Source organism: Aotus nancymaae, unplaced genomic scaffold, assembly GCF_030222135.1.
Source record: "Aotus nancymaae isolate 86718 unplaced genomic scaffold, 86718_ANA_hifiasm-v0.15.2.pri h1tg000033l, whole genome shotgun sequence".
Lineage (NCBI taxonomy): Eukaryota > Metazoa > Chordata > Mammalia > Primates > Aotidae > Aotus > Aotus nancymaae.
Window position 1 is genome coordinate 41156135 of NW_026988447.1, and position 288358 is coordinate 41444492.

General features: G+C 34.4%; 1 protein-coding gene across 2 annotated transcripts; it reads right to left on the reverse strand.

Annotated features, from left to right (window-relative positions):
- Positions 1-20349: 20349 nt before the first annotated feature.
- On the reverse strand, positions 20350-198859 carry FAT4 (FAT atypical cadherin 4). Of its 2 annotated transcripts, none has more exons than XM_064383905.1 (18): positions 197825-198859; positions 192217-197403; positions 114028-114159; positions 105991-106252; positions 104345-104695; positions 97470-98392; positions 96637-96811; positions 80087-80267; positions 67950-68200; positions 61923-66272; positions 51108-51212; positions 45745-46052; positions 38503-38588; positions 37432-37611; positions 34921-35045; positions 33049-33266; positions 26888-27149; positions 20350-24519 (listed from the first exon to the last, which is right to left on the reverse strand). In XM_064383905.1, exons 2-18 carry the CDS (start codon positions 197389-197391, stop codon positions 22655-22657), a joined length of 14949 nt encoding a protein of 4982 aa, XP_064239975.1. In that variant the 5' UTR covers positions 197392-197403; positions 197825-198859; the 3' UTR covers positions 20350-22654. The 2 variants fall into 2 exon arrangements, with proteins under 2 accessions (XP_064239975.1, XP_012328475.2); XM_012473052.3 differs by having other exon boundaries at positions 20350-24522.
- Between the last annotated feature and the right edge of the window lie 89499 nt (positions 198860-288358).

The following is a 288358-nucleotide window of genomic DNA, read 5'->3' on the forward strand; positions in this document are numbered from 1 at the left end:
TTGCTTCTTATGGATGAGCAAAAAAGTTGGTTTATTGAAATAAAATCTACTCCTGGTGAAGATGCTGTGAACATTTTTGAAATGCTGACAAAGGATTTAGAATATTATATCAATTTAGTTAATAAGAAGCAGCAGGGCTTGAGAGGATTGATTCCAGTTTTCCAAGAATTTCCACTGTGCATAAAATGCTATCTATCAAACAGCAACAAATGCTACAGAAAAATCTTTCCTGAAAGGAAGAGTCAATTGATGTGGCAAACTTCATTTTTATCTTACTTTTAAAAATTTTCACAGCCACTCCAACTTTAGCAGTCATCACCCTGATTGGTCAGTAGCCATCCACATGGAGGCAAGATCCTTCACTAGCAAAAAGATTATGATTTATTGAAGGCTCAGATGTTCATAAGTATTTTATAGCAATAAAGTATTTTTTTTTGAGACATAGTCTCACACTGTCACCCAGGCTGTAGTGCAGTGGTGCGATCTTGGCTCACCACCTCCTGGGTTCAAGCAATTCTCCTGCTTCAGCCTCCTGAGTAGCTGAGACTACAGGCATGCGTCACCATGCCCAGCTAATTTCTTTTTGTATTTTTAGTAGAGATGGGATTTCACCATGTTAGTCAGGATTGTCTCGATCTCCTGACCTTATGATCCACCCACCTCGGCCTCCCAAAGTGCTGGGATTACAGGCATGAGCCACCATGCCCGGTCAGCAGGCCAGCAATAAAGTATTTTTAAATTAAGATTTGCAAATTGATTTTTCTTAGACATAATGCTTTTGCACATTAGACTACAATATAGTGTACACATAACTTTTATATGCACTGGGAGTCAAAAAGTTTCTGTTATTTGTTATATTGTGGTGCTCTGGAACTGAACCTACAATATCTCTGAGATATGCCTGCATATAAGTTGGTGAAAGTACACTTCTTTTGTCTAACCTAGTAATTGAATCTATAACATGAGTCTTCCTTTTCATGCAGGTCTATCACTATTTTCTGTGCCACTTTGGCATGAATTAGATAAAGGTCACCCTTCCTGTGGGAGAAAATTCCCTGCATCACGTTATAGCCCAAAGAGGGGAGCTTAGGTTTGATTTCATTACCGGGTATGTGTCATTGCACAGTAAACATCTTGGACAAAACTTTGTAATAGTCCTTATTCCTTCTCAGAGTTCTGGGATCTAAAGCAGCTACAAAATTAAGAGTCTCATGTCTCATATGCTTCCTATTCCTGATTAACAACAATATTTATCTGTAAGAATCCACAGTTAGAAGAGTCCTAAGGAGAAAATTATGAAACCAGGCTGGTTGATGGAAATAGTTGAAAAAAGAAACAGCTAAATTTGCTTTTTTTTTTTTTTTTTGTATTCTCTCTGTCCATTACTAGAAAATAAATTCCACAAACTCTTTTATTCTTTTTCTAGCGCAATGGTTTTCAACTTTGGCTGAACATTGGAATTACCTGGAGAACCTTGAAAACTCTTATTCATCAGACTCTATCCCAGACCAGTGAGATCAGAAACTATGAGACTAGAACCTAAGCATCTGTGTTCTTTAAATGCTTCAGGTAATAGCCATGAGCAAAGCTGAGAAGTACTGAAGATTTGAATCATTGACCTGGGAGGTGGCGTAAGAATAAAACTGTGCAATCTTCTTCCTTCCTCGGATCACATCTCACCACAATACATTTGTGTGACTCAGGTTATTTATAACGTAAAAGATCTCAAAAAGTTTAACTATAGAATTTAACTCAAGTCATTTAATTTCCTTTCTTCACAGTTAATAAATGACTAAATGCACAATGTTGGTAACCAATTAAAAATGTATTATAGATAATATATATATTTTTCCTAGAAAGTTCTTTCTAAGTAGCAGCAAATGAACATTACCTGGGTATGAAAGAGCAGGTTTCCATAACATAAATGTTCCTGAAGAAATCATTAGGCCTTGATTAGCCTTTTTAAAACCATTAACTATAATAATTACGAAAAGGAAAAAAAGAAAGTTTTAGCACCTACATTTGCCTTCAAGAAATAGCTATTTAATAATTAATAAACAATCCATTTGCAGAACATATACTGGTATAGATAGCAATGTCATTACTAGGCTGCAGCACTATCATAGTGTATCAGCAAACCGCAGTTAACAGAACAAATATTTTTGGCTCTGGAGGGGTAGGCTTTCCAAACACAAATTAATCTCCTTAATGGATTTTCCTTACCTTCATGAAAAATACATTATGGGCTCTTAAGTCACACTCAACACATTGTTAGGGTTTTTTATGATGTGGGGTTGGCACAAAGATGATTTTTCTTTCACACTGTGGGTAAAAAAACAATGAGCTGGGTGGTTTGGAGCCAGACTATTTAATCACTAGGTAAAGACTGATTACCCAGAGAAGCTGCGTATTCTTAAGCACTCTCTTTCTATAAGCGATCCTTAAATTTTGTTGAGAGGTAGAAAAAAGAAATTACATTGTGGGGCTTAACATTTATAAATTTTTCAGTGTCAAAAAACTGTTCCAGTGGGCCTCCTTATTAACTGCTTTGATTTTCTTAAAAGCCGACCAAAGGAAAATTGTCCTGACATACCTGAAAATGCTTCCGCTCATGCCCAGCCTAAGTATCCTGTCTAAGTATTTAGTGCAGCAAGGGTAACCCGGAATGCAAACAAAAGCTGATTATGGCCAGAAAGGCACAGCACACTTCCAACATTATAATTGCTTTTGAAGCATCATTATATCTAAGCATTATTTTTAAACATGCGTTTATTTCCTAACATAGATTTTTAATGTGGATGAACATTCATCTAGGACTGAATACCCAATCTAACTATGTCATATGCATTAAGTAGCTACATTGATGCTGCTTCAGGTACATCAAGATAGGCAAAGGAACCTGCATCGCTGTGCCCCTTAGGAAGTTTAATTAGACACTGCAGTCATAAGAATCTGGTAAGAATTTTTAGAGGGCAGATGTGTGGCATTCATGATACCATCCACAGTTTTATGATAGAACATGCCTTGCCTTTTTTATTTTTTTCAGTTTCCTCAGTTTCCGTTGTGCAAAACTGTTTTAAAACCACTGAGTTTTTATTTTCTTTCAGGCAGAGGTTAACAATCAGCCTTCAGATGGTTCAAATTAGTCAACATAGATCAGAGCTGAACCCATGCCCTAGAAGTGAACATAACTTCTCCTGTGAGAAATCACCTGGCAGCAGACTACAAGGTGAGAGAATCATTATAGCTGTGGAGAGCATTGCTCTTTGAAATGGCAGGAATCACACTGAGTGTGTAGCAGAGGATCTTTCAGTAAATATTGCTACTACCTAGTGGGACTCTTTCTCAGTAGCTGAATTTAGGACATTGAAAACCATTGATAATCTTCTCAGGGATTGACTGTATCCCAGAATTTTAGGTAAAGTGTTTTCCAAATAAATCACATGAAGAAAATGTATGACCTAAATATTTAGGATTGTCAACCTGTAACTTATATGATGATTATATTTCATCATAAAACCAATTGCAGAAGGGTTAGAAGGGTGTTTTGAAATTTTATGAGACTTCAACTGAGTAAAGAAGCTGAGATAATCATATTCAAATTCAAGAGGTAATTCAAATTACGGCAGAGAACTACTGCTGTGGCTATTGTGTCTTAGAGTAATTTGTATTAGTAAGTGATGCTGGAACTATTTCTTTCAATTAACTGTCTACAGAAACCTATGAATTTTCAGAGTTTATCATGAACTCTAAACTCATGAAAAATCTAATGTATACTATGACCCTAATTTCCCAAACTTCACAGTTAATAACTTTTCTAGTATAGAAGCTAAAATGCTCATTTTTACAGTATACTCAGTAAAATGATTTATCTCCCAAACACCAGCTTAATTGTTGCCTATTTCATTTTCCAAATAATTTCATTCCCCAATGAATATATTAAAATATAGAAAACAAATAAGCCCTTATTTTCACTCTTACTTCACTCCAATTTATTGTTCAAAAAGCAATAAATTATATCAAAAATTAGACCATGTAAATCTCTTCCTTAAATTTAAACCTAACAAACAAACACTTCCAGGAGTCTTCATTGCATTAGTAAAAAATCCAATTCTTAATACAAGAGCCTGAACAACCTAGAACCGATGTCTGCCTCACTCATGAAGCTCCGCCTGTGCCACTGTTCACTCTTGAATCACAGATCAGTTGTCATTACAGTAGTCTGAGTAATGGTCCCCAAAGGTGTCCATATCCAAATCCCAGGGACCTGTGAATGTACTACCTTACATGTGAAAGGGACTCTGCAGGTGTGATTATGTTAAGGATCTTGAGATAGAAAATTATTCTGGATTACCCAATTGGGCCTAAAAAAAGTGAAGTCTTATAAGAGAGATGGAGGAGGATTAGAGTCAAAGAGAGAGATGTAAAGATGGAAGCAGAGATCAGAGAGAAGGTTCAATTTCTGCTGACTTTGAAGATGGAGTAAGGTGCCTTTAGCCAGGATTACACGTGGTTCCTAGGAGCTGGAAAAGGCAGAGAGATAGATTCTCCCCTAGAGCCTTCAGAAGGAATGCAGGCTTGCTGACATCTTGATTTTAGCTTAGTGAAACGGATTTTGGACTTATGACCTCCAGGAATTTAAAATAATAAACTTGTGTCATTTTAAACCCCTAAATTCATTATAAACAGTTAAAGCAGCAATAGGAAATGTAGATAGCCACATTGCCATTTTTTAATTTGCAGGCATACGCAAAACTCCTCCATAACTCAGAGATTTGTGTGTCTCCACACTCTAAGATGTGTGAAGGACAGTCTCTATGTCTTTTTCACCCTGGTCTTCTGGATAAATAAGGCACTGAAGAAATATTTGTTGAATAAATGAATGATCAGATGAGAATCTGGGAAGGTGAATGTATTTACTCAGGGAGTGGTTTAGGTATGTGACTTTTGCTGTTTTACATAAGATTATTAATTTATAAACAAACTAGGAAGTGCTCGTGGTATATGATTCTTGGAGGCTTTTTCAGTTTCATCTCTTTGCTCTGTTTTTATAAGGAATGCCCTTTATTGAAGGAATACAGAAAGGAAGTGATGAAAGCAAAAGGATATAAATCATTCACCTTTATTAAGAAGTGCTAGTTAAGTAATGGATTACTATAGACACAACCAACCCACTCATGCTACTAACCATGTTATCACCAACTGCTGAACTTTTAGGAAATTTGAGTGATTATCATCCTACCAGATATACACTTGATGAGGGAAAATATTTGATATGATTTGGCTGTGTCACAACCCAAATAGCATCTTGAATTATAGTTCCCATAATCCCCACATGCCATGGGAGGGACCTGGTGGAAGGTAATTGAGTCATGGGGGGAGGGGGTTTACTGTCATGCTGTTCTGACAGTGGGTTCTCACACAATCTGATGGTTTTATAAAGGGCTTTTCCCCCATTGCTTAGCACTTCTCTCTCCTGCTGCCATGTGAAGAAGGACATGTTTGCTTCCCCTTCTGCCATGATTGTAAGTTTCCTGAGGCCTTTCCAGCCATGCAGAAGTGTAAGTCAGTTAAACATATTTTCTTTATAAATTGCCCAATCTTGGGTATTTTTTCATGGCAGTATTTGAACAGACTAACACAATATTGCAAGGAGAAATTATTTCATATTTTTTGGAAGTGTTACAAATTGATCTTAGTGGGTGTTTTTTTGACCAACTGACCAACTTGTGCTAAGGATCTTCTCTTATGCTTACTTCTCCAACACTTACATTGAATACATCTAATCCAATCATTTCCTATTGTTCAATTAGCTTCAGCAAACAGTATTTCTGCCTGTCTATTCAAAATTCTTTGTAGCAACCTTGCTGGCAGGTACTATCAGAAGGTAATGAATTTGAGCTTGTCTTATTTTGCAGACCACATGGTAACATATGCAAATATAAGCACCATATAAAAATACATATTATTTTTTCTGTACAATACGTTAGGAAGAGCCAAGCTTTTGGATGCTGTATTTTTCTTATAAAATATCTTGACATCTAATTTTCATTTGTTGTTACTTTTTAAAACAGATTTTATAGATTCGTTTGGTTATTTAAAAAATGTTAGCTATATTTGTTCAAAGAAAATATTTTAATATTTAAATGTATTTCAGCAATGTATAAATATAGTGAAGTCACATTATTTTGTTTGATGAGTAATACATATGCCTGGTTTAAATGTGTAAGATTTTTTTCTTTCACAAAGATTTACGAAAAATATTTCCTTTCTTGAAAGGATTGCTTTTATATTAACTTGAAGTTTTACCAAAAAATCTGATTTTGTCTAGCTTTAAAATCTTTTGTATTTCTTAAAGTGAGACTATTTCTTATTAATGAATTGAAAGGAATCATTTTCTCCAGAATATTTAGGAAAACTGTCATGAAATGTAAAATTTCAGAACCTCTGTTTACCTAATCTAGTTTTGCAAAGAAAACAATTTTACCAAAACTTCCCACCTAAAAACAAATACTGTTTCTTTAGATATAATCTATTAAGAAATCATGGGGACTTAATGTTGATTTCTTGATAAAGGAAAATTAATATAAATCAAAAATAAACAAGCAACAAAAATCTTAAATCCAGACTTTTCTAAATAAGGAGGGTAATGATAAAGGAAAATGAATAAGTATTTTCTTTTAATAGCTTAATGAGAGTCACAAGAAAACGAAGACCTATTTTACTATTAAAGAAAAGTACTCATCTACAAAAAATTATAACGAGAAAACTTCTGCTGAGCAGGCTAGCAATGGGTATCCCCTAGGACACAGAACACTTAATGGGTTTTCAGGTCTGTTCTAAATTTTTTTTTTCTCTATGCTCTATCCATGTTGTGCAAAATATCAGGTTTTCTTCAACTTTCTTTTCTTCCTCCTTAGAAACTCTTGTCCTTTGTCGATTGTTTAGAAGCAGAAAATATTACCTTTCTGTACAAGAAGTGAAGGTTAGTTAAAGATACTAGAATTCAAAGGCTGCAAAGATTATACCCAATATATATATAGGCATTTTAAACTATCTAGTCTGATCCCAACCTATAAAGTTTCAACTCAAATTATATCAGTGCTTTGGAAATAAAGCAGGGGATTAATTAACCATTAAAGTAGGAAAATCAAAAGATCAGCTGACATCAGGGTTAAATTGTCTTTTACCCCAAGAACTACCCTTTTAAAAAATCTAGTTACAGAATGATTAATCATGAAGTGATGTTTCTGGAGAAGTTTTGTTCTGTGTCTTTTAGTTTTGAAAACTTAATTTCCCTGATTTTTTAAATAACACAATAAATTAGCTAATTTCAATTCTATTTTATTGAAAGCACAATATTTGCTATCAGATTGTCTGGTGCATTGCTGATTGCTCTGCCTTTCACTGAGAGTCACTGGGGAAATTTATATCTCAGCAAAAGAAAATTCTGTAATTTTGCTTCTGTTATTGATTATAAAACTGAGCAATATGAGAATCAGGAGAAAACTCAAAAGTCTACAAGGGAACATCAGTCACTTGGTTTGTCTGAATTAATTGTTAACATCAGACATCCAGTTTGTGGTGCTTTAGTCTGAGTTTACTTACTAAATTTAGAAGTAGTTTTAAGCATTATTACTGCATATACAAAACAGACAGCTAATTACCCTCTGTTGAATATTTTAATATGTTCCTCTGTAATACAATTTTTAATGATAGAGAATAAATTAAATTTGTATTACAGGAAGAAGGAGAATCTACACACTGGTACTTCTTAATTGTTGCCAAAGGAAACCTAACAAAAACGCATGGATTCAACAGGAGTATTAATAAGCCAATCAACAGATGGCTAATTGTACCACTGAAAAATGCAAATAAATTAATTCTCAGTTGCTCTCATCTATTGGGAGATAAAAGTGGACTTATTGCTTTTTATCTCAATATATTTATGTAATTTATGTGCCAAGATGTTTTAGTGAAATAATCTGAAATAAATAATAAAAGACTATAAAGGAGTGTTCTGAAATTTTGATAGCACAAAGCATCTTTATTTTGTTATAGTTCCAACAACACCTTATATTATCAAACTTGAAATTCAGAGCTACTTAAATCTTCGTTTTTTTAGCTTAGTTGTATCAGTCAGGTTACTACAGGCATGCTATAGTAAGGAATCATTTCATCATCTCAGTGGCTTAAACAAGGAAGGTTTCTTTGTCACTCACATTCATGCCCATTGCAGCTCTGCTTCACATCCCCATCATTCCAATACCCCATTGGAAGCAGAAGCTTCTACTAAAGTTATTCTGGTGGCAGAGAGAAAGGAATAATGGAGGATCTAGAGGATGCTCTGAAAATATTTACTTAGACATGTCATATATTACTTCTGCACCCATTAACTGGCTAAAGAAATTCACGTGGCCAAACCTGATGTCAGTGAGATGAGAAGTAACATTTTTCCTACAGGGATAGTTTGTGCAAGAAGGTATAGCAAATATTTATATTACAATGTGGTCAATTCCATAAGCATTTTTCTAAAATCAATTTATAAAACTTCCCCCCAGTCCTGAAGCAAAGTTCATAAGAAGCTCAGACAAATTTTGAGTAAACATGGAAAATGAGAAAATATTATAGCAGGTTGTGAAAAATACTGTCATATATTTATGTCTCATAATCTGGCTTAAAGGCATAAGAAACTGACATTATCATTCTAATACTTTTCATAAGATTGAGAGTAAGAATAGATAATTTTATTAGATTCGTACTCTGCTTGTAGTTCTGGTCTAATACTTGTATGACTACATTTAGAAGAATGTAATGAGCATCGGTTCACTTCCTATTCTGATTTTTTTTTTTACTCAGTAACATTGATAAATACATGGATAAATTCTATAAATAAGTTTGTTTAATTATGTACAAATGAATGAAAAGTTTTAGAAATAGGGAAATGGTATGGTTGCCCCAATATTGCACATAAATAGATAGTAATAAGAAATGTTTGTGTTAAACCCATATTTTAATTCTAGGATGGACTCCTTTAGAATCATTGGCAATATTTTAAGAGCATCTCCCTGTTTACTAAATACCAAAGCAATGTCAGTGCAAAAAGACATTGCTCCAACTATGAAGTCATCCATAGAGCCTGCAAATTTGTCACTCAACACAATCAAGACTAGGAATGAAGCTCCAAAAACTGGGGCTGGCAACTGACTATTGCTAAAGTTAGGACATGGCTCTAGCAGCTCATTCCCGGTGCCTGATGGAAATGGTTTTGAGTCTTTAAACTCAAAAGAAGAAGAGTAAATTTATGTGTGTTTTAACCGATATGTCATATGCAACAAAGTTTAATACCTGAGTAAATCTTGGTTTCTGTATCATATCCTATCTCTATCTGCTTTATTTCTTGGTTGAGGATGCTAGACCCTAATTATCTATAGTCCCTAGCCAAATAAAGAGAGAGAAAAATATAGTAATTAAACTCCAAAATATGTTCTTCCTTTTGTACTTTGGGACCAGAAATCCAAAATAGGAAAAAATAATGTATTACTTTGAAGCAAATTCTAATTTGATGTCTTAAATTATCGTCTTTTCAACTAAGGAATAACTTATGTAGTCTTCAGATAAATTTGGAAGAAAGAATCTATACATGCAAGAATCGAGTGCTGAAAATAAGGCACTTGTGACTTAATCTTAAATGTTTTATATTTTGCTTTACTGCTATGCCTGTGCCTCTCAATCATTGGGAGGATTGAAGACACAGTAATTCAGAAAACTGAACAATTTACTGTAGTGGCAAAGAACTTTTTAAAGAAAGATGAGAATAAGACAGAAATTCAAGGTGAGGGCTTATTCTAACCCTAGCCAAGACAGCACACCTTTAACCTCTCCAGTCCTCACACAGAACACACACACACACACACACACACCAGAGAAGCTTCAACAGTAGACACTTTGAGATTTTTTTGTTAATGTGTTTAGATACTGTGTTTCAAATATCCTTCTAACCAAGTATTCTCTTTTTTCTTTCCTGTCAGTGGGCTTTTCGGGTATAGTCATAATTATTTTGAAATATCAGTAGACTAAACTATGCTCAGTAGGAAATAAGAATAAAAGAAATAAATACAATAGTTTCATATGCAATCAAATAATGAAGGTAGAAAGGAGAACTTTAGTATAATATTTTAATATCATTATAAGAACAGAAGACAAATGCTTCTTGGTATCAAAAAAATTCCAGCTTCCATAATGTTAGTATAAGATGACTTTTTAGGTTATCAGATATTGGGCACAAGAAAGTATAGGATTTTTATGACAATACAGCTCTCTAAATAAGTTATGCTGTATAATAAACAGACCTCTTTTTGAGCATTCTACTATTCATAATGAAAATGGATAAGCAATAATAATATATGCATATTATTCCCCTTCACAAGAGCAATCATTCTCCCAGAGACCATATGAGGATTTACAAAACTGTCACATGAAAAATACAATAAATTGGCTGCTCAGAAATTGCTGTGTTAACTGGAACTGCCTTGTCATTTCTGCCTGAAGCCAACTTTTCTAGCTGCAAATGACAAGGGAAAATAATCAATATAAGAGAAATCTTAGCTTTCAAAGGGTAAAACAATGCATTTGCAATGCCTTTCTGAAAAGAATATACTTTCAATTAGAATTACGTGAAAATTTGAATTCATTACCTCAAGTCCAATGAACAGTGTGTCTCAGGTATCCTTATTGTACTCTGAATAAAAATCCCTGAGCTTGTCCACTTAGAACCTTATATATGAACTGCCTTTGACACTCAAATGATATCAGAAAGGTCTTTCAAATTAATTTGCCTCTTCTCTGGAGTAAAGATCTTATACTCTTATACCAAGGGTATTAGTTTAGTATCTTTCCAACTCATTTGACTAGAGGCCAAATCAGATTCTGCTAGTCTGCAAATAGAATCACTGGCCTCAGGATTAAAAATATTACAGGCACTTACTAAATGTCTCAAGGAAAATGATCGGTTTCATCCTCCTCATTGTTAATGGAGCTGATTATGTGGAAGGCAAATTATGCTTTAAGAACTTTATATAAATCAGTCCATTGAATCTTCATACTACCCTATGGGGTAGATGTTATCATCATTGTTATGCCCATGAAGGAATAGCAAATAGAATGTAATGACATAAGCATATTGACTCTGAATCCACATTCTAAGTAAAGAGAAATGGAGGATAAGAGCCAGATATAAAAGACATGTTATGGAAAGACATAGAAAAGATATAACATGTGATACACTATAAGCAAAAGTTAAGGGACCCAGTGAACTGGAGAAAAGCATGAAAGCTTTAAAGTTATTGGTGTACTTAGTAGCAAAGTTGACTGAACTCAGAGACCAGAGTTTAAATTCTAGTTCTGCTCTTCATCAGTTATATGACTTTGAACAAGACCCTAAACTTCTTCATATGCAAATCATATAGTAGAATTATTACTTCTTATGATTGTGAGACTTAAATAAAACCAACAGAGTTTAGTAGAATAATGTACATAGGACACTTAGCATGGTCTGAATATTTTCTCTATACATTGCTTTCTGAAGTCTGATATGGTTTGGCTGTGTACCCACCCAAATCTCATCTTAAACTGTGGCTCTCATAATTTCCACGTGTTGTGGAAGGGACCCAGTGCGAGGTAATCAAATCCTGAGGGCAGCTCTTTCCTGTGCTGTTCTTGTGATAGTGAATAAATCTCAAGAGATTTCATAGTTTTATAAAGGGGAGTGTTTTCCTGCACATGCTCTCTCCTGCCTACCAGAATGTCCCTTTGGCCTTTTTTTTTTTTTGTCTTCTGCCATGATTGTGAGGCCTCCCCAGCCATGTGGAACTGTAAGTCCACTAAACTTCTTTCCTTTATAAATTACCAAGTCTCAGATACGTCTTTTTTAGGATCATGAGAACAAACTAATACAATGTCATATTTTCTTTATAGCTTCTTTGATATTGATTCCTAATTTTCAATAACATGCACTATTGCCAGATTAACATTCCATTATTTTGTGTATCATCATTCCTGGCTCAGTATTACTTAAATGCCTGCAGTTCAACATCAAAGATATCACCTTGGCATTCCACCTTTTTCACAATTTGTTGTGATACAGCAGTAAGAACACTGCATATGGGGTTAGTGAATATGTTTAAAGAGAAGCATTAAGCTATTCACTGTTACTTTGTGACTTTGAGTAAGTCTATTTTAGTCTATGTTTTCCTTTCTGTTAAATGTGTTATTTTTTCCTCATCAGACTCCTCACAGATGTAATATAGTGTTCAAACTAGATAACTCACCTGAAAACTCTTTGAAAGCTGAAAAAGGGATATACAAATGTTAGGTAGTAATGGAAAAAGAATGAGCTTCGAAATCTAGTACAAACCCAGTTTAAATTCTGCGCTTGGCCCTTACCAGCCTTGTGGAAGTCACTGACTCTTTGCTTCTTAATATTTATAAATAGGATTGGGAAGAATAATATTTATTTTCAAAAAATAATATCTTACTGCTGAATATTGCTACTTTGGTTTTTGGCAGAAGTTCATCTTATCTATAAATCTATAGGTTGCCTCTAGGACTTGGATATTGTTTTGTATTAATATGATTTTTATTTATTTTACCATGCCTAACACCAGCCAACATACAATATTTGCAACACAAGCAAGGAAAAATAGTGAGGATTAGTGATTATTATTCCCTTTGTTTTTAGTCCTCACTCACTCTGATTCGATTAGGTTTCTGAATATAAAAGTAACAAATTTATTGGAGTCTAAGAATAAAAATGAAAGGGAGATACTTTTATAGTCCATGACGATTTAATTATGAAACTATAGGGAATGAAACTGTGTTTATCATGACACAATTTCATTGCATTCAATGTGTGTAGAAAATGGATGACAGGGAGGGTTAGGCAGCTGTCATAAGAGGGGAAGAAATGGGTTAGCTGCCAGCAGTGAGGGCAAGCATCAAACATTGGCTTAGCTTTAGACTGCAGAGAAATATAAAGAGCTGACAAGACAGCCTCACTTGCAGCAGGAAGACATTAGTTCTCCACTTTGAACCAAAGAATGCGTAATGATGCTGAATGTAAAAGGCCGGGTCACAAATAATGATAATAATGACAGTAATATGACAGGCTCAAAGAGTAATGGCTAAGAACTGCATATCAAAGAAACAGCTTAAAGTGAGTTGTATGAATTATTTGCCTAGTTTTTAGCACCATGTTGGTACATCTATTGCAATTGCTAAGAGATAACGTATTTCAACTATGGAAACAAATTAAATTACAAATGCAAATTGACAAATATAATTTCATACATATATTTTAATTTCACACATCTATAAAATGTTATAATAGGAACCAAGTGTTAGATAATAATTTCTTATTTAGGTGGGAAATTTGATAGTGTTGCAGATTACACAAATTAAATGCTTCATGAATATGCATTGGGTGTGTCAAAGAAAGATGCTTGCAGTGAGTTTTTAGTGCTCATTCTTCAAAACAGATACACATAAATAACCTTGATTTATGCCTGTTACGTATTTTGCAAGCATAATGCGACAAGTCTCTCTTACCAAACCTTAAATCTGTGTAGATTTTTGTTAAATGTGACTTGAAGCAACTAAAAATGTAGTTGAGATTCAATGGTCTGTTTTGTGAAGAACATTCATCGTAGTTAAGAATAAGATCCACATGCCTCATTGCGTTTGAACGTTGTGTGTGTGATTCGAATGCTGCTTCTCCTCCGTCCCCATTTTAAGCTCTCATTTGCTCACCATGTTGCAAACACCCTGGCCCATTTTAGTTTCTGGAAGATAGTGACTCTTCCCACTGTGATGGCTTGCTCATTCCCTTCCCTTTGTGCAAGATGCTCTTTCCCAGCTCTCGACGTGGCAGACTCTTCTAAATCTCCACTTCAATATTCGCTCTGCAGAGGGTCTTCCTTTAACCATCCTTATCAATAACGTCCTTCTTTTTTCTTCTCTTGTGCAAAATCCCAGAATTGAAATGTATCCTTTTAGAACTAAGACAACATTTGGTATACTAAAGGCAAATTCATTTTGTCTTTGTTTTAAGAATATTAGAATACTTCCACAACTTTCAATAGTATCAAATTGTCAAAAATACTCAAGAAGCTTCTATTTAATAGACAAAACAAAATGACATGATATGCTTTGTTTATATGTGTATATGTGTCCATATGTGATATCAGAGTTACCATCATAGGATATGAATCTAAACTGGTAGATATACTGTTATCTTTACTTTCTTTTATTAACTAATCTTGTCTGAATAGTGATATTCTAAAAACAATTTTAAGGGAATGTTAGCTTAATAAAATTCAAAATTCATTTTTTTTTGTACTGGTCTCTGAAATTGCCCCCCAAATGTCAATTGTTCCAAAAGTTTACTAGGATATGTTGTGAAAGCAAAAATTTTTAAATTTCTCAAAAATTCCTCCATGTTTGATATTATAGGCAAAATGCTTTCTTTCTTCAGGCAGCCATGGATACCCCATTCACTATTTTGTGTGTTGTCTTTGTTATACAGTGTTATTATTAAAACTATTACAGTTTTTGACTTTGTTATTGGATCTTGCTACCTAATAAACAAAATTTAATTAAGAATGGTATAGCCATAAAAGAAAGTTATCTGATTAATACTACCAAAAACTGTAATAATGAGTTGCTATGCTAAAATGTATTTAGCAGAATTTAATATATAAATGTATATTTAATTTGGTTTAGACACTAATGATGATAATAATATGTATATTGTGATAATATAAGATTGCATTTTCCAGTTATTTCCTGATTATTATGGAGTCCATAAAATATTTTTGCCAGTTGCTCAATGCAGCACCTTTTAAGAGTTGTACGATTTGCTTAAATGAAAGTCTTAAGATGTAATATGAAATTATGTTGAATACTACAGAGGAAATTTACAGCAAAATTAGGACACATAGAGGTATTTTATTCAGTTTCAGCAGAATAATCAGAAAAATATATTGTTAGAAAAACAAAAATGTCAGGAAAACATGCTATTTGGTTGTGTTCTTTTTTTCCTTTACAGTTTTGAATGTCTTCTTTCCACAAAATATAGTCACAAATAAGTCCTGTAAGAATTTGAATGAGGGCTAGGAAATTAAAATGGAAAATTAACAGTACTGGAATTGGAAGGCAAAGGAACTCTGAGGATAGCTAGACAACTGTCAGAAGTAATTATTCAGTAATTTTACCCAAACTAAGCTTCAGCTGTATTTACTGCAAACTCAGCAGAACTTGATCAATCTGGATAACCTCACATACTTTTTACTAGAGATGACACCAACTTTGTGAAAAAGTGTATTTCCAAAACCAACTGAACTAGCTTCAAAGTAAGTACTACATAGTAGAACAAACCTGATGGTAGTTCGTTCATGGTAATAGCTTTAATATAAAAATTTTAATTGTCTTACATAATTATACAGTACAGGAACTGTTGAAAAATTAGTAAATTTTCCAAAATGTCCTTTAAATCACACTTAACCTATTATTTTGTTACTTTTGAAAATTTAGTAGATTACTAAAGTTTGGGAAGTAATTGATTGTTCAGAAGACTATATGTGGAGCACACATTCGTATAAATACCTTAGACATATTAAATAATTCTTTGAAAACAGAGCCTTGCAAATCTTAAAGTTCTTTGGAAAAGGGAAAGTCTAGTCACGAAAAATTGCAAATTTCTTGAAGGCAGAAGTCATCTCTCACTTATCTAAATCTCTGAGGTGCTTGGCACAAAGTGGCTCTGTTCTTGAGCAAATTTAAAAGTGGATGCAATACTAAGACTTATTCACATGGGAACTCATCAGGTGTTTTTTCTCAGTTAATATTCCACAAATATCTGTTTAAAAGTGACTAGTAAATGTTGCATAGCGAGGAATTGTACTCTAATTAGAATAGAAAACTATTAATTATAAATAATTGTCTTTGCTGCTTTAATATCTATCCAGCATTTCTTGGGATTATTCTGTACTTGATCTGAAGCTGCATAAGATAATTTCAAATAACAATATACTAAGCTATTCTGTCCTATAATAGTGAAAACCAAAACCATCCTCTTTCTTAGAACACTATCCAATGGTCACTATCTAAAAAGCTTAAAGGAAAAAACAATCTTATTTAGATTCACTCCTAAGATCTATGTATCAGTCCTTGCGTCATGTGCTAGGCTTTTTGACTGGATTAGATAACATAATTTTAAGACGTGATTTTCTGTTAAATAGTAAAGGATTGTCAATTGAAGTTTCTTGATGATTATTCTGCTAAAGGAAAAGAGGCCAATTCTCTTTTTGTTTTCTTTTTATCCAAAGCCATTTCTCAAATGTATCAGTTTTCCATAAAGAGTCATCTGACATTCTTAGTAGCATTACTCCAGATTCAGTGCACGGTATCTTTCTATTTTCTCAGACTAATATCTATTAAAGAATTAATACATTTTTTGGAGTAGGTTATTCTGCTCTTTTTCTCAATCATACTGTTTCTCTAAAAATATATTTTCTTAGAATGCTTTAATTTTTTACTTAAAAATCAAGGATCAACAACTGTTTTCAGCAGCATTCTGGCCCAGGACTGTGCAAACAGAGTAGGGGAAGAATGGTTTGAGTGAGAAGATTGCTCTGGAAAAACAGAATCTTATTTTGATCAACATCTGTACCACATGAAATATGTTTTCAATTTGAAATGGGGAACTTGGCGACATTGCCAAAGAACTTTGTACATTGTTGGCAATTTTATTTGGGCCAGAATGGTACATAGATTAAAATTCCAACTTTCTGCCAGAATACCATGATGACTGTATTTTGTATTTTGCAACCTGATTTGGGAGTTTGGCAAACTAATTCATAAACTAATAAAGTTAGAAGCATTTCAAGTGGATCACCTGAAAATCATCTGCCTTTAGGCAGTGTGTTTTAAAACATTCTGTGGGTCTTTCCATTTCAATAGGCATGGAGAGTCTCTTCCATATACGTCTACTTTGAATATATCTATATGAGGATTTGATGAATCTGTCATTAATCCAACATATTCCTTTCCTAAACATAAAGTCTTTATATTAGCTATATTTATGTCAATTACACATTTTCAGGATTGTGTGAATCATGACACAACTATGGGTCCAACATATACACATTATATGGTGAATAAAAAGACTTCTCCAAGCATTTTCATGGTCAATGCCAAAAAATGGATTTATATATTCTATTTCAGCACGTTTACTTGGATACTTACTGAAATTCCAGCATACTTTGAAAAGTGTATTAGTGATGCAAAGATGTAGGTAACTAAACTCATTATAAACAACAACAAAACCCCATTAACAGCTACATGGGCAACGCTTAGTTGCCTTAATTACACATGGATCTTAGACACCAGGGCACAGTGAATCCATGTCCACCTTCTCAGGATTTACTCTGCATTGGGAGAGTTACTTCAACAGTAATTCTGTTTCTAGGCCAGTTTTGAAATAGTCTTTTCACTTAGTAGCCTCACATACATTTATCCTTAAGCTTTTTGTGGTGCAGTCTTTACTAATGTGTTAGCAATTATGTAGCCCAGTTGATTCTCTTGCTGTTCCTCTACCATGAACTGTTCTAATATGGGCTTCCCCATGTCACTCTCTCTGCCTACAGAAGTGTCACACATATGTCCAAGGCTCACTTACCTGCCTCATTCAGCTCTCTGCTCAAATTTTTCCTCCCTGGAAAGGTCTTTCTGATTATCTGATTCAAACTAGCATACACATTCTCAAGTCAACTTCATCCCCTTAGCCTGTTTTAGTTGGCTTGATAGCACTTGCTCCACTAGATACTACACTACACAATTAGTACTATATTTATTTATCTCCTCTACTACAATGTAAGTTCCATTAATGCAAGTGTTATGCCTGTTTTTTTCACTACTTTATTCCATGATCTAGATGAGTACTTGGCATGTAAAGGGCATTAATTATTGTCTGTGATGCAATTTAACCCAGGACACTAAATTTATTTTTAACTTAATATATTTGCCTGTTAAAGAAGATTATTTTACTTCACAGTCTTTAGTTCAGAATATATTTATTTGCAGTGATTATCAGAGATGCATAGGTTTTGTTAGGATTCAATTATTCATATGTATTTTTAGGTACAAAAATTGTATGCATCAAAAATTTATTATATCCTACTTCCTTTTCCCTCATTAAGAATAAATAAAAATATGGAATTCATGTGTAACACTGACTTATAATACTTGGACTGACAAACCCATAAACCTGCTGGCTGGCTCAGTAGTAATAGACATATAAATTATTTATAATATGGCTTTTCATTTAAAATGTTTTAAGGTACATATACTAGATTAATCATTGACTTTATTTTATTTTATTTTTTGTGTGAGCAACATGGCTGTTTATTCACCTGGGTGCAGGTGGGCTAAGGCTGAAAAGGGCATTAGCAAAGGGCAGTGGGATAGGAGTTGGTTTTATAGGTTTGGGTAGTTTTTTGGTGGGCTAGGGTGTCTAATCTTTCACCCTTAATCTGGCTCCCGTTCTCTGCTCAAACCCAATCTTGTTAATAAAACTAAGTGGTTGCTTGTAGATACCACACACTTCCTCATACACCATAAAAACAAAAGCTCTCCCTCCACACAACCATAGACTTTAATGTTTCACTTCACACAGAATGGTTTAATAATGTGTAAAATGTACTTTATTTCTAGTTTTATTTCTCCTAAGTGAAGGTAAGTTCGGTCATCTTGAAATGTTAGTCCTTTAAAATGGGATCTATGGCATAAAATGGAAAAAGAATAATTGCATTGCTGTATTATTTATCCATAATTTTAAAAATATTTTCACTTTTCACAGATGTATTTTACCATAATATTAAATTTTAGTAAAATAAAAATGCATTTGCTTGACAATAGTAATTTGTTCTGAGATGAAATGCCTGGAAGTAATAAAATCACTTGGTGGTATATTCTGTTTTCCCTTATAAATAAAATATCTCTAAGGGACATGACTTTCAATAGTGTAAGCCAGTTCTATTTCTCATCAGCCTCAAAACTGGTAAGTATTTTGTTAACAATATGCAATGTGACATGCTCCAGGACCTTCTGATGATCCATTTTCTTTTCATTTTTTTTTTCTTTTTAGAGTAAAGTGAAAGCAAGTTTATTAGACAAGTAAAAAAAAAAAAATGTCTATTCCATAGGCAGAGAAGCTTCCCTTTTCTTAAAGTGATTTTATCTTAAGGTATCAATAAAATCAGCTAATTTAGGAAATTCTAGAGATGACATTGAGAGCAGCAATAATACGCTCCTTAGAACTGAGTAAGCAAAGTCCTGTGTCATGCTGCCACGCCATGCTCAAAGAACTTGTGGCTGGGGGATCACATGCAGTTATGATGGCATAACTGAAAGAGTATTTTCAATATGCATCTGAATGAAAGTAATGTTTTTCTGCAACACAGATCCAGAAGAGCCTAAAGGAGTGTGTTCTGCAGTGAGTCAGTCTATGCAACTCTACCCTCAAAATCTGAGAGATTGAAGAAAGCAGTTGACATATCCAGTTGCTCAGAAAGAATCATTCAATAGGGACGTTATCAAAAGAAGCCATGCTTGTGCCTCAGGCAGTGGAGAGACAAAAATGGTAGATCCCTACACCATTAACCCCCAGCCCAGGGCTTATATATCACAGGGAAGAAAGGTGTAGGATAATTGAAATTGACTCCTCAGGGAAGTACAAAATGCTATGTGAATCTGCCTAAGGTCAGGAGTTGCAGTTAGTACAAGCTCTTACACAAGGAACCATACATAAACTGGAAATATTAGAGGCATTTTCAGAACTGGGGTTAATCAGAAGTCAACATGGAAGATGAGCATCCAAGATGGAGTTGCTCTCGTCTCTACAGAGTAGAGTAACTGTATTCCAGGAAATCTAATAAAACTTGACAGGGGATGGATTAAAATTCTGAGGTCATAATTTTATGTGTAAACATGCAAATCACCACTAACCATTCATTTGTGGGGATTTTTAATCTGTTAATTTGCCTATAATCCCTCCTCCTAGTATACCACGTCACTCCATTTTAAAGTGAGACCTTCATTTCACAGATTTCTGATTTATTTTGGTATAAATATTGGCCTTGCTTCAGTAGAAGAGATTTCCAAGAAGAACCAAAGACTAGAAATTGTCCTATGAGAATCCTATCAAGTTCCTAAACTGGGATTGATTAGTCAAGGGAATAGTAATTCTCTATTTCACAAAGAATTCTTAGAGAATAAGAATACAAAATCTTGGCATCAAGTTCCTTCTCCTTTATTCTTAGCTATAATCATGTTTATCATCTTACATTTAGCTCTGTTCTAAATTATAGAGTTTATATTCTTGAGGACATTGAGATGCTTCAGTTTCTTAAAAAATGTATTCTGTTTTGAGTTACACAAATCAATGAACATGTTCCGTATTTGGAGAAGAAATTTATACTATTAAAATTCACAGAGAAATATTAAAACATGTTGGCTCATCACAGGTGACAAAAAAAGAGAAAAATCAGATCATTATCTTACATTCAGTGTTTAAACCTAAAGGAATATCATGATTTAGATTAAACCCACATTATACTTCCTAATCTGAAACAAAAAATAATACCCTCAGCATTATTACATGACAAAATAATTCTGGCATATACCTCAATCTGTGGGTGGGTGTTAATTTACATATTGTTAAAATTCCTATTCAATATGGTATGGTCAGTATTAAAGAAGAGTATTCTCAATGAATATTAGGTTTGGGGCAGATATTAAATTACAAATGTTATGAGATTGTGAGGAAATTTTTTAAAGTCCTGTTATTTAAGACATAACTATGACTCTTGAAAACAGAAGTTTGTCTTGGCTAAGACAGCATGTACAGTTTCTTTAGAATTATGCAGCAGAGTAATCAATAAATTAAAGACACATATGTAGAGTGGAGCTTTTGCTTTCATTCTTTCTACCCACCATTGGACTTAGAGAATTTTGGGCTGGGTCCTTAGAGAAAATCAGACCCAGACATTTTTCCATAATTAGCTTTAATTCATTGCTGCTTCTATAAGACTGAGCTAAAGCTGGTCTTCAGTGAACATATTCTACTGGGAATTTCCAAACATTTATTCCTAGGATGTTTAAACAAGCTTCATAATAAAGTTAGACCCCTAAGATCAACCTAGTCTAGACTCATTATACTCCAGGGAAGCCCAAGAACTCTGACAGGTTAGGAATGCACTAAAGTGACTTTAAAATACCTGTTCTGGCAAGGATCCATATTCACATTTTTAAAAAGAAAATGATGCTGCCTATATACAGTTCAATTAGTCATACACTATTGACAAGCAGAGACTATTCTCAATTGGGCATACAAAGAATGTAGAAAGATAAAAATCAATATTACACTAGAATACAAAGTATTTTAAATAAATATTTTAATTCTATTGTTGACATTTACAAGTAGAAAGCATACAGTATGTTACAAATATCAAAATGTGAAAAATATGAATGTTACATAAGTAACAAATATAAAAAAAGTATTTTCTTACCTTCCCTGAAAGTAAGAAAACTATTCAGCATAGGAAAATATCAGTATCAAAAACACAGCTTAGGTGTAAAAAAGGGTTTTACACAGTATTAAAAAAAATGATCTACAAAATGACTGAAAGTAAGTGTTGAAATCTGATTTCATATAAATTATAAAAACTGGGTACTTAGAGTAAATGTTATCTGGTTGGAAAATAAGTCCAATCATAGACTTTCCTTAGGTCAATTCTTTAAAATAGTAAAAGCATAGAACAAATTTTCAATAAATAACTTTTAAGAGTGTCTCTTAGAAGTGCTGCTGAGAACATTATCTGCATAGCAAGGTGGCAGTGTTCTGGGGACAACATGCAATCACTCTGTTCCTAATGGAAGCCTGATGAAAGTCAGGAGACCAGAATCATTTGCTAAAGGATCCAGAAGTTTTAAGACAATTCTATAAGAAAGCATTAAAGTGCTGAACAAAATGACTTAATTTCAGTACCCACTGTCATGTACAACTTACTCAAATACTCAGACATTTCCGAGCAACATCAAATACGGAAACGATCATTCTGAAAAGTGTTAATATACCTAATCTTCATTCCATGATAGGAGGGTTCCTTTCTACACTTTACAAGGATTGGTTTAGCATCGAGGATCTTGCAATGCAAAATATCATTATAATAATACAATGGAAACAATACACATACACCACTGGGAAAGCACAAGTTCTTTTCTGCAATGGTAAAGGTATCAGTTTTTAAAAATCACAAATCAAACACTGCTAAATAAGAAAAGTCTTCCAAATGCTGCATGCCATAAAACTAGTTACAAAACACAATGCATGCAGGGAAATAAATTCAACCACATATGTTTAAATTAAGAGTAGCTGTGAGTCTGTTTCAGCAGCATTGTGGTTATTATTTTTAAAGTTTCCCCTCTACCACTAGTCCATACTGGCCTGTTTTTCAAACGTGACCCAACCTAGTCGGCAACTTCACAATGGTTTGAGCATTTTTTGTTTTTATGTTTTTATAGTGCCAGTACATAAACTTCACACATACTGTTCTGCTTCCCCATCTTTGGGGCCTGGCTTAGTTGTCCCAGCTTTGCCTTCTTCATTTGCTGCTGCTTTTTCCGGAAGAGACGCCAAATCTTTAAAAACATCTACATAATGGCCAAAGCCAGGGCCCCAGTTCAAAAGGTTGTCCCAGTTGAAAGTCCCTGCTTGCTGCCCAAGCTTCATGGGCAGCGTGTTGTCAGCAGCTCCTGGTGCCGCTGCCTGGGTGCCCACAGGTCCTCCCTCGGCCCTGCGGCCGTGGTACCTTCGAGGCTTCAGTCTGGCTCCATAATTATCTTCATCATCTGCATCAGATTCATTGACTTGAGATAATTTGGGCATCCTGGAAGTATATACCATTGGCTTCTCCCTGTCATATTCCATTTCTGAGCAAGTGAAAGACTCATGGGAGTCACTATCAGAAGAGGATTCCGGAGCCGGAATGCCATCGGCTGGATTCCGTGTTCTAGACAGTGGCCTTCTGCAGTCCTCCTCTGAAGAAGACCTCCCATGGTCTGCACTGCAGATACTTGGGTTTCTAGGGCGAGGCGTGTTGAGCCTCTCGACTTCTTCGATGGAGAGTCCGACTGGAGGAGAAGATTCCAGCGGAATCTGCCCAATTGGCTGCTTTAAGCGACTCCCTGGTCTAGAACCATGTGATGCCATGGCCTGAGGACTCTTGCTTCTCCTTCCCAGCCTTGTGGCATAGTTGAAAATGCCAGGTTGGCAGGTGTCACCATGCATTTCCAAAGTGTTACCATCCCTTATAGGAAGATGCAATTCCCTTGCTGGGCTGTTTCTATAGAAAGTAGAAGATTTGGAGAAAGGGGCTGGACTGTGTCGGGACAGAGGGTTGGGAGTTGGACACGCCGAGTGGCTTAGGGAGCTGGTTCTCAAACCTTGACCATATGAAGGCTGGTAAGTCAAACTGCTTGCTCCTAAGGGCATGGGGGATTGCCTTGCAAAGCCTAGGGGACTGTGCCTCTGGATTGAAAATTTTGGTGTGTGGCTGCGGAACTGCTTGTAGTGTTGGATGATGTCTGCATCCGAAGGGGCGATGCTGCTGGCATTGTCAATGTCATAGTGCTCTATCTCCTGCTCTGGAGATGCCAGAGGGGCACTAGGGATGGTTTCTGAGTTGTGAGGAATATCAGTTTCATCATAGATAAGGTAGGGGTTTTCCCTTTCAATGATATCTGGTTTTGGGTTTCCTTCAGGCTGCTTCCTCACGGTCATGTCATCCCCGTAGGGAGGGATATTGTCGGGGTCATCAAAAGCAACGTTCTCACTTCCCTTTTTCTTCTTCTCCTTTGGTTTCTTCTCCTCTTTGGGATTTTTGGCCTTCTTCCCCCTGCACTGGTTACACAGGATCAGGCTCAGGACCAGGAGGGCCAGGACGGTTGCACAGCTGCCCACGATGGCAGGCACAGCCCACAAAGGCAGAGAGATCTCTTCAGGGCCCTGACTCAGAACACAGACGTGCCCCGCAGGACTTCCAGCTTTGCACACCTTCCCCTGAGGACAGAGGACACCAAGACAGGCTACCACCATCTCACAGGTCCTTCCCGTGTGCGAGTCTGGGCAGCTACAGGTGAAGCCCGAGTGCAGGCCTGGCTCACAGCTGCCACCATTCTGGCATGGGTGGGAGGCACAGTCCCCAGGAGGAACACACCTGTAGGCATACCACTGATTAATGCACAGCAAATCACCCCAGCAGGGGTTGCTGGCACAGATGTTTGGGCCACGACAGCCAATCTTCACCGAGGGATCTGTTTTTGAGATGGAGGCCAAGCTATGCTTCCCGCTGAAAGGAAGACTTTCTCCACCATACCACATAGAAGCAATGCAGCCATCAAAACCTGCTGGGAGAAGAAGCAGCAGTAAGGCTTTTTACATGTTAAAAAAAGGTTTATACAACATTGCTGGGAAACTCCAGAATCACTTGTAAAAAGAAACTTCAGAATCACTTCATGTAAATACCGGAAGCTCAGTCTCAGAGTCATCACCCAGTTGAAAGGTAATTAAGCTGTGCATCTTATAACATAACTTAGCAAGGTATGTAAGATTACCATGACCAAACGTGGGGCAGGCATCTTATAACATAACTTAGCAAGGTATGTAAGATTACCATGACCAAACGTGGGGCAGATTGCTTGAATCCCGCTCATTCTGAAGATTTATGAATGACTTGGGCAGGCTGAATTTTCTTTTTCTTACTGATTTATTTAATTATCAATTTTCATTCTTTTTACATTCCATATACCAAAAATTACATGCATACAAATAAAATGTATTTTTAAAAACTTGTAAAGAACATGAAATAGGCCAATGGCTTCAACTACTAAATCATGCATTCCAATTGAAGGTGATATTGCACCAAAGGTGTCGAACATAGGTTCTTGGGGAGTTAAAGAAAAAAATCTTAGCTATTACAATGGCCTGTGGACCTCCAAAGATCAGATGAATACATACCACTGGCGTTAACATTTTATGACTTGGGGATGGCAAAGTTTAGACTATATTAAGTGTCTGCTTAGGGGAAAGATAAAGATAAAATACAAAGTTAAGAAACACTTCATGACACGGAGTGCACAAACACGGCTGATGTTCCTATCTCAGGGCCCAAGAATCTATTTTGACACTACCAAAAAAGCATAATTTATATTGGCTTGTTTTCTCACAATGTTCTCTAATAATTAAATTTATAAAAAGGATTTATAACCCAGACTTTAACTTTTATGCTTTAACTCTATTACTCTCACATGCATTATTTTCCTCTTATTTAATGCATCATTCTACACTAGTGACATTCTCATCCTTGATATACTTTTTCTATGAGCTTTTGTGACATCTTTTCCTTTTGTTCCTATACTCCTGATTTTCTTCCCATTACTTAGTCTCCTTTTCTGACTTATTTTTCTCTACATAACCATTGACTCTTAGAGTTAATCAAGATGAGGTCCTAGGCTTTCTTTTCACTCTACACTCTCATGTTAGGTGATCACACCCATGTTCAGTACTTCAGTTACCTGCTTGACACTGACCACTCCTAAACATGTATTTCCAGTTAAAGTCTATTTCTGAGTTCCAGCCCATCCATCCAAAGGATTTTTTCAAAGATGCTTCAAACCCAAAATGTCCCAAACCAAATCTGATACTTCCCGAGATATGCTGCTTTTGCAGTGTCCTGTAGTTTCCTCTCTTGGTGACACTATCCTTCTTTGAGTTGAGAAGTAGAATCCTCCTTGAATTTTACCATAATCACTAACAGTTTGGTTGATATTAGTTCCCAGAATACTTCTTGCCTGGCCACTTCTAACCCCTTGGCCACCACACGAGTAGGAGCTCACAAGACATCTTGTCCAGATCCCAAGTAATTTCTGTTGATCCACTCGTTCCCTCCACCAATTCATTCTCCATGTTGTAGCCTAAATGATCTGTAATATTACTGCATATCTAACTTGATCCTCCTGTGATTACAATTGTTAATAACTTCCCATTGCTCTGTAAATAAGAACAAAACTGCAACAGGTCTAGAAGTTGTTTCATTCTCCAACTTCATCATTTGCCTATGACATAGCCCCCAATGTGCTTTGTTCTATAACTCGGACTTAATCTATTTCTTTAAAAAACTTTCTATCAACATAAATTAACCTTTCATACACTTTCATCCTTCTCCTTATCATTCAGATTTATGTATACATGTCAATTCCTCGGCAAAATTCCTCTTCCTTTCTCTTTTTTCACTATATTTTAGAATTCCACATTCTTCCTTTGTATTATTTATCACAGATTAGAATAATGAATTTGCTTGTGTAAGAAATTGATTGATGTTTGTTTCCATTAATGGACCATGAAGAGAGTGACTGTGAATGAATAAATACATGAATAAATGTGTACAAAATGCTTGGTGGACAAGCAAAGCATCAACACTCCATGGACTGAGTTACAACCTTGGTAAGAAAGATGCAAGTTGCTCAAGGTAGCTAATAGTTTATTACAAACTTTCTAAAGAAAGCTATGACATTTTTAGGATATTTATTATTGATATTATCAGACATCAAACTACTTTTTTAAACATACATTTTGTTGAATGAAATTATATTGTATATGAGATTCATACTTAATGTGTAGATTTTAGCTACTCTTGCCACAAGAAGAAAACAATTACTTCTTGTGGTACAATTTTATCTTTCCCTTGTGATTCTACTTAACAGAGGCATTTACCTGCTTGGGCGTCTCGATGTGCTTGATTGGGTGGAATTCCTCCAAGCGATATAGTAAGTACATCAAGGCCACCGAAGTCTTGAGTAGGGTGGATAATATCTCTGTTATATATTCTGTCAACAGACAATACTGTGGCTGTTCCATTTTTCCCAATTAGGAAAGTGTGCCAGTGGCCGTCTGCAACATACACTTCAGGAATGTTTCTCTCCACTTTCCCAGCGATTCCTGCATCTGATGTAAAATGTACTTTGCCATTCTTAATCTATAAAACATATTAAAAATAATATACAATTAAAATATGGTATGCTTAAATAAAAGTCATTAATAAAACTAAAGTTTAAATTTTTTGTTTTTTGTTTTTTTGTTTTGAGACAGAGTTTTGCTCTTGTTACCCAGGCTGGAGTGGAATGGCGCGATCTTGGCTCACCACAACCTCTGTCTCCTGGGTTCAGGCAATTCTCCTGCCTCAGCCTCCTGAGTAGCTGGGATTACAGGCACGCGCCACCATGCCCAGCTAATTTTTTGTATTTTTAGCAGAGATGGAGTTTCACCATGCTGACCAGGATGGTCTCGATCTCTTGACCTAGTGATCCACCCGCCTCGGCCTCCCAAAGTGCTGGGATTACAGGCGTGAGCCACCGCGCCCGGCCTAAAGTTTAAATTTTTGACCAATCTACAGAAGATAGAATAGCAGAAGAATCTGGTTGTATGAGAGGATACTTACACATCTTGTCTCTACAATTTTAGGCAACACATACTTTTATACTTAATAGTTTCAATGGTTTTCAAAGTATTCATATCTGTATACCTAATTTTTCAAAATACAGTGAATTATTTTCCAGAACACAATTGAAATAGTAAAGGGCTGAATGCCCATTTTAAGATAACTAAATTATACCTTTTTTGATTATTTGTACTTCAGTGACAACCTCCCATTGGAGTGTGTTATGTTGGTTCGTTTAGTAAAAGGCCCATAGTACTAAAAAACTGTGAAAACCACTTCAAAAAGAAAAATGAATGCTCAGCTAAAAAGAAAGCATAGTTGGAAAATAAAGATGAAAATAATCGTTTTACCTGTCATCTTTACACACTGGAATTTTGGGGGGAAAAAAAGATGCCTATTGTTTATATCATTTATTGGGATCAAAAGCTATGATGAATAAAGACTGAATTCTTAATAATGAGGTGTCTGGGCAAGTCTTCACTTTGGCTGTCTTTTACAATATCTAAGGGATATTTGGTTTATTTTATTTTGTCTAGTAGATAGAACATTGGGTAACAGGATGCTCCCACTCCAGTTTCCAGCTACCAAGTTTCCAGTATCCTGAGTAGACCATTTTAGAAAATGAGATAATTTACAAGGCAAGATGAACATTTGGTTCAGGGAGCATAAACCCGTTAACACTGCCAGACAGAGCTGGTGTCTTGGCAGGGGGATGCAGTGGCACTGTTCCTCAAATAATGGGAATGAAAAGATGGATTAGTTTATTTTGTCACTCAGATCAAATGCTATTTCTACATGCAACAAACACATCTGGTAAAACTAAAAATCAGTTCATTTGTACTTTATGGAAAAGATGTCTAACACATTTACATATGTTATTCATATAGTCATATTTTATTAAAGCAATTTTTCCAGATAATAATATATTTTAGTACCAAACTAAAAAAATTAAAAACCCAGAAAATTCTAGCTAAATGACAATAACATTTCATCAAATAGGCAACATCTCATGACACTCAGTAAAAACAGCAACTTTCTTTTGGTTATAGCTAGGTCCTTTTTGAAAAAAAAAAAAAAGAAAAGAAAAAAGAAAAAGCCTCCTCCTAGCTCTTTCCTCCAAATTGATATCATCATGTCATCTTTTATTCAATAAATGAAAGAGCACTTGGAGCATATCACAAATTGAGGTGGAGAAGAATATGAGTTCCCATTATAACATGCGTATTGCTTTCCTTCTCCCTGGCAGTACTTAACACTTATATAATGCCTAACTTTCAAAACATCATGCTAACTTTTGCTTGGTTTTATTTATTCATAAACAGTCAATGATGAACCACAGGAGCTGAAAAATTATTATCTTCTAGTGACCCAGCAGCCATTGTAATGTCATAGCACAACAAATTACTCACTGCGGCGATACAGGTGTAAGCAAGCCTACTGTGCTGCTGGTAAGTATAAAAGTATATCACATGCAATTATGTACAATACCTAATACTTGATGAGGATAATAAATGACTATATTACTGTTTATGCATTTACCACATTTTTAAAAAATCATTAGTTTAGAGGGTACTGCTTGTAATGATACAAAAAATCGCTGTAAACCAGCCTCATCCAGGTCCTTTAGGCAGTATTCCAGAAGGCATTGTTATCATAGGAGATGACAGTTCAATGTGTGTTATTGCCCCTGAAGACCTTCCACTGGGACAGGATGTGGAGGTGGAGGACAGTGACACTGATGATCCTGATCCTGTGTACGCTCATGTGTTTTTTTGTTTCTTAGTTATTGACGCAAAAGTTTAAAATAAAAATAAAATGAAATAAAAAATGCTTAAAATAGAAGAAAGCTTACAGAATAAGGGTATAAGAAAACAAAATATTTTTGTACAGCTATACAATGTATTTGTGTTTTAACTGTTATTACAAAAAAGCAAAAAGTTAAAGAAATCAAAAGTTTATAAACGAAAACAGTTACAGTAAGCTGTTTAATTTATTATTGAAGAAAAATATTTTCGATAAATTTAGTGTAACCTAAGTGTATAGAGTTTATAAAGTCTGCAGAAGTGTAGAATAATGTCTTAGACCTTCACATTGACCTGCCACTTGCTTACTGACACACTGACTCAGAGCAACTTCCAGTCCTACAAGCTTTATTTACAGTAGTGCCATTTGGGCACACGTGAAACCGACTTTCTTCAAAAAATACAAAAATTAGCCTGGCATGGTGGCACATGCCTATAGTCCCAGCTACTTGGGAGGCTGAGGAGGGAGGATAAATTGAGCCCAGTAGGCAGAGGCTGCAATGAGCCGAGATCATACCATTGCACTCCAGCCTGCACTCCAACAGAGCAAGACCCTGTTGCCCAGGCTCTCCCCACTTCCACCTAAAAAATCTTCTATGAAGCCTTTTTACTGTACCTTTTCTATGTTTGGATATGATTATATACACAAATACTTGCCACGTGTCACAATTGCTTACAGTAGTTAGTACAGTAAACATGCCATACAGGTTTGTAGCACAGGAGCAATAGACTATTCCATATAACCTAGGTGTGCAATAGGCTGTACCATCTAGGTTTGAGTAAGTTCACTCTATGATGTTTGCACAAGAATAAAATCACCTAACAATGCATTTTAGGAAATGTGCCCCTGTCCTTACGCAACTCATGACTGCATTTATTTGTTCATTTGTTTAATTTGAATCCACACAGCTTTGAATTCATTATTCTAATTCTGTGCCACCTGTGTTGCCCACTTAAACAAACAAACACAAACAATAGAACAGATTTGGAGTAGAAATAAAGTTCCTCATATTACTGTTATTACAGAACATCAAATATGGAGCTATAGGATATGCCATGAATGAAAAGAGATTTGTGAAATGCTTTAAATGTTGGTCAACAAAGTTTTACACAAGTATGCTTTCCTTTTACCTTTCTCTCCGAAATTTTTTCTTCGTTTGAATAGCCCCAATTGATTTCACATAATCTTTTCTATCCTCTCATTGCTATTGCTGCTCACACCTGACACTGCATTTACCAAACACCCTTGCTCATTTTTCACAAAATGTCCTCATCTTCTGGCTGCTTCTCTCTCTCTCTCTCTCTCTCTCTCTGTGTGTGTGTGTGTGTGTGTAGAGAGAAGAGAGAGAGAATGATAGAAAAAGAGAATGAGAGAGTGAAAGAGTCAGACCATGCAAACCATAAGAAAGAAATAAAGAAAAGGTCAGAAAGAGAAACCGCCCCCGCAAAAAAAAAAAAAAGGAAAAAAGAAATCTTGGAGTCTTGGTGACCAATAAACTAAAAATGAAGTAAAAGTCCATCCTATTCTGTAATAAGCACATGATATTCCTGTCATCCAAATAATTTGCCTGCTTACAACAGCTACTTTCTTTCAGTTTATTTAGTTATTCTTAATTCATTGTTCTTATTTTTTCTTACCCATTTTCTTTACCTGCCAAGCAGCTTAATCTTTAAAAAGCTGTTTTTCAAAATTTTCATATGAAACTATGCATTTCTGTCTGTGTTATTCATTTTTTATTAATTAACGCTTAGTTTCCTTTCAGAAAATAAAAAAATCTAAGTTATTGCTACCGAGCTAACAAAATCTGGAGTTGAATGCTGTTGGCCAGTTGAAAATACAATAATTTATGGTGACAAAACTGGATCCTGACATTCAGGGAAGAAAAAAACTGGTCTCTGATTTTTTTCAACCACATTGTATTTTCACTGAATTCCTTGGCTTAAAGTGGTAACATACAGAAATATTTCATATGTCATTTAAATGGCATGAGGACTTGGAAACAGTTTAACAGATAACACACAGACCTCAATGTCAAAGCCCCTCAAAACATATAAAATATGTTTCTTATAGAAGGTGAAGGTTTATTTCTTTCTTTGCTCCTTTACACTGTTTACTTCTAATACCATTTTCAATGAAAATTATAAGAACAAAATATAAGGTTATACAATGACCTATGTGTTCTCTTTTACAGTGGTTTTATGAACTCTGGAACTGGGTCCTTTGTTTCAATGGAGGTAAAGTTAAAAGTGTTCTCTTGTAGGGGATTAGGGTAGAGTGTCTGCCATTTGGCACTAATGATATGTTGGGCCAGATAACTGTTGTACAGTGCTGATGTTTGGCAGCATTCCTGACCTCTACCACTAGACGCCAGAAACACTCTCCCAACTTCCAACTGTGACAATTGAAAATGTCTCCAGATATTGCCAAATGTCCCCTGGAGGTAAAATCATTCCTAGTTGGAAATGACTGGACTAGAGAGATTATTATTTGAGAATATAAGAAATATTGGTTTTCATGCTACTTATTAAATATATTTATATGTGACATAATCATGGTTGGCTTGCACAGAGAAAAATTTTGAGGATTAAAAAGGCTTAAGTTTAGAAGTGAACATCTATTTTTATTTTTAGCATTATATATGAAATAAACCTAATAATTTTCTGAGCATATTGCTCTTTTTCTTTATGAACTATTCCTGGAGTAATTTTCAAATATTGACTCATAGACAAAAATAATTCAGGAAATATGGATCTGTTATTTTAAGAATTTACTAAAATTTATATTAAAAATTATCAGTAGAATGATACAAAGTAATATTAATGGAAGGCAGTCAATATAACTAAACTAAAGAAACTGTTGGTCTAGGAGATGACTTATTTGTGGGAAAGAAAGCAAAATACAGATTTAAAAATTCAGAAAGCTCTGAGCCAATGCAAAAATGTATATCTAACTAAATTATTTACCTGTATGAAAGTTTATTATCTTATTTACAGATTAAAAAAAAAATGTAAAAGCCTAATGATAAATCAATCCATTGTTCTCATGGAGTATAATTTTTAAGATTATTTAAAAATGTTTCATAAAGGTGAAGTGAAATTTTACTTATAATAAATTCCAAATATACTTCACAGAGTTTATAAAGATAGTGAATTAAATGTATGCTCCAGAAATCATATAATTTCAAAATGTTTTCCCATATCTCACAATGTATTTCTTTATTCTAATCCTGTCAATTAACATACACATATCAGTATTTGAAATAATTATTGGAGAAAAATATTTTTGCATTTCAAAGACACATTATATTTTTGGTTTGCTTTGTTTAAGAAAAAAGCAGTATAAATTCTTACCAGAAAAGTAGATTGCCACTAATTCTTTGTGTGTTGGCCTACCTGGCAGGGTTCTCTACTCTAAAGCAAGACAAAAGTGTGTAGAAACCAAACCATTCAGATCTCTGTTACTCTGGCCAATGCCTGGGGAATAGTTAAGATAGATGATATTGGAATAGTGCCCAGCATTAGTCGGAACTCTAATGGGTTGTAAAGAAAAGGACAGAAATTATGGGAGAAGTGATTTAAACCACTACACAGCAGGCGGTCTAATCAAATGAAGTCACCATTAGCTTTTATCTCACCTTCACAGTAGTGTAATTGCTGCTTTCTTGGATATGGATTAAAATGCCATTCTCGCTTCTGGTCCTAAATTTTACTTCCAGACTGTTCACACCAAAAGACTCCAACATGGCACCTTGTATGCTTTGCCTTAACAAATATTCCCGCTTCTCATTCTGACTCATGTGGTAGTCCAAGCGCCCTTTGCCTTCTAATGATAAGGCAGTGTCAGGAGTAATAGCTGAAAACCAAAGAAAAAAAAAAAGGAAAATGAATGCACTCATTTGGCACTTCTTGGAGAGTTTTCTATAGTGACAAGAAATATTAAAAAGGAGAATGAAAATGTCAACTTTTGGAAATTAATGTCCCCCAACTCTACTCTTAAAAAATAATTTCCGTTTATTATTATATAAGTTGATTTCAAATGTTTACATCCATTTCAGAACCGTGAAATGTAAAATACTTTATGGCAGTCATTAACCATCTGGGAAATATTTACTAAACTATTTGCCACAGTATATAAATCATGAATACCTAAAGACATAGCCACTTGTTGGAAATATGTACTTGAAAAATTTGTTTGTAAACATTTTCATTGCATTTCCAAAATATATGTTTGCATGGTTTTAAGATGATTTGTAATCTTTAGTCTCTAGTATGCTATAAATTTGGATAAAGACGTGTACAATCAAATATTTATATTTGTAACTAACTTTATATCTAGTAGTCATGAGATATAATTTATCATCATGTATAATCAGTATGTATATCATAATTTATCATAATCTGAAAAAAATCCACACTCCAGAAATATAAAAGTTTAAGTTATAGAAACAAATGATACAGCTAAAGAAAAAATATTAAGAAAATGAGCTCAAAACAATTTCATCCCTGAACAATGCACTGTAAAAAGATACATTTTATAGTATGTGGGTTATATAATGATTTAAGAAAAAGAGTCTCAGGCATTTATCCAGCCAATGATTCATCTCATATTTCAGATATAATTAGGATCCTACTTACTAAATATTTATTACTTTAAAAATCACTTGACAATATGTTTTCTATGTTTTCATTATATCTAATATAATTACACACAGTTATACTTTCTGCTACTAAGACCTTTTAGATATTATAGCCTCAATTATATTATGCATTTCTATTCATTTTCATATTAAAATTGAATCAAATGATTCCTTAAATGTGGTCAGATACCTGCACTAGAGTTAAGTAACAATCTGTTTGAAAATGAAGACTTTTTACAAAAGAGGAGCCATTAGGGTTAGTCAGTGAAATGTGCAGCTTGAAATTAGAGAGTACTATTTTCTAATGATGATGTGAACATCATTAATGTCTAAATAATAGTAACATTACAGCTTAGAAAACAACTGATGACAGGGTTTTTAAAAGTAATATTCAGAACTAATTCTGGTACTTGTAAATTAAAATGAAAGTATCAACATTAATTTTAACCTATTATGATGCCATTGTATGATGCTTTGAGCTCAGTGGTGAGTGATCTTTTTATGCACAAAAAATCACCAGAAAAATATCCCCCAAAGGTAGATAATAAGACAAAAAAGCCTAAATATAACCATTGACTTTTTAGATTGCCTAGCATTCTTATAAACAAAAATAACAATAAAATATTTAAAAAATGGAAGCTATAGTTATATATTAGTTAGTAAATAATTGTTTAAAAGAATCTCATTATTCTTCAGGTTACAAAAATAACTTTTAAAATGTCACTGTATTTTACCAATTATTGCCCATTTAATATTTTCAATATTTAGAATGAAATCATAATTTTTAATTCAATTACATACTTGGGTGCATATATTTTAATTTTCATAGTTATTATAATTTCCAGGGGAAGACAGAAGAACTTAACGTACATTTTTCACAGTATTTCCCAGTGAATCCCTCTTTGCAATGACACTGCTGCCATGACCAGTAATCCATACATGTGCCACCATGTTGGCATGGGCTGCGAGTACAAGCACCTTCCAGCCTAGGGCATCTAAAATAAAATCATATTGAGAGCCGTAAGGCACATACAAGATGAGTAGAAGTTTGCTAAAAGTCAATATAAACTTTTGTTAACCTGTTTAATTTCAAGAACTCCATTATTTGAAGCACAAGTTACAATTAATTTGGAGAAACTAATTAAACTAGAAGTTTTCCTAGAAAACAGAGTCTGCCTCACACTAATGAAGAGTCAAGAAAGAAGACGTCTTACATAATAATGAAAAAGATGTAACCATTTCTTCTTTAAATTAGCTCTTATATGAATAAAATGCCTTGGTCAAATAAACACTTTGGTTAATACATGTGAGCCAGGGACCATGTATTTTTTGACAAATGTCTACCAGTCTACACATGCAACTAATGTTTATTGAATGCCTACCAGCTGCCAAGTACATGGAAGTAAAACAATGAAAAAAATAACCATGCACCCAGGGAGTATTTATTTTTCCTTGTGGAAGAGACAGAAAATAAAGAAAAAAATGCTATTGGGAAAATTAAGGTGAGAAAGGGTATAGTGTGTTTGGGGGTTTGCCGAATCTTTAGATTAGGCAGTGAATTAATCTTTGTTAAGACCTAAACAAAATAAGGGAATCAAGTGTATCTGGTAGAATAGCATTTCAGCTAGAGGAAACAGCCAGTGAGAAAGTCCTGGAGTGCAAGTGTTCTGCCATGTTTGAGAAACGCCGAGGCCCAACATGGTTGGAGCTCAGGGAAGAAGAAGAAGAAGAGTAGTTAGATATGGTCGGAAGTTAAGGGTGATGCCAGATCATAAGAACCCTGTTAGTCAGGGTCAGGACTCTGGCTGTGAAGCTAGGTGAGATGGGAAACTATCAGAGCACTTTGAGCCGAGAAGTGTAAAGAATTGACTTGTGTTTTAAAAATGTCATTCTGGGCTGGGTGTGGTGGCTCATGCCTGTAATCCTAGCACTTTGGGAGGTGGAGGAGGGTAGATGACAAGGTCAGGAGTTCAAGACCAGCCTGGTCAAGATGGTGAAACCCTGTTTCTACTAAAAATACAAAAATTAGCCAGCCATAGTGGCAGACACCTGTAATCCCAGATACTTGGAAGGGTGAGGCAGAGAATTGCTTGAACCCAGGAGGCAGAGGTTGCAGTGAACCAAGATCATGCCACTGCACTCTAGCCTCAGTGACAGAGCAAGACTTCGTCTCAAGAAAATAAAAGTCATTCTGGACATAAGGTCTAACAGAGCTAGTTTTGGCTCTGTTATGTAAGTCTAAAAGTTTTGGCTCAGTAGGTTTTGACCTAAAAAGATGTTCACAAAATATCTTTAAATGAAAAAAAATTAGTATTTTAAAAAGTACTTTGTGAACATGGAGAGAGACACAAAAGGATGCACACCAAAGTATTAACAATGGTGGCAATCCCAATCCTGTGTTTCTCTGTACTGTTTGATAGTAATAATAATAAAATAGTGTGACTTTGTAACAAAACAATAAGCACATGTAGAAAAAGAAAGGAAGATGCCAAATGTTATTAAAATACTTAAGTTACAAACATTAGAAAGTATTCCCAGCTTTGTCTTTATAGTTTGATTTCAAGTAATCTCATCCAAAAGAATAATATGAGCAAAGATTTTTGTGAAAATGTGTTAATCACAGGGTAATTGGTATATTAATAAAATTGGAAACAATTAAAGTATATAGCAATAGCTAAAATATAGCACATTCACATTATAGGATACTAAGCAGTCGTGAACATGACAAAGAGTAGTCGTCTCTGGGTGGTTAGATTATAAGTTAATTTTATTTTCTTCCTTGTGTTTTTTCAGAATTTTTCAAACTTCAATAATGAACAAAAGTAATTTTAAAAGAAAATATATAATTTCTACAATTCCCAAGTTATTGTTAGAAACCTAATTAATAATCAAATAAAATAACCTTGCAGTTCATAATTGATCAAGTTATTACCTGTTTTTAAAGCTGCATCAAGTTTTTGAGAATATGTATGTTTATAAATAAAACTATTTAAGGTCAAATAAAGTTCTATGTGCCCATGATAGCTAACATTTATATATCTCTATGTACCAGGGTCCTTTCTATATAATTTACCAACTTAACTCATTCAATCTTCACAACTCTTTGTAAGAGGGTAAAACATATACATGCACACATGAAAATATATATATGTATATATATATATTTTAGACTCTAGAAAACAAATATTAATTTTCTAATTAGATATAACATTTTATGCCAAAATTTCAAAAGTATATATAAATATTTAAAATTCAAAACAATGTAAATCATTTGGTATTTTTAGAGATTTGCACATAATAATTTCATCTTTTAATGCTCACTGAATCATATGCTTTTTTGCACTTTTTTCTTTAAAACAGTAAGAAATAAAATTGCCATACTGATCTAGGATGCCTTGTGCTGCCAAAGCTTGACTGGGTTCCAGAGGCCTTCCATTGACTGCAAACTCCATTATACAGCCAACAAAATCATGGCTTTCCACGTGTCCTCTCCTCTGAAGGATTGGTTCTAGCGATCTGATACCTCCAACTGTGACTCTATTTGGCTGAACATCAAGAGTCCTAAATAAAAAATGGAAGATATAAATATTAGTGCCAAAAGAGTACATTTTTAGTATAATGTTTAGGTCAAATTAGAGTAAATATAGCTTTTTTTTAGCATTTATTATAGTGTGATAAATTTCAATGGAAAACATAACACGTAAAAGAGTGTCCCATAAACACACAGAGATGTTAGGCTTCCAAATTATGAAAAATATTAAAACTTACGGAAATTGTGTTTTCAAATAGTCAAATTAGATGCATATTATCACAATACTGAGTCAATAAGAAGGAGCACATTCTCAAAGGGAAGATAATGCTGTATAATTAGTGGCAACTCTAATATTTATGTTAGATTACATTGCTCCTTTCTTGCAGAGATGATAAGGGATATCAATAAGTTGATCAATGCAAGGGATGCCAATAAGTTGATTGAGGCAATGAATGATGCATCACGATGCATAACTACTTATTTTTCTCTGTTTATCATTTTTTCCTATTAAACTCACTTATTTTCTGGTAGATTACTACTGCATTCAGTTTTAGGTGCTATGAAAAAGTACCTGTTAATTTTCACATAAACTTTTAGAAATGCATTTGAAAGAACTGGGGTCTTTATCCTACATGTTTTCCAGGTCATAAGCAATTATTTCATGAATCTTTCCAAAGACTACTGGCTATATTTAATTTCCTTTTCTCCAGTTTTATCCTATTTCTACCACTTCATTTCACACATTTTAACAAATTTTGCACAGTAATTATTGACTATTTTATATTATGAAAATTTGGGGAGGGAAATAAAATATCTTAAGCTTTATGTAATTCTTAGCATCATATAATTATTTTTAGGTGTAAATTTTCTTTTTAAAAATTTTAAGTAACGATAAAGATTAAACTAATCATATGCCTTACCAGTCATCTGAAACTGCCACATTACTGACAGTACAATATCCTGGCTCTTGGTTCTCAGAACAGGAGTCCACAGTTAAGGAGGCTGCCTATGAAGCAAGAGAAGGAAATGTTCAACTTTGAGTTCTACTGTTCCTATTAGTCTTTCCAGCCAACACTACCCAAGATTTGTTTCTATGTGAATGTAATTTTGAAACTGTAAAAACATCTTGATATAATGTATAAATCACATAATTATAATACTGAATTATGTGCATGTGTTTCTTTGATATCTCTAAAACTAAAATTATGACTATCTTTATCTATAAGGTAAAGGGTACTTTGAAAAATCTCCTGCTCCCTTGTTTTATAGATGAAAAAAGATAAAAATGCCATTAATCTTCTTTAGAATAATACACAGTAGGTCTGAAACATCTTCCTGGGGATAACAATCTTAAGAAACATGTTTATTGTACTATCAAGCTATTTTAACAAAAGAAAAGCCACTTAATTTTTGATTTTCAAAAGTCTAATTCTAATATGATTTCAGCCATATTTACAAAAAGATTATAAAAATACAGTATAAATATTACCATAGCAATCTATGAAAATTTAAATATTTGGATTAAAGTTTGAGATATGTTTAACAAACCAAGTAAGTGCTCTTCTCATTTTGTTAAGAATAATTATATGTAACATTATAGCATATCTCTGTATAATCAGGGTGTATTACTGTAAATCACTTTACAGTAGAAAATCCCCAATAGTATTTAAATAATGACTAAGTAGTCATTTTTGCATATCCCCTTGAGACAAAAGCTTTCTGTTTAGTAGAACATATGAATACTCCTTTTGACTGATAAACAAAGTCGTAAATTTATGGTTAAAAGGCCTAAGAATATGATAACCATAGAAGACAGAGTCCTATGTAATGAGTACCAGCAACTGAGATGGCTACAGTCCAGTCTAACACCAAAGATGTGTATAAATATTATTGTGTAATCTGCAATGCTACTGTGATGCACCTCCTTTGTTCCCCAAATTTCGTTAAAATTTGGACAAATGACAAACTTTGCATATTTTGGTTGCTGAAATTATAAGAAGGATAGAGTGTAGTGCCAGTAAATCACAGGAATAGTCATAATTCATTATCCGAATGGACAAGAGGTTTAAAGGTTTCTCCCAATGCAGACAATAAAGTGTTATTCTAAATTTATGAATGCCATAGACAGGGGTAATCCAAATTTGTTACATATATAAAAGAGAAATATAAATACAATGCAGCCATCCATTTATCAGAATGCTTATCATTTCAGTTTAATAAGAGCAAAGCAAATGTAGGAAACAGTCCAGGAAGATTAAGCAAGTTGACTAATAACATGCCTCACTTAAACACAAAGTTTTCAATGTCAAATTTTCTGTATTAAAAAATCAGGCCACTTTCATTATGAATGAAAATGATTAATTTGCTTAATTAATATCCCACTTTTGTCAATATTGCTTATGAATTTTAGGCAGTGTCCATAAACCATATATTTAAATGGGAGACTTGTAAAAATTCATCTGAAGTATCTTACATTTTAAAAATAAAGACTGAAATGAATTTGTAGTCAATTTATTAATTGCTTAGCAAATATTAATGGCTAACATATTCTTAAATATTTCTAAGAGTTAATTATTATAAGCTCCATACAATAAACTCTGTGAGCCATGTGGATTTTTTTCTTGCCATTTTTTTCAAGTAATAATAAATACTAATATTTTTAGGAAAAATTTACACTTCCAATTCCCTGGCAAGACATTCATGCCCCGTTTAGTTAACTCTTTTGATAGTTATGATTATTTTTAGTTATCTGTAAAATGGGGTGACAACCAATCTCAAAAGCAGTATTAGGTTTTCATAATTCAACTTCTGTTGAATGGACTATTTGATTGAACATATATTATGCAAGTATCTAGAGATCCCTAAAACTATCATAAACTAGAAAGTACCACATGGATATTTAAACATGCCTCAACTAGAAAAATAACCTTGGATAACAGAATTGTATTTTAGTCATTGTTAGTGTTTCATATATGTCTAAAAGCTTGAGGATACTTCAGAGTTAAATTTTCTTTCTTTTACTGTTGAATTTTTCTACTTTTACCACCATAAATTAAAATGTTTTACCCCTACTTATGCAATGATTTAAAGCTTAGAGGTTAATGATATTGCCAGTTTCCAACCAAAATTATTCTGAAATGTAGAAAATGACAAATTCAGAGTCCAGCAGGAGCCTTATTTGGATGTTTTCTGAAACAGGAAGACATTTTTCCTATGACTCAAGTGATAATGACAGAGTTTTTTTTCACATTTGTTATTACTAAAAATTGATGACTATGGTCACAATAATACAAATAAACTGCAGTACCTCCTTCTCCACTCACCTCTTACTCCTCTGTCCTTGTTTGATAGAATCAAATGCTCATGAAGTTTAATGCAACCTTGGAGGTCATCAGATAAAATTGTTTATTTTACATTATAGCATACTTGACAACATATCAGAAATATGGTTATCTTATATATGTGTCATGGGGTGAGGTGATATCTGCTATTACTCATCAGTTTTGGGATATTATTATGGCTAATGTGAGCCAACTCTATACACATCAATATCCAAATGTTTTTCTAATTCTTTAAGGCCTAATAGTTCTGGTTACATCAATCATCGGGAATACAAGAATTGTTTAAATCTATATTCTTCCAAGGTCTTCCTCTGAGCACCGCAGTTTGATATTATGCTGATTTTTAAAATCTCAAGCAAAAATCAATGCAATAAACTATTACTAATTAGAAAATATAATTTATGCAAGATTTGTTATACCTCTACTAATGTTCATTGAAGTCAGGTTGGATTTTTAGGTACTACTCATAATTTAAAATTCCTTGAGATCAAGATCAAGTAAAATATTCTATTATTTTTACTTCAAAATGTTATATGTAGGTAGTGTTGGTGATAATTCAGAGTGACTAACACCTGTTTAAGCACCTAATTCACAGAAATAAAATTTTAATTATGATTCATATTAACCTTTACAATAATATAGAAATGTGGGTATATTATTAGAATTAAAATATAAAATATTATGTCTTGACATCATTTTCAGAATGTTGGGGTAATTTTATTAAGTAAACACCATATAAATTAAATATATCACAAAAATGTTCCAGCTAGAAAATATTAACACTAGGTTCAAAAGGAAATGGAAAAGAGTATATAACTAAAATGATTAATAAAAATCATATAATACTTTTGTTTTCTCATCAATATTCAAGCAACATACATTTAATAACCTGGTAGGACCCTGAATGCAGTTTGACAGATGTGGCGATAGCCATGAATGAAATGTCTGAGCAGCTACCCTTGACCATGTTGACATAATCACTTGGCTATCTTTAAAGCTAATCATTATTCTTTCTCTCCCTCATAATTAAAAATAGTTCTGTATTTTAAAACTTGCTTAAATTTCCTTTAATGTTGTAATAAATTAGAGTGGAGGAGAGAAGTCATTGTGTCTGATGCCAATTCAAAGTAAACATGTATTTGTAAAATTTTCCTGAAAGCAAATGACAAATTTTGTTCTTTGATAATAGATAGCCTGTTATGGGTATTGGTCAAAATAATTAATATTATAAGGTAGTTTCTGTCTTATGCCCTTATGAAATTGGTAATTATAAATTGCACAAACTTTAGCCTTTAAAATTAACTATGGGTCATAGGAAAAAAAAAACTAGTAAAAACATGGTTAAAAACATTTTAAATATTACTTCTTAATACTGCCTATATGCATTCAGCAATATAACATATTCCATAAATTTAGTGGCAACAGTTTCTCTGTAGTTATACAAATGTGTGATTCACATCAGTCTAAGAACTATATAAGTTACCATTTCTTTTGAAGATTGCTATGAAGTCAGCAATAAAATTACAATCATTGGGATACCAAGTTTCTTCATTTAAAAATGACTTAAGAGCACTTATGTTGTTGTTTAGGTTAAGCTTTCTTTTTAATAGAGAGTTTAACATTTTACACAATCCAATCCATTTATCTAGGGTAAATTATAAATCTTAACAGTAACCACACTTTTAAAGGCTCAAAGTTAAAGTGCAAAAATACTTTAAGACAGATTTGTTAACATTTTCTTATTAAAAAATCCTTGATAGCTGTTAGAATTAGTGGAAATATGGAGAGAAAGTTCTGAAGATAAAGAAAGAATAAAAAATAAATAAGCCCTTGCATTCTATTACACCATGTCAAGTATTTTCAAACACTAATAAAGAAAAGATGTGATGCATTTTCCTTTATAAAGAAAAATATTTATTTGTTTAATAAATAGATGTGTCAATCTTATAACATGAAAGCCACATAATAAAATTAATGTAATCTGTAAGTACATGCATGCCTCATTTTATTGCACTTCACTTTATTGCATTTGGAAATATTTTGTTTCTTACAAATTGAAGATTTCTGGTAACCCTGCATCCAGCAAGTCTATCAGCACCATTTTTCCAACATCATGTGCTTACTTTGTGACTGTGAGTCACATTTTGATAATTCTCACAATATTTCAAAATACTTTCATTATTATTTTATGTGGCATGGTGATTTGTGATGAGTGGAGTGTCTTTGGATGTGACTTTTATAATTATTTTGGGGCATCATGAACTGTGCCATATATGATGGCAAGCTTAATTGATAAATGTTGTTTATGTTCTGGTTGCTCCATCAATTGGCTGTCCCCAGTCTATCTACCTAACCTCAGGCATTTTTGTATCCTGAGATACAACACTACTGAAATTATGCCAACAAATGACCCTGGAATGGCTTCTTAAGTGCTCAAGTGAAAGGAAGAGTTGCATGTCTCTCACTTTATATCAAAATGTAAAAATGATTAAGCTTAGTGAGGAAGTCATGTCAAAAGCCAAGATAAATCAAAAGCTAGGCCTCTTGTGCCAAATAGCCAAGCTGTAAATGCAAAGCAAAAGTTCTTGAAGGACATTAAAAGTGCTACTTCAGTGAATACACAAATGATAAGAAGGCAAGATAGCCTTATTGCTGATATGGAGAAAGTTTCAGCAGTCTGGATAAAAGATCAAACCTGTTACAACATTACCTTACAACAACACTTAATCTAGTAAAAGGCCCTAACTCCCTTCCATTGCCTGAAGACTGAGAGAGGTGAGGAAAGAAACTACAGAAGAAAAGTTGGAAAATAGCAGTGGTTGGCTCATGAAGTTTAAGGAAAGAAGTCATCTCTGTACATAAAAATACAAAGCACAGCAGCGAATGATTGATATAGAAGCTGCAGCAAGTTATCCAGAAGATCTAGCTAAGGTCATTGATGAATGTGGCTACACTGAAGAAAAGACTTTCAATGTAGAATAAACAGCACTTTATTAGACAATGTCATCTAGGATTTTCATAGCTACAGGAAAGAGGTGAATGCCTGGGTTAAAAGCTTCAAGGGATAGGCTGATTCTCTGTCTTGAAGTTGAAACCAGTGCCCCTTTTCCAGTCTAAAAATCCTAGGGTCTTTAAGAGCTGTGTTCTATCAGTAAACAGAGATGCATGAATGACAGCACATCTGTTTACAGCATGGTTTATTGAATATTTTTAAGCCGACTGTTGAGATCTACTGCTCAGAAAAAAAGATTCCTTTCAAAATATTACTGCTCACTGAGAAGGCACCTGGTCACCCAAGAGCTCTGATGATGATGTACAAGGAGATTAACGTGTTCATGTTTGCTAACACAGCATCCAGACTGCAATCCATGGATCAAGGAGTCACTTGGACTTTCAAGTCCCATTATTTAAAAAATACATTTCATAAGGCTATAGCTGCCACAGATAGTGATTCCTTTGATGGATCTGGGCAAAGTAATTAAAAACCTTCTGGAAGTGAGTTGCTATTCTAGATGCCATGAAGAACATTCATGATTCATGGAAGGAGGTCAAAATATCAAATATTAAAAGGAGTTTGGAGGAAGTGGAAGTGGATTTTTAACTCTCATGGATGACTTTGAGGGCTTCCAGACTTCAGCGGGGAAGTAATTGCTAATGTGGTAGAAACTGCAAGAGAACTAGGATTTGAAGTGAAGCCCGAAGATATCACTGAGCTGCTACAATCTTGTGAAACAAACATGAAAGGATGAGAAGTTGCTTCTTATGAATAAACAAAGAAAGTGGTTTATTGAGATAGAACTTACTCCAGGTGAAGATGCTGTGAACATTGTTGAAATGACAACAGAGGATTTAGACTATTCCACAGCCTTAATAAATTAGCAGCAAGGTTTCAGAGAGGCTTGACTTGAAGTTTGAAACAATTTCCTCTGTGGGTAAAATGCAATCAATCAAATAGCCTCAAATGCCGCAGAGAAATCTTTCATGAAAAATGAGTCAATCAGTGTGACAAAGTTTACCGTTGTTTTATTTTAAGAAATTTCCACAGCTCTCACCACGAATCTTCAGCAACTACTACCCTGCTCAGTCAGGAACCACCAATATCAAGGCAAGACCCATCACCAGCAAAAAGACTATGAGAGGTGAATGCCTGGATTAAAAGCTTAAAAGCATAGGCTGACTCTCTTGTCAGGGGAGAACATAGCTGGTGGCTTGAAGTTGAAACCAGTGCTCTTTTTCCAGTCTAAAAATCCTAGGGTCTTTAAGAACTGTGTTCTGTCAGTAAACAGAAATGCCTGGATGACAGCATCTGTTTACAGCATGGTTTATTGAATATGTTTAAGCCTACTGTTGAGATCTACTGCTCAGAAAAAAAGATTCCTTTCAAAATATTATATCTGAAAGCTCAGATACTTGTTAGCATTTTTAATGATGAAGTGTTTTTTGATTACGGTATGTACATTTTGTAGAAAAGTCTTTCTCCTCTGTTCCTAAATTGTTTCTTCAGTCAAGGCAGAAATACTTAGGAAAGAAAGGTAGTTATTTTAAGTATAGTCCTGACATGGCCTTAAAAATATACAAAAAATATCAATGAAATTTTTACTCACTAGGTTATTTTCTTTTTCTCTTTTTTATTGTTTTTGGACAGAGTTGTCATAAGCAAAAGAAAAATATTATTTCTAAGATGTTATTCATAACTAAAGTGTCCATTTAATGAATAAACATAATTTAACATCATTTGCATCCCAATTCATACATTATTTCAAGATCTAATTGGATATACAACAACAGTAAAATGAGGTTTATGTAGGATGAAATACTCACCATTCCTGCTCTCCTGGCAATCACAGTGTGAAAATGTCCATCTGACACCTTCTTCATGGTGGTGAGTTTATATGCACCACTGCCTAAATTATAAGAGAATCTTAGTCTTTCTTCAGCAATTTCAAGGGCCAAAAACTCAGCCCGGTCGCCTGTCTGGTTGTCATAGTTGTAAAGCAATAAGGCATGACTTTTAATAGTGGCAAATTTGACATAAATATAGTTGTTATTGGGGTCCAAGCTTGGAAATTCCATGTATGATAACTCCTCAAATCCATAACTGTTCAACTCGCAGTGTTTTCCAAAGACACCTGTTGGAGGGAATTGACAAAGTTGCATAAATTTTCAGAGAAATTTTATTATATATTTTGATTAAAATACTTTTGAATTATAAAATGAGCCATGTTTTAACAACATTTTTGTTGCTTACCAAAAAATTCCATCTAAACTAAAATTACAATAGAATTACAATCTTTATGAATTAATGATCTTTAAGACATGGCAGAAATGATTAACTGATACAATTATTTTTCATTGTCTAGGGAGCATATCTATGTGTGTTTGCTTCTAAAAATCATAGGCTTAGTGGAATGGAGTATGTCTGAAGAGATTTCTTTCCCGGAAATGTTTCAAAATTTGTTGATTTTTTTTCCTTTTCTTTTCTTTTTCAGATGCAGTTTCTCTTTTGTTGCCCAGGCTGCAACAGCACAATCTTGGTTCACTGCAACTTCCATCTCCCAGGTTCAAGCAATACTCCTGCCTCAGCCTCCCAATAGCTGGGATTGCAGGTGCCTGCCACTACACCCGACTAATTTTGTATTTTTAGTAAAGACAAGGTTTCACCAAGTTGGTCAGGCTGGTTTTGAACTCCTAACCTCAGATGATCTGTCTGCCTCAGCCTCCCAAAGTGTTGGGATTACAGGCGTAAGCCACCATGCCCGGTCCAAATTTGTTGATCTTTTCTAAGTTTTATTATGCTATAATTTTCAGCCAGTATACTTCCTTCATAATATATAGCTCTTTTTTTTTTTACTCTGTTGCACAGGCTGGAGTGCAGTGGAGCGATCTCATCTCACTGCAACCTCCGCCTCCCGGGTTCAAGTAATTCTCCTGCCTCAGCCTCTGGAGTACCTGGGATTATAGGCACCCACCACCGTGCCCAGCTAATTTTGTGTTTTTAGTAGAGACGAGGTTTCACCATGTTGGTCAGGCTTATCTCGAACTCCTGACCTCAGGTCATCCACCCACCTTGGCCTCCCAAAGTGCTGGAATTACCAGAGTGAGCCACCAACCCCAGCCAATATATAGTTCTTAAAAACTATTTCAACTCAATTGAAGATGCTAAACTCATTTGTTTTGATTTTTGTTAAATCAGTTCCTATATTTCAAGGGCCACAAAATTAGGAAAGTGGAATCATTGGTTTAAGAAAGGAAATAACTGTCTTTAGTTTTTATCCTTTCTTGTTTTATAACCTCTGTGGGTATGATTTATAACAGGCTACTTTAAAATAGCTGTCTGTTTTTCTGAAAGTCAGCATTCCCATTTGTTTGTGCTGGTTCTTTTTCAAACTTGAAAAATGAGTTTTATTGATGTTACAATGCTATGCCAAAATTCTTTTCCCACAAATAATAGTAGACTGTGGCAAATGATTGGAAAATTAATCCACACCAATACCTCATGATTCTTATTAACTTGCAAAGGCTTCATTTCTTAATTTTGGCTTTATAGGTCTTGTAAATGCATAAAATTTATAGTGAGGGAGTTGTTCAGCTAGAAGGAACTAATGCCATTACTTTATAGAGTATTTAAAACTTGCCCAAGGTCACAGAACCAAGAGAAACAGCCAAAATTTGAGGACATATCTACTGATTGTCTAGTTGTTTTGACTACCACATTGTATAGCAAAACATTCTTTAAATTAAAACGGCCTAGAAGCTGCCACAAAAGCTTGTGTTATGTATCTTTTCATTTTCTGCCCATGCTGAAATAGTATTTATTATAAAAGAGTAGAAATTATACATTATTTTTAATTTTTAATCTTTAACTGAAGTAGAAAAGACAAAGGAATTATAAAAATGATATATATTGTATAGATTATATATATTATACATGGTATAAATTTATCTGATACATTATATATTTATTATATCTATCATGTAGAATTTATATTTGTATTTTATACATTTCTGTGGCATCTATATTTAATATTTATAATTTTTATATATTAATAATTTATATATAAATACATTATGCAGAAAGAGTTAAGTGAAGTTAAAATAAAAGCAGAAAGAAAGCATATAACTGAAATAAAAATACTACTGAAAAAAATTCTATTACGTGTTCACTTAGGTCTCTTCTGATTAAACTTTAATAAATCTACAACAATGTGCTGATTATATGTAGAAAGCATATAGATACTTACATTTTAAATCAATTGATAACTGCATTTTCAAACATGAAAACATTTCTTTATGGAATTTTTAAAATTTATTCTTAAAAGATATTAGTACTATTTCTATACAAAGGTTGCATCTTGTCTTTGAAATATAATAATAAAATTTAATGAGGTTTTAAAATCTGCCTTTCAAATGAAATGCCAAGAAATAAATCTAACTAAAAGTCCAGAAAAATAATGAAAATTACCTTAATAAAAGATATTGCATCTATAAATATTATGTTAAAATATTAAAATAAATTTATTTTTTTACTAAAATCTTTTATATATATTTTAGTAATTATACATATAATGTACATATATGCACACATTATATATATTTGTATATACACTCACACAATATTCCTTATTAATTTTAAGATATAGGCTATTGTGTGTGTGTGTATGTATATAAATACAGGATATTGTGCATATATATACACCTATGCACATACGTATATACACAATGTCCTATGTTATATACATATGTCTGTACATATATAAAATACATGTATATAAACATATATATAAAACATATATATATGTCAGTACAGATATATATATAATATATATATAACAGGATATTGTTTTAGTAATTATACATATAATACACACATACACACATATATAAAACATATATACACACAATAGCCTATTATGTGTATGTGCATATGTACATATATAAAATATAGGCTATTGTGTGTGTATATGTTTTATGTATGTGTGAGTGTGTATTATATGTATTATTAAAAATAACAAAGTAATTCTAAGAAGTTACAATCATACATGCTGCCTTTGTAATGTCTGAGGCACTATATGTTTTTCCTAATACATAATCTAAATTTAAAAATCTAAGTATCTAAAAAATTTTTAAAAATCCAAATAGCCAATCTTTTACTGATGCGAAGCTACATAGTGCGAAAATCTTTTTTCCAACTTCAAAATGATAAAGTTTTTCTCTTTAAGGGACACAAGTGTAACTACCTACCTCTGGCAATTTATTTGAGGCATTCTATCTGACATTGTTATTTCTATGTTTCACCCACATTCAATTTGAGAATAAAAATCATTTTTGTTTTTAATTTTATCTCTTTAATTTCAATTTACATAGTAGTGTTTCAAAGATTTTTGTTTTGTTTTCTAAGTGCTTATGTTGTCAACTGAGAATGTCTAAGCTTAGATAGTGTTTTTTGTCTTTGCCACTGGAAGGAAAGGGGTAGAAATTTACACTGCCAGCTATGTGTGATTTGTGTCTATTTTAATTTACATTGTGCTGTTCGTCTTCCCCTGGGGATCTCTAGCAGAGTGACAAGAAGGTACATTTGGATGCCAAAATAGTTCCATTCAATAGGCAACGTCAGATGTATCACTACACTGCAGTAGCAACTTGCTGTTACTGTGTGTATCAATTTTCTTAAATTCTCAAATTTACAATTATAATGTAAAGGAATCCCTAAAAATATGAACACCTCTGTTCAGTCACTTGAAAATGATTTCTACTTTACACTCTAATCCCCTTATCTTTTGTCCCCAAATCTTAAGTTAAACCATGAAACTTAACTGTGGTTATCTGTAGAAAGAAGCATCATTTAAGATTATGAAACATCATTGAAAGAAATGAAAAGTTTTTGGAGATCCAAAGTTGTGGTTATTTTGACCTTGATAGAACTTTCATTACTTTATGGGCATTGTTAGTGAGAATTTCAAAGAACTCATAAAAAGAGGTTCTGTGAATGTCATACTGGATTGAAAACAAAAATTTGTGTCCTAGTCATTACATTGTCTTGGGGAAATTTTGTTTCAACTTCATTTTTTGACTTCAGGCAAATCACTCAACTTCTGATCCTCAAAAGCATTGGTAGAATATATTCCTCAAAATTAGATGGTTTTTCTATTCCATTTGTCTTTATCCTTGTATTGATGTTGTGCTTAATAAAAACAGATAGTCATGAAATTGTTTGGAAATTAAAAACAGTAAATTATACTGGTGACTGGGGACTGCAGATGTCTTTTAAATTCTATTATCTACTATAAGTTGAGCTTTAGTTTTCAGGTCTGTATAGCACAGTTATATGCCAAGGGAAGACTATAAAATATCCTTGTATTTTCTTGCTTAAGAAAAGAGACAGAGTCTTCTGGAGATGGATTCTATGTTGTCGGGTAAAGCAGCCTTTTAAAAAAATGGAATAATCACAAACATAGGAAACAAACCAAGCTAATATAAATACTTCCTCTCAATCTCTTATAGTTTTTGGCTGGCACATTAATTGGTAACAGTTGGGTAAGACCTGGAAGGACCTTTTAGTTCATTCTGCTAGGGTGAATAAATATGTATGTATACAAAAAAAATTCTTTTTAACAATTCTCTTCCTCAAAAGAAAACATTAGTCGTACATTTTATTAGTCATGTAGTATCAGCTACAAAAAACCTATTATGAAAACTTCATGTATACTTACTAATTCCTTCTAATAAAAGTGGTTGAATTAATGTATAAAACAAAATTTAAAATTAATGTAAAAAGGAAAATTTAAAAACATAATATCCACAAAAGTGAAACAAACAAGCAAACCTCACTTTGACTCCTCAAAGATTTGAAATAGAGAGTGATATCAAAGAGTGCTTAAAGAATGTTTTATTTGATAAGTTCTCAACTAAAAAGAAGGCATCCATAAATCTTTGAGGGGAAATGTCATAGGGAAACAACATTAATTCAATTATCTTGAGTTGACTCTTTTTTTAGTAACCATTAATGCAATGTATTCAATGGGATTTCCATTAACTAACTTTTACAAATATTAAACCTTTAAGATTTTTTACTTTCCATGTAAAACAACAGTTTCTTTGTCTTTCATGGTCATAATAAAACAAAATTGCTAAACTATGTGCCAAAATGAACTTACATTTTATATAAACAAATAAGTTTCACTCACCAAATGGACAATGACAATAATAAGAATCCACTCCACTTTGGCAGGAACCACCATTAAAGCAGGGGTTGCATTCACAGTAATTGACTGAAGATTCACACATTTTCCCTAAAATATACAAATTCATTTTTTTAAAAAAACTCACACATAAATATATTAACAACATTATAGGATTACCATATGTAAAAATCTTTCCCAAGGCATATAATGGAAAGAAGAAATATAAAAACATTTTACGTGACATAAGGAAATTAGAAAAATATCTTAGAATTTAAAATCTTGTTTCGTTGTCCTATTGTAAAAAGTTAATTATAATATTTTAAAAATAATTTACATAATCATCTTGGAAGAAAATACTGTTTGCAGAGAAATGACATAATAAACATATTTAAATGCTTTCATTGAATTTATTTTCTTTTCAATGTCCCTTCATTTTTTATATTTTATAGATGGAGAGTTGAATCTTACAGTATTTTTTACTGCAGAGATTTTCTTGACTTACGTATTTCAAAGATAATAATTTATCTTATTATGAAACTATAATCCTTCTACTATCAAGAAATATCACTTATCTTATACATATCTATTGTAAAGCAGAATAAGAAATAAGAAAATGCATCATATTTTCAAATTCTTATGAAAATTTATTCTTGACTACAGATTATGCATATTTTGTCTTTCATCTTAAGTGATAATATCTAAGCAGCATATTTTTCAGTTTATAAAGACTTTTCTTATATACAATCTTGTTAAATTGAATCAACTAATAATTGACTGAGTGCTTATTATGGGCCAGGCATTATAATGGATGGGGATATGGCAGTGAAGAAAGCAAACAAGTGTCTTCAGACTGTGGTTCCACTTTAGTAGGGAGTATTAATCCATACAAAGAAAATACTTACATTTCACAGGTGAAGAAGAAAAGCCTCTTGGAGGCTAATATATTGTCTGTGAAACTATAAAACTATGACACAAACCAATTCAGGGCTTCTGTTTCCATATCCAGGTTTCACAAAACTATGGTTGAGTAGTTGATCATTGGTATACAACACTTAGGGTATAAGATCCACTTGTTTTTGTTGTTGTCATTTATTTTTACCTAAATTTTAACATGTTCTAATATCACTGTTCTATAACTTGAAAGTACTATAATTATTTGATATATTCATTAGGATCTAATTTTCAAATTTCACAAAGCAGTGAGATGTAACAGAATTTTTAGTCAATTTCTATTCATTGAGAGTAGGATTGTAAATGCTAAAGCATTTGTTTCTGTAAAGCTACTTTCTACTTCCAAACCCAGTTTCACTAATGCATTTATTAGATAGCTCATGAAGCAATATGCATTCTATATGCACAACTAGACCTACTGCTGAGCATAGATAATTCATTTTATCATACTATCTTTGCTTAAAACACAGTTAAAATTTTGTTTAACTAGGTTCTGTTTTTGTGGCTTGATTATGGAGCCACACTTGTTCTGGTCTGAAATTATAAGTGTGAGTCAGATCTCATGACACTGCTAACTAAGCCCATTTCTGTACATCGTATAATTATAAACACAACATTTTTCCCCTTATAAATAAATTGGGAACCTCCTTACAAGGCAAAACACTGAGCTAACAATTTCAGAATACATTTCTATTGTAAGGCAAGAGCATGAAAATAAACAAGTTACAAATTCATGGGCACGGAAGTCCGATTTTAACTACTGTAGCAGTGTACTACATTTGAGAAATAGGCAGGAACACTATGACTACAAGATAGTGCTTGGTTTCTCAACAGAGAGTTGCTGTTTCATCGAACTCGTTCCTATTTTGTTTTCCAACTGAGTATGTGACAGGCCATTTTAATGATGTAGGTTTTTTTCCTTATAGCACAGTATTGCCCAGTTGCAAATACATAAGCTCTACGGGCTATATTTTTTATTAGTTGCCATCAGGAAAGTAATATTCTACTCTTTCCATTTTTCTTTTCACTATAAAGGCATACATAATTTTTACTTGTGCTTTTTGACTAGGTACAATTTTACTTCCTTTTATTCCTTTCTTTATCCAAAAAATTATTTTAGAGTTGCATTAAAAGTAAGATGTATGAAATACATAGACTTATATATGTATTTACAAGTGTGTTCAATATAACCTTCTTATCATGAAAACATGTTAGTGGGTTACAAAATTGCCAACTTTACTTCTTAAAGACTGGAAATGAGGAACAAATAACAAGTAACAAATTTAGAGGATACTGTCAAGTATACTTTCTCAAATACTTGGACATATGTGCTCTCTGAGAAAAATATATGAGTATAAATCCCAAGTCATTGTTCCTATAAAGCTACTATATCTTTTTGAATTTCATTTGGAAATACTACCTTTGTAATCTTGATTTAAATAGCAACAAATGAAATCTACGTGTTGTTCTTTTTGTGTATATAATTTATATGAATCAATTATCTCATTTACCCTGTATAAAATATTTTAAGATAGACATCTGAGTTTAATTTAAATACAAACTATAGGCTATTGCAGTTACTCCAGAGTGAGAAGTGGAAAGACACCCTAATATAAATAAGACTTATTTGTTTATTAAAACATACAGTGACTACAAAGTGGCAGAAGATGTTACAAACTAATAAAATACTAGTTTTGAGAATTTCCTATAAAACTTAAATTCTCAATAGAATCTCATTCTTTAAGTATACACAAATATAAATAGAAATTGGTAAGAAAATATAAATTCAACCTTGAATTCATTATTTCAATTTTAAATAAAGTTTTTTTTTTACTTTTCCTTAGTGGATAATTACAAATAATTAATAATGGCTATTCCTCAAAGAACTAAAAGCAGAAGTACCATTTGATCCAGCAATCCCATTACTGGGTATATACCTAGAGAAATATAAATCATTCTACCATAAAGACACATACACATGAAATGTTCAATGTAGCACTATTAACAAGAGCAAAGACATGGAATTAACCTAAATGCTGATCAGTGACAGATTGGATAAAGAAAATGTGGTATATACACACCATGGAATACTATGCAGCCATAAAAAAGAATAAGATCATGTCTTTTGTGGGAACATGGATGGAGCTGGAGGCTATTATTCTCAGCAAACTAACATAGGAATAGAAAATCAAATACCATCTGTTCTCACTTACAAGTAGGAGCTAAATGATGAGAACGCATGGAGACAGAGAAGGAAACAGCAGACACTGGGGTCTACTTGAGCATGGAGTGTAGGAAAAGGGAGAGAAGCAGGAAAGATAACTATTGGGTATTGGGCTTAATCCCTGGTTGATGAAATAATCTGTACAAGAAACCCTGTGACATGAATTTACCTATGTACCAAACCTTCACATGTACCCAGAACCTAAAATACAAGTTAAAAAAAATGAATAAAAGAGCTTTGTTAGGTGTTAAATAAAGGAATTTGTTATTGAGTTTGGAAAAAATAGCCATATTTCTTGGAGGTGGAGCATGTAAATTATTTATTATTTAAGAATTTAGTCTGAGTTCTCCATTTAATGAGTAAAAATTTTTTACAATTCATGAACTCAAAGGTTGCCATACTAGATATTTAATTTCAAAGATACAGTAGAAAAACTTACATTTAAATTTAAATTACTATTTAAAATACCTGTGTCTTTTGTGTGAGAGAAGGATGCCATAATATTATTTAGGATCAAAAGAAAGCTTCTAAATGCATATTTCTCAGGTTTGGAAAGTTTGTGCTTTTTTTTACCCAATTAGTAATCAACAAAATTATGTGTTGTTTTGTGCAAGTCTATCCACTTAAATTGTAGTGTTAATGGCATAATGAGGATCACAGAATGCAGTAGTTTGAATTACTTGAACATGCTCTTGGTACAATAATCTGATGTGTTGAAGCACTGTGAAACAAAATCTTGGATCATTAACTTAATTAATGCTGCAAGTCAATTAACAATACTTGCCAAATGCCTTCAGGCTTGGAAGTATACTGATAGGACTTACACAAAGACAGGCATCTATGCCTCTTGAACTCAAGAGGCCTCCTTCTATTAAGATATGTTTACTGCTGTAGCAGCTGTTTAGAAGAATAAATTGATCTCATTGTTTTGACATGCATCAATTAATTGTGTTGCCATACACTATTTATTATAACTGGAAGGAGATGTGCTTGAAGAAGTGTAAATTCTTAGCACATGGAAAATGGGAATTGCTTAAGGTGAAAATAAATGCACAATAGGAATCTAGGATATCCACAGACGTTCCTAAACTTACAGGAGGAATTTTGCATCTATTTTCATGTTCAGGGTCAGACGATGTGATGATGTGTTGAACATAAACTGGATCTATTGTGTCACCTATGGTCTTTTCAACAAGAATGTACATTCAAGTTTCACTTGTCCAATAGCACATTTTAATGTTGGATTATGTGGAATAGAAGTAAATTTATTCTCAACTGTTAAACTGGACTACTCCATGAAGATATGATAATTTTTGATACCCAATGATTCATGTAGCCTTCAATTTAACATCTTAGATTATAGATATATATTAGACTACTATAAATAGGATTTTTAAATCGCCTGTATTTCTACACATAGGAGAAAGAAGACTATGTGCAACTCTAAAAGTCCATTTTATGTCTAAATTGATTACATTATTAATAAATAAATTCTATAATACATATATGCTATTCATTCTAGACAGTTATAAATTTTATAAATTATTTTTGCAAAAAGTAGCTGTCTTTTGCACAGTATGCAAATGTTTCCCATATTGTTAAGAAGCTATGAAGATAGTTCATCTAAATTTCCTTTTCAATAACCTTATGGTTTTTTACATGGAACAAAAGCAAAAATACCATGTTTTAGTAAAGGCTGCCAGTACTAAAAGCAACAACCAAAAAACGTTTTTACCTTTGTATTGTAAAACACGCACAAATACAACCTCAGTGAGACTACAAATGATTACATACGATTACACACATAATGTTCATGATAAGCTTACAAATATATGCTTATTTTCTACAGAAATAAGAAGCATTTAAGCTACTTCTCAGAAACCTAAGTTGTTAATGCTTTTATAAGTTAATGTATCACCTAATATAAACTGCCTAATTCTGCTTTCAGTAATCAAATCAAATCAAATCAAAATAATTGCACTCTTTATTCTCTCTTACATAAGTCACTCTTCTGTATCTGAAAGAAAATTTCATTTCACATGTATTTACTAAATTTCTTTTATAGTCTATGGTTTTCTGTTCACATGATTATCAACACTAATGCATGACCATAGTGATTTTAAAAGAATGACTTTTAGTTACTCCTTCCATCTTTATGAAAGCAAATGTTGGCAGGTTTCTCAGTAAAATTACTATACACAGTCTGTATGACTTTGTATGTCTGAAAAAATTTTACTCTTTATACTGTCAAATGACATAAAAGTGATGAATGAACAAACCTCATCTTTCCTGAAATATCAGGACTTAATTGAGAACATAGGAAAACCTCCATATGGCAATAAACCCCTGGCATTATTCCAAATACTACACCTAAAGTGCATCCAGATGTGTGAAAATGAATGGAAAAGGTTAAAGAGACTATGAACTAATTATTTTGTAAGAGTCAGATTTATAAATAAGCTCTATCAAAATGCTGCATTTTATAACACCATGCATTCCCATGAAGGAGCTAATGCCAGGGATGTGCTGCCAACAGCGAAAACCTGGGAGCAGGAGTGAATGCTGACGTGGTTCCTATTACTGTGCTTTCTAATTAGTGTTCTATTAAATGCAAGACATTTTCATTTGTATGGGAAAATAAATACTACATGTGTGGTTATTAGGCTAATGTTTTCTCGAGAAATCCCTGGAGTTCTGAGGCAGAAATAATGGATTTTATTCACTGAGGCATGTTGACAATTAAAGTAATTTGCGATATCATTACGTTTTGTGAAAATTCAGAAATTCATTTTTCACATAGCCTATACTATAATAAACTTTATCCATCTTTTCTAAGATTACACTAATATTATGGTGTAGGCCATTTTTATATTACAGTTAATCAAACCTCTATATGATAATATTAATATAAAAATTAAAAGAAAAATTTCTTAATGAAACATATGAAGTGATTATAAGTGAATATGTTACTTCTTTTTCTTCAATTTCCTTTTGGTTCTTTTTCTAGTAACTAAGAAAAAGAGATCAGAAATACATGTTATACAAACAAATTCATTCCCTCTAAGTCACTCATTTATTAAAAAATATAGTTGTTTCATATTTATTATGTGCATGGTTACAAACTTGAAAATAAACTTTAAGAGTATTTCAGAAATTAACTGGTGACAGCATGATAATAACTATATCCCTTCGTATTTTTTGTTCCATGATTTTCACTGTCATACTTGCACCCTTATAAGTTCTGTACAGAAAATCTCTGTTCAGCTAACATTTAATCACACCCTATGGGATTCTGAGGATAAAGTCTCTTAGTTTGCATCAATTCATAAGCCACTTACTCTTCTAATCTTTGGCACAATTTCTAAATCCACATAAAATACGCAGTGGTGTGTGTGTGTGTGTGTGTGTGAGAGAGAGAGAGAGAGAGAGAGAGAGAGAAACTGGGTTGGGGATGGGTAGTGGCTGAGGATCATTTTAAGCAGGAAGTTCAGAAAATTGTGTAGCTCCAATTTGTAATTCCACAGACTTTGAAGATCATTGATAAAATGCAGGTGAAAGCCTACAAAAGTAGAGTATGAAAAAATACAGGTAATTTAAAATAATTCTGATGGTCAAAAAATTATATACAGGCCTTGAAAAAGTGAATCTTTACTATGGCACTAGAATTTAATTCATGTGAACTGAAGTAAAATCTAGCTATTACGAGTAATTTTTTAAAAAATTATTCTATGAGGCACACATATACTTATGTGTAAATTCTGTCTTACGGCTTACTAGCTCTGACTAGGTTAGATGTTAAGACGTTTTGGTATATGACCTCTGTCTTCCTTAGCCAGGCTATCCGGCAGAGACCAGCTAAAAAGAAAAACTCAGAACGAGCCTTCAAAGATTACCTCTACAAAAACACATTAATAAACTATAGATATTTAAGCAACACACTTCTAATTTAAAGTGTGGATTAACATTTGTCACTCACTATGTTTTTTTCTTATATTGTTTTCTTACATTTTTTCTTATATTGTTTTTATTGTTAAAAATAAAAAGGAAATAAAACTGTCAGACATTAATTCTCTGCCATTTTTACTGGATGATCTGTTCATACAGAATTTGAAAATTGATTTCAAAAATGCAAGATTCATCTCAATCGTTCAATTTTGTGTTTGTTTACATCATTCCTTATCAGCTGGATTACCTCCTACTATGCAAATGGAGACTGAGGTGAACTCTGAGGAGAAGCATGTAACGTTAATATAGAACTTCAAACAACCTTCCGTAAAAAGAGTTTATGACATAGACTTTGGCAGTCCTGACCCTGTAGTCACCAGAGTGTAGCCTCAATTTCCTACAATGTAAAATAGGAATAATAATAACACCTTCCTAAGCTAGATATCATCTGCTGACATATAGCATCGTCCTTATCTTTTCATATTACAAGAGCTGGAAGTCTGAAAACTACCTTTTCTAGGCTCCCTTCCAGCAGGGTTCAGGTTTATAGTCTGCCAGTGGAAAAGACTGGATGCTATTTGAACAGTGAAAGCAAAGCAGGAACCACTCTCCTCAGATGACTTGGTGTAGCACGGCAGGTGGGCAAGGCGGTCAGCAGTGGTGTCTTGCAATGCCTGCCATGTTTTTATTGCTGCACCCATTAGTGAATGCTCCTGACCTGTACTCTTTGCCAGCTTGAAGATTTTGTAAGCTGTTTCCTTGGAGCAAATACTTTCCTGCCTCCAAGTCTCAGAGTAGTTTCAATTATCAGTTTCAGACAATACAGTGTCTTACAGGCTTTTTGCGAGGATTAAATATTAAGAGAATAATGGAAAAACATTCTTAAATGATATCAAGTACTCACCATAATGCTCTATAACAAGTGCAAATCCAAGTGCAATGAGTGTGACATGCATATAAACAGCAGAGGCTCCGGAGCCAAGTTTCTAGTAAAAAACCAGTGAGAACACTTTCTGTGCCACAGCTGGAGGCGAGTTGTCTAATCTCTTTTAATGACTCAAAGACTTAATTTTTTCGTCTTCAAAATTGGAATAATAATAATAATCCCCATCTGATGGAGTAGTGAGAACTAAATGTTATCATGTCTATAATGCAAGGAGCTTTAAAAAGTGTTTTACATAACTACTTGATAATGTTATTAATATTTTATGATGTAAAAAAAGGCATTTTTAAAAGTTTCAACTATCACTTTTAGAAAAATATGCAATGTATATTTAAACGAAATGAAACAAAGAAAGAAGCCAGAGAGAAGTAACGTACCCAACCTTTATGTTAAATCAGCAAACAGTGCCTTTGTTCACACCAGTAGTACTTTCCATATTCCTTATCAATACCTAATGAATTTGCACTTTCTTCATTCTAGGACCAAATGTAAACTCACTCTAAACTTAAGTGTGATAAGTGTATTATACTAACATAGGACATAAAACCTCTTATTGTTGAGTTCCCAGCCAATAAAGTAATTTTGGAGATATGTAAGAAAGAGTGAGGAAAGTGTTCTAGAAATCCTGAACTCAGCATGTATATAGCTCTATTATTCATGATCTTAGGACATAACTCATAAGACTTACAGATCACTTCTGCTACTCAGGTTGCATGTCGTTTTAAAATTCTGTGGTACTCCTCTAATACTAACACTATACTAATACTATTATTACACTACTAATTAGACTGCAATTACTGAACACTGCATAATATTCTAGGTGTTTTTTGTTTGTTTGTTTGTTTGTTTGAGACAGTCTTGCTGTCGTTGGCCTGGGCTGGAGTGCAACGGCACAATCTCGGCTCACTGCAACCTCCGCCTCTTGGGTTCCAGCAGTTCTCCTGCCTCAGCCTCTCAAGTAGCTGAGACTACAGGTGCCCACAACCATGCCCAGCTAATTTTTGTACTTTTAGTAGAGATGGGTTTTCACCATGTTGGCCAGGCTTGTCTTGAACTCCTGACCTCAGGTGATCCACCTGCCTCGGCCTCCCAAAGTTCTGGGATTACAGGCATGAGCCACCGTGCCTGGCCTATACTAGGTCTTTTACAAACACTATATTTAGTCATTACAAAAACCCTAAAAGATAAGTAATTATGATTAGTCTCATTTTACAGATGGAGAAAGGGAGGGTCAGCTAAGGTTAGGTGATCTCCCAAAAGCTATCGCTGAATCAGATTCTATGAAATTGATTAGTTTTTCTATTACATATGCTTTCTGCCCCTTTTTCTTCATATATATTTCAAAGTTATTTCCTTAGCAGGCAAAGGCTGTATGTTCTGTTTTAACATTTTCAAACTTGCTCTATATTTTCCTCAAGTGATACAACTCTCCAAATATAAAACCATCAGTATACACATAATGGGCACTTTAAAAAATATAACATACAAATGCATTTGCTTAAAGACATTTTAAAAAATATTATTCTGTAATACATCTACAGAAACTGGAGCAATGTATCTTGATACTACCTATACTACTAGTACTGTAAATTATGTTTATAAATACTACACAGTAACCCAATGTAATATGTATGCTTTACAAATGTATAGCATGCAAGTTATAAGATAGAGTTTGGCTCTCCTCAAACTTATCAACAGAATAACATTTATTCACATGTAAAGGATCATCAGCTACTGATCAACTAATAGATAGGTTGAGAGAGAATAATAATATAGATAATGGAGTAGAAATAGGTAGAGATGTAGGTATACGTGGACATCATATCCCACAAGGGTGCCAAAGACTAATTCAAATTTTTTTTCTGCTATATGTTTAATGCCGCTTTTTAGTCTGTCAAGGTAAGTTGTGGCTCAGCTGTGTTCTAACTTTCTTGAGAAAGCTATTGTGCTTTCTACCAAACTATTAGAAATAACACACCATTTTAATCAAATCTGAAAACATGATCCTTGCTTTTCTCATGATGTGGATCACATTTCAATAATAATGATGACTATGATTTTAAAAGATCATAAAAAGGATAATGATAAAGAATCAACAGCAATCATGACAAACAATTATTTAACACATAAAATAGTCCAAATCTTAGGTTTTGCATTTTTCATATTCTTTAATATCTAGAATACTCTTATAAGAAGATATTCTCTTTTTGCTCTTGTAAGATACTCTTCAGGGAGTTTAACTTCTGGATTTAACTTCTGATGTGCCTTTGTTCACACCAGTAGTACTTTCCATATTCCTTATCAATACCTAATGAATTTGCACTTTCTTCATTCTAGGACTAAATGTAAACTCACTCTAAACTTAAGTGTGATAAGTGTATTATACTAACGTAGGACATAAAACCTCTTATTGTTGAATTCCCAGCCAATAAAGTAATTTAGACTTGCATAGTGACATTACAGCCAAGTAATTAAATCACCTGAGAAAACTTAATTACTTTCTCTCTACTTCAATTTTCTTGCCTGTAGAAACTGGAAAATATTTCTACCTCATAAGTTTTCTTGTAAGAAGTAAATAAAATAAACACATAAAAAGTGCTTGGAACAGTATTTGACCGACAGCAAATGTTTAGAAATATTTGTTACAATTATGCTCATTTATATGGAAATCATTGGAAAATGATAAAATTATTTCCTTTCTATTATACTTGACATGGCTAAAGTCTTAGTGAGAAAAGTACAAACACTGTCATACCTGTGTATCCTGTTTTGCAAACACAGTTGAAGCTTCCTGGAAAATTCTGGCAGACCGCACCATTCTTGCAAGGGCTCTGCAGGCACTCATTGATATCTCTCTCACAGGCCCTACCAGTGAAGCCATCTGGGCAGCTGCATGAAAATCCTCCCACTAAATTGTGACAGGTTCCACCATTGTGGCAAGGTGATGGGAGACATTCATCTATATCTATTTCACACCAGCTACCCGTATATCCTGGCAGACACTTGCATAAGAAGGGCTGCAGAGGTTCATTTGCCACAATGATGACTGGAAGACTATCACGGCTCTTTAATACAGAGCTCACAGCCAATCTTCTTAGACAGCTCCCTCCATTCTGACAGGGGCCATGCACGCAAGAGTCATGATCCACAGATTCTACCTTTACTCCACTCTGCCGGAGAAGGATGTCTTTGATGCTTTCAAAGAAGGTGGCTACACCACTGGGATTCACATACTGATTATTATTTCGCTTCACAGCTGCCAAAAGAAACGTTCTATTGTTCTCTTCATATGCACCATACAGTTGCACAGCAGTCCCTAATCCTGTCAGCTGTGAGCTGGCAATGCGTAAAAAATGAAGGTAGTGGTTGGTCAAGAAGTCCTTTACTGTGGGTACACCGAGACGAAGTAAGATACTGTTGTCCACTGTAGCATTGGAAAATCCAGCAAAGAAAACTCGGATGTTGCTCGTGACTGTGCTGTGAACTCCATCATTGCTAAGGACAGTCAGATCAAACGTGCCATCTGTGGACCTTGGCTGGGAATTCAGATCACAAGTACCCCCTGGAATACTGAAGAGGCTGGTAACTCCTGAAGTAAGAGAGCAGTGGAAGCTGTCTAACACATCTGGATCCTGTGGCTTCACAGAGCCTAAAATCCCACCAGGAAACAAGTTGCCATAATAATTAACGAATATCTCCACCGTCCGAGACTGTGAAGGATTGTCATTTTGGTCTATAACTGTGATATGCACAGTTCCTGTGGAAGACATTTGAGGAACACCAGAATCCTTGGTAACCACAGACAGATAGAAGTCTGCAATCTGCTCCCTGTCAATCTCTCTGGTTGTGCTCAGAACTCCAGCAGTGCTCAGGCTGAAATAATTGGTGGCAGGACCTGTGCTCAGCAAGTAATAGGTAAAGGGACCTTGATTTGGAGGGAGATCAGGGTCACTGGACTGAAGGGTCATCACCAAAGTGCCCGGCCGTTTGTTTTCCATGACTTCTCCTTCACTGACAGTCAGCATGGGCCCGTTATCATTTATATCTTCCAGGGTGACTAATAAAGAGGCACTTCCTGTAGCTGAGGGGGTCCCTGAATCAACAGCCAAAACTGAGAGGTTATAGATGGGTAGGGTTTCTCGATCTAATTCTGCAGTAACGGTGATCTGCCCTGTCTGTGGATTAATAGAAAAGGCACCATTTTCATTCCCTGATCCGATGAAGTAGGAAAACCTGCTCCAGCTGGGGATAGAATCTGAGTCAAAGGCACTAACAAAGGTCACATGAGTTCCTATTGGGACCCCTTCACTGATCTGCACACTGTAGATGTTCAGAGTAAAAACGGGTGGGTCATTTGCATCAAGCACGGTGACATTTACAGTGACCTCATCTATATCTGCACCTCTAATGCTACCAAAGTTCTTGGCCAGTACCTTCAAAGACACCCTTTCTTCTTTTTCTCGATCAAGAATTCCAGAAACATAAATCTGTCCAGTCTTCTTACTGATCTGGAAACCCTTCTTTCGACTATTACCAAAAATCAAATAGTGTACCTCCCCATCAGTGCCCAAATCACGGTCGCTAGCAAACACTTCTCCAACAACAGTACCTTTAGGAGCTGCTTCTGAGATTTCAAAATAGTAAAGTTTGGAAACAAAACGTGGCACATATTCATTTGTCCCTTTTAATTGTACATTAACAGTGGCAAAGCTACACCTTTCCTCATCGGGGACATTGAAGGCTTTCACAGTAAGATGGTAGCTCTGCTTGGTTTCAAAATCCAAGAAGCCTTGAGTGGTTATGACTCCTGTGTTAGGGTCAATGACAAAGAGGTCACTGTCAGATGACTGTACAGTATACGCAATCACGGCATTTGTTCCAGAGTCAGCATCTGTTGCATTTAGGTGGATAACTGTTGTTCCACTTGGGGCATTTTCCAAAACAGTAGGGAAATAGTCATCAGAGAGGAATACTGGAGAGTTATCATTCACATCAATCACATTTACGGTCACACTGCAATAACCAGTTCTTGCAACCCATCCTCCATCTGTAGCACTAATTGTCATTTCATGCTTCTGACATAGCTCATAATCAAGAGCTTTGGCTAGTGTTAATACACCTGTAGATGAATTGATTGCAAAAATGCTTTCTTCATTTCCTGAAGAAATGCTGTACTTAATCAAGCCATTCATAGCTGTGTCTCTATCTCTTGCAGAAACAGTTCTGACAATGGACCCAATGCTATGGCTCTCAGGGATGGTTGCGCTCATGTGGCTTTGAGAGAATTCAGGCGTATGGTAGTTTTCCTCCGTGACTGTTATTTGAACAGTTGCTTGGGAAGAAAGTGGAGGGTTTCCCTTATCCTTTGCAGTGACTGTGATAAAAAAGTTTTGGTTCAAGTCAGAAATCAGGGAGGATGCTACTGAAATCCACCCTGTATCATTGTCCAGCTTAAATTTTCCTAAATGGTTATCATTAGAAATGAAATATTCCACTTCTGAATTCAGTCCAAAATCTTTGTCATCTATTGCTGTAACTTTGATTAACTTTGTGCCAACCTTAACATTTTTGGTGACTGGAGTGAAATATTTAATTTTAAGAAATTGAGGTGCATTGTCATTACTGTCCACTATATTGATCGTAACTGTTGTCTCACTAAGGAAGGAAGGATTACCTCGATCTGAAGATGTCACTATAAAACTATGCCTATTGATATTCACATTACTGAAGCCAGTGACATTTTGGTATTTTAAGATCTGTTTATTGAAAATCTCTCCAGTGGTGGCATTAATCCTGAAATATTCTGACTGAGATTTTATAAAATAAAACACTTGTCCATTCGATCCCTCATCAGGATCTGTTGCAGATACCTGAGTTACTTTGGAGCCAATCTCAGCAAGTTCAGGACAATCTAAATAATAGGAGGGTCTGCTAAATCTTGGAGCATTGTCATTGACATCTGTCACAAATATTGTGACATCTGTACTTACAGTCCACCCAGAATCATGTGCAGAAACTCGAATTCTGTAACGGTCTGTATCTTCCCTATTTAAAGGTCTGCTTATGACAATGTCCCCTGTGCTGGGATTAATTGTAAATGGAAGACTTGTGTCCATTATAGAATATCTACTAATTGCGTTAATCCCAATGTCTTCATCAGAAGTCGTGACACGGGTAACAGTGTAACCTAAGGGGGAATTTTCAGGAACGTGGGCACTAAATATCTGAGAAAACCTAGGGGCGTTATCATTCTCATCTAAAATGTTAATCATCACTTTTACTGAAGTACTCTGAGAAGGGGACCCTTTGTCTGAAGATTTTATGGTTAGAACATAATGAGATACTTTTTCCCTGTCCAGAGGTCTAATGCTTCTAATTTCACCAGTAGCATGATCGATACTGAAACTATTTTCCATGTTGCCATTAACGATTTCATAATCTAACTGTCCATTGGGTCCACTGTCCTTGTCCATTGCCGAAACAGTAAGTACTTTTCGAGGGGAGAGGTTTTCCAGTATTTCAGATACAAATGGGTCTTCCTTAAAAATTGGGGCATTATCATTGACATCTAATACTGTTATATCAAGTTTCTCATAAGAGGAGAATGGAGGGAAACCACCGTCTCTGGCCTCTATCCATATCACATATGTTTGTATCTTTTCAAAATCCAGAGGTTGACTAATAGACACCTGCCCTGTTAATTGATCAATCTGGAAAGTACTGCCCAGATTCCCACTTGCAATATAATAGGACATAGGTTCTCCTCTCAAAGAGGATCCCGTGATGGTGGTGACAAGAGAGCTGACTGGTTGGCTTTCAGGAAACATGAACGTTTGTTCTTTGGCTCTGACTTTAGGGAAATCTGCCTTGTTCACGAATCTAACCGTCACCGTTGTAGAATCTGTCTTTGGAAATGAGCCACCATCTTTTACATGCACAGAAAATGTCACTTCTGAAGCTCCGTTTAGTGGTCCGGCAGCCATAATGGCTCCCCTCAGTGGGTCAATGTGAAATTTTTCAGAATTTCTACCCGAAAGAGAATAATGCAGTTCAGAATTTGGTCCAATATCAGCATCTGTGACTGTAACCGCAAAGACAAAGGAACCTATAAAAGATAAAGTGTGCAGTTATAACCATGAGGAATTTAAATAAAACAATTGGTAGCAGGTAAGTGCATATGACACCCTATTGCTGCTTGATATGACCTTATTTTGTCAGGATTACTGGGGAAAACAGTATCTCCTGTATTTTCTCTGAAGTTCACAAGTCAAATCTGCTTTGTAATTGTCTTCAGAGACTAACCTGCCATTTTCTAACTAAAATTCATATAGTCTGTTGAATTTAATATTTTTCAGTATGCCTTTGGGAGAAGCATAGGTAAAGAACTTGCTAATAATTCAAAAATCATAGTTTCTAGGAGAAAAAAGCTGCACATAAAACAACATTCCAAGAAATATAATATGCGAACTCTGCAAAACGCTGTGCTTCTACCCAGTGCAAAGCTACAGTTGCTCTAGTGTGTCTTAAAATACCTTCAAATCACTTTATATGTAATCATGTCAACAAAAATCATATGTGCATTACCATTGATTCCTTATCTCCACTGTTTTATGACAAAATTCCTTTATATGTGAACTATTATCATATGAAGAAAAAGTATGTGTGTGTATGTGTATGTGTGTGTGTATACACACAAACACACATATATATATACATAAGACAATTAAAATAATTATAAAGTAGAAATAAGAATTGAGGAATAATGGACTCCATTTGGATTCCAAAAGTTAGTACTTATACTGAGTGCCAGTGAAACAGATTGCAGTAAAAGTATGCAGAAAAGCTGCCATAAGGACATATTTTCAATATACTCATTCAGAAACCATTCCCAAACCTGCACTCTCACCCCTACAGAAGAAATGGTAACAAAAGTAAAATATCTTTTATTTTAAAGGGCCAGTGATTCTGACTAATTATAATAAGTCCAATGAGGAAAAGATGCTTAAGCATACCTCATTTTGCATAGGAAATTCTATATTGCACCATCACACGTGTAATGGATGTAATCGGAACCATGCTTGCCATCATCATTTCATGTAAAGACCTTTAGCAGGTATTTATCACTTTGATGTTGACATTTCCTTTTGAGAGAAAGTTGGCACATACATGGAGCCATTTATGAATCATTTTCATATTGACAATATTCATGTTAGCCAATAAATGGCTCCATAAACTTACAAACAGAAAAATTTTTGTTTGTAAAACCTCGAATAAAATAAATATTTTTAAGAATTATCCACTTATTAAATTTTTTGAAAATGTAGCTATGAAAAATTGAAGTAAAATATTCATTTTCCACTGGCAAATATATTTGAATGCCTATTACCTTCCAGATCATGTTTCAGATAGTGGGGTGTGGCCTGCAAAGTAGATACAATGTCCCTCCTCTTAGGGAACTTACACATAATTATACCTCAGGCCATAAACATCCTTAACTATGATGTAATAGATATGTTAATTATTTATAATATTCAAGTAATGTTAAGAATAGTAATACATAACAATTATAAAACCCTATATACAATTGGTTTGGGAAGAAAGGGTTCATTTTCAAGTTTCAAACATTTTTCAATTCCACTAGACAAAACAACCTGAATTTTAGAGGATTTACAAAATTAGGCTACATAAGAAATATATATGTAAAATATCATAAATGTTTTTATAGAAATGTCTGATACACAGTTTGCTTGTATCCATGTGGCCTCAGAATCTGGTTGATTACCTGGTAGAGTAGGAGATGGGATGTGAGTGACATATGGGTGATGTTGAAATCTTGGTGGATTGTCGTTGACATCAGTCACAGTGACGAGCACACTGGTTGAACTGGAAAGAGGCTCTGGGGAGCCTGCATCACTGCAGACCACTACCAAAGTATAATTATCTTTTGTTTCCCTATCTAACAATGCACTGGTGATGATTTGTCCTGTGGATGGGTTGATCGTGAACTGAGAGTTTCCACCGATGATCCTATAACTAAAGCAGAAAGCAGAACTAGGGATATGTCGTATAGTTTTAATATTGTAACTTCTATTTACTCTAATTAAAAAACTGAGGTGGAGATGCAAGCAAACATTACAAGAAAGATCACACACCAATGTCAGAAAGACTACTGCTAGCTCTAGATCATAAATATTTCAAACTTTATGTGAACATCTCATTGACAATCTTTATTGTGAGATGTCCAGTGATGTCAAGGTAGTCTTCACTAGGGTTGTAGGACTCTTAAGTTGTGCAAGGCCACAAAACAAACCCATAAGGCTACCATGTTTTAAATAAATGAGCCTGAAAGCATAAATAAGGGGCTTTGCTCTCATATTGTGGTTAATGGCCAGGATTACAAATGAATATCTTTTAAATGAAACTAAAAATTATTTTTCTGCTGTATATCATAATAAACCAGAGAAGATCAAATCAGTTGAAAACCGTATTCTTCTAAGACAAAGCCTGTATTTGGCATGTATCAGCTTCTCAGAACAACTAAAGGACTGATTATTTATACAAAGACCTTTCTAGTGATTAATTCTCTCTTTGTCATTCCTCATATGGTTTTGTTGCTTTCTTGTCAGGAGAGGTATGACATCTTCATGTATGTTTTGATGTTAACCAGATAGGTTAGCAGGCAGGAGTTTCCACTGAGAAAAGCTTCTCTCTTCTTTCTGAAGAGTAAAGCTGCCTGCATATACTACTGATTTTGTGTATAAGGTGGGGTCCCAGAGATCAGCCAGGAAACAAGTAGCTAAGCTTGAAGGTTCAGAAATTGGCTGTGCTCCATAATTTTTAAAGTTGAAAGATAGCATGGAAATAGATATCTTTAAAAGTTTTCTTTTTTATACCAACAAAGACATATCCTTGTTGGAGCTAGCTCCGTGCTTCTACAGTTTACTTTGTGTCTATATAAACATAGCAACAGCATATATCTAATAGAAACTGCAGAAAAAAAACTCCATATTGCAGCCAGTAATATGTTCATTCCTATTACGTTCACAGCTTAAAACAAATATTTCAGCACGTTTTATCCTACTTTAGTAAAACAATTAACTGTTGAGGACCTTATATTTAAACATACAAGGAGTCTTATAAAATGATAGCAAAACGGGGAAATAATAGAGAAGTAGTTTGGTTGAGAAATGGCTTCAGTATTGATAAAGTACTTTACATCACTCACATTTTAAATACATTTTCACAAACTACATGGCAGAATCAGGCATGTGTGAAGATAGCACTAACTATATAGTTATTGGGCCAGAAGTGACTATTAAGTATAATTATTATCCTTATATAGTAAATAATATCTATTCTCTTTATCAAAATATAGATATCAAGTTTTATACATACTGAGAACCTGAAAATTCAGGACTCACAAAATAATCAAAATACCTTACCATTTTACAAAGTGCAGAAAACTGGATTTTGGAATTGTATGATTTTGTTTTTTGAACCTTGTTGCTATCAGTAGATGTAGAAGCAATCAAATAATTTAATAGGAAAAAAAAAACTAAGTCACACTGCCACAAATTTTTTTAGTTTTATGATGGCAACGTTCCAAGGTTCAATCAAATATTTATTCCTATTCACAAACAAAAATAAAATAAGACTGATTAAAAAATACAAATTTTCATCTGGATGTTTTGTATATGTCAAGACCATGGTGATAGGCAAAGGATGTGGCCTTTAGTCCAGTTTCACTAAATGATCTATTCAAAGAAACTTGCTATGATTTAAAAGTTCCCTTCAAAACTCACCTTGAAATTTGTCATTGTAACAATGTTGAGAAGTAGGGCCTTTAAGAGGTGATTAGACCATCAGTGTTCTACCATTATGAGTGTATTAATGCCACGATCATGGAAGTGGGAGTTAGTTGTTGAGGGAGTGGGCTTCTGATAAAAGAATGAGTTCAGCCTGATTTCCTCTCGCTGTCTCACATGATTCCTCACCATGTGATGCCTTCTGCCCTCTGACATGAAATAACCCATAGGAAGCACTCACCAAATGCAGGTCCACAGTTCCTAGCCTCCAGAACTGTGAGCCAAATAAACTTCTACTCTTTATAAATTACACAGTATGTGGCGATAGCAGCAGAACACAGACAAAGAAACTTAGGTTATAAATTCTTATTTTTTGGCCAGGCGTGGTGGCTCATGCCTGTAATCCCAGCACTTTGGGAGGCCGAGGCGGGCAGATCACAAGGTCAAGAGATCGAGACCATCCTGGCCAACATGGTGAAACCTCGTCTCTACTAAAAATACAAAAAAATAGCCGGGCATGGTGGCATGTGCCTGTGGTCCCAGCTACTCGGGAGGCTGAGGCGGAAGAATCGCTTGAACCTAGGAGGCAGAGGTTGCAGTGAGCCAAGATTGTGCCACTGCCCTCCAGCCTGGCACAGAGCAAGACTCCGTCTCAAAAATAAATAAATAAATAAATTCTTATTTTTTATTTTATGCTATTGCCCATATAATTGTCTGTTTTAAAGTAGGTAATATATTTAGTATTTTTTAAAATGAATGAGTAAATTATCATTAATATCTTATTTTTTTCTACGCTGCACTAGATTCTAAAGTGTATAAAAGTATATTTTAAATATGAGATATTCTAGAACACCAGTTGCATTCAAATTTATATTTCTAAGTTTTTTAAAAATAGAAGAAACACAAGAAGCTCTGTACCTAGGTTGACAGTTAAGATAATATGTCTAGATTTTTGCCACATCTCTTACTTGAGGCTTGGTTCTATTCTCATCCCTCCTGATGACCTCTCTGCCCTGCATTAAGTTTTGTAAGGTTAAAAACTTTATTAGATTGTGTTTTGTGGTATCTTCTTAACAGTTAAACATTTATATTGTTCTTTAAAGATTTCCAGGAACTTATTGATTTCTTAGTGCATATCAAGCACACTACTGGAGAATTTATATATGCTTTTATTTAAATCCCCAAACAATCCTAATAGTTTAGTCTTAGTTTTGACTGTTTAGAGATAAGGAATCTGAATCTAACAGAGACTAGGTAGTTGCACAAAGAAACATACAATCTCTAAATAGAGTCTGAATTTCTGTCTTTATGACTTCAACATGCACTTTTCCCCTTACACCACAGTAGAAGGAAGGTGAAACTCAACGAGGGAATGTAGTGAAGACAGGAAATGTTGCACCTGATTGCTAAGGCCAACATGGACTCTTGCTCAAGTTGTGTCAACACAGAATGGGTTCACATTAGTTCAATGAAAATCAATAAACATGTTAATTCATTTTCTAATTTGAGAATACATTACTATTTCAAATCATTTGCATAAACAAAGACCACCGTGAACCCTAAATCAACTCATCAACTATTGCTTTTGTAAAGTTAAAATTTCCCCATTTGATTTTTAAAACTTCTTTGCATCTTCCTGAGATCTACCAGGGTTATAGGCATTATACTGTCTACTGAGAGAATACGATCATTTAGTAACAGTTGAGAGACTGAACTTTAGAACACAGTTCACTTGGACATAAATTTTAACCTCATTAATAGCACTTAGGTTCACAAAAATCTCTTTTTTTATTATACTTTAAGTTCTGGGATACATGGGCAGAATGTGCAGGTTTGTTACATAGGTATACACATGCCATGGTGGTTTGCTGCATCCATCACCCTGTCATCTAAATTAGTTATTTCTCCTAATGCTATCCCTCCCTTATCCCCCTATCCCCTGCTATCCCTCCCCTAGCCCTCCATTCCCCAACAGGTCCCAGTGTGTGATGTTCCCCTCCCTGTGTCCATGTGTTCTCATTGTTCAACACCCACTAATGAGTGAGAACATGCAGTGTTTGGTTTTCTATTCTTGTGTCAGTTTGCTGAGAATGATGGTTTCCAGTTTTATCCATGTCCCTAAAAAATTTCTTAACGTTTTTAAGCCTTCTTTATCTGTAACGTGGAGATCACATTTTACTCTTTTTATTTGGTAGTTTTGAGTATTAAAAATATTTTGTATGTAGAGCACTTGGCATTGTAACTGATAAATGGTAAGCATTTAAAAGTCTAAGTTTACAAACATAATAGGATCTATATAATATATATTTATAATATAGTAGTCTATTATGTAGTCCATCCAAATCCATCTACATACAGGTTGAGTATCCATTATCCAAAATTCTTGGATCCAGATGTGTTTTGGGATTTGTCTGGATCTTAGAATATCTGCATAAACATAATGAGATATCTAGGAAATTGGTCTCAAGTCTAAACACAAAATTCATTTATGAGGTATCATATGTACCTCATAGACATAGTCAGAAGATAATTTTATCTAATATTTTTGATCATTGCTTGAAACAAAGTTTGTGTACATTGAAACATGGGAAAGCAAAGGTATCAGGTGTGGAATTTTCCACCTGTGGCATCATGTTGATTCTCAGAAAAGTTTAGAACATTTCTATTGCTTTGGATTTTCAGATTAGGGATGCTCAACCTGTATTTAGATAATCAAATGGATAAAGGGACTTTAAATTAAAAAAAAAAAGACATAGTTAAGTAGGTAAAAAATCCTGGTTTTAAGTTTATATCCTTTATAAAAGAAAGATATACAAAAAAGTATTTACAAAACAGTGAAGTGCTATGAAATAGTAAAGTGGTGTCGGTGTAGGTATTCAGAAAACAAAGTCAAGAGAACACTCTTGACTGGAATGATTAAAATAAAGCCACCTCAGAGAAGGGTAAATTTAACGTCAGTTGCAAAGGGGCTACCTATTTTTCAATAGTGTTCAAAAGGGGAGGAAAAAAAGAAGTTCTTGGTTTGCAGGTCATGTGATCTCTGCTGCAGTACTCAGCTTAGTAACATACAGCCAGAGCAGCCATAGACAATTGGTACCTGAACGGGCATGGCTGTGTTCCAGTAACACTTTATTTACAAAAACAGACACTAGGCTCAATTTGGCCTGCAGGTAGCAGATTGTCAAGGCCTGGTAAACAATATACAATAAACTGAACAAAGCTATGAGGCTTGAGAAAACACAGATCCTTGTCCCATGAGCAGAAAATGATCCAGTAATGCTGAACTTCTGGCTATATGTTGCAGAGTTTTGCAGAATTCACTTGGGAAGATGCTGGGGACATATATGGGGTGACTAGAATTTGAACACTGGGAGTCTTCAAACTGGAATAGAAAGATTTTGAGGAAGAAAGTATAATTATTAAAGCAGAGCCAAGAGATGCTCATGTTGATGCATACTACTGCCATTGCCCTTCAATTCACTGACTCAGGTTTGCTTTGTACAAATTATTTACTATAACACTGGGAGAGAAATCATTATGAAACATAAACTAGTCATGTTTTCATGCTTGCTGCTTAAAACATTTTTGTTGTTTCTCTCCTTAGATGCAACAAGAAATTTTGAATTTTTTATATGGTATACAAAGTCCATTCCAACCATATGGAAATACTTTCTCTGATGCCACGTTTTGCATAGCTAAAGAGCTGATACTGTCTTTAACTAGAATGTCTTTCATTCCTTTATTTGTCCAAAAACTATTTTTCTGTCTTTCTAAAACTTATTAATTACTTGAAGTTTCTAATGATTTTCTCAAGTATCATTGACTATACTGTTATCTTTCCACCTATTCCATGCTTAAACTATACTTGTTATAAAGTACTACAGAGATTACAAAATTACCTCTTCTATTAAATTGTACTTCTCAGCCCTAGAGTGTCAAACTCCTCAGAGTTTAACAAAGTTTTTGGTACATAGTCAGGGCTTCTTAATTTTACAGGATAGTATACTACAGAGATTGGAAGGATTAGAAACTGGAGTCATGGAAGTGAGTTAATTTTCATTATAATAGTACAGGCATGATGTAATTATGGACTGAACTAGGATCTTGGCAGAAGAGATACCCTGAAGAATGGGTGCCAGATGCATTAGAAAAGAAGAAACATGAGAATTTGTCCACTGATTGAGAATAAGAGAGAGGATGACCCTTAGCCGCAAGGTGTGGTAAAAAACAAACGAAGGCAATATTATTAAGAGAAAGCAGAAAACCAAAATGAGAAACTGGAAAAGTAAGGAATTTTAGGTACACTGTGTTTATGATGCTAACAGAGCCTCCAATGTAATATGTCTATCATGGAGTTATAAATATGGGTGGAAAGTTTTGGAGTGGAATCAGAGTTGATAGTACAGATTTGGAGGTTTAGTCATAGTATTGATGATTACAGCAATGGAATAAATAAATCTCTCTCTCTCTTTCTCTCTCTCTCTCTCTCTCTCTCACACACACACACACACACACACACACACACACGGAAGTACTGAGAATAATGCAGTAAAAGGTATTAAAATTACTTTCTAGGGAGAGAAAAAAAGAGAAATGGAAGACAAATTGTGATCAGAGATGCAAGATGACAAGAACAATACTTATGCAGATATCCAGGAGGAAAAAAATGGCAAAGAGAAAAGATGGCCTGACCTGTAGTGTGAACACGGCAGAAAGTAAAGGAGAATAAGGACTCAGAAAAGTCACTGGACATGACGAATTTCAGTAGTTTTCTGACAGGGCCTTTTTTAGGAAAAAAATCAGACTAAAGATTTTCAGGAATGAATAGCCAGAGAAAACAGGTTGTGAAGCCAACCTTTCAAGAATGTTGTATTAAAAATAGACTGAGTAAAAGCAGCTATTCTAGAGAATATTAAAATCATTCATTCAGTGCATTTATTTAAGTGACAACCACTGTCATGTACCAGATACTGTAAAAGAAGGAATATATTAGGAGTAAAATAGATATGAGAAGAATAAAAATTTTAAAACCCTTGAATTAATTTAAGTGACTTCTGTGTCCTAATAATTGTGCCAGAGACATTTATGTATGGATTATTAACTGATTCCACACATACTGTTTTATATCTAGTAGGTGGTTAGTAAATGTTTATCTCACAAACTGTGAAGTATAAATTCTTATTTTCATTTTTTTTTTTGATGCAGAAACTAAGCATCGGAGGCATTAAAATGAATTTCCTAGGCAATGGTAGGCAAATAAAAGAACCAGAATTCAGCACCAGATATTCTGAGCATTTCTGTAGATAAGCTAATGTATGTAAATGAGCATTTATAAAGATATATACATTGTCCAAGGAAGAGAGAGAACTTGAAGACACAGGAGAGAAATGAGTAACTTTTGAATTAACGAGTTGGAGAAAATTGAATGGGAAGAGAGTAAGGGCACATATTAAGAAATTTTCCTTAGAATGTTGACTTTGTCAGTAGAGTTTGTGACATTCCCCAGGGCTGTGGCATAGAAGAATAGAAGCAAGGCTTGAATAGAGATTCGGTTCAGTTGGGAGAAAAGGGGATACATGTCTGTAAAAGCTAAGCTCTGGAATAGGTATGTGGAAGGCAAAGACATAATCTGACTAGAGCAAGACTAAGAAAGGAAAATATTAAAGATGAAGTAAAATGTATAACTTAAAGTAAGTACGCCAGTTGTAGAAATACAAAGTTTGATCAAATAGGTAGAAGTGAAAAGTAAACATCTATTGGCTGGATGCTGTGTACAAAATCAGGCTAGATCATTTGAAAAAATCAACTTATAAGACACAGAAAAGTTTATGCTCCTAGAGATCTCATCAGTAGTCCCATCATTAGTTCAGTAAATAACCTAACTATGTACAATTTAAATGGAAAATAAAATAATTAAAACAATAGCTCTTTTAAACTGAAAAAAAGAATAGATTTCCTTCAGGATACCATTAATAGCAAGGAGTTATTAACACCAACCATAAAATATACTATATTCCAATAAGATTTTATCAAACCAGAGTACATAAGGTTGAGGTTATAATACCTATTTACTTTATCTGTGAAAATATTTTTAATTTAAGCTGCAATAATTGTTTGCCCCAAGTTAATTTGCAAGTGAATACAATGTTTTCTTCACAAGATAAAAACAGCTTCAATTTTTCACTTTAGCTTACTATATGATAGTCTGTATAGTCATTTAAAGATTTTCACTGATGGGGTTTTTGGATTTCAATGAATGTAAAAATATAATGTTAATTCTTATATTAAAAGAAGAAAATTTAATCAACCAATCACATAACCAAAATTCATACTATCAAACCAAAACAATCCCATCACCTACCAGTACAACTTTGTAAAATATTCTGAAAGTATGAATACAATTTTTTCTAGACCAAATTTACAAGCATAATTCACCAGCATAGGATAGCATTTTGCAATGAATCTTTAACATGCACTAGGAAAAAACAGCATGTCATCACAGCATTTTATTCTATAATTAAATGAATGACTCAATGGAAGACAGGATCAACTTTGTAAACATTCAACTTCATATTCAGGAATTTACACATCTCATATAAGAGAATTTCCCTGTATCTGATAGATAATATTCTATATGCTGTCTAAGAAACAGTATATAGAATATCTGCATGGATGATAAAAAATTATTAGATTATCACACTACAATAGGTAAGATATCTCTTCCAAAATCATTATCAGAAACTTATTTAGAAGTAACGAATGATAGATAGGTAGAGGTCTAGGTGTTTTGCATGATTAGAACTATTTGGATTGACAGTTATTGAGCACTGTTTTTTGTTTCAGGCACTATTCTAAGTAGCTCACTTAACTTATTTTACTTATTCTCTATAAAGTCAGTTTCATTATTACTTTGCCTAGTCCACTGAAAACCTGGTCCGGAAATATTAATTTGCCCTTACTCATGCAATAGTAATACTAGAGTCAGGATTCAATTCCACACAGTTTAATTCCCAAGGTTCTGCTCTCAATGTTAAGCTAAAGACTTTGGATTGAATCTTTTTTTTTTTTTTTTTTTTGCAACAGAGTCTTGCACTGTCACCCAGGCTGTAGTGCAGTGGCATGATCTCGGTTCACTGCAATCTCCACCTTCTGGGTTCAAGCAATTCTCCTGCCTCAGAGTAGCTGAGACTATAGACATGTGCCATGATGCCCAGCTAATTTTTTTGTGTTTTTAGTAGAGACAGGGTTTCACCATGTTGGCCAAGATTGTCTTGATCTCCTGATCTCGTGGTCTGCCAGCCTCGGCCTCCCAGATTGCTGGGATTACAGGCATGAGCTATGGTGCTCGGCTTGGATTGAATCTTAAGATAGGGATTTCATTATTTTTATGCTTTGGTTTAAGACGAGGGGAGGGGAGGAGAGGAGAGGGGAGGGGAGGGGAGGGTACAGGAGGGGAAATTTAGTGGCCTTTTGAAGCTCATAACTTGGAAGAGGTTCATTTGTGCCTGCCTTCCTCTGGTTGGTGCAAAGTATAATGACTCAAACAGGCTATGATCCTGGACAGAAATTTCTCAGTCCTCTATGATTTGACTTTACAGGACTCTGGGAAGTCAGTTCTTCTCTTGGAAGTAAGTCTAGGTACACTGAAAGAAATTTGCATGTAGCTTTCCCTCCTTTTGCAATGCATGCATATGTCCATTCTGTCTTGGATTTCCTCTGTTGTCTCTAGCCAGACCTTCTTAATTTCAGACCTTCTTAACTCTTACCTTAACTCCTAGTCTCCTTGGAGACTTTTCCTCCTAAATCTGTCTTCTGTTGAATTCCAAGAGACTGGTTCTAGTCCTTCTTTCCTTCTCTTGCTACACGCTCTCTGACATGGTTTGGCTGTGTCCCCACCCAAATCTCACTTTGAATTGTAATGATACCATGTGTCAAAAGGCAGGGTTAGGTGAAGATCATTGAATCCTGAGGCCGGTTTCCCCCATACTGTTCCTGTGGTAGTGAATAAATCTCACAAGAACAGATGGTTTTGTAAATGGGAGATCTTCTGCACAAGCTCTCTTGCCTGCTGCCATGTAAGATGTGACTTTGCTTTTCCTTGCCTTCTGCCATGATTTCAATGCCTCCACAGCCAATGTAAGTCTTGGGTAGGTCTTTATAAAGCAGCATAAGAACAGACTGATATATTTTCCAAAGATGTTCTCATTCAGTTTACTGGTTTTAAATGTCCTCTAAACACTGGTGACTCTCAAATCTGTATATCCAGTCCTGACTCAAACCCTAAGCTACACATACTCATATCCCCAACTTCCTAAATGATATCTCCAAATGAATGAATAACAGTCATCTGAAACTGTATTCAAATAAAATATTTCTGATTTCTCCCAAAACTATTTCTCCTTCAATGCTACCCATTTCAGTAAATGATATCATGATCTGCCTAGGTGCTTGAGTGGAAAACTTAGTAAATGATTCTGATTTCTCTCTTTCATTTGATATCACATCTAGTTTCAAAGGTATTCCCCAAATCTATTTGCTCAATTTTCATTTTTCTACATAAGTTCAAAGTTACTCTACTTGGAGTAACTTTATTAATTAGTGCCTAAATGGTGTCACTGGTTTCTCTCCATAAACTCTCTCTCTACAGTCCTGCCTCATGAGATTCCATCCAAAGGCAGACCAGTTTATGTGTCTCTTCTGTTTAAAACTTCCCAGCAGTTTCTCGCCTAAAGGTAAATTTGAAAACCCCAATTCTGTATCATGACTTAGAAACCCTTATATGGCCTGCATGATTTGGCCCCTGCCTACCACTCTGACTCCTTTCTCACTCTGGTCCAGACATGCTGACTTTCTTAGATAAAATAACGAGCTTAATTCCATCCCATAGCTCAGTCCTTTCAGCTTCAAGGTCATTCAATTCCTTAGAGAGGCCAAGTATTGTGGTCTGAATGTGCTCTTTAAAATTTGTGTGTTAAAAGCCAGTTTTCCAAAATGATTTTGTTAAAATTGATAACAAAATAAGACATTAATGAAATCATTACCATATCAGTAGATATGTTACATATAGCTGATAATTCTTAACGTCTCAAACTTTGACTTCTGATCCATTACTGTCATAGCCATCTAACCAACTTTAATTTACCTAATACCAGCCTATAGAAAGTAGATGAGGGGTATAAAATATAAAGTGGAGGAGGGGTATAAAATATTTACATCTGTGAGTTTTTCTCTAGAATATTTGGAACTATTCATTTCTTATAGTTTAGTATAGATATGGAAGAAGGCAACAAGCTAGGTCATTAAAACATTGCAACTCAATTGCTGTCACATCCTTTCTGAACAAGTTATCATATTTCTGTTCTCCATTTTAAGAGGATTTAAGCAAAATAAAATATATTTACTAAATGAAGAAAACACAAATATTCTTACTGGGGCTAGTAGTGGGTTAAAATAGTCAAAATTATTTGACATTTTCCCAAGCAATGAGTAATGCACGTTTCTCTTCACAATGAATCTGGGCTGGTCATCACTGCTTTGACCAACAGTGTATTATAGAAGTGCTGCTATGGCACATCTGGATCTGACTTTCGAGAGTTCTGGGAGCTTTCACTTGTGGCTATTGGAGTTGACAACCGCCATGTAAAAAGTCCAACTACTTTGCTAAAGAACCACATCAGGAAGTTCTGAGACTACCCAAGGACAGAATGGGCCTACGTGATCCCAAGCCTTCCAACCAACCCTGCCAAGGCAGCAGGCATGCAAAGTCATCTTGGGTCCTCCAGATCATCCAGTCAGCATGTAAATACTGCAAACTCACACCAGACAACCCCATGAGACAGAAGCATCACCCACTGTAGACCCAAACTACAAAACCATGAGATATGATAAAATATAAATAAAATAAAATAAAAATTAAATGAATTGTTAGAGTAATAAGTAAAATGTTTACTGTTTGAATCCTCATTTTATAAATTGTTGGTTATCAGCAATAGATAACAAGAATAAGATATGTCTTAATATATCGTTCATTTAAATAAAACATTGTATTCGTGTCGTCCAAAAACTACTGTTTAATGAAAAAATGGCCAAACTTTACAAAGGAAAACATACTGACCTTATAACTGCGTTTGTGGAAGCATCAGCATCTGAGGCATTTACCAATAAAACATCTGTTCCAGTTGGTGCATCCTCAGGAATTGTTGTGAAATACGCTTTACTGGCAAATGTGGGGACATTGTCATTCACATCATCTACTATGATACTGATTGTTCCAGTTCCGGTCAAGGCAGGGGATCCTAAAAACAAAAGAAAATCAAGTCTCAATGCCTATAAATGAAAACAAAGAATAACAAATTTAACGATAATGAGCTGCAGACAGAAATACTAAAGAGAATTTAGGAAATCTCCAAGTAAAATTTCTGAACACATAAGTTATTGAGTGATTTTTAATTCTGTTAGAAGAAAAATATTTTCATTTGTTAACTAGAATTTGAACTCTTTCCTAGTAACTCTGCACAAAAAAAGCATGTATCATGCTCTTATTCTATTTTAAAGGTGCCGATTCAACAATGCAGAACACAACAATATCATCTGAATGCCACAAAAGAGGCCCTGCTGGTAATTTCTCTGAAATTACATTAAAATAGCGCAAAACCAGATTTAAAGAATACCCACAGGCATGGGAGAGCTGGCCAACTAACAAGGCAATGTTAAAAACTGGACTCTCAGCTGTGACTATCATTGTTAACTATCACAAATTCCAGTGTCTCTGAGGTATTTAAATCCCTTTCCCATGCTAATCAACACCTGTTAGTGGGAGAAAAAAAAGAAGCTTCAAATTATATCTCAAAAGTGTTATCTTGACGTGCTATAATAACTTTATAATGATGAGCTAACCCAGAATCACTTGTGCTGCTTCTATTTAAAATTCAATGTAATGTGAAAAGATTCATTTTTATTTCCTGTTCCAGCTCTGTTATCAATATATAGTGAAAACCCAACATTTGCCAAACACCTGGGCTACACTATCTGTACTACACAAAGTTAGCAGACTCATTTTGTGGTGAAGGCTAGATGCCATATCGGTTGGAATCTGTGGGTTGTCCCCGTATCTGAAAGGCCAATTATCTACCTTTGGTTGTGTTTTCAAAACAGTTTTTTCAAACTCAAACTCTTATAAATAGAAATAATGAAGATCCATTTAACTGCATTTATATAAAACAAAAGAAAGCCCCAGATACTCTCCTTTTCTGCTTAAAATACTACTTCACTTTCAACAAAGTTATTTTCCTTAATACGACATTTAAATTATCCTTAACTTTATCATTCAATATTCTGTAAATAAAGACATCCATTCATTTATTTGTAAAATTTTTATGGAATGCTCTTATTAGCACAGAATTCTCAATCTCACAATATTATTTTCTAACAATTGGGTAATTTGCTGGTATTTCCTTTACCACTATTCAATCATTTTTTATGTTCTTAGATTGTAATTACTCGTGGCCTAGTACCAATCAGCTTTTATGCTCAGATGTATGCACAGGAACCAAAATCAACAAATGGGGAAATTATGGAATGAAATGTTTTTGGAGATCTGTTATGTTTTTTCTTTATATAGTAAGCTTACATTCTAGGTTAGATGAGAGAATGTGTATGACTAGCTGAACAGAGCACAATAAAGAAGCGTGATACCTCCCAGAAAATGATGCCATTAAATTTACAGGGCACACTGATAATTGTTGCCATATAGACATATATATATATATATATATATATATATATATATAATATAAGCATTTCATTTAAATTAACATTCAAACAGTCAAAAAAAGTTGACATCTAAGAAATATCTAAAAAATTAACATAAAATTCATGACTGCAGAAATCTTACCTATTAGTGTTTGATTTTACATTAAAGGGAAAAAATAGCCCTCAATATATTGGTTATATGCATAATGAACCACAAACTTAAAAAAATTAAATGACTTTTTAGTACTTGCTTACTGTAAGCAATGGTAAGATTATGTATCAAATATTTCACACACACAGCAAAATAGATATGAAAGTAGGATACAATGTGGAAGCACAGCAAATAAGACTAAAAATTCCATGCAACATATTAAAAGAAAAATCAATAACAGTAAATATTTATTTAGTCCTTAGATATGCACGCACTGGTTTAAGAAGTTTACATGAACTCTCTTATCTAATCCTCATAAATCAGTACTGCTGTCATCTCCATTTTGTATATGAGTAAACTCAAGTTTAGAAAGTTTAAGTAGCTTTTTCAAGGCCACAGACCTAGTAAGGAATGTCACTGAGATGTGACTCATGGAAAGTAGCCCTGGAGTCTTTACCACTGACAAGCAGCTGGAAGGTACTGCCAGTAGCGGAAACAGCACTGCTCCCTGTGCTGCTCTGGGGATCTGAACAAGCAGTGCGTCACTGAGCCTATGAGAGCACCAGGCAGGAGGTGGAGAGAAGACCCAACAGAGAGGGAGCTTCGCTACTGGCCAGAGTAAGTTTGTGGGGCATTTGGGCACAATAATCTTGGCCTAGATTTTAAATTTCTCATGAGCAATATATTAAGGCTAAAATAAATATTTTGGGGTGTATTGTTGAGTACCAATGTTTGGCTTAAATTTCTTGAATGTGTGTTTCACGATATACAATTTTATGAAATGGAAGTTAATGATCTGAAAAATGTTAGCAGGGTTCCCACCAGTTGCATAAAACAAAAATTATCTAGCGAATGTGTGTGTGTGCATTTGTGTGAGCAAAATGGGGTGACATGGAAGACAGAGAGAAACTGAAAGAGGGGATACATAAATCAAGGTTCCAGAGAGGCAAAGGATAAGAGGAGATGCAGGGTTCTTTAATCTCTTTTACTGATATTTTATTCTACTCACTAAAAATCAGTCTTCATCTGTAAAATGAGAATAGTAATAGACTCAACCCCAAAGAGGTATTCATAAGAATGTAATGTGCTTAGGACTTTACCTAGCACATAGTTAAATTATATTCCATGTTATTCATTGTTTTTCTTGTACTTGTTCTAGAGACAAAAAAACCCACAGAAATGGATATAAATTGTCTATTTTTTATTATATAGTTTTCTGTGTTACAGCTCTCAGGATTCTGTCCCTTCCCCAAATCTTTCAACTCAGTCTTATATTATTCAGGAAGATATTTTGAATAATAATTCATCTCAATGATTAATTTGTGGTGAAAGAAAAACATGGGACATTTAGCTCTCTAAAAATCCACAGTTTTATGGAAGACATAGTAAACTGGGCATTTTAAAATGTGAAATTTTAAGATTTACATTGAGATTTCAAGAAAGATCTGTATATTTCTGGTATAAACATTGTGCTCTATTCACAATATCTAAACTTATTAACAAAATAAGTAACTGGAAGTTAAATTTAAAATATCATATTGATATTTGATATTCTAAAGTATCTGGTGACACACATAAAGAAAACCACATTAAATTATGACTGACTCATTTGTTCAAGAACATGTGATTTATTTCTTTGTCTATAAACCATATATTGTGGTAGATACATTTTCTGAGTTAGTAAGCAAACTGGGGATGTGGGGAACAAACAAACCCTGTTTATCCAGGAAAACTTACACCAAGTTCAATCTCACTGTATTCATACCAAAGAATATCATCTTATTTTTCCAGATGATTTTCAAAGCACACAAGTGACAACAGACAATTCTGGCTTGAGGATCATTTGTTGACCCTCAAGATTAGTGGAGGATCCTCAAGACTGCAGAGGATCCTCAAGCCACGATCAGCCCCATAGGTGATTCTATATCTACAAAGGGGATTTTCAAGCCGAGAACCTTCTCCAGAGTCCCCTTTTTCTCCCCTTATTATCACCCACAACCCACTTCATAAGCACTTGGAGTTCTCTTCTTATGTTTTTCCTACCTCAAGAAAAGTGAAGTACAATCTCTGCAACTGTCTCAACTTTCTTGTTGTGCACACAGTCTGGTTAGTTTTTCCTAAGAAACCTTTCAGAAACTTTGTTCTAAATTTCTAAGTCTTTTACTGACATTTAACTAACCTGAAATTTGAATGCTGCCTCCAATATATTTGACAATTATTCTTGTGAATGGGGTTTACCAACCCTCCATCCCACTCCAACCTCTTGCTTGTTGACTGATAGTATAACCTCCAAAAGTCACTGCCTTTCGGCTTTAGTCAGAAAAATGAAATCAAGGGAAAAAAATGGAATGTCCCTTAATTTCAAGTGAATCTTATTTTCACTGCATTTGTGCCAGATGAGTGACACAAACTCCCTAGTCCTTGGTGACCACAGATCTTGGCACTTCCTTTATGTGCTAACCGAATGAAGAAGCTGTGTCTTTTTGATGCTTTTCTCTGTGTGTTTGCTTGATTTTAACCCTTCCTTTTAACTGTGTGGAGAGGTCATCTGGAATATCACTGTTTCCCAGCATGTAGTGGATATATCCTATTTGAAGTGCTGCACAATGTTTACTATTACTTTATCTTCAGTCCAAAGCTTTCTGGCTATCAGATCCAACTGCCTATTTGTTGGTTTCCTCTTGCAAGTTACTGTAGAGCCTCAACATTAGATGTGAAAAACTGAAATCAGAATTATTATCTGTAAACCTCGCCCTCATATTTATATATAGGTTGAAATATGGGTACATATATACACATACATATTTTATTGAACAGATTTGATACCAAATCTATACATATTTTATATATGCATTAGTCATTTAATGCACAGATTCCATAAAGTAGGTATTCTTATTTAATTTTGTTAAACAACTCAAGACCCAAAGAACTTAACCAATTTATGTTTAGCCACAATAGACAGAGAGCCAATTTTGAATTCTGAAAAAAAAAAAAGTTTCTAAGTTAATTAAGCTCAGATAAAACTGGGCTACTTTTATTGCAGATGCTGTCTATATTAACTCTTTCTCTCATTTTATACATGAAAACCTGGTCTAGTGATTACATGGATTGAACACTTCTGGAAATATACAATCTAGGACTATAGTCTTATAGTCTGGGATTTAGCCTAAGGCTGGGGTCAGAGAACAAGACTACAGACAAAGGTCAAAGTTTTGCAGATAATATACTACTTAGAAACAGAAGGTCCCAATTAAACCTGAATCCCATGAGAAGGATCAGAATACTAGGGCCAGTGTTTAGCTCAAATAGATCTGATAATGATGAATTATATAGGTAGTGGCGTAATAGAGCAAAATTGTTCAATCTCATCTGGGATTGATTTATGAGAACCAGATACAGGTACAAAGAAGAGGCAGGATATAATGACATGGGCTCCCGATAGAGGATAGTGAACCAATGAAAGGGGTAAAATATATAAATAAATTTAAAAGTCAAGGTCTCAGAAACTTGTAATTGTAGAGGTTAGAAGGATGTAGTGGATATTTGAATTAGAAGTCAGAACTCCAATTAAAAGTCAAAAGCCTAATTAAAATTTGTAGTCAGATGAAAAGAATTTCAAATTTAAATTTGTAAAGTTGTATATATTGTGTGTACATATGTATGTATATATGTATACATACATGATAAATATATACATATATAAGATAAATGTATACATAAATATAAGATAAACATGCATAAAGTGATAAAAATCTTCTTCAGTTTTTAGAGAAAATTATCAAAAAAGAAAACCCAAATTCCGAATGGCATATCTTAAAGTTTACAGAAACCAAATTGTGCACAGGCACACACATGGCAGGGGTGGGGTGGGGGGAAGTGGGGGAGAGAGAGAGACTGTATACCGTTTTTCAATTAAACTAATAACTAGCATAGCATTGCCTTTAAGACTGGTAGCTTAATTAGCTTAAATATATCAAACAAAGTTCAAGAAAATTGAAAGTAAGTTGTTTTTTTTTTCTCAGAGATGAGTTTCACTCTTGTAGCCCAGGGTGGAGTGCAGTGGCTTAATCTTGGCTCACTGCAACCTCTACCTTCCGAATTCAAGAGATTCTCCTGCCTCAGCCTCCCAAGTGGCTGGAATTACAGGCACATGCCACCATAACTGGCTAAATATTTGTATTTTTAATAGGGACTGGGTTTCACCATGTTGGCCAAAATAGTCTCAAACTGCTGACCTCAAGTGATCTCTTGCCTCAGCCTCCAAAAGTGCTGGAATTACAGGCGTGAGCCACTGCACCCGGCCTAAAACTTAAAATAAGATTTTAAAAAGAAAAAGTTTCATGTAACTTCTCTATCAGAAAATATACAAATAAAAAGTGTAAGGAATGAGTTTAAATGATTAAAGTTCAAATGTCAGGATGATTATATTTTTTATGTTAGCACCTATAAATTAAAAATACTTCTCTGAAACATAAAAAGCTATTCAACAGAAATACAATTTTTGCTTAACTTAATTCTGTTGCTTTGCAACAAAGCTGATTTCTTTCTTGACATTAAATATTTGGTGAATGGGTCCCCTGACTAGGGGTGTGTTTGTTGTAATAAAGTTATAGTTCATTTTTTTCCAATGAAGTAAATTCATTTTTCTCACAGTAATAAGCCCTTCACTAAAAATGTATTGAAATTCAGCCATCCTATTTTAGCACTGAAGATGATGTAGTTAGATTTAAATTTAAATACAAAAAAAATACACAAAACAAATAAGTATGTAACATTTTAAATACTACCAACAGCTCTGTATTTTTAAAATCCTATTTTAAAAATAATGTATTGCTGTTAACTAGTCCTATATATATGCTTACATAAATTAGATATATACACACTTAAGTATCACTTGATTTTTTTCATTATTTTTGCATAGAAATCTATCATAAACACTTATTTCTTTAAGATAAATTATATACTAAATAAAAGCAAGAAGTAAAACTAAAATAATCAATTTAGTAATGTTATGACAATGTCAATGAAAAATTGCACAACAAAGTGAATATACTTAATCACTAAACCATACACTTAGAAATCATTAAAAAGATAAATGTAATAATAGGTATATATTATCACAATTTAAAAAAATTATAAAATAAAATATAATAATAACTAAATATTTAATGCCTACAAAAGCACACTATGAGAAATAACTATTTAGAGGACATTAAAGAAACCCAAATTTCTCAACACAGATATTGAAACTCTGAAACATTAGAGGCTACCACCTAATTCTAAACTCAACCTACCTCTGCCTGCCTCCTGAGTGCAAATATTGAATTACATGTTTATGAATACTAATCAAAATAAGCTTTAATCCCAGCACTTTGGGAGGCCGAGACGGGTGGATCACGAGGTCGAGAGATCGAGACCATCCTGGTCAACAAGGTGAAACCCTGTCTCTACAAAAAATGCAAAAATTAGCTGGGCGTGGTGGCACGTGCCTGTAGTCCCAGCTACTCGGGAGGCTGAGGCGGGAGAATTGCCTGAACCCAGGAGGCGGAGGTTGCAGTGAGCCGAGATCGCGCCATTGCACTCCAGCCTGGGTAACAAGAGCGAAACTCCGTCTCAAAAAAAAAAAAAAAAAAAAAAAAAAAATAAGCTTTAAAAAGGATTATTTTAAAAATAGAAAATTAGAAAACTTTTTTGGAAAGAATAAAATCCTCATAATGAAATCATGTTGGTTTTGATTTTATATAATCTTTATTATTCAGTTTATATAAATTTTATTATAAATTTTAAACATAGTTTATTGCCATTTCATAATTTTTTCCTTTGTATACTCAGATTTATGGTTTACATGGAGTAAATGAATAATAGACTGAAACTGTTTTATCAAATTTCAATTCTATGAAACCTGTTGGCAATTCTAGCTCTTATTCAACAGAATTTTGGAACTAAAATTTTTTGAGTTTTATATTAAGAAAACACAATTGAAATTCTAGGTATAAATGTTTTTTTCTAACTAAAGAGTAGCTGATTTAAAAGAATGCTATTTAAATAAATGATTTAGAATAATACTTGGATCACTAACAAACATCATACAAAGTGTGCTAGAAGTAAGAGGAATTAAAACAATAACCAATTGTCAACTTTGGAAACAAGATTCCCATCTATGACAAATACTTTACTGGAAATAAAAAAAGCTGCCCTAGAATCAAAAATAAAATTAAGTTAAATGCATTTCGTTTCTGGTAATTGAAGACAACTCTAGCACTATTTTATTTATGAAATTATTGGGGCCTTAAAAGTTTTCAAGAAATTTTCATTATTAAAAATGTTCACTGTAACAGACAAGGCAAACTTTTCTATCATACATTCCCACAAATAATATTGAAAAAATGTGATCTTTCTGGAATATTTAAAAATAATTATCTTCAGAAGTAAAATGTCGTATTACACAATTCTGATTTCTCTCTTGATTACACAGTCATTTAAAATGCACAGTCATTTAAAAACTGGTCTAAATGCTTCAACTAAATAATGCAACAGTGTTAATTCAAAATGTTATCAGGTGCTCAACAATAAAATAAAGCATGATGATCAGACCTTTTACCTTGTACCATTAACTTTGCAAAAACAGCATGTTTTCCCTCCACTAAAAAGCAATTTTCAATCCCTGCATAAAAATAAAATTTATTCCCTTTCAGTTGGATGATAAATGCCCTTAATTAGAAATTCTAATAACTGAACTGTTCCTTGAAGATCTATTGTTTATGCTGGCACATAAATACTTCATAACTAAACTTTATTGACAAATGTAGAGCCAGAATCTCTATATTCCTTTAGTATAACAGACTGTGAATTTTCCATAAAGGATAACATTTTTAATTTGTGGACAGATTAATCTCCTACCCCCAAATTCAATGCAAACATACAGCCCAACTGATTGTATTGTCTATGCAGGGTAACATATGTATTGTATATTCATAGTATAGTATCTAATATTTTCTTTGCACTTTATACTTTACAAAACCCTTGAATACACATCCCTTTATTTCTTGAGGAGAGTAATGCTGTGATGTCTAACTTATGAATATTATGACTTTACCAGGTATTTTACTTACAAAGAACCACAAGATTTTTTACTCCCTAAACCAATGTTCTCTTTAATATAAAAATAAAATTTAATCAAAAGAGAAGAAATTTGTATAAACATAGTCTATATAAAACAGAATATGGTAGAAAACCTGACATTGGGGAATTGGTAAATAATTATTAAGATATCATCGCCTAATAAGTGGATTGGCCTCAAATCCTGTATTCCCTGGCAAACAGCTGAATGGGAACTACAGGTTGTTTAGCTTTTATAATATAAATTTTTGTTGGTTGTTTTATAAACCCATAAAATTGAGATACTAGTGTCTAACTTACAGGGTTGTTGTGAGACTAAATGAGATAATATAGTTCATATTCTGGAACTTACAAACACAATCATGCCTTCCCAACAGTCTCCCAAAGTTTTAACTTATTCCAGCATTAACTCAAAAGTCCACGTCCAAAGTCTCATCTGAGAAAAGGCACATCCCTTCCACCTATAAGCCTATAAAATCAAAAGCAAAGTAGTTACTTCATAGATACAATGGAGTACAGGCATTGGGTACATACACACATTCCAAATGGGAGAAATTGGCCAAAATGAAGGGGTTACAGGCCCCCAAAGGTCCAAAATCCAGTGGGGCAGTCAAAGCTCAACGTTCCAAAATGATTTCCTTTGACTCTATGTCTCACATCCAGGGCATGCTGATGTAAGAGGTGGGCTCCCATGGTCTTGGGCAGCTCTGCCCCTGTGGTTTTACAGGGTATAGCTGCACTCCCAGCTGCCTTCACCAGCTGGTGGGGAGTGCCTGCAGCTTTTCCAGGTACACAGCTGTAAGCTGCCAGCAAATCTACCATTCTGGGGTCTAGAAAATGGTGGCCTTCTTTTCACAGTTTCATGAGGCAGTACCCCAGTGGGGACTCTGTATGGGGGCTCTGATCCCACATTTCCCTTTCACACTGCTCTAGCAGAGGGTCTCCGTAAGGGCTCTGCCCTTGCAGAAAACTTCTGCCTGGGCATCCAGGTGTTTCCATACATCCTTGGAAATTTAGGCTGAGGTTCCCAAACCTCACTTGTTGACCTCCATGTGCCTGCAGGCTCAACACCATGTGAAAACTGACAAGGCTTGGCGTTTACACCCTCTGAAGCAACAGCCTAAGTCGTACCTTGGCCCCTTTTAGCCATGGCTAGAGTGACTGGGATGCAGGGCACCACATTCCTAGGTTTTACACAGCAGAGGTGCCCTGGGCCCAGCCAAGGAAACCATTTTTTTCTCTCCTAGGCCTCCAGGCCTGTGATGGGTAAAGTTGCCAAGAAGATCTCTGACATTCCTTGGAGACATTTTCCCCATTGTCTTGGTGATTTGGCTCCTGGTTATTTATACAAATTTCTCCAATGGGCTTGAATTTCTCTTCAGTTAATGGGTTTCTCTTTTCTATTGCAATGTCAGGCCGCAAATTTCCCAACCTTGTATGCTCTCCTTCTTCTTGAATGCACTGCCACTTACAAATTTCTTCTGCCAGATACCTTAAATCATCTCTCATAAGATTAAAGTTCCACGGATATCTAGGGCTGGGGCAGAATGCTGCCAGTCTCTTTGCAAAGCCAAAGTGACCTTTACTCCAGTCTCAAAGAAGTTCCTCATCTCCATCTGTGACCACCTCAGCCTGGACTTCATTGTCCATACCACCGCAGCATTTTGGTCAAAGCCATTCAACAAGTCTGTAGGAAGTTCCAAATTTCCCAACATTTTTCTCTCTTACTCTGAGCCCTCCAAACTGTTCCAGTCTCTGCTGGTTACCTGGTTCCAAAGTCACTTCCACATTTTTGGGTATCTTTACAGCAGTGCCCTATTCTCTGTGATATCAATAACCTGTATTAGTCTGCTCTAAAGCTGCTAATAAAGACATATTCGAGACTGGATAATGTATAAAGGAAAGAGGTTTAACTGACTCACAGGTTGGCATGGCTGGGAAGGTCTCAGGAAACTTATAATCACAGTGGAGGGGGAATCAATCGCGTCTTTCTTCACATGGCGGCAGGAGAGAGAAGTGCTAAGCAAAGGGGGAAAAGCCCCTTATAAAACCATTAGATGTTGTAAGAACTCACTCACTATCAGGAGAACAGCATGGAGGTAACTGCCTTATGATTCAATAACTTCCCATGGGTCCCTCCCATGACACATGGGGATTATAGAAGCCACAATTTAAGATGAGATTTGGTAGGGACACTGCCAAACCATATCATTAACTGTAATCAGAACTTATTTATAAGGTGAATTAAATTAGCATCATAGTTTGATCATAATTAATGCAAAATGATAATTGGTAGTGATAATTACCAATATCATCATCTTCTAGGCATAAAACATAATAAACTCTTTATATCTTCTTTATTTAGCAATTAAATTTGAACAATGTCTAAATTTAAGCTTATTTTCAAAATATCAATATTGAAATTGCTGCTTCCACTTAATTTGGCTTCACTTAAAAATGTTTTCACACTATTTATTAGGAAAAGAAAAATAGCAGTTGAATGTTTCATTTATGAAAGTGAAATGAATAACCTGTAAGAAGAAAAGATTTTTAAAAATGCATTTTGTAAGTCTATATCATGGAGAGAGTCAGCAATATATTTTAAAGAATATCCTGATTTCTTTAAAAATATTTAATAAATATGATGTAGATGAGCATGAACTTAGTTGAAAGGCAGAAATTCTGGATATTATACTTGACTTTACCACTACCTGGGTCTGCAAGTTCTGGCACACTGCTTATCTATCCCAGGCTTCAATTTTCTTATCTGGAAAATAAAGGAAATTGACTGGCTTATCTCCAAGAAAACCTTTGGCCAAAAAGTCATCACTTAATGTCAGATTTCTCTAATTTAGAATTTTTTCATAAGTAGCTTTCTTTAAAAACTCCTCCAAAACTCCTGCAAAAACTCCTCCAAGACAGTCCTGAATATAACTGTAGCATCCCTAAACTGTCATAGCAGTTCATTTTACTGCTTTCTCACACACTAAATCAGTTCCCTGAAAGAGTAGTGGCAGATATTAATATCCCACATCATTTAAATTTATTTTTGAGGGTGTAAGCTCATCTTGAGTTAAAAAAAATGCTAAAAGATCTGGTCAAATTACTTGCAAAAATGTATATCTGTTGGAATAGGTCATTTGAACACAAACATTTCCATAACAAAATTTAAAACAAGCAAACTTTTCATATTAAGTTGATGTGAAATGATGGGCCCTTATATTTAAGCTATGTGAAACTAATTGCCACATGTGTTTAGAAGGTGCTTGGGTATTTGGGAGCTATGAAAGATTCACAAGTCTTTGCTTTGGGAATCCCATGTATAAAAGAATTGCCAAATGATAAAACTGTTCAAAAGCATGTAGTTTCTGCTTTGCAGATTTGAATTAGATCTTATGAATCATACTAAGAAAAGGTGGAGAATAAAGCACAGCATAGCAATAAGACCTGTCTATAAATTTCTAATAGATAACAGAATTGAATCAGAGCCAGAAGGTTCAGGGGAAAGTCATGAGAATATAGCTCAAGCAGTATTTTAAGCACTTGAAACAGAATTAAAGCCATAAAATGCTTCGCTGGGTCCTTACATATGACTGCAATTTATCACATCACACTAAACACCACAAAGTCTTAAACACTTGTGCTGCTTTTCAAAACAGAGGTCAATTTGAATGACCACAGCCAATGCAGCAAAAACTTCTGGAATTTCAGCCATGAGTTAAAAATGATTGCACTTTTTTCTTTTGGAAGATTCTTTAAAAAAATCTACAAGCAATGAATATATAACAATAAACTAAATATAAGTATGTTAAATAAATATAAATCACAGTTGCATATTAAAATAGGTTGTCTTTCAAGTTATAACTATCATTATTCAACAAATATAACTCACTCAATCGACAAATATTTATTAAGCACCTATTATGTTGCAGGTCTTGTTCTTAGTGTTTCTGGGAATCCCATTTTGAATAAGACTTAGGAATTTTACTTTCTCTGGAAATCTGATAGAGATGGATAAGGTAAACAAACTCTACATACTCATATATATTATGTAGAAGAGTACGATTTGAGATAGCAATTTGTGTTAAGAAATCACAAAGGTAAGTTGATGGAGTGACACTAGGGAGAGGGCAAGGGCAAACATAACATTGGTGGTCAGATAAGTCCTCTCTGAGAAGTTGACATTTTATCTAAAATAATGACAAAATGACCATGACACCAATGCCTTTGTCCTCCACCAAACCAAACCAAACAGCTGGCTGTAGAGTAGAAAACCCCAGGCAGAGAGAACTACAAGTGTAAAAGGCCAATGTGGCAGAAAAGTTGGCATTTTTAAGGAAGCCTGATTGATTGGTTGACATTGGCAGGATGCAGTAAATGTATAGCAACTGCTTTCAAGAAACAGGAACTAGATTCAAAGCATATACTGGTTTCCATTGTGTAAATACTTTCATGTTGGACAGTTGCAATCTAATAATGTGATAATACTAAATGCAGAACTGAGAGGAGACAAAGGGTGAGCCGGGGCCACTGCACCACGCTGGTTTAAAATAAAGGTGGTAGCTGGTGGTAGTGGAGGGGTTCAGATAAATGGACAGAGACCAGGTTATTTAATGCCATGTAATCAATGGTAAGACATTTAAATTTTATTCTTAGAAAGGATTGCAGGGTTTCTATGCAAGACATAGGGTATGATGATCGAATTTATCGTTTTAAAATTTCATGTGTTGCCTCTTGGGTAACGCACCATGCAGGAGAAAAGACAGGCAGTTAGAAAGCTATCATACCACCCCTAGCTTAGACTAAGGAGATAGTACTGGAGGTAAATAAAGTGGATAAATTCAGGACACTTTTGGACATTTTTGAAGCTGAGTCTACTTGTTAATGAATTTGTTGGATATGGTATACAGAGGAAGAAGAATGAAGAATAATAACAAGGTTTGCCTTAAGCAATTTTGAAATGGCGGACAGAGAGCAATTCGTTTAAGGTAGGGAGGTGAAAAGAATTAAAAAATGTTACTTTGGACTTACTAAGCTTGAGATGTCTAGCAAACATGCTGACTGACATTAATGGCTAAAATAAGCCGTTCTTTTTATCTGTTTGATAAACTTTCATATAGATATTAGCATTTCCATTCACAGATACAAACATGAAGGAATAAGAAAGTTGTTTAAGGTCATGCAGCTGGCAAATGTCAGAGGTAGGATGTGAACTGAGGTTTAACTATAAAGACTATGTATTTACCTCTAGGACATATGTCCATTTCTAAATTAGTTATCTGAATTAATTTTTTAAAGTATGCTCTTCTAGTTTCTCTGATAATTTCCTGCTACTTACTACATTTAAAACATTATTTTATTTATTGCACATATGAGAAAATGGTAAGGCAAACTCTTGTAAGGAAGGCTACTTAGGAATAGAATGCCTAACCCATAAGAAGGACATTATTGCTTTAGAGAAAACTCTCCTTTAAATCATGCAGTAGTACCTGCATTACTGTACCAGGTGAATGTGTTAGCCTCCTATGAGTTTCTACTTGGTACGGTATATGTTTCTACAAGAAATAACACTAAGTGATGCATAACGAAGGCCAAATATCCGTACTTTCAGTTATAGGTAAGCAACATACCATCAGTAATGGAATTGTAGTCTGTTTAGCAATTATCTACAGGAAAAATGAGACACAATTATTATTCCCTTTTCTGGTTTTGTAATTTAGTAATGTAACTTTTAGCACCACACACATACAATAGTGTGGTTGTAGCTTATTTGAAGCAGTAGGCAGGAGTAGTTGGAGTTTCCATATGTGCTACTCTGTAACCACGCAGTCACAAATAAAAATATGATGAGAGCTGAAACAGTAATGTTTTCTCTCCCCGACATTGAAAGACTGAGTGGTTTGCATGATTAAAAAGCTGCCACTTCAATCCATTCCGTATTGATGAAGTTGACCTATCTCTGGGCTAAGGTAATAGTTCAAAAAAATGCAAAGGAAAGGTGATTTGTGAGATAAAGAATTAAACTCTCAAACATTTTTTCTTTAAAACACATTGATATTGTCCAGGTCCTTAGAACACTACAAATTTGAGAAAAAACATTGCATCTGGGATCTAATAGCAGCCATATTTTTTCTGAAATTTCTCATGTCATCTACCAGTTTGACTTTTGAACCAAAACAGTAAATACATATTTTAAGTTGTCTGTCAGAGAACTCATTCTTGGAAAATAGGATGTCTAAAACCTATTCTAAAACCAGATATATAAAACTCACATTCTCCTGAAAAAGGGGTTATTCATATCAACAGTATTCAAGGGAATTAATTTCAAGATCATCCAGCCCAATTTCCTCACAAATTCTGTTTTCTGTATCACTCATAACAAGTGATCTTCAGACATCTAATTGAGTATTTCTCCACCAGTAGCCTCAGAAAAGCCAGTCTTTCAGAGAAACTTGAAAAAAAGCACTCATAGAGAGCTGTCCTTTGAAACAAAGTTTACTTAATGCTTTCGTTTTTAGAACTGCCAAAACACCGTGACTTACGATACTAATGTCACCGAAACTCATTTGTGCCTCCCATCATGGACTTCAGCATCATTTTTAAAGCTTTGAGTGACAGGCTTCCACATATCTTAATGACACTGATCATCTGACTGTTCCCTCTCCATAACTCAGGATCCTCTGTAACTCTATTGGGCAGAATCTTCACACATCTGATCTGCATATTTCTTATTTAATAGAAATTAGGGTTAGACTTCTGTTACTTATCCTTATGCTAATAATTCCAAGTCCCTGGTTTCCCCCCTACACTGATTTTCCAGGCTGATGGCATCAGGAACTTACACAGTTTGGCTCCCTGGAACTAGGAGTGGGTTCTTGAGCAGCCTGCATATTTAGACCAATGCTTCACTGAACACTGAACCACCTTCTGGGAAAGTTCCTCCTAACAGACTGACTCACCCATGTCTGTCAGAGGAGAAGAGGTGGTTGGAACCATCAGGATGTTTCCAAAGCTAAAGTACTTTAAATGCCTCCTAGCTCAGGCAGTAGAATGTAATCCAGAGGTACTCAGTTGGCTTATAGGGCAAGAATTCATTCTGTTAGACAGGAATAGAACTTAGGTGGCGATGACCTTAAGCACTTACCGGTTATATATAAATTTAATAAAGTGAATTATGTGCCATTAATTATATAGAGGCAATCAGAATTTCAAGCACTAGTAACAGTGAACAAATATTTCATTTAATGGCAAATAGAAAATACTTCATTTACTCATATTATGAAGAAATATTATTATTATTATTATTACTATTTTTATTTAAGATGGAGGTTCACTCTTGTTGCCCAGGCTGGAGAACAGGGGCATGATCTTGGCTTACTACAACCTCCGCCTCCTGGGTTCCAGCAATTCTCCTGCCTTAGCCTCCCAAATAGCTGGGATTACAGGCATGTGCCACCACACCCAGATAATGTTTGTAGTTTTAGTAGAGGCGAGGTTTCACCATGTTGGTCAGGCTGGTCTTGAACTCCTGATCTCAGGTGATCTGCCTGGCTCGGCCTCCCAAAGTGGTGCGGTTACAGGCATGAGCCACCGTGGCTGGCCCAGAAAATATTTACAAATGAGCAAGGTTGTAATGGACTTACCTGAATCTGTAGCTGTAATCGTTAAGACAAAGTGCTCTTTTGTTTCCCGATCCAGACTCTGTGTTACTCTAAGTTCTCCACTGGCTGAGAGAGTAAAAGCATTGTCTTCATTACCACCAAAGAGAACATATGAGAGTTTGCTGTTAGATCCTTGATCATCATCTCTTGCCACCACCTGTAGAATAGTATCACATCACATATCACGATGTGAGTAAAACAAACAATGTATCGCATGAAATAAAATGTCTCCATTAAAAAAAAGGGATAAAAACATGTTAAGAGATTCCAAAGACATAAATGTATTTTTGGAAAAATTCAGATTTTCAAGAAAAAAATAAGAATGTCACACTATAGTTATGTTGAGCTGAGTCTATTTGTGTAAAAATATACATAAAACTAATGCACAGCATTTTTGGAAGGCTTCGTAAAAATTTTTAACAGCAGTTTCACCTAGGAGTTCAATATATGAAGGGAAAGAGTAGAACAATATTTGTAACACATTTTTCAAACATTTCCATCATTTGATTTTTTTACTATGTGCAGATATTATCCTTGTGGAACAAAATTCAAAAACACAAATACATAAATGTGTGCGACACTAATATACACAAAATAAAGTTATTGAAATACAACAGTTTCATCAATGAGGAAATTAAGAGGTTCTTAGGTATAATGTTTATAAACCTTTCCTTTTCAAAATTGTATCTGCAATTGAGCATTTATGGATGAGAATAGGAGAGAACGGGGGAAGCATAAACGCTGTAGAAGGGGGAAGGTTTTCAAATAGATATCTTATAATAAAGACAACACTTGCTTTATTTAAATATACTGACCTGAAGAATTGTTCTGGGTAGCGTCCCTAAATTCTCAGGGACATTGACAGAATACGGAGATAGCTCAAATATAGGAACAAAGTCATTAATATCCAGTAGAGCAATGCTGACCGTGGAGGTATCCGTTCTGGGTGTGCTGCCTCGATCTGTTGCCTGAACAGTTAAAAGGTAGGTAGGGGTCTTTTCTCTATCCAAAGGTTTAGCAACAGTGATGGCACCTGTGACAGAGTCTATCCGAAATTCCTGATTGGTATTACCATTAACAATGCCATAGCGAACCTGTCCATTTGTGCCTTCATCTCCATCTGCTGCGAACACTTGTATTATATCTGTTCCAGTAAGTGTGTTTTCATTAATCTCCACTTTATACAAAGCTTGTGCAAAGATGGGGTTGTTATCATTGATGTCAAGTACCATAACTACAACTTCTGTAGATGAAGAGAGAGATGGTTGACCTTTGTCTGTAGCTACCACTGTTAGAGTATAATTAGAAACCTCTTCTCTGTCCAGTTCTCCAGTGAGCCTCACTTCACCATCAATAGTCCCGATACTGAACTTGTTTCCCAAAGGGTTCAGCAGAGTGTACTCAATATAGCTGTTTGGGCCACTATCTGGGTCAGTTGCTTGAGCTTTGAAAACAACAGTATCAATAGGTGTATTTTCTGGAATGTATGTCAATTTAGGGGAAAGAAATGTTGGTGGGTTATCATTTACATCCAACAAAATAATGGAGACTTGAGCAGTGCTTGTGAATCTGGAGGCTGGAATCTGCGGCAGGTCATGCACCTGAACAACCAAGTTGTAGAAGGACTGACTTTCTCGATCCAAAGCTTTTAGGACTTTGAGTACACCTTTCTTGTCAACAGTAAACTGCCCAAGGCTATCACCTGAAGCAATGCTATAAGCCAATTGAGAGTTGATGCCTGAAATTAAAGGGAAGAAAACAATTTTCTTAAAGTTGTGCTGATTTCAGACCAAGCTACAGCAAAACTTGGCAGTAATTTGGTATGTTTGATATACCATGCACCCAAACACACTCTATGAATAATTTAGCTGCAGTTATTTTTTAATAAATAATACATAGACATAATTCTTTGCCTGTTAACTTTTGATATAAAAAGTTGTTTACAATCCGGTGAACAAATGATCTATATACTGCTTGCTGTTTACTAGTGTGTTGAAACAGTAGATTCAGAGAGCAGCTTTTTTTCTATATATTTTCCTGTTTCTATCACATAATTCCTGAGGGTCCAGTACTAATAGTGCCACACGCTATACTATTAGCCAAACATTTATAACTCCAGTAATTTATGGAGGCTGACACCAATTTTCAGGAAAGGGTAATAAAATGTTCTGATGTATGGGTTTAGTCATGAATGCTGTTAAGTGTACTTTTATGTTTTGTGTCAAAATCAATAAATATTAATTTTTACTAAGCATCTACTAAACAATGACCTTTGAGAAAATAGTTTCCTTTCAAATTTTATTACACATATTTAAAGTCTCTAAAAAGGATTTTTAAAGAAATTGTTAGCAGTAAAATCACACATACAATTTTCCAAATATAAATGCTCATGCTATTATTGGACTGTATTTAGATACTGCTGATTTTTCTTAGGATCATGTGTCATTTTTTAGTTTAAAAAATGCTATCTAAATCCTCATCTCAGAAAATGATGGCAGATATTCTTATAATAAAGGTGATGTGGAGCATATACATCATCTTACTGTTTTAGTAATCAAAGGTAAATAACAAATAAGCAGTGAAAACAGAAAGAAGTCAGTTTCTGTCAGAACGGTGCTTTCTTCACTGACCCATAATGACATGTGCGTTTTTACATCTTATCCTAATAACATTGGAAAAATTACAGGATATTATGACAAAAAAATATTGTGCATCTAGATAATCCATCTTTAATAAAGTTGTATACTCTGGGACTAGCAAATATCTACTAGCATGAATTACTTACAACTAGCTTCTATATTTCTAATGTTAATTTCAACTACCCAGGTTTCTGAATTCTACCTATGAGAAGTGATGTACACTTTTGGCAAAAGTCATCTAGAACAATTTAATCACTCTTTTTCCTTAAAAAATTATTTCTCAGTATTCTATGAATTCTTCAGTTAACTTTTGCCTTTTCTTGAACTTCATCAAGTTCTTTAAGAAGTCAAATTTCTTGAGTATGAGATTTTTTTTTTTTTACCATGTAGAACTCATTGTTTTTAAAAACACCACAGTTACTCTTATTCTGTGACTTTATTGTCTCTAACATCCTTTGCCTAATTTGAAACATAGGAAAAATATTTATGAAGATAACTTTCAGGCAATGACTTATTAACAAAATTTTATAGGGTGAACAATGATTGAGTAAATCATTGAAAGGGTTTATTTTTCCCCCACTTATTATGAGTTGTGGCTTTTAATCTTTATAGTTTATTTAAGAGTACTCACAAGTGAACAAAGAAGAGATTATAAAGTTCAGAATACTTAGGAGTCTGAGGATCAAGAAAAATATGAATAAATAAAGCTAATAGATGTCAGAGAACTGTAGAATCTGAATAGAACGAGGTTAACAGCTTATTTCAACTCCTTGTCTTAAAATTCCACAGGCTTCAGATGGTAAAAATTTCCACTATTTTCATATCTCTCTATATATAGATAGATATATACACACACACACAAACACAAACACACACACACATATAAAGCTTTTAGGACTTTCATTACAACATATGGATACATGTATGTATACCTATATACATTATATTGTAGGTGTGTATATACATACTCAAACATTATAACATAAATATATTCAAGTATGCATATACATACACACACAATTTATCTTTGATTATGTGTATATGTGTGTTTCTATTAATATCTACATATATAATTACTTTTTAAGGACATTTTCTGCATTTCCTATGACAAAGTTCACCAGTAAATAATAAATCCCTATTCTTTTGAGGACATGATTATTATTGAGAAATAATAATGTGAATGAAAATAAATACCAACAAGCAGAGATATAAAACTTAATTCTAGAAAAACATAAAAAATCTTTCATATCTAAGATCAAAATATATTAAAAATACTGACATTTCACATGGCTATAAAGTGATGGCCTAACATTTCTATACAAATCAGCAGGAATGGAAGCAATTAAATCAGGATCTGAATATCCTTAGTCCATCATGTATGCTACTTCCCTGAGTAAACAGCCAAATTACAGAGGCAAAAAGAGAACATGATACCAAAATGTTATAGCCTTGTTGTAAACCGTAGAACAGCATCTTTTATAAAGGCAAAAAGTTTGGTAGATGAATGGGTAAGGGAAGTAATACATTTTAAACTAACTAAAAGTATAACAAAAGAAAAATTTGATTTTATAGTCAAACACATAATGACAAATATATTAAGTAACAACATTAAAAATAAGCTGAAGATAATTATTACTGTTGATGAAACAAATATAAAAATATAACTTTTTACATAAAATATTGCCATATTATCTAACAAGCAGCTCTCAGCTCTTATCTCAGGAACTGAAAATTAATTACTGCAATTACAGGTCATGGAATCTGTCTTACATTTATTTTACTGTCTAAAAAGTGACTTTGGGCATGTACACTACATCTAGAAAATACATGCAAACACAGCAAAACTCAAATTTCTCCCAGAACGTTTAAAGTGTACCAAAAAATACTAAGTTCAGACCATTTTTATCTAATTTTGCATCAAATATTTGAATCATGAGACAGTGAACACATTATTTTAAAATTATTATTTCTACATTGTTTCAAATTCTAAACTTTATCAATAAGTGTTGGAATTTAAATTTCTGGGCTTTAATGGCCCACCAGATCTTTAAACTTAAAACAGTCCACTGTGAACCATTTGTATTCAGTGTTCTAAAAGTCATTTAATTACATGATTCTTCCTGGCAGTTTTATTGAATATGTATGGTTTTATAGTTTTGTCATATATATACATATATATATATACACACACACATACATACATACATATACACTCATACACACACACTATATATAGTGTTCTATAAAGAACTAATATTTGTCAAATTTTCACATAGCTGCAACACATAGAAGTGTTTTGAATAACATTCATTTTTATAAAGCAGCTTCAATAAGGTCATAAGATCACTGGAATATATGAAACTCAATGGTCTATGTTGTACACCAATATTATATAGCTACAGTTATTCAGCAAAAAATACAATGGCATTATTAGAAAAACATTCTTGTATGACTTCCCAATATATAAAGTGTAATTTCTAGAATAATAGAAAAACCATCAAAGCCAGAATATTTCTGTGATGCTCCAATTTATAATAGTTTTCCTCAGTATAATACCGTATGCATGGTAGTCTTGATACTAACATAGGTATTACCCATCTTGTGAAAACAGTAAAAGATCTGATTTATTTTTATAAAATGATCATGTAAACTAAATATTAAACTCTGAGATAATCCATAGACAGATAACAGATTGTGACATTTCATTTCATATAGAATTCCTTCATCTAAAAAGATGACAATATTACTTCATTGGAACCTTCTGATTAGAGACAGAGATTTATTTGTTAATTTGTTGATTTCAAAAAATGTTTTACTAATATTGTCTATGAAATAGTTGAGACCTTTTGTGTAACTGAGCTGGAAACTTTTACAAACAAGCTTACCCTTGTACAGCTTTATCACTGTCCTTGAAATTCAGAAAGAATAGGAATTGTGTTGTATATTTTAGGTCAAGGTGCAGGAAATTACACTGATAAAAGTATTCAAAACTAAACAATGAATAAATAGAGCTTAAAACTTTTACTCAATGCAATTAAAGGAAAAATATTGCAAAAACTGACTCAATAGTCAATGTATTTCTAGGCCTATATGTGCATGGAATATTCCAGCAGGTTTTTGACAAAGTTTTTTCTTTTACTTTATTTTTTGATATCTTTCCAGTTTCCCTATATTTTAAGTTATGATAGTAAATATGAGTTATTCCAGGAAACACATAATTCTATGAAACAATGGGCTCTCTCTAACACATAACTAATAAGTCACAATGAAAAATGGTGGAAAATTCTTCACTATAGAAAAGTATAGCACAGTCACAGGACAAATAAGAATATATGATTGGTTTTGAAAATATTCTTATCTAGGGAATAGGTAAACTAACTCAAAGTTGTAACAGAGAAATTAGTCTCCAAAATAGAGATTAACCTCAATTATACATAGATGTCTAATTGGAGCCAATCCACAGACCTGGGATGAGGTACATGAAATAGAGTGGGCAATATTCGTAGGCAAGGACTGGGTACATGCAAAACGCTTGACAGATTTTTGGTCCTTGATACTATTATTCACATGATTATCATTAAAGTATTATTACTAGTAGTAGTAGTAACAGTAATAGTACTACCCATACAGTCATACCTATTTTAGATGTATCTTTGTGTCCAATTTTAACTGCACTTAAATTAGAGGAAGCAGCTTCAAAATGCTCTTACTCAATGAATTCTAAAGAAAGTATTTCTCATTTTACTTATTGAAACATATATAAAATACTGTGCTTTTTGCTTCTCATATCATTCCAAGTGCCATTTATAGACACTACGAAAAGAAAACTAAGTATAGAATGTTAAAATAGAATGGTATTCTGAGATTACACAAATCATCCAAGTCATAAGAATAAGGAAATCTAATTTGAGATGGCTATGCCTATATCACTACAGACCTATTTCCTCTTCAAAGTTCTGCCTCGTTTTATATATTAAGTCAATTTAGTTCGATCCAATGTAAGGGAAAATACAGTAGTGATTTTCTTGACAATTCAGTTAAAGATTGATAATCTGTACAATGTTTTCTGTAATACTATATTATATGACATGTGTATTTAAAAAATAGGTGTTAGAAGAAAGGACAAAGGAGTCAACTATTAAAAGAATGTTTGCTTATTGCTTTTGCAATAAATACAAATCAAACATATGTAAAGTATAAATTTAGTGCAAAATTTTAACTTGATCATTTAGCATAAATTAAACAGATCTGAGACTGCACTTTGAGTTAAAATGAAAGCTGGCTAAAAGATTATTAGCTAGGCAGTACACGGTGACTCACGCCTGTAATCCCAGCACTTTAGGAGACTGAGGCAGGGCAGATCACCTGAGGTCGGTAGTTTGAGACCAGTCTGACCAACATGGAGAAACCCTGTCTCTACTACAAATACAAAATTAGTCAGGCATGGTGGTGCATGCCTGTAATCCCAGCTAGTTGGGAGGCTGTGGCAAAAGGATCACTTGAACCCAGGAGGAGGAGGTTGTGGTAAGCCAAGATCACATCATTGCACCCCAGTCTGGGCAACAAGAGTGAAACTCCATCTCAGAAAAAAAAATTACTAACTATTTTTCAGTCAAAAATATGAAACTTAGTTTTTGCATTCATAAGCATTTTTCCTTAAGTCTTTGGTTACATTTTGCTTCGAAATTGTATCATTTTCAAGTTAAAATAATATATGTAAACTTAAATATTTTTATTTATCTAACAATCTTCAAAAAAGTGGTCTTATGACTTCTACATTACTAAACTGCAACACTACCCTACACTTAGAGGGAAAAAGAAGATAAAGTTTATAAAATAATAAAAGGCATGTTTTCTGTTATAAATAAAAATTTAACTGATAAAGTACTTAATTTTTAAAATCCTCTATAGTTCAGTTATAATTCTGTCCCTCAACTTTAAACCTATATTCACAAAATGCATTTTTTGTGACAGCTCAACACAATAAATAAATCTAATATAAATCTGATGACAGTTTACAGATGTTTTAAAAATTATATTAAAATACATACCATCATCTGCATCAGTAACATTAAACACAAGAACAGTAGACCCTACAGGTAGATTCTCCATTAAAGATGTGCTGTATGAATTCAAGCTGAAAATAGGTGGATTATCATTTATGTCTAGAATATTGAAATAAACTCTGATGGTAGTAAATTGTCCCCCACCGTCTTCGGCTCGAACAGTGAGGATATAGTATTGCTGTACTTCATAATCTAATACTCGTGTCAAATTAAAGACTCCAGTAATGGGATTCAGGAAAAAGATGCCATCTTCATCATCTTCATTCACAATATATGTAATTTCTCCATTCGCACCAGAGTCATCATCTGTGGCTAAAATGGCTGCTACCAAAGAACCTATGAAAAGAATAAATTAATAGTATAAAATCAAGAAAGCAAGAAGTATTACCAAGAGAATATAGAGAAAGACACCAAAAAATGTATTTGTACAGTAAAATATCTTAACTAGAGAACCACTATAAAAATATAGTGAACATAACATTCTACAGATTTCTATATTACCATTTCCCTATTTCAAAAAAATATGTGACATATCAGATATCCAGTGGACCTCAGGTTTCAGCATACATTTCCTGAAGAATTAATAATACATCTGATGTTATGCTTCCATCTAACAGTACCAATCCATAAATACACTGATGAATTCAGTGAACACATAACAGAGCATATTGCTAGTGTCAGGAACTGAGGACTCCAAGAAATATATGGGCTTATGCCCTGGTGATATCACTCTAGAACTCATGTGGTAATTGCAATAACTAAGGCAAGAAATAAGTGTGATGGGATTTCCATAAAGGACACGCTCAAGATGTCTTGGGAAGTGAAAAAAAAATGCAGGTATGAGTCCCCTGTAGAGGTTTAATGACTTTGCCAAATGGAGTTTCAAAAATGTATGGCTTATGAATAATCATTCCAAATGTAATTCAGAATAAAATTTTATTTTGACATTAAAATTTCCAATAATGGCAATGAAGCGCGCACACACACACACACACACACACACACACACACACACACCAGAAACATGGATATTGAGTACTCAGACTAAAAAAATCACAGTATGTTCAAAGAAGCAAGATTATAGTAAAGATTTGTTTTCTCATAATACTTATTATCTGCTAATACCCAAGCCCCATGTTAGCAAACTCAATGTACTTTCTAAATTATCCTTATCTTAAGTCTAACAGTAATTATTGCTTCCATTTACAGAAGAAAGAACTGAAACTAAGAGAAATAATTAACTTGCCTTTGGTCACACTCGCTATTATTTACAGTTTTCATGTATCTTTTTTCTTTTGCTGTTCTTTTTATACACAGCAGCGAAATCACATTAGACATTTTTAAAGCAGAAAGAATACCAAAACTTTGGTTTCCAGGAAATTAATAACCCATGTCACAAATACTTTCAGACACATAAATGGCTAACCTCATTCATCCTAAAAAATCTAGCCATTTGCTTGGGAATTTTACCAAAGATGGTTAATGAAAAGATCTAAAAATCCAGCACATATATTTTTATAATTAGAAGTATAAGTAAAAATGAATCACTGATTAAGAACAACCAAAACATAGTATGTAATTTTGGTTAAAGGTGATCCTTGAAAAATACACTGAAGAGACCCATCACCTACCAGGGATTGTGTCCTCTGGAATGTCAAAAGAGTACACAGGTCTGGAAAACTTGGGTGTGTGGTCATTCACATCACTAACAGTGATATTAATTCTCACATCTGAGGACTGAAGACCATCATCAGCACGAACCAGCAATGAATATTTGGAACGGCGTTCCCTGTCCAACCGCCTGGTTGCTATCAGATCTCCGGATTCTGGGTCAATGCGAAAACTATCATCAGCTCCACTAATGATAGTGTATGTGACGAGAGCATTTGCACCCTGAAAAAAGAGACCAGGCACCTTAGATATTGGAAGTAGAAAAGCATTGCTCCTTTTATTTTCTTTTGATCACATATTTGACAAAGTAAGGCTTTTTGGCTTTAAGTTCATATGAAATTACTGGATTTCAACAGGCAATGAGAGATAAACTTAACTAAGGTGGTAAAGGCTTTGCATGCTGAAAATTACAAAACATTGCTGAAAGAAATCAACAAAGACACAAACAAGTGGAAAGACATCTCAAGTTCATGCATTGGAAGACTTAATATTGTTAAAATGTCCATGTTATCTATGCAATCTAGAAATTCAATGCAATTTATATCAAAATCCTAATGGCAGTTTTTCAGAGAAATAGATAAAACAATTCTAAAATTCATATGAAACCACAAAGGTGCCTAAATAGCCAAAACAATCTTGAGAAAGGTAAACAAAGCAGAGGTATCATGCTTCTTGACTTAAAATATACTACAAAATAACAGTAATGAATAAAGTATAGTGGGGGCATAAAGACAGACACAGAGACAAATGGAACAGCATAGAAAGTCCATAAATAAATTCATGCATGATAGCCAACTGATACTCCCTAGGGTGCCAAGGATATATAACGGGGAAGCAAGTAGTGTTGGGAAAACTGGATATCCATATGCAAAAGAATGAAAATATACATTATACACAAATACCAATTTAAAATGGATTAAAAACTTAAGACCTGAAACTACAGAAATCCTAGAAGAAAACTCCTGGAAGATAGCCTGGGCAATAATTTCATTTATATGACCCCCAAAACAAATAACATAATCAAAAGCAGACAAGTGAAAGTACAACAAACTAAAGTTTCTCTACAGTAAACAATCAAGAAAATGAAAAGGCAGTCTGTGGAATGTGAGAAAATATTTGCAATCTGTATATCTGATAAAGGGTTAATTTTCAAAATATATAAATAAGTCCTACAACTCAATGGCTAAAAGTTTGGTAATCCAATTAAAAATGGCTAAGGTCTCATATAGATGTTTCTTTAAAGAATACATAAAAATGGCCAGAAGGTATAAGAAAAAAATACTCAATATCACTAATCATCAGGGAAATGCAAATCAAAATCATAATGAGAAATCACCTCACACCTGTTAGAATGTCTATCATAACAAATAAACAACAACAACAAAAAAACAAATGTTGGTGAGGATGTGGAGAAATGGGAACCCTTGTACACCATTGGCGGGAATGTAAAATGATGCAGCTGTTGTGGAGAACAGTATGGAGGTCCTCAAAAAAGTAACAAATAGAATCACCATACGATCCAGCAATCCTTTTTTCACAATGGCCATAATTTGGACACAAACTAGATAGCCATTAACAAATGAACAAATAAAGAAAAGGTGGTATAGGTTCAGCATTCCTAATCAAAAAATCCAAAATCCAAATATCCCAAATTCTAAACATTTCTGAGTGCCAATATGATGCACAAAGGAAATGCTTATTGGAACATTTCAGATTTTGAATTTTCAAATTAGGAATGAATGTTGAATCAGCATGTGTAATGCAACTATTCAAAAATTAAAAACAAAAGGAACTTGAGACACTTCTGGTCCCAAATATTTCAGATAAGAAACCCAACCTATATATACATACAAGGGAATATTATTCAGCTCAAAAAAAAAAAAAAAGGAAATCCTGCCGTATCTGACTACATGGATGAGCCTTAAGAATATTATACTAGATAACTCAGTCACAGAAGGACAAATACAGCATGATATATATTTATATATATGAAGTATCTAAAATAATCAAACACACAGAAGCAGGGAGTAGAATGGTGGTTTCCCAGGGCAGACAGTAGGGAGAAATCAGGAGTTTAAAAGTCATGAATATACATCTTCACTTAGGGAAGAGAAACAATTTCTAGATCTACTGTACAACATTATGCCTATAGTTAGCTACACTGTATTGTACATTTAGAAATGTTTTAAAAGACCAGATCTCACATTGAGTTCTTATCACAATAAAATAAAAATAAAAGCACATCAAATGAATATAATATTTTATAGTCTTTCACTATTGATGTGTTTGGCTTACTTAACATTGTTGAACATTGTGTTAGAGTGGACAGTTTTAATGTAGAACAAAAGAAGAAAGTTAAACTAAAATGTTAGAGTATCAGTCCATTTTTGAGAACCTCAAATGTAACACAATTTTGTCTCAATTCTATGACCAAGGAACCTGGATTTGTTTTAACCGAAAGAAAGCTTTTAAGGATATTGATATTGCAGTATGGACTAGAGTAGGGAGAGGGCAGAGAAGGGAGAGCGTGAATATAGTTTGGGCCCAAGAGACTGAGGCTTCATTTCCCCCAAGTTGGTGAAACTTCCTGTTCTGTAAAATGAAAGTCCGTGTTCTGTAAAATGAAGGCAGGGGTGATTTCCTATGAACTCTCAGGTCTTTGAATCATGAGCCTCAAAACTCGGAACTAGAGAGACGGTGGAGAGAAGAGTAGAATATTCATAGTGTTTGCTAGCTGCTAATCACTACTTTGAGCACCTCAATTCCAGGGCACAAATTAATTTAATTGTTAAAGGCAAACTAGCAAGGTAAGTACTATTAGAATGCCCATTTTAAAATAAATCAAGGGACTGGAACCCTGGTCATCTTGCTCCAGAACTTACTCTGAATCTCAATTAAGCCAACATAATGCATGGGACAAATTAGTAAAATTTGATAGATTATTGAAAATATAAATAATATGAATAGCTCTCATTTGCTCAACGTTTCCATATACATTCTCACTTTTTTAACAACCCCATATGAAAAGTAAAAGTAAAAAAGAAAAAAAAGTATTTTTAAATTCAAGTTACTTTGGCTGGGAATTAAGAAAGTACTCTTACTGAGGACATTTCAAGCATAGGACCTGCTTTGATGCAGGATAAATTATGAAGTGAAATTTTATTTGCGGTGTATTTAGAGATTAAAGGATAGCTTCATAGAAATGGTTATCTGGCAATTAGATATCTGGGAATGAGGTTTAAGAAAAATACTTGAAGGTCATTTTATGTGTGCGTCAGTTAAAGCCACAAGAGTTCAGAATTTAAATTAGAATAGATATAAAAAGGATCAGCCACATAAACACTGAATAAGGATAGTGAAGGAACGGGAAGAAGTAAGAGAAGCAAGGATGGGCAGAGGAATACCGAAGAGAGATGTTTCTCAATTCTGTATATTACCATCAAAGTACTGGGTTAAATATACCCTGTGCTGATTGAGATATGATGCTCTGGGGCCAGATTTTGGGGTTGAATCTGTGCTTCATTTATTAGTCATGTGGCATTGGACCACATACTTAACCTCTCCAAGCCCATATTTCCTCATCTGTACACTGGAATGATAATATCACCTGCCAAGAAGGATTGTTTTGCAGATTAAATTAGTTAATATATATTTTAAAAACCTGGAACAACCCTTGACAAATAGTAAGTACAGGATAACGATAGTTGTTATTTTATTCTTATTCTTACTATTTTCTTATAAGAGAAACATGATGGCTTAAATGTATTTGATGACTTAGACTTCTGCAAATGAATAATCTAAATCAAAATATAACTCCAGTTGCCATATATCCATGGGTATTGGATTTTCTATTATATGTAATTATTGATCTTGACACTGAGGTATAAGTAGTGTTGGAATTGTTGACTTCAAAAATTACCCTTTAATTTAAATATACTTACCTAAAACAAATATATCATTTATTATAATTAACTTCTAAAAATGTATTTATTAAAATATTCAGACTCAGCGCTCCCAAGAAGAATCTCAGGAAGAACGTAAGTTTGGAGTGTGTAGGCTTGTAAAGCTGACACAGTGGGGGATTAAAGCATTCATACAACTTTTCCATTATAGCTTATGTACATTTTTCCTTCATGGTCAAACACAAAAAGAGATGATTTTCAACAGTCTAAAGCAAAAATATTCCCTCTATATTTAGTGTTAGTATGTACTGCATTCTCCAGGACAGTCTTAACATTAGTAAAGTGAATGCCTCAAAGCACATTTAAATTTAATAATGGAACAGCTGAGTCTAAGACATTACCCACATTTACCTTGTATATTCAGGTGTATATTGAATATCTAATCTATATTATAATTTTATGGTTTAACAAAATGATTCAATAAGCATGTGAGACTTCTAATCTGACCACACTCTGTACTATTTGTTCTGTTTCACTAGGAATTCCATTATTTTAGTAAAGTGGGTGAGGTATGGATGTAACTACATTCAATTCTGACCCATGAAAATGGTAAGCACTTGGAAATTAAGGGAAAGCAAAGAAACAAAAACCTGTTTAATGGTATTACACAAATGGTTTGATATTTAGAAATACCCTGTCCACAAAAAAACTGTAATAAATAATAATATTCCTAAAACTATAATAATTTTTCTGCAAGCATATCAGACTGTGTTGATAAAAAACAATCTTCTTCATATTCAAAATCAGCTGATGCGGTGAATTCATAATACTAGTGAATATCTGAAAACGTCTGGCCAAGAGTAACGATTTAATTAGGTCTTCTGAAAAGTCTATTTACTTAATATCCAAAATATGTCATATCAGCAACAAAACTGGAAACAAATATCGTGTTTCATCTACAGTGCAGTGGAAATAACGCTGGATAAAAATATTCTGCTCTCCTGACAAACCACAGAGACAAAAGCACATGGAAGGAATTCTAAAAGTAAATAGCTATAAATTGCAAATGCATATTAGAACCTTAAATAGTATTTTCAAAAACAAGTACGCTACCACGAAGCAAAGTTTGAGTATCCTGGCCCATTACTAGCATAATTCTGTTTATAAAAGGGAACAAGAGACAAGCAGAGTCATGTGCTTCTAAAAGATGTAAATCCTGAACCAATATGTTTCAAATGATATCAAATTAAGTTCAATATGTAAATGTTGTTTTCTAAAATTGCAATTCCTTTATCCAGGCTTTATGCTACAGCGCCCTACAAGAGCTCTTATAGCATACTAACACTTGTATGTTAGGTAAAGTAATTAATGAAAAGTACATAAATGATTTTTAAAAATCTACACAATTGGCTGATGACTTACATAATCTTGAGTCCTACTCAAACTAGATGAAGAAAGGAAATAGTCAGGATTTGAAAAGAGAGAAAACATGTTAAATATTTTCCCCCAAATTCGGCTAAGAGGTAAGGAACTGACAATAAAGTAGAAAATAGAATAAAGGTTTATCTAAAAGCATTAATATTTATTATAAGCAACTAAAAACAACAACAAAAAGAAAACAGCCAGGACGTCTAAATGCCATAGGCAGCCATTCTGCTTAGCATGAGACCAAAGAAATGTGAATTAGTTACTCATGTCAAGTGTTATAACCAATCAGCAGTCATTAAAATATTATTCAAATGTTTAAGAAGAAAAACAACTTTGTGAGCTTTTTCTTTAAAAAAACAGTGGTAGTTTTACTAAAATGGCACCCCATCCTTTAAAGTTGTAGGTACACCGATTTACTCCCTTCCACCCTCTTTGCCTTTCTACACTCACACACAAAGGCATTTATTTACAAAGAATGTGGTGATCTTTATGCCTTCAGGCACAGTCACACCTCATACATATTGTCAGCATCCCTCTCTACCCTTGAATTGCTTGTTTATTTCTATACTATAGCCTTATACTTTTCTGGTCCTAATTCTCCCACTCTGTCTCATCTCAAATGTACTTCTTATATATCTTACCTATCATCACTTTACATTCTGTACTTTTCTTAACTAGGATATCTAAGTGATAACACCTGCAGAGTTATTCACACTTTTGTAAACTTAAAAAACAAAGTTCAGTAGAAATACAAATTCAATAAAAAAAGCATTGGTCTAAATACCTAGAGGTATAAGGACCTTCTTAGGCTTCCTCAAGTCTCATCATAAATGTAAACATAGCTTAAAAGATGAAAGCAATGCAAGTGTGTGCACACATAAACAAACACACATGGAAGTCAGATGGAGAAAAATAAACACGCTGGCTGTATTGCATTTATACTTATACTTCTAATACCTATTTGAAATATTCTTAAAAAAGTATTAGAAGGGAAATAAAATTATAACAGTATCAAGAGAATAGTATTAAAAGGGTTCAGTAGTGGAATCTCTGAAATAACCAGTTCTTAAGAGAGCAGTATAATGATTAAGACAACTAAATTTCCATATAAATTTTACCTGTTATTCCTATAACTCATATTGAATAATCGCACTCTAATCACAATATTCCATGGAGTAAATAGCCTTCCCATTAGAATATCTATTATAATTAACATGATTATTACTTCATTCTTTTGAAGTGATTAAAATAAATCACTTCAAATGAATGAGTTTTATTTGCTGTATTCCTAAAGAGAGTATAACCAACAAAATAGCCATTACAATTTCCATTATTTGATGTCAATTGTCCTATGCCAATTACATGAGGTTTCTTGGTTATTGCTGCTACTTTCAAATGAGAGTTAATGAAATTTTATGAATTGATAAATCCAAATGTATATTTTCAATGATAAACTTAAAAAAATAAAATATTTACTGAATTATGGCTAATGATACCATGTATCTATCAACAACAGAAATGTTAAGTCAGACAACGCTTTCAAAGCTAACTAAATTTGAAATAATTGTAAACTTTTCACATTGTAAAATTGAGTAGAAGGAACTAAACATAAAACATCATATCTGTTCTAATAGAAAATTGCAGTTCTCTAAATGTCTATGTTTTATTCTGTTCTTTTTTATTAGTTAGATTTTAGCAAAATTTATAAATGTCTAAGTCATTACATTTCTGTATTGACACTTAAACTTATTCTGTTATTTATTTATTTATATTTTTAAGGTTAAAGAAATAATATATTTATAAAGCACTTACTCATATGCAAAAATCAAGTTTCTGATATTTCTGAGTTTAGATGAGAAAAAGGAAATTAAATTCTCTGTTCTGTTCTGTGTTGGGCTTGGTTTAAGAGGAAAGCGGTAAGGAGATACTGGGGTCTGGGAAGTTATTCAGCTTTCCTCAACTCCAGATAATTAATTAAACTCCTAATCTAGTAAGGAGAAAATAAGCTATGGAGTTTTTTCATAAGAAAAAATATAAATCACAAATTATTTGTTTCCATGCCATTTGAAGCGTAATAATTACTTAGCTGAACTGAATATATGAATATAGAAAATAGTAATCTAAAGTATGCCACCAAATTTCACATTCACCACAAAAAAATGCAATTTTTTTAATTAAAGGAATTTAAAAATCTTTAGCTTGCCCACATGATATCCTTAAAATATATAGGAATATTATTGAATGATATATTTTGTTTTGAGCATATATGTATATATACAGATATGTATGTAAATTAAATAAAAAATTGTAAGGTAACCTTAAAATTCTGTAATTTTAAATTATTTGCTTTTAACAACACAAATAAAATAAAAATCAATCCTTAGCTGCTATAAGATAGCCAAGGGGAGTCATAAAGATATAAAATAGAGATCTATCTTTAGATATTTTTATTATTAAAGAAAAAATAATTTAGCTAAGAAACCTAAAGTGCAAGCAGCAAGTGAGTTGTGGATTGCTGAATGCTGCGTTTCAAGAATTAATGTTCTTTGGAAAGGAGCATACAATGCTTACCCTTAATTACTGGGTAATAAAAGTAGTCAACATACCCTAGAAATTTGATAAATCACTGCACTAAGTTTCACAAATTCAGAGACATGCTCGAGCTACCTCATCAGCATCCATGGCTGTCAGCTGCATAATCTTAGAGCCATCTCCAATGTTCTCCTCCACAGTGAGATCCAGCATGTCGGTTGGAAATACTGGTGGATTGTCATTGATATCCTGAAGTGTTATTTCTACCTACAAAGAAAAAGGAAACAATGTGTGAATGACTCCCACGTGTCTACAAGAAACCAGTTAAAATAAGTACCAGGAATCCATGCAATTAAGACTGCCAAAATCAATCAGAACCTTTGCATATAACATCCAAACAACAGAAACTACCCCTAAAGAAAGTTGTGAAATCTTTATAGGAAAGCATAAAGTCGAAGTAAAAATCATCTGCCTTGTTGATGAGTAACTGATTTTAAATAGTGGCCGTGGAGTTTATAGTAGAAAAGGTCCACTGGTTAACTGTCATTTTAATTTCCAGATTTGCACATCACTGTGGAATTGTCAAGGCTCAGCACTGTCTGTCATTCAACCATTAAATGCTGCCTGACACACAGAGGAGGTGGTGTAAAATTTCTTGCTGAAATGTTTACATATTGGCAAGTAATGTCTGGGGGAAATGAAGTTCACATGTTGTTTTAAGAATCACTCAGAATTTCCTCCTTTAAAGTCTACCCTCAACCTTTAGTGGAAGAAAAATACAACTTTTTTTTCTATTTCCACTCCTATCAGCACTCTCTATTTATGACTAAAGCTAAGCGATCATTTCTTTCAGATGTCATGTGGGTGTAGGTTGCAAATATTAATAGCTTTGTTTAACAGATCCTAGCCAGAGTTATTTGTTTGCTCCCCACCTAAGAAAATTTGTTTAGAAGAAAGGATTTGTTAAATGTAAAATTAAAAAAAAAAACAAAACTGTATTTTCTCTTTTGAGTTAGGTGCTACTAGCTCAAGTTCTGGTAAGAAAAGGGAAAAGACAGCTGTTAATAAAACCGAAATCTTCCCAGTTGGATCACAAAATTAAATCATGGAGAAAAACCCACCCATCCATTAAGCTTGGATATAACCAAGGCATGTTTCTCACAGGATAAAAATTTCATCTTTTATAGTTATGCTGTAAAAACTCCATCAGATTTAAGAGTGATGAGTGATGAGGATGAATCTGAAGGAAGTGGGGAGAGCAAAAGAATTCTGATTTTTCCCTTCCCAGGAAGAATGGAAGCTGTAGGAAGGGGAGAGGCAGTAAGTAGGATTGTCATCATTCTCTGAAAAGGAATGAAAGGGAAATATATGAGAGCTAGACAAATAAATAAATGAGCAATTGATAAAAATAGGAAACCACAGAAAACAATTTATAAAACTATGTACTAAATAATTGTTATACCTCTAGTTTCACGTTTTAGTAGGAGAGTTTTGATCATAAAGCAAATGGCTCAAATGAGTCCAGAGAATGGTGAAGATAGGCCAGTCTCAGCCGTTAGAACAACCATTATTGACACCATTTCCCTTAGGGAAATACTCACCATAACTACAACTGCAGCCTGTAAGATGCATTTGCAACTAACTTGCAGGGTTGTAAATATCATGGGTTTTAGAATTAGAGAGACCAGAGTTCAAATTCTGGTCTGACACTTACTAGCTGGATGAACTCAGGCACTTAATTTCTCTTAGTCTCAGTCCCTCCTTTTAAAATCGGTATAGTAATATGTGTCCTAGAGTATTTTATGAAGACTAAACTTTGATGATATAGTTAAAGAAATGCTTAACACAGTTTCTGGCACAGAGTGAAGTATTCCATAAAAAGTCAAGATCTTGGTTTTCAAGCTGTTAGGACAGCTCTGGAGGCTTCTTAGAGCCAGAGAGAGACTTTATGAAAACGCATTTTAAAATCAGAATTCTAGTCCCCCAGACAGATTCAACTGGCACATACTGAAGGTATACTGAGTTTTCATGTGGGAAGAACTTTAAAGTATATATGTAAACACACAAATACATATATACATATAATTAATGTTCTTGAGAAATTATTAAATATCTTCATTTTATACATGTGTAATTTTTTTGTATATATATGCATAGTCCTTAAAATCAAGAAAAAAATGAAAAATAAAAGGTAACTGAATGCCTCATAATTCAACTCCAAACTTCTAGATTCATAGATTTTAAAAATATTCTAAATTGTCTTTCATCCATAATTTTATGACTTTATTGGGAAAGCAACAAGCCCAACTTGGGTGCACTTGGTGTGTGTGTGTGCATGCATGTGTGCATGTGTGATTTTGTAAATGTCTTTGTGAAGAAATGTATGTGTGTGTTTAAGTTAGTATGTGTGGGTGTATGTAAATGTGTGCATGTAAGTGTGTATGTGCAAGGAAGAACATTAAATTGAGTGTAAGGAAGGTCTAGATTGACAAATATGACCATCAAAGGCACATCAGGAAACGCAGTCACACACTAGAAACAAGTTAGGTATACCTAAAAGATGTCTCGTTTTAACTAGTGAGTCCATGAATTCAGCAAGCCAATTCTATATTTTAATAGTTGTAATAAAATAACCAATATACACACCTGACACTGTTTTAGGTTATATGTGTGTGTACCTACATGCACACTGACAACACACACATATATATCTAAAACCCTGAGTAGAGCCCTATGACATAAGAACTATTATCTCCCATTTGAGAGATGAGTTAATGAATGTCCAGTGGTAAGAAACTACCTAGTGTTACAGAGCTCAACAGTCAGTAAGTTTTCTTTACTGCTATGCTCACCTGTCTGTCTCATGTGTGTGTGTTCTAAAATCATAATGAATCGTATTTTAAAAATATATGCTACAGCTATACAAATATATTTTCATAAATGTGCATATCATTCACATCTGGAATCTGAATCACTTACATAAGAACTAACTAACTATATGATCATGGGTAAGCTAACCAATCTCTCCCTGTCAAAATTTTTAAAAACTAAACTAGGTGATCACTACATAGAGCTCTAGAAGTCTTTGATCCTGTATGCTCTGTGAGATTTTGATCATTTCAAATACAGAAAAGTGTTTCTTTTTGTTTTAGTAGAGATAATGAATTTAGTTAACTACTATTGAGTTCAAAACTACACCTTTTTGAATGATTCTATATAGGCCAGTTTTATATACAGATCTAGACCATTTCATCTTCATTATATTCCGATATGTGCAAAGTTTATATTTTTAGTAAGAATTCCATAGGTCATTTATTTAATAAATCAGTCTTTTCTCTTTCTCAAAATTAGTGTCACATTGGCATTCTAAAAGTGAATAACGACTGGGCACAGTGGGTCACACGTGTAATCCCAGCACTTTTGGAGGCCTACACAGGGGGTCACCTGAAGTCAGGAGTTCAAGACCAGCTTGGCCAACATGGAGAAACCCTGTCGCTACTAAAAATACAAAAATTAGCCAGACATGGTGGTGTGCAACTGTAGTCCCAGCTACTCTGGAGGCTGAGACAGGAGAATCGCTCGAACCCAGGAAGCAGAGGTTGTGGTGAGCTGAGATGGCGCCACTGCACTCCACCCTCAGCAACAGAGTGAGACTGTCTCAAAAAAAAAAAAAAAGAAAAGAAAAAAGAAAAGTGATTAACTTTGTATTCCATTTCTTGAAAATCTAGATACTTTTTCTTAATTGTCCATTCCTTCTTCTCCACTCCACAGTTCCTCAAATATTAATGAAAAGTTTTCAGCCTTGCTTTGCAAATTTCTCTCAGTAGCCTGATGTTTTAATTATCTAAGAGAAAAGATCTGAACTCATTAGTATAGATAAATGTTATCTTCCCATTTCTTCACTTCTCCAGATTCTTAGTGCCATTGTTCTATCTACTAGGAATTACAAGATTCTGAATCCATTTACATGTGATGTGTTTGCTAAATCTAGCATTTATTCATTCAATGTTTTAGAATCTGTCACATAACAAGTATGTGTTAGTCACCAAAATATACAAAAGAAAGTAAGACATGTTACCATCCCTTGCAGAAAATAGGTAATGTACTTTAATAGCAATATTTAAAAACAAAAGGAGTCATCCCTGGGAAAATACACAGTTGACATCTTGTTTCCAGAAGTTTGTCTTCCACAGTATAAATATTCTTTAAATTGCCTTACTTCTTGCCATTAGCTGTTACTATTCCTCCCAGTGATTCTAAATCCTAGTATGTTCTTGGCTCACTCTCTTGGATCTGACACCAACTATTACTATACCTTCTTTTGACTAAGGTTTGGTGTGATTTATTTTAAAATGTTATATAAAACACAGGAATTGAACATTAGAAGTTTACAGAAGATATCTGGAAATAATAATTACAATATTATAATTTTAATACGCTTTTATTTCTATACAATTTAGATCACTTTAAATAATGTAGACAATGGCTATTAGTGGTTTGTTTTAAAATTCCAAGATCTGAAAATAGTCTACACTATTACTTCTAAACTAAAAAAGTATATGTTGTAAAAATTAAAAGACAAATCAAATACTACTACGTAGTTAAGCGTTTAGTGTTAGCCTTGCCCCTCTAAGTGTTTTACATTTATCTTTACACTTGTTTAGACTGGAGGTAAAATAATTTCACTCGAATATACATTTTGCAAAAACACCAATCACATTTCAAACTCAGAAGTTTCTCTTCATGAGTGGCTACATTTTGAATAAAAACAAAACAAAATCTGGCAATAGCTTTTATAACTGAAGTTTTCAGAACAACTTTAAGGTATCAACTGTGAAACTTTGTACAAACTAAACTTTAAAGATGAAAGATGCATGACCCTGTTAAGACGAGGCACTTTTATGTTTTATGTATGCCTACCAAATGTTGACCTTTGTGTTTAGATACTTGGTCCTTTAGAAATGTGTGGTTTCACCTGCTACAATTAGAAGAAATGTAGTTGGTGACTCTGTGTTTGACTTACAATAAATACATTGGCTGCAGCTAATGGTTGAGCCACAGGTATCATCCACTGTCACTACCCTTGTTACCATTTAGGTGCCTTTACAAGAATGGCTTTATTCACTGAGTCACTTGAGCCCTGAGCAGTGAAACGCTGGTAAACGAAATATTTTAGAGACAAAAACATGACTGAGATTAGCTAATAACCAATTCGTTCAAAGATGGTATGTCTTTTGGTAATTTTATAAAGATAAAAGTTAAATTAAAAAATGCCTTTAAATATCATTACCAAATTACTTTATGCCGAAGGAATAAAATCTCTGGTATTCAGCTTGCTGAAGAGTCAAATAGATATTTAAAAATGAAAAAATATTTCTGTGGGAATAGTGCATAAAATAATATCATGCTTTTTTAGTTATTTTTTTCTGTAATATGCAGTCTATCATTTTATTTTGTACTACATCAGAATGATATGTAGGGGATTAATTTTTTAATTGTTTCAGCATACAACTACATAACTAAAGAGCAATCATTACCTAACAATAGCTAATATCAAACCATTATATATTTGTGGATCTAATTATAAAACTATTTCACAGATTTAAATTGATATTATGAAAGTAGAAGATTATATTCAAGTTAAAGGAAATGACTAAAATAGCAAAGTCCATTATGAGCTCATTCCCCAGTTAATAAACTGATAATTGCATGGTGGTTACCACCTCAACCACAGTTATAAACATATTCTTAAATGCATATCCTCTCTGCAGCTTAAATAAAATGGTTGTTAATGAATGGGATGAAAAAAATTTAAGACATATTTTAATTCACAACCTTCCTGCAATCTACATAAAATGGTTCTCAGATAAAGAAGAAAAATAATCTTTTGTTTTCTCTTGGGAGACCATAGGATTTGTAGTACACTGAAAGTTCAGATATCCATTCATTTGCAAGTTGAAATATTAATACTTTTTGTAGGAATCTTAAATATTATCAAGTCTATTTCCACTATTTTACAAAGAATCAAAACCAAGGCACTGAAATGTCAAGTGATTTATCTAAGAAAAACAATGTTAAGCCTCCTACTCCAGGGCATTGATTTTTCCAGAGTTGTGGAGAGAACCAGGGCTGTGGAGCAAGCTGAATGATGTGCCTAAGGCACAATGTCTCTGATAGTTGCACAAAGAGCATGATCTCTTATACAAAATATGCATTTGATGTCAACAACAAGAAAATAATTTCTGAGGAAAATAATATTTGATTGGCTACTTTGAAAAACATCATTTTATCCTATTTTTAGGTACTTTTATATTTTGCCTGTTTTGAGGTACTTTTATATTTATATTAAGATAAAATAATCTGTGAGGGTTTGTCTTGTCAATGCCACTGGAAAACTACTAGACATTCATCAGGAAGACGATAGGTATGTATTAGAAATAAAGAAACTGTAGTTACATTCTCTGTAAATATCAGTGAAAGTGATTGCTATTAAAATGTATACAAAAAGCTGTTTCTTTTTCTTAAAAGATGCAACACATAGTCATTTTCAGAATGGCTTACATCTAAATAGCTGGCGGGATAGACATAAATCACAAACTATAATATAGTAAGACCTGATGCATCAAGGCAAATACTGCTTAATTTTTTGTTTTGTTTTGTGTCAAAAATAATTATTTACAGTATTTATTTTTTGTTTTTGTGAAACTGACACTCTAAAATTAATTTTCTCATGTAATATTAACACTTAAACCACATAAATTATGACAAGCTTTGCACTAAGAATAATGTTTAGACTTCCCAACTGTTATCTCTAAATATATTAAGATAATGCCATCAAGCTTGCTTTTAAATGCAAGCAATTAACAGTTTTGTCAAAAATATTTATTTCAGTAATAGTATTCTGTAGCTCTGATTTATAAAAGTTTATATATCACAGAAATAGGTCATTGCAAATTGCTTCAGGATACTAAAATTCATTCACATTACTTAAATTAGAGACTTCTATATTCTGAGATTCCAAGAGCAATAATGTGCTCTGCTCATTCTGACAACTTATCCATGTTTAGCATGTAACTTCTCCTCTAGAGATATTTCTGTTTTTAAGCAAATCTAGGTTACTTTGACATTTTTATTAGAGTCCCATATTCAGCAAATGTAGTAATAATAAAGTAGATACTCTGATGGCATATAAGGAATGTATTAATCAAGGTTGTCCACTATTACAATGATATTTTAAACCAATTAAATACTATTGATTTCCTAGTTTTGTATGTCCCACGTGCTATCATAATTTTTATGTTATGAAATCACATTTTATGATAATTCAATAACTACTCATAATAATGACTTACTATTTTATTTTCTTTTTAAAAAATTTCTTCTAAAAAAACAGAATATATGTGCAGAATGTACAGATTTGTCACATAGGTGAACATGTGCCATGGTGGTTTGCTGCACTGATTGACCCAATCTCTAAGTTCCCTTCCCTTACCTCCCGCCCCACCACAAGCCTTGGTGTGTGTCATTCCCCTCTCTGCGTCCTTGTGTTCTCATTTTTCAACTCCCACTTAAGAGTGAGACTATGCAGTATGTGGTTTTCTGTCCCTGTGTTAGTTTGCTGAGGATGATGGCTTCCGACTTCGTCCATGTCCCTGAAAAAGACATGGTCTCATTCCTTTTTATGGCTGGATAGTATTCTATGGTGTAAATGTACCACATTTTCTTTATTCAATCTATCATTAATGGGCATTCGGGTTGGATCCATTTCTTTGCTATTGTAAATAGTACTGCAGTAAACACACACATGTGTGTGTCTTTATAGTAGAATGATTTATATTCTTTTGGGTATATACTCAGTAATGGGATTGCTGGGTCAAATGGTACTTCTGGTTCTAGATCCTTGAGGAACTGCCATATTGTCTTCTACAATGGTCGAACTAATTTACATTCCCTCCAACAGTGTAAAAACGTTCCTGTTTCTCCATAGCCTCACCAGCACCTATTGTTTCCTGACTTTTTAATAATTGCCATTCTGACTGGCATGAGATGGTATCTCATTGTGATTTTGATTTGCATTTCTTTGATGATCAGTGATGTTGAGCTTTTTTTCATGTTTCTTGGGTGAATAAATGTCTTCTTTTGAAAAGTGAATAATGACTTAAAATTTTAAAAGCTTCAGAAAAACTATCATTTATATGTTTTGTTCAGAATATCTCCCAGTTTGAGATTGGAATAAAAGGAAAGTAGAATAAAAGGTCCTACACAGTGCCCATTACTGCTTTAAAAGCTGCTACACTAAACACCATGAAAGGCAGGCCATGCCTAAACCTGGAAGAATAACTGAGCTCATTCAAATGTGCATTGCCCTTAATAGGTCATTATGTTGTCATCACAATAACATTTTGCTAAATGATGCCTCAGTTTATGTTGTGTAGGTACTATTGAAATTAAGCGAGGAAAAAGTCTAATCTTACACTCAAAACAATTTTTATTCACCAGAGTGAAACAAGATTCTGGAAGTCTACCATTTACTTTTCTGTATGGAATCTCAAGTGAGGAGTTGAAGTTGAAAGCAAATTAACCAAATTGAAACCCACACCAGGATCCGTACAACTATTATGCTTGAGCTATCGCTTCCTTTGACCCTGAAAAGGAAAACTCCACCTTTCCTGTCTGAGATGAGTTTAGAGTGTGGAATATGAGTTTGCCCACATGTAGTAAAGAGGCTCAGTGCTCGGGGACAGCTCAGTATGACTGCATCGGGGTGATGTGTGTAAAAGAAAACTCTACGACCTGACCTAAAACATGAGAATCATGTATAGAGTTAAATTTAGTCATTAGGAAAAAAAATTCAACACCTACTTGTACTATAGTTTATGGGTTTAGGCTCTAAGTACTTCCATTTCTTAACAACAATAAAGAGCTGTATTGCCACAAAAGGATGGTGCCAGAGTCTGCATATTTCCTTTAAGTTTGTTCTTCATTTTTTTCCCTATTTTGGGAGACCACTGGGAATTCTACTGCCATAAGTCTGGGTGAAATGTTTCACGACATCCAGAACACTTCATCATGTAGCAGAGCCAAAATCTATTATGGTTTGCAAGTGACTCATATTTCAGTTATGAGAACGCCCTAACAAAGAACAGTTTGCATTTAAATGTCCTAAATGTCAGGAATGTAATGTTTGGACTACGTAGGTATGCAAGGCCTGATCTTACTCTATGAACGATGCTTTTAGGTATTTATTTGTTTATGATGTATAATCAACCTAGTTCAAAAAAGTCTGTGGTAACTCTAATAATAGTTTGCTATCTCATCTTGATGGCATTACTGAAAGTTTGAAACTAAAATCTTTTAAAAAATGGGAGAAATCAAATTTTGGTGGAAAGACCTACCATCTCATTCTGTGAAGGACTGGCCGAAGCTATATGGGACTTGTAAGGGGAAACTGATAAGACCACTACCACCTGTATGAATGAACCATAACTTCTAGAAGACACAAGTCTGTTGCAAGCTCAAACTCTATTTACGTTTCAGAAATTATCACAAAGTAAGTGTATGCATTTAGGTGCATTTTTTTCCTTTACAACTAAAAGAAAAAAATGAATAAGCCTTATATTTTACTAGAAAATGAGTATTTAAATATTATGTATAATAAAGACCATTTTATTACATTGTTTCACAGGAAACACTTTAGTACAAGAAGCATGATATAATGGTAATATCTGATGAAGTAACATACAGTGTGGGAATTGAAATACTCCTGTTTTTGAGATTTTAGCCTATTAAGCATTTTGTCATTTACAAGTTTATACCTTAAATTTAAATGATATTATATGTATTTATATATCTGAGAATTTACTTCTCACAAAAATATCTAAGTATTCTGGAATACTTAGGAATGAAGAAAGCATACACATTTTAGATTCTTTTTAGTTTCATTTTTTAAGCAAAGTAAAATTGATAATAATGACTTTTAAAACTGAATGTACTTCTCATATAAGCTACATGTATATAACTGTGACCAATTATATTTCTCAAACAAAAGCAATTACATTAATCTCTCACTGCTAAAACTCTTCTAACAGTCAGCAGCATATGTTCCTGGGATTTTGATGCATTTCTTACTAGGAAGAAATATGTATGAGTAACAGGCAGGCTTGGAGAGTGGCCAGAAGTGACAAGAATGGCTGGAAGTGTGGATAAGACATAGTTAACTCCATTCTTAAAACAAAATGCTTTCCATAACTCACTAAATGTGTGGCGACATAATAAAAAGCTAGTTTTGTTGTGCTTTCAATATTGTTCAAATTAGAACCAAATAAGGATTTCTTTTAAGGCAAAGGCAACCATGTGTAACCACTTCAATTTTTCCTGAAATCAATACTGCATAATTTCTGCATTTTAACAAATTCTTAAGGACGTTCAAAAGTAAATGCAGAATAAAAGATCAAGTTAAAATATGTGTGGTTGCATATGAAACTTACGGACATTTTTATACTATTCTTCAAAACAAACACCCTGCAAAAGCATCCTGTAGTATATTTTTCAATAGATGTTAATCTGAATGCGGAAGACACATATCAAAGGGAAATTTTAGTATAAAACAAACAAACAAAAAATGCCACTAAATTTTTTCTTCTCTTTTTTGCCTAATGTATACTGGATGTTAAGAAATAAAGAAGACTTCTATTAAGACTACTGAAAAATAAAGAAGTGGTTTGATTTCTATTAAAGGCACAAGCTGTGGTAGACTGAATTATTGGTCCCGATACCCCTCCCCATAAACAACTTTGCAGTCTCTCCCACTAAAGGTGAGATTTCTCTCCTTGCCTTTTTGGGGCTCTTTCATAATATTTGCATTGAACAATAGGCTATTTACAAAAATGGCACAAGTAGGGGATTAAAATACACTTACTCTTTTTTACCTCTGCCATGGTCAGTAGAACAATATGTTTCTGCTAGCCCACTACTATCAGAAGGGCAACAGATACTGAGCAGAGGAATCTCAGCTGAAAGATTTTTAGACTGAAGCCAAGCTTCCTAGTTGAGTCTAGCCCAGAGAAGCCCAATTGCAGTTATCCAGCAATGTGTGAAAAGAAACGTGTATTTTTTTTAGGCCTTTGAGACTTTTGTGGCTCCTTAGCATGCAACATTATTCTGGCAATAGCTGACCGATACAAAAGCCAAAACAATGAATTCCTTACCTGGTTATTTTACTTTGTTTTCATGTTCTAAATAATTAATTACTGGTGTAACATCAGAGGCACAAAGAAGAGTAAAAGGCTAACATATACTGATCTGTGGTATGCCTTGTTCTGAGAGGTAAGTTTTATTTCTCCAAAACTATTAATACCTTTTCCTACCCATTTTCACTTACCATGCCATACTGCTATCTGTCAGAAAGAGCAACTCAAAATAAGACATATCAAGTTCTTCCTCCGCCTCCAACAGTCTAAAGTAGAGGCACGGTGGGAATACACGATCCAAGAGGAATGAATCATAGATTGGGGCAAGTTAATCAGATTGTGTTTTTTAAGAATAGAAAATTTAAAACAAACAAAAACACAGAGAACACTACAAGAACACTATAATGGCACAAGTACAACAAGAAACAATGCAGCTTCCATGACAACACAGACTCCATCTTTAGTGGTTTTCTAGAACCTACACGAGACTTGGCTATAGTTCTTTTATGGAATGACTGCAATGTCAAAATAATCCCTCTTCCTCATTTCACCTTTGCATAGTAGTCTTCACCTTTGCAGACATTTCTATTATTTGATACAAAAGACAAATTTTTGACTCATAGCCATGCTATTCTATTTCAATTGGTTAACAGGGGTCTCCAATCCCTGGACACAGACTGGTACTGGTATGTGGCCTGTTAGGAACCAGGCCCATAGCAGGATGTGTGCTGGGGGCTAAGTGAGCATTACTGCCCAAGCTCTGCCTCCTGTCAGATCAGCTGTGGCATTAGATTCCCAAAGAAGCGTGGACCCTATTGTGAACTGTGCATGTGAGGGATCTAGGTTGCGTGCTCTTTATGAGAATCTAATTCCTGATGACTTGAGGTGAAACACTTTCATCCCAAAACCACCCTCCCACCCAGTCTGTGGAAAAATTGTCTTTTACAAAACTGGTCCCTGATGTCAAAAAGTTTGGGAACTGCTGGTCTGTAATATTTATATGTCCTTGTATCTTTTAAACAGCTAACTTAAACTTTAAAATTAGTCTCATTTTAGCGTCTGTGTTCTGTTTTCACTTCAAAACAATAACAACTTTAATTTCTATGAAACAGATTTAGCTCATCGATAAATGGAAATGAATAAAATTTTTATGTGATATAAAATGTAAAATATGTGTTCTAAAAAAATTCAACTTACCAAAATAAATTTTTTGGAAGTGCATTGTTCTTTAATTCTATTTAAAAATCCTATTTTTATAAACTCAGGGCCAGGTGTGGTGGCTCAAACCTATAATCCCCGCCTTTGGGAGACAGAGGCAGGTGGATCACTTGAGGTCAGGAGTTCATGACCAGCCTGGCCAACATAATGAAACCTCGTCTCTACTACAAAAACAAAAATTAGCTGGGCGTGCACCTGAAATCTGAGCTACTCAAGAGGCTGAGGCAAGAAAATCACTTGAACTTGGGAGGCGGAGTTTGCAGCAAGTCGACATGGCGTCATTGCACTGCGGCCTGGGTGATGGAGTGAGATTCCGTCACAACAACAACAACAACAACAACATCTCAGAAAGCCTCCGTCTTTTCTAACGTCCAAACAGTGAAACATTTAGATCACTTTCCAATATAATGCCTAGCATACGGAAGGCATTTAATGTATGTTTATTCAATGATGTAAAAACCAGTTTGTTGCACTAGTACATTTTAGTGTTAAACACACACACAAACGAAAAAATGGGTGAACCACCGACTGTTACAGTAACATTGAGTAATGAAAATCCTAAGAATTATACCCTGATAATCATCAGCATTAAAACTAATGAACAGGAGGAAAAAATTTTTAATATGAAAAATAAAGAAATAAAAGACAAAATAAATTTTCTTTAATAAGATGTTTCAGCATAAAAGGCTATTTGCTTTCTATTTTTGTCAAAACCAAAATACCAACATTTTTAGTGGAGTAAGAGTACAACAAAAAGCTGGATGAAAAGCTGAATACATTTTTTAAAAATTAACTTTTAAAGGCCAGGTGCGGTCGCTCATGCCTGTAATCCCAGCATTTTGGAAGGCCAAGGTGGGAGGATCACAAAGTCAGGAGATCAAGACCATCCTGGCTAACATGGTGAAACCTTGTCTCTACTAAAAATACAAAAAGGTAGCCTGGCGTGGTGGCAGGTGCCTGTAGTCTCAGCTGCTTAGGAGACTGAGGCAGAAGAATCGCTTGAACCCAGGAGACAGAGGTTGTGGTAAGCTGAGATTGCACCACTTCACTCCAGCCTGGGCAACAGAGTGAGACTCCATCTCAAAAAAAAAAAATTAACTTTTAAGAAATCTGAATTACTATGGAAATGCTGGAAGAAAATAATGTGCAAAATCAGATAAAATATCAGTACACTTATGAAAGATTTGAAGTTAAACTCCAGAGTAATGGAAAAGGCCATCAATTTTATATATGTGTATATGTGTGTATATATATATATATATGTGTGTGTGTGTATATATATATGTGTGTATATATATGTGTGTATATGTATATATATGTATATATATATACACACACATATATATGTGTGTGTATATATATACACATATATAAAATTGAGAGGCTGGTGGCTCATGCCTGTAATCCCAGCACTTGGGAGGCTGAGGCAGGTAGATCACCTGAGGTCAGCAGTTTGAGACCAGCCTGGCCAACGTGGTGAAACCCCATCTCTACTAAAAATACGAAATATTAGCCAGGTATGGTGGTGGGCAGCAATAATTCCAACTACTCAGAAGGCTGAGGCAGGAGAATCGCTTAAACCCAGGAAGCAGAGGTTGCAGTGAGCCGAGATCCTGCCATTTTACTCCAGCCTGAGCAAGAAGGGCAAATCTCCGTCTCAAAAAAAAAAAAAGAGAAAGAAAGAAAGAAAGAAAAAAGATGTTTCTAAAATTAATTATTCAAAAATCATAAATTGTCATTCCTTAATAAATCTTATTTTGTTACTGAGTAGTGTTAAATTTACTTATAGAAAAAGAGTATCAAAAAATCCATTAATCAATTCAACAAACATTAATTGATATCTTACTGTAGCTCAGGTCCTTTGTTGTTGCTTTGGATACAAAATGCCCAGGTGTTCACATTTACTGTCTAGTAGAAGCAAGTCACATAAACCAAAACTACAATACATGTTGCTGTAATTAAAAAATTATGGAGAGCCGAGTGATAAGACTGATAATTTAGACTTCTTAACAATTTAAACCTTTTTTGCTTTAAAGGACATTATTAAATGAAAAAAAAAAAACCTCAAAGAAGGGGAGAAAATATGTGCAAATCATATATCTGAAAGGGATGTATACCCAAAATATATAAAGAACTCATACAATTCAATGATAACAAATAACCCAGTTTAAGATGGACAAAGAATTTGAATAGACATTTCTCCAAAGAAAATATGAGAATAGTTATAAAACACATAAAAAGATGTGAAAATCACTAGTCAATTGGTATATAAAAATTAAAAATAAAATATATCACAGTCATAAAAATGGCTATATTAAAAATGACATAATGACAAGAGTTGGTGAATATATTAAATAAATTGACACACTCATATGTTTGTCGGAATATAAGATGGTGCAGCCACTTTGGAAAATGCTTTGGCAGTTCCTCAGTATGTTAAATATAGCTATCACATGACTTCCAATTCCAGTAATAGGAATTCTGCCATAGAGAAATGAAACATGTTTGCACAAAACTTGTACACAAATGTTCAAAGCAGCATTATTTATAATATTCAAAAGGTGAAAACAACCCAAATGTCCATCAGCTGATGCATGAATACACAAAATGTGGTATATTAACACAATGGAATTATATTCAGCAGTAAAAAGGAATGAAGTTATATTAGTACAGTTTATAATATTCCCCCCTTGTGTGTAATCAAATATGTCAGTCTGATAGGGCAGCGACTTTTTCATTCTGGTAATTCCAATCATTTTATCACATTTTGTAATACAAAGGATTTTCATGGACTTATTTTAAAGATCATAAAAGGCTTTTTTTTTTTTTTAATTTAAAGAGGTACCTCTTAAGATTGGAAATGAGAAGTTGAACTGATTGAGCTTTCAGTCCCTTCTAAATCTCAGAGTCAAGAATTTCATGATATGGTTTAACATCACAGTACTGGAAAACCATGTTTTATTGCACGTGCCTTTACTGTGCTTCACAGATATTTGCATATTGTTACAAATTAAAGGTTTGCAACATCCCTGCATTGAGCAAAGTTCTACCAGCATCATTTTACAAGTAGCACGTGCTCCCTTTGTGTCTCTGTGTTACATTTTGGTAATTCTTACAATATATCAAACTTTTTCATTATTAAGGTGATCTGTAATCAGTGATCTCTGAGGTTACTATTTTCTTGGGGACATTATAGGCTGCACCCATGTAAGACAGTGAACTGGATGGTTAAATATTGTGTGTGTTCTGAGTGCTCCACTGGCCAGTCATTCTTCTATCTCTCACCTCTTCTAGGGCCTCCGTATTCCTGAGAACAACAGTATGGAAACAAGGCCTGAAACACAATAGTGAAATAACCCTTCAATGGCCTCTAAGTGCTCATGTGATAGGAACAGCCACACATCTCTTACTTTAAATAAAAAGCTATAAATAATTAAGCTTAGTGAGGTAGGCACATTGAAAGCAAAGGTAAATCAAAAGCTAGATCTCTTGTGCCAAATACTTAGCCAAGTTGTGAATGCAAAGGAAAAGATACTGAAGGAAATTAAAAATGTTACTCCAGAGAACACACAAATGATAAGAAAACAAAACAGCCTTATTGCTGATATGAAGAAAGTCTTACTGGTTAGAAGATCAAATTAACCACAACTTTCCCTTAAATCGAAGCCTAATACAGAGCAAGACCCTAACTCTCTGCAATTCTTTGAAGGCTGAGAGAGTTGAAGAAGCTACAGAAGTAAAGTTGGAAGCTAGCAGGTTCATAAGGTTTAAGGAAAGAAGGCATCTCCATAACATAAAATCACAAAGTGAAGCAGCAAATGCTGATGTACAAGCTACAACAAGTTATCCAGCAGATCTAGCAAAGATAATTGATAAAGGTGGCTTCATTAAAAAAACAGATTTTCAGTGTAGACAAACAGCCTTCTACTGAAAGAAGATACCATATGAGACATTTATAGCTATAGAGGAGAAATGGATGCCTGGCTTCAAAACTTCAAAGGACAGGCTGAGTCTCTTGTCAGGGGCTAGTGCAGTTGGTGAATTTAAGTTGAAGCCAATGATCTTTTAGCATTCTGAAAATCCTGAAGCCCCTCAGAAGTATGCTATATCCACTCTACCTGCTCTCTACCAATGGAACAACAAAGCGTGGATGACAGCACATGTTTACAGCATGATTTACTGAATGTCTCAAGCCCACTGTTGACAAATACTTCAGTAAAAACATTATTTTCATAATATTACTGTTCATTGACAATCTACCTGATCATCCAAGAGCTCTGAAAAATATGAACAAAGTGATTAATATTTTCATGCCTGGTAACACAGCATCCATTCTGAAGCCAATGGATCAAAAAGTAATCTAATCTTTCAAGTCTTATGATTGAAGAAATACTTCTTATAAGGCTACAACTTCCATAGATAGTGATTTCTCTGATTGATCTGGGCAATTGAAAACTTGGAAAGAATTCACCATTCTATATGCCATTAAAAACATTTGTGATTCATGGGAGGAAGTAAAAATATTAACATCAACAGGAGTTTGGAAGAAGTTGTTTCCAACCCTGATGGAAGACTTTGAGGGATTCAAAATTTCATTGCTGAAAGTAACCACAGATGTGGTAGAGATAGCAAGAAAACTAGAATTCGAAGTACAGCCAGAAGATGTGACTGAATTTCCACAATCACAAGACAAAACTAGAATAGATGAGGATTTGCTTCATACAGATTAGCAAAGAAAGTGGTTTCTCAAGATGGAACGTATTCCTGGTGAAGATGCTGTGAATACTGTTGAAATGACAATAAAATATTTAGAATATTACATCAAGCTATCTGATAAAGGAGTGGCAGTTTTTTAGAGGATTGACTCAAAACTCATTGAGTTTTGAATGACATTCTACTATGTGTAAAATGCTATCAAACAGCATAGAATGTTACAGAGAAATCTTTCATGGCAGTCAGACTCAATCAAAGTAGCAAACTTCATTGTTGTCTCATTCTATAAAATTGCCGCAGCCACCACAACCTTCAGCCATCACCACCCTGATCAGTCAGCAGTCATCAACATTGAGGTAGGACCCTCCACCAGCGAGAAGATTACAACTTGCTGAAGACTCAGGTAACCATTAACATTTATTAGCAATAAAGTATTTTTTAATTCAGGTATATACATTGTTTTTTAAAAAAATGTAATGTTATTGTGCACTTAACAGACTAGAGTATAGCATAAACATAACTTTTATATGCATTGAAAACCAAAAAAAACCTCTATGATTTGCTTTATTGTGATATTCACTTTATTGCAGTTGTCTGGAACTAAATCTGAAATGTCTCAGAGGTATACCCGTATTTAAAGATCAAAAATTCAAGTAGCTACTCAAACTGATCATAGCAGTATAACCACAGCCTATGAGCTTAGAAAAGCATAGAAGGGCAGAAAATGGTCAATAATATGTGACAATTGTATCATTAGTTTTTTTTTTTCTTTTTTGTCTCTTCTACTCACATTCCAAGAGACTAACTGGGTAAATTTATTGGTTTTCTCTTAATATCATGTTACTGGTGGCCTAATATGACTGCAATTAATACTAAGAATCCATAGCCTATCACTTGCAAATTTATTCCAGTTATTTTATTTCAGCTTAGAGAAACTATTTGATTACTAATATTAGTTTTATTGAAATTGGAATGTTTCTGTAATGGGTAGTTATAAGTTAGTACTTATCTGAATTCATGATATCTAAATAAAGTGATATAAAGCCATGTTTATTAAAAAAGCAAATCTTTCATATAATCTTTTACTACCAATTAGGATTTTTTTGCTCTGAAATATAATAAATGACTGGATTTTTAAAAATATCCAGTAAATACACAAAAATTAAAATGTGTCAGTGTAGGGTATTTATGAAAACCTGTTAGTGCAGAATTGCAAGCACTTCAAATTTCTCAAAATCAATAAAGAAGACAGCAGAAAAATTACAGTTCTCCTGTCTAGATTAGTAGAATTCTCACAGTCTGCTTACATTAACAAATGTTACAGGAAGTCTATCGCTTTCCTCTAGTGGTTGTTTTTAGATATTCAAAACCTGTGGTTATTTTTTCAGTAAATCAGATAATAGTTTTCAATAAGAGAATAACTTACAACTTTAATAGTCTTTGCTAATTTTTTAACTAATACTAAAGAGATATTAAGCATTATCAGCATGTTTTTATTGACAGTTTTAATATTTTATGCATTATATATGCAAAGTATTATGCAAATTTTTATATTACATTTCCCTTAAACTGCCAAAACACCTGTACATTACGTTGTGTAGGTCTCTATTTTTTTATGTATTTTCTGTAAGAACCTCAACATGGCCTTTTTATTGTGGCCTTTTTATTAACCTACAAATGTGACTTGACCTTTGTAGGTTAATATTGCTGCTTGATTGAAGTAACCATGTTCACAACAGCCAAAGTTTAGCTCTTTCAATTTATATCTTTTTAGTAGGTAACTATCTGTATCCACCTAAATTCCCTAAGAATGAACTCCATAAACTCATGGGCACATAAGCTAGAAATGTATTTTTTTTTTTTAGAATATAAAAGGTATGAAATAAGTTCAAAATTTGCTGAAGAGAAAGGTTATATCAATGTCTTTTTTAAGGCTCCATACTCTATCACTTCCACTTTCTAAACATTTGTTCAGCATGTTAATTTTTTCATTCACTTTAACATGTTTTTAATTATATTAATAAATCAAATTTGTTCTCATTTTAAGTGCATTCTTTGTCGAAACAGACACGATAAACTTCATGCTTTCAAGCAACTGCAAACGCAAGGAAATTGAAATGGACCAATAACCATTTACTGTACTTCATTTAATCAAGAGTTTTCTGCTGAGCATTGTGTGCATACATTTCTTGTTCACATGATGCATCCTTTTTGTATAGAATGAACTTTCCAAGGCAACCAATGAAGTTGCAAATCAAGTAATTTTCATAAATGTTTTACAATAAAGGACAGAGTTCCCAGTTACTCGACAGCCAATGGAATTTCCCTTTGGGAAAATAATATTCTCAGTTTAGTGAACTTACTACATTTAAAATTTTTGTAGTAACAATTGATAAAATATTCTGTTACAAAAACAAATATTGAGCATACAATTCATCTGCTTTATTACATAATATTTTGACTGTTGTTAAATTTAGAAGTTATGTTTACATCTATTTGAGAAATCATACTCACACTGATAAGTGGGAATGATAACAAATATTTGTCATATGAAAAAATAATTTTGTAAAACCAAAGATTAAAAGATGTGTATAAAATTCCTAGAGACAAAATTCTATAGCACCACAAGTATTATCTTAATAAGAGAAAATACAGTACAAGTAATTATTGTCCATTTTGGGATATGATTTGAGATTTTCTATAATTTTCAAATAATTTTATGATTATCTGTGATAAGAACACAGGCTTCTTGACCACACTTAGCTCAGCAAATCATATGAAATTACATCTCATTTTAATATAAACAATGGTTGACGTGTCATGTATAGTTACCTGAAAATTAACTATGCCTCCATAATTATATTTCATTATGTCCAATAAATATTTATATAGGAGTTTTTATGTGTCTGTTATAAGTGACAGGTATATAGGAATCAACAAAACCAACCATGTTCTCTGCTTCTATATACCTCACATTTTAATGAATTCTTAAAGCTATTCTTTTTATTGGGCTTTTACCATGACATTTTGCTACAAATGGTTTAGATTTTAAAAGACTAACAATTCCTAAACTCATTAGTCTATATGTCTAACTTGGTACATTATATGGAACCAATAATACATTTGTTAATCTGGAGTAGGATTTGCATAATTTTTATCTGGCTATAACTATGCTTATGTCTATCGAAGTTTTTAAATTGTCAGTGTCTAAATAGAAAGGTAACTATGCCTTATTTTGCAGGTGTTAATAAGCAACACAATCCTGGGCATACCTGCAATAGTTTTTTAGGTTTCCTGCTTGAGCAAACTGTTATTAAAGTAAATAACAACATATAATTTACACTCAAGTGTATACTGGAGAGACTGTTTGTGTGATAACTGAACTAAGTTTCCTCCACATTTAAGAATATTTTTATAACATCTAACTTATTTTTTATTTGCTAACATAATATTAAAAAATCAACCAAAATATCCTAATTTTGCTTTGGTTTGTGAGGGTTTGCCAAGATTTTTGAATCTGTTTAATCTTTATTGGAGCAGTTTTTAATTTTAGAAACAGACCTCTAGATTTTACCTATAAATTTTACCTATAAAACTCCAAAACATAAAGGTTTGATTGCATTAATAACTTGCCTATTAAAATGTGCATGAGTCTTTTGAACAACTCTAACAGCAGAATAACTAAGTTAAGAGTCAAAAAGTAATGCACTTAAGATTTTCTAAAGGATTACATTTAAGCAAATCTTAGCAAAACCAAAAATGGCTTCTTTGGGGTCAGTTTCAGAAATAATATTGATCATAAAGCAAGCAAAGCATAAATATAGGGAGGAGCAATGGTCTAATCTGAGTTGGAAACTGTACATGAAGATAACTATCCCCAAAGTTTCAGTGAATGGCTTTTTCAAACAGCATCAACAGAGGCCCATCTTACCCCTAATTATTCCAGTGAGAACGGTTTGATTTAAATATTGTAAAGACCTTTTCTAAAATAAAAATAAAATCTTGCATCGCCAAGTGCCAATTTAATTTATTTGTTTGAAACACTACTTTAAAATATAAAAATATAAACCTGGTAAAACCTTTGTAGATGTATAATTCTTATACAAATAACAAACCAATACAAATTTTCAAATTAAATGCACACTCAAAACAATTTAAATTAATAGCAATAGTTAGATATGGCTGATGTTCTCTGAAATTAAGTTCTCCATTAGAAGTGTGGTTCCTCGAGGTCAAGAGATCGAGACCATCCTGGTCAACATGGTGAAACCCCGTCTCTACTAAAAATACAAAAAATTAGCTGGGCATGGTGGCACGTGCCTGTAATCCCAGCTACCCATGAGGCTGAGGCAGGAGAATTGTCTGAACCCAGGAGGCAGAGGTTGCGGTGAGCCGAGATCGTGCCATTGCACTCCAGCCTGGGTAACAAGAGCGAAACTCTGTCTCCAAAAAAAAAAAAAAGAAGTGTGGTTCCTTTATACAGATGCCAGCACTACCTGGGTTCTAGTCTTGATGCTATTAATCAGTTCCTTGTGACCTTTTATAAGCCTCAACAACTTCATATAGAAAATGGCGTTCCCAAATGCAAAACATAATGCAATTTTGCATAACGTCAAATAAATATATTGTAATCATAAGAATAGGTTTTGTCTAAAGGTAGTGCAGGTGACTTCAAATCTCAGTAATGATGTTACAATAAAAATATGACTAATACTTGTCACACATTAAACTGATTGTTAATAAAATCTTGTAATTGGTTAAAAGCAGAAATTAATTCCTTAAAATGCATTTATGGATGACATCAAAAGTCATGAATGTCTTTTGAGCCAAGTTATGAAAGATGTGTTTGTGATAAAGAAAACTACTGAACCAGGGCAGAGAGCTGAAAGTTTAATTACTCAAAATACATATTTCCAGGCCAAAGCCCCAGGGATGTCACTCACTAGGGTATCCAAGTAGTTTGCCAAGGCCTGGGCAAGAATGTAAAGAATGACTAATCAGTGACATGATGATAAGTGCTCCAAGCCAATGCTCATTGGAGGCATAAGTGAAACGGGATAGAAAATAAAATCTTCATGACCTTTTGTCTTTTACTTTGCAGTAACTGCCTCAGTCAAGCATATACTAAGAAATAATTTAGCTGCTTTACCAAATGTGTTATGACATCAAATTTTAATATAAAGAAGGTTGCCAGTGAATATGTTTTTGCTCTACTTACAATTTAGAGTCACCGTGAGAGAACCTAAAATAATAATTAAACTTTCCTTTCTTTGGTTTTATGAGTTGCTAAATCACTAAGGCCTATAGGAAAAATTTCACACTTTGTCATTAGATGTTATGATGCTGTCTTTTCTCAAGTGATAATCTATTTTTTAAATAAATAAAATATAAACTCCAGAGTGTTAATTCATCTTGCTCTGAAGATGCCAAGATGTGCCTATGGATTTAAGTCACACATAAAGTTATTCAAGTTATATAAGCGGCAATGTCATATTTGGCAACTTATTTGATACTAACAAGCCTTACATTGTTTTTCTATGTGTTAATATTACAGCTAATATTAGAAATAAATGTGTTCTTTTAATCATTTACTCATATCCTTCTAGAATCTTTATCTGAATACTTAATTATTCTGGTTTTTACAATTATTTCATCTGGGTTTAGCTAGAATTATCTGCTCTCTTCTGCTATATCCTTGTATTCATTAAGTGGAGATTCGGCAAATATTGATGGAATACTACTGGGCCAGATGCTCTTGAATAAGCAAAAATATTCAGTAAGGGTCAATCTGAACAGCTCTGTGAATATACTAAGAACCACTGCATTGCATTCTTTAAAGGGAAAACTATGTGACATGTGATTTATAGTTTTCAAAAGTTCTTTAAAAATAAGTAAAGGCCATTTTGCAATTAATGTCTATATAATAAGGAAGCGAATCCTATTCACATAATTTATTTGTATTGAAGCCAAAATGGCTCCTTATTGACAGCACCTCTCTGTCTGAGTTTTCCTAAAGAGTATTTATAATAATCTCTTATGGAATATTTCCAAGCTAATCAACTTAAAGTAATACACTGACACTTCATCATTTTGAAAATAGGGGTATTTGCTTGTCACCAAACTTCTGGAATGCTGCAACTTAAAGGATATCCAAAGTGACTATGGGTTTGCATTCTTTCCTTACACTCAGTTTCACTTTACAACTAGGGATGTAGGAGAAACATTTGGAGAAGACTGAAGCCGTCAATCTCTTTAAGATTCACAGACTACCGAGTGATAACACAGAAGGTGACAATAGAAGTTTAGAACTGGCAGACTGTTGAGCTCATTTCATCTGATGCCTTGAAATAAAAAATCTCAAGTCAAAGAGTTAAGTTGGTATCTCTGACTTCAAGTAGAGATCTGTGACTAGCAGAACTGGCGATCTGAGACAGATTTTCCCTAGCATTTCTCCCTATAACAAATATGTCATATATCCTAATTTATTTAAATAGAAAATAGTCTGAAATCATATATACACAGTCCTTATTATTTTCTAATACATATATTTTCTTCATCTAGATGATTGAAATTACATATTAAACAAGGGTTGTTTCTTGCCCTCAATTAAATTTTAATGGAAGGCATGAATGCTATAGCACTACTGATGGGTGTTAATTCTGGCTTTTTCATGTTCACCTGTGTGACCCTGGAAAAATTGTTTTACCTCCCTGTGCCCCTGTTTCTTCAATCAAGTAATCTCTAAACAATAAAAGTACCTCAGTCATAGGGTTGTTGTGATATTTAAATGAGGTAAAAGTGTGTGAGGCACATGGAATAGTGTCTAGCACAGTGTTTGTGAAACTGTAACTGATATTAGCATTAGTAGTACTTGATAGTACACTTAAAGTTCATTTGTTACCAACAGAACACAAATATTCAATAAACATACATATAAACATAGATTACAGTTTTAGAAATAAAGCTTCATTTATGAGAAGGAACATTTATTAGGCACAAAACAATAAATGTTAAACTTTTTAAAACAAATCTGTCCTATATTCTGATCTCTACATCTCCTTTAGATATAGTCTGTCTCTTTAGATAAAATTTGTCTCTGGTAGAGTAATTAAGATAAAATCAACAAATAAAGAAAACTATAGGAAAGAGTATTCCTCATGTTAACTTGTTTTATGTATGTGAAGCTATATCATGGCAATTCTGATTTGAAAAATTCATTGAATTATTATTGCTTGACCAAAAATAAATTTAAATAATTGATTTAAATCAAACTATCCTCTAACTTTTACACAAATTTTAAAATATATTTCAATTTTGTAATTTTATAGGAAGAATGGAGTTGAATGATTCATATTAAATGATTACTGGTGGTCATTTCTGTTTTGTTCTTTTGTTTATTTTCTGAATTTTGTCATAATAAAAAGATAACATTTTATTTTTAAAATGGCAAGGCTATGTTTATTTTAAATATTTTAAATAGCAAAGTTGTCAGGCTTAGACTTTTTAAAAAACATTCAACTACATAAAACATCTATGAGAGCATAGACTGCTAGCATTAAATTCTAGATTAAAAAAACATGGGTTTTCCACTTGCTATTGCATATGCTATTGATCAAGACAACTTTTCTTAACTTCTACTGGCATATCTATAAAGAGGAATATTATATTTTCTTTCTCACTGGACCATGATAAGGATAGAAGCATATATCAAAACACTTTGAAATCAGTCCAATACTATTGTGTAAAGGAAATGTGATTTGCATTCTTATAAATATTCCACTTTCATCATTTACAATATAATAAATCATGAATCATTGTGCCATGTATGTAAAAAGAGGGCTGTTTGAGAAGACCTTCCTTTCTTTAAGCCAGCTGCCCCATTCACCAGTAATATGTTGTAAGTACCTCAAACTTAGCAAACGTGGTTAATAGTTCCTATCCCACTACCTCAGGTAGTTCTAAAGATTAACGTGATTTCTATTAAAATAATTTTTTTTTTTTTGAGACGGAGTTTCGCTCTTGTTACCCAGGCTGGAGTGCAATGGCGCGATCTCGGCTCACCGCAACCTCCGCCTCCTGGGTTCAGGCAATTCTCCTGCCTCAGCCTCCTGAGTAGCTGGGATTACAGGCACGCGCCACCGTGCCCAGCTAATTTTTTGTATTAGTAGAGACGGGGTTTCACCATGTTGACCAGGATGGTCTTGATCTCTTGACCTCGTGATCCACTCGCCTCGGCCTCCCAAAGTGCTGGGATTACAGGCTTGAGCCACCGCGCCCGGCCTAAAATAATTTTTTTAAAGTGATTTATACTTACAAGGCATGATTTCACTATTTTTTTTGTTATTAGTGTCATTACTATTGAGATCACTTTTGTTGATCCATCTTTTTTTTTTTTTGAAACAGGGTCTCCTTCTGTCATCCAGATTGGAGTGCAGTGGCACACTCAGCTCACTGCATTCTGGATCTCCTAGGCTCAAGTGATCCTCCCATCTCAGCCTCCTGAGTAGCTGGAACTTCAGGTGTGCACACCACATCTGGATAATTTTCCTATTTTATTTTATATTTTCTTTTTTTATAGTGAGACAAGGTCTCATTATATTGTCCAGGATGGTCTTAAACTCCTAAGCACATGAGATCCTTCCACCTCTGCCTTGAAAAGTGTTCAGATTACAGGTATGAGCCACAATGCCCAGGCTTGATTCAACATTTTTAAAAGAAGACTTATTTATTGTCATCCATTTCATTCTCCTCTTTCATTCAAAAAATATTTAGAAAATGCCTACCAAGTACCAGGTTCTGTCCTAGGTGCTGCAGACACACTAGCCAACAATGAATATGTGATTCCCACCCTGATGGAGTACAGCAGTTGAACAACTATTGTTTATGATGCCCCTTCTCAGGAAGGCATTCCTTAAATGACCCCATCTAAAGAATATGCCCCATATACACTATCATTCTCTATTAAATAACTATGTTCAGTGTTATTCATAAAAACTCTTACTATCTGTAATTATCCAATTTATACATTTGTCATATATATTATATATTAATTAGTATACATATTAAATAATTAATATATTAAATCTCTCCCCACAATTGATACGCCAATGAAAGAGCCACTTTTCATCTTATTCCCTCCTACATTCACAGCCCCGGGACAAATTCGAGAAATTACTAGTGTCTTTTCCACTATTTGCTTAGCAAATTAACTGTGATATCAACTATTTCCATATTATTACTTATAGCACTTATAGCAGATGGTATGACATCAAGTCAGTTTCTCAGTTGGATAGACTCTATGAAGATGCCCTAGGCCTCAATACCTGGCCCGTCTTCACAGCCACTCCCCTGGGGAATTTAATGGCTTTCTCCAATTTATCCACTGTTGGTTTTTGGAAGAAATTCTCTAAAAAAGCATACATAGTATAATATTATTTGTATAATTATCTGTATATTTAATATTATTTGTATAATTATTTGTAGAATTAATATATATCCATGTGATCCAATATTTATGTTACATATTTGACATGTAGAAATTTTTAAGTTCCTATAATATAACTCAGAGGCCTATCAGTAGACATTGAAACCTCTTTTTTTTTTTTCTGAGGCAGTGTTTCACTCTTGTTGCCCAGGCTGGAGTGCAATGGCGTGATCTTGGCTCACTGCAACCTCTGCCTCCCAGGTTCAAGGGATTCTCCTGCCTCAGCCTCCAATGGGGTTACAAGCATGCTCCACCATGCCCAGCTAATGTTTTTGTATTTTCAGGCTGGTTTCAAACCCCTGACCTCAGGTGATCCCCCGCCTCGGCCTCCCAAAAGGCTGGGATTACAGGCATGAGTCACCTCACCTAGCCTAACATTTAAACTTCTGATTAATAAAGGGAACTGTGATGACTTCTTTAAAATTTTGACATCAGAGAGATGACACTGTCCCCACTCCCAATACCACCACTGAAACTTTAATTCTGCTGAGTAATCAAGTTTACCTTCCACAATTTGAAAATTACCAATATTGCGAATATTGTCTGTATATGTGATTTAGAGGTTTTGTTTTCACTTATTTTTTAGTGACTGTTTATATTAATCCAACAGCAATCCCCTTTCATCAAGACACACAGTTTTCAAACTGCTGAATATGTGTGCTTCCTATGGCTGTAAAGCAGAACTGCTTTTATTCTCCAACAGCACATTATGATCCTTGTGTATGCCACGTGCTGTGTAGGGAAAAGGGCATAATCCCTCACACTTTTAGGTGCTGTACAGTTTAATAAGCAGTTTGTTATACGTATCACAATCTCACATTCATTCTGAAAATTTAGAACTGTCTCTACTTTGTATGGTTCCTATCAAAAGACAATGAGAAATATATAAAAACCCTTAACACAGTATGAAACATTTAGGAGCTTAATAGCTACTAGCTATAACAATGATATGAAATATATTTTCATCTCTATTTTACAAAAAGAAAGAAGTAACATTATTTACGTAGTTGTGGCAAAAAAAAGTCTAGTTTAATTATTTCCAAATATAGTATGAATCCTATCACCCTATTCCTGCCTTTGTAACAAACATGTAATATTAAAACCCAATGCATACAAGAGAAAAAGGAGAAAGAAACCCAAGTGTCCATATTTGGTAAACAAATGTAGTATATACATACAATGGAATATGATTCAGCCTTAAAAAAGAAGGAAATTCTGACATTTACTACAACTTGGATCTACCAGGAAGATATTTTGCTAAGGAAAATAAGTCAGACACAGAAAGGCAAATATGTATGATCCCATTTATATAAATTACTGAAGTAGTCAAGTACATAGGAACAGAAAGCAGAACATTGGTTGCCTGGAGCTTGATGATTGGAGGAAAGGGGAAGTTAGGGTTTAATGGGCAAAGAGTTCCAGTTTGGGAAATGAAAACACTCTGGAGATAGGTGATGGTGACAGTTGCAGAGCAATTTGAATTTACTCAATGACCCAGAAACTATGCACTTAAAAATGATTAAAATGGCAAATTATGTTATGCATATTTTACCAGAATTTTTTTTTTTTTTTTAAGACAGAGTCTCACACTGTCGCCCAGGCTGTAGTGCAGTGTCACGATCTCGACTCACTGCAATCTCCACCTCCTATTTTACCAGAATTTTAAAAAACCTTAATGGCATGATCACACTTTTGACAATTTTCATTAAACAACAGAATTAGTGAATTAATACAAATGATAGTAATCTCCCAAATCGTTGCAAGGAAGCTAGGCATTTTTCTTCTTGGCCATTTCTTCTGTTTTTTGTTTGTTTATTTGTTTTTTGAGACGGAGTCTCACTGAATCACCTAGGCAGGGTGGAGTGCAATGAAGCAATCTGGGCTCACTGCAACCTCTGCCTTCCAGGTTTAAGCTACTCTCCTGCCTCAGCCTCCCGAGTAGCGGGTATTGCAGGTGCGCATCATTTCTGATTGAAGACATTTGTTCCCTCTTCCTTAAAACTTTACATTGATAAGGTTTAACATACTCAAGTCAGATTAGAGGTCTGCTGATTTTATGTTATTTACCTGAAACTGCATCTCACTTATGCCCTCCAACCATAGTATATGTATATCAATTATCTGATGGGTATTTATTTTAATGGAAAAGCAAAAGGCTGATAGAAATTTGTCTGACATAAGGAGATGTACATATCATGCATGAAAAATACAATTAAAACTACATAATATGACTCTCTTGGCATGTTCATTCTTAAAGTATTCTAAGATTGTGTAGTGCCAAACACAATATTTTTCTTTTGTCAGTTCTCCAAAGTGAAACTTGACCACTGAAGTCTAAAAGGGTGTACAGCAACAAAGCACAAATAGATGAGACTTTAAATTCATTCAAGTAACATTTGAGGCCACAAAAGCATGGAGAACATGATTGCCTTAAAAAGTACAGTTTCCAGAAATTCTCATAAGAATTCCTCAGCAGGCATTTGGCTAGAAGCCAACTTTCTCTTTCTCTCTCTCAAAAAAAAAAAAAAAAAAAAAGATTTTGGATATTTTCCTATCTTGACATTTTAGAGAGATCTAAGGCATTGCCAGATGTCATGTGTGTATGTGGTATTTTTTTCAATCATGCTTTTTAAAAATCTTAATTTGCATTCAGTTTCAAGTTTCAAAATCAGGAAAGTCTCAAATTTGATGGAAAGGGTTAACATTTTTTATCCAATATAATTATATATATATATATATATATATATATATATCTCCTAACTAGAGAAATATCACAGACTTCCTGGCTTCCCTCCAAAGACTTTACCAGTCAGGCACATTGGCTCAACTCCCATTCTACTCTAAAATGTCTTTTTAGTTTGCTTTTCTTTGTCTTTTTCATATTCTAACTGCATAAACTGTTTACCACTAATGCTATGGAGCTTCCCTCCAGCAAGTCAGATTAAAAACACAGTTATTTAATAATCACTAATTCATACTGGAAAAAATGACTTTTTCAATCATATGCTTTATTTCCATAAACCCACACTACTCTCTACAAATCTGGATTTGCACTTGAATGTATTCAAGCTCTTCTGCCACAGTGAAAGGCCATTTCAAGAACCTCTATATTCTTTGCCAACATTTTTGTCTATAAATACTTAGCACTTCATATGGCTCCAGAAAAATAATTTCCAAACTAGTAACAAATACTAAATTGCCTATTTAGAAAGTCTTATAAAACCTTAAACGGAAAGGGGGAAAAACTGGACTGGCAGATTTAGAGAGTTCCACACCATCAGGTAGGAAATTGCCTTTTCCCTTTTTGTTCATAATATCTACCTACCTGAGTCAGAGTAGAACTTCCACACATGCACTCACCATTTTCCCTGAATAAAACTACAGCAAGTTAGTTGGCAAAAGTTACCAAGCCAATGTCTGTATATACAATTTTGCAGCCATTTCCTACATGTGAGTCAAGGAAAGGTGAATTTTGGAGATGTCTGATTACACATGGCATTGGTCACCCTCAATTTCCCCTACAAGGAATGGTTTCCATTTCAACTGTCTCTCATGGAAACTGACTGACTTTGAACAACTGAATAACTTAACTTTCTATGATATATAGAAAAACTAGCTACAGAGTATGTTCTTCTTCCCTCGAACTCATATTTAAACTGCGTTTATTTACATATTGACTCCTATGCATTTTTCATATATTCCACAGTTCTTAGCACATTAATAGGTACTTACAATACACACAGTCCTCTACTTTCCTGGATTAGTGTATAGATTCTGGAACCAGAATACTTGGGTTCCAGTCTATTTCTGACAGTTACAAATTTTGTGACCTTGAAAAATACCCTCTAAAACGTTTGTGTTCTCATTTCCTTACCCATAAAATATAATAAGTGTTTCATAGAATGTTTATAAATATTAAATGGCTTAATATATATACAGTGTATAGAAAAATATCTGGCAAATGCTTATTTCCAGCTCTACCAATAATTGCTTCCAGTAAATTTTACCAGAAATAATTACTATTGGTAGATGAGACTTTGTGGAGCAGTGTGGTAAAATAAATTGATATCATCTGATGCATATTTGCTATGTTAAAATTAAAAGGGAAACTTCCGGTTTATTTAATTAAATAAAGAGCTTCTGTATGGTAAAGGAAACTATCAACAGAGTGAACAAACATCCTACAGAATGCAAAAACTTTTTTGCAAACTATGCATCTGACAAAGGTGTAATATCCAGCATCTCCAAGAAACTTAAACAAATTTACACAAACAAAAAAATAAACAACCCCATTAAAAAGTGGGCAAAAGACATGAACAGACACTTTTAAAAAAAAAAGACATATATGGCTGATGAGCATATGGCAAAAAGTTCAATATACTGATCATTAGAGAAATGCAAGTCAAAACCACAATGAGATATCATCTCATATCAACTGAATGGCTATTATTAAAAAGTCAAAAAATAACAGATGCTGGCAAGGTTGTAGAGAAAAAGGAACACTGTAGGTGGGACTGTAAATTAGTTCAACCATTGTGAAAGACAGTGTGGCGATTCTTCCAAGACCTAAAACAAATACCATTCAACCCAGCAATCCCATTACTGAGTATATACCTAAAGGAATATTCATTATTCTATTACAAAGACACACACACACAGTATGTTCATTGCATCACTATTCACAATGGCAAAGACATGGAATCAACCCAAATGCCCATCAATGGCAGACTGGATAAAAAAAAAAGTGGTACATAGACAACATGGAATAATATGCAGACATAAAAAAGAACAAGATCATGTCCTTTGCAGTAACATGAACCAAGCTGGAGGCCATTATCCTTAGCCAACTAACCTGCAAACAGAAAACCAAATATTCCATGTTCTTACTAATAAGTGGGAGCTAAATGATGAGAACACATAAACACACAGAGGGGAATGACACATACTGGGGCTTATTAGAGGGTGGAGGGTGGGAGGAGGGAGAGGATCTGGAAAAATAACTAATGGACACTAGGCTAAATTAATACCTAGGTGATGAAATAATTTGTACAACAACCCCTATGACAGGTTTACCTGTATCAGCAGTCCCCAACTTTTTGGTGCCAGGGATTGGTTTCATGGAAGACAACTGTTCCACAGGGCGGGGTGGGGTGAACATTTGATTCTCATAAGGAGCACACAATCTAGATCTCTCACATGTGTATTTCACAGTAGGGTTCACGCTTCCATGAGAATCCAAATCGAGGGCTGATTTGACAGAAGGCAGAGCTCAGGTGGTAGTGCTCACTAGCCTGCCGCTCACCTCCTGCTGTGCGTCCCAATTCCTAACGGACCACAGACCCCTACTGGTCAGTGGCTCTGGGTTGGGGACTCCTGAGCTCTACAACGAACCTCTACATTTACTCCTGAACTTAAAATAAAAGTTAAATTTTAAAGGGGAAAAATTCTAATTTAGTTATATGCAAGGCATTTCCAGTGTTTCCCATACTAGTTTCAATCAAATATTCATTTTCTATTCCTCTTTCTCATATACTTTATTTCTTAAATATACTTTCCTCTTTTTATTACTGCAATAGTCTATGAATCTCCTGGCAACCAGTCTTGCTATCTTCAAGTATATAATAGCTCTCTCATCAGAAATAACAAGAACCTAATTAGACTATTGGAAATAGAAATGGTTGTAAGAATAGAAAAGATAATAGAGAGTAAGACTGGTAAGACTTGACAATTGATTTATATAGAGAAAGCAAGAAAAAAAGAGGAAGAGGAGTCAAGGAATAAAGTTGAGATTTTGAGCTTGAATGATGCTAAGAGAGTCCATTGTTTGGGGCAGGGGATGACATATCTAAGCTCATGACTATTTTCATGGATACTAAACTCCAAATACAAATTTTAATCTAGACTACTCTGTTGTGCTCCAGGTCATATCTGTCTGCCTGCTGGATATTTCCTCTGGTATCTCAGAGTGACCTCACATTTAACAGGCCCCGAACTAATTGACTGTCTTCCTGCTATGGCCCCCCTCATTCCATGTTCCCTAATGCACCATCCACTTAGCTGCTCAAGGCACAAAGTGAGTCATCATCCTTGCCTCTTCCATCATCTTCCACATCTACATTCGATTCATCATCAGGAAATACCAGGACCACATCTTCAATACATCTCCACTCAATGCATTTGTCTCCAACTCCGCTACCAACTGTTAGTCCAGAGCCCCATGTTCTCTGTGCTCAACTTCTAAGACTGCAATGTCCCCAACCTCTAACTGTTTTCTTTGCATGTAGCCAGAAAGCTTTTTATGAAACCCAAATAAGATAAAATCTATAATTTGAATAAACTCTCGATGGCGTCTTATTTTCTATGAGAAATACCAAACTTTTAGTCTTACTTTTGGTGCTCTTCACTCTCACACCCAGACTGCCCTTCCAGTGACTCCTCTAGTGACTCAGCCCAGTTTGGGTTCCCTTCTAATATATTCTGAGAGGCCCCTGTTTTTTTCTCCTTATCATATGCTTATGATAATTTATTGAAATACCTTATAAATAACTGGCTTTCTTAATAGATAGGGTGAAGTCAAAATTCACTAGGGGCTAAATTTCCAGGGAGAAATTTCCAGCACATAAACAGAGTGTGATGCTGAAGAAGACAGAGAAGTAAACAGAGATCAACAAAAATGTGACAGATGATGCTATGAGATTACTCAGGAATCAGTATAGAGAGAAAGAAGTCCAAGAAAAGGTCTTTGAAAAAAAAAAACTACATTTAATTTGTAGCAAGAGGGAGAATGGAAGAGGGAAAGCTAGAGTGAGAGCACCCATGGGGTAGGGAGAAGAGAGAGAGAGAAAGAGATAGAGAGATAGAGATAGAGAGAGAGAGATAGAAAGAGAGAGAGAGGAATAGGAACACCCACAAAAGTACCACAAAATAAGTGAGTTTCAGGAACATCCATCAGCCCATCCACAATGGACAACTATTTCTGCTCACTGCTGCATCCCTGAAATCTAGCATGATTGTAATGCATCGTACGTTCTAAACAAATATTGTTAAATTAATGAGCAGCATTAAAAGTTTTCTAGGAACTACCATAGGGAAACATGTACATGAAATATTAAATAAGCCTTTCTGCTAACTAAACAGTGATGAGATAATAAGTAGTGAATCCACAATCTTTGCAATTTCAAAATCAAATCTAGTTTTTAAAAAAAATAAGCTATGGGCCGGGCACATTGGCTCATGCCTGTAATCCCAGCACTTTGGGAGGCCAAGGTGGGTGGATAATGAGGTCAGGAGATCAAGATCATCCTGGCCACTATGGTGAAACCCTGAGCGCCAGCAGTCCCAGCTACTCAGGAGGCTGAGGCAGGGGAATCGCTTGAACCCAGGAGGTGGAAGTTGCAGTGAGCCGAGATCATGCCACTGCACTCCAGCCTGGCGACAGAGCAAGACTTTGTTTCAAACAAACAAACAAACAAACAAACAAACAAACAAACAAAGTTAGACTGACATAGAATTGAAAAAATAAAAAAGAAAACAATTAAATTAAGTAACATGATATGATTTAGTGTAAAGTTAAGTTTAATTTTAGAATCCCATTCCCAGTGCATCACTCTAAAATGAGGAGCAAATCAGAAGGAATCATAGTTGAGTATAAATATTAAAAAGTAGTTATGTATATATTTCTATTTGCTTCTCTCAAACTAAGAAATTATATATAAAGAAATTATATAAAAATATATTCTCTCAAACTAAGAATTATGTATTTAGGGGAACGACACGTACTGGGGCCTGTTAGAGGGTGGAGGGGGGAGGAATTTATATATAATATAAATTATATAAGCACCCAATTTCATTACCATATTGCTTTATTACAGGTGAGAACATGACTAACACATACAAATTGCATGTCTTTGAAATCATGCATTTATTCCTAAGGACACCCACATATATGTACATAGTTTGACTTGTACATAATTTTTATTATTGTGAAAACTGATTTGATCATTTCAGTCTGTTAAATTTTTTTACCTATTATAAAAATTTCTTTTTGTTTTTCTGAATTTTTTTTTTCAAGTGAGTTCTAAAAGGTTCACAACATTTATATAAACCATCCAACTAATGCAAAGATAGGAAAAGATTATCCTCCCTTTTGCTTGGTTTTGGTGTTTGTTTTGTTTTATTGACTAGTCAAGTGCAGTAGTGGGGGTGGCAAAAGTAAAAAAAGAAGTTTCATCTGTAATTGGTCATGACCAATCAGTTGAGGGTAATAAGATAACTCATTACCCTCAGACCAGCTATCTTCCCTTTTGACATAATCATACAAGCTGCATTCCCTCGCATAGCTTTTGAATGCTATATGTTTAATAGAAATTATTCTGTATTTTTTATTCTCTTACTTGACAAAGTTCTCTATTCAAATAAGAATATATAGCTCAACAAATGTTCCTCTATCAAGAGTAATTCTGGATATTTTACTAACATTTAAAATTCGTATTGTATTCAACCATGTAAAAAAGGCCAAACAGAAAATGTAAATCTGCGTATCTTCAGACCAGTTCCTAAACTGAAGGATTTCTCTAACCAGTTTTTCACTTGCAGATTTTGGTAAACTGTTTCCCTGTATCAGAAGAGAGGAATCTTTTCTCTTCTAATATCATACCACCCAACTTCTTAAAATATTACCTACTTATGTCAGAATGACATCTTCACCTATTATTTCAACTAACAGTTTCAAAGTATACCTGATGTCCAGGTAGGTTCTCAGAGTGTTCTCTTACACTGGACAGAATATGATATTTGTTCTCAATCTATTTACAGTCTTATCTTCTTGAAAAGAAATATATAAGGAGTTGAAAAACTCTAAGGAGTTTGAGAAACGAAAAATAAATGTGTATGTGTAAACAACACACATATACTTTTAATCAAGAGCCATGACAATATAAGGAGTTGAGAAACGAAAAATAAATGTGTATGTGTAAACAACACACATATACTGTTAATCAAGAGCCATGACGATATAAGGGTTAATATAATGAAATAGCAATGGAAGGAAACATATTGCATTATCAGCACATAATGAACCTGAAGAGTGGTACAACAGTCAAAAACATCTAGTGAGAGAGAAGATGGAAATGGCAAGTGAGTATAAGCAAACTGCAAAGGTCTTTCAATGAGAGGTCTGACCCAGAGTCTACCCATGGTTAGTAAGGAAGATAAGAATGTGGAACTCAAACTAAACAGGGCAACATTCTACACAAGCAGTTGAGATGTAAGTCTAATAGTCATTTTGTTCCATTGTTTGTGGGAATCTCTGTGCTTCATGGGTGACTGGAGTTCATCCTAGTAAGGCTAGGATTTGCACATGAGAACAAATAATAGAGCTCATGACTTAAGTAGGAAGACATAGAATGACAAGCGAATCAGAACCGTTGTAGGTAATAAAATGATCACTTTTCTGTAAGCACAATCTTGCCTCCCCGCATCTCCTCTACCCTATTTCCTGAAGCAAAGTAAGTAACTCTGTGCAGCTTCTGTGACATATAATAATCCACAGTTTGCAAAATCACAATTTTAAAATTAATTGTTTGGTTGCCTATCCTCCCTCTTAGCGCATACATATTTTTATATTATCCAGCACAGTCTCAATCAAGGTCGCAGAGTTTGAACATTTATCAGATCACCTCTCTGTATTTACCGCCTGCACACCATCTTTTTAAACAAAGACAATGACTTTGTATTTCCTAAACCTCTCATGAGCATATGGGCCTCTGCCCCATCACTAACCATTGACTGTCACATGCCATCTCACTCCCTGTGCCTTCCAGATTAACAATCTGATGGATCCCATTCTTTTTATTTCCCTTGTACCTTGTTACTGCTTTTCACTGTCATGTCATACCAAACTGTTTCATATGTTTAACTGCTCCAGATGCTTAGCTAGTAATGGACTGAAATCCCAAGGAACAGAGATATATTTTTATTATTTTTGAATTCCCTCCAACACTTATTACAGGAGAGAATTGAGATCTAATACATATTCATTGCAGCTAATTGAATTGAACTTTGCCACACTGGGGAAAAATGTAATATTTTGCCATATAGTAGCTAGCAATTTGACACTAAATTTAATGAAAAATATTTGAAACAATATGCATTAGTGTGTGCACATCCCTGAATATTTATCCCAGAATTTGTAAAATTAAGCAAAACCATAGTTTACACATTTGCAAATTTTAGCAAACTTTTAATGAAGTAAAGATGGCTATGCTTTTAATAGTATATCTGCAATCTATCTTCCTCCCCTACAGACATGTTAAGTTTTGTGAATATAGTCAGGAGAATGACTAGTGCATATGTATTATTGTTTAATACAAATAGTATAGGTATATTGTAATTATCGCTTTTCTGGTCAGCCTCTTCTACTAGACAGTGAGTTCCTTGAGAACAGTAACTGTTTACTCAGGTCCTTGGACATAATAGGTTTGATTAAATAGTTCCTCAATTAGTGAGTTATGTAGTTATATGAGAAATAATGACTTCACAGTGGGACTTTACTGAGGGAGCAATAATAAGAACAGCTAATCTGTGATCTCTGTGCCAAGCTCCCTGCTAAGAACTTTATATTCATTACATAATTGTATCCTCCTTACAAGCCCATGAGGGAAATGTGATCCATGTTTTGAAAATGAAGAAATGAAAGCTTAATGAAGTTAACTGACTCGGTAAGGTCACGAAGCCAGTAAACTGGAAAGGTGGAATATGAACGCAGACATGATGCCTCCAGATCTCTTAGCCATTTAGGAAAGAGAGAAAGAGGTGATAATTCCTGGAGTAGTGGAAGTGCTGGTGTTAGCAAGGCTTAAAGGAGGAAATATTGTGAAGGAGCAGGGGTGCTCTTAGAACGTCAGAGACTTAATTAATAGAAAAGAACAAAAGACAAACTGGATTAGTCTAGAGAAAAAAGGAAAGGCAATGGCAGGAGGGAGAGGAAGAGAGTTTAGGACACTTGAATTTAAGTTGTTTCATCCCGAGAGGAAATCCATCTAGGGAATTTGGGTGAGTGGAATCCAGCGGAGAGTCGGTAAGTGGTGTTTTCAGAGTTAAGATTAAGCACTGTAATCTTTGGAACTACTTCTCCCTCCCCAGAGATCTGGGCTGGAGCCTGTGAGCAAAAGAAAGCTAAACAGGCAAGAAATAAAAACAAAATGAAACAACCTCCCTCCCTCCAACACACTGGCAAAAACATAAGGGCATTTGTTCCCTGAATGCTGGTATCACATAGTTACCTTTCAATATGAATTTATAGGAAAGTAGGATTTTCTTCTGAAATTAAGTTACTCTCCACTATTTCAATTTTCTCTTTTAAGTGTCTCTTTTCTTTTGGGTTATGATACTCATACAAACATGAAAGTATGTTTTTGATTTAAAAGGAAAATTAGACAACAATAGGATTATAGATAATAATCTCATAGTTATGTTTTTTAATACTGACAAATCTTACCCTGCCTTTTAGTCCATTTATTGAGTAGCAGTATGACGTGTCACAGCAAATTAAATTATTTGCATTTGAACATATAAGTGATATATTCTCTAAAACATCCCACTTAATGAATATATGTAAACTCAGTATATGTGGAGGCAAATTGGCCTTCAGCATGTATTGCCAGTTTAGCAATTTATACAGATAACTCAATTATTAGGAAAACAATAACACTCATTAAAATCAAGATATTTAACCACCTAATTCCAGAGTACGAAGATTTTTTGCATTTGGCCTGGGATGAATTATCTCCACCTGACTATGACTCACTTTTCTCATTAGGATAATGGGGAAACTAGTAGCATCTACCTGGTAGAACAACTGGGTGCATCAAATGTGCTACTACATGATGATGTACCAGAGTAGAACCTCGCTAATTCTATACAGATATTTATGCTGCTGCTTCTATCATTTGTTGAGATTTGTCCACTAAGGCAAATCATAAATTTAATATGGGCAAATCAATAATGGCAATCATTACTCATGCAGAATTAAATACTTTCTAAATAAAACAATGGTAAGGTAATCATGTTCTATATAACAAACATGTTTGTATGATTTATAATATCCACAATATAGGTTCTAGAAAAGCATAATGTAAGTGGTTTTACTTTCCACTCCTACTAGAAGGCTTTCCTTCTACTAGATACAATTTTTAGCTCCTCGAACCCATAACCTCACACCAAATCTTTTCTACAAAGATAGAAAATGTGGATACAGATAAGGGGTCCCCAACCCGTGGGTCACACACCATTACCTGATAGGAATCCGCTTATAGCTGCTTCCCGTCTTCCCATCACTCACATAACCACCTGAGTTCTGCCTCCTGTCAGATCAGCCACAGCATTAGATTTTCATAAAAGCACAAACCCTATTGTAAAGTGCGCATGTGAAGGATCTAGGTTGCATGCTCCTTATAAGAGTCTAGTGCCTGATGATCTGTCACTGTATCTCTTCATACTCAGATGGGAACATCTAGTTGCAGGAAAACAAGCTCAGGGCTCCCACTAATTCTACATTATGGAGAGTTGCATAATTAATTTGCTAGATATTACAATGTAATAATCATAGAAATAAAGTGCACAATAAATGTAATGCACTTGAATCATCCTGAAACTATCCCCCCAACAGGGTCCATGGAAAAATTGTCTTTCATGAAACTGGTCCCTGGTGCCATAAATGTTGGGGACCGCTCATGAAGATGGTAAATGAAACTCATTTCTCCTAACATAACAGGTAACTTGTCCATAGTAAGTAAAGTTTCAGTTATTTAAAAAATTGAAACATAAAGTTAATATAATATTTCTAAACAAAAAAAGGCTAATTTCATTTCTTTTTTTTCTCCATATACTCACTCATAATCACACTGGAGTTCCCCCATCCAACCTGGCTTACTTAAAAGAACTATACATAACTGACTACAAAGGAAACTAATACCAAGGGGCAAAAGGAAATAATCTTACAACTCTATGAAGTAGTTAGCTTTTCTTTTGTAAGTAAGGGGGAAAGGATATATGGCCCAGTTACTTCATTAATCTGTTGGAATTGACAAACAATGTCAAGACATTTTCTGAGGCTGTTTACCACAACAAATAAGAGCATCCATGGCAAATGACAACCCCCTAGGAGGAAGGTCTGAGCCCTTTGTAAAGGCCCTTGGTTCAAACACACTCACAGAGCACATGCCAGCAGTGTTCAACAACGTATGCTTAGTTATTACTCTCTAAGTCTAAGCTGCAATGAGGAGATGAAATATTTTGTTTCTCTTTAGTGAAAGCAGTAAAATTCATAAGAATGAGCAGTTAAAATAACATCGCTTGTATTTGTATGAAAATCTAATGTTAACAAATACAGCTGAAACGGCAAATGTATTTCATTTATTTAATGCTAATGACCATATTAGTAAAATAATTTCTATTAAAATTCCATTTGATTCCTTTGTTTTGTTACTATTAAAGGACAAGAATAATCTATGTATTATCTGGGTTAAGGTATAAATCTATCCCAAATTTTACCTTTAGATCTTTTTGCTTTATAAGACTCCATATCAATTTAAGTGAGGAAATGACAAATGTTATTTTCAATCAAGAGACTGTACATTTGCCTAAATTTATGCAAAAACTGGAATAACTCATTCAGACGTATTTATTCAGTAAAAATGTATTGATTATTTTACTCTATTATTCCTCATAACCCCCTAAAAGGTTTAAATGCTTCTTTTTGTTACAGGTACTCAGAAACACAGACTCACAGTTGAACACACTGATGGATCAATTTCATTCATGTGAATATCATTTTATAGATATGGAATACATTTTATGGTATGTTCACTTTTAGTCATTCAGTCATTATTATTATTATTATTTAGTCACTATTATTATTATTTAGTCATTCAGTCATTCAGCATTATTATTCGTTGTTTCATATAAAAGTACATAATGGGAAGTGCTGGGGAGCTATACTGACATATTAAGATAGAAGATATGCAAAGACATAGTTACACCCTCAGGAGACCTAATTTTTACATTTTTAGATTCATGAATGTTCAACAAAGAACTTCTAGAGATTTAATGCAATGTGCAATATTCCACCATCGATTAATACTGTATATCTATTGATATACAGATGTCTGATTTCTATTACATTATCTGTTATATTATCATAATATTTCATTATATTTATTATAATACATAATATGTATCTATTACATGTAGATATTTTGATATTAATATCTGTATATATGATGTTCATTGGATCTGCATTGTAAAGACTATTATAAAATATTCTGTAACTCAAGTATATTCTACTTATATTACTTAGTCTTGTCACCTGTAGTATTGTCACTTTTTAAAATAACTCTTACATGTGCATTTTGAAATACATATACATGGCTTAAAACCTATAAGTGGCAAAAAAATCACCCTATATCTAAAAATTTAGAGCAGAATATTATTTCTATAATGATCTGCATATGTAGAAAACTCTTTTTGCATTTTTTTTAGCTAGTCAAATAAATAAAACTTTAAATTTCTTTTGTAAATAACAATCTGTTACATATTAGTTCATAAATTTATATAAAATAAATATTAATTCAGACATGCAATAAATCCATAAAGAGCATTTCTCTGCATTTACTTTCAAGACAAATTACCCAGGGACATAAAGATGTTATTAGCTTTATCACAGATCCAAATTTAAGCCATGTCAAGGAATACAAATGTATGGCTCTTAGGTACCTTGGCTCTTCTCAAGCAGAGGAATGCAGCCAGGGTGTACTATTATTAAACTACAAAGATAAGACCACCCCGAGTGGCTCATGTGAACACTGTCACAGCTGCTTCTTTCCTCTTTGAAATCATTCAAAGCGATGCATGCAGATGAGGTTGCTTTTGCCAACCTCCCACTCAGGGTCTGTTTAACCCACTGAGGAATATACTTGTGATACACTGCCGACAGAAAACAAAACATGATCCAAACAGCAGGACTGCTACTCATAAGATATTATTTCATCAATCAAGAGGTGCAACTGTGATAGAAAAAAATCCTCTAATATAAGAATTTCTGGGGGAAGGAAGAGATGATACAGCCTCTGTATATCAGTGATAGGCAAGTTTTTAATTGCTCTGTAGAAAGATAATCTGTTAAAAAAAAAAACCTGCAAATCAACGTTATCATCATCACCGTCATTGCCATATATTTTTTCTCTTCCATGAAGCAACCCCTTCCCCAATTCAATTGCGTCCACTGATTATTGGAGAAAAAAAAAAGATTGACCTACCATCTCTACATCACCAGAAACAAATGAGATAAAAATGTGAAATATTTTACCTGTATCATAAAAGGTATGTGTGCCATGCATAAATTACATTCTCTAATCTTCACAAAACCCCAAACATAGATGTTTCCCCATTAAATAAGAAAGGTTAACAAAAATCAAGTAACTTGACCAAGGGCATAAAGTTAGTAAAAAGAGCTTAGACTCAAACCAAGTTTGTAATACTATTTCCATTAAATCACTACAACTCCAGGATTCAATTTTTCTTTCCATTTACCTACATGCATTTGGAATTATATCTGGAACACATTCTGTAATGTGATGGATCAAAAGAATTTGTTGTTTTGTTACATTAAATTATGTGGAAGATATCCAAATTTTCTGTTATAACTAGCCAACTCTCATATCCACTTTAGAAACTAGTTTTACTTTAGAGCTGTAAATATGTTTTAGGATCATAGAAATTATTACATGAATGTATAAATCATTTTCTTAGAAAAAATAATTTAAAAATTCCCCTTAATTTTCTATCCAGTGTCAATACCTCATAAGAAGGTTCTCTAAAATTAAAAGGGCTAAAAATATAAATTTTTGATGATATGCAGGGAATTATTTGGAAAAAGTAAAGTACTAAACATTTAATAAGAAGAGGCTAGACTAAATTGCTTTATATTCATATCAAAATTTTAAAAAGATGTGAATAATGGGAAAGCTGCCATAATATAAATGTGCAATTGAAGCTAAACTAGTATGACTTTCTCCCATATTTCTGAATCTTAAAATTCAGAAAGTCTCAGAAACCATCCTAGGAGTACTGCTTTGAACAGTTCCTTTGAGAACCAGTGTTTGATCCGGGACTCCGATCAAGTTAGAAACTAAACTTTAGATTTATTTTCCTTCTTACTCAACTGTTCCAACCAGTTTTTTTTTTTAATTAAAAATAGAAAGGCTTGTTCACTATTCTCTCATCTACTAATATTTCCTTCATTCTTCCATTTCCACACACATTTTCCTGTTGAACTGAGGCTCATTACTAATTTATCAGCTTTACAATTTGACCCTCTACACTGTGGTTTCATTTCTTTCCCTGAAATAGCTTCTTAGAATTCAGAAAAGCAAACTCTATCACTGTTTAAATTGGTCTGGGACTCTCTTTTCTTACCTGATATACACTATAATTGTTCATCAGAGTGAGAATTTGTTCAATATTCCATTAGCAGAAAAATAAAACCAATTCATTTATGAGTAAGCATAATAAAGTCAATGTGTATAATTTTCTAAGTTGACTCTATCCACACATAACACCAAAGTATCTTATTCTCTTCTATATTTGAATCAAAAACATATCCAAAAGTAAATAAACTACATGTTGAGTGTTACTAAAAGACTGTATTGATAAAAAATCCTTATAATAAAACTTTATATTAATTTAACACCAGTGAGCTGAATAGTGAAAATGATAAGTTACTTGCCCATTTATTACCTATGAAAATCTTATAAAATCATCTTAGTAACAGCAGTTTATAGGATTTTTCCAAAATATTATAAAATGCAATACAATTTCCCACCTTTGTCTTTGATACATAGACTTCAACTGCTATTTCCTTTAAGAAAGTGTATTTCCAGCATTTACTTTTTGTTCTATGAATTACACTCACTTTTGATTAACAGCATGATATGTATCTACTCATGCTGATTACAATACAATTTTTAAATTTTATAGTAATTTTAAAAAGGATGATAGATTATTGAAAATTTCTGGGACCTTTGGGTCGATTCTATAATTATGGCTTTGCAAATTCTCAAACCTCACAGTTCAACCAAAACATATTTTAGTTAGTATTCATTTGGAATATTTTAGTCATTCTATATTTTACTCTAATGATTAAAATGTAGAGAGAGATCCAAAATGGCTGATTACTAGCAGCTCAGGATTGTAGCTCCCAGTGAAAGCGCAGAGAATGAGAGGACACCACACTTTCAGACGAATTTTTGTTGCTCATGGACCAGAAGATTCCCATTGGAGGAGCCCCACGGGTCACAAGTGTGACTTTTGTGGCTGGCGCAGTGGTTTTGCTGGTGCCCCGGCATGGCAGTTCCCAGTGCAGAGTAAACGGGACTGGTCCCCTTTGGGTCGACGTTTGGAGCTCCGGGAAGGCAGAGTCGCCTATTCAGCTGATTGAAAAAGGGACTCAAAAAGGATGCCAGACTGGAGATTCCTGGGCAGAAAAGCACCATGAATCTTAACGCCACTGTTTTAGCTGGCGCAGTGGGTTGCTCAGATTCCGATGCTGGGAATCAACAAGTTGGACGTCCACTCAGAGACCTAATTTGAAAGTCGGTAATTACAAAGACAACAGGTGGATAAATTTACAATGATGGAAGAAACCAGAGTAAAAAGGCTGAGAATACCCAAAATCAGAATGCCTCCCCCTCTACAGGGGATCATAGTTCCTCATCAACAAGGGAACAAGGCCTGATGGAGAGTGACTGCGTTCCATTAACAGAATTAGGCTTCAGAAGGTGGATAATAAGAAACTTCTGTGAGTTAAAAGAACATGTTCTAGCCCAATGTAAAGAAACTTAAGAACCTTGAAGAAAGATTTGATGATATCCTAATGAGAATAGACAATTTAGAGAGGAATATAAGTGAATTAATGGAAGTGAAGAATACAATATGAGAACTCCGCGAAGTATGCACAGGTTTTAACAGTCAAATTGATCAAGCAGAAGAAAGGATATCAGAGGTCGAAGACCAACTTAATGAAATGAAACGAGAAGACAAGATTAAAGAAGAAAGAGTCAAAAGGAATGAACAAAGTCTCCAAGAAATATGGGACTATGTGAAAAGACCTAATGTACATTTGATAGGTGTACCTGAATGTCATGAAGAGAATGAATCCAAGCTGGAAAATATTCTTCAGGATATTATTCAGGAAAACTTTCCTAACCTAGTAAGGCAGGACAATACTCAACTCCAGGTAATACAGACAACACCACAAAGATATTCCTCAAGTAGAGCAACCCCAAGACACATAATTGTTAGATTCACCAGGGCTGAAATAAAGGAGAAAATTCTAAGGGCAGCTAGAGAGAAAGGTCAGGTTACCCATAAAGGGAAGTCTATCAGACTCACAGCAGATCTCTCAGCAGAAACCCTACAAACTAGAAGAGAGTGGGGGTCAATATTCAATATCCTCAAAGAAAAGAATTTTCAACCCAGAATCTCATATCCAGCCAAACTAAGCTTCATAAATGAAGGAAAAATAAAATTTGTAATGAACAAGCAAGCACTCAGAGATTTCATCACCACCAGGCCTGCTTTACAAGAGCTTCTGAAAGAAGCACTATACACAGAAAGGAACAACCAGTATCAGTCATCCCAAAAGGTAAAGAGTATCTCCATAATGAAGAATCTATATCAACTAATGGGCAAAATAACCAGCTAGCATTAAACGACAAAAACTCAAAAATATCAATATTAATCCTAAATTTAAATGGATTAAATGCCCCAATCAAAGACACAGACAGGCAAATTGAATAAAAAGTCAAAACCCATCAGTACGCTGTATCTAGATTCATCCCATAAGTAAGGACACACAAAGACTCAAAACAAAGTGTTGGTGGAAGACTTATCAATCAAATGGAGAGCAAAAAAAAAAAAAAAAAAACAAGAGTTGTAACTTTCGTCTCTGACAAAATAGACTTTAATAGTAACAAAGACTAAAAGAAACAAAGAAGGACATTACATAATGGTAAAAGGATCAATGCAACAACAGGAGTCAATGATCACAAATATATAAGCACCTAATATAGGAACACCCAGATACATAAGACAAGTTCTTAACGACTTATAAAGAGACTTGGACTCCCACACAATAATAGTGGGAGACTTTGACACTACATTGTTAATATTCGATGGATCAATGAGATAGAAAATTAACAGGGACATCTATGATTTGAACTCAGACCCTGAACAAGTAAACTCAGTGAATATTTATAGAATTCTTCACCCCAGGTCCAGAGAACACACATTTTTCTCAGCATCACATTACACCTATTTTGAAAGTGACTACATAATTGGAAGTAAATCACTCTTCAGCATTTGCATAGCATTTCACAGACTTAAATGAAATATTGGTTGGCTGTTTGTTTGTTATTTTCTTCCCTTATTCCTTCCTGTCTCCGCTGTTAAGCACACTTATCGGCATAAAAGAGGTTTTTAATACCTATTTTTAGATTGCATTCCAGGCTGGGCAATAGAGCAAGACTCCTGTTCTCTCTCCCCCTTTCTCTTTCTCTTTCTTTCTTTCAAAAAAAAAAAAGAAAAAACATAATAAATGCTCACTTTTAATAAAGTAAATATGTATGTATATAAGTCATATTATAGAAACAGATCTCCCTTGTAACACGATACCAGCACTGATAGTTTCTAATTAAAATAAATAGATATAATACATATATGAATGTATAGTTTATCAATGTATCCATGAGCTCTGCAACAACACTGTTTTACTCTAATGACAAATATTAATTTCTGTTTTTAAACATAACATCAAGCTTTAAGCCAACTAAAAGATTGATGAAGAATACTAAACATATTATGAAAAGGAGTTACTTTAAAACATATTTATCTCATTTCTAAGCCGATACCAATTTGGGGCACAGTACAATTTTAAACTAAAGATAAATTATAAAAAAAATTACTTCATATTCTAAAATAATACTAAAATGGACAAGCCGATACTGAACAGATGTTGAGATGATGCCTAATAGGCAATGAATAGTTTCTTTGTGATGAAGTAATGTTTTGGTGAAACTTTTGTAAACTATCATCACTAAATGCTGGCTGGTTTTTATTTTCAAATTATTATAAAACTGATTGAATGAAGAAGGCTTTCTGACTGAAGGCCAAACTTTCTATAGAACTGAATATTTCTTGAAAAATAAGATCTGATTTGGTCATATAAACTCTTTTTTAGTATTAACAATATTTCCTTCGCGCCTTTCTAAAACTCACGATCTTCTAAAATTTCACAAAGATTTGACAAGATCTTCAAATTAGAGCAAAATTATATTTCAAGTTTTCCATACAGAATATTGCTAACCAGGAATTAAAAACACATCATCAAGGCCCCATTATGTGCAAGGCATTCTGCTGAGGAAACAGCAATACAGAAATAAATCACTTTCCTAATATATTACTGCATCCAGTAGAATTCAGTGTAGTCTTATGGCTTATACAGTTGTTTCTGGCATTTTTTCTTTCAAAGTCAAGGTTGCAGTATGCTGAAGAAGCAGAAGAGAGCCCCAGTTTCATATCAGAAAAGGGCAATGCATGCATTTTAGCCTTACAAAGAAGACTGGCAGCTCTCAGAGAGGAAAGTATTGCTCATATGAGGAAGAAATCTGAAGAACTAGTCTTTGAAATTAGGGACCCCCTAGTCCCATTTTTTAAATGTCCTCACTGTGACATACACAAATGAAGTGCAGAAAATTCTGACCAATAGGCTTAAAAAGGAACAATGGAAAAAGAAGTTTACAGTCAAGAACAGGAGATATATTTCCCAAATCTGTTGGCAGCGTGCATGCTAGTGCATTTTCAAACAAAACATTTGGTGATTACCTATTCTGTGCAGTTTTTTGAGAACGATAAATTATTATATTAAAAATAACTACTGTTACATGGAAGAAATCATTTAAAACTGTTAAACTTGGAGCTACACTGGTTGAAATGGTGAAGAGGGTGAGAAGAACTAGTGACAAAGTTTCCCCTGGCCCTTGAGATTTCTCAACTCCAGTTTGAAAATCATAGCACCAGGTGACCAAAAAATGTTTCCAGAATATTTTAATTATGACTCATGTAATTACTTAGATTTATTCTCTATTTAAGCACAGAACTTCAATGTATGATAGGCTTCATAAGTACTATTCTATAAGCTAAACAAATCATGAATTAAATTAGTATATGCTAGAAACAATCTAAATCCCTTTTTCAAAAAATCATTTGTTGGGGAAAATAAAAGTTATACTATGATAAAACAAAGGGCATAATATATCCCCTGTTTATTGAAATTCCACTAAAAAATGCTTCAACAGGTAGCATCAGCCTTTCTGAAATTAGTTGAATTTCTGCCTTAAATCCTGTACCTACTTGGTATTCCTCAAAATCAAATTTATTCTGAGTTGGAAGTGTCCACAATTTAGTAATAAATGGGAACATTCTGAATAATCCATCATTCTTAATGATACTTCATGGTAGGAAGAGTTCTTAATACAAAAGTTTAATCACTGATCATAATCAAGAGGAAATGTGTACAAACATTTCTGACTTTCAATAACAAGTTTTGAAAAATCAAAGCAAAATTCTGCCTTCTTACTCATTACACATTTATTTCCTCACTTCATATGCAGTTTGATTCTATACACTAACAAAACTAAGCTATCATATGCAACAGCTAAAAAGCTTATGGTATGAACAAGAACTCTTGCACATACAACAGAACTGAATTTATTCTGAAGAAAGAGAGAAAGGCACAGACTCATAGTTTTGCAGACATGCTGATAAAAATAATGTTACTAGAAAAAAATAATTTCTTGATGAGATGGCAGAGGATAACAAAAGATCATACATCACATGGTTCATAATTTCTCAAAAATGTAAAATTCTGTTTTGCTAGTTGATTTATTAAATCGAACTAATAATTCTCGAACTAAAAGCACATTTACCAACTCCACATGAAAATGAAATTTATGATACATTTTAAGGTAGTTACTATATCAGTGATGGCCTGTATCAGTGATTGTTTTATTGTTTTATCTGTACATTTAATTCAAATTGGTGGCACCAAACTTCTCTTCATATATATTTTAATCCTAAAATTAGAAATTCATATGATCAGTTGCATTTGAATGTAAGTTAGTTAAATAAAAATAAAGTAATATTGGATTTAAAAATTAAAAAAAAATAAGTTTTATTCCAATCTGACCAATTAACCACATCATGTGGCCACTAAGTGCAGGTTCTGTTGGCTGTCTAGTGATGCAAAGCATGGAGTCAGAAATCTTCTACCGAGAAACTTCAGTCATCATACCCATACTTCTAATTCAATAATAACAGTAATAATAATAATTTAAGGATCCTTTCATTCCAAATTGTAGAATGGGAAACATGATGACCTTCCTGCCTTAAGGATCGGGCATTCAGGCATTATTCTTTAAATTTAAAGGACTGTCTGATTGGGGAAGATGAATAGATACTCAGAAATCTTTCTGCTTAGTGTCTGTCCCTAGTAACATTCAATGGCTTACTGTAGAGCATGAGGAGGGAGTACTTTCAAGGAAATCAGCAGGAGCCCTGTAAACTTGCTCTGTTTTCCTATGGATGACAGCCAGTACCCATTTTTCCAAACTTGTAAGGATCCAAGCATTCCTGGAGGCCAGCTCTGGGGACAAAGGTGCTTCTCCAAAGCTTGTTATAGATAGGAACATTTGGACTGAATTAGAAATGCAGTAAACAAAAGCAAAAACTACCAACTCTGAAGCACTGACTATACAACACATACTTCCTTCCTAGTCTTTCACTCCTTACAAAGACCAAACTGGATTCTTTCTGTTGTATACTAGAAACGAAGTCATTGAAATTGATTTTTTTTAAAAAAAACCAGCATTAAGAAACACAGCTTTGAAAAGATTACCTAAGAGAAGCAGGATGAAGTTTTGATTTTTATACTTGGAAAGATGAAATGACAGCAATTGTAAAGCCAATCCAAAATCTATGGTTTTGTTCGAGCGTTGGTGGTATAGTGGTGAGCATAGCTGCCTTCCAAAATCTACGGTTTCTCATTTTCTTTGAATTGATATGATCTAAGAAGAAGAAAAGGCTTCAAATATCTCATCTTGTTGGGAAAAATAAAGAAAACACTGACTTTAAGTAGAGATAAACACAACCAAGTTACTTTGGCATCCAACTGGCTGTAAAGTGCATGAATTGCTGCACTTTAAATAAAAATTCACTTTCTTTGTATTCCTGCAAGAACTGTCCAACAAAAGATAAATCTTAATATAAATTATTCCTTCATTATGTGAAAGGTACATTTTCATGAAGTGACAGACTCCATTTTATAGAAACTTACTGGATCCAAATTTCATTGAAGTTAGTAGATCCATACATAAAAAACTGACCACAGTTACTTACTACAAAATAAATATAATGTAGTAAGTAATTATAAATTCAAAATGTGTGCTGAGATTTTGCATTAAGTTTAGGGCCCAAATGGAGCACTTTGAATTGTTTTTGCAGGATTTTAATCAGTTTTTATTGTCCTTAACCTTTGTAAAAAATAGTAACAGTTATTTGTTTTCATTTCTGAAATGAGCCTTTGTGCATCTTTATATAATATGAATCTACTTTATGTAATGATATGAATGTCAAGTAAAATGACAATATTTGAAATGAATTTATAATTATAGTCCAAATATACTATTAGTATATTTAAAAGTGGGCATATATATTGAATCATGCAGGGTGTATACTTCATATAAAATTCCACTTGTGCTATTTGGCTGCTTAAGTCACCATAAATCTCCCTAGGTATGAACATTAGAATGCAAGAATTTCAGATGTGTGATGATTTTCCCAAGCTTGTTATAGATAGGAGCATTTAGGCTGAATGAGAAATACAGTAAAGAAAAGCAACAACTACCAACTCTGATTTAATATTCCATCTTTGAATTTGGAAAACAGAGTCATTTGTGTAAGGGTATGATATCCATTCACAAACTCATTTGAAACTCTTTTAAACGTACACTTTCAACCCATGTTTCCTCTTGTAATACTGGTGTAATTTCAACCCATAACACATGTGTTAATATGGCATACATAATAGAATACTGAATATTGTATTACTTTCCCTAAATATATTTCTCTCAACTACAAGTATTAGCCATTGCTTTAATATATTGGAAAATTCCAGACAAATGCAGTTTCAGTAAAAATTTACATCATTTAATAAACTTGAATAAAAATGTCTTTTATATTTTCTTCCATAGACTTAAGAGTCCTAATTTTCATACTTTTAGTATACTCTTCTAAACCCCACCGGATAATTTAATAATTTTTTAGAATGTTTTCTAATTGTAGTAACCAAAACTAGATACAACATTCCCATTATTTCTTAATTGACAATTTATTTTAGTTTTTAATCTTCCTGATTTGTTTGGACTTTTGGAAAATAACTTCTATTTTCAGGAAATTAACTATAGAGAACTCTTAGATTTCTCCAGCTTTAGCATCGAAAAATATGCCTGCAGTTTTTTCTAACATTTGATAACTATAATATAAATTATCCTAAATTTAATTTCAAAATAAATTCAGCACATCCTTTTAGGAAAAAGATGTTGGCTTTGATCACAAGTAAACATTATAGGATTATCAACATTATTATGGCTACTATCCATGTAGACAGCCTTATATGCGTATCTTGGATGATTGCTCCAAGTTGGAATATTTACTTAATCTGAACATATTTTCCACAATCATTAATTTATGTATTCATACTATAAAAAGAAGAACTATTCTATTATATGACCTTTACTGGTTGTACCTAGAGTGGAGAAAAATTAATTTTCTTGGCTGGAAAAAGAGGGGCAGTTCTAGAAAATTAATTTTCTCCACTCTAATCCTGAATGTTGATTCACTTTCTCATTAAAGCATTAATTATTGATTGCTCTATCAGGCATCAGGATCAGCACTGGCGATACACTGATGAGCAGGACACATGAGATCAGAAAGGATCCTTCAGCTTTCTAAAGTGTACACCCTAGATAAAAAACATCATTGTTCTTCATATTGTAGATGTGGGCACCATGCTATTTTGTTTGGTTCTCTACGCTCTAAAGTTGTTTATTAATTGGGCATGTTATATATCAAAGAATATGTTCTAATTTATCTGTTAAATATTATTTCCATAAATTTCTTGGTACACAAATGACTATGTCAGGTGTTTTGGTATATTAATTAATTAGCACACATAATAAGTAAACAAAGTAAATATTAACATCGTTGTTTTATGGATAAAAAAATAGAGGTTCAGAAATAATGTGCAACTTTTTCAGCATCATGAGCTAGTTCAGGGACTGAGTGATGTGAAATTTGAACTCTGGGTCTTCTGATCCTAAGCTTCATGATTTTTTCTTCATTTAAATTATGTTGTAATGTTTTTCAACTCCAGATATCCCAAATAATAGATAGAGGGTATTAAGCATCAGTACAATTATTATGATAAAGTGCTAACTCTTAACACTGATAAATCCAATTAAACTGGCTAAATGAATTAGTAATATATTCAAAACCAAAAGTCAATTAATTTTCAGACATATAATTCAGAGGTCTATTATAAAGTCTTAAGTCTTTTTAAAATTTTAGAAACTATGTACTAAAATCATCTTAGTATTTTATGTAATCTGTATTAATTTTTTAAATAAATGTAATTTTTATTGTAGTCTGATGAAAGATGGATTCAAGCTCCAATGGAAATATAATATGGTGAGCATACTTACAAATTGTAATATATTAGTAATTTTTATTTATGATTTATATTTATGCTTTACATTTTAAATATAATATTCAAATTATATATCAAATATGTACTCAAAAGTACAAGTTAATTTTTCTTTTTTAAATAAATGTTTTTGGTTAAGTGTTAGCAGCCATCTCTTCAAAGGTCAATAAACTGAAGAGGTACTGGAAAAAGAGGGGCAGTTCTAGAAAACTATTTTTCCACTGGATGTGCTATTGACATTTACTTTTACTTCTAAAAAGTCTGTAAATGTTACTATATGGATTTTTCTTATCTTCTTTCTTTTTTTAGTACCATTAATTGATTGGTCTTTTTATCTGTATTTGTGTATTTCTCTATATAAAATATGTGAATAGGTTACATGATTGAAATACATAGAACATATGCTATTTATTATATATTATGATATATATAATTTATATCATATGATTGGTAACGTATATCTATGGTTTGGAAAAAATGGCTATTAGTGTTAGTATTCTTATATATGCCCTAACACTGAGCCTACCTCTCAGGCTCATGCTTTCGTATGGCATTTGCAATTAATGGCTCCCACCTTATTTCTTTCAAGAAGTGTAAATGCTCCCACTCCTGAAGTCACTGAATTATATCTTACATATTTCTCTTACCACAGCATAGACCTTATTTAAAGGAAAGGGTAACACTTTCATGAAGCTCTAAAGAGGAAAAGTCAGTCAGCTTCAAGACACAAGGGCTACTGTTCCTATTCAAAGCTTTGTTTTAAATCTTCCCTTGTTTTTCCTCAACAAACCATGGCACAATGCTGCTGCATGTTCCCCTCCCAAATTGAGGCTGTCAATACCAGGTTGTTTGGCCTCTGAATATGCGAGCAGGCCAGAGTCAGTCTTCCCATGAAAATTAAGTCAATGACCTGCCTCCTTGAATTCTTGTGAACCAAAAGACAACCATAATTTTTCATCCTTTCCATTCTCACGTGTTGTAAATGTTCACTCAAGTCGTAATGCAATACAAAATGCATTAATTCCTCCAAAGTGGGTTCACCATGCATGATTTAATTACAGCCATTGTACATACTTTTTCTTTACTTTTTCAAAAAAATAATTCAAGGCTCTATCTCTAAGAAATTTTTGATTCAATTGTTTGCGTTACCCTTATTATCTAATCATGTGGAAGAAAATGAGGTTCTGTACTCATTTGTTTGTCCAAAAAAAAAAAGTATAGCCATAAAAGTTTTAATCTGCAAGTTTTTTTATTCTCAAAGACTCAAGTTTAGTTAACTGACAACTTCTCTATTTTCCAAAGCTTACTGTACCCCAACTTGAAAAAAAAAAGGAAAACACTGCTACTGCTTTTATGTTTAATCCCTCACATTTTGCAGTCCCTGTTGAAGTCAGATATACAAAATTACACACAGCTTTCCAAGATTTGCATTTAAAAGATTGTGTACAAGCTTCAATACAGGTTGCTCTCCCGTGACCATAGAAACATTAGAAAAGTTGGAAAATTCAGTGCACTGAACTTCAAATGACTTTATTAAAGTGTCACTAATCAGAGTTAAAAGACACAAGGTTTTAGTGTCTCGGCTAACAAACTGAATAATTCTCAAAGTCTAATGACCTACTAAGAGCAGTACTTAAAATTATAAAAAAAAAAAAAAGAGGGAGAGAACTTGTTGAAAGCAAATTAAATGAGAAAACCTTCATTGCCTTCTCCAAAAGATTGATCTCATACAGATAACAATAGCTCAACTGAACTGTGACACTGAATACAGTGCTCTTTGGCTAGGCAGCTGGGAAAAATCTACCTGGTTAACATTTATAGCACTATATGTATATGTGATTAAAATATAAACAACTAGATCATTTTAAGGGTAAATCTGTATTCTATTCATAGCTAATAAGGTAAGTTGTATTGACTGCAACCTTCAAAACTCTAAGTACATTCTAACTGAATCAGAAGCCAAAAGAAAATTTCAACATGCAAATTCAAATCAAAGTGCATAAATAATGCATGCCAGAGTAGTAATTTGAAAGATGAAAAGTCCTTAAGTGCTACTAAAAGTAATCATTAATATTAACTATATTTAAATGGTAGTAATAACATCAACAAAATTACAGGAAAAAAAGGGAAAATAATATATATTATTATCACCACTTTTTGTGTTTTCTTTTTCCAATAGCTCTTTAGGAGTCCTTAGTCATTCCTCTTTGGCCTTAAGCAAAAGTTAACAAGGAAAGAAATCTGAAGAGCACTAGTGTCATTTCAGAGTCACCAAATAAAAAACACAGAAAAGGCAATCTTAGCACCTTAATTGTCCAATATTTTTCCTTTGCAGAGAATCTTTTCAGTGTCAATTCCCATATGAAAAATTACATTGCAATGATTAAGTTGGAGGATGATCTGCTGCATTTACTTTTCCTCCAGGAGGCACCTGGATATTCATCCATTCACCAATTTTAAGCAATTGTTGACCATCTACAATGTGTAAATGAAAGCATCAGCTACTATGGGAATTTAAATAAAGGATGACCTTTGGTTCTACTAGCAGTTCAAATTATGACCAAATTACACATGGACCTTCTAAATTAGGTAAAAGACAGAAATAATCTGCAGATAACAACCACTACAGTACCAAAGAAAGCAAAACTCATTCATTCACAAATTCATTTCAATGTATTCATTCTTTTAGCATTTATTGATTATTGTTATGTGCCAGGCACCACTGTAAAACATGGAAGACCCAGGGATAAGTGAGAAATACACCAGGCTAAAGAGATCATAGTCATGGTGGTTGTCAGGAGAGTTAGAAATATGAGTAACTTATCAATCGGATAAGAATTACAATTGTTGTGTGAATAAAAACAGGGGATGTTAGAAGAGACTAATTAACTCTACCTGGAAGGCAACCGAAGATTTTCTACATCGGTGTGCCCTTGACCAAAACAGTGAATGATGAGAAGGAATCTTCCACAAGGGAAAGGGGAATAATGCCCATTGGCATCACAGACATTATTTGGTTTTGAAAATATCTCATGTTTTCTCTCTTTTTATTTACATTTAGCAATTCATGTAAATGTAAGATCAAACTTCTTTTCAGCACCCAAAGAAGCAAGAGTGGTGATTAAATATTCCAATTCGGAAAACTGGTATTTGGGGTATGCTGAAGAATTTTCTGGTCGATAAAAACTCTGGCTGTAATGGATAATCTCCACATCAGTAAACTCACAAGGAAAAGTGAATTAAAATGAAACCAGATCTCCTTGACTATGTTCATACTGTTTGTTTGATTACTATGAAACTGGAATAATTCACCTAATAAATTTGTTTCTCAATTTACTACAGAAAAGGGGAATCAAGAGTATAATATAGTAGAATATATTAAAGAAATAAATGTATAAAGGAGAAAATCTTATTCAAAATCCACATGCAATCTCTCTTGGATATGCTCTGGAAAAATTAACAGCATTGCTCAACATTCATCAGCAACATTTTGCACTTTAGTAATTGAGGTATGAGTGGTTACCACAACTCAAAAATGTAAATCACTTAACCTAGCAAGAAAGTCTTTCTCTCCTAATACACTCCTCGTGTTCAATTCCTTTAACTCACATCACATACCAAATCTTTATCAAATTATCTATTAGAACATAATATGATCCAGAGACCAACTCAATTACTGTTCTTCACCCTCTTTTTGCACAGGCCTGGATTAAATACACTTTTGGAAATACCTCATGCTTTATCACTTTTTATTTATATTTAGCAATTTATGTAAATCTATAATGTTTTTTTTTCAGAACGCCCTTTCAAATTAACCTACCTAATAATATGCTTAACTAATTTACTTGGTATCCTCTTTCACAATTTCTAACGCATTTCTTTATTCTGTATGTATAGTGTGGCTTCTCAAATTTTCTCTCAGCACTGGGTCAATATGTATTTTTAACTTATATTCTTGAGCAGTAAAGTTTTTCATATAGTAAGTAGTCAATATTCAAACTCAAAGAGTTTTAAAAATATGCTCTAATCTAAGATAAATAAAATTATTAAGTGCTATTAAAACTACATTGAGAGATGAAATTTAAGTTTCTTCACTTTTTTTCTTCTTACCAAATGGACTTGTAAATCATATGGAAATTCTTGACTGATTTAGGGGCCAAAACAGAAGATTAAGTGGTTGGTAGCATGCACAGGAGGTGTAGTGGGAGGATTCCATGGACTTGGTGCTGTGGATTCCAACCCTAGATGCTGCCCCAAGAACTGAAGGGGCTTAATTCATCATTGTTTTTACAGTACCAGAGATACAGTTAAATGTAACTAGGTTAAAACACTGAATTGATTCTGGAAATAACATTTGCTCTGCCTGAAGGAAAATAAGCTATCATTATGAACAAGAGCAGATTCAGAGAATTCAATGGCATACCTCAGTTTTCATTCGAAAAAAATTAAGACCTTATAAAAACCACTATTTTGGAAACCCCACAGAATATGATTTTAAAAGTGCAAATGATTGATTACTTAAAATATACACAGCTTATAAATTAAATCACATCAAAATTGTGCAGAACTTTTGCTATGTAGTTATTAAAACATTTATAAAACTAATATTAGCCAATATAGTTAATTATAACCCAATTTATAATTTCAAGATTATATTGCATTGATTTATTTGCATTGGAATATTTGCTCAAAAGAACTGTACATCAGATGGAATATTTATCTATTTGAAAACTTGATTTAATGCAATAACTAAGAAATAAAGTAGCAGTAGAAATGAATGAACCAAAACTTTATACCTGGAATTTTATATCTCGTTTTAATATTCTTAGCTATGGAGTAATATAAAATTGTTTCATTCTTGACCGTATCGTTATTGTAATAAAAACTAAAACTCAAACGTATATGATGCCATCTACAAAATTTTTAAGTTAATAGTTAAGTTTATAATGTGCTGAGTGTTCGAATGTAAATATATCTAAATTTAAATTATATTTAACATGAAATATATGTGTATAGGGAAAGTTTAACTGAAGCTTTAATCAGTTTAAGTTTTCCATATACTAATAAAAACCTATTGCTCTTATCTTCTTTCTAAATGTGTCATAAATGTAAAAATAAGTAAATAAAAACTATCCTGTTAAACGTAATTGCTGAAAAGTCAATGAAGGGATTCTGAACAAAATCAATTCAGTTTCATATTTTATACCATAAAAGCTTTCTAATCTCTTGAACTATGCTTTGAAATGATTTGCACTTGATAAAAATTTTACTTTCAAAATTATCTTTATTTAAACTACTTCATATTGATAAGAAGATCTGTTGGATGCTTTATCAACACCAATCACCATGCTGAAATTTTAGAAATGTATTGATCAAACGTTAAAATTATTTTACAGTACTCTTTAATATGTTTGATAAAAATCACATAAATAATATAGGGATAATCAGAAACTTACTTATCATTCAAACAGCATTCAATAATGCCAAGCTAATTTTTACTTCGGGAAAATTTATATTTTATAACATTTGATGGTATTTGAAATGAAATATTTTGGACTATTTCCTGTCACCTGTCTTCACAGGTCCTCAAAGATTGATTTTTGTTAACTGTATGTATACATTTTATAAAATGAAGAAATGAAAGGACATTTAGGAAATCATTAATCTTTTGTATATGATGAAAAGCCACACATAGTCTCAATAAATCAATGTCTTTGGAAGACACAAAAGAATTCTGGTTTAATTCAAAATCCTTTATTTAAAATGCCAAATGTCTTTGTATTATGCAGAAGTGCTCCAGATGGCTAGGCACATGTTTCAATTATGCTAAATTACAATTTTTTTCTCTTGTTTTCTTATTCTGTTACATATAGAATGTTACATTTATAGCTGCTGATTGTATCTTGATTGGTGTAGGTAAAAATATTCTTATTTATAAATGTAAATAATTTTTAGATAAGGAAGAATATGCGTGAATTACAATACGTTGTGCAATATACTAGTCAGAACTTTAAAAAGATATTGAGCATATGATGAATCCTAAAAGTTAAAAAGTAAAAAAATTCTATTTATCATTAATCATTTTTATTACAAATGGACATTACTATATCCCTCACAATTTCACTACCAAGAAGACTTTAGAAGTAAGAAACACTTTGGGTCTCTATACTAACAGTAATTCTACAGTTATAGAAGTATAATGCAAAAACTACCAAATCTCTAATATTTGTATAAATTCCCATATAACCACTGCCTCAGGCCACCTCTTTTAAAAACACCTCTTACATTCTGTACTAAGCAAAAGATCTTTACTTTAGTTCATTTTAAATATGCTTTCCTAGGGATAGCTCATAGAGCCATTCCTTGTTCTTGAAACACTACAGAGTTCTTTCACATTTTTCATTTTTTCTTGCATATCTTTCAGAACTATTGCTTTTCCTAAGAAGGTTTAATCCGTTAAAGTTTGCCTTATGCTAATAAAAACACTGCTGCTCTCATCTTCTTTCTAAATGTATAATAAATATAAAATAAATAAATAAAAACTATTCTGTTGAAGGTAATTGCTTAAAAGTCAGAGAAGGGACTCTAAAAGCTACATAGCAACACATAACACATTTATACAAACTTAATAAATAGGACAGTGTACATTTTTACTTAAGTTATAGCTTATTATCTCAATGATTGCTTGCAATAGCCTGTCAACTAATGCCAAAATATTGGAATGTTTTTGAGTAGCAATCACATTAGAAAAGATAACTATCCTTTAGTGAGCCAGGTGTTGATCATCCTACCACTACTACTGTTACTGTGCTGTTACTAAATACTGTTACTGCTAATACTACTACTGCTTCTACTACTACCATTGCCACCACAACTGCTACACTACTACTACTTCAGAGAACTAGTGAAACTGGAAAACTTTAGAGAAGAGCTTCTAAAGTTGCAAATGTGTAATTAAATTCTTATATAGCATCTAACCTGTTAAAAAGAGTTGTTTCTTACAATGTGTTCTTTGGGACATTTACATCCGAATCATTTAAGAGATTTGTTAAAATGGTATGTTCCAAGGACTTTCATGAAATCTTCTGAAAAGTAATCTGCATTTTACATAAGTATCCACGTAAGAAATTCTCGTGTACATTGTTTTGAGAATTAATCAAACTGAAATATATCAACATATAAAATATTTTCTGAATTTAAAATTTTGCTTAAATTGAATATCTACAAAATAGAAACAATGAAAGCCCTTGAAAATATGTTGAAGATTCATTTTCTGAAATGCATGTATTTTCTACGTCAGTGATTTTAAAGAATATTTTCTACATTTGTTTGCTTAACATCCTGCTTCTATATTCAAACCATTTTTCTTCATTATTCATTTCCAAAAGGACTTAAAGTAAGGTTTTTTAAACTGTCTATGTTATATATACATACAAAATAATACGATTGTACAATTAACTATACAATTATATTATAGATGTACAATAAAATATTAATTATTTAAAAATTTTCCAAACCTACATCTTTATCAGAAACTACCAAACTATTAAATTATTATATATGACCAGGTCAGGATGTGCTACTGCTAAGAATGATTTTTGCTTAGGCTGAAATCTTGACTCTAGGTCTTCTTAATTGTATGATCCAAGGGGAGTTAATCTTCCCTGAGCCTCCATTTTCTCAACTGTGAAATGGTAATAACAACAATAAATATTTCATAGCATTATTTTGAGGTTTGAATTAAATGGCATCAATAGTCATTTGTTTTTAAAAAATGTTAGTTTTTGTTGTTTTCCAGGCAGTTGCTGTTAACGTTTGAGAATTATTAGTAATGATGCTATTATTGTTTAATAAGCATTACCATAGAAATAATGCTGGAGAGAGATGAATAATTATATTTCCTGACCAGGATATAAAAATATGTCATCAAATACAAATATTCACCAGGGCATCTTAGGGCATAGGAAGCTCTTAAGGACAGAGATGGTAACAGCACAGAATGGACCTGTATTCAAACAGGAAGGAAAGGGAAAGCACATTAGGACTGATAAGCAGCCTCCGACCAAGGTACACTAGAGTCCCTTGGATGAGGCCCAAGGTACACATGCTTTAAGTCAAATGCCATTTAATTACATAGGAATGTAATATTTCATAGTATTTTAAAAACAGAAAAAGAATAAAAGTGAGTATCATTTTCCTGATATTTTTTCTACAAATGTATTTAAAAAACTGATTTCATTTTTTAGTAAAGTATGCAGACAAAGCTTTATGAAATACAAAAACCAAAAGCTCAAGCAGGATAAATAATCTTGATTGTGTTGAGATTACAGAAACCAGTTACCGTAATCAGTTGGTGAAACTTTTTTTAACACAGCAATCTTTTTTTTTTTTAATTGTACTTTAGGTTCTGGGGTACATGTGCAGATCATGCAGGATTGTTGCATAGGTACACACTTGGCAATGTAGTTTGCTGCCTCCATTCCCCCCATCACCTATATCTGGTATTTCTCCCCATGTTATCCCTCCCCAACCTCCCGGGCCCCCCGCAACAGACCCCAGTGTGTGATGCTCCTCTCCCTGTGTCCGTGTGTTCTCACTGTTCAACACCCACCTATGAGTGAGAACATGCGGTGTTTTATTTTCTGTTCTTGTGTCAGTTTGCTGAGAATGATGGTTTCCAGATTCATCCCCGTCCCTACAATGGACACATACTCATTTCTTATGGCTGTATAGTATTCCATGGTGTATATGTGCCATATTTTCCTTGTCTAGTCTATCATCGACGGACATTTGGGCTGGTTCCAGGTCTTTGCTACTGTAACCAGTGCCACAATGTACATATGTGTACATTGTCTATAATGGAACGATTTATAATCCTTTGGGTATATACCTAGTAATGGGATTGCTATCACATCAATCTTTTAGATTTTCTGATAATAGCTTACATGATGTTTGTCTTCCAATTAGATTGTTACTTTCCTGAGGATATGGATAAAAGCTATAAATAAAAGCTATCCTGTTAAAGGTAACTGCTTACCTCTGAACCGTGCATATTTGAACTATGTGTATCTGACCTGAACTATGCATATTTGAATCCCCATTAAGAAACACTGTAATTGAATACTAAAATGATAGCTGAGGATGGGAAGGTAGTAAAAAGGCAAACAAATTATCCACAATAAAAAATAAGAACAAGGTCCCAGTTAATACTTATCCCTTCTAATTCTGAAATCCTTAGGTATTGTCTAAATAACAATATGCAGAACCAAGATTTTAGCAACATAAACATATACACCAAGGCAAATGGCAGAGAAAAAGGTTAATGTCCCTTCTGTTTCCATGTCCATCTTGCATTTCAGAACAAACCCAGAAATCCTAAGGAGGTTTAATTCTCTACTGAAACACCCCAAGAAAACCCTTCAAACTTGCCTTCATCTAAGAACAGGGATGAAAAGATGAGGTGTCATTTACATAGTTCTCAATGTTATATCCTGGCAATCTTGTCTGATCAATGACAAAATGAGCATCTATGCAAATGAAGAAAATGGGAGAGAAATTATTGGATACTTATTTTGGGTGAGCATCATGGGTGTATTTTTAAGTATTATTTCTCAAAGCTGCTCTGTGAAATAGATTTCACAAAAGAGACAACTGATATTGTGATACTCTTGTGGAAGACAGTTTCCCTACGTCATGATTAAACAAATAATGTGTGTTTAAATCAAAAGCCCTTACTCATCCCATGTATTACATAGACTCCCTAAAAGAGGTTTATTTTTCTTCCCAGATTCCCTAGATTTGAATTTAACAGTCTTTTTATGCTCACCTACTCTTGTAAGGAAAATTTAATATGTAATAACACTAATCCTTAAAGCAACCTCCATATAATCATATACTGATGTATGTATATAAGTGTTTTAACATATGAGGTAGTTGGAGTATCAGCTCCATCTTACCCTTTCTTCTATTATTAAATCTACATTAATTATTGACTTGTAGTAAAATATTCTATATTTTCCTCCTCTCAGAGCCATTATTAAAAGCAAAAGTTGATTCATTTATTTTTAAGTATTTAAAAATAGGAGACAAGTTTAGGTATATCGATAGAAATGTTCCTTTCAAAGTTAAACATCTTACTTATTTAGTTAATTATAAGTTCAACCCTTAAAAAATGAATTTTCTTTGTTTCCTAAGGATGCTTTTCCTTTTAATGTGACTAATTAATGGTTAATTTAATATGATTCATTGATGAACTTTGAAGTACAGTTATTACCTCCTTCAAAAAATATTGTTTGCTTATATTCTAGTTTAAAAATTCACTATAATCCAAACAATAAAGAAAGTTCTAGTTATAATATAGATTAGCATTCAAATACTTTTTATTTATATTTATAGCCTTAGCTTTTAATCTCCTTTCTATGAAATTAACAGGCTACAATTTATAACAATTAAAGAGCAGTAAAGTGTGCTGGAAAGAAATAAAGACTTGGAACCAAATGTACTTAAAGGGAGCTCTACCACAAAACAATATACTGAAAATTTCATGATCCTTGATACTCCATCTACCAAATGGAAATATCATTGCTTACCTTATAGAATTGTTGTGATAATTAAATGATATATTTGTAATGCATCTATTAATAGTATAGTACATGACATTTAAGTTGAAAATCAACAAAAATTAGTTCCCTCCTATCACTCTAGTTCTACCTAAAAATATTTGCTTTCATAGTTATAGTACAATTAAATTTGTTCTAACATGATTGCCTTAACGTCAGAATAAATACATCAAAAGAGTGGTACCTTGTTTCATTTCCTCTATTAAAATGCAAATAAGACTCCTTACTCAAAAAAGCACAACCAGCATGGAGGGTTTCAAAGTAATTTTTCTAGTTCCAGAAATAGAGATCACAAAATTACATTGCTTACCATGCTCAATTACATTGTTTAATGATCAGACATTGAATATTTAAATATTTGTCATTACTGTTTCAAATATGATATTAAAATGAAAGAAAGGCCTTTTAGAGCAAAACTATGTTCTGAAGTCTCACTTCTGGAATAGTCATCAATAATACACTTATGCTAATTTTTAAGAAAGGTTATATTTTCATTGGTTTCCCTAGGCAGATGGATTATATTTAGAATATAACTTCAGTATTTGACACTTATCAAAACATAATGTATAAATTGGAAAATGCTACTCTAGCTTTGCATTATATTAAAATTTAAAATTCTGTAATTAACTTAAAATAAATATATATAAAATCAATGTTTTAAAAATTACAACTGCTTCCCTTTGTTAGCTAATTACCCTTCTGTGCTTAGTTACGTCTTGCAGCTTACTAGTGACTCATTTAAAAATTACTTTTCTACCTAATACGGTATAATGAAGAAAATTACCATGAAGTTATTTTTTATGTACTTCCTTAATAATTTCCTTACAACCAAGAAACAGAATTTGTAAGATTGGTTTTGATTTCCAACTATGTGGTATCATTAAAAATGTCATCACAATTTTTGTATGAACAGTAGCTGTTTACATGACCAGGAGTTGTTTACATTTCTTTAATCATTGCCTTCTGGACCACACAAGGAGTAAATAGCTGAATGTAGCATCAACAAAAGAAAACCAAACAGTCTTTTAGGAAAATATGCAGTGCTGTGCGTACTGCACATTTTCCTCACAACACTTATTAAGGGATTGGAATTCTCTTTTATTAACAGATATAGGTACTGTGGTTCAGAGGAGTTTCGCTTCTGCCTGAAGGTCACACAGCATGGGAAGGTTAAGCCAGTATTTGAACAAAACTATTCTGACTTTCAAATATATATTTATTTTAGTATTTCACCATGAAAAACACAGATGTACTCAGTATTACAAATAATAAATAGAACTCCTCCAGAAAAAATGAAATACACATGAAATCCTTTAATGAAGATTTGAAAAATTGACTTTAGGAAACATTGAAGCTATACAAAATGTAAATTATAGTTTTATTTCTTCAAATGTTTACTCTATGTATTATAAATTATGTTATTAACTAATAGAATACATTTACTTAGGCCATTTTTTTCCCAAATAGTACTTGAGGTTTAAGATAGAGACAAGCTAATAAGTAAATGTATAGTGTGATATATTTAATTTTAGACACGTATAATAAACAGTACTCTGAGAAAATCACCTCCACTCCTATGCTAATATTGCTCCATCACAAAACCACCCCAATCTCCATCATTAGCCTCTACCACCACCATTTTTTTCCAAGAAAAATGGATTCTGTTAGTCTATTTTCTCTTGGTTGCTGAGCAACAAAAATTCTTCATGTAAATTTAAACACACAAACAAAGAGAAAACTGCTGAGAAGAAAATACAATAATAGACACCTCTATCAGCTGCAGCCATCTGTGTTCAGTTTGACCCATGTTTTTGGCAAGCTTCTATTGTCCCTCCCATCCAAAGTCATCTTGTCCTACGGAGAAACTTCTACTCCCACTTTCTTCATTTTTTTCAGCAACAAAGGGTCGAGTATTCTAAATCTGCCAGGCTCTGGACTTACAACACTAAAACTTCATTACTTGTAACTAATTACAACCTCAGTGGATACATAAGTTCCCTATTTTCTTATGCAAAGTAATAAAATATTAAGCTGGCATTGCAACACAGGCTGTTCTGTTTCACATTGCTATACTACACATGAATTCATATTTTAACCTTTTTAGTGGAAAATTTAAAGTACTGTCTTAAAAAAAGAGACTATGGGTCAACTTTGGTGCAATTAAAGGATTGTCATACAGCTACTAGTGAAGAAAATTCTACAATCATGTAAAATAATCAAGTAACATTTAATAACTCTGAATTATGGTTCAAATTTGCCATTAGATAGTTAGACATAATCACAATTGGTATTAGTATTAGAGTAATACATGAAATATATGTCTTGTTTTAAGCAAATCTTCTGAAACTGTCAAACATCTGAAAATAGTTATAAATTTGAAATTAACATGACAATGGAACTGAATACATTTTATTCTTTATTAATTTGAAGACAGAAGATGCCTAAAAGGTTAAATGCTATTAGCACCTGATAGGAAGCAATTTCTCAGAACTGTGCAAAGGATTTAGAAGCAATGTCATGTAAGAGAAAGGTTATAGCTGTTGGTAGTTCCAGGAACATTGTAAATGAGGATTAGGGACAGCAATATGGATGAGATAGGGAGAGGTGCATGGGGAGAGGTGAGGAGGCAGGTGGGAAAGAGCAAGAATTGGGGTCCAAAGTCTTCATCCTAAAGCTGTATTTGCATAGCAAAATATACCCGTTTTACTTTAAATTCCATGTTTTTGGAGGATGTCTTTGGGAGGATGCTGATGGAGATGTGATCATGAGGAAGCTGTAGCTTCCTTTTCTTACTCCGTGTTTAAGGACTGGAGTCAACACTGAGTATAGGTTTGAAAGTAAGAAATTCTAATCTGTGACGCCTCTGCCAACTGAGAGTGTTATATGAGTGGACCACATAACCCTATTGTTTCAGTTTATCATTTGAAAACGAAATGTCAAATCACTGTTCCAGAATTAAAAACCTGAGACCCCCATTCCCATCCTAGAGCTCTGACTTTTATTGGTACTCACCTTTCTAGCCTTAAGATATTAGTAACTCCACCAGAGGAAAAGTTAGAGCATATGTAATAGTTATTCTTTTATATTTTTAATATTTGAAAATATATGACATTTAAAATAGCATCAATGTTTGCAATAGCAAATTCTGTTATCTCACAGGATAATTGTTTCTGTGCCTTGAAAAACAGAAACAACCTAAGACACAGATTACTAGAAATTTGTGCTAAGTATTTTATCCACTGCAGCACAGCTTAAAATAAAGGGTCCTCAAGGATTAAGCTACAGTTTTACTGAAAACGTCTCTAGTTAGTTTTTCCCTGTGATGTGCTACAGCTATGTGAATGTGAAAAACCCCAATAGGGATATTCTTGCTGTGATTATAAAATATTAATCCACTTCATGAAATAAAGCTAAACGAAAGTGATTTACCAATGGGGAATCTCTTTTGGTCCATAAATAAATAATTTGCCAGAACTGCACTTTTGCAATTTGCCACAAACCCACCCTAAGAGACGTCACATTAAAATGATGCTGAAAAACTGCCACTGAACTAGTGAAGATTCCATTAAGAAAATCATCACTTTCAAATAGGTCTATTTTTGAGCAAATTCTATTAAGTTCCCTGGGTTCAGAAAATCTGTATTTCCTTTGTTTATTCTCTGTATGTTTAGTATTAGAACACCATGACTTATATGACTGATCTTGTTTCTCTGCTTTACTTGGCCTTTAGAAAGCTAAACATAAACTCAATGAGTTACCTAAATTACATATATTTGTATGCTAATCTTACATATTTCAGGATTTTTTTAGTAACACTTATTTTTACTACCTAGAGATTCATTTAACTATTGTATCTCTTTGTTGTATATGTACTTTTGTGAACTGCTTCAAATCTATTGCAGAATGAAGTCAATGTATAAATAAAAATAAGGAGTAAGTGTTTTGACTAAAGAACAAAGAATTCTGTACTATAAAACACTACACCAAGCCGAAGAAAGCCCATCTTCTTTGTGTATTTGCTTATATTGAAAATTTTATGAAGTAAGAAAGCACTTTTCTTTCCAGGAAAGTGTTTTAATCATTAATTAGGAAACCTTCACTTAAAAAGTTACCAGAATTTATGTTTTGTAAAAAAGCAATTTTGAAAGAAAGATCGTTTTCCCTTTGTTGAACTAGACAAGCCAAGTTGATCTGAATTAAGAAAACTGCATTAAGTCATCAGCAAAAAACGATTTCTAAATAGGTTCACAAATAAACACACACAATTCTGTGATAGTCAGTATTTTACTACCTTCACTAAAAATTGAGAGATGAATATCCCTCATCTAAATCAGAGATAAGGCTTCAAAATGAGACAAACACTGAATATTCAAATATCCTAATTTGCTTGTTTCCTAAGCAACTAAGCCTTTCAGAAAAGTTTCAGAATTCACAAATAACTTCACTTAAGGGGTTATAACTATTACTAAATTATGTCAACGACAATAAAATAGTAGATGGGAAAATACTATTAACACCAGACTGGGCAGTATGGCTTAATGTCAGGTACGTTGTCCAAAGTCATATAAACCTGAGTGCTAATCTAGATTTGTGACCACACAGAAGTCATGAAATTCTTTGTGTCTTTTCCTTAAAATGAACATAAAAACGCTTGACTTCCTTACAGACTTGTTGAGGACATTGAGAAAGAAAGAAAAAAAATGGTATGCTAAAATACTTTAGAAACAGAAAGGTATTTTCTGAAATATTAATAGTCCTTTGCAGATCTATATTTTGGGGAAAGAAACGGAAGAGCACTAATAAACTTTATTGAGTGCCATTGTTTTTCTCACAAGGAGCTATGAAGTAGGCACTATCATTATCATTTTACAAATGAGGAAAGTAAGATTCTGAGAGTAGCTGTGACAATATCTGAATCAAGCTTCTCTCAAATCAAGAGCATGCGTTCTGTCAACTAAACTTAAGGCAAGAGGGATTGTTCAGCAGTATTTTCTTTGCTGCATGTTAAAATCAAGTTTACCAATACTTGTGATGTGAAATGTTGAACAAGGATGGTAAATTAGAAAAAAGGAATGACAGTAATTAAAGTTATCAACATTAAAAGTAATAATGTTTTTAAAGCTTCTATGTATTCACCTTTTTGCTGATGAGCAACATGGTTTACAATAACTTAAGATCTGATCTCTAAAGCAAAATTAGTTAAGTTTGAAGGAAATGAGAAGACATGAGGTGGTGTAGCATACATTGTGATATATATTTTCTAAAATGTTCTACTTTACTGAAACATCTATAAAATAAGTATTAGTAGTCCCACCATTCTTCACAAACACCATAAAGGTTTCTGAAGATTGGGTTATGGGCTCTTAGCCAATCAAATTATGTAGCCACTGTCTTTATATCAAGGAAAATCAGTCTTTTCCAATCAGTTAACTTCACTAATTTCACAAGAGGTTCTACAGTCTTGGCTTAGGAGATGAAAAATGACTCCCTTACTTAGCCTGCATCACTGGTTGAGCTTCTGGAGCTTAAGCAGCATATTTGCAGCATTATCAACAATAATTCCTTAGTTTATCAATGATTTACTGAGCATCTGCCTTGAGCCAGGCACACTGAAGGTGCTGTCCATATAGCAGAAACAGATGAAAACCTTTCCCCTCATGGAACATATTTCCTAAAGGGAAGACACACCGTAAACAGAATAAAGAAGTAACATATGTGTTATGTCAGGTGATGATAAGAAATAAGGAGAAACAAAGAAAGGAAAGAGCACAAGAAAGATTGGAGGGAAGAAGGACTTTGCAAGGTGATTCTGAGAAATGATGTGGGGAAAGTATAGAAGGGAGCATTCCAGGCCAGAGCCAGTGCAAAGACCATAAGGAGGGGTGCCTGAGGCTGGGGCCTGCACTTCTGATGATTGCTGAGCAAGTTCAGGTAAGGGGAGTCAGGAGAAATGAGGCCCAAACAGTAACTGGTAAGAGCAGTAAAGTAGGGCCTTGAGAGTCACTGAGAATTTGACTTTTAACTATAAGTAAAATGGGAAGCTTTGGGGAAAATGAAATGATCTAAAACATCACTCACACTCTGGCTGCTAGACTAAACTGAAGGGGCTAAGAACAGAAGCAGAGATGCCAGTTCATTCATTCATTCATTCAATCAGTCATTCCACAGAAACTTATTTCGTGTCTACCATGTTTGTTCTAGTAATGTTCTTGAGATATGTTAGGTAACATAGCAGATAAATATATCTGCCCTTGTAGAAATTCATTCTAGTGGGAAGAAGACAAATCAAACAATAATCAACATTATTAAAAAAAATCAATAAATTATATCCCTCACTCCCACCCTTATACATATATAGTGCTCATATTTTATATAAAGAAATGAGATTGGTTGAGCTACTCAGTGAAATAGATGAAAAAGAGAAAAAAAATCAAGAACTAATTCCAGGGGCATTCCAACATTTAACATCTGGGGAGATAAGTAGAAATTGGTGAAGGAGGCTACTAAGTCTTACGGAAGTGGAAGATAAAAAAAGGCCACAAGGCAATGGAGGGCAGGCAGCATAAAGGGATGGTTACAATAATAATTCATTAAAGGAAAATTAAGCCTAATTTGCAATATGAGATAGCAACAAATACTTGAAGTATGGGAGGTTGTTGTTCAGATTGTCTGGAGGAAATAATGTTCTATGCAAAGGGAAGAGCCAAGGCAAGCTGATATGCGCCTAGAAAGTTCTGAGAATAGAAAGAAGCCAGTATAGGTAAAGCCAAGTAAGAGAACAGTAGGAACACTGTCAGAGATCAATAAGATGTCTTCAGTAATCCCAGGGGATAATGATGGTGTCTTAGACCAAGTTAATAACAGTGGGCATGATGAGAAATGATCATAGCAAAATGAAATATTTTGAAGAGAGAACCGACAAGATCAACTGACAGGTTGTATGTAGGGGGAGAAAGAAAGTTAGGAGTCGAAGATAACTCTAAGATTTTTGACCTCAACAGTCAGAAGCTTGGAATTGCCATCAACTGAAAAGAAGATGGCTGAAGATAGAATATGTATATATTGGGGAGAATATCTGCAGCTCAGATTTAGAAATGTCAATTTAAAATATCAATTAGGAAGCTAATCAATGAATAAGTGATTGGTTATATGAATATAGGATTCAGAAAAGACATATGGGCTAGAGTCAGAATTTTGGAGTCACCAGTGTATATATGTCATTTAATGTTATAAGATTGAGATCCTCAAGGGAATGAGTATGGAGTGAAAAGAGAAGAATTTCAAGAACTGATTGTAGGGATGTTCCAGCACCTAGAGTTTGAGGACATGGCGAGATGTTTGTGAAGGAAGCTGAGAAGTGATCGGTCCAAGAAATAAAAAAAGGTGAAAGTCACAGAATATGATGACTTGGAAGCAAACTGAATAAAGCATTTAACAGAAGTAAAATCCACTAGATCAAATATTTTTTAGATTAGGTACAATGAGCATTGAGAAAGGCCACTGGATCTAGCAATGTGCCCATCATTATGGCCTCAGTAAGAGCAATTTCACTGGAGTGGCAGGGGCCAAGCCTGATGGAAGTAGATTTAAGAGATCATGAGGAGAAAAGAATACAAGTACGTGCAACTCTTTCAAAAAATTTTGCTGAAAAGGAAAGAAAATAAACAAGTAATTGAAAAAATGGAAATACCTTCCTGCCTTGGGTTTTAGATGAAGAACTAACAGATTATAGGTCAATTAAGATTACAAAGATTAATAGGGACCTAAACAAAGATTGGTAGGGACCTAAAGTAATCCGACTACTGGTTCATCACCAAAGTTTCATTTTATATTTTTTCAATAATTAACACAAAAAATATAGAAATATGAAAAGAACTTTTTACATGGTAAAATTATGTCTACAAAAGTATAGCAACAATCATTCTTATAACAAGTAGCATTAGTTAGTGCTGTGTTGGAACTAAATGCACAGATGTTAGAGGCAGACTGCTGGGTTTAAATCCTGCTTCCTATAAACCAACTTCGTAAGCAACCTCCATGAGCCTCAGTATTCCCATTTTTCAAATGATGATATATTGTATCTACCTCTAGAACCATTGCAAAAGCAAGGCAGCACCTGGCAAGACTGTTTACCAGTGTCTAACAATAATATAAGCACTTTATATAAATTAGAATCTATGAATGATAAAAAGCCTTAGAAAAATGTCAGATAATCTGTAACAATCATCAAAAATGCCATTTGCTCTCACCTGCCAGTAGCAAAGCATGTTTCTAAACGTCTTTCAATATTGCTTAAAACCTGAAAATTCTTTGGTTTTTACTCACTGTTTCTTAAAAATTCATACATATCTGGAAGCCAAAGAAGACTGTGGTCCTATAATCAATTCTTAATTACCATTTATAAATTATCTGCCAATTAGATTGTTTCCTCTTCATGACTTTATTGTCCAATTTTGTCTCAGGATATTAACAGCAAGGAAAAGCCAACAGTCTTTGTACAATGGAGGCATACATGTTAATATATAATTACATGTGTGTATTTTATACAGAACATTTGTTTAATATTTTCACCTGTCTGCATTTCCTATACTCTCCTTCTCAGTCAACATACTATTAAAATGGCTACTCTTGTCACAGACTTCATAAAGCTTGAAATCATTAGAAAATATTTACCATATTCTATATTGGACACTTTATATTCATCTTGGCCCATATTACTTGCCAGTTTTTCTTTTCCTATTTCCACTCATGAGTGCCTAATTCAGAATACTGACTTTTTGGGTATTATAAAGAGCTGGGCCTAGATTTATTAATTCTTGAAACACAGAACCCAACTCAGGGCCTAGGCAGTTTGCTACAGTCACTAACGCAACAGTCCCTCACAACTAATGAGGTTCTTTGGCAGTTTTTCATTTGAATGATGACAAAGTGCAAGCTTCAGACAATGCAATGAAAAATGGATTCCACAAAATTCTAAGTCAATAACAATTTTTCAGAGCTATTCTTAGAGTAGATTCTTCAAAATTGAATAAAACAGAAAAGAATTAAAATCATAGGGTTTTAATAAACATAAATGTAATAATAAATAGTAAATTGATTAGAAGATGAGTTATGTCTATGGAAATCTAGCAGTAGAAGTAAATCAAACATCCTGAAGACATATAAAATATGCAGCATGAACATAATAAGCTGTCAAAAATCCTGTTTGTGATACACATTTGTACCTGTCTTAAAAATTTATAAAGCCCTTTAATTCACAGCATGTTGTTCAATACATTTAAAAACATACCAATAGGGAAGAAACAAAATCAGAAAATTTATCCCAGGCTGTTTTTTAAAGAAACACTCTTGACATCAAACATATAGGAAGGAGTAAAATGTTTTCCTCTTTAAAATAATCTTCACACTCCATCTACTCCAACCCCATCATTATTCCAAAGAAGATGAAGATTTATCATCTGAAAATACAAAAATAGATTCTTCACCTTCTTAAACTGCACTGACTGCTTCCCAAGTGAACAGTGCTGTAGGTTAGGAGAGGCCCCTCATCTACCTGTGCTCTCCATTTGTCTTCAGCTCCCTTTTCTCATATTCTCACCTTCTTCCCTGCTCTAGAAACCCTTGGAAGTCTTCCAAATTCAATTTAGGCTCCTTGCTACTACCACTAACTGACCCATAGGAATGTAACTGATCTGCCCAGGGCCTTAACTGAGGTAGGCAAAAATTGTTTCCCTTTATTTCACACAATATGTAACAATACTGCTTAATTTGTTTTTGTTTTTTTTTTCCCTGAAGATAGAGTCTAATTCTGTCGCCCAGCCTGGAGTGCAATGGCATGATCTCAGCTCACTGCAGCCTCCACCTAGAGGGTTCAAATGATTCTCATGTCCTGTCTCCCAAGTACCTGGGACTACAGGCATGCACCACCACGCCCAGCTAATTTTTGTATTTTTAGTAGAGATGGAGTTTCATTATGTTGGCCAGGCTGGTCTTGAACTCCTGGCCTCAAGGAATCATCTGCCTTAACCTCTCATTTAAGGTGTGAGCCACTGCACCTGGCCTTAAATGCTTTTTAAACAACAAATGAGAGAGTGAAATCAAAGTTATTAAAAGGCATACATATATGCTCACAGCTATAGGACAAAGAGCTTTTCTTTTAAACAAAACCACAGATTGACCTGGTTTGATAGAAGAGTAGGTATGAGGATGCATTCTGAAGTTATTCAAGTCGGGATATGGATTTATTTATATATATATGAACTCAAGCAACTTATTTAACTTATCTGAGACTCAGTTTCCATAGCTATGAAATGCAAATGATATTAGTACTGCACAGGTTAAATAAAGTCCCTAAAAATGTACATATGACTATGCACTTATCACTATGACCAAACATACCGATATTCAATAAATTTTATAATAGTAATAGTTATTATTATTATATATACAGCTCTCTTGCCTGTATTCTGCTTGTGAGGGTTAATACATAAGATATACAGACATTTAATCTAAGGTGCACTAACTCTGATTCTAAACCCTGTAGAAGAAAGTCATTTCTAACATTTGTATCCAGAACTGACCTCACAAATGACTCCATCATTTCTCTTGGAAATCTTCATAGTTTCTTATGAAAATAAATTAATTTATTATCAGATTACTAAAATTAATTTGCAATCAATAATGAATCATAGTCCATTTGCCTAATATTCCAAACATACTTTTAATATATTATTTCAAGTGGCTCTTTTTTTGTTGCTTGTTTACTGAATTGCCAAAATCTCAGGACCCAAACCAATGGTTCTCTCACTGTGGAGCATGCATGGACCTCCATGCAAACCAGAGACTCATTTAAGGAGCCCTGGGAAATCAAAACTGTTTTCATGATAATGCAAACCATCCTCAGCTTTTGCACACTGTGTTGGCATTTATGCTAGAGGTGAAAATGCAATGGTGGGTAAAACTGCAGGTACTTTAGCACCAATCAAAGCAGTAGATCCAAAATATTTTAGCAGTAATTGTGTTCTTCACTGCCAGGTACTCACAATAAAACAAACAAACAAATAATATTTCATTTAAAAAAGTAAAGAAATTTTCTTGAGAAAACAGGAAAATTATTAATTTTGTTAAATGTGGACTCAACTTTGATGTCTTTTCAATGTCCTCTGTGACACAGAGCAATATGTACACAAAGACCCTTTTCTCTGTACCTATGAATTATGGTTGTCTCAAAGAAAACATGTGTGTAACTGAGTTGTAACCTGAACCAGCCACTTGATTTGTGGAATACCATTTTTACTTGAAAGAACAACTGTTTTTTTTTAAGTATTTGAGTACGCAAAATCTTATCATGAACAAACAAAGCCTGACACTTCAAGGAAAACAACAATATATGTTACTAACAGTAAAACTTGAGCTTTCAAGTAAAAATTCAAATTTGGAAAATTTCTAAGCATCACCAACAGGTTGAGAGTCAAATATTAAAGGACTTTTCTGACAAATTCCCTATCGGCTACACCAATAATTTCTAAATGATCAATGCCTGATATTTCTAAATCAAGAATAGGTAAAAGATTCATTAAGAATGAAAGATCAATGTATTTTTATGTAACAGAATTTGAAAGTTTGCTAACAGGGCTTCATATTCCACACTGCAAGTAAGTCTTAAGAAACTGCCACTGTGGACTTCTTGTGTAGTATACAAACAATTTCTGTATTATCCAACTCAAAATACCTGTGTAAGGATGGATTCTTTTTGTATATTTTAGACAAAAAAAAACACAATATATTGCAATGTATTACCCAACAAGATTTGAGAATTCAGCTGTATTCTACTAAGCTAGACATTAAAGAGATTTGTGAAAATATAAAATAATGCCACTCTTTAATTTTTTAATTTGAAAAAATGTTTTTAAATAAAATAAAAATGTTTTATGTTTAAAATATAATGTAGTTTTAAAATGAATTAACAAATATTTTAAACTTCCTCAGTTTTACTGTTAAAAATGGTAAGTATCAATAGATAAGACACACTTATACAAAGTCTCCAGGCATATCCTTGACAATTCTTAAGAGCATAAATGGGTCCTGGGAGTAGCAAGTTTGAGAACTGTGGCCTGGTAACTACCTGTACACATAACATTGCTTCCTTTCATTTAAACAGTATGCTCCATATCAGAACACCTACCTAAATTCTTCTTTCCTTGTGAGTTTCCTGACAGTTATCAACTCATTTGTAAAGCAGAGATAATTATTATGCTCTGGCCTGAGTTCAATTAATGAGCAGCATCAGATTTATTAACTCCCTTCATTTTCTCAGCTTTTCTCTGGTGATTTATTCCTAAGGAACAAAGACATATATTCTGTTCTTAGGTCTTCTACCATCTCATTCAGCAAACATGTATGGAGCATCTACTATACATCAGGTAATATACTAGGCTCTGCAATAACAAAGACCAATAAAACAAAGCCCCTGACCATGATGAGGTCCAATCAAGTTCCTAAGTTGCATGTTCCTATGTAATACATATTAAAAGATAAATGCTTACTGAAGTACATATATATATTTCTTGGTGAACCTAGAGAAATGGCACAAACTTTACATGACCTATTCTAACATAATCAAGACTATCTAAGCTCTTCTGAGGACATAAAAAGACAAAGTAAAAAAGGTAATTAATCTTGTGTCTATAACCCAAACACAGTCTTTCAATGACATCACAACTAATGCCAAATCTCTGGATATAACAAGTAGGGTAAGTAAAAGTGTATAACTGGACAAATCTTTGGAATGACCAATATTAGAGTCACAGTCCTTAGCCTCTCACCCCAAATGTCAGAGTTAGGAAAAGAATGCAGATGAAATTGTTTCTCTTTTACCCACTGACTCTCTTCTTGCCCATGGAATGTGATCAGCCACGACTCTGCCAGAAACCTGAGTAAGCAACCCAGACTCTTATCAGCATACATGAATAAGTTTTTAAAATGCATTGGACAAAGTCCAATTAAAGAAACAATTTAAAAATCACCTTTGATAACAAAAGGAAATGTATAACTCCTTTTTGCAGAATCACAGTAAATCAATTGTTTGAGCAGAAAAAAAGATACTTTATTGTATATATTTGAAAAATCCAACCAATAATAATATGAAATTCTAGCTTGCAACCACTGCATTCAATATTCTTTGGAGAAACACATTTGCTTTTCATTTTCAAAGTGGTTAGATCTTGAGAACTCAAATTTGGTTTACAGTTTCAGCACTTAAGTTCGCAGAAGATATGCTGACTTTTTTTAATTAAAAAAAATCATCATATTGAATTATCCCCAGATTTTTAAATGAATAGAATATAGTAAGTATAAATAGCAACTTTTCATATTGGTGTTACTTGACTTATAAGAAGTAATAAACATATCCCCTAATAATAACAAATTACTTATAAATAGTATTTTTAATCTTACCTATTGCAGAGGCCGCACTATTTAATACTTTTATACTAAGCCAATCTTTGCATATCTAATGGGTAAATAAAAAAACACAATAAATCTAATGATAAAACTGAACATTTATTCTCATTCTCCATAGCAGTCTAATAAAATATACCACACTGAACCAAACAACAATATCTAATAACATAATCTGTTTTACAGTTTAAAAAATTCATCTAAAGGGTGGAATGACTTCATTGCCTGCCTTGAATCAATATTTTGGTTTTAAAACTAATCAAATATTTTCATCTAAGAATTAATTCCAGAAAAGAAAGAGAGAAACAGGATTGTGGGTTTAGAAGATGGATGACTTCAAATCAAAAAACAATTACATATAAATCATGGCCTGGGCAAAACCAAATAGCTCAACATAAAATCCCTATATTAAAATATTTTTAAAAAATAATTAGCTAAAAGAGGATATTTAGCTTAGAAATCCTTTCAGTGCTATGTATGTAAGATAAAACTGAATTCCCCTTAGAATTATATCTCTACAAAGAATTATATCTCTAATTAATATGGTCATGAATACTCTGCCCCATCCATAGATAGATATAACCAACTATTATGAAAAAAATCACAGAGAATACAAAAATATATAATAATAATAAATTAGCATTTAATATAAAGAAAAACACCCACCTCGTCCCCACACCCCCAAAAAAATGAAGCAAGAAAACAAGCACATGAGCCTCAATTTCACTAGTGTGTTGTGTCTGGGTCACTGCCAAGTATCACAAACCACATTTGATGTTTGTGTTTTTGGCTGAGTGACACTAGAATGTCTTTGAGGAGCCTGGGAAGGGAAAGAATGAACTTAGAAACAGCAAATCAGAGTTTTCTGGAGTACAGCTATATCATTTCTAGTTGATTATCAAAATAACATTGAAAGTAGTTCAGTTTAAGAGCAAATCAATGATACAAGGAGGTAGCAGCCTAAAATACAATCCAGGGAAGGGTGAGCTTGGAATTCTTTTGGCTTATGCTATGAAACCCTAATTTCTTACCCACCAACATACAGAACAACATGTCTCTATCCCATAGCATTGAACTCAGTATTGTCAAGAAACAGCCCCTAGTCTCTGATCATTCACAGCATATCACATGCTCTTAATTTAAGAGGGAAAATGAAGGATTATCCTAAGTCAGAAGACAGTGTCTAAAATGCTAGGGCAGACAAAATCAGGAATCTTCCAAACCTTGGCTCAGCATATTAAAATTAGTCACTGTCTATAAAGAAACTGCTAAAACTGCTGAGGATGTGAAAGTTAATACTGTCCTGGTGTACACTGTCAGCCCGTCTTCCATGTCACCCTTGCTGAAGAGCTATGGTACAATGCTAATTTCTACCAAAGCTCTTCATTTTGGAATAGGTCTTCTTAATTCTGAAAGTGCCCATCTTCTAGTAGACTTCCTTACTGAGTGGTATTTAGATGACCTCAGCAATTTAGCTTAGATAAATGAATTTTTTCCACTCTGGAATGGCTAAAGATTTCTCCTTAGCCTTATACATTTGATTGCTATGTGGTAAAGTGAAAAGAAAGTTAATTGTTTAGTTGCAACCAAGATTAAAACTAAATTTTATGTAATTCTCTGTTAGTCTTTGTGACAGAACAGTTTTAGGTGTTTCTGTTCATAAATTCAACAATAAACAATGAAGGCAAACAGTTATAGAGAGTAACTATAAAGAGGATGACCTTTCTAAAAAGCACATCAACAAATAATAAATGACTACAAAATCATTACCTCTGCTCTCTGTGTTCTGGGAAAAGCAGTTGATTTTTCTATGGCATAAACATCCACCAGGTAAAGACATGCTCCTTGCTCCCGGTCCAGAATGGCTGCAGTCTGAATTATACCAGTATGTCGTCCAATAGTAAAGAGGCGTCCAACAGTTTTTTCTTCACAACGAACTGAAACGATATAATATTCCACTGGGGCCTCAGATCCTCTGGGGCTAGCTGCTTCTATTGATATCACATTCGTGCCAATAGGTTCTCCTTCCTTCAAAATAGTTATATATTTGGGTTGAGTAAAAACAGGTCCATCAAGGCCCTGAAGAATGATGGTCAGTTCAGTGGTTGATCTCCTCCTTTCAGGCCCAAGGTCTGTTGCCGAAACTATGAGATTGTAGATCAACTGTGAAGGCACCAGCGCTGAAGCCACTCTCAAGTCTCCACTATAACGATCAACAATGAAGGTGTCTGTGTCCCCATTGATGATCTCATACTCTACTTCTCCATTAGCACCTTCATCTGGGTCAGCAGCCATAATTGTTGTCAGAACAGAACCAATCACAGCTGAAGGGTCTGCAGCAAGGGCGTTTTGTGATATAAACATTGGGACATTGTCATTGAGGTCTGTAACCAAAATGGTCACATTCTTCAAGGCATATCGTCTAGTTTCTATTGGCACAGCTTGATCATTGGCTTTTACAGTTAACTCAAAGAGATTAGCAAATTCCCGATCTATTTCAGCATTAGTATATATGGTCCCTTTGACTTCATCTATGGTAAAGTGGTTGCCTCTTGGCATCTGTTGAATGATTGTGTAGGATAGTTGCCCATTAATGTCTGCATCAGGGTCATGTGCAGTCACTGAAATGACAGATGTACCAATGGGAATGTTCTCAACAATAGACTTGAAAATATCTCCAGGAGGAAAGCTAGGAGGATTGTCATTAAAGTCCCTCACGTGAATAACCACTGACATTGTAGATGAACGAGGAGGTCTTCCTTGGTCTTTTGCTGTTATATTTAATTTATACAAAGACTGTGTTTCAAAGTCCAATTTTTTGGCAAGAAAAATACTCCCAGTGTTTGGGCTAATGCTAAAAGTTCCATGGTTGTTAGTCCCAGTAATACTGTAATGTAAATCAGCATTGTCACCTGAATCGGAATCAGTTGCAGTAACAGAGGACACGAGTTCACCAATTCTCATGTTTTCCAAAACATCAACAAAGAGTATTGTCTTAGGGAAAGAAGGGGTATTGTCATTTTCATCTAAAATATCAATATTTAAAGTACACGTTGAATTGAGGGAGATTGTCCCTGAATCCACTGCTTCAATTATGAGGGAATAGGCAGGTGTTGCTTCATAGTCTAGTTTGCCAATTAGTGCTACCTGACCAGAGGTACTGTCGATAGCAAACTGTCTTTCTTCATTTCCTTTTATTATAGAATAGTGAATAAGTCCATTATTACCTTCATCAACATCTGAGGCAGATACTCTTAAAACTTGTGTCAGATTGGCTGCTGACTCTGATATTGTAGCTTGGTAAAAGTCTTTTAAAAATTTGGGAGCATTATCATTTATATCCTTCATGTAAACATGTACAGTGGCCTGATCCTTGAGAGGCTGAGGGAGCCCCTGATCTGTTGCTATGACTGTAAAGGTAAACACTGCAGTCCCTCTCCGCCTCATAAGAGACTCCCTGTCAAACTGATGAGTATTTGTAATTTCCCCACTGATAGCATGCAACTCAAAATCTGGCTGCACCATTTCAAAAGAATATCTTACTTCTCCATTTGGCCCAAAGTCTTTATCTACAGCACTTACTTTGCCCACAAATGACCCAGCCCTTTGCTCTTCTTCAAAGTAAAATGTGTAATTGGTACTGTTAAAAAGAGGTCTGTTATCATTTACATCTTCTAAAATTACAGTAACATTCACAGTAGCACTAAGGGGTTCCACAGCTCTGTCACAAGCAACAACCATTAAAACATATCTGTCTTGAAGTTCACGGTCCAGTTCACTTTTTATATACAATTGACCATCTGGGAATATGCCAAAAGCATCCCCTGTATTTCCTTCAGCAATGGTGTACGCAATTTCACCATTTGCTCCTGAATCCTTATCAGAAGCTTGTACTTTAAAGAATCGAGAATTCACAGGTTCTGACTCAGAAAGGGTGACCTCATAAGAAAGTTGGTCAAACACTGGTGAATTGTCATTTACATCATGGACATAAACTGTTAGGATGACACTAGAGGAGAGTTGTGGGACACCCATATCAGATGCCAAGATCTCTATTTGGTAGGAGCCAGCATGAACATCCAGGGGCCCAAGCAGACTAATAGTGCCATTCTTTTCATTGATAGCAAACAGGTTCTTGGGATTTTGCTTCAGACTATAGAGTACCATGCCATTGACACCTTCATCAGGATCCACAGCTTTGGCCTGGAAAATGCTATGACCTGCCTGCCAATTCTCCACCACATTTACACTCTCTATTGCCTGAAGGAAATGGGGAGAGTTGTCATTCAAATCCTTAACTGTTATGTTAACCATAGTGTCTCCAGTCACTGTGCCCCCACTGGCCACTACTTTCAGCTGATAAAAGGATTGCTCTTCTCTATCAATCACATTTGCTGTGGTAAGCTGCCCAGTGACCTGGTTAATAGCAAACATACCTTTCTGATCCCCAGTAGTAATGAGATAAGTGATGTTGGAATTGAGATCCATGGTGGATGCAGACACACTACCCACATGATATCCCAGAGCCACGTTCTCAAAAACCACAAAGCTGTAGGCAACCTGACTGAATACAGGTGGGTTGTCTTGAGTGTCCAGTACAGTGATGGTTACTATTGCCTGGTTGGGAGACTGTAAGTTGCCACCATCAGTAGCTACTATTTGCAACTGATAAGCTGTTTTTTCTTCTCTGTCTAGGGCCATTCTTGTAGAAATAACCCCACTCTGAGCATTGACCTGAAACCGAGACCTGTCCCCAGCAGATATACTATATTTAACAGTACCATTGGTACCCAAGTCTGGGTCAGTGGCAGACACAGTGGTGATGTAGCTACCTCCAGGCTCATTCTCCTTAATATGAGCAAAGTATTGGACCGGGTAGAACACAGGGCTGTTATCATTTATATCCAGAAGACTCACATTTATGCGAGCCATTGATGACTGGGGAGGGGAGCCCATATCTGTGGCCAGAACCAACAGGGAGTAGAAGGCTTGATCTTCTCTGTCCACGGAGGAGATAGTACTCAGCCTCCCAGACACTGGATCTAGACGGAAGGACCTCCGGTCAGTCTCTGCCTCTTGTAAGGAGAAGCGCACTGTTCCATTGTCACCCAGGTCCCCGTCAATTGCCCTGAGCACCAGCAGTTCTGTCCCTGTTGGGGCATTCTCAACCACAGACACATCATACCCTTCTGGCTGGCTAAATACTGGCTTTTCATCATTCACATCTAGGAGAGTTACTACAAGCTGGGCATAGGACACCTTGGGGTGAACTCCCTGGTCCCGGGCACTTATATTCAGTACAATCTGGGAAGCAAGTTCACGGTCCAGGCCCCCAGCAGCCCCAGTGGTCACCAGGCCGCTATGTTCACTGATATGGAACCATCCCAGTCCATTGCCAGAGACGATGCTGTAACGCAGATTAGCATTGAGACCAGAGTCGCCATCAGTGGCAGATACCCCACTCACATAGCTTCCTGGAGGCGCCTCCTCGCTCAGGTTCACTCTGTACACTTGCTGTGAAAAGACAGGAGGATGGTCATTGATGTCATTGACAAAAATCACGAGGCTTGCCACAGAAGAGCGCGCCTGAACTGCTGCGGCAGGGGGCGCCCCGTAGTTATCAGAGACGGAAACTGTGAGGTTGTAGGAAGGGATGCGCTCGCGGTCCAAGGCGCTGGCCACCTTTATTAGGCTCAGGTTCGGCACTTTGCTGCTTTGCACTTCGAAGTGGCGCTGCTCATTGCCCCCGAGAATTTGCACGGAGATATTTCCGTTGGCCGCGGGAGAATCTGCGTCTGTCACGGTGAGCAGAGCCACCACGGTGCCCACTTGAGCGTTCTCATCGACCGAGGCGTAGCGCGAGGTGGCCGGGAAGTAGCGGAACTTCACTACCGGGTCATTGTCATTCACGTCCAGCAGCTGAATCAGCGCCTCGGCGCGCCCAGTGAGGGAAGGCACGCCTCTGTCCATCGCCTGCACCGTAAGCGAGTACTGGCGCCGGGCTTCGAAGTCCAGGGGCTCCCGCACCGTGATAAGCCCCGTCTCGGGGTCCATTTGGAAGGGGGTCCCCTCGTCCTGCAGCCGATAGCGGATGTCCGCGTTGGTGCCCTCATCCGCGTCCGCCGCCGCCACCTGGAGGACGCTGGAGCCCACAACCGCGTCCTCAGGCACCCCCGCCTGGTAGTGAGAACTGCCAAAAACCGGGGGATTGTCATTAATGTCTTGCACAGTCACGTTTACCTGAAGGTAGCCCCGCCGCTTCGGCTCACCCTTGTCCTCCACCTCAACCAGGAGCTGGTACTGCGGCGTGACCTCGCGGTCCAGCCCGCCCTTGGACACCAGATGCAGGAACGCTCCCTCGCCGCTCGGGTTCAGGGTGATGTCCAGACGGAAGCGGCCCGCCTCGTTGCCGCGGATGATGCGGTAGGAGCGGTGGTCCACACCGTTTGAGCCGATGTCCGAGTCGGTGGCGGTGTCTAAGATGACTTGGCGCCCGCTGCTACTGTCTTCCTTAAAGGTGACCACGATAGAGGGGTCCGGGAAAACGGGGGCGTTGTCATTGAGGTCCCGCACCAGCACTCGCACTTCGGTGGGGTAGGTGGGCGCGCTGGAAAGGACCACCAGGTTGATCACGTCGCTGGGCAGGCTCTCGCGGTCGATGGTGGCGGTGGTGTACAGGGCTCCGGTGGTACTGTTTATGGCAAACAGGGCGTGGCTTTCGCTGAGCCTGTAGGTGAAGCCGGGGCGCGTCTGGATGGTGCCTACCAGAGTGCCTGGAGGTTGCTCTTCCAGCACTTGGAACACCTGGCGCTGCTCGGCCCCGTGGACCCAGGCCTGCCCCGGAAGCAATGACAGCAGCCAAAACACTCGAAGGAGCTGAGATACTGATAGAGCGTGCAACGGGAGCCACGGGCGGCCAGTAGCCCTGTCTGGTGCTAAGTCCATGGTCCTGGCTCCCTAAAACGATGTGATAAAGAGAAGGAAGGGGTGAAACAAACCAATTATATTTACAGGGATTGAGGAGCGCCAGCAAAGATTCAACCGACGGCTTGGTCTGAGACCTCTGCTATTTCAAAGACCCTCCAATCCAGCAAAAGCAAGTAGCATCAGCAAAAGACTCTAGGTAGCTAGTTGGACGCGGAGTGCAAGAGAGATGCTGTGGTGAAAAGCGGCAGGGCATTCCGCGGGACACTCCTGTGAACTGGGTTCCCAGAAAAGTTTCTCAAACCTCTTATATATTCCCCCTTTTACTTTGTTTTTGAATCCAGATAGTCTGAGCGTTTTCACCTGGATGGATGAGAGTTGGGAGAAGTTGCCTGTATTTAAGGTATATGAGGAATCATTGCAAAGAACTGTCTTCAGAAACTTTAGAACTTACCCGCCGCGAAGAACGTGAAGAGGGAGGAACAAACGTCCAAGCACAACTGCGCAGCGGTGTTGGGGAACCGGGAGAATCGAATTCCTTTCCCAAAAGCTGGAGGCGATGGAATTCCTGGAGTCCCCACTCCTCAAAATCTAGGCTGCAACGCCCCTCCAACAGGGCTCCGGCAGTGGCCGCTGAGGCCCAGGCGGCGGCGTCTGCGCCCGGGCAGTTCGGGAACTGCGTTCCAGGCGCTAGCGTTCGCGCCCTGGCTCCGGTACCCGGGAGCGCTCAGCTCTGCCCCTTCCCCTCTAGCAGCCGCCGCCGCCGCCGCCGCCCCTGTTGCGGCTTCAAGCCCGAAGTCCGGCACAAACAACAGCCAGGGCTCCTCGGCATTTTTCACCTCTGCCGGGGCGCCTGCCGACCCATTATTTGTACATCCAGATCGAGCGCAGTTCCCCCTTTCTTGTCGGCCTCGCAGGGGTTGGGCAGAAGCAGCATGCGGTCCCCGAGTCGCCCTCCCCTCACCATGCCAGGGGGGTCGTTCTCCGGCGGCCCCAGTCAGAAGCCCACTCGAGCGCGCCTCGCCCCTGCCCTCGCTATCTCTGCTTTTATTGTCCCGTGTCAGTTTCACTTTGTAATCCACAAGGCTTTTTGTTTGGGGCGGGGGTGGTTGGTGCCTCTCTCTCCTTCACCGTCGGCGGTGGAGGCGGCCAAGTCGGCGCTGGGCTGTGGTGGCGCCCTCCGCAGCTCCGGACGGCGCCTGTCAGCGCTCTACCTCTCGCGGGCCGGGACCGAAGGTTGGACCGCGGCGGAGCTAGGACTCCGCGAGCCCCTCTCCACCTCCCGCCCGGTCCCTCACACTCTCCCCGCCCCTTCCCCGCCGTACTTCCAGCACACACACACGCGCACACACGCGCGCGCGCACACACACACGCACACACACACACACAGCGCGTCGCCGAAACACAAACAGAGGGGGAGGGAAGACTGCGAGCTGGAGCAGCGCTCAGAAACTTTGCTCGCCACTCATTGATCCCCGCACTTTAGTTCCCCCGGACTCCCCCTGGCTCCCGGTCCTGTCACCTTCTGCCCCTCCCTCGCCGCAGCCCCATTGGGCGGGAGCTGAAGCAGCCCCGCCCGGCACTCCTGCCGCCAGCGCCCTCCGCCTAGCCTGGCCTCCGACTGGCTTCTCGGGATGCTAATCACCTCAGCCTCCCGGAGGGCTGTAGGCGGTCTGGTGTGGGAGCCCTGCGAGGCGGAGGCGCTGGGAAGGGGGGTGGGTTTTTTTTTTTTTTTTCCCCCTTTTCGGCCAAATCTTGGCCGGCGTCAGAGCAATAACAGCAAAAGGCTGCCGCAGAATAGATGGGGGTGGGGTCAGGTTTTCAGATAAATAACTTTAGTGGCAGGGTCTGGGGGAAGACCGTTAGGTTGTTATGCTAGTAATAACTCAGGGGTAAGGGGGTCCGGAGAAATAAAAGAAAGGCGGGGGGTGAGGGTCTGTTAAAGCAGGGAGGAAGGATTAAGCAAAGCCTGTCTGGGAATGCACAGTGCAGATTTGCTTTAACCATTTCCTGCCCCTTCTCTCTATGTGAGGGCGAGAGCTGCCGTACAATGTGATCCCACAGAATCCAAACCAAATCTTCCCCTTTCCTCGTCTTTCTACGTCGTGGGCTCCCTGCTGTCCAGGCGAGCTAAACTCTAAATCTTCACTCACTTGCCCCTCTCCCCCCACCTTCCAGGTGACTAGGGGCTGGAGGCCTGGTTACCAACCGCACTTTGGATTTCCTCCTGTAGGGAAGGCCAGGGGAACTCTGTTTGTTTTGTTTTCCTTCCCAACTGGATTCCAGGTGCCAGTAGCCCAAACCTTAGGGCTTCAACAACAATAATAATGGCAGCCCTTTGAAAAGAGGGAGATCTTTTCCTGTTGCAAAGTTAGTTTGGAATTTTGATCCCTGATGGAGTATTTCTACCTCTACATTTTTTAGCCAAAGGAATCCTAATAAAGTTTTATTTTTCAGTCCGGGAGAAATAGATACGAGAAAGCAGAAATAAATAAAATAATATTTAAACTTAAGTTTTTAAAAATGTCCACGTCAACTCAGCCACTCTTCACCGCAGTTAATTTTTGTGGTGGCAAAAAGAAAAAATACGTTATTAGGATTCAGATCGATATTTTTCCCCTTTAAGGGAACCAACTTAGAAAATAAGAATTCAAGCCAAACAATGCAAATATAGGGCATATGTCATACATTTCTGCCACAGGAATCCCTCCAAACGTAAAACTTTCTGCGCCCAGAGTTCAGTCATGAGTAAATACTGCCCTCTCCTGTTCTAGGTCAGTCTTACAACTTTAGTCTCCAGGTTTCTTGCTTAAAATTAAATGCAGAGACTAAAAGGATCTAGTTACAAGGCTAATTCCTCCTTCTTGCCTAGGGATAGCAGCAAAGAAAACGATCTTTAAGAATCTCCTAGTGCCTTTCTTATTTGGAGTAAAGAAAAAAATCAAGAATAGTAGGACAGACAGCAAAATCAGGTCTTGCAGATGCAGACAGCCTGTAACTCAAAACTGATAAATGGAAACATGATTTCTAAAACTATCCCCCATTCCTCTGTTCAGGTTAAAAAAACTCACTTCTACCTATTATTCTACTGTAATGTAATGAGTTAATTGGAAACAGACAAAAAAGTTAAATTTAACCATTTCTGTATTTTAAGACTTGAAAACATTAGACTATAGATTTTTTAGAAATACTTTAAGCCTTTTTTTAAACTCATATTTTTCCTAAGTTACAATCTTAACACCAATTATTTTTGGTATAATTTAGCCAAAAAATATTTGTAGATTAACTAAAGTGGCAACTAAGTTTTTACAAATCCTGGCTCTGATGTGTGATTTTAAGAGATTACCGTTTTGTTTTGTTTGCTAATACGCTATTATTCAAGCATTTATAATGAAATAAACAGAAATAAATCATTCAGATACTTGTAGGAGATTGTGGACTTTTGTTGGTTTGCTTGTTTTTCTGGAAAGCCTGTGGGATAATCTTCAAATTTAGTGTTAATAGTATTACATTTGCATTATATATGAGTGAATTTAATTTGGAGAAGAGGTAAAAATCATTCATTCTGTGAAATGGAAAGTATTCAATCAGTGCAATACGTATACATTTTAATTCTACAAAACAAGAAATGGCAAAATCAAATAATATAGAAAATATATAGACAGAGTACATAAAAAAAATTCAGACAATTCCGAAAGAGGATTATCCAAAATTATTTAGATAATTGTGTGGTTATTTGAAAAAGTAGATACTTTGCCCATGATGACTACTTTAAAGTAATATATTCATTTATACGTAAAACCTACACATAAATTTGCAATCTATGTATACATAAAGTACACAACTTAAAGTAAGATACAGAGCATGGTTTAAATAGAAGACAAAGAATGAAGCCTTTATTGTATTTTGTTGTTGTTTTTCTCCTTTGGATTTCAAACTGTAATATCATGCATGTTAAAAATTATGGATGCCCCCAAAAAGTAAATCATGCATAATAAAAAATATGGATGCCTACCCAAAAGTAAAATAAAAGAAAATAAAGACACATAGAGATCATTGTCATGAAATATGCAAAAAAAAAAGCCATGAAATGCATTACTAGGTAGATATTATAATGGAACACACTAATAAACAGATGCCGTAAGAATCATTTCTCATTGTACATTTTCTTTAATTAATTGTCTTTCAAAAAACAAACAAGTTTATTTGTGCTTTTCTACCAAAGCCTTGTTTGAAAAGTGTTGTTTAGTCAAAGTTTTTAACAAAGTTTCTAAAGGAGAAGATATTCCTTGATTTTAATAGACTGTGGGGGTTGTATTTTTATGTCCAAATATAAAAGAAACTAGAGAATATCTTATCTGAACCTTAGAACATACATTAAAACAAATAGCTTTGTAACAATTTGTTATGATCTGTACACATTTGTTATCCCTTAACTAAATGTCTGAAGTTATATTTTTGTCATGTTTTAGACTCCAGGTGACAAAGGCTAGGTTGATTACATTCCTCAATTCCTAAGGCATTGCCAACATTATTCCAGAAAAGGGTATTCTCTCAACTTCCAGCTTTCCTTCCCTCTTCTCCTTTCCTCGATTCTTCCCTTCCCTTCCTTCTCCTTCTCTTGCACTTCCTCCCCATCTGTCCTTTTTCCTCTCTTTCTCCCCCGATCTTCTCTCTTTTCCTCTCTCCCTGTCCTTTCTTTTTCTTTCCTTCCAATCCTCTCTTCTTTCCACCCGTCTCTCCCCCTCCTCCTCTAGGCTCTCCGTCCTCCCTTCCACTCCTCTCCCGCCACTATCCCCTTAATTTACATGTTATACTATATTTTGCACTGGATCTCTTTTGCTCACTTTACCTTCCTGTACTCTACTGTACTTCCTTATTGTTCTTCACTCTCTTTCATCCCCAGAGGCAAAGTTTCTGATGAAATGTGTATCTTTTTGTTTCTATGTGTCCTAACAAAATGTGTATTATGTAGTTATACTGTATTTTCAAAATAAATTATATTACCTTATATCGTGTATATAGCTCATCCTATTTCTTATCTTTTTCATCAAGCACTACATTTTTAAGATTTATACATATTGCTATATGTACATCGGAACTGTTGTTTCTGACTTTTGCGGTTTACTTTAATACATATAACCATCACTTTCAAAATATCCAGTTATACACATCCGATTTTCCTCCAAACCGTTGTCATCACAGTAAGTCTGCACTGAACATCCTAGCAACTGTCCTCATATGAAAATGAACAGAAATATCTTTCAGACATATAATGTAAAAGGAGAAAGACTTTACTCAGTATCTGAAACAAAACGGATTGCTTACTAAACAAGAGGGAGCTGTGTTTATAGGACATCTTCTTTTTTTGTTGTTGTTGAGACATAGTCTCGCTCTGTCGCCAAGCTGGAGTGCAATGGCGCAGTCTCAGCTCACTGGAGTGCAATAATTCTCCTGCCTCATCCTCCCAAGTAGCTGGGACTACAGGCTAGTGCCTCCACGCCCAGCTAATTTTTGTGTTTTTAGTAGAGACCCGGTTTCACCATGTTAGGGAAGATGGTCTCGATCTCTTGAACTTGTGATCCGCCCACCTCGGCCTCCCAAAGTGCTGGGATTACAGACGTGAGCCACTGCACTCCACCAGTAGGACAGTCTTTCTGTCCTGAGCAAAACAGAGAACTGATCTTACTTAGGTTTGGGGAAGCATGGAGTTAACAGAGGGCAAACTCAGAAGTAGGAGGGGGTTAGAGATTAGTTAACTTTTGTAGAGTGCAGTTTTTGTAGATTGGCTGAATTTCAGAAGTTTGGTTACTGAAGTAAATTCAACATTGATTTGGATTGGTTCTAAAACTGGTTTGGTTAGTACAAGCGGATTGGAGTTTTGTCTTCATCTGTTATTTCTCTCTTTTATTTATTTGATCTTTAGCTCTGTTATTCTCCAATTTCTCATGACAAACGTTTAATTCAGTATTTTATTTTCTTATTTCCTGATAAGTATCTTGAAAACTATAAATATTCCTCAAAATACTACATTAACCTAGTCCCACAAAGTATAACACATTCACCTTTAAATATTTATGTTTTGATTTTCTCTGTAGCACAAGATTATTTATTAATATATGATTGCAGTTCAAAATATGTGTTGTCTAAGAGCCCTCTCCTTCAGCAAAACCTGCTGCCTTTCACCACCTTCCCTGGTACATAGAATCTATATCTTTTTGTTACTAATCATTTGTTGTGTTTTATTCAAAGCAGATAATCTGTGATAGAAGTCTCCAAATTCTCTGCTTTCGTGTTTTCTTAATCCACTCCAATCAGAGTTTTACCCAAAGCACTACACCAAAATATTTCTTATCAAAGTCACAGCTGATTGCTTCCTTCTCCTTGACTCACTTTTCCTCATTTGCTCTCCAGGACATCTTCCTAACTCGTGCACCACTACTTTTCAGTCCGAGGCGTTTTATAATGTGCCTCAGGGATAAAGAGAGGAATTGTCCTCTTCTTTTTTCTATGCCCACTCAGTCCCGTGGTCACTTTATCCTGTCTCAAGACTTCCAGTAAGTTGAGAAAACTCAGAAAAAAAATATCAATTATGTGGTTCTTGGGTGCAATATTCCATCCATATATATCCATTAGGTTGTTTGTTATATATCATTACTGATCTTCTGTTGGCTTCATATATTGATGACTAAAATAAGTATGTTCAAGCTGCATTTATGGTTGCAGTTTTAATTCTCCATATAGAGTTATGTAGCTATTCTTGCTTTATGGTGTAAGGCCACATGTATGTATATAAGGCCATATATATATAAAATATATATACACACACATATATATAAAGTCATTCCTCACATTATACATTATAATGTGTAATTATAATTACATTATAATTGTAATATATGGTTTCAGTTACATTATAATTATAATATATACGATTATACTTATAAATTGTAAGGCAATTATACATATTGTAAGGCATATGTATATACACAGTCATATATATGTGTGTATATATATGTATTTCTGAATTTCCTTTATAATGGCAGATGCTGTTAGAAACATTTTATTGTACCTTTGTTCTCAAAATTTTTTTTTCATTTATGAATGCATTTCTAAATTCAAAATAATTTTAGACTTATTTAGACAGAATTTTTTGCCATGTGCCATTCTTGTGCACATATATAAAAAGGAAAAATAAAGGAAATTGCTTAGTTGGGTATTTTTAATACTACACCTAGATAATTCAATTCATATAAATTTATTTTTGGCTCAAAATCATTATATCCATATTTATTAGCACAATTTTTTAAGTTGGAAATTTGGCTTTAACTGTGAATATAATTCTTTTTAGAAGAAGTCTGACATTTGCCAGGACGTCTCATATCTTCTGTGTCTCGAATGTCACTTTGATTTTTTTTAAGTTTTCTCTATGCATACTTCTGAATAACTTCTGACTTATCTTCCAGTTCACAAGTTCTTTATTCTGCTGCTTTTAATCTGCTTTCAAACTCATCCATTTGATTTTCAGTTGAATGAATGAATTATTATGCATAAACATTATATTATGTTGTTTCATAGATAACTATCCTTTGCAGATATTTTCAAACTTACTTTCTACTTCTTCAAGAATGTTAAATATACTTTTACTGTTGTTTTAAATTTGTGTCTGACAATTTCAATATCAGAAATATTTGATTATCTGTTTCTGCTTTGTATGGACATTGCTAATTTTAGTTGATCATAAATTGTTTTGTGGTATGATTACTTATGCTTGAATGTAAACTGCTTATTTTAATTAGAAAATTATTTGTGAGTGTACTTTGAGGCTTAAGATAGGTGCGCCCCCATAAAGAAAATCTGATTATGTTTCTATCAGGTGCATGTGGGTTACTACTCATTTGCAACCACTACTGTTTTCATTGAAGCAAAGTTGCCAACAATAAAAAAGTTCAAAAAGATTTTTATTCATTGCTAAGTAATGCTGCTAAATAAATAGTAAAAATACTCACTTTGAATTTTCATTTAAAAATTTATTTCACACTCATCTAAGTTGATGTTATATGTCATTTTCTGTATGTATAAAAAGGAAACTATAAGAAAAATAAATTGGGCAAGGCACCCTTAGATCATCTTCACATTAAAAATCCATCTAAAAGGGTGCAGCATTTATTGAAAAGAAGAGTGCTCTATCACTGACTGTGTGTGTCTGTGTGGTAATGTACTGACACTGCCTCTTCAATGCTCATATACATTCAGGAGTAATACAGCCGCAACTGCTTTCCAGCCTTTAACAAATCACTACACATTTCCAGCTATTAAATATTACTTTGTTAAATATTAAATGGAGACTCAAAAAAGTGAATATTCAAACAATAAAATACGATACATTCACAACATAAGGTTTTGTTTTGTTTTCGTTTTTTCTGTACCTACCTAGTAATATGATTTCGAGAGCTGCTCTGTAGCTTCAGCTTCTCAGATTTATCCACTCCCACAACCCTAGTCTCATCAGTGTCAAGGCAACTTTATTTATAGTCTTTTGCAGAAGGCAGGGTGACAAAGTGTATAAGGATATGTGTAGTTAACTCCTCACTGAGGACTTGGGATTTGAGGGCTCCAGGTTTAATAGGAAAATTTCCTATTAGACTTCATACCTCCAGAGACAGCTGACCTTTCTTTGTCATCCTACCCAACTTAATAGTCTTAGGTCAGATTTGCAAAGTTTGATAAGTGTTCTCAGTGCAAAAACTAATTCATCCATGAGTTTATCTTTGTGGGTTCTCAATTTTCCCTAGACCATGTGGTAATTGCTATCATGTCAGATGTTTGATCTTCTGAGAAAATATTTTAAAATTCAGTAACTTTAGTTGTTTTAGTGGTAAAATAATATCCTGGTATATCACCAGAATAAGAAGGCTATCTTCATTATTTCTTCACATATTTTCCTCTCTTCAATTTTCTTCTCTCCTTTGGGAAATCTTATTTGACCATTATCTGTTATCCATGTCTCTTTAGCTTTTCTTTCTGTCTTTCAGAAAAATTTCTGAATCTTATGCTCCAACTTATTAATTCATCCCTCAGGTGCAGTATATCCAATCTACCACTGAACAATGCTTTGTTCTCTTTATTTCAACTCATACATTTTTAAACCTAATATTTCTACTTTATTCAAAAAGAAATTTTTATTGTTATTTTGTATTGGCAATACCAATCAATCATTTGTTTATCTTTAGCACACTTATTAATTATATATTCTTGTTCATATGTTAAAATGCTTAACTTCTCATGGCCTATATTATCCATTTTGATTTTCTCTGAGGAATGGCTTTCTTTACGTGTTTAGTTATTTTGGTTCATGAGCTCATTACACATTACTAGTAATGTGTGTTGAGGAGGGATCAAGGGCCAGGACTTAGTCTTTGAGTTTAGAGCAGGGGTTAGCAAGCTTTTTCTCCAAACATAAGAGGGTAAATATTTTGGGTTTTGAGAGCCAGACAATCCCTGTCACACTAGTGATTCCTGCTCTTGTATAACAGCAGCTTCAGAGACTACAGAAATGATAAGTTGGATATGGCTGTGTTCCAATAAAACATTATTTATAAAAACAAGAAGCAAAGCCAGTTTGTCCCACAGGTTATATCATTGGCTGACTCCCGTTTTAGAGCTTAGGAAATAAGCCTTGTATGGAAAACCTACCAGGAACTTGTGTTAATCAATCCCATTTGTATTCTTGAATTTTAAGCTGGGAGGTGAAGCATGATTGGAAGGAGACAACCTCCCTAAATTGCAATATACAGCTGTGGGGATTTTTAGAGAGTAGGGCTAGTATGCTCAGTGCCTAAGGGCAGAAGGCCAGTTTGCACCTATTTAATGAGGGCACTGGTCTCTTAGCTGCTGCTCCTGAAATCTGCAGAAAGGCAAGCAATAATTGCCTCAAGGCAACACAGTGTAGTGAGAAAAGCTTGTTGGTTTTCTTTTCCTAAATATTCATTGTTTCTAGCCTTTGACACAAACTATCTGGATTTCATTATTTCATACTTAGCTTTCTTCCTCCTTTATCCATTGCTCTTTGTTAAATATACATAATTTTTATAATTCATATATACACAGCTTTTTCTGGCTAGTGTTTAATTTCCAAAGATTATGTAGAACCTGCATGGATGTAAATAAGCCTAAAACTACATGATGGAAACTAGAATCATATTTTTTAACATCACACTTATGGCAGAAACAAAATGAAGGGTTTGCTTTAAAGTTCTTCATTATATAGTACATGTGAATATGTGAGCAAACCCACTGGAATGGAAATTGCTTATAGTACATGTGAGACTAGGTCTCTGAATACTGTGGCATTTGCCACAAACTGGTAATTACCTACCATAATTTGGAGAAACTTCTCAGTCCAACAACTGTTTTTGTGACAAGCTAACATTTTGTTGAAATATATAATATGTCAAGAGTTGGTCATATTTTAATCTTTATTAGATATATGTATTCTGCTTATCTCAAACTGAAAATATACTAACATGAGTAGTGATCAAAGAATGTGTATTTCCTATTCAAAACATAAAATAAACCTGACATTGCATTTCATGCTAGAATATAAAGAGAAAAAGAACAATAAATGCCTTTAACTTATATGCAATATATATATATATTCATCATGCCAGAGGAGTGTTAAGGAGAATAATAGTCTAGTTTCACCAGATTTTTAATACATAAAAATTTTTGCAAATACAGAACTATTTGTAATACAACTTTCATTATCAGTAGGAGAGTCCTACCAGAAGAGTTGACTATAGGAACTGTAATCACCTTTACCGACAGCTAACATTTTATCTTATTTTTATATTTTTAATTTTAAACTTACTTGATATAATGAAGTATAGACTACTAAAGACTATTTTGTATTAGCATTTAATGAGCATTCTCTTGTCATTTTAATAATTTGACATAAATATTCTTTCATTGGCTGTGCAACATTTTGCCACAAAATAAGCCAAAAAGTAATTGTTCCTTTGATGCTGACATTCAGGATTTTGCTAGGTTATTTTGCTATTATAAGTAATGCTTTGCTAATCGTCATTGAAACATTCAACAAAATTTATTGAAAGGTGAGTATATGTCCAGTACTTTAATATTACAGACAATACAGTGGCAAATAAAAGATATAATTTGTATAATATTTAGTCAGATTATCAGAAATTTGAAAAAGAATGTAAATATTTAATCACTCTTATTACACAGTGTTAAACTGCTTCCCATAAATAATGTACCAACATATAATAAAAACAGAAGTGTATCAGGGTTCTTTTTTCAGCAAAACAGAGAAACACACACATTTAAGTGTAAAATGTCTTAAATCTTGACCCATTTAAGGGGACTAAAAGAGGTGTCTTCTTTCAACGTGTATTTCTACTGTATTTTTTATATTAGCTACCTGTATTTCTGTTTCTCAGAACTTATTCATGTCTTTGCCCTTTTAATCATTTGGAGTCTCAGAGATTTTGTTGTTGTGCTGCATTGTTGTTAAATCTATTTGGTTTTCTTTGTGAACATCTATGTTTCTTTTAAATTTGTACTTAAGTTGTAACAATTGACATAACACCACAGGAGCTGGGGAAATAGATGATTAATTTTGTTTTCTCTGTATCTAGCATGTTTCTTGACACTCAGATAGTATTCAATGAATGTTTACTCAATGTCGTACCTCATAAGGTGCCTACAATTTTTTTAAATGTATTAGAAAAAAACAGTAACAGATATCTTAGACTCCGTGGTCGGAAACAGCATTGAAATATAATGGTGGTGGTACTCAGATGATTTCAGGGGACTCAGAAGAGGATTTTGAATTTTACAACAAATAAGAATTTTTAAAATGTTTAATGTTATGGCTTGACATTCAAACTCCACTGAAACCTTACAATTGTCTTCTAATGTGCATTTTAGAGTTTTTTTTTTTTTTTTCTAAAACATTCTCTCATCCATGGTTCTTCACGCAACGTTCCTCTGTTGAGAACTTCTCAGGCAAACACACAGTAGAGGCTGTCTTCCTTTTGTGTTAACTGTTTCTCTGCTGGCTGTCAGAGCCATGGATGCATGTCCACCCTGCTATACCAGTGGCCAGTCCACGTGTTGAGAAGCCACAGTCATACCATTTGCAGCTACAGCAAATTCCTCATCCCTGGATCAGTTAAGTTGGTGTGTCAGTGAAATTAATGATTCCACTGAAAGTCTCCAATTTTCTTACCTTGCTGACAGTGGCAGAAGTCACAGTGCCCATGGTGAGGTATTTCTATAGCAATTCTAATAATTTTGAAATCACTTGATTACCTGTAGTAAGTGTAGCAAGTGTTTTTTTTTGTTTTTTGTTTTTTTTAAATAGCTATACTGATTTATAGTTTCTGCAACTGGATCTTGACTGAACAATCATAGGTGAAGACCATTATTCCATTTTCATTCCTCTTCCAAATAAAGGAAAAATTTTGTGGTTGGTATCAGAATGTATAACATTGCATACTTTCCTTTTGAATAGAAAGTGATCTAAGTCAATAGTCCTATATGACAAGTGTAAATCATTAAGATTTGATTGACATGACACTGTTTGAACACAAGATAGATTCTCTTTAGTTAAGAATAGTATCTGAGTCAGAAGTAGTGAACACACACATTAAAATAAAGAAGAAACTCAACTTAGCATACGCTAGAAGACAAAAGAAAAATAGCAGAGGATCTCTGTAGTAGTTAAACATATTTATATCTTATGGTGCTCACAACCTTTGTTAAAAGAAAGAGTACATTATCTGTACTACTTAGTTGGAATATTCCAGATGTTTCTGGTCTATGTAAACATATCACAACATCTTAATTCTTTGTTTATTTGAATTGCTCCTTAGTCATGTCTCTTTTTCATTCCATTCTTAATCACCGAGTCCGTGATTAAAAATGGCAAACATGTGTTTTGAGAAGAAACTAAGCTATGATTTTGGTTGTGGGTAGTAATTGCTGAGAGGCAGACATATTAACTCTTTCCTTTCCACCTTGCTTATGAACTCACAGAAATGTAAAAGTAAACAGTAAACACAAAGTAAAGCATTGAAAAATAGAACACTTTTCATTTCAAATGCTATTTGTACTGTTTCTGAAGAAACGAACAAATAAAAAGTGACGGCTGGATGCAATGGCTTATGCCTGTAATCCCAGCACTTTGGGAGGCTGAGGTGGGCAGATCAAGAGGTCAGAGTTCGAGACTATCCTGGCCAATGTAGTGAAATCCTGTCTCTACTAAAAATACAAAAATTAGTCGGGCATGGTGGCGCAAATCAGTAATCCTAGGTACTCAGGAGGATGAGGCAGGAGAATTGCTTGAACTTGGGAGGCAGAGGTTGCAGTGGGCTGAGATCATGCTCCTGCACTATAGCTTGGGTGACAGAGTGAGACTTCATCTTAGGGGAAAAAAAAGTGGCAATATTTACCAAACGATGTTGAACTAGAACAGTATAAGCAATCACAGATAGGATATTATTGTAGTTAACACTCTTAATTTATGCTATTCAACAAAGATCGGTTTTGTAATCTGACAGTCTTTGGATCTAAGCCTGACTCTATTTCATATTCTCTGTAAAGTCACATAAAAGTAATTTCAATATTCCATGGTTAGATTTGTAATGAATATTTCTTCATTTGTAAAATGAGAGAAATCAACTCACATGGTAACTGTGAGTTGTTTGCTGCCGGCTCGTGTATGAGACACATGTTTAATTCAAAAAAGTTATAGATAAAAGTTAAATGCTGTTAAATATCTATATATAGAGATAAATATCTATATATTTAAATATTTATATATAGATAAATATCTATATATTAATATAGATATCTATAATTAAATATATAGATATCTATATATTTAATATCTATATGTATTAATAGATATCTATATATTTAATATCTATATATATTTAACAGCATTTAAATCTGTACATATATATAGATATATATAGATATTTAACAGCATTTAACTTATATATCTCTCTCTATATATATCTGTGTATATATATTTAACAGTATTTATATATATATATATGGAGAGAGAGAGAGAAGAAAATTTGAAAATATAGTTTCAATTTTTATGGAAAGGAAACATAACCGTATTCATGCAAAAACAACACTGCATAGTTGGATGCATAGAATTTTGAGATATTTAGTAATTTCCTACAAACTTTGGAGTAAAACAAAAATATAATATAAAATAAGTATATATTTATAGGTAAAGTTAAATACCATAATATAGTTATATAAAAGAAAATATAAATATTGTATTTATTTTAAACTAAATTTAAATAAATTCCAAAGTAGTAGATTCAAACAGGACAATATATTAACAAAATTAAGTGCTAAGAAAACAGCAAAATCATATGAAGTTAAATAGAAGCCTGTATATATAGTCATAGCTAATAAAGGTTTTATCATCTTCAAATACAATAATTCATTTCAGGAAATTCTAATGTCATGTTAATACTCTTAGTAAAAGCAAATGTGTCACTGAATATCACTATAGGGAAGTAATCATCAATACTACTCTACAGTCCTGTCACTTGATTCTTTTGGGAAAATATCCAGTACATTTGAAATTAATTTTATAGGGGTGTGCAGTGGCTCATGCCTGTAATCCCAGCACTTCAGGAGTCTGAGGTTGTGGGATCACTAGACATCAAGTATTAGAGACCAGCCTGGCCAACATGGCAAAACCTTGCCTCTACTAAAAATACAAAAAAGTTAGCTGGGCATGGTGGTGCATGCCTGTAGCCCCAGCTACTCCAGAGACTGAGGAAGAAGAATCACTTGAACACAGGAGGCAGAGGTTGTAGTGCGCTACTGCACTCCAGCCTGGGTGACAGAGCAAAACTCTGACTCAAAAACAAAAAAAGAAAAGAAAAAAATGAATTTAATTTTATAAAAATGTTTTGTTGCTATTGAATCAGCAGGTTGTTAGTAACAGGTTTACATCACACATTTTAAAGGAATAGACCAAACCATTTATCTTATCCCCAGTGGGTCTAGGATTTGGTTTTTGTTATTTTTTTTTTTTCTCTAAGGACTTTCTTTATAAAAACAATATGGTTTAAAATAACCATCTTCACTTTGATAATCTGTGCTTCTTCTTTGCTTCATAGGTATGATGGTTAATGCCTCATGGTATTCTACCGCTTGCAAATGACAAGTCTGTCCTTAGTTTTCAATCCCTTTTTGATGATTATGTTTATCATAAAATTACATAACTCAAGACACTAAATGGATGCTATTAAGGAGGATGACTGAGGGGGCTCCAAGATGGCTGAAAACAGGCAGCTCTGAAACTCAGTTCCCAGCAAGAGAGACACAGAAGCCGAGAGGTCTCTACAGTTCCAAACGAGGTGCCAGGTTCATTTTGTGGGGCTGGTTGGACAGTGGGTATAACCCAAAGAGGGCAAATTGAGGCAGGGTGGGGCACTGCCCCATCTGGGAGGTGCATGCAACTGATCAGAAGATCAGGGGCTCTCCCCCTCTGGGACTTCATTTTGGATACTGTGCTCCACCCAAGCCCTTTACAACTTATGGAACAGGAGATCTTCACTGGGATGAAAAACCCACAAGAGCTGCCTGAACAGGGCTGAACAGCAACTCCAGTTGGCGAGAGGGTTATAGGCACAGATCGAGGTGGAAGTACTGGCTGACGCTGAGAAAGCTGGCCAGATGGAGCTAACCGCCACCCAGAAAGAAGGGGAACTGAAAGCAGGGAATCAGGCCATATGGCAGGGTGGGTTCCTCCCCTACAAAGCCGAGCAGGCTGAAGCCCTCTCACTTGAGAGTTTTCCAGACAGCACATCAGTTAGAGCATGACCAGGAACTATCAAGCTCGGTGGGAGGAAGGGCAGCCGCCATTGCAGAGGCTGGCCTAATCTTCCTGAACAAACAAAAGATGCAGGAAATATATGCAGCCCCTCCACTGAATCCCTGGCAGCCCAGCAGCACCTCTGCAGGCAGACAAAGGAAAGGCAGCCTCCCCAAGCAGGTACCTGAGATCAAAGCTATATAAATCCAAGGAGATGGGAGGAAACAAGCACAAAAAGGAGGAAATCATCAAAGACTAGAATGCCTCTCCCCCACCACAGGATCACAACTCCTCACCAGCAAGGAAAAAAACAAGATGGAGAAGGAATTTGAGAAATTGACAGAAGCAGGCTTGAGAAGGTGGGTAGTAACAAACTTCTCTGAGATAATGGAACATGTTCTGACCCAATGCAAAGAAACTAAAAACCTTGAAAAAAGATTAGACAGAACGCTAACTAGAATAACCAGCTTAGAGAAGAATATAAATGACTTGATGGAGCTGAAAAACACAGCACAAGAACTTTGAGAAGCATACACAAGTTTCAATAGCCAAATTGATAAAGCAGAAGAAAGGATATCAGAGATTGAAGATCAACTCAATGAAATAAAACAAGAAAGGAAGAAAAGAGAATAAAGAGTGAAAAGAAGTGAACAAAGCCTCCAAGAAATATGGGGTTATGTGAAAAGACCTAATCTACGCTTGACTGGTGTACTGGAAGATGACGGGGAGAATGAATCCAAGCTGAAAAGCACTCTTCAGGATATTATCCAGGAGAACTCCCTCAACCTAGCAAGGCGGGCCAACATTCAAATACAGGAAATATAGAGAACATCACAAAGATACTCCTCAAGAAGAGCAACCCCAAGACACACAATCATCAGATTCACCAGGGTTGAAATGAAGGAAAAAATGCTAAGGGAAACCAGAAAGAAAGGTTAGGTTACCCACAAAGGGAAGCACATGAGACTTACAGCAGATCTCTCAGCAGAAACCCTACAAGCCAGAAGACAGTGGGGGCCAACATCATTAAAGAAAAGAACTTTCAACCCAGAATTTCATATCCAGCCAAACTAAGCTTCATAAGTGAAGGAGAAATAAAATCCTTTATGGACAAGCAATTGCTGACAGATATTCTCACTACCAGACCTGCCTTACAAGAGCTCCTGAAGGAAGCACTAAATATGGAAAGGAACAACCAGTACCAGCCACTGCAAAAAAGAACCAAATGGTGAAGACCAACGATGCAATGAAGAAATTACACCAATCAAAGGGCAAAACAACCAACCAGTAACGAAATGGCAGGATCAAATTCACACTTAACAATATTAACATTAATGTAAATGGACTAAATGCCCAATCAAAAGACACAGACTGGCAAACTGGATGAAAAGCCAAGAACCATCAGTGTGCTGTATTGAGGAGACGCATCTCACATGCAAAGACACACATAGACTCAAAATAAAGGGATGGAAAAAAATTTACCATGCAAATGAAGAGCAAAAAAAAAAAAAAGCAAGGGTTGCAATCTTAGTCTTGGATAGAATGGACTTTAAACCAACAAAGATCAAAAGAGACAAAGAAAGGCATTACATAATGGTAAAAGGATCAATACAACTAGAAGAGCTAACTATCCTAAATATATATGTACCCAACACAGGAGAACCCAGATATATAAAGCAAGTTCTTAATGACCTACAAAGAGTCTTAGACTCCCACACAATAATAGTGGGAGACTTTAACACCTCATTGTCAATATTAGACAGATCAACGAGACAGAAAATCAACAAGGAAATCCAGGACCTGAAATCAGATAGGGGCCAAGCAAATCTAATAGATGTCTACAGAACTCTCCACCGCAAATTCACAGAATATACATTCTTCTCAGTACCACATTGCACTTACTCTAAAATCAACCACATAATTGGAAGTATATCACTCATCAGCAAATACAAAAGAATGGAAATCATAACAAACAGTCTCTCAGACCACAGCACAATCAAATTAGAACTCAAGATTAAGAAACTAACTCAAAACCACACAGCCTCATGGAAACTGGACAACTGGCTCCTAAATGTCCACTGGATAAACAATGAAATGAAGGCAGAAATAAAAAATTTACAGTAATAAATGCCCACATAAGGAGCAAAGAAAGATCTAAAATTGACACTCTATCATCAAAATTGAAAGAGCTAGAGAAGTAGGATCAAGAAAACTCAAAACCTAGTAGAAGACAAGCAATAACTAAGATCAGAGCAGAACTGAAGGAAATAGAGACACAAAAATCCCTTCAAAAATCAATAAATCCAGGAGCTGATTTTTTGAAAAGATCAACAAAATAGACAGACTGCTAGCCAGACTAACAAAAAAGAAAAGAGAAAAGAATCAAATAGATGCAATAAAAAACGATAAAGGGGATATCACCACTGATTCCACAGAAATACAAACTGCCATCAGAGATTACTAACAACTCTATGTACACAAGCCAGTAAATCTGGAAGAAATGGATAAATTTCTGGACACTTGCATCCTTCCAAGCCTAAACTAGGAAGGAGTAGAAACCCTGAATAGATCAATAGCTAAGGCTGAAATTGAGGCAGAAATTAATAACCTACCAACATAAAAAAATCCAGGTCCAGATGGGTGTACAGCTGAATTCCACCAGACATACAAAGAGGAGCTGGTACCATTCCTTCTGAAACATTCCAAACAATACAAAAAGAGGGAATCCTCCCTAACTCATTTTATGAGACCAACATCATCCTTATAGCAAAACCTGGCAGAGACTCAACTAAAAAGAAAACTTCAGGCCAATATCCATGATGAACATCAACGTAAAAATCTTCAATAAAATACTGACAATCTGAATGCAACAGCACATCAAAAAGCTTATTCATGATGATCAAGTAGGCTTCATCCCAGGGATGCAAGGCTGGTTCAACATATGCAAGTCTATAAACATAATCCATCACATAAACAGAACCGAAGAGAAAAACCACATGATTATTTCAATAGATGCAGAGAAGTCTTTGACAAAATTCAACAGCCCTTTAACCCTCAATAAACTAGGTACTTATGGAACCTATCACAAAATAATAAAAACTATTTATGACAAACCCACAGCTAATATCATACTGAATGGGCAAAAACTGGAAGCATTCCCTTTGAAATCTGGCACTAGACAAGGATGCCCTCCCTCACCACTCCTATTCAATATAGTATTGGAAGTTCTAGCAAGAGCAATCAGGCAAGAAAAAGAAATAAATGTATTCAATTAGGAAAGGAGGAAGACAAAATGTCTCTATTTGCAGATGATATGATTGTATATTTAGAAGACCCCATCATCTCAGCCCCAAATCTCCTAAAACTGATAAGCAACATCAGCAAAGTCTCAGGATATAAAATCAATGTGCAGAAATCACATTCCTATACACCAATCACATACTTAAAGAGAGCCAAATCAAGAATGAATTGCCATTCACAATTGTTGCAAAGAGAATAAAATACCTAGGAATACAACTAACAAAGGATGTAAAGGACCTCTTCAAGGAGAACTACAAACCACTGCCCAAGAAAATAAGAAAGGACACAAACAGATGGAAAAACATTCCAGCTCATGGTTAGGAAGAATCAATATCGTGAAAATTGCCATACTGCCCAAAGTAATTTATAGGTTCAACGCTACCCCCATCAAGCTACCAATGACCTTCTTCACAGAACTGGAAAAAACCACCTTAAACTTCATATGGAACCAAAAGAGAGCATGCGTAGCCAAGACACTCCTAAGTAAAAAGAACAAAGCTGGAGGGATCACACTGCCTGACTTCAAACTATGCTACAAAGCTACAGTAATCAAAACAGCATGGTATTGGTACCAACACAGAGACATAGACCAATGGAACAGAACAGAGGCCTTGGAAGCAACACCACACATCTACAACCATCTGATCTTTAACAAACCTGACAAAAACAAGCAATGGGGAAAGGATTCCCTGTTTAATAAATGGTGTTGGGAAAACTGGCTAGCCATGTGCAAAAAGCAGAAACTGGACCCCTTTCTGACACCTTACACTAAAATTAACTCCAGATGGATTAAAGATTTAAACATAAGACCTAACAGCATAAAAACCCTAAAAGAAAACCATTCAGGACATAGGTACAAGCAAGGACTTCATGACTAAAACTCCAAAAGCAATGGCAACAAAAGCCAAAATGGACAAATGGGATCTAATTAAACTTCAGAGCTTCTGTACAGCAAAAGAAACAATAATTAGAGTGAACTGGCAATCAACAGAATGGAAAAAAAATTTGTAATCTACCCATCTGACAAAGTGCTAATATCCAGAATCTATAAAGAGCTAAAACAAATTTACAAGAAAAAAACAAACAAATCCATTCCAATGTGGGTGAAGGATATAAACAGACACTTTTCAAAAGAAGACATATATGAGGCCAACAAACACATGAAAAAATGTTCATCATGATTAGTCATTAGAGAAATGCAAATCAAAACCACATTGAGATACTATCTCACACCAGTTAGAAAGGCAACCATTAAAAAATCTGGAAACAACAGATGCTGGAAAGGAGAAATAGGAACCCTCTTACACTGTTGGTGGGAGTGCAAATTAATTCAATCATTGTGGAAGACTGTGTGGCGATTCCTCAAGGATCTAGTAATAGAAACTCCATTTGACCCAGCAATCCCATTACTGGGTATATACCCAAAGGATTACAAATCATTCTATTATAAAGGCACATGCACACGTATGTTCATAGTGGCACTATTTACAATAGCAAAGACCTGGAACCAATCCAAATGCCCATCGATGATAGACTGGGCAAGGAAAATATGGCACATATATACCATGGAGTACTCTGCAGCCATAAAAAAATGATGAGTTTGTGTCCTTTGTACAGACGTGGATGAATCTGGAAAGCATAATTCTCAGCAAACTGACACAAGAACAGAAAATCAAACACAGCATGTTCTCGCTCATGGGTGGGTGTTGAACAATGAGAACACATGGACACAGGGAGGGGAGTATCACCCACTGGGGTCTGTTGCGGGAGAACAGGGGAGGCACAGCGGAGGATGGGAAGGTTGGGGAGGGATAACATGGGGAGAAATGCCAGATATAGGTGATGGGGGATGGAGGCAGCAAATCACCTTGCCATGTCTATGTACCTATGCAACAATCCTGCATGATCTGCATATGTTCCCCAGAACCTAAAGTACAATAAAAAAAAATTATGTGTTGTTTATAGAAAACCTTGAAATATTAAATACTCAGAAAGTTTAAAAGTAAAGGCTGGAGAAATGTATATAATGCTGCTAATAATTTTTTTTAAGGCAGAGCAGCTGAATCAATAGAGGGAGCTGACTTCAAAACAAAGAAAATAATGAAGGATTATAGTTACATATTGATAAAGGTATTACATAATGATAAAGGGATTGATTCTTTAAGGAGATGTAACAATCCTAAATAAGTAGGCACCTATAAACAAAGTACCAAAATACATAAAGCTAAAACTGACAAATTGAAAGGAGAAATAGACAAACCATTGCTAAAACTATTGTAATTAGAGACTTTAATAGTCGTCTTTTACTGATTCATATATCTAAGAGGCATAATAACATTAAGACTAGTTTGCTTGAACAACACTATCAAGCAACTTACTCTAGTTGACACAAAATCTTCTGTTCAACAACAGTTGCAAAACATTCTTCTCAAGCTCACTTAGAACATAAAATAGACCTTATTCTTGCTGGTTAAATACACCTTAACATATTTAAAATAATAGAAATTATACAAAGTATGTTTTCTGATCACAATGGAATTAAGCTAAAAATCAATACAAGAAAGATAGCTGGAAAATCTTCAAATATTTGGGAATTGAACAATACTTTTTGAAATAAAAGATAGAGAAAAGAATTGTCACAGAAGAAACTCAAAGTATCTTGAAATAAATGAAAATTTAACATAGTTTGTGGGATGCAGTAAAATAACTTCTTGGAAAAAAATGTATATAACGTTATATAACAAACAATGTATTATAACATTAACATTATGTACTAGAAAATAAGAAAGTTATAACTAGTAACCTAAATTTCAACTTTAAAAAACTAAAGAGAGAGAACTGATGACTAAAGAAAGTAGAAAAAATAATATAAATTAGCATATTAATTAATAAAATTGAAAAAGAAAGGCAATACAGAATATCAGCATAATCAAAAGCAATATAAAAAATCAACATAATCAAAATTTTGGAAAAGATAAAATTGATAAACCATAATATACAAGTAAAAAAGGAAAACACAAATATCCAGTATCAGAAATAACAGAGTTCCCCGATATTGATCAAGTGGACACTAAAGGATAATTAAGTAATACCTGGCACTTCTATGTCCATGCATTTAACAACTTAGATAAAATAGAACAACTCCCTGAAAGACACAAAGTACTGTAATTTAAAAAAGGAAAATGATAATCTGAATAGGCTTATATCTGTTAAAGAAATGAAATTGATAATCAATATTCTTCCAAAAAAGAAGTCACCATAGTCAGATAATTTTATTGGTGAATTATAAGAAATATTTTTTAAAATAAATAATATTAATTCTCCATAATATCTTTCACAAAGTAAAAGCAGAGGAATACCAGCACATTCAATGAGAACAGTATTACCCTAACATCTGTTCAGTAAAGGGTTAACTCAGCAGGCCAGAACTGCCCAAACCTTGCACACTCCAAAGAAAGGATTGTCTTCAGGAGGACAGGTTGATGTCAGATACTGGGAGATAATTTCTGATCCTGTCTGATAACAGTATTATTGGATGTATAAGTCTTGGACTATGCTGTATGAATTTGGGTGGGTGGTTTATGCTAATGTTATAATTTACGGTAGATACCTGTTTTTATATGTCTGATGTCCTGGGTTACACTGTATAACACTGACCTCTCAGGGGCTAGAGACCAAGTAGTCATACAGGTGCTGCATGCCTACATGTCTCACCTTTCCGTAAAAATCCCTGACCATCAAGGCTCAAGTGAGCTACCCTTGCTGGCAAAATTTCATGTGTTATCAAACATCATTGTTGGGAGAATTAAGCATTCGCCATGTGACTTCATTGGGAGAAGAAACCTGGACTCTTGTGGCTGGTTTCTCCTGGACTTCCTTCATTCACATTTTTCCTTTGCTGATTTTAATCTGTATCCTTTTCACTGTAATAAACAGTAAATCTGAGTATGACAGTTCTTCTAAGTTCTTTGAGTCCTTCTAGTGAGAAAATTTTCAGAATCAATATGGATTTTTTTTAAAAAAACCTGACAGATAGAGCCAGTAAGTGTTATGAAGAGGATTCTTATGCTTATATACCCATTAACAAGAAGTATTGCAAAAGACTCTGCAAAAAACTTAACTTTGCACAGAGGCCACTGCAATCTTTCACAGAAAATGCTACTGCAAGCATGTCTGCCCAACCCTTTCCTGATCAGCCTCAAATCAGCATCACCCTTGTTATTAATCTTTGTAGCCAAAAATAATTATCTCAAAACAATTATGTAATACTCCTTATTTTTCCCATAAAAACCTTTGTGAACACATGGATCACAGTGCAGAGTTCAAGAGATGGGAGGCACAGTGCCTGAACAAAGCAGACCTTCTCTGGAAGGGCAGTGTGGATGAAGATGTGGTAGAGATTGTGCAGCTCTTGAATGCATTAGAACAGTTTTTGATCACTGGCTCCAATGCTGGCCACATCCTCCTCCTAGACAAGGTGTGGCCATTTTGTGACTGTCCAGTGCCTCTTCTAGTCAGAAATTTTAGAGAAAAAAAACAAGGAAACAACATTCGGGACATCAGCCTTAGGAACTAATTTATATCTAAGTCCTCAGAAGTAATCACAACAAAAACAAAAATTGACAAGTGAGACGTGATTACTCTAAAGAGCTTCTGCACAGCAAAAGAAACTACCAACAAACTAAATAGACAACCTACAGAATGGGAGAAAATATTGGTAAACTATCAACTGACAAAGGTCTAATATCTAGAATATATAAGGAACTTAAATAATTCGACAAGCAAAAATCAAATAACCCTGTTAAAAAGTAGACACAATGTATGAACAGATACTTTTTAAAAGAAGACATACAAGTGACAAAAAAAATGAAAGACATGCTTGTTGTCGCAAATAATCACAGAAATGCAATCAAAACTACTAGGTACTAGGCTGGGCACAATGGTGCATGCCTGTAATCCAGCACTTTAGAAGGCCGAGACAGGTAGATCACATGAGGTCAGAAATTTGAGATTATCCTGGCCAACATGGTGAAACTCTGTCTCTACTAAAAATACAAAACATTAGCCGGGTGTGGTGGTGCACGTCCATAATCGCAGCCAGTTGGGAGGCTGAGGCATGAGAATCACCGGAACCCAGGAGGCAGAGGTTGCAGTGAGCTGAGATTTGCTACTTCACTCCAGCCTGGGCAACAGCGTCATCTGTCTCAAAGAAAAAACAAAAACAAAAAACTGTTAGATACCATTCACATCAGTCAGAATGGCTCTTATTAAAAGTCAGGCCAGGTGCAGTGGCTCATGCCTGTAATTCCAGCACTTTGGCAGGCTGAGATGGGTGGATCACCTGAGGTCAGAAGTTCAAAACCAGCCTGGACAACATGGCGAGATCCTGTATCTACTAAAAGCACAAAAAATAGCTAGATGTGATGGTGTGCACCTATAATTCCAGCTATTCAGGAGGCTGAGACAGGAGAATCGCTTGAACCTGAGAGGTGGAGGTTGCAGTGAGCTGAGATGCACCATTGCACTTCAGCCTGGGTGATGGAGCAAGACTCTAGCTAAAAAAAAAAAAAAAAAAAGTCAAAAAACATCAGATGCTGACAAGGCTGCAGAGAAAAGAGAACATTTATACACTGTTGGTGAAAATGTAAATTAGTTTAGCCATTCTGGAAAGCAGTTTGGAGATTTCTCAAATAACATGAAGCAAAATGAGCCAGAAATCCCATTACTGGGAACATATTACAAAAAATAAATAAATTATTCTACCAAAAAGACACATGTACTTGTATGTTTATCACAGCACTATTCACAATAGTAAACATATGGAATCAACCAAGATGCCCATCAAGAGTGAACTGGATTAAGAAAATGAGGTACATATATACCATGGAATACTATGCAGCCATGACAAAGAATGAAATCATGTCTTTCGTAGCAACACAGATGATGCAGCTAGAGGTCATTTTCCTAAGAAAATTAACACAGGAACACAAAATCAAATACCGCATACTCTCACTTATAAGTGGGAGCTAAACATTCAATACACGTAGACATGAAGTTGCCAACAACAGACATTGAGGACTACCAGAGGGCAGGGGACAGGGAGCAAGGACTGAAAACCTATCTGGATGACAGGATCAATTGTACCCTAAAACTCAAGATCATGCAATACAGCCAGGTAACAAACCTGCATATGTACCCCCTGAATCTAAAATAAAAAGTGAAATTATAAAAATAATAACAGTAAATAATAAAAAATGTTGATGGTAAAGGCACATGTGATAGATGATTTTATGTAATTGGAATATGACTCTTTTTTATAGTTGTTGCTTAAGGTAATGGTTTCCCTTTACTTACCTAAATATAAGCATAGTATACTATGGCAGAAGTTATTTCAATTGCAATGTCCTACTCCCAAATAAATGTATTGTTTTTTCAGAGAGCACCTCATTGTTATTTAATTTCGCACTAGCTTATAATTGACACTGCGGGTTGTCTTAGGCACCCACGAAACTGGATCAAGACATTGCAAGACAGAAAAAGCTGCAAACCAATATGTTTAATAAACTCAAATATGAAAATCCTCAACAAAATATTATCAAATCAAATCCAACAATGTGAGTTATATACCATTACCAAATAAGACTTATTTCTGCTAAAATAGTGCTAGCAATGCTTGATCTACAACAAATATCCCTCAATGTAATCCAACATATCAACAAGGTAAAGAAGGAAAATTATATAATCCTATCAATTGATGCAGATAAAGTAATTGACAAAAGACATCACCCATTAATGCTAAAAAGTCCCAGCAAACTAACAGAGAAGAACTTCCTCAGTTTGATAAAGTATACCTACCAAAAAAACCTACAGATTACATCATACTTAAGTATAAGAACCTGGATATATCGCTGAGATCAGGAGCAAAACCAGAATATTCAATATATTATACAAGTCCTAGCTAATTTAATAATATAAGAAAAGGAAGTAAAAGATATACAGATTGGGATTCCCAATCGGGAAGAAAAAAATGAAATCATTCTTCATCATAATTGACATGAATATGTGAAAAAAAAACTTATGTTGATGGCATTTATTCTTGACAAGATGTGATAAAATGATATTTTATCCCTGTGGCCTTTGGCCAAAATACCCATAACCCCACTGTAGTATTAGGAAAAAACATCAGAAAATTCCAAATTGAGAAACATTCTGCCAAATAATTCACAAGTACTTTTACCAAGCTCTTGAAAAAATGAGAAAATTCTGATAAACTGTTACAGTCAACTATAAAGAGACATGATGATGACTAAATGTAATGTGATATCCTGTATGAGATCCTGGAACAGAAAGGACTTTAGATTAAAACTTAATAAATCTGAATAAAATATGGACTTTAGTTAATAATAATATATCAACATTGGTTCATTGATTGCAACGAATATACCATAGTAATGTAAATGTTAAAAAAAAATGAGAAACTGGGTGTAGGACATATTTGAACAATCTGTACTAGTGTCACAATTTTTCTGAAAATCTAAAACAACTTCAAAATACCCTCAAGGAAAAAAATAATAATAATTAAATATCCTCACCCAAAAAATAACAAATTAAAACATCCTTAAAGAAAAGAATTTTTAACCCAGAATTTCATACCCAGCCAAACTAAGCTTCATAAAAAAGGAGAAATAAAATCCTTTACAGAGAAGCAACTGCTGAGAGATTTTGTCACCACAAGACTTGCCTTACAAGATTTTAATTTTTTTGAATATATTAAGACTTGCTTTATGACTGAGCATGTGGTCAGTCTTAGAGTATGTTCCATGTGCAGATGAAAAGAAAGTATTTTCTGTGGTCTTTGGGTGAAGTATTCTGCAGATGTCTATTAGGTTCTGTAGATGTCTATTAGGATCATGGCTATGTGTCCTGCAGATGGTCATCTCATATACCATCTTGTAAGAGTTCTCTGAATTTCCTGTATCTGCATATCCACCTCTCTAGCATGAGAGAGGACATCTGAATTATACCCCCAGATATGTTTTCAAAGTTGCTTACTTTTTCTTCTTCTCTCTCAGGAATTTCAGTAAATCATAGTTTAGTGACTTTACATACTCCCATATTTCTTGTAGGCTTTGCTTATTTCTAAATTCTTTTTTCTTTATTTTTGTCTGACAGGGTTTCAAAAGTCTGGTCTTTAAGTTCTGAAATTCTTTCTTCTGCTTGGTCTAATTTATTGATAAGACTTCCACGTATTCTGAAATTCCTGTAGTGAAAATTTCCATCCCAGAAATTCTGTTTGGTTCTTTCTTAATATAGCTATGTCTTTTTTCATAACCTCAATCATTTTTTCTGGCTTCTTTGTATTGAATTTCAATTTTCTCTTGGATGTCATTGAGTTTTCTTGCCATCCATATTCTGAATTGTGTATCTGACATTTCAGACATTTCAGTCTGGTGAGGAATCATTGCTAGGGAGCTCATCTGATCCTTTCGAGCTGTCAAACACTCTGACTTTCTGCATTGCCAGATTTCTTACATTGATTCCTTCTCAATTGAGAGAATTGCCACCTTAAAAAAAATTGTTATTGTTTAGGTGGGGATATTTAATTATTAATTGTTTTTCCTTGCAGGTATGACTGTGATCAATGTTGTATATAATTGTTTGGCTTCATTTCTGGGTGCTTTTAGATGACCAAGGTCTGTGTGGATTCCTTGGTTGCAGACAGGATCATGCAGTGCCATGCAATGACATTGTTTTTTGGTTGTGCAATTCAGGGTACGGTCCAGTAAATGGCAACTAGGCATAAAAGCCAGCAGGAAGGCTGCTTCACAGTAGATGCACCCTCCCAGATAAGAGTGGCAGGAAGAGATTATGGTAGTGTGCTGAAGGCTCAGGGGAATGAGCAAGGTAGAGGGTGCACCAGCTCCTTCTTTTGAGCTAGGAGGAGCACAATTTGCTTCCTTCCCTATGACACTCCTGACACAGAGTTCATGAGTTACTGTTGATAAAGCTTTTGTCCTTTGGTTCCTGGCCATAGTATGGGTGTGGGTCAAGAATCTACCTCTTTCTCTGCTACCAGTAGGATAAGGGTTGAGGCAGAGTTCTTTCCCTAGTCCAAGGCAGGCAACTCCATGAACTGTCTTCCATTACCAGGGTGCTGCTGCTGTGTAGAAAAGGGGAGTTGGACCCCTCTTTTCCTGAAAGCCCAAGCAGGTGCAGGCTCTTTTACAGCAGGGGTGGAACCCCTGGAAGAATGTGAGAAGAGCTTTTTTTTTTTTTTAAATGTGCACTCATATTTAGTGGGGGTGGAGCCTAACAAAAGCAATGGGGAAAGGATTCCCTATTTAATAAATGGTGTTGGGGAAACTGGCTAGCCATACACAGAAAGCTGAAACTGGATCCCTTCCCTACACCTTGTATAAAAATTAACTCCAGATGGATTAAAGATTTAAACATAAGACCTAACACCATAAAAACCCTAGAAGAAAACCTAGGCAATACCATTCAGAACATAGGCATAAGCAAGGACTTTATGACTAAAACACCAAAAGCAATGGCAACAAAAGCCAAAATAGACAAATGAGATCTAATTAAACTAAAGAGCTTCTGCATAGCAAAAGAAACTATCATTAAGTGAACTGGCAACCAACATGCCAGTTAGAATGGAGATCATTAAAAAATCAGGAGACAACAGATGCTGGAAAGGATGTGGAGAAATAGGAATGCTTTTACACTATTGGTGAGAATATAAATTGGTTCACCATTGTGGAAGACAGGGTAGAAATTCCTCAAGGATCTAGAACTAGAAATACCATTTGACTTAGCAATCCCATTACTGGGTATACACCCAAAGGATTATAAATCATTCTATTATAAAGACACACGCACATGATGTTTATTGCAGCACTGTTCACGATAGCAAAGACTTGGAACCAACTCAAGTGACCATCAATGATAGACTGGATAAAGAAAATGTGGCACATATACACCATGGATACTATGCAGCCCTAAAAAAGGATGAGATTATGTCCTTTGCAGGGACATGGTTAAAGCTGGAAAACATCATTCTCAGCAAACTAACACAAAAACGGAAAACCAAACATTGCATGTTCTCACTCAAGTGGGTGTTGAACAATGAGAATACATGGGAGAGGAACATCACACACCAGGGCCTGTTGGCGTGGGGGGAGGGTGAGGAGCTAGGGGATGGATAGCGGGGGTGGGGGAACAGGGGAGGCATAGCATTAAGAGAAATACCTAATGTAGATGACGGGGTGATAGATGCAGCAAACCATCATGGCATGTGTATACCTATGTAACAAACCTGCACGTTCTGCACATGTACCCCAGAACTTAAATTATAATTAAATTTAAAAAAATTAAAATCTTACCAATCATCTTCTCATATAAAAATAGAAATCAATACCAAGAGGAATTCTCAAAACTACACAAATATATGGAAACTAAATAACTCTCGCTCTTGAATGATTTTTAGGTTAACAACAAAATTAAGACAAAAATCGAAAAAATCTGAAACAAATAAAATAAAAGCAAACATACCAAAACCTTTGAGATATGGCCAAATCAGTGTTAAAAGAAGATTTATATTGCTAAAAGTCTACATCAAGAAGTTAGAAAGATCTCAAGCTAGCAACATAACATTGTATTTAAGGGAAGTAGAAAAACAAGAGAAACTAAACCCAAAGCTAGCAGAGAAAAGAAATAACTAAAATTAGAGCAGAACTAAAGGAAACTGGAACAAAAAAAAAATACAAAGGATCAGTGAAACAAAATGTTGCTTCTTTGAAAGGATAAACAAGATCTATAGACCACTGGTTATATTCGCAAAGAAAAAAGAGAGAAGATACAACCAACCACAACCAGAAGTGACAAACGTGACATTACAACTGAGAACACGGAAATACAAAAAATCCTCAGAGACTACTGTGGACATCTCTATACACAAACTAGAAAATCTAGAGGAAATGGATAAATTCCTGGAAACAAATAACCCCCAAGATTAAACCAGAAAGAAATTGAAACTCTGAACAGACGAAAAATGAGTTACAAAATTGAATCAGTAATCAAAAACTTACCAATCAAAGAAAGCCCTGGACCAGAAAGATTCACAGCCAAATTCTACCAGACCTATGAAGAAGACCTGGTACCAACGTTAGTGAAACCATTCCAAGAAATCAAGAAGAAGGGATTCCTCCCTAACTCTTTCCACAAAAGTAGTATTACCCTGATACTCAAATCTGGCAAGGATGCAACAACAGCAACAAAACATACAAGCCAACATATCTGATGACCACCAATGAAGAAGTCCTTAACAAAATACTAGCAAACAGAATCCAGCAGCATATCAAAAAGATATTTCACCACAATCAAGCAGTCTTATTCTTGAGATGCAAGCTTAGTTCAACATACGCATATGAGTAAATATGATTCATCTTGTAAACAGGATTAAAACAAAAACCATATAATCATCTCATTAGACACAGAAAGGCATTTAATCAAATCTAATATTGTTTAGTGATAACCCTCAACAATATAAGCATTAAAAGAACATACTTCAAAATAATAAGAGCCATCTATGACAAACCCACAGCCGACATTGTACTGAATGGGCAGAAGTTGGAAGCATTCCTCCTAAGAAGTGAAATAAGACAAGAATGCCCACTTTCAACATGTCTATCCAACATAATAATGGATGTTATGTCTAGAGTATTCAGCAAAAAGAAAGAAACAATGCATCCAAATAGGAAAAAGCAAGTCAAATTATCTGTTTGTTGATGATGTGTTTCTATAAATGGAAAGCTCTAAGGATTTCTCCAAAACACTCTAAACTTAATACTTGATGTTAGTAAAGTTTCAAGATGCAAAGCAAATGCACAAAAATCAGTAGCAGTTCTATACATTAATAATGTTCAAGCTGAGAACCAAATCAAGAATGTAATCCCATGTACAATAGCCACGAAAAATAATAAAATGTCTAAGAATATGTCTAATCAAGGCAGTGAAAGGTCTTGTCAAGGAGAACTACAAAACACTGCTGAAAAAAATTACAGATGGCACAAACAAATGGCAAATCAGTCCATGTTCATGGATTGGAAGAATCAATGTCAAAATGTCCATTGTTCCCAAAGCATGCTACAGATTCAACACATTTTTTTGTCAAATTATCAATTCCATTTTTCACAGAATTAGAAAAAAACTATTTAAAAATTCATGTGGAACCATAAAAGAGCCCAAATAGCCAAAGCAATCCTAAGCAAAAAGAACAAAGCTGGAGATAATATTATTTGACTTCAAACTGTACTACAAGGCTACAATCAACAAAACAGCAGAGTACTGGCATAAAAATAGATGAATAATCAATGGAGCACAATGGAGAATCTAGAACCCATGCTCCACACCTACAGCCAACTGATCTTTAATAAAGTCAACAAAAATGAACAATGGGGAAAGGACAACCTATTTAATAAATGGTGCTGGGATAGCTGGCTAGCCATTTGTAGAGTAATGAAATTGAACTCTTGCCTGTCACCATATACAAAAAATTAACTAAACATGCTTCAAAGACATAAATGTAAGACTTTAAATGATAAAAATCATAGAAGAAAACTTAATTATAATCTTAGAAGAAAAATAAAAATCTTAGAAGTAAACTCTAAGTTTCCATTTAAGATAAAAATCTTAGAAGAAAACTCTGTTTTAGGTTTCCATTTAAGATAAAAATCTTAGAAGAAAACTTACTTATAAGTTATTTATAAGACAAGTTCTTTATAGACAAGTTCTAGGTCAATGTCTGGAAGGTTTTTCTTCCAGACCTCAAAAGCACCTGCAACAAAAACAATAATTGACAAGTGGGTTCTCATTACACTAAAGAGTTTTTGCACATCAAACGAAACTATCAATAGAGTAAACAGACAACCTATAAAAAGGGAGAAAATATTTGAAAACTTATGCATGTGACAAAGGACAACTATCCAGAATCCATAAGGAACTTAAATCAGCAAGAAAAGAAACCCACTAAACAGTGGGCAAATGGCAAAAATAGGCACTTGTCAAAAGGCATAAAACATATGAAACGTGTTTTATATGTTCTATCAGCCATATGAAAAGATGTTCAACTCACTGATCGTTACAGAAATGCAAATTAACACCACAGTGAGATATCATCTCACATCAGTCAGAATTGCTATTATTAAAAAATGAAAAAATAACAGATGTTGGTAAGGATGAGGAGAAACAGGAACGCTTATACATTGTTGGTGAGAATGTAAACGGGTTCAGCCCCTGAGGAAAGCAGTTTGGAGATTCCCTAAAGATGGAAAAATAGAACTACCATTTGACCTATCCATCTCATTACTATGATTATTACTAAGAAAAATAAATCATTCTACCCAGAAGACACCTGCTTATTACAGCACTATTCACAATAGCAATGACACAGAATCAACCTAGGTGCCCATCAGTGGTGTATTGGATAAAGAAAAGGGGGTACTTATACACCATGGTATACTATGCCATCACACAAAGAATAAAATTATGTCCTTGCAGCAGCATGAGTACAGCTGGAGAGCATTATCCACAGTGAATTAATGCAGAAACAGAAATTTAAATACCTCATGTTCTCACTTATATTTAGGAGCTAAACAATGGCTACATATAGACATAAAGGTGTCAATAATAAACACTGGGTACTCCCAAATTGGGAGGAAGGGAAAGAAGCAAAGGTTGAAAAACTACCAATTGGATACTATGTGCACTATTTGGATGATAGGTTCAATAGAAGTCCAATAGAAGTCCTAACCTCAGCACTATGCAATATATTCATGTAGCAAACCTACACATGTACCCCCTGAACCCAAAATTTAAAAATAATCCTGGACCCATCTCTTGAATATTAGTAATTACTGAGCTAGAAACTTCATTTTTTTACATAATACTATGTAAGCACACTTTGAGATATACTGGTCTACATCATCCTTAATAAGTTACAGGTTTTCAACACTAAATTTCTTAAACAACTGATCAAATGACCAGCAAAGCAAAAAAAAAAAAAAAAAAGAACAAAAACAAAAAAACCCACTTTTTTTCTTGTTAAAGCAAACAGAAATGTTTTACATGAAGTCAACTAAGTTATTCTCACTTATTTGATGCCAGGTGTTGCATGGCTCATTCTTTCTAATCATTTAAGCCCAGCTAGATGTCTCCTTCTCAGATATTTCTTGTCCAATTTCCATATTTAATGTCACCTTCCAACAGTCACTCACTATTAAAGCATTTTGCTTAATTTTCTTCAATGCAGTAGTCACTACCTGAAGTCCTGTTGGTTATTTGTTTACTTGTTCATAAAGTGTCTGCTATTATGAAATATCATATTTACATATTGTATACCGTTCAAGATCTAAATTCTTAAGAAAAGTCACTTCTAAAATGTTATTTTTCAAAGTGACCACATGGTGGCAGACTTCAACCAAACAAGGACAGTTTCTTAAAAAACCTCTGTCATTTTATTTTAAGCGATTTGTAAAAGCCAAAAGTTTACAAAATTAAATCCAGGACAGACATTATATTTTACACGTTTATAGCCTCAAAATGTAAACTTCGAATTTTATGTACTAAGACAGAGTTCTACTTTGACATCAATGGAGAGCTCTTTCTTAGGTTGCTCTGTACGGTGAGCTCTTTCTAAAGGTTATTCTGTTGGATGGAAGAGGACACAACTTTCTTCCCACTGGATAGCTTTTCTCTTCTGAACCTCTTCTTTTTGACCAAGTAAAAAAAAATTCTGCCTAATTGGAAAAATCTATTAAGAACACGAATATCGTGGTCCCACTGGTAAAAGTTTGTAGATTCGTTGTTGACTTACTGCTTACTTTCTTCGATGAACTTGGACAAATTTCTTAATGCTTCTTGCCTCTCACCTTGTAAGGTGAGAATAATAAAACCAATTGCTCCAGAGGTTTCCTGTGAGAACTGGATATGCACGCAGAGCAGATAGAAGAGGGCTTGCACCTAAGAAACGTGCAACACGCACTGTTGTTATGATTACTATTCTTTATCATTAACAAAAGAAAAGTAAACAATGAAGGGTTATTAAGCTATGTTTTATACTTGAAAACTGAGTGAGAATAATCACGGAGTAAATTTAATTTGCAAAACGTTGGGCATAGTGCAGTATACTTGGAAACTCTAAGCCAGCACATATTCCCTTCCCCTCCCAGCTGTCCTTCCATCCTTCTTTTTTTTGTTCATATGCCTCCCCCAGGGAAATCCCCCATGAACACACACACACAAACACATGCACTTACAGCAGCTGAAAGAAGAGCGATATAGGTAATGCCACACCTGGAAACAACAAAGACTAAGCAGGGCATGATGAGAATTCTCCAAGGAGAGTTGCAGCACAGAGATAGTCACGCGTCCAGGATCAAACTAGAAGATGGTTGAATAAAGAACCACTGTATGAAATTCTCACTGTTCTCCACTTTCACACAACGCTCCCAGGGCAGAAGGAGAGATGCAGAGGGAGAGTTGCACATGGGACTAGTTTTTAAAATTATTTTTCTCAGCATTTAATATAAGGGGTAAAAGATGATACTTAGGGAGGAAAGAGCCACAAGAAGCATGGCCGTGAAGGAATGAGACTACCAGTTGGAATTAGACGTCTTCTTCAACTTTACTTATTGAACCAGAAACGTACACGAACAAAAGTCAAAGAATTCAAATTAAAATGGCTACTAGCTCAACACCGAGAGAGCTGAATATAAATATATTTGTTTATTTCTTCCCTTCTTCATACATTTACTTATCCGTTTATTCGTACAAAAAATATCTGTGAGACTATATGACACTTTAGTAACTAGGAAGTGCTGTGAATGTGTGTCTGTGTGTGTAACTTGAAAAAGTACACAAATTACGGTTTAGTGATAATAGTATGATTCAGGGAAAGTTACTAGAAAATATGAGAGAATTGGAAACAGGAGACGTGGCAGAAATTAATACAGCACTTTCATGCATGTTATCTACAGCACAACAAAACAAAATATAACAATTCCTATATTTAAAACAATTACATGAAATAATAATAAAAATATTTCCTATAATCGAAACTCTAAAAACTAATTATGTGGTGCAGATGAATTAAGGTGCATGTATAAAGATCATATCAATTTCCCTATGGTTCTAGTATTTAACAAATGATCCCTGAAAACTGAAAATAAAATAGCCTAGAGCAGCAGTCCCCAACCTTATTGGTACCATGGACTGGTTTCATAGAAGAGAATTTTTCCAAGGACCAGAGGGTGGTGAGGAATGGTTTGGGGACGTTTCAAGCGCATTACATTTATTGTGCACTTTGTTTCTGTTATTACTACAATGTAATATATAATGAAATAATCATACAACTCACCATAATATAGAATCAGTGGGAGGCCTAAGCTTGTTTTCCTACAACTAGAAGGTCCCATCTGGGGGCGATGAGAGATAGGGTTACCCGAAATGTGTTGCTTATGTCCAGTCTACTCTGTAATTACTTTTTGGTTGCTGTCATGGCTGAAAACCCTGCTTCACAAAGATAAGATGCACTGAAAGCAGGCTTTTCAGTGCTTCTGTGGCAATCTCAGGATATTCCACCTTGACGTTAATCCAGAAAGTATAGAGATTTGAAGTTGTCTTAAACATACTTTTAAGGCCATTGTCATTTGTTATCTCAAGCAGTTGATCCTCTTCTGGCAGGGTCAAAGTTGATTCACCTGGCTTATTCACAACTGGGTCGCGGATCCACTCCTTCCCAGTTCGGGGACCTGTTGTGCTTGGGAAGTAATGCTCAAACTATTTTGAGAGTTGAAATAGGTGATCATGCAATCATGCACCAGCTGGGAGAAAGAAGACGACCCTGGCTTAGTCACTTTTCAAATCTCTGCTAATGTTGGAAACGTGTCAGAAATCTCAGTGTTCACTGGTTGCCCCCATAATTCCAGTTTGGCTTTGCATGCAGCCACTGTATATGACAACTTGAACACAGTTATCATTCTCCCCTGAAGTGACAGATTTAATCTGTTGAGCAGGTTGAATGTGTCACATAAGTAAGCAAGTTTTGCAGCCTATTCTGTGTCACTGAAATGTGCTACCAGTGCTGACTGTTTTTCTAAAAGAAATATCCGAAGTGGCTCTCATAACTCAAAGATGCTGGCTAGTGATCTACATTCAGAAATCCATCTCCCTTCTTAGTATAACCTAGTCATCCAATTGAAGTCAGACTGATGCTCCAAATATCCTACAGTCGTCATATACCCAGCTTACTCAGGAACTAGTAAGGCCTCCCTGACCTAAGTCAAGAGCAAATGCTTTTGTCCTAACACTCAGGACTGCCCACCATCTCTGTCAAATCCTCCATCTAATCTTATCTTTATCCAAAAGCTGTCTACTCTAGCCTCTCTGTTTACAACCAACCATGTACAGCTCACTCACTAACAACAGAGGTTTGTACTGTGCAGGTCAACTTATATACAGATTTTCTTATGCCTCTGCCACCACTGAGACAGCAAGATCAACCCCTCCTTCTCCTTCTCAGCCCACTCAGCTGAAAACAATGACGATCCACTTCCTCTTAATAAGTAGTAAATATATTTTGTCTTCTCTATGGTTTTCTTTAAAAGATTTCATTTCCCTTACTTTATTGTAAGAATACAGCATATAATATAAATATACAACATATGTGTTATATGGCTATTTATAGTATCAGTAAGGCTTCTGGTAAACAATAGACCGTAGTAGTTAAATTTGAGGGGACTCAAAACTTATTCACAGATTTTCTGACAGTGAGGGGCATCCATGCTTCTAACCTCTGTGTTGTTGAAGGGTCAATTCTACATTTATTTATTTCTGACTTATAGTGTTTTTCCTACCAAGATCATTCTTTCTTCTCTTTAATTATCAAAATTCTACCCCCTTTTAAACCCCAAATTTAAGCTTATAAATTTTATCTGATCTTTCAAACCTGTTGTATTCTTAAACTTTTTTTTAAATGATATACTTTTTCTCTCTTTTGATTGGCAGGCCGTCTAAGTTGGCTCATCCCTTTCTTGCAGATCTGGATGAAATACACTCCTAGGAGTGGAGTAGGCTCAGGAGCCATGTCATGCAACCCAGAATTTTGGGAACTCTTTTAGCAAAGTTACTTGTGCTGTGTGAATATGCTGTGAGCAACCTGCTGTGTTCCTTCAGGGGTTGCCTTGAAGAAGGGGCCGACACAGTAATGCTTCATATCACAGTACACAGCATTTCATCTTTCTATTATGACTTGTTCTTTTTTTTAACTTCTTTCCTCATCCTTAATTTTCTGGGACTGTGCCTCCCAAACAAAAGGTTGGCATTTAATCTAAACCTCTTGATCTACTTTCTAAAGGACCTAGGTCTAGACATCTGAAAAGTTTCTTTTTTCAAATGTCTAAAATTATACAATATCTACAATATTCATTCAGCACTTAATATTAATTTTTTCTTCTTCAATCAGTGAGCCTACATTGAAAAAAACAGGGTCACCCAGAGTCTATAGTTCACATTAGGGTTCACTCTCTGTATTGTGTGGTGTTGTACAGCCCGTACTTGATCTCATAGTATTATTATCAATTTTTTTAAATGCCTCTATAAATCAGTGAGATGATGTCTTATTTATGACAGGAGTCCAGATTATTTTCTTTTCTTTTACTCTATTGTCTAGTAACATTACATCCAATAAGGATGCCCACTATACACTTTTTTTTTTTTTTTTTTTGAGATGGAGTTTCGCTCTTGTTACCCAGGCTGGGGTGTAATGACGCGATCTCGGCTCACCGCAACCTCTGCCTCCTGGGTTCAGGCAATTCTCCTGCCTCAGCCTCCTGAGTAGTGGGATTACAGGCACGTGCCACCATGCCCAGCTAATTTTTTGTATTTTTAGTAGAGACGGGGTTTCACCATGTTGACCAGGATGGTCTCGATCTCTTGACCTCGTGATCCACCCGCCTCGGCCTCCCAAACTATACACTTTTGATAAGAAATACATGAATAAGAGCCCCTGTTTATATTCCTTCACTTATATAAGTATTTCATGTTAGACACAAAAAATTTTCTATAAATATTTTATTTCACTGCCAAGGAGTTATTTTTCTTTGTTTATAGATTTAAATTATTATAGATTTTTAAGGATCAAATGTTCTTAAAAACAAAGGAAAACATCTTCATGTAAACCATATTTTTATTTCCCTAATTCTTATTTCCTCAGGGTCCCCAAAATGGATCATCAACATTTTCAAAGGTAGCATTCAGCAAATAATGATAGTGAATCAAGAAGAGAAGGCTTAGGTTTTGTCTGTAATTGAAAAATGAGATCCATAGCAAGGCAAACTATAAGGTACTAGCTATAAAGCAAGCAAGCAAACTATAAGGTACTTTAAACATTTCTAGCATTGTTTCTACATTGTTGCAGACTGACTTTGTAAATTCTGTAAAGTTATAAAAGACAAAAAATCTTTTATAAAAACTGTGGGATTGTATAAACTTAATGAATACACATTATTGTGTTGGGCTGTTGGTATTTTGACACAGTTTGCAGGTTACTATTTAGAAATGTCAGTCCTCTTAAACTGTAATAATTGAGCATTAACCTTGGGAGGCATCTGGGAAATAAGCTAATTTACCCCACACAGGAGGCACTTTCAGGAGAGAAAAGGAAAGTGTTGCCTCAAAACCTTTCACCTAGTTAGTGGAAGAATTGACTTTGGAATTTATAAATTCTGAATTTTGGTACAGTGTCCTTAAACTACATCATTATTTCACAATTGCTTAATTAAGATTAAATGAATATTACATACTCCATTATTGTATCATTATATCATTTCATGACCAGTGGTATCTTTAAAAATCATGTAATGCAAATTTGGAGTTGGTGATACTGAATTTTACCAACGAGATCTAGAAAATGTAAACAAATACCCACCTTAGAGGATGTTTTAAAGCAATAAGAAACTCTTTAGATAAATGACTATAGGGATAAACATTTATTTTTAATTTACTATTTGAAAGATGTACTTCATAAGGCAAGATCACCACAAGATATGGAATACTCTTGGGTATTAACTTGTAATTTAGTTTCAAGGGATAAATTTAGTGATTATGTTTTACATATATAGTGTCTTATAAAATCGACCAATAGTTGTTTAATAAATATTAACTCTGTTTAAATTATTCAGCTATGTACCACATAGATGAGTTGTGAAAAAATTATGGGAAAATTTGGAGACAATTGAAGAATCTATCTATAATGTTAATATCAATATATTGAAAGACTGTACCAGAGGCTTAGAAATAATTTTTATTTCTTGGAGTAAAAAATAAGGTGAAAAGAACAAATAGAGAACAACCTTTGTAACAGAATATTCGAAACTAGAATGATGATATTTCAGTTGATAGCTTCTCAATGATCTCTTTATAATTAATAAATAATATTTCATGGAACTGCTTCAGGTTCACAGAAATATTAAACCGAAAATACAGAAAGTTTCCATATACCCACTGTCCCTACACACTCACAACCTCCCCCCATGAACATCTTGACCCACAGTATTATACTTGTTACAATCAATGAGCCTACATTGACACGACAGGGTCACCCAGAGTCTGTACTTCACATTAGGGTTCATTCTCTGTATTGTACAGTGTTGTATAGTCTACGAGTTTTGAAAAATGTATAATAGCATGTCTATCTTCCCCACTATAGCATCCTACAGAAGAGTTTTACTACCCCAAATATTTTCTGTGCTCTGCCTATTTGTTCCTCTCTTCCCTCTGATTCTTGACGATCACAGACTTTTTTTACTGTCTCCATAGTTTTGACCTTACCAAATGTCATATAGTTAGAATTGTACTGTATGTAACCTTTTCAGATTGTCTTCTTTCATTCAGTAATTTGCATTTAATCTTTTTCTATGTGCTTTCATTGCTTATTGGCTCATTTCTTTAGAGCACTGCATGATATTTTATTTTCTAGATGTACCACAGTTTACTAATCCATTCACCTACTGAAAGATACATTGTTTGCTTCCAAGTTTTGGCAATTATGAATGAAGCTGCTACAAACATCTGTGCACAGGTTTTTGTGTGGACATAGGTTTTCAATTCATTTGAGTAAATTCCAAGGAGTGAGATTGCTGGGTCCTATGGTAAGATAAACTATAGTTTTGTAAGAAACTGCCAAACTGTCTTGAAAGGCATGTGTACCCTTTTGCTTTCCAGCCAGCAACAAATGAGCATTCTCATTGTTCTGTATCCTCAGCATTTGGTGCTTTCAGTGTTTTGTATTTGGGCCATTCTAATTTCATTGTTGTTTTAATTTGCAATTACCCAGTGACACATGACATTGAACATTATTTTATATACTTATTTACCATCTGTGTACTTTTTATTGAGATGTCTGTTCAGGTCTTTTGCCTACTTTTAAAGGTTATAAGGGATATTCAACGTGTGTGTGTGTGTGGTTGTGTATGTGTGTATGTCTATTTGTGTGTAAGATAAGACCCACCACAAGATGTGGAATACTCTTGTATATTAAATTGTAATTTAGTTTCAAGTAATAAAATAGTGAACATATTACATATATAGTATCTTACAACATCCATCAATAATTTTTAATAAAATATAATAACATTTGTATATAGTCTATACATACACACACACACATGTACGTGTGATTCTAATATATTAGATACTAATAATTGCTAAGGAGAAAAAACCCAGAGCAGTGAGAATGATAGAAAGTGTTGGTGGGGGATTGATTACATTTGAATAAGTTGGCTTTCAGTTGGTCCATCTGAATAATTAATAGATGGGTCAGAGAGGGCCTTACTAAAGAAAGATCGTTTGAAAAATAACCTGAAGAAGCAGTCAAGAGAATTTCTCCTGTATTATCTGGTAGAATATCAGAAACGGGATCTGTGAACATCTGGTAGAAGTGCAAAGGTCCTCAAACTGGAGTGTGTCTGGCATGTTCAAGGAACAACAATGAAGCCAATGTGACTGGAGTTTAATAAACAGAAGGAAGAGGAGTTAGAGATGAAGTCAGAGAGCTAATGGAGTGATAGGAGATGAATCATGTAGGTAAGACCTAGTAGTTCATAGTAAGGACTTTAGATTTCATCTTCATTTTAATTTTTCAGATTAATGTCCTTCAAACAAAATAAATATTACTAACATTTAATTATTAGGTTCTCCAGTGAAAACAGAGCCAATAGCCAGTAGAATGAATGGATAGAAATAGATCAATAGATAGACATATGGATAGATAGACAGATAATAACAAATTTGCCAATGCTAATTATTCAGGCTGACAGTTCCCAGGATCTGCAGTAAAAAGCTGGAATCCCAAGAGAGCTGATGATTTAGTTCAGTCTGATGGCCTTAAGGCTCAAGACCCAGGAGGAACCACTGGTTTAGTTCAAATTTGAAGGCAGGAAAACACAATTTCTCAGCTCAAAGGCAATCAGACAGAAGAAATTCTTTATTACTTAGCATTAGTGTTCTAATCAGGCCTTCAATTCCTTTTGGGAGAGGCAATTTGCTTTACTCAGTCTACTGATTTAAGTGTTAATTTCATTCAGAAATATCTTCACAGACATATTCCAAACAACGTCTGGGCACCCATGGTCGAGTTAATTTGACAAACAAAATTAACCATCAAAAGTATTAGTCCTTACACACACACACACATATATATATATGTCTAAATTATATATATATATATATATTTATGTCTAAATTATTATTTAGAAGGAATAAATGTGAACTAATTTCATCATTTCATAATTTTGGATAAAGGCATTTTCTTAGTCTGTTTTGTGTTGCTGTAACAGAATAATGATATAACAGACTGGGTAATTTATAAAGAAAAGAAATCTATTTATTAAAGTCTGTAGGCTGAGAAGTTCAAGGTTGAGGTATCTGTATCTTCTTAGAACCTTCTTGCTGCATCATCCCACAGCAAAAACAGAAAGACCAAGACAGCATGAAAAAGCGAGAGAGCTAGAAAGGTCTGAACTCACTCTTATAACAAGTCCACTCCTATGATAAAGGCCTTAGTTTATTAATGAGCGTAGAGCCCTCAAGACCTAATCACTGGTTATTAGACTCCACCTCCCAATACTGTTGCATTGGAAATTAAGTTTCAAACACAAGAACTTTGGAGCAGGGGTACGTATCCAAACTATAGTAAGCATATTCTTTGTTATAGATCAGATTAAAACCTATGCACAAATTCTCTTGAAAAAATTATGTGGATTCTAAAAAAAAATGACTCTACCTATACCATTTTGAAGATCTAAGCAACTCAACCTTTACTGTAAATATTCTATGGCAGTCAGCATTTGTTTTCTAACCTTCTCATGCACTCTACTATAAGAAACCAGGTTCATTATGGAGAATTTGGGTGACATTCTTCAGAGGTTTATGAGCAATAACCTAAAGATTCAGAGCTTTGCAAAATGCTGTTGCAATGACATGGTACTTAATGTGCTCATTTCCTGAATCCCATTACCTGAAGCGCTTTGGGTTACCTCCAAGGAACCCACTTCTGAAAATTATCCTGACTTTTCAGATAAATGCAATGGTATTGAATAAGTATGCCTACTTTCTGTTTATAAAAATTCTTGTATAAAATTGTATTTTGAGATACGCTCTGTCAATACCTAGTTTCTTGAGAGTTTTTAGCATAAAGGACTGTTGAATTTTGTTGAAGGCCTTCTCTGCATCTATTAGGATAATCATGTGGTTTTTGTCTTTGGTTCTGTTTATGCGGTGGATACGTTTATAGATTTGCGTATGTTGAACCAGCCTTGCATCCCCGGGATGAAGCCTACTTGGTCATGATGGATAAGCTTTTTGATGTGCTGTTGCAATCGGTTTGCCAGTATTTTATTGAAGATTTTTACATCTATGTTCATCATGGATATTGGCCTGAACTTTTCTTTTTTTGTTGAGTCTCAGCCAGGTTTTGGTATCAGGATGATGTTGGTCTCAAAAAATGATTTGGGAAGGATTTCCTATTTTTGGATTCTTTGGAATAGTTTCAGAAGGAGTGGTACCAGCTCCTCTTTGTATGTCTGGTAGAATTTGGCTGTAAACTTATCTGGACCTGGGCTTTTTTTGGTTGGTAGGCAGTTAATTGCTGCCTCAACTTCAGCCCTTGTTATTGGTCTATTCAGGGTTTCGACTTCCTCCTGGTTTAGGCATGGGAGGGTGCAAGTGTCCAGGAATTTATCCATTTCTTCCAGGTTTACTGGTTTATGTGCATAGAGTTGTTTGTAGTAATCTCTGATGGTGGTTTGAATTTCTGTGGAATCTGTGGTGATATCTCCTTTATCGTTTTTTATTGCATCTATTTGATTCTTCTCTCTTTTCTTTTTTATTAATCTGGCTAGTGGTCTGTCTATTTTGTTGATCTTTTCAAAAAACCAGCTCCTGGATTTATTGATTTTTGAAGGGTTTTTTGTGTCTCTATCTCCTTCAGTTCTGCTCTGATCTTAGTTATTTCTTGTCTTCTGCTAGCTTTTGAGTTTTTTTGATCTTGCTCCTCTAGGTCTTTCAATTTTGATGATAGGGTTTTGATTTTAGATCTTTCCTAGCTTCTCATGTGGGCATTTATTGCTATAAATTTTCCTCTAGACACTGCTTTAAACGTGTCCCAGAGATTCTGGTACGTTGTGTCTTCATTCTCATTGGTTTCGAAGAACATCTTTATTCCTGCCTTCATTTCATTGTTTATCCAGTCAACATTTAAGAGTCAATTTTTCAGTTTCCATAAAGTTGTGCAGTTCTGAGTTAGTTTCTTAATCCTGAGTTCTAATTTGATTGCACTGTGGTCTGAGAGACTGTTTGTTATAATTTCCGTTTTTTTGCATTTGCTGAAGAGTGATTTACTTCTAATTATGTGATCAATTTTAGAGTAGGTGTGATGTGGTGCTGAGAAGAATGTATATTCTGTGGATTTGGGGTGGAGAGTTCTGTAGATGTCTATTAGGTTTGCTTGGTCCAGGTCTGATTCAAGTCCTGGATATCCTTGTTAATTTTCTGTCTCATTGATCTATCTAATATTGACAGTGGAGTGTTAAAGTCTCTCATTATTATTGTGTGGGAGTCTAAGTCTCTTTGTAGGTCATTAAGAACTTGCTTTATGTATCTGGGTGCTCCTGTATTGGGTGCATATATATTTAGGATCATTAGCTCTTCTTGTTGCAGTGATCCTTTTACCATTATGTAATGCCCTTCTTTGTCTCTTTTGATCTTTGTTGGTTTAAAGTCTATTTTATCAGAGACTAGGATTGCAACTCCTGTCTTTTTTTGCCCTCCAACAAACGAACAGCCAATATCATACTGAATGGGCAAAAACTGGAAGCATTCCCTTTGAAATCTGGCACTAGGCAAGAATGCCCTCTCTCACCACTCCTATTCAATATAGTATTGGAAGTTCTAGCCAGAGCAATCAAGCAAGAAAAATAAATGAAGGGTATTCAATTAGGAAAGGAGGAAGTCAAATTGTCTCTATTTGCAGACAACATGATTGTATATTTAGAAGACCCCATCATCTCAGCCCAAAACCTCCTTAAACGGATAAGTAACTTCAGCAAAGTCTCAGGATCCAAAATCAATGTGCAGAAATCACAAGCATTCCTATATACCAATAACAGACTTAAAGAGAGCTAAATCAAGAACAAACTGCCATTCACAATTGCTACAAAGAGAATAAAATACCTAGGAATACAATTAGCAAAGGATGTAAAAGACCTCTTCAAGGAGAAACACAAACCACTGCTTAAAGAAATAAGAGAGGACACAAATAGATGGAAAAACATTCCATGCTCGTGGTTAGGATAAGTCAGTATTGTGAATATGGCTTTACTGCCCGAAGTAATTTATAATTCTACACCATCCCCATCAAGCTACCTATGACCCTCTTCACAGAACAGGAAAAAACCACCTTAAACTTCATATGGAACCAAAAAAGAGCATGCATAGCCAAGTCAATTCTAAGTAAAAAGAACAAAGCTGGAGGCATCATGCTACCTGACTTCAAACTATAGTACAAGGCTACAGTAATCAAAACAGAATGGTACTGATAGCAAAACAGAGACATAGACCAATGGAACAGAACAGAGGCCTCGAAGGCAATGCCACACATCTACAACCATCTGATCTTGACAAACCCAATGAAAACAAGCAATGGGGAAAGGATTCCCTGTTTAATAAATGGTGTTGGGAAAGCTGGCTAGCCATGTGTGGAAAGCAGAAACTGGACCCCTTCCTGACACCTTACACTAAAATTAACTCGACATGGATTAAAGACTTAAACATAAGACCTAACACCATAAAAACCCTAGAAGAAAACCTAGGCAAAATCATTCAGGACAAAGGCATAGGCAAGGACTTCATGACTAAAACACCAAAACCATTGGCAACAAAAGCCAAAATAGACAAATGGGATCTAATTAAACTTCAGAGCTTCTGTACAGCAAAAGAAACTTTCATTAGAGTGAACCAGCAACCAATAGAATGGGAAAAAATTTTTGCAATCTATCCATCTGACAAAGGGCTAATATGCAAAGAACTAAAAGAGATTTACAGGACAAAACAAACAAACCCATTCCAAAGTGGGCAAAGGACACGAACAGACATTATTCAAAAGAAGATGTATATGAGTCCAACAAACAAAGGAAAAAATGCTCATCATCACTAGTCATTAGAGAAATGCAAATCAAAACCACATTGAGATACCATCTCATGCCAGTTAGAATGGCAATCATTAAAAATTCTGGAGACTACAGATGCTGGAGAGGATATGGAGAAATAGGAAGGCTTTTACACTGTTGGTGGGAGTGTAAATTACTTTAACCATTGTGGAAGACAGTGTGGTGATTCCTCAAGGACCTAGAAATAGAAATTCCATTTGACCCAGCAATCCCATTACTGGGTATATATCTAAAGGATTATAAATTGTTCTATTATAAAGGCACATGCACAGGTATGTTCATTGTGGCACTGTTTACAATAGCAAAGACCTGGAACCACCCAAATGCCCATCGACGATAGACTGGACAAAGAAAATGTGGCACATATACACCATGGAATACGATGCAGCCATAAAAACACGATGCATTTGTGTCTTTGTAGGGACGTGGATGAATCTGGATACCATAATTCTTAGCGAACTGGCACAAGAACAGAAAATCAAACACCACGTTTTCACTCATAGGCAGGTGTTGAACAATGAGAACACATGGACACAGGGAGGGGAGTATCACTCACTGGGGTCTGTTGGGGGGGATGGGGAGGGACAGCAGGGGGTAGGGAGGTTAGGGAGGGATAACATGGGGAGAAATGCCAGATATAGGTGATGGGGGAATGGAGGCAGCAAACCACGTTGCCATGTATGTACCTATGTGATAATCTTACTTGTTCTGCATTTGTACCCCAGAACCTAAAGTGCAGTAAAATAAAATAAAATGTTCAACTGAAAAAAAATTATATTTGTATGTTAAAAATATAATGAACTTAATTAGAATAAATTTGCTCACACTTTTTACTTGGTTTTGATTTACTTGTATTTTTTTATCTGTGTAATGAAACTTCTAAAATATTTTAAGATTGGCATTTATATTGCATATTTAAAATACTTTATTATATCTTGGATTATTGAGTTCCCTGGAGAGGCACTAGAGCCAGCTGAGAATGGCTTTCAAGAGCAATTGTGCAAATTTCAGGGTGTTATGCTGGTTAACTGAAATCAGTCACAGTGGAAGCATTTATACAGCAACAATAGACAAATGTAATAAATTAGGGCTCCTCCTATATCACAAATGCTGGTTCTTAAACATTACTACTTATTATATTTTTTATGTGTATTTTGTACTAAATAATGAAAATTGGCCACATTTAAAAATTGAATACTTTTAGCATAGTTTAAAATAATTAATCAATTTTATAATTTTAAGCAGTAAAAATGGAAATTTCTGCCTTGGGTGTTAGGCCCTATGGCTTTTTGATCACCTTAAAAAATTGAGAAGAAAAAGTGTATTAAATTAAATTCAAGGAATTGCATTTCTAGTAAATAAATATATCATTGCAAATGATTATTCTAATGTGTGCCTTATAGTAAATGCTTAATACTTTTTTAATAATTTATTTTAATTTTAAAATATTTATTTATTTATATTTTTCTTTTTAATTTTATTTTAGGTTCAGGGGTATGTGTACAAGTTTCTTACATGTATAAACTGCCCATCACTAAGGCTTGATGTACAAATAATCTCATCACTAAAATAGTGAGCATTGAAGTCACTATCTTATCTAATAGGCTTCCAACTCACATCCCACTCCTACCCTCCTTTCTCAAGCAGTCCCCAGTGTCTATTGCTCCCATCTTTGTGTCCAAATGAGACACAATTAAATGTTTAATTCCCTCTTATTAAATATTTAATTTCCATTTTATAAGTGAAAATGTGATATTTGGTTTTTTGTTCTTACATTAGTTAGCTTAGAATAATGGCCTCTAGCTGCATCCATATTGCTGCAAATGACATAATTTCATTTCTTTTTTATGGCTATATAGTATTCTATGATGTATAGGTACCACATTTTCTTTATTGAGTCCAGCATGGATGTATAACTTGGTTAAATCCATGTCTTTGCTATTGTGAATAGTGCCGCAATGAACTTAGAAGTGCATGTATCCTTATGGTAGAACAATTTATTCTCCTTTGGTTGTCTAAACAATAGTGGAATTCCCGGGTTGAATAGTAGTTCTGTTTTAAGCTCTTTGGGACATCTTCACACTGCTTTCCGTGGTGGCTGAACTAATTCACATCCCCACCAGCAATGTATAAGTGATCCCTTTTCTCTGCTACCTCACCAGCATCTGTTATTTTTTGATCTTTTGATCTTTTAATAACAGTCATTCTGATCTTTTAATAATAGCCATTCTCCGTGTGAGATGGTATCAGTCAGATGTGGTTTTGACTTGCATTTCTCTGATGATTAGTGTATGAGTCTGTTCTCACACTGCTATAAGGAACTACCGGAGACTGGATAATTTATGAAGAAAAGAGGTTTAATTGGCTTATAGTTCCAGAGGCTGTATAGGAAGCATGGTTGGGGGGCCTCAGGAAACTTATAATCATGGTGGAAGATGAAGGGGAAGCAAGCACGTCTTACCATGGCAGAGCAGGAAAGAGAGAGCAAAGGGGGAAGTGCTACATAGTTTTAAACAACCAGATCTCGTGAGAATTCACCCACTATCGCAAGAACAGCAAGATCTGCCATTGCTGACCTCCCCTCAGGTCCCTCTGCCAACATTGGGAATTATGATTCCATATAATATTTGGCTGGGGATACAAGGCCAAACCATATCAATTAGTGATGATAAGCATTTTTCATATATTTCTTAGCCACATGTATCTCTTCTTTTGAGGAGTGTCTATTTATGTATTTTGCCCATTTTTTAAATGGGATTATTTGTCTTTTACTTGTTGAAGTGTTAAGTACCTTATAGATTCTGGATGTTAGACCTTTGTCAGATGCAAAGTTTGGAATTTTTTCTTCATTCTGTAGGTTATCTGTTTACTCTGTTGGTAGTATGGTTTCCTGTGCAGAAGCTCTTTAGTTTAATTAGGTCTGACTGGTTAAATTTGTTTTTGTTGCAATTGCTTTGGAGGACTTAGTCATAAATTCTTTGCTAAGGCCAAAGTCCAGAATGATACTTTCCAGGTTTTCTTCCAGGGTTCTTACAGTTTTAGGTCTAACATTTAAGTCTTTAATCCATCTTGAATTAATTTTTGTATATGATGACAGAAATGGGTCAAGTTTCAATCTTCTGCATATGGCTAGCCAGTTATCCCAGCAACATTTACTGGATAGAGTCTTTCATCATCTTTTGTTATTCTCAACTACCTGGGGCCTCCTGGAGCCAAGGGGACAAAGCAGCTGAGAAGGCAGCCCAGATTGGGCATGTTGGAGAGACAAAGGCCCTGCCTTTTTTCAATAGAAGTAGCAGAATAAGACATAAATATGTTTGTTGTAAAAGAATGTAAAAATGCAAAAATTAGCCAGGCCTGGTGGTGCTCACCTGTAGTCCCAGCTGCTTGGGAGGCTGAGGTGGGAAGATTGCTGAGCCTGGGAAGTTGAAGCTTCAGTGATGTGTTATCATGCCACTGCACTCCAGCCGGGGTGACAGAGTGAGATCCTGTCTCATAAAATAAACAAACAGAAACAATCAAGGAAAAAATAAGAATGTCATGTAAATACTTCCTCCCCCGTGCCCCTGTGTCCTCCCTACCTAATACAAATTTTCAAGAAAAGTTTAAATATTTACCTATGAAGATACTGATTTGTATAAAATAATGTAAAATGTAATATACAAGAAAATAGCATATATTTCTAGTTATCTCTACATTCATACTTACATGTATACACATACCCTATGCATACAAACACACATATATATTAATTTTGAATGGAATTATGCCATACTTGTTTTTAATTGTGTTTTAGGTTTTGGGCTACATGTGAAGAACATGCAAGACTGTTGCATGGTACATACATGACAATGTGGTTTGCTGCCTTCCTCCCCATCACCTATATCTGACATTTCTCCCCATGTTATGCCATACTTTTCAAAAACCTTAAAAAATCTAATGTGGTAGTAATTTTTCAGGTCAGTACATAAAGCTACGACTCAGAATATATTTATAGGTTTAGACTCCCTTACCAGAAACCCTTGGGACTAGATGTTTTGAAATCCAGGGTTTTTTGAATGATAATGTAATGCATGTACTGCATATTATTATAGCATTTCCAACTATGTCTTCGGTGGCACGGCCTAATCAAACACATTAATATTTGCACGGGGACCTGAATGCATAGTCATACCAAATAAAATAAATAGAGATTTTGGAAAGCCTCATGTCTGACCAGGTTAGTTTTTATCTCCAAATTAGTTCATGTTCGATTTGCAGAAGAGATTATAGATCTTTACAATTTCCTGACTTTTAAAAAGTATGATAATAAAAAAGATAGGTAAAAAAAAATGTACGAAAAAATGCTGGCCTGGATGAAGCAAAGAGGAAGTCAGTTTAAAATGCCATAGAGTTCTCTGGAACACTGGCATCTCAGAAGTGGCATGACACTTCAGGCAAGTAAACAGTCTGCAGATGAATGATTTTATGCAAACTTTTTTGTGATTCTATAATGCAAACCAGGCACAGAGCCACATTCAGCTTCTTGATCAAATCCTGACATGTACGCACCACAAGCATGCATTCTATATACCCTGGGAGGCAGGTGGTGTGGAGGGAGCTTTAAAGATGAGCTGAAAGATTTACCGGGTCACCTGAAGAAAACCGGCGTGGGAATATTCTGTTCTGCCAATATATGGCATAGTCGTAAGAAGAAGCAGCTGGCTGATGGAGGTGCTGCAGTCTTCCCACATGTAGAAACAAGCACAAGGGTGTCTGCTGGTCACACGTCTATCACGAATATTGTGAAATAAGGGAAGCTTGTATCTGTGGATTGATTTCAACATCTCTGAAGGAATTCAAAGAACTAATTATGATTCATATGTACTAGTCATGAAAACAAAGCAGTGGTTCTTTGCAATCTCATACTGTGTACAATGAAATTAGTTCTCTTTGAAAAATCAAATCCATCTATTTTTGTCTGCATTATCATTAAGTATTATATTTGAGACCAAAACCAAAGGCATTAACTTCTGTCTCAAGGGGACATGTCATTGCCTTTGATTTCCTGTGAAAATGGCTATAAGTCAAAAAAGATGGAATTTAGGGTGCATGCTCATGTATGTACATGCATTTTGGTGTTTATCTATTATATGTAATAATTCTAAGTGAATGTTTTACATTTTTGTCCATTCTAATTCACCAGTCTACTTACTGTTTCAGCAGAGTTTTATGTTTTCACATTGTATTTAAGCTAATAAGCAATAAAAAATCAAGATATACTTTCTAAAATTGAATAAATGAAGGGGTTATCTGTTAACATTCATGTTTTAATGTAAATGATGAAATAATTAAAAGCATAGATTTGAAAAAAAAACTGTATTTTATTCCAAATTCTGCCACATTTGAGTATTGTACTTTTTCAAGGTGCTTAATATATTTGAAACTTTCCTATTGTTATCAAAGAGTTATTGTGATTGTGTTTTATTCTCAGAAAATGACTATAAAAATGTTTTACAGAAATTTAGAACACTATTATTTTTTATTCATGCATTTATCAAACCTTTAGTGAGTCCATTAAATGGCAGGCATTGCTAGCTCCTGGGGTAGGTACATAAGATTTAACATGGGCATTTTTAGAAGGCAGACAGTGAGAAAAAAATGAAATATAAAAATTCCTATAGGACATTCCAATATTATAAATGTTGAAAATGATTAGAATAAGGTTCTTTGTGTCATAATTAATTTTTAAAAAGTAATCTTTTGGAGGACAATCCTGCCTTAGTCACCACCGGCACTGGAGTACATGGTCGGGAGGCTTGGGGATTGACACATCCTACCCACCCTGTGCGTACCACCTGGGCAACTGAGAGGCTTTCCCCACCTGCTGGTGCCATTGCCAGCACCTGTGCATGTTACCTGTGAGCTTGGGATAGATCTTCCCCACCTACCTCTACTGTTGCCTAGTGGCTCGATCTCAGCTCACTGCAACCTCTGCTTCTCGGGCTCAAGCAATTCTCATGCCTCAGCCTCCTGAGTAGCTGGGACTACAGGCATGTGCCACCACACCAGGCTAATTTTTTGTATTTTTTTGTAGAGATGAGCTTTTACCGTTTTAGCCAGGATAGTCGAGATCTCCTGACCTTGTGATCCACTGGTCTCCAAAGTGCTGGGATTACAGGCATGAGCCACTGCACCCGGGCTACTGCAGCAATCTTTACACAATTCTACAAACCATTTACTAAAATCCTTATGACCAGATATATTTAAGAATTCTGATCTTTTAGGATTTTATAACAACAATATAAAACATGGTTAATATATTACTAATAATAGTAGGTTTTCTGAAGCAGCACCTTTTAGTTTATCACATTACTATTTCTGCATTAAATGTTTAAATATTCAAACTAAATAGGTTAAATAGAGACTATAAATAGCCTTACATTGCTTCAGATCAGGTTTTCCACCAAATGAGTTCAGAAAAATTTTAATTTTAGAATTGTAAACAAGGTTTATATGGACCTTAATTTAAGACTTTTTTAAAGATAACTGATAAATAATCTGGATGGATGCCATAGAAAATGTTATGCCTCCATTTAAAATATTAATGTAGTAGTATTGACCTAGAAAAATGACTGTGATAAACTATATAATTAAAAATGTTATTTTTAGAGTAGCATGAACAGTATAAACACATTTCTGTACAAAAACTTACCTGTGTATCTTTATTTGTAGTTTAAACATCGAGAAAAGTACAGACGTATATATGCACAGAAAACTACTATATAATGCAATCACATTTAAACATATTGATATAATAGAAAAGTTGAAAAATATTAGGACTTATTGGTTGTATCATAAACTCTGACCTCACATGCTTGGCTTGTAGTAATAGGGCTACTTTTAGATAATTTGCCACCAAGAATATGGTGTTGCTTCAAATTATCCAGTTAGGCAAAAAATTCAACAATGTGAATTAGCATTTTGGTAGAAAAATGAAATAACTAAATTAATTAAGGTTGCAAACAAAGCATCTAAAATGTGCAAGGAGTACTTACCTATTTTTCCTGATGATCAAGATCAGTTTCTTTAGCTAAAATTGGAGATAGTTGCATCAAGAAAATTGTATGCTGTAAAGAATTAATCTTCTCTCTCTAAAATTATGGTGTGTAGTATACGTTAAAAATCTCTAACATATAATCTATTATGTGTATAGCATATAGCATAATAAATTAATAAAACTAAATATTTAGTATAGGTTTCAAATTCTGTTGAATTTAAAAAATTAATGACTTGCTAGCTGTCCTTCCGCTGTGTTATGAATTAAGTTAGTTTATGCATATGTAGTAACGAGAAGATCTTGATACACTCAGACTTCTAGAGATTAAAAACCTGTTTTGAAAGTTCAATTTTATGCAATGGTCTGAGGTTCACTCTTTGTTACAAGGCCTTACAAGGAAATATTTTTAGAAGTAATACAGAATAAGGGATCCAGTAGATTTTTGTGGAAGAGATCATACATTCTACATATTCTTTTTCAACCTAGCAGAACTGGTATTCACTTTATTTTCATGGGCATGGCTCTATTAGGTAATTCAGACTGGCGACTCATGGCAAGTTCCTGTGAGTTATCCTTTATTAAAATTTTGAGCATTCCTTCAACAAACTATCTTGAAAATAATACCTCTTCTAGTGAGTAGTAATTAGAATGGAATAAGGTAAACTATATGAAGTTTAGAATACTGGAGTATCTGTCAAACACGTGTTTCTGGTTTCACCATTGCCCTCATGCAGGTGTTTCTCAAAAAAAGACACAAGGGAATTCTGGCAAAATAGAAGTAAAAGCATGCATTTCTTCTACTCAAGACACTCTCGTTGCTTTGTACTTCATTCTGTAAAAACCGAAGTCTTTGCAATGACCTATAACTCTCCACATGACCAGGCTCTCATCTACTTTACTATCCTCATTCCCTAGCGGTCCTGCTGCTCTGGCACCCTGGTCTCCCTGCTGCACTGGTCCATTCTTAATTCAGAAGTTCGCACTTGCTAGGTCCTCTGACTGTAATGTTTCTTTCCTAGTCGTATGCCTCAATCTCTCTCACATCTTTCCATTTTTTGCTCAGTGGTAATTTTCTTGGTGAAGTCTTCCATGGAATCCTAATTATAATTCCAACCTACGCTTACAGCACTTCTGCTTTATTTTTCTCCATGCCACTTATAATAGTATAAGGTACTATATAGTTTCCATGTTTATTTTGTTTATTATATAACTTCTCTCACTATATGTATGCTCTGTGAGCCCAGAATCCTTTATCTAATTTCTTCACTATCGTAGTCTCAACACATGAAAAAGTACACAGCACTTTAACAGGCACAAAGTACATTATTTATTGAATGAGAGAGACAAAGAGAGGAATCAAATATGACTCTAACACTTTGGCTGAGTAATACAAATGAATGAGTTAATTTGAAATGGAATGGAAAAGCCTGGATTTATGAGTATATTTCAGAGATTAGAAAAATCAGTAGTAAACATTTTGACATGTTGTATTTGAGATTCCTATTAGATATCCAGGTAAAGACCTTAAGTATGCAGTTGGACGCATAATTCTGGGGCTTGGGGGATATGTTTATGCAGAAGATATAGATTTTGGAGTCACTGGCATATACAGAGGATGGAATTGCCAAGGAATTAAGTGAAGACAGAAGAGAACAGAAACCTAAGACTAAGGCATGACCCATTTCTACATAAAGAAGCTGAGGAGGTAAGTTATTCAGTGAAGAAGAGAATAAGCACAGTCAGTGAGATACAATCAAATCCATGCAGGGGTTATAATCTGGAAACCAGAAGAAGAAAGGTTTTCACAGAATAAAAGCACAGTCAGTTATGTGAAATGCTCCTGATACATCAGGTAAGATGGGAACCAAAAACTGACCACTGGATGGACAATGTGACTGTCACTCACGACTTTCAAAACAGTTGTTTCAGAAAAGAGATGGTGGTAAAGTCCTGACTCTGGTGTTTCAAGAAGGCTAGGGAGTTGAAGAACTAGAAGCAATAAACACAGACACTAGTTTCCAAGAATTTCATTAAAAGGAATGAGAGACTTGAAGTGGCAGATGAAAAGGAAAGTGATGTCTGGAGGATTTGTTTTTGTCTTGTTTTTTCTTTCAAAGATATAAGAAATTATAACATATTATGAATACATTCAGGAGAGAAGGAAATCTTGATGTAGGAGAAAGTTTGGCGATTTGCAGTGAACGTTCCCTTGACTGATGAAAGTTGGTGGGATGGAGTGCACATGAAGAGGCTTTGGTATAAACTGGAACATCACATATAGTAGTTCATATATAGCAACAAAGAGATGGCAAGTACAGGGGGCTACATGTAGGTAGGTGAAGAGATTTGGTAGTGATAGCTCTCTTCTGAGGCTTCAGATCATTTCAAGTAAACACAAAACAAGATCATTAAGGTGAAAGTGAGAAATAAGGAAATAGTAGGAGAAAAGGAGAGTGAATGGTTTAGGAAAACAATGTGATCATCATATTATTAGGGGAATACGTAAAATGTATGGTCTCTTCCACACAATCAATTATATCTCTTATGCTGTATTACCTTGAAAAATATTTCCTTGTAAAGCTTATAACAAATAGTGAAATTTGAAGTGTGAGTAGTCAGCATGGGAGTGTGTGTGTGTGTGTGTGTGTGTGTGTGCATGAGTTTATTTTTCCTTTATCACATACAGCATAGATTTATTTAAGCATGAAGTTAATAGAATATTGAGATGCAGTGATTGGGGGTGTATGCAAGACATTGATTGCAATGCTTGACCATGAGACTTGAAGTGGGTAAGCGTATAAATGAGAACATAATAAAGATGAGGAACAGTGAAATGTTGCAGGGTGAAACCCCCAGTGGGATTAACAAACCACTGGAGGCAGAAGGCTGTGGAAAAGGAGCTGAAGCTACTAAAATTGACAAGGTCTAGGTTATGACTAAGAGAGTATGTGCTTGAGGTAGTGAAAGGGATTAAGACAATTAGTGGAAGGTAGACAGAAACTAAGAGATTAAGGCATTGGGTGGATTACTTACCTGACATGTAACTGGAGTGGCTCTGTAGAGATGGACAAAGAAACAAAATGTTAAATCTTTAAGAAAAGAAGGAGAATGGACCAAGAGTTGATAGACTACTGCAACAATGAGAAATAGTTTTGTTGTTTTAATCTTATACCACAAAATTCTCAGATGATGGTTCTCAGGGAAGAATAAAGGAGAAGGATTAGAGGCAACAGTGAGGACCAAGACTGATGCCTTCAACAACATGCCACGGAAATAGTGCAGGATTTAAACTACGTGAGAGGATTTTACTTAAAATAAATATTCAGGAGAGAGAAAATATGCAATTAGGTAAGAAAAGGAATAGAAACATTCAGAGAAAGATTAGAAGGGATGTTTCAGAAAATTGAGCTTGGCTAATTCAGAAGGTAACATGACAAGTTTGGGAGTTTGGGGAATAGTGGGAAATGAGGAAAGAGACATGTTTTTATAGAGTCTTATGAATATCAAGATTATGTAATTTATATCAAAATTTAAAAGGAGGTCCCAATAATAATTATAGACAAAACTGTCTCAGGCAAATTTTGATACATAGTCATCCTACCTAAGACCAGACTTGTGAATTATGAGGTTATCTGTAACAACAACAGGAGAAAAGCAAATAAAGTTATTGGTCTTGATGGTCCCAAGGAAGGTAGTTACAGTCTAGTCATAGTGTTAGTATGGGCAGTCAAAGGGCAAAGGCTTCTTTCCAGGAATATGTAAAGTTCATGGCTAAGGCTTGAATTCCTCTTTATGTTGCTGGGGGCGCTAGAATTGAAACTAGTATTTCAAGCTAATGGTGAATGTGAAACATTTGCCACGAAGTACTCAAAGGATGTGGTTCTCTTCTTCTCTTTTCCATGTTTAGCTTTGTCTTTGCTATTGGTGACATTGATACCTCCACCGGAGTTCCCTTCTCTGCAATCATATTTGTGCAAATATCACCATTCTTTGGGGCCAGGCTGAAATATCATGGTTCCCATATATCTGTTCTTATTTCTTTCAGTTGGGATCTATCTGTCCCTTCTCCAGACTCTCATCCATTTTATCAATACTTCTATTTTGGCATTTATTAATGTCTGCCTTTTACAGTACTAAATTTATTTATGCATGTTTCTTTTTTCCTTCAGATGAATATGTTCCTTAGGGATAGTGTTTATATCTGCCAAACTTCTGTTATCTGACTACTATGCCCAGGGAAACATATTTTACGTAATAAAGATGTTCAAACAATTGTGTAGACAAATGTTGCAATTCATGAATTTGAAGAGAAAACTTAAGATATTTTATATCTGCTAAATACCAGAAAATCAGAGCAACTGTCTAGAAATCAAGCTGACTTACAGCAAACAAAAGAAAAAATATTAGAAGTAAAAAGGGAAAAACCACAAACAGGAACATACTATGTAATAACAACTGTAGCTACAACTTCAAAGACAAACTCAACTTCTGCTGTGAACTATACTAAAGTCCTTCTGCATTATATTTCCCTAGAGTTTTAATACTATAGCAAAGACTTTATAGCAATAATACTTTGACAAAATACTTTAATAAAAACTCTCTTTTTCTTTAGACCAATCAAGAAGTATGTGTGATTTTTTTCTGTTCTGTGGAGAAACGTTGCAGCTTGTATGTTATCTCGATGTCTAAATTACAGACTTAAAAGTAAATATGAAATATTTATTCTTTTTCCTCATAATATTGATGTGTAAAATATCAAATCATCTTTTTAATAGATAAGAATTTACTGTAGCCTTGTAATATAGTTTGAATGATACTGGTACCAAAACAGAGATATAGACCAATGGAAGAGAACAGAGGCCTCAGAAAGAATGCCACACAACTACAACCATCTGATCTTTGACAAACTTGACAAAAACAAGCAATGGGGAAATAATTTCCTATTTAATAAAGGGTATTGGGAAAATTGGCTAGCCATAGGCAAAAAGCTGAAACGATCCCTTCCTTACACCTTATACAAACATTAACTCTAGATGGATTAAAGATTTAAACACGAGGCCTAACACCATAAAATCTCTAGAAGACAATCTAGGCAATACCATTCAGGACATAGGCATGGGCAAGGACTTCATGACTAAAACACCAAAAGCAATGGCAACAAAAGCCAAAATAGACAAATGGGATCTAATTAACCTTATGAGCTTCTGCACAGCAAAAGAAACTATCAATAGAGTGAACTGGCAACCAACAGAATGGTAAAAACTTTTTGCAATCTATCCATCTGACAAAGAGCTACTATCCAGAATCTACAAAGAACTTAAAGAAATTTACAAGAAAAAAACAAACAACCCCATCAAAAAGTGGGCAAAGGATATGAACAGACACTTTTCAAGAGAAGACATTTATGCAGCCAACAAACATATGAAAAAAACTCAACATCACTGGTCATTAGAGAAATGCAAATCAAAACCACATTGAGATATCACTTTATACCAGTTAGAATGGCGATCATTAAAAAACCAGGAGACAATAGATGTTGGAGAGGATGTGGAGAAATAAGAATGCTTTTACACTGTTCGTGGGAGTGTAAACTAATTGAACCATTGTATAAGACAGTGTGGCGATTCCTCAAGGATCTAAAACTAGAAATACCATTCGACCCAGCAATCTCATTCAAACACCACATGTTCTCACTAAGAAGTGGCTGTTGAACAATGAGAACACATGGACACAGGGAGGAGAACATCACACACTGGGGCCTAAGGGGTGGGGGGCTAGGGGAGAAATAATAGGGGGTAGGGGCATTTGTGAGGGATAGCATTAGGAGAAATACCTAATGTAGTTGACGGGGTGATGGATGCAGCAAACCACCACTATGGTACGTGTATACCTATGTAACAAACCTGCACAATCTGCAAATGTACCCCAGAACTTAAAGTATAATAAAAAAAAATAAAGGAGAGAGACTGCCACCAAGTTTGAGCACATGTATTCATGGACAAATACTAGCTACTGTTTATAAAAGAACTTACTGTGTGTGAGGCAAACAAACGAACAAAAAAAGAAGGTTTTTTTTTTTTTTTTTTTTTTTAAAGTGAGTGTGAATTATTTCATTTAAGTATTTTAAAAAATGAGCTTCTGGAGATTAGGACAAAAGAATATAAAAATTTAGGAGACAACTGTTTATGAATAATGCCTACATTTTGCCTGTTCAGGTTTCTAGACAACACATTTTTTAAAAAGAATAAGTCAAATCAGGACAAATTTGTAATATGAAGTATGTACCTGGCTTTTTTTTTTTTTTTAACTCTAAAGAGAAAATTCTTGCTCCAGTTCTTTTAGAAAGGTTAACACATGGTAAAATTGTAAACCAGCAATAGTAGTCTCAAGGGCATCTTTTAGCAAAGAGAATATTCATTTGCTATGACAGCTCTAGACTTGCTCGGTGAAAACAAAGAATATAGTCCTCACTGTTTTTTGAGGACATTCTTTTGATAACTTTTTAAATTTCAGACATATTTCAAGTGAATTTATAGAAATCTTTTATAAAGCCTTAGACTAATCTCTGGATAAAAAATCAAGAAAAATGCAAGCATCATAGATTCCCAAGTAAAATGATTGGTCAGATATTAATCAGCAGATATTAATCTGGAGTATTTAGTCATTTTTAAATTCAGATTTATAAACAATTCATGCTGAAACTTTTTGGTTTTTTCTAGCATTGTTTGTTCCGAGTCATTTTAATAATTGGAAAAGTTTAGTTTTAGCTAAGAAATCTCTTTGACATGTTGAGAATATTTTTTTTCTTCAAATGGACCATGTAATTATGCCTTTATATTAATAGAAGGAAGGCTCATATTAATAAAATAAATGGGGAATGTTTTGATCATTTAAAAATAAAAATTTGTGATTGATAGACATTAGGAAAGTTGTGATAGAATCAGAGATTATTAGTTTTGGACAGATTCTTTAAGAGTAAATGCAAGTTCCTTTTGACATACGGATTCTTCTGGGCCATTGTTAAAGCTCAGTGCTTGACCTTCTTGTTTCTTTTTGGGAAGTCACTTTTATGAAACTAAGAATTGGACCCTAGAACTAAATGAGATTTTCAAGGCTACCTCTGGTAGTGTTGAATTCATCTAGTTGAACATATGGTATAATGCAAATAACCAAGTCCCCCAAATCAAATCAACCAATGACCACTTTACCAAATATACTTGAATCCTCAAATCATTTAGTTCCTTTGAATATTTCCATTTTACTTTCATATCAGCATTTGATGGAATATTTTCCTCTGCCTCAGCTCTTTAATGCTGCAACTGAAAACTGAGAACAAAGGGAAGAAATTTAGAGACTAAAAATGCAAAACTGAAACTTAGAAAATTAACTATGATACATTTTATAAATATGTAATTCATTATTGTATTATTGTTCAAGAGAAGAATGTGTTTATAAGATTTCTTCATATTCTGTAATATTCTTCATACTCTTAACCATGCTACATTTAAGAATACTGCTATGTCCTTAAAGGACATATTTTAAAAATGTGTCAATAGGAAAAATATATCCAACTGCCTACGTCCCTGATTCCTACAACCACTTTTAGTCTGGGAGTAAGAGATAAGGGAGAATATGCAGCAGAGAGAGGTACAAACTGAGGGACAAAAATATTAACTAAGAATAACAAGAATAAAAATATTAACAAGAGTATTAACTTAAGGATCATGAAGATTTCCTATACAATATTATTTTTAAAAAATTCCCAAGATTTACAGTTTGGAATATGGTTATTTTTGAGTTGACAGTCATGATCCTGGTTTTGAAAAATGTCCCAGAGTATGCACAATAACATATTTACAAGCATGAAATTCAAGAAAATAGTCATAAACATATCCTTTTTACAGATATATTTTTCTTTAAAGTGTATTTTTATAAATAAACATCTGTAAAGACAAAAATAAAAATAATCCCCAAATATAAAGAATTCTCATTAATCCAGTCTTCTTCAATATATTTTTTAAATATATGAATTATTTATATGCAATATTATACCACATAATTTAAGAGAAAATTCAAAAGTATATTCTTCTCTGCTTGATTGTAGAATAAATTACTGATTATGAATAGCATGTATAAAATTTATAAAAGTGATTACTATTCTATAATTATTGGTTATAAATTACTCATAAATATATTTAAATAACTGTAATATGATTTGCAAAAAGAATATATTCCTATGAATATATAGGCTTCTCTCTGTTCCAATTTATTTGAATCCTTGGCTCAAAGAGTTGAAAAATATGGTCAAAGACAAACGATATATACATTAAAATGTATATACATGTATATACAAATGATATACAAATGTATATACAAATGATATATACATTAAAATTTTACATTTAAAACTTGTTCTTTAAAACCAAGTAATTAAAAGATATTTTAAAGTTGGCAGATAGATTACGTGGTGGAATAGCCATCAAGTGAGCTGGCTTTTGGTGAGCTGATACAGTTCTGTAACTTATCTGTGCCCAACAATGGCAATTTGCTAAAGTGAATGATTATCGCTATAAACTCTCTTGTTTGTAGAACATCCCTCATTGTGTTCCCAGCATTTTTAACACATAGAACTGCTATGGACATTACTGACCATTAAATTTTCCTATTTACTACTGTATGATATAATGCATTATCTCAGGGAACCTATAGGGACTTAATGATTTAAGATACGAATGACACAACAATAACATTTTAGAAGTCACATCAAAAGAGACATTTCTTACCATTTTAGGAACAAGAATGTTGCCCTAAAATCCTAATTATGTACATGGCTATGGCATCTGAGATTCCCTCCTATATGTGTTTACACATCTTTTTAGATATTTTAAATATGGTTAGGCCTCATGTTATCTGGAAGGATTAATGTGTTATAAAACTACCACCTTGTAACTATTAGGTAAAATAGTTTATTATATAATATAATTATATGTAATATTATAGTATAATTATATATTTATGTAATTATGTAATTTATATAGTAGTAGATGTATCATATTATTATATTTAAAAATATAAAGTAATGTATTCTCCTCAGCAATTTGTAATTTAGCTATAGAGAAAAATATATCATTTATCTATAAATGATATAGAGCTACCATTAAAGAGAGTGTACATAGATACACAGGGTGACCATATGCCCTAGTTTGTAGGAGGCAGTCCTGGTTTACACCAGTTCTCCTAGTATAATTAATTCTGACTCTTTCTCAGGCATGTTCTGGACTACAAATTATACTGTCACTTATTAGGAATGCCATAGATCGGTGCTCTTCACAAGGTGGTACCTCTAGAGCTGCACAAAGATATTCTAAGGAGTACTTGAGCAATTGTGTTTTCAATTTCTATCTGTACTCCTTAAAATGTATTTATTCATAAGAACTTGCCTGCACTTTGCTTTTTTTCCCTCATTATCCCTTTCAGAAGAGTAGATCTTTCTTTCTGCATAATAAAAACATACCATTCATTCATTCATTCAGACTCTTACCAGGGTACATCTCCTCAGACATCAAAAAACAAAAGGGTATATTTTTTCTTGAGGGAGTGCTCATAGAGACATAATCAAAGAATATTGAGTGAGGCAGAAATATATTTCACTTAAGTGGCAAACTCATGAGTAGAAAATATGTTTCTATTTCCTGTAAGAGAAATTTGAAGTAAAATGAGAATGCCATGCAGAAGAAGGGAGGGGGGCATGTTAAAATATCTCTTAATTGAAGGAAAAAAAGAATCTATTTTTTCTTTTATAGAATGTAACTCTAATTTGGTTGATTAGTTTGAAAATGAGAAGTGGCTCTACCAATTACATTATGTAGCAAACATTTTCCACAAATTTGATGATCAAATACTTACCTTCAAGATTTTAACATATTAAAATCTCAAGTAGAATAAATAATTTGCAATTGGGTCATTTGAAAACATTTACATTTAAGGTACATGAGGAAAAGTGTTAAAAACAGTTCCCACAGACAATGAAGTATAAATGTTCAGAGAGAAAGGGTTTGCTCCTTGTTATAACAAGTATAAGCTCCATGTCTTAACTTGAAATTGATGGAGCAAAATGATGATGTTATTGGGCAGATACTTAGATAACAGGAGAGAACAATTTAGATTAGAGCAAAGAACAGTTAAAGGAGTAAAGTTGGGACAGCATCAGGCGTGTTCCAGAAATGGAATATAATACCATATCCAGTTAGTCATTCATTATGTAATAAAATACTTGAGAGGAATTCCCCAGAGATTCAAGCACAAAATAGAATTGGGACAGAGAGTTTATCTATTGTACACTTTTCCCTTAGCCTTTCCCACTCTATTTTTGATACTCCATACTTATTCTATTTAGTTTACATTTATTATTTCTTAAACTTATAAATGTCGAACTACATAATTAACATTTTTGTTGTTGTAGAAATGGGTATTAATATGTTGCCCAGGCTGGTCCCAAACTCATGGCCTCAAGTGATCCTCCCACCTTTGCCTCCCAAAGCACTGGGATTACATGCATAAGCCACCTAGATTAATTTACTTATTAAAATATTTAGTGTTTGTTAACTTTTCTCACCAAACATACATCCAAGCACCCAAAGCCATGTTTTACTCATAGAAATCCCCAATAAATACTTTTTGAGTGAATTATATGTATATACTTTATAACAGCCTTAACTCTGAGTTTTAAATAATTAAAGACTTCATAGTGAAAATCAGATTTAAATTTGGTCTTGAAGGATGAGTGGATTCTAAATAGGAAGAAAAGGTACTGTTCCTAATGACATGTTTGAACTTCTCTTCTTCAGTTCTCCATCATGTGTACACTCTAATACAAGCACGTTGTCTTTACTATTTCCTGCCTCTGACCTCATGAAAAAATATGTAATTGTTCTTGCTATTAGGAGATCTTCATAGAAATTGCTCCAGATATTCTTAAATTATTTAAGAAATTTATCAAATATATTTGCCCATCTTGATATTCTTCTTTATAATTTCTGGATCCAGGTATCTTGCCACGTTATCACTATATATTTTGCCTTAGTGATTTACACATGGGCTACACATTATATTGCTGAAACATATGGAAAAATGGTTAATTTAATTAATTTATTAATAATACTATGTTGAATATTGTTTTGGTTTAAGGAAGTACAGTAAGTTATTGTTTTAAAACATAAAAACCCCTTTTAAGGTCAAATTTATATCTAAGTTCTTTTAAAATCCTTTTTTAAAATCCCTTTGGGACTACAACTCTTAAAAAAAAGTTGAGTACTAAATTTTCCTTGAGAGCAAAAGTATCTCTGCTTAGTCGAGGCTTATGAAGTCAGATTTCTACTTAAGTCTATAATGCATTCTTTCAATCTCATTGAAACTACAGTGGTCAGAAAAGGGTAAATGCTATTTTTTTAATTGAATAAAATCCCCAGCTGAGTGAAAGATGGTTGGATCTGGATTAGTGGTCTATTAAAGTTCATCTCCTGCAACAGTAAAATTTGTCTGACTTTACTTGGTTTCGTTTACCATTCTTCAAGATTCAGTGTACAGTTCCTAACTGATTTGGGATCCTTTCCTAACTTGTCCATCAAGTCTGGGCTAGGGTTCCATCTTACAGCATCCTTGCTAAACTCCAACACTGTACTGTACTCAACTAGCTGTCCTCAAAATGTTTTCCCAAGGATAACAGAATCAGGATCAACTCACAACTTGCTAGTAATGGAAAATCTTGAACCTCACTACAGACATGTTAGAAATTCTGGGGCAGAGACTCAGCAGTCTGTGTATTCAGGCATTCCAGGTGAATGAAGACCAATACACTAAACATATTCTATTTAATATTTTATTTACCTTTTTAGCTCCTAGCACAGGATTGGCTCATAGAACATCTCCAATAAATATTTATTACATCAACTATCAAAAAAGTTTAGGCTATATGAGCTTATGTCTAGCTAAAAATAGTGTTAAAGAAAAAATTATATTTACTCTTTTAAAATAATGAAAATTGAAGAATTTGTCTTTAAAAGAATAGTGAGTGAAAAGTTAATTTTGGAAAAAAAATCATTGATGAGGCTATTGCTTAGTCTAATTATTTTCCACTTATAAGTTGTGGATACATTTCCTTTGCTATTTATTTATTTTTAAGTGACAAACACAAATTGTATATATTTATTGTGCAAAACAGAATGCTTCAAAATATGCATACATTGTGGAATGACTAAATCAAGCTAATTATACTCATCATACTCACATACATTTTCATGTGGTAAGAACATGTAAAATCTCTGTCAGTGATTTTCAGCTGTACAATACACTATTATTAGCTATTGTCACCATGCTGTATAATAGATCTCTTAAACTTATCTCTCTTTTCTAGCTGAAATTTTATATCCTTTGACCAATATTGTCCCAATTCACTAACCCCTCTCCTAGGCCCTGGTTACCATCTTTTTACTCTCTAATTATATGAATTCAATTTCTTTTTTTCTTTTTAGACTCCACATGTAAGTAAGGTCATGTGGTATTTTTCTTTCTGTGCCTGGTTTATTATACTTAACATAATGCCCTCCAGATTAACTCATGTTGTTGAAAATAACAGGATTTTCTAAAAGGCCAAATAATAATACTCCATTGTTTATGCATACCACATTTTCTTTATTCATCTGTTAATGGACACTTAGGTTTCTATATCTTGGCTATTTTGAGTAATGCTGCAATGAATGTCAGGGAGTATACAGCTTTTCTTTGTTTTGGATGTGTACTCAGAAGTTGGATTGCTGAGCCATAAGGTAATTTTATTTTTAGTTTTTTGAGGAACCTTCATACTGTTTTCATAATGACTGTACTGTTTTACATTCCCACCAAAAGTGCAGAAGGATTCTGTTTTATCCACATTTTTACCAACACTTATTATCACTTGTCTTTTAGATAACAGCCACCCTAACAAGAATAAGGTGATATCTCATTGTGGTTTTAATTTGTATTGCCCAGATGATTAGTGATGACGAACATTTTTTTATATACTTTTTGGCCATTTATATATCTCCTTTTGAAAAGTGACTATTCAAGTCATTTGCTCATTTTTAAATCAGCTTATTAGTTTTCTTGCTATTGAGTTATGTGTCTCAAATATTTTAAATATTAACCCCTTGTCAGATGTACGGTTTGCAAGTCTTTTCTCCTATTATATGAGTTGTTTCTTTATTCTGTTTCTTTTGCTGTGTCAGAGGTTTTTTTTAGTTAGAGGTAATCCCTTTGCTTTTTTTTCCCAGGCTCTCTATCATAATCATAATCATAGGTGATAGTTACATAGGCTGATAATTTTTTGAACCCATTTAATCCTCACTAAAACTCTATTATCTGTATTCTCATTTTATAGGTGAAGAATTTGAGACAATGGTTGGTTATATACCAAAATTACCAAGTGGCAGAACAAGGATTCAAAATCAAGCAACCTGAATATTACTCATCTTGTGCTGTTGTAACTTTATACCCATCATTTCCTTGATTGTGGTGATGGCAATAGTAGCATATACATATATACACACTCATCAAATTATACACATAATTTACATAATTTATGTGCAGTTTTTAATATACCAACTCTACCTCAATAAAGTGGAGCAGGGAAGAAAACAGGGCATTAAGAAGCAAAGCAAATACAAAATAAACCACATTTCTCAATGAGCTAAAAAAAAAAAAAAAGAAATAGCAATATTCTATTTCATTTACCTGTTGTTGGAAAAGCACTATGGTAAGCCACTTTAGAAAATAGTTTAGTAGTTTCTAATTACTTTAGGAATATACTTTCCACACGTCCCAGTACTTTATACCTAAGTATTTATTCAAGAGAAATAAGATCTTATTTTCTCACACACGTACAAAATTTAAGCAATCTGGGTTCAGAGTTTATCTTCCAGCTACAACTAAACACTTTTACTTTGTATGCATAGTTTTAAAAATATATATATATATACACAATAATATGAAAAAATATTTCCAGCTATCCTGATTCATGAAAATTTCATTGATGATTCAGAAACGACAATATTCTTCAACTTTATTCTAAATTCAGCGTAGAGTTTCTGTTTACTAACTTGACTACCAAACAGTCTTTGGAGCATAATGTAAATTCTTGCTTCATTAATGTATATGTTAACTGATATTTACGTGCTTATACATTGATAATTGTTCTTCAGAATTGCTTCTCAGATTTTACATTTTTTCAAGGGAGCATCACATCGATCTAAATGCACTTATTTAGTAATTAATATTAATTCTTGTGATGACATTCTGTGATGGTTACTTGAACCATCATTAAAACATTACTTGTTTCGATCAATTAAAACTTTATTGATGAAAAAAGATTTCAGTTTGCGTTAGTGAATTATAGTTTCCTTCAAACGTTAAGTACTCTAATTTCTTTCTTATGTAAGAATTATTTCTTCAATATTGAAAGTAAATTGGGCCTTCTCTTTGGTATCATATTATCTTCTTAAATTCTGTGAGTGCAACAGATTCTCATCTTGTTTCAAAATTTGTGATAATTTTTAGAATTCACACTACAGTTAGATTAGGAGGTTGGAAGTCAGAATTCAGGTATCTGTTAGCTGAATGTAAGACCTCTCATATCAGTCAAACTCACATGAGGAAGAAAGAAAATTTCAAGATATTGAACACTTTATTATAAAATAGGCTTTATGTTAGATGATCTGACCCAGCATTTCAAGAGTGTCCTACTGCATATCACTGACCCCGGAAAAGATCAAAATTCAAAATTCAAAGAAAGTATGGTTTCTACTGACTGTATATTGCTTTTGCACCATCATAAAGTTTTTTTTAAAAAAGTAAATTATCATGAATTGAGGACCATCTGTACTCATATTTATAAGAAAATCCTAATTCATTGCTAATTAAACATGTTTGAAAAGTAAATTACCATTTTTGTAATGATGTATGATTTGGCTATCTATGTATCTATTGTTTCTTATAAACCATAGAAGTTAAGAAGTCAGTTTCTGTTTGGCTTAAACAGCATGCATGTTAATGTAAGTGTGTACAAAGTCACTTTTGAGAAAGGGGTGCTTTCTGTGAAAGATGATATTAATCTCTCACCAATGGAACTAAAATGTCAGTAAATCATTTATTTTTCTTTGAATTATTTGTCTCCATCCTGTTATTTCAGTTTTTGCATCACTAGAGGCCACTGTTGTCTTTTAAATATATTTCTCAACTATGAAAGTCTTTAAATACTATGTCTGAGTAACTTCAAAACTGATCAATTTTAGAAATAGGAAGAGCTCAGGTATGATTTGTCAGGCAGTCTGCCTGCTTGAAATTTTTTAAAATGATTTTTGAGCACTTTTTTTTGTTTATATATATATTTTTATTGCACTTTAGGTTCTGGGGTACATGTGCAGATCATGCAGGATTGTTGCATAGGTACATACACGGCAATGTGGTTTGCTGCCTCCATCCCCCTCATCACCTTTGTCTGGCATTTCTCCCTATGTTATCCCTCCCCAATCTCCCTATCCCCCGCTGTTCCTCCCCTATTTTCCCCCAACAGACCCCAGAGTGTGATAATCCCCTCCCTGTGTCCATGTGTTCTCATTGTTTAACACCCGCCTATGAGTGAGAACATGTAGTGTTCGATTTTCTGTTCTTGTGTCAGTTTGCTGAGAATGATCATCTCCAGATTAATCCGTGTCCCTACCAAGGACATGAACTCATCCTTTTTTATGACTGCATAGTATTCCATGGTGTATATGTGCCACGTTTTCCTTGTCCAGTCTATCGTCAATGGCATTTGGGTTGGTTCTACATCTTTGCTATTGTAAATAGTGCTGCAATGAATGTACATGTGCATGTGCCTTTATAATAGAATGATTTATAATCCTTTGGATATATACCCAGTAATGGGATTGCTGGGTCAAATGGAATTTCTATTTCTAGATCCTTGAGAAATCACCACACTGTCTTCTACAATGATTGAGTTAATTTACATTCCCACCAACTGTGTAAAAGTGTTCCTATTTCTCCACATCTTCTCCAGCATCTGTTGTCCCCAGATTTTTTAATCTTAAAGCACAATGTAAAATTTTCTTTTAAACATTGAGTCACTATATTTATATACAAATGTAGATGTTATTCTATTAATTGATACTTATTTTACTCAAAGTCTCTGTTTATAGTTATAGAAAGATCATAAACCTACTTTTAGTGAAATGTCTTTATGAAATGATGAATTACAAAATATGCTAATAGTAATCAAAGATAAGAAAGAATGGTTAAAACTATTGAGTGCCAAACATTGTTCCAAGAAGACTACACTGATTATAGCATTTAATTCATATAACAACCCTATGAGTTATCTATTAATTATATTCTCAATGTATAGTCGGGGGGCACAGAGAACTTAAGTAAATGCCACAAGATTTCATACCATTAGTATAATGTTGCAACAGTTGACTAAAAAAGTAGTATATGTAGGATCTCTGTGTATGTGTATGCACATAGAAAATTATATAAAGGATTATGTGTGTACACACATGCACACACACATTTTGGTAGTGATGTCATTGTTCAGATCTACACAGGATATGAGATTTTATCCTACTTGCAAATTAGAAAATTAGCCTGACACTGTTTTACATATGCTCATAAAAAACACAAAACTCCTGTATTGGAGACAAAGGACTTTATTACCTGCAGTAAATGTAGAGGTCAGAGCTTCATATTCATACCAGTTTCCTCTGTCCTCCAGACCCATGGGTGTTTACACATGAAATGGGTTGTATCACAGCAGAGAAACATTTAGCGTGGGGAATTTATTGCTTTTATAGCAAGTGGGAACAAGCCTGCTTTCTGCCCAGGGGCAGATGCTACCTCTTCTCAAGGTTGGTCACCACAATCACAACCTTTGGGAGATGGCTCAAATAGCAGTCAGGGCTTTGCATTTTTGGAATACCCAGCAAGAACATGCAGGTTGTTTGGGCTGCATGGCAGAGTGCCTGTTCAAACAGTCATCTATTAATTTTAATATAAAGAGGTTTCAATTTAATTTAATTTTTTTATGGTTCATTCCTCAACCTCCAAAGGACAAGAAGAATGGATGACAGATGCAGTGTTGTAAAAGCAAGATAAAGCTAACTCTTCATATTTCCTCTGATTGTGTTTCTTCTCCTTTCTTGTAGGCAATATTAAGTTTGTTTGGTAGACTCGGTTTATTTTCGTTCTTGTTTTTCCAGTTGGTCTCATTACATTCTCATTCACTTAATAAACTTTTACCCAGTGCCCAATTTGTGATAAAATTTGGCTCACAACCTTAAAATATACATTTTATTCAATATAACTAATTATTTTAGAATTTAGTAGTCTTTTAAAATATCTAATATATCAGAATGTTATATTTTGATATTTAAAATTATATCAAGTACTATGTGCTAAAAGTAAATTGCATTTATAAACTCTATCCATGTTTTTATAAATATTATAAGCTATACTGCCACTTAAACTGTTTCTTGTTTTAATTTGTCATATATTTTCCATTTTTCTCTTAGGTATTCTTTTGTTGAAAGCTAGTAGTTTCTTAAAACTATTTTATTCACAATACTCAATTTTTTTCAATAGAAGATGATTTAAAATTACTACTTAGAGTAATAGCATTCCAAAATTGCTTTATTCACCTAATTATTTACCTTACAATCTGCTTTAGTATTTACAGCACCATCCTTTACCAGAAATTACAGATTAAGAAAGCTAACTTCACAACTGGATTTCTAAGTGTCTATAAAATCCAGAAGTCAATGAATATAATTTTAAAATAAATTTTTGTATGAGACTTGAGTCTTTATTACTATAAAAGTAAAAGCATCCATTTTCCATAACACCATGTATTCCAAGTCCTTAAAGACTGGCACTATATTTTTATTTCTTATGTTCTTTTTATTATGGAATACAGAAAATCACATGCATAATAAATTTTATTAGGACAAAATTTTTAAAAATGAATTTTAGAAAGTGACTCCTTAATACTAGAATTGGTAACTTTAGCTTATTGTCTAAATCCACACCAATTTATTATATCATATTTTTTTCTGGTGAGAAACATTTATTATTATTTTCTTCCTAGGATCTGATGCCACATTTCAAATATTAGTTGCATGACATTGGACTGTTCATGTCATGCTTCTTATCTTCATTCATCTTGAAAAAAGAAACAAATTAAAACTATTATTGCGATGCTTTCCTGAAACTTTTGGTAGAATTAACACGTGCTGGTAAACAGAATGCATATTTGATTATACAAAATTATCACTATACAATTGTACATTGAGTTTTTACTTTTTGTAAAAATTCAAAGATTCTTCTTGAATTATTAAATTTCAACTTTGCAATTTAATTTTTTTTTGGAAACTGTAGACCTTTGTAATTGTCAGATATTTCTTTCTTTAGAGAAGTGTGGGTAAACTTCAGATCTATTGCTTTGGGGCAGGTGTTTTCCAATTTTTATTTAGTCATGAAACCGTACTATTTTTTAATCCTGGGTAAGTGGCTTTTGTTGTTATTGTTGTTTTTAACTAATTTCAAGTTAATTATTTTGGAATACTGATGTGAACAAAAGATTAAATAATGGTAGAACATACTTTCCTTTGAAAACAGATATAGATATGCAATAATGAATCTTCATTCTCCACCACTGCTTCATCTATAATTAATTCACAATCGGGAATAATTGATTATTCTCTGTATGCTTCTTATTAAAAAATACTGTCTTGCAAATAAATTAGGAGTTGACAGAACAACTGTGAGATTTTCCAGCACTATTCAAATAGCTAATTACTAGCAGAAGGAAGAAGGTGCATTAGACTACAAATTTCCTAGGAATGTGAGAGAATTTAGAATTAATTCTCTAAATGGGTCGTTTTCTGTCAATCGTATTTTGCAGCTAGAATCTATAAGGTCTACTAAACATCAGCAAATTTCCTCAGCCAAAAACATTTGAATAGACCTTCTAGTATTCTTAACTTTACAAGTAAGACACCCGAAAGTCACTGCAGCATTTAAGAGAATGAATTCTTCTAACATGCTCAACTGGTGCACTCATTTTATTGGATATTTCTTTCGAGTATTGAATGTAATAACTATAAGCTATTATGCTAGTTATGCTATTATGTCAGTTATGCTATTATGTCTGTACCTGAATGGCAAGATAATAAAATTGATGAAGATGAATCATTGATTCTTGGAGTTATGTATTGTATATTTAAAAGAGGATTATGAGCAAATTAATGCAGTAGTGGCAGAGTCAAAGACTCTCTACAAACTGGCATGACTTTTGATTGACTATACTTGTCAATACCCATTGCTTCCACATATGTAAACAGCATGTTACAAACAGCTAAAAAGTTACTGCTATTGTCATTTAATTACTAATGCGATCAATTAGAACGAAATTAGCAAACTTTCTCATTAAAGGATCAGATAGTAAATATTTTTTGACCATAAACTATCTGTCCCAGCGGTCAACTCTGCCATTATAGCATCAAAGAATTTATGGGTAATTTATCAATTAGTAGGCATGGGTATGTTTCAATTAAACTTATTTTCAAAATAACAAATGATACGTGGAATTTAGCATGTGAATTGTAGCTTGCAATTCTTGAATTAGACCAGTCACAACATATTGGTTTAGGCATAACACATAAACTTAAGTGTGATGAAGGCTGGGACCTCATCTGTCTTGCTTGCCCTTTGACCTGCAGACTTTCACGTAGTAACAGAGATGTACTAAATTGTATTACAAACCACACTCAAATTTGTTAATGAAGTTTGTTAAATTAAAAAGTTAATGTGTATACAGTATAAATTAAGCTCTAATAATTTTCTAAATTATTGCTTCATACTCATAGCTATACTTTAGAAATATACTAAGAAATTTCAGAGAATTTTATAGTTCTCAGAAAAGTAATATTTAGCACAATATTTAACATAATCCCTAGCTTATTAGCTACATGTAACATAGATCATCTGTCTTTCTTATAAGTACTTTTTAGAGATATTTATAAAATGGAAAACCACAATTTATTTTTAGCACCAAGGGTCCTTAGTGGAGAAAAGGCTCTCCCTTGCAAATAAACCATGGAGAATGTCCATGTGCATTCTGCTTGTCTGCTGTCTTAAAACACAGCATACATAATAAGAATAATACCCAATGTCAAATTCAAAAATGAGACCACACATGCAAACAGTTAATAAAGATTATTTCAAAGGACAATGAGAACACAAATGACAGTTACACAAAAAAGGAATAGCAATACAGAAAAATAAAAGCCAAAGATTACAAAGGCTGGAAATAAAGTACAAGGAAATAAAAGCCAAAATATATGAATAATTATTTGATTAAGGTGAAGAGTAAATTGAAATGCTAAACAAAACAAGTGGATTTGTGAGGTATATAATACTAAATCAACACAATCAAACACGAATTGACAACAGAAAGTACAAGAGGTTACAGTGTCATCTGTTCCTCGAGAAACAGACATAGTATTTGATAAATGTGTAAATAACATAACAACTCTCTAACTTTGCTGAAGAGTTCTTCTATAACAAATAACTCTCTAACATAGGGTTAGACCAAATTTTGTTAGAGAGTTCTTTGATAAGAAAGAGCCTTTGAAAGTTCTTTGGTAAAATAATTCGAAATTCTAAAATGAATATTGAATGAAAAACAATATAAGAAATAATATGAGAGCAATTAGAACAAAAACAGAAGACAATACTAAGGATAAAAAGCTATTAACTCAGTGAAAGCATAAAAAATTATGCACAAGTATTTTAACTTTAAGTTTCTAAATAATCTACTGTTGCCAATATGGTGTTCAACACTGAACCGGAACTACTGCTTGACAAATATTTAACAGCAAATATATCAGTTATGATTGCTTAATCTAAAAATAACAGAAATAGAATCTACAGTGTCTTAACTATATGTAAGTGTATATTTTATACATAACAAGAAGTCTACAATGTAGGTAGTTCAGCACTGGGGCAGCCACTAGGAAAGTCAGACCCCATCTAACTGCCTATTCATGGGCACAAGATAAATGCTTTATCTCCAAACACCACTTCCATCTTCCTGTAAGTGGATTCCACATTGCAGTATTTGCTACCTGGACCTGTCACTCTTTTAACATCTAAAAAATATTTCTTACAAGAAAATGCAGCTGGGAGACTTCACCTTAGGCTTTATGGCTCAGAATCATGCCATAAAGTTATCCATAGGAGAAAGAAGGGTTTGGGAATTAAGAATTTTTGGCACCTGTAATCTTAGTACTTTGGGAGGCTGAGTTGAGTAGATCACTTGAACCAAGGAGTTCAAGACAAGCCTGGGCAACATGGCAAAACCCCATCCTTACTAAGTTCAAGGCTGCAGTGAGCCACGTTTGCATCACTGCACTCTAGCCTGGGCAACAGAGTAAGACCCTGTCTTAGAACAACACAAAACAAATTGGCAAAACACATTGCAACGCTGAAGACAATTATGTATCTCTTAATAAGGGAATGCGTATTCATCCTAGTGTATTCATACCACTAGGGAGAAGGTAAGACAATATATATGTTGATATATACACATCTGTATCTATTTCATTTTTGCTGGTAAAGGCAGGACCATATATTATTCATCTTTGAATTCTATAGCTCATAATAATGCTGTGTCTAAATAGATGTTTGTTGAGTTAATGCTAGCTAACAACTTACATTTGGAAAAGGCTTTAGAAATTATCTTTTCCTCTTCCTCATTTTACATATAGGCCATGTAAGATTCACAGTTATGAAACTGAAATGTTCACAAGGCTTAGTCTCCTGATTTTCTACTTCTTGTAAGTCTGGCTACGTACACTTTTTTTATGTATAATTATTACTCTGCCTTCAAAATATGTGACTCACTGCAGAGCAGAGTATGGGAGTCTATATTCTGTGGGGTTTCTAAATAGTCTTACCTTGCCTTGCAATAGTAAGGAGGTAGCTGAAGAAAAGCAGTACAGAGAATTAGAAAATGCTCACTTTGGTAAAACAGAAAACTTGTTGGCAGAGGTAAAAACAAACAAGATTAAGCTGATATTAAAATATAACCATCATTATACATGTTTAAAATGGGATAGGAGTGAAATCACTAGAACAACATTTCAATTATGTCCATAAACATGTGGGAATGGTGGTGACAATGCATGAAAATTTCTGTGTAACAATAGGACAGAAAATAATGAAAAGGTAAATCTTGTCTCCTAAGAGTATGGAACACATACTAAAGAAAAACAAAACAATGTGTTTGTAGAAATTTCTTTAGTAATGCTCTCATTTAAGTTCATGTTTGAACTTTAAAAAGATGCAAGTTTCGAATTTGAATTATAAGGATTGCTTTAAGCATATTTAATCTATTTACAGCAATAGATTTGTTCTACCACACATACAGTTGGACAGAAATGAATTACCACAACTGACCTAATATTTGAAGAGTTATTGACAAGAATTCTAACTGTAACACAAAAGAATGTGTTACAATTCCCCTGCTTTTTGTTATTTGTCATTATGACTTTCTACCTTTTTATGTGGCCAGGATGATTTTCTCATATAATTGTTCCATTTCTATAGTTGTAACTAATACTCCAAGAGTAATATTTAAAGTGATACAATTAAAATGATAAAAATTGCTTTCTCTATAGTCTTGCTTTGTATCCAGGCTCTCTGTATACATGGCTTCTCCATATACATGGAATTTTCCCCATCTGTATAAACCATGCTTATATATATGTTTTATATTACAATGCATATTCTTTTAAATTTTTTTATGTTTTGTTTTTGTAAATTAATTTTTAATTTTTATGAGTATATAGTAGGTGTATGTATTTACGGGGTACATTAGATATTTTGAAACAGGCACACAGTGCCTAATAATCACATCAGTGTAATACACAGTCTTGACTTTATTTATATTGTAAGTAGGAATTTTGATTCAGTTTCTCAGCAACCATGTATTAGTTTCAATCTTGTAATTCTTTTATCGGCTGTCTGCCTCAGGATAGTCATAATGGTGGGGAAAAAATCTGCAGCTACCATACTAACTCCGCTAGTAGAATTCCTAGATGCTATCAAGCTGTATCAGCAGACAGGAGTCTGGCCTGGCTTACTGAAACCTTATAGCCCACCTGGGCCAGGGTTACTTTTGTAGCACTTACACTTGAATCCTTTTCAGCACTACCAAGCATGATCTGGCAATAATCTGAAATCAGTTACCTTTTTGTGTGTGTGGTGAAATTGCTTCTCAACCAAATTGATGCCTAACAGCTGTGAATATCAAATTTTGCATGAGCTTCTGAAAACAAAAGAAATAATTGAAGCACTTGCTTCTAAAACCATACAGTCAGTCAGCCGTCAGTCAGCTGGAGTTCCTGTCATATAGTTACAGATACCTTTAGGTAAAATTGATAAGGTCTGTTGGCTAACTTATCAACAGCTAACATTCCACTCTTAAAAGGATAGGAGACGTAATCTTGCAGTTATCAGTTTGGTGGTGATCGGGTGTGAAACACTAACTATATAGAATAGTAGAATGAAGAAAGAAAAAAGTTAGTTTGGATCACTCTTCAAGATTCTGCTTGTTAAATTACTCTATAAATATTAGAAAAATTGCTTAAACAAATTAAAGATATTTATTAGCTACCTTCTATGATATTGAATAATTTTTATTACTATGCCAAATAACAAAGAGAGTAACAAAATTCACAGGACAGTAGCTCCTCAGGAGAGATTTGCTTGACCTGCTTTTCCCTGCCCCTTCCTGAATCTCGTCATAGAGGAATTTAACAGGGTGCTGGTGTGTGTAAGCGCAATTCCTTAAGTTCTAATGCCCTGCAACTTCACAGGGCTAGATCCTCAATTTTCCAACTGTGGACAATGGTGCTTTATTAGTTCAAAGCCCTGACACGTGACTCTCGGAGATGGGGTCAGTGGAGGGGAGGAGCTGATGCGTGCTCAGCCATTCCATCTGAAACCTCTTCTTTCTCTGCCACAACTCAGAGCCAAGTGACTTTTTCAGAGGCAGAAAATGGATCTCTGAGTTTTCAGTAAAAGTAGCTGGAAAGGAAATGTTCCACATGAAATGCAAATGTTCTGTCAAAGCAAAACTTAGGGATATTTTTAGTGTACTCTTAGCCAACTTCTGAGATTTTGTAAATTTTCAAAAATTATGTCTAATATTTTAAGTAAAGATGTTTTGCATTTGTATATTCTAGTTCACAAACAGTGCTACACAAAAAAATTATTTTTGTTAGAAAAAATTCCACATATTAACACAATAAAATGTCTATGGAAATGTTATAACATCTAAGATTGTAGTCTAACTTCATTTTAACTCCTAAACTTTTTACTTTTTCTTTTAAAAAATTAGAATCCTATTTTTAAAAGATCAGTTTGATTTAAAAACAATAAAAGTACTAATTCTCTATGAGTAATGTGCATTAGCATTTTTTCAGTAGAGCACTGAGCTATTTTGATAAGCAAGGCTGCTTACGCATGAAAAGATGCAGACTTGAATTGAATTAGATTTGAACAATACAAGGAGAAAAAAGGATGTGAATCTAAAGCAGGCACCACCTGAACATCAGGCCCTTGAAGAGAGGAAGAAACAGAATTTCTTATAATTATTCAGACAAAGCCAAAACAATACAAAAACACACCACCACACAAGATGAAACAAAAACCTTTAGGGATGCATCTTTCTTAGCCGTTTGCAGTAATGTTCATTATATCTCAAGCTGAAATTTCCAGCCAACTGATGCAGCTGGCATTGAATGACCTGTGTTCTAAGACACTGCAGTAAAAAGGAGGAGATGTGGGTTCTATGCCCTTCTTCCTTCAATGATTCACCAACTTATAAGCCATCTGTTACCTTGAGTGTGTTGCTGAGCCTTTCAGACCTTTACAACAGTGGACTAGCCATTTGATCTCTTGACGTCTCTTTTAGCTTTATGATCAATACTTTTCTGCTGCTTACCCTTAATCTTGTAAAAGATGCTTTAAAAAAAATCATCTTTTGTCATGGAAACTGAATGGTATATGAAAAGCCACTATAGCATTGTGTGTTTTCCTTTCACAATATAGTGGTTCTTACATGTACATAATTTTTGTAGATTTCAGTTTTATTCATCACTCATTCTATATAAAATGATATATAAATATTTTAAAACATTAATAATTTTAGGGAAGTTTATTAATTCTCACTTTTAACTTTCTTTGCCAGGCTGAAGCGGAGCGGCACAGTCTCAGCTCACTGCAACCTCCTCCTCCCAGATTCAAGCGATTCTTCCGCCTCAGCCTCCCGAGTAGCTGGGACTACAGGAGTGTGCCAAAAGCCTGGCTAATTTTTGTATTTTTAGTAGAGACGTGGTTTTACCACGTTGGCCAGAATGGTCTCGATCTCTTGACCTTGTGATTCCCCCCACCTCGGCCTCCCAAAGTGCTGGGACTACAGGCGTGAGCCACCGTGCCTGGCTTCACTTTATCTTTTATTCATGTACATTTGGATTTGTATGAATGAGGTCAAAACTAAAACCCAGTTCTACTGGCACATTCCTTAAAATAGGATAGATTTCTTAATGAAGTCTTTTTAGTTCAGATTCGATTAAAAATAATAGTTTAATTGTTAACTGGTTGACATGGGCCATAGGTACTGCTATTTGGGCAGTTTGGGAATAAATGCAGAGCCGTGGCCCACTGTGTCCCTAACCACCCTATAATAACATACTCTTTGCTCTGTTACTGTCTTGCTCATGTTGTTTTTTTTCCCAAAACATGTGACTACCCGACAGTTTATTGTATATATATTTCTCTACAATTGCTTATGCAAGCTCCACGATGATGGGGCCTTTGCTTTATTCTCCACTGCATATTCTGACCCTAGAACTAGAAGGACATTCCCGGAAGGATATAGGGGCTGCTCCATAGGTGACCTGGGAAACGTGGTTTCTAGTCCAAACTCTGCTTTGAGAACTCAAGCCAGCTTCTCTGTGGATAGTCAGTATAAAGTAGAAATAATCGTTCTTGAAGTTTTACATCAAATAAGATTTTGAGTGCTTACTCTGAGCCAGGCCCTGTTCTACTAACTGAAGACAACAACAGCAAGAAACAGAGGAGGGTGCTGCCCTGAAGAGGCTTCCATTGAAGTGGAAAAGGCGAATTACCAAAAATAAATTCTCACCTTCTTGTGGCTGCATGGCCCCTTATTAAGTCATTAAACAGCCACTTCCTGATATCAATAACATATTTTTGATTTCAAAGATTGGAGTTTTATCGAGTTCATAAGGGCTTGTTATGCGGAAACTGGGAGTCCTGAACCGAGACAACCAGTGATGCCAGAGTTAGATCTCTGAGTCAAAGAACCCTGTGAAAGAGCTGGAATCCAAAAAGCCAACAGAAAAGTCCAAGAGAAAAATTTTTGGAGAGGAGATGAAACACCAATGTATTTGGGTTTTAGAGTCCAGTGTCGGGGGACAAGAGGGAGCATGATCAAGCTGAGATTAACATAGGCGGGAAGTAGAAAGTGTTGCTGAGCATCAGTCCTGTGGCCTGAGCATAATGCTGGGGAGGAATAGTCAGGAGGCAAGGGTGGGAGGAGCAGAGAAGAATTCTCCAGGGTTGGATGAATCAAATGTTACCGAAAATTAGTATTTTTACCACTTTGTGAAATATGCAAGACCTTTAAGATAATTTAATTTTATCCATTTTCCTCTTGTGCTTTGAGCTGGTCATATCCTCAAAATCTAGATACCAGAAACAAAAAGCCACAAATGAAAAACGGGTTCCCTTCACCATCAGTGTAAAACCTGACTTGTATGTTTCAATTGCTGTCTGAATACTTGTCGTTTTCCTAGTTGACTGACAGGAATAAAAATCCCCTTCTTCAAAGTAGACCCTAACTTACAGCCAAGGATGTAGCCTGACTTTATATGTCAAAAGTGTAATTATCTCAAAGTAATTTACAATAAACTTAATATTCATTCAAGAGAGATACTTGAAATTAGGTGAAGGTAATTTTGTCATATCCTAATAAGCACATTTAATTTATGAAAAATTAATATTTCAAAAGTTAGTCCAATGAAAACAATTCATTTAAACCAGATTGGACATGCAAAATTATTTTAATACATGGAAGTATAATAGAAGCCTAGCTAAAATTACCACTTGATAGAACTTTTCCACTTCAGTGATCCTTTTGAAGCAAAACTCTGTCTTCTTGTTTTAATTCTGTATTCTTTGTCTGTGAGAATACCATTTAACATTTCCCTGCTAAACTACTAAAATAAAGCCCTGATCTTCAACTTTGTAATGATGATGAGAATATTTTGGCTGCAAGTCGATTTTATGTGGTATGTGTTTATATGTAACTTTTATCTATTTTTATCTTTTCTTCTGGAATTTCAATTAAATATTTTAAACACTCAAAAATGCTTAATATTATTTAATTGTTTAGTTAATTTGTACTCAATTTAATAATTATATACTTAGGTTCATGTCTTTCATCTTTTGTGCTGTTGTGGTCATTTATTGTATTTCTCTACATAACTTACAATTCTACAGGACACGTACTTTTTCATTGAAGAATAAAATACATAAAGGAGCATAAAGTACTCTGATATTATGTTTTCACCTTGATTTTAGATGCACACATATGGATAAATACACACACACACACACACACATACAAATACAGAGTAATAGTGTAAACTTCATTTACTGAAAGATAAAGAATTCATAAATTTCCAGTATATACCTTCCCAGTATAACCACCTCAGAATGAACCACTATTCTAACTTCTGATATAGTATGTAACCATTATTGTCTGATTTCTTTCTTAATATAGTACCTGTGTGATTATACTATTGTGTACATCAGTAGTTCATTAGTTTTCCATAGTGTTTCATTGTATGAGCATACCTCCATTCTTAATCATTCTTCTGTTGATAAGCTTTAAGTTGTCCTCAGTTTGGGGCTATTATAAACCATTGGTCCAAATATTCACATATGTGCCTTTTTGTGAGCACATTTATTTATTTTTATGAGTATATATATGCTCATTAATGAAATTGCTAAGTCATAAGGTGGGTGTACGTTAGCTTTAGGATATAAATGCCAAGCTGTTTTCAATAACACAAGTATTTTTATACTCTTACCAACATTGTAACTGTTTTAGTATCATATTTTTGCTAAAACTTTGTTTTAGCAGTTCTTGTAGGTGTTTAGTATCTCATCTCATTTTAATTTGCATTTCCATATTAGTCTTTATTTGCTGCTCTAACCAATTACCACAGAATTCATTTTAAAAATCCACAAATCCATGTATCATACAATTTTGTGGGCTAGAAATCTGCCATGGTCTCACTGGGCTAAAATCAAGATGTGGTCTGGGCTTCATTTCTTTTGCGAGTATGCAAGATACAATCGATTTCTTTGCCTTTTTCAGAGGCAACCTAGATTCCTGGCTCTTGACCTTCTTTTTCTTCTATCTTCAAACTGAGCAGAATCATTAACTCTCTAACCATCCTTCTTAGTCATGACTCATATTCACCAGCTCACCATTGCCTTCTTGAAGTTTTGTGTTTTTTTCTGGGTTCATTTGACTGCAGCTTGAACAACTTCCTTGAATACTTCTGCTGCAGGTCTTTGGTTGATGAATTTCCTGACCTTTTGTTTGCCTGAAGACATTTTTATTTTGCCTAAATTTTCAGGGCTATTTTTACTGGCTATAAATTTTGAGGCTAGTTATTTTCTTTTCTCTCAGTACTTTAATACTAGTGTTCCATTTTCTTAATTTTTCACACTGTTTGTGGAAAAATCAATTATCACTCTTACTATTGATCCTTTGAATTTAATTTTTCTTTTTCTCTAAGCTCTTTTAATTTATATCGTTTTCAATTAACTTTAGAAGTTTGATTATAACACACCAGGGCTTGCTTTCTATATAATTTTTTTTTGTTTGGTATTTGTAGAACTTCTGGATCCATATTGACTAAATGTCACATTCACATTGATGAAATGTCTTACATCAATTTTGAAAAATTCTTTGCATTTATTCCTTCAAGTATTGTTTCTTTCCCATTTTTCTTTCTTCTCTTCTTCTGGAATTACAATTAAATGTTTTTAGAGCGTTTGACTGAGTCCCATATTATTTCTCTTAAGCACTATCATATTTCCAGCTTTTTCTTCATGCTTTAAACATTTTCTTACAGCCTGTTAATAGGTTTGCTAATCCTGTCTTCCATTTGTAGTCTCCTTTTAAACTCCTTCATTGTTCTTAATTTTATGGGGTTTTTTTTCCCCGTTCTAAGATGTTTAGTTATTTCTTTTATAGATTTTAATTCTTTGTTGAAATTCTTAATCTTTTCATCTGTTTTGTACATCATACTGAGGGACTGTGTTAAGGAAAACCGAGTCCACAAGGGGCATGGTTTCAAAGGCAAGAGCTTCCCAGCGCCATGTCTCCATCCACATCCCCATCCCGGAGGTAAAGTTCTGTGTCTGACTTTCCTGCGGGGGGCTAGATAGAAATTCCAGGTGAGCCTCCTTGTTCAAAAAGCCAGCAGGAAGCTCTGGGAGGAGGGGGCTCCAGTTGCGGACCTAGCAGCCAATCCAGTATTAAAGTCAAAGATCAATCACTGCAGCGGAAGTTTGAAAGAATTCTCATTGAACAAGAACATGAATGGGGCGGGAATAACTCCAAGGTTAAAAACCCACTGCCACTTACCTGTGCAGATAGCTTAGAAAATATATTTTATGAAATATTTTAGTTATAAATATTTAAAAGTGTTTGACTGTTGAATTCAATATCTGGATTACCCATAGGGCTGCTTTATTTTCTACTTTTCTCACACTGTGGAGAAGAACATCAAATCCAGATCTCCTCTATTTTCCATAGAATTATTTATAAAGACTATATGAATGTAATCATCATGTAAAATTTCAATGTTTCAGCTTTTCTTTTTTATCAAACTTTGTTTTATTACATTAAGGAATACCTGAACTTTTGCAATAGTTTTCAGTCTAACAAATTTATTTTCCTAGTCAAGACACTAAATTTTTTATGTCTAATTTTTCTTATTTTTAAAATGAGAGAAATCAAACTATTAATATGTTAGGTTTGTGGTTTGGCAAACATGACATTTCTAAGGAAGTGTCAAAATAGGAAATTTAATACAATGTAAGTTTGAAGTCATAATTATGCATTGCTTACTCCACTTACTATTTTTGATAATTAGTATGTGTTTAGAGGCTAATGTTCTGGAGTCCTATGAGTAAACATCATTTTTATGGCACTGGATCACATTCCAAGAAAGTGTGGCTTCTCCTTGCCTCTGAGAATCTTAACATCCTTGAGCATACCTGAAAGCAAAAACCAAATCTCAGGATACTTTTCTTTGGTAATATATTTTAAGAATTTATATCTAACTTTTGAGTTGATGTAACATTGTCTAAATATAACCCTCTTCCTTAACTGTACAAGTGTTCTTGTAACAAGCTATTTTTTGGTCTCCATTGGAATTAGTTATTTTAAAAAGATCATATATTTCTCTTCTCTCATTGAATTTGGCAAATAAGATGGCTCTTTGAAGACACTTGACATTGGTGCTTTCTGCTAGGTGAGTCACTACGAGTGATAAATCTCTGTGATTGTCTTGTGACAAGGAACAACCTTTATTAACATATACACATTTATAACTTTTTCACTTCCTCTCTTCCACCTTCTGCATTCCAATGTTAATTTTTGCTTTGCATTTTAGCTCTTTATTCCACCATCCTCTCATTGTCCTGTAAGGAAAGGTCTTCTCTTGCCAGCCTAAGTCCCAAGATTTTGGTTACAGGAAGTAGAAAATGTAGGCAGAGAAAAATAAGGCCATAGGAATCATTTGAAAGACTATGGTATTTTTGTTTGCTGGGATATTTCCCAGGCCTTTACTTATTACAAAAAATGAGAATAAAATCAAAGCATAGAAAAAGTAAAACAAACAAAACCACCAAAAAAATCAACAAAAAATCTGAGATTTTTAACTTTATTAGAATTCAGAAAATAATGGAGATGGAAAGTAAGGAGCAAATGTGGTGATTTGTGTGAGAGGGTGAAAAAGGAGAAAATATAGGAGGTTAAGGACTTTTTACTTTGGGGTTATTAATTGGATATCCTTTAATATTCTTACATAAATGTATTTCAAGACTTTTAATTAATGGTTTTTGGCAGCTCGATTATATCTTTAATTGGTCACTAAGATGAGCCTGAGCCACATGCGAGTCCATCTGGTTTCCTCCATGACTAACTTGAATGTGTCACTACTCCTTTACATGCTGCCAAAGTCAGTATGTTTCTCTTTCATCCTCATGTTTCTTGGTCTCCTGACAACATTTTGGCCAGACTTACCAAACTGTCCTATTGGAACATGGTCTTCTTTCAGAATCCATGACACTATTTCCTTCTAGTTTTTCTTCCAACTCTCTGGCGACTCCTCCTCTGAGCCTTTGCCCTCTGCCCAATAGAGCAGTTTCTCGGGACTCAGTTCCAGGTCTCTCTACTCCACTGCATACCCTGTCTTGTGGGGACCTCTCCTAATCCCATGCTTTTGGAGATTGTCTGTGGTTTGATGATTCCCAAATGTATATTTGCAGTCCAGATTCAGATCATTATGCACTTGAAATTTTCACTTGGATATCAGAGTAAGGTCTCAAAATTGAAATCCTAAAACAGAATGTCTGCTTTTACCCATAAAGCCTCATCAACTGTATTTGAGCAAATAGCACTACCATCCTTTCTATTTCATTCTTTTTATTTTAACCCCCACATCTAATCCATCAAATCGGTCAATTCTTTCTCCAAAATATATCTCGCATCTGTACATTCCTTTCTGTCTTCTCCAGGGTGACCCTAATTTCCTCTTCTTGTCTCTGCCTTCTTCCTCTATTACTTATTCAAGTCAATATTTAAATAATTATAGAATAATGTTCACATACACACACACACACACACACACACACACAAATATTGGAGGCAGTATACTCTATTAAAGTTTTTCAATGGCTTCCTGTTTTCTTTTAGAGAAAATCTGAATTTATAATATTGGCCTATAGGAACTCGTATGACCCAGCCCATTCTCATTTGTCATCTCAAATCAGTTTCTCTCTCTCCACCTTCCAACTACATGGGCCTCATTTACTTCTTGAATGTCCTAGCTTTGTCTCTTTTTGGGGACTTTGTATATATAATTACTGTTTTTTTAAAAGCTTTTATTTAACTACAGTTAGGCAATTGTCATATTACTGGACACAGTTTAAATATCACCTCTTCAGAGATATTCCTTAATTACTCTTAGTAATCAAGAGTAATCTGGATTAGAAAAATAACCTCCTTCTATTACTCTTTCAGGAGTATCGTATTCTTCATTGCATTTGGGCATTTATAACTAATTTATTAGTTATTTATTATCTTCTTCCTCATTGAATGAGGAAAGTAAAAATAGCAAAAATAGCCTCCTTATATTATGCTTTCAGGAGTATCAATGTCCTTCCTAGAATTTGGGCATTTATAACTCATTTATTGGTTACTTATTATCTTCTTCCTTATTGAATGGAAAGCTACAAAAGGGCAGGATATTTGTTTTATTCCCTGAGTGCACCACTTGGCATTAAAAACGTCATTCAATAAATATTAGCTTAATGAGAAACTTTCTTAAAATTAATTTATTTTCTTTGGTGTACATTGGTGAGTATTTGCTAGGTATTCAACTCATTGCCTGTTAACATAAGTATTTCCTTAAGAGAAAGACCTTTTAAAGAAGATCTAGTTAGTTACTCCTATAAATACTACAACTACTTACTTAGTGTAAGCTCTTCTCTGGCCATGGCATGAAGCTCTCTTACTTACATGCTCTGTGTCATCAACTATAGTATTATTTCTATCTCCATTTATAAAAAAAATAAAAAAATTAATGGAAACTTTGAGAGGTGAAGGCGATAACATTCTAGAGTTGAACTGGGAAAGCACAGTTTCATAACGCCATTAAGTTTCACAGTGTTCACTATTCTCATCTCTGAGCAAGCTACGAACCATATAATTATCCTAGGGTCATGGTGAGTGAACTGTTACATTTCTTCTGGTGCATTCCATGCTGTTCAACTGTAGAGCTTATCACTTTCTTTCAGATGGGTCCAAATCCAAGGATTAAGAGGCATTAGAAAAAGCTTCCAAATTTTTCTACCCTTCACAGCCCATATATGAATTGAGACTTACATGCTTTTCATGTATCTTTGATAACCTCTCATTTCCCAAAGAAGGAGAAAAAAGGACTAATTCTACCACTTACTCTGATTATCAAAAACTTAATATTCTTATTTCAGAATGACAGATGCATCAGGTGAACCATTCAACATTCTCTATTTGACACATTTTTGTATGTTTGTAATATACAAACATAGTTTTCTCATTTTAGAAAGTGGTGTGGTCAAATAAGAGGGATTTCATTGTCTGAAACTTCAGCATTGCCCTTTCATTAGGTAGGAAATTGTTATTTAAGCTTCTAAGTTTGGGATAATTTATTCTATAAAAATAGATAACCAGAACACCTTGATATTAAATGTGAAGATGGTAGTGTTTTAGGATCAACTTACTGTAAATAGGCATAAGTAAAATAAATGGCAATTAGAAATGTGCCTCTTCCTATCTCTAAAATATGCACATTTCTGGTCAGAAGTACAAGTCATAAACCTGAGATTTGCAATGGGCATCTTGTGAGGGTAATCTTGTGGGACTGAGCCCTTGGGTGATCTGATTCCAACTCCAGATAGGTAGTTGCAGAAGTGAACTGAATTGTAGCATACCCAGGTGTTGCCCCCTATAGAATTTCTTGATGTGTGGGGAAACATCTCACATATATTTTGGTGACAAGGAGTAAAGTATTATGTATTGAATGATGACTATAATAGTAGAAAAACAGCTTGCTTTTTCCTATATCTAACAGTTCATAAATAATTAAATAAAATAAGCCAGGTCCCGTGGCTCACACCTATAATCAATCCCAGCATTTTGGGAGGCTGAGGCGGGAGGATTGCTTGAGCCCAGGAGTTTGAGAACAGCCTGGGCAACATGGCAAGACCCTGTCTCTATGAAAAATACAAAAAATGGCCAGGTGTGGTGATGCACACCTATGGTTCCAGCTACTCAAGAGGTTGAGCTGGGAGGATCGCTGGAGCCAAGGATGCAGAGGTCACAGTGAACCAAGATTGTACCATTGCACCTGGGTGACAGAGCAAGACCCTGTCTCAAATAAAATAAAATAAAATAAAAACCGTAAGTATACTAAAATTCAGGAATTATGAACGAAAACCTATTTCAAGAAAAGCTATTGAATTTTTCAGCTTGCTACGGTGCTAGCAAAAAGAAATATTTTCTATGCCTTCTTTCTCCCTGTTTAAATGTTTGTGAGACGCTATTTGATTCATAGCTGGGAAATACACTTAAATAAATGTACCTGGATATCAGGAACGAGCAAACACCCTTTAGCTGTCACTGTTTCTTAGATGGCAGATAACCATAGTTATGACTTTGTTTTCAATTTTCTATACATTTTGTTTATTTTTGTGTAAAAAATGTATAAACTACAATAGCTTATACATTCCTCTAAGGCGGCATTGCACACAGAGTCTTACAAGAAAAATTATCTTCCGTTAAGGAAAAAATTTTTTATACAAAATGATGAGATACAGGAGTCAGTTAAAGACCTATAATATTATGCTAAATTTCTTCTGATGAATTATAAATCTGCATGAAAATTTCAGCACAAAGAAATAATTAAATATATGTGCCAGGATAAGTTTTACGACAATTTTTATTGAATTGAATTTTGAAAGCATTTTAAAGAAAGCTAATTTGTTTATAGACTTAAAAGCAATACATTTATGTCCTAAACACATGTAAATGTCTATATTAACACTTTCATTTTTTAACTCTGCAATTATATAAAAATCTCCAGTCTCTATGTTGTCAGATTTATAGCATCTGTTAACATAGCAATATTAAAAAGTGCTGGTTTGGCTTAAAATTAATGACATCCAATGAGTATTTCGATATGTGGCAAATATTTTCGTAGAGTTCTGGCTGATGGGTTGAGAAAATTCTGACTTTGAAATCAAGTAGAATTTATTGTTTTTCAAAGGTCATTTTTTTTGCTCAACTTGGCCTTTCGCTTCTAACAGAAGAACAGATGACGTGGACATAACATGATTTTTTTCAGAAGTGAAAGTTTCATGAATTTATTTTTAAAGGACATTCAAAATCATTAGCTTTAAGATATTCAAAAGATAGTATTTCCAAAATAAATGTGAATAATATTTATTCATAGAGGCTGTTTAGAATTAACTCCAGAACAAAATAGGCATTAAAGGAAACTGTTTTATTGTTGAAACTAATACTCTACACCAACCACATTTAAAACTCTGTAGCTTACAAAATAACTCCAAAACCAAAGCATGCCAAACCAAACCAAACAACAACTATGACAAAAAATTTAAAAAGATCTCTACTTAGGAATCCCTGTTCTGATACAGTATATTTGTATTTCTGCTTAGCTAAACAAACTCTTTAAATGTGTGCAAAGCCATTACTTTATTATAAGTAATAAATATAGAAATCAAGTAATCACATTTTAAGAATCTGCCCCAGAGTTATCAGAAAACAAATAATTATTCTGTTAAAGCTGTAGAAAGCATAATCAAATGCCATTACCAGTGTCTCTAGATATGTCTCTAGGGGTTTTATATTTATCCACTCATTCTAAAATATCCCTTTACAAGTGACTGACTCAGGTTTGCCCTGGCCTGTTATTATGTATACTTTGTATCCCCAAGTACACATGCAAGAATCTGTCTTTAAGCAACTTATAATTTCAGTACAAGCTTGTCATGCAATAACAATATAAAGACAATGTGAGGTAGAGTCATGCCCCTAAGAAATCCTTACGAGTCTTTCAGATGTTCTTGATGTAGTATAAATGGTGTCTGTATATAACATTGTGATGTGAACAGCAAAAGAAAACCAGTCTCTCCTGCTGCTTTGGAAGAATGAAAAGCCTGTTCTAACTTGCTAATCAGTTGTTTCTTGTAGCAATAACCCTCACTATATACAAGGTTTTCTTGCAGAGCTGTGTGATATCATTGTGAATGTTTGGCTAAGATTCATATTTAGAAATCTCTCAGGCTCAGTTAAGGTGAGATAAATCCATTTTCAGACATTATATTATATTACAAATAGCCATTACCAAGCTGTGCCTTTTGCATCTTGTATAAGATGTTCTAGTAATATTGGGAAGCCTATTAGCATCAAGAATATTCTCCTTTTTGAATATTATTTGCAGAGATAAGTCAAAATAGTTTTGACTCCCCAGAATTGCCAAAGAAGATGGCATACTACAGACTTGACAATCTTGTTGTATATGGTCCAAGGAATCAGAATTCCTCATTGCCTTACAAGTTTATGTATGAAATCACTCGCTGCATCTGGAAACTGTGAAGTTACCAACTTTCGCAAATAGTCGCAAAAAATCTAAGTTCAGGGATGCTTGTAAAGATTGCTGCAAAACTATCTATCTTCTTTGAAAGTGTCAAGTGATGTAGCTTGTATGTAGTTCAATTTTCTTTATTACATTATTTTCAAGAAGTAAGCCATTGTAATCCCTCAACCACTTTTAGCATCTAGTGGATAATGAGAGCCCCAACACCAATTTAAATGGAAACAATGGTGCTAATAAATAGCAATTTGATCTTCTTCCTATTTTCCTTTACAGTGAGCACCAAGACACAGGACTCTGCCTTTCTAGGAAACTAAACACAGCATTCTTGGGTTTAATGTGAAGATAAGTCTCATTCTCTTCTAAAACAAGACTAAGACCCTGAAAAGAAAGGCAGAATAATTTATAACAGTTTATAAAACTCACCAAAGTTCCACAATAAAGCCTTTCAATGTCTGTCATTAGGACAAAAATAATCTAATTATATTGTGAGTCTTTTGAAGGTACACTTATGACCAATATGGTTAGTCTTTGTTCTAATTACAAATTTCCAAGTATAATGAGAGGGTATTAAGTCTACCACCAGAGTTTTACCATCTGTTTTGGCATTATAGTTTTGTAAATCTTTAATTCATTTAATTATTTAAATAATTAAGTCTTTGATGTAATTAAAAAAAAAATTTCTAACCATATTAGGTAAATATTAAAGCTATAAAATAATCTTCTTTGACTCCATATCTTATATCCAGATCACACTGATGCAAGGATGGGCTCCAAAGGGCTTGGGCCTTACTGCCCCTGTGACTCTGCAGGGTACAGACCCTGAAGCTGCTTTCAACAGCTGGCATTGAGTGCCTGCAGCTTTTCCAGATGTACAGTTCAAGCTATCAGTGAATCTATCATTCTGGGCTCTGGAGGATGGTGGCTCTCTTCCCACACCACCACTGGACAGTGCCCCAGTGGGGACTCTTATGGAGGTTTCAACCCCACATTTCACCTTTGTATTGACCTCACAGAGGTCATTCATGAGGGCTCCTTTCCTGCAGTAGACTTCTGTCTGGACATGATGCATTTCCATACATCCTCTGAAATCTAGGTGGAGTTCCCAAACATTCAACTCTTGCCTTCTGTGCACCCACTGGCCTAAAACTACATGGAAGCTGCCAAGGTTGGGACTTGCACCCTCTGAAGCAATGGCCCAAGCTGTACCTTTGCCCCTTATAGCCATGGCTGGAGTTGGAGCAGCTGGGATGCAGAGCACCATGTCCCAAGGCTGCACAGAGCAGTGGGGCTCTGGACCTGGCCCATTAAATCATTTTTCCCTCCTAGGCCTCCAGTCCTGTGATGATATGGG

What these genes read in the sequence shown, in the direction of transcription:
- FAT4 (XM_012473052.3), bottom strand. Translation starts at nt 197,391, where the DNA reads ATGGACTTAGCACCAGACAGGGCTACTGGCCGCCCGTGGCTCCCGTTG. An exon ending in TACCCAGAACAATTCTTCAG is followed by an intron (nt 96,812 to 97,469) that starts GTCAGTATATTT and finishes ACTATTCTACAG; the next exon opens with GTGGTGGCAAGAGATGATGA. An exon ending in GTGGCAGTTTCAGATGACTG is followed by an intron (nt 37,612 to 38,502) that starts GTAAGGCATATG and finishes TTTTTTATTTAG; the next exon opens with GACTCTTGATGTTCAGCCAA.